Source organism: Phyllostomus hastatus, unplaced genomic scaffold, assembly GCF_019186645.2.
Source record: "Phyllostomus hastatus isolate PE091 unplaced genomic scaffold, TTU_PhHast_1.1 phas_scaffold_760, whole genome shotgun sequence".
Taxonomy (NCBI): Eukaryota; Metazoa; Chordata; class Mammalia; order Chiroptera; family Phyllostomidae; genus Phyllostomus; species Phyllostomus hastatus.
Window position 1 is genome coordinate 2,122,230 of NW_025334040.1, and position 247,692 is coordinate 2,369,921.

Sequence of the window (247,692 nt, forward strand, 5' to 3'; positions counted from 1 at the left end):
GAGAAACATCAATGTGCGGTTGCTGGGGGTTATGGCCTGCAACCCAGGCATGTGCCCTGGCTGGGAATTGAACCTGCGACACTTTGGTTCGCAGCCCGCGCTCAATCCACTGAGCTATTCCAGCCAGGTCAATATTATTTTCTATCAGCTTCATGTGTGCAGCATAGCGGTTGGACATTTATATAATTTATGAAGTGATACCCCCATATGTCTAGTACATACCTGGCACTGTATATAGTTATTACGATATTACTGACTGTATTCCTTATGCCATACTTGACATCTCTGTGACTGTTTTATAACTGCAACTTATACCTCTTAATCCCTTCAGCTTTTTTAACCAGTCCCCCAACCCTCCTCCCATCTTGCAACCGTTAGTTCTCTTTCTATGAATCTGTTTCTGTTTTGCTTATTTTGTTCTTCCGATTCCACATATAAGTGACATTATATGGTGTTTGTCTTTTTCTGACAGACTTATTTCACTTAGCATAATACCCTCTTAAGTCCATCCATGTCTCACATGGTAAGATTTCATTCTTTTTTATGGCTGAGCAACATTACATTGTATTGGTGACCAAAAAGTCCATTACTTTTTTTTCGTATGATGGCTCTAGTAGTGCTTAGTTGTCTTTAACTTCACTTGAAACAATTTTGTTAGATTGTATGGTGACAGCTATCATATCAGCGTTTTAAAAATTATCAAAATTGGTTAATTTTTGCGTAGCCATTTTAATATTGAAGATGGAAGAAAATCTGCAACATTTTTGGCAAATTATGCTTTATTATTTTAAAGAAAGGTAAGAACGCAACTGAAAGACACAATAAAACACAATGAAAACGCAATAAAAGATTTGTGCCATGTTTGTATGGAGAAAGTGCTGTGACTGATCAAATGCATCAAAAGTGGTTTGCGAAGTGTCCTGGTCCCATTGACATTTTGGCCAAATAATTCTTTGCTGTGGGGCTGTCTTACACCCGGGCCTCTACCCACTAGAAGCTAATAGTGAGAGATGGCCAACATACTCAAAACATCCAAATCAGTAAAGTTATTGGTGAAAATGAAAAATGTGTTTTATTTTATGGAAAAAACCTAAACAGGCTTTTTGGCCAACACAGTATATATGTATCACCTCTTTTTATCCAACTGTCTATTAATAGGAACTTAGGTTGCTTCCATATATTGCCTATTATAAATAATGCTTCAGTGAACATAGGGATGCACATATATATATATATATCTTTTCGAGTTCGTGTTTTGGATTTCTTAAGATAAATACCCAGAAGTGGAATTTCTGGTTCCTAAGGTAGTTCTGTTTTTAATTTTTTGAGGAACTTCCATTATTGTTTTCCATAGTGCCTGCACCAATTTGCCGTCCTACGAACAGCACACAAGTGTATCCTTTTCTCCACATTTTCATCAACACTTGCTGTTTGTGGATTTGTTGATAGCCATTCTGACAGGTGTGAGGTGATAGCTCATTGTGGTTTTAATTAGCATTTCTCTGATGATTAGTGATTTTGAGCATCTGTTCATGGGTCTGTTGGTCCATCTGTATGTCCTCTTTGGAGAAACGTCTGTTCAGGTCCTCTACCCAGTTTTTAATTGGATTGTCTGTTTTGGGTTTGTTTTTGTTTTTGGTGTTAAGTTGTATGAATTCTTTAGAAATTTTTAGATATTAACCTCTTACCAGGCTTATCATTGGTGAATATCTTCTCCCATTCAATAGGTTGTTTTTGTTTTGTTTTGTTGGTGGTTTCCATTGCTGTGCAAAAACGTTTCAGTTAGATATAGCCATTTGTTTCTTTTTTTCCTTTTTTCCCCCTTGCCCAAAGAGACATATTAAGAAAAATACTCGTAAGAGCTGTGTGAAAGAGTTTACTGACAATGTTTTCTTCTAGGAGTTCTATGGTTTCAAGTCTAACATTTAAGTCTCTAATCCATCTTGAATTTATTCTTGTATATGGTATAAGAAGGTGGTCTGGTTTTGGTTTTTTGCACGTGACTGTCCAGGTTTCCTGATACCATTTATTGAATAGACTATCTTTATCTCATTGTATAGTCTTGCCTCCTTTGTCATAGATTAACTGACCAAATAGGCATGAATTTATTTCTGAGCTCTCTGTTCTTTGACACTAGTCTGTGTGTCTGTTTTATGCCAATAGTATGCCATTTGGATTATTATAGCCTTGTAGTATAGTTTAATATCAGGTAGTGTGATACCTCCAGCTTTGTTCATCTTTCTCAAGATTGCTTTGGCTATTTGGGGTCTCTTCTGCTTCCATATACATTTTTGGATTATTTGTTCTAGTTCTGTGAAAAGTGCCATTGGTATTTTGATAGGAATTGTATTTAATCTATAGATTGTTTTGGGTAGTATGGACATTTTAATGATGTTAGTTCTTGTCCGTGAGCATGGTATATGCTTCCATTTATTGGTATCTTTGATTTCTTTCATCAGTGTCTTGTAATTTTCTGAGTACAGGTCTTTTACCTCCTTGGTTAAATGTATTTCTAGGTATTTTACTTATTTTTTTTGATGCAATTGTAAATGGGATTGTTTTCTTAATTTTTTTTCTGATAGTTCATTATTTGGTGTATAAAAATCAACCAATTTCTGAGTACTAATTTTGCATCCTGCCACTTTACTAAACTCATTTATCAGTTTGAATAGTTTTTGATGGAATCTTTAGGGTTCTCTCTATACATGTCAACTACAAGTAATGAGTTTTATTTTTAACAGTTTGGATGCTTTTTATTTCTTTCCCTTATCTGATGGTGTGGTTAGACTTTCCTGTAAAAAAAAAACAGAACAAAATACATGGGGTCCCTGTGTCTGAGCCGTGGCTGCCAGTGCTGCCCGAGTCTGTTGCCAGGAGGGCACCAGTGACACGGAATGAAATGTGGTTGTGCGCCCCTGGAGACTGTTGTCAACCTTAAAAATTAAACAACAGAGATTATCAGGAGAGGAATTGCAATTCAGGACAAGCAAACTATGGGGAACCACAGGCAAATCCGGAGAACAGACAGGAGGAACATATTTGTACAGGGGAAGCGGGGTGGGGGAGAATAGGGAGAGGCAGTTTTGACAAAAGTTCATTGGAGAAGATGGAGAGTTAAGGGTTGTGGTGGCTTCTAATTGGGTGAGTTGTTGCTGGGCAAGGAGAAAAATCTTCCTTTCTGTGGGGGTATGTGAAGTAGGCTGCTTTGTGGTGGGGTGTGGAGAAAAAGCTATGGCAAGTAGTGTGTGTGTGAGGGCCTTCCCTTCATGACTTCCCAACTCTGTTTGGAATGAGGTGTTCCTTTATTCATTTTTACATTGTCAAATTCCTTTTTCAGCATCGATCAATACAACCATATGGGGGTTTTCTCCTTTAAGCTGCTGTTTTAACAGTTATTTTTATTAAACATTAAATAGCTACAAAAAGAATATTGCATTTGTAAAGTATTTATAAGGTAAAAGGAATATATAATGTACTGGTTTAAGAAAAAGCCTCATTACTGCTTTATAAATCTGTGTCTTCCCCTTCTGGATCCTCTCTCTTTTTCTCCCTGCTTAATGGGTAATCACTGTCCTGAATTCTGTGTTCATCTTTTCTTTGCTCTTCTTATACTTTGTATATACTTGGTTTGTATTCCTAAAATGTTTTATTTTGCCTGCTTTTAAACTTTTGGACATGGCATTTTATTTACTATTCTGAAATTTGCTTTTTCTTTTCAATATTATCTCCCATAAATTCATCCAAGTTGTTGGATGTAGCTATAAAATATTCTCCTTCACTATTGTATCCTATCACTGCTGAACACTTGCTATACAGTGAAGAAAACAAGGGAAGTACACCTGCAGTTGCACATCCAAGCCTCCGACTGGCATTTGGGTGTTTCTAGTTATTTTGCTATCACAGTGCATCTGTGGATATACTTGTGTATGTCTCGATTGCATGCCTGCAGCACTTTCTCATTAGGCTATAATCCTTGGAGTAGAATCATTGAGTCATAGGTCATGCCCATTTGAACTTTACTAGGTAATGCTAAATTGTTTTCAGAAGCAACTCATTGGCACTAAGTACTTCATTTTTCTGCTTCCCTGCCCTACATTTGATATTGCTAGACCTGAAATTTTTTTGTCAGTCTGATGGGTGTGTAGTGGTATTTCACTGTTCTTTAATTTGCATTTCCCTGATTTGTAATGCGGTTGAGCACTTCTTCATGTGTATTGACCACGTAGAGTTCTTCTTTGATAAAAGTGTTTGTTCAAGACTTTTGCTCATTTTTCTAATCTTTTGTATTTTTTTGTATATTTTGGATACCAGATCTTTGTAATTTATCTGTGTTGCAAATTTCTTTCTATCTTTGGCATACTTTTTTTTTTTACTCTTTTTAAGATCTTTTGACAAGTAGAAGTTCTTAATTTTAACATAGGCTAATTTAATCTTTTCTCTTGTATCGTTTGCATTTCTTGTAATGTTTAAGAAATGCTTCCCTGGAAGTGGAAAACCCAACAGGCAGTTCCCACCGTAGAACCCCAAGAGCCTGAGATCAAACTAATATGCCACCCGCCACTGGATAAAAGCAATGCTAAGGACAGGTCTTTCCCCCTTGTATCTGAGTGGTAAATAAGTGTGAACTTGGAGCCATTTGTACAATCAGTGCTGAAGAAGAACAGACCAAACTGGTGAGGGGTCCGAAGGGGCAGAGGTCTCTGACCCTGCCTCCCGGCAGCACTGAGAGCAAGGCACTCCCAGCCCTGTCCTTCCTGCTGTGGGAACTTGTGGTGACAGAGTCTTGTCCGGTCCTTGGTTTGCTGTCTGTGTGTTCAGTGGGCCAGTTATTGGAACATGGGTGACCTCTTTTGACCCTCTTATGCCCCAGATTATGCAGCCACTTTCCCAAAGAACCCACCTCTTCAAAGGGCAGAGCAGAGTTAAGATACGTCACTAAAGCACTTCCATTGCCTTCAGGAGAGACACTGAGGAGCAGCAGCAGCAGCAGCAGCAGCAGGATCAGAGGACCCTGGTTGCCCACCCCCGGTTTAAAGGGCGACACCCTTCTGAGAGACCGGATGCCCTTGGTCCCTGGCCTAGGGGCTCCCCTGTAAAAAAACAACCATGGAGGGCAGCAGTAAAAAGCTGGCTGAAAGCCCTCAGTGCCCCCCACTTCAGAAAGTGGCCCCGAGCTGGAGTTACAAATCCCTGAACTACCTCTTGACAGCAATGAATTTTGGGTCCATGAAGGTTGTATTCTCTGGGCACATGGAACCTACCTGGTCTGGAGGCTCTACCACCTGTAAGAAGCATTGGAAATAGATGAAATGTTTCTACTGCCAGGAGGCAGGTGCTACCTTGGGCTGCTGCGCAAAGGGTGCGAGTTCTGCTACCATTACCCGTGTGCCATTGACGCAGATTGTTTGGAATGTGAGACCTTCTTGGTGACATGCCCCAAGCTCGAGGCGAGAAGGTAGTGGGCGTTGGTGATGGAATGGAAAGGTGCAGCTGTGTGGCCACACCCCTTGTGCCAGCACCTCCTCCTAAATCCTCACACATCACACTCAGACTGTGACACTACAGGAAAGAAAGACCTAAGAACTCAGAATGGCTATTTCCATAGACATAATCTCCATAGTGACAGTGTGGTGGGGGGAGGGGAGAGGGATAGGGTGTTGGGAATGGGTGGGGAGGTTTTAAAGAGAGGGATAAAAAAAAATGTTTACATATAGGCCCTGGCTGGGTAGCTGTGTTGGTTAGAGCATCATTCCGATATGCCAAGATGCCGGTTAGATCCCTGGTCAGGACACATACGAGGAGCCACAAGTTAATACACAAATAAGTGGAACAACAAATCGATATTTCTCTCTCCCCCTCTCTCTCTCCCTCTCCTCCCTTCCTTTCTCTCTAAAATCAATTAAAAATATATTTATTTTAGTCTGGAAAGACTTTAAGTGAAAGGTGCACTGTCCCTTTTGATTCTATTTTAAAATTATCTAGTTAACTCCAAATTGGTTCCAATAACAGTGAGATTTAAATGTGAAATCAAACTCAAAAAACTCATAAAGGAGAGGCGTGTGGCGTTGGTGGGTAGCCTGTCTCACCCCAACTCAGATCTCTAGACTCAGGACCGGGAGCAGATGGACCACACCCAGATCACATCTGGCATTAATTTGTCTCAAAGTGGGAAGGTATGAGGGGGAGGAAATGGGAATGGTCCCTGTTTTCTATAGTGGGAGAATGATGTTTAAACACAAAAATCAATTTTTTCATTTTCAGGAGAAAAAAGAAAAGTGTTTCCTACCTGAGGCCATGAAGATACTATTTTCTATTACTATTTTAACCATTTTTCCTTTTAAATACCATGTGCTTGTTGAATTTTATCTAAAGTGTTTTATCCATCCATTCTCCTTTAATTTGTTAATGTGGCAAATTGCATTGCTTAGTTTTTCTTAGCGTATTGCCTTTCTGATATTGCATTCTGGAGTAAGGTTGTAAGTTTTCTATATTGGTAGATCTGTTAAGATTTTGTTTTGAATTGTACCATCATTTGAATGACACTAGTTTGTCATCTTCCTCACACTGTCCTTGTTAGGTTTTTGGTGACTAGGTTATATAGTAGCCTCAAGAAAGGAGTTAGAGGAATGTCCCTCTTTTTTTGTGGTCCTGTGATAGCTTCTGCAAGATTGGTTATTTCTTGGTAATCGGTGTCTAGAGTTTGTGTGTGTATGTGTGAGGGAAGATTTTTAACTTTTAAGTAAAAAAATGGTTATAATTCTATTTAGGTTTTTTGAGCCAGTTTTAAGTTGTATTTTTCTAGGGTTTTAACCTCTGTTTCCAAACAGATTGTCACGAAGTTGTTCATAATATCCTTATTTTAAAATGTTTGTGGCATCTGTGTTTACTTCCTCTTTTCATTTCAAACACTGTTTTTGGTTCATTCATTTCCTCCCTCCTTCCTGCTCTTCCTCCCTTTTCTGTCTTGCCCATCAATACAGTTTCTCAGTTTTAGTTTTTATAAGAATCAACCTCAGCTTTCTTGATCCTCCCTATCATGTTTGTTTTATCTTTTATTAATTTCTGATCCTTATTTCTTTTCTTGTCCTTCCTTTGAGTTTATCCTGTTCATTTTCTTACTCAGATGTTTAGCCCATTATTTTTTAGCCTTTCTTTTACAATGTGATTTTTAATACTATAAATTTTCCTCTAAGTACTCCTTTATCTGTATCCTGGAAGTTTTGCTGTATATTTTAATTTTTAACTATTTTCTGACTTGTTATTTTCTTTGATCCGTGAGTTATTTAAATCTGTATTTCTTAATATTTAAAAGCTGGCTTTTTTTATCTTTTTGTTATTGATTTTGAAATGTCTTCATTGTGGTCTGAGAATGTGGTCTGTAGACCAGTACTTTGAAATTTGCTAAGGCTTTATGACCAGCCCAAATATGTGGTTAATATTCATAAATGTTCGTGTGTGTCTCAAAAATACATTCTAGTTATGTGTACTGCCCTATTTCCATAATGTCAAGTTTGTTAATTGTGTTATTTGAAAATTTGCTGATTTTTGTGTGTCTGAGCTCTTACTACTGCAAAAGATATGTTAAAATCTTCCATTAGATTTTGGATTTATCTATTTATCCTTGTGACTGTCCATTTGAGTTTATTTTGAGATGTTATTGGGTGCCGTAAGAGTTTTAAAACTTTACCTTTTATCGTTATAAAATGACATTTTTTTCCTTGGAATTGGCATCTAGTAATATTTTTTGCCTTAAATTTTCTTTGTGTACAGGCATACCTCATTGTATTACGCTTAGCTTTGTTGCACTTAAGAGATACTGAATTTTCATCATTGAGGCAAGAACATCCATTAGCAAAAAGATTACAGCTAGCTTAAGGTTCAGATGATGTTAAGCTCTTTTTTTTAGCAAGAGAATATTTTTTAAATTAAGGAATGCACATTTTTAGATGTAATGCACTTATTAGACTACAGTATAGTGTAACCATAACTTTTATAGGCACCAAGAACCAAAAAATTCCTGCGATGCACTTGTATTGTGATATTTCCTTTATTGATATGGTCTGGAACTGGACCTACAGTATTTCCGAGGTGCGTCTGTGTTTATGTTTTACGTGTGTGCCTGTCAGTAGCCTACAGTTGGATTATGTTTTTACTATAGGTATTGTTTTTATCTGAAACATTTAACTTAAATTCTGTGTGGTTATTGATGCATTATTGACTTGTTTCTGTACTCTATAATTTTTATTCCACCTTAACTGCATTCTTTTCATGTCTTCTTTCAGATACAAACTTTTTCTCCTCCACATAAATATTTTTCCTCTGTTTTGGAAATTTAGTATTCCTATTCCTTTAGTAATTACTCTAAGATGTTTTACGTAATGTTTAACTCATCAAAGTCTAACTGCACAAGACACTATTAATATTGTTTTACTAAGTTTTTGTTAATGTTTTTATTTTCCTTTGGTTCCTGAAAGATATTTTCACTGGGAATGCTAATATTTTTTTCCTCTACTTTGGAGATAACACTTCATTGTCATCTTTCTTTGGAGGTCAGCTCTCAGTCTGATGCTCTTTGAAGGTAATTTTGGATGGTTTTTTTTTTTTCCTCCCTAATCTGGTTTCTTTCAAGGTTTTGGCATTTTGGCATTTTAAGGGCTTTGCAACTTCACTGCATTGTACTTAGCTGTGGATGTCTTTTTATCTACCCTGATTAGGATTCAGTCTGTGTGTTGGTGTTTCTTAAGAGCTCTCAGAAATTTTTTAGCCATTAACTCTTCAAAGATTGTTCCTGCTCCTTGACAAAGACAGATTAGATGCGTGTAGGAAGTTCTCACTTTATCCTCCGTGTCTCTAACTTCTCTTTCATATTTGTGCCCCTCTGTGTCTGTGTTGCATTCTGGCTGCTTTCTTCAGATCTCACTTCCATGTCACTCTCTTCATTGTGTAACCCGTCACAAAGCTATTATTTTTAGCGATTTTTCCCAATTTCTGGAATTTCTCTAGTATTTTTTTAAATACTCATTTTTAAGCCACCCTTCTATTTCTAGAAATATATTTAGCATGCTTATTTTATATTCTGATAATTTCATTATATGGAGGAGTCTTTTGTCTTACTCTGCTGTTAGTTCAGTTAGCCCCTATCTGTCCCTGGGCCAGCTTGTGTGTTGAGTCTGCGTGTTTAGAGATAGTATACTGTGAACTGCTCATTTTTCTTGCAACTTCATGTGCCTGGCATGATGGGAAGACCCTCCACAGGATTTTTTTGCTTCTCTCATGTGACTGGTGACATTGCATTTGGGAGCATGCAGTATTCTGTGCTAGAAGTCTTATTGGGTTAGCCAGGTAGTATGTAATTAGACTGCAAAACCAAGTGAGGGCCCACTCCTGGTTACAAATTCTTAGGGGATTTTTTTTTTCCTGCTCTGTTGAGGGCTAACATTTATTAAAACAAGTAATTTTCCCTGTATTTTATTTTTGATTCATCATCATATTGAAGGTTGAGCTTTCTGGAGACCCACCTTTCTAGGGGACATCTCCTTTTGGATGCCCTACTTTGGGATGGTCATTTGAGGCAATGAAACCTACTTCTCGGCCCACTGGGCTCTGTAAATGGCTGTGGCAGAGAAGTGGGCTTCAGAGTTCTTTTTCTCTCTCCAGGTTTCTACACCCAGGTGACTTCTGGCCTGAGTACTCGTTACATTCTTTCTAGCTCATGAATGCATTTAAGGTGTTCTAAAATTTTATCCAGCATGTCTAGTTTTTGATTCTTCAGGTACCCTAGGGGGTACCATATTGCCAGAAAGAGAAGTCTTCCTTGAACCGCTGGTTGATACAATGATTTTCAATGAAAAGCGTCCTGGCATTTCTGTGGTAAACCCAACTTGGGCATAGGCTTACCAATTTGGGGTGTCTATCTTCTGATTGTGGCTGGGTTCTGTTATTTTTTTGGATATATGAAAATTCTGTTCTTGAGACTGAACTATATATTTAGTGTAGTCTTTATCAGGTGTTTGTCATTAAAGTTACCTGGCTAGCTTCATAAAAAGAAAACATACCATCTCTGGTTCTATTCTCTGTGTAGCGCTTTGACATTTTTCTCTTCGCTGTCCTCTCCTCGCCATCCCTCTCGTGCTGAGCCCCACCCAGCCCCGGAGAGGAGGGAGCCGTAGGCCTCTTCCCTGACAGTCTGCAGGAGCAATGACTTGGAGTCTGGGGAGAGCAGGAGTTTCCTGGGTCCCTGGGTCCCGCTCTTCCCAGTTCTGTCTCTGAGGCCGGCTCACAATTCGAGGCCACAGCCACACTCCCCAGCTGCCCCAGGGGTATCCCCCTGAACCTTTTCTCTAGCCGGGTTTCCTGGCCTGAAATTAATTCACTCAATACCTATTTAAGGAGCACCTACTAAATGCCAGGCACTGGGGGTGCTACAATGTATAAACTAGACAAGATTACTACGCTCATGAAGCTCACAGTCCCATTGGGGGTCCTGGAGGCAGGCAGTCACCAACTAGAATACATGGTGGCCGGATGGTGCCAGAGTGCAGTGGAGGAAAGGAAGCTGTTGGTAATTTTCTAGTGGGTTCGGGTACCTGCAGGTCAAGTCCACATTGTCCACACTGCACCTCCCCATCTTGTTCTTTTTAAGAATTGCCTTAGCTACTTCTTGTGCAGTTACTCTCCCATACAAATTTCACAGTCAACTTGTCAAGTTTTTGAAAAATATTGGTGGAATTTTGACTTGGACCATGTTGAATTTGTAGGTTTGGGAAGAACTGATATAGCTGAGTTTGCCTATCCATGGAAATGGTATTTTTCTTGTGAACTCAAGTCTTTGTCATTCAGTAAAGCTTTAAAGTTTATGTGTTGAAGCCCTTTTGCATCTTTTTGTTGGATATATTCTGAGGCTTCTTATGTTTCACATTGTAGAATCTATTAGACTTCCCATTCAGTGACGGCTGGTGGACAGACTGCTGAGTGCAGGCGGATTTTGTGTCGTGCTGGTCAGAGTGGCTTCTGGAACGTAAACTTGGTGTTATGCCCTGTTCGGAGTTCTGTCTGGCTCCACTCCAGGATCTCGGATTCCTCAGTTTGCCTCAGAGGACTGGCCTTTGGCCATGCAGCCCATCCCCTGCCCTGGCAGACCCCTCCACTGCCCCCAGGTAAGGTCTATCCTGGGGTTGCCTCACGACCCCTGTCTCCACCCTTCCACCCAGGGAGAGCTGCCCTGCCAGCCCCTCTGCCGGGACTCACCAGTGCCTGCCTCCACCCACACGGGCGAGCCAAGGCCCTGGGGAAAAAGCAGTGCAGCCTTGGATTCCACAGCGCCTGGTGTCAGGACAGATGGTTAGAGGTTGGCTCTGATGTCCCTGTGGTGCCCTGTTCCACTCCGTCCCCTCACCTGGAAGCAGTAGTAGTGAGAAGAGGACCCACTAGGCCGAGGCCAGATCAGCTTCCCAGTCCTGGTAACTAGTGATCTGGGTTGCTTGGCAACCTAGGCAACGGAAGCCCTAGGTCACCATTGTCAAGCAACTGTAATTCACCAGGGCAGGCCTTCCCTTGCAGAGGGTGGTGGGGCCTTAGCTTGGCTCCAGACAGAGTCGGGTAAAGACATGACGGCATCCCTAGATGCTGACTCAGCCCTTACACATTTTTCTGAAAAAGCCCTTCCTGACCCAGACCCCATCCCACTAGGTCGTCTACCCCACCCCTCCCATCCAGACCAGTGTCCCGCTGCCTGCTCAGAACGGGGAGAATAAAGCCCCAGGCTCTTCCCCGATGCCACCTGGTGGGCTGTCACGCGTGCTCTTGTGTCAGCCCTGCTCCACCCAGTCACAGATTCAGGGACAGGGCCATGGAAAACGCCAAATCCAAGGTGTTTATTACCGGTCAGAAGGCGCTCACCACAAACGGTGTTGAGAAGAGGTACAGTGTACAGCTCTGCTGCAGGCCTGGCCGGCTGCCTGCCGCCCTGACTCTCGGGAGTGGGCGCCCTAAGGCATTTCACAAGGTGGTGCTTTCACGTTTTTTCCTTATAAAAACAAAACCAGTCCTGGAGTAGAAAGAAAAACCCTGTGGTGGATTTTCAGGACAAAACTGAAGTGGGAAGGGTTGGAGTGGGGGTGCTGAGGGCTGGGACAGTGGCCGCAGTGGCCCAGTCCCCCCACTGCTGGCAGAAGCCACTGGAAAGGGGTCCAGGGAGAGGGCAGGGCGCAGCTGACAGGAGGGCCAAACTCAGACAGGATGAAGCCCTGTCTTCATCATTTTTTCATTTCCACATACCATAGAAATTTAAGCAAAATAGCTATTTTATATATATTTATATATTATTTATATAAATCAGGCAAATAAAGGGTTCGGGGGTGCTGAGATGGGGCACCCCAGAGGTGCTTGAAGCCGAGGCCAGATGCTAGGTCTCTGGGGCCCAGGGCAACGCCCAGGCTGAGCTGAGGGTTGGTTCTTATTGCTGATTTGGGGCCTGGTTCTGGGGTGAGCAGCACCTGCAGGCCCTGCCCCCAGCCTTTCCTGGCCTCTTGGGGGCTGGGGAGCAGCCCCTGGATGGCCAAGGCTAGGTCACCCTCAAATCATGGGGGCCCCTCAGTGTCCTACTCCCCCACCGTGGCTGTGGCTCCAGAGACAACCTGGAGGGGCAGCGACCCCTCCCTGTCCCTTCTGTGTGGTGGGCTCCTGGGGGGCAGTCTTGCTATGTTGAGCTACAAAATACTTTGGACTCGAAGGGTCTTTCTGGCTTCCTGATGTCTTAAAAAGAAGGGGCTCCTGCCAGGACACTTTTGTGGCAAGAAAGCACACTTAGAAAGTTGTCTACTAAGTGCTGTACTAAAAATATTTACTAAACATCTTGGCTGGAAAGAAGTGGAGATAGTCTTTTCTAAAAAAGTTGAAAGCGGCGCCCTAGGAGGGGTCGGTTCCTCCCCGGGTGGGGCTGGTGACGGGGCAGTCCAGAGCCCGCGCCAGCTGCCTGAGTTGTGGTAACTGGGAGCTGGGACCGAGGGGCCCCAAGTCCATCATGAAGGGGCACAGGTGACCAGGGGCACTCAGGGGCTGGAGAGAACCGGGCCAGCACTTTCTCCTTCCAAGGTGGGAGCCCCCAAAAAGTGTTAAAAGAGGAAAGGAAAAAGGTGGGGTGGGAGGGCCGTTAAGTACTAACTTGAGTGCATTGAGTAAAAGGGGGGCCAGGCTGTGCAGGGCCTGTATTTGCAGGAGGGGGTGGCGCTCAGAAGATGTTGGGGCACATGTGCCAGTCCTGCTTCTCCTTGGCCTCCCAGTAGCCGCCCTTGTACACGCAGGCCGTCTCCCCGGTCAGCGGGTCCAGCCTCTTCTCGAACCACAGCGGTGTGTACACATCGGCCTCCTTCTCTGCTGGGCGAGCACAGCGGGCGGTGGGCAGGCGGCCCCTCCTCGCCCACCGGGAACCCCCTCCCGGGCCCCCAGGCACCCCTTCCCGCTCCCGGGGACACCCCCTCCATCCCCTGGCCTCACCATCCTCCGAGCCGCATCCCCGAGAGCAGGCCTCCAGCCGCCGGCGCCGCGACTGACGCTGCTTCTCCTCCAGCCGCTGCTTCTCCGTGTTGGCCTCGTCCCATTGCCCCTTCTCCATCAGCCGCTGGTCCGGCCGCAGGCGGCTGTCGGTGGGCGCCACGCCATCCTCGTGCTCGTTGAGGGTCAGGGCCAGCTCGGAGAAGTAGTACATGTTCTCCGCGTTCTCCCTGCGTGGCGCACGGCATGAGCATACCGCCCCCTCCACGGCCCTCCGCCGCCGCGCCCCTGCGCCTGCCGGCGTGCGCACCCGAGGAGCCCGCAAAGCCCAGCCGCTCCCTTCAGCTGCTCCCTCCTCCCCGCGCCGCCATCTGCGTCTGTTTTGCTACATTATACTTCTCTGGGAATTCTCCCATTTTGTTCACTTTTTCAGAATGTTGTTTCATAACATTCTCATTATTATTGCGGTGATGTCTGTGATGTTGGTTGTAGGTGCCTTCTCTTCTCAGCACGGGTCAGAGTTTTGCCCCTTTTCTTCATTGGTGGAAGATGAAATTTTGTTGGCCCTGTTTTAGGTTTTTGGGGTTTTTTTTTCTTATTGATTTTCCTTTTATAGTCTTTCTGCTTTGTCGAAGTTTATTTTGCTGTTCTTTTTCTAACCTCTTTAGCTTTTCTCAGCTTTTCTAGTATGTGCATTTTAAAGTATGTTTCGCACCATTTTTGGTATGCATACTTTCAACAGCATGCAGTTGTAAATATTTTCTAATTCCCATATCTTCTTTGACCTATGGAATTGTTTGGAAGTAAACTCCTTAAACTTACGAGGATTTTTCTAGTTATTTTCGTCTCTAGCATAATTGCCTTGGAGCCACATCGTATACTTGGCATAATTTCAGTTCTTTGAAATTTGATTTATGGTGCAGGATTCGGTCGGTTTTCGCAAATATCCCATGTGTTCTTTGCATTCCATACATGCGTTCCATGTTCCATGTGCTCCATACATGATCTTTGACTAGTCCCTGCCCCTTCTTCCCGCCATTATCTCCCCCCCTCCCCTCCGGTGGCTGCCAGTCTGCTCCACATTTCCCTTCTCCTGACTTTTTAAAATTCTGCTGTTTCTATCCATTTGTAAGAGAGGTTGTATTAAAATTGCCTACTTTGCAAATGAGTCCATTTCTCCTTATATTTCTACCAGCTTTTGCTGTATATATTTTGAGGCTATGTTATTAGGTATGGGGTACATTAAAGTTTAAAACCCATCTTCATGGTGAATTGAACCTTTATCATTATGTCCTTATCTCAAGTCTTTAAGTATTAATATGGCCACTGTAGGTTTTTTGGTATTTCTATGGATGTACCTTTTTCCATCCTTTTATTCCAGTCTTTATTTTTTAAGACATATCTCTTGCAAACCACATATAGTTGGATTCTAAAAACTTGTCTGAAGTCTAACACCTTTAATGGATTTAAATCTATCTAGTTTTTTCTTTTTGTTCTCCCTTCTTTGACCTCTGACGCACAGCTATGGATTAGTCATCATCCTTGGTACATGCTGCCCTCTCTTTATTGGTCCTTGCGTGGCCTGGCTGTATTGGTGCACACTCGCCACCCTGAACTAAAGGGGTGATCCTGCGAAACGTCCATCTGACTGTGCGGGCAAGTCGCCAATCCGTGCCCTGCTCAGGCAGCCCTCGGCAAGTCTTCTGGGCTCAGCAGTCCCTTGCTTTCCTGTTAGTGCAATTTTACTGCATCTTGAAATAGTCTTAAGTGTGTGTGTGTGTATTCATATATATTTTTTTACATACTTGTTTCTAGTTGTATAAAAGAATATCATGATGCATTTAACTTTCTAGGACTTATTTTTTAACTTTTGATATATTGCTTAAATTTATATTGTTGCCAACCTGCTGTGGTTCATTTGTTTCAACTACTGTATAATATTCTCTCCTGTGAATTCATCACAGTTTTTCATCCGGTAAATGTAGTTGTTTCCAAGTTTTTGCTGCGGAGTTGTCTTATGCATGTTGCCTGTTGTCCACTTGCAGGACTTTCTCTGGAGTGCATACCTCGAAGTGGAATTGCTGCTCTGTGGAGTCTGTGATGTTGTTCTTTAAGAGGTAAGGCCGACCTGCTTTCCAGTGTGGTTGTACCAAGCACATCCCACCAGGGGTGGGTAAGAGATACCATGGACCCACATCATCTTCAGTGCCCGGTTCTGTCGGACTTTGTCAGTGTTTTGAATTAAATGAAGGTAAAACAGTATCGCACTGTGGCTTTGATTTGCACTTCCTCGCTTATCAATGATATCGATCATTTTCATGAGGCAACTGGCCATACATGGTGCTCTTGTTTACGACCTTCTTGTTCATGACTCTTGTGCTTTCCCCTGTGTCATTCTTATTCATTGATTAGAAGTTCTTTATATATTTTAATTGTGGTAAAACACTTTATATATTTTGATACTAATCCTTTGTGATGTATAGGTATTGTGATTATCTTCTCCAAGTTCATATATTCTTTTCACTTTTTAAAATTGTCTTTTTTAAAAAAGATTTTATTTTTAGAGAGAGGAGAAAGGAAGGAGAGGGAGAGGGAAAGAAACACTGCAGTGAATATATTGTACTTTTTATTAGAAGGTCCTTGGTGGTCTCTGATAGGATAATGTGTTCCCTCTTGAATTTTACCTTTTAGCTATTTTAGTGTGCAGAAATGCAGGTGACTTTTGTGTATTAATCTTATATTAAGGCACCTAAGATACTTTTTTTCTGAGTCTGTGGAGATCTGTTATTGATGAATTAATTTTTGGATTTTCTAATATAAAACTGTCCTTGCATACTCAGGATAAACTCAACATAATTGAAGAATGTTATCCTCTCTATCCATGGTTGGGTTTTCTGATGTTTTGTTTTGGAATTTTGCTTATATATTCCTGAGTGAAATAAGGTAAAACTTTTATTTCCCTACTACTCTCTTAGCCTGGTTTGGTATAAGGATTACCCTGGCTTCAGTATAAGATAGCAGAATATTTTATATAAAACTAGAATAACATACAGGGTCTGGCACAAATAACACCTCCTTTTTATTACAAAACAATAAGCATGTAATTCTGTAACAGAACAATGTCCCACTCAAGCACACAAATGTCACCATATGACATTCTAGGTGAAATGTTCAAATTAAAACTATAAATTACTACACCCACATTATTACCCTACCAACCACACTCAAGCAGGCATTACTTTTGCTGGATCCTGTATTTCTTGAAAATTTGGTAGGATTCACCTATAAAATTATCTGGGGTTTGTGTTTTCCTTGTGCAATTTTTAAGAATATTTACTGATTTTAGAGAGAGACATGGATTTGTTGTTCCACCTATTCGTGAATTCTCTGGTTGACTCTTGCATGTGCCCTGACTGGGGATCGAGTGTGCAACCTGGGCGTAGGGGACGGTGCTCCAACCACGTGGCCAGGGCCCCTCATGGGAGTTTTAAAACTATTGCTAAGTTTCTACAGGACTATTCATGAGCTTTATTTCCTCTATACTCAGTTCTTATTTTTTAAAAAGAATTTGTCCTCATCTGAATTTTAATTTATCTCTTTGTGCTTTTACATGTCATATCAAACTTTTATTAATAATAAATATTTCTACATTTTCTCTTAATCAGTTTTGCCAGTAGTTCCCGTCAGTTTGTTTTTCAAAGAATCAACTTCAGCTTTTGAAACTTTTTACTTTTTTTCTATTGTATTAATGTTCTTATTTTTAAAGTATATTTTCTTCTTGGGTTTGTATGTTGAACTTTAATTCTCAGGATAGAAACTCAGAAAAAAGAACCCTCAAAATTAGCTTATATACCTATTTAAGTCAATACATTTCTTTAAAAGTATTGCCTCTATTACATCCAGCCAGTTTTGTTATCTTTTCATTCTCATCCAGGTATTTTAAATCATTCTCATCCAGGTATTTTAAAATTTCCATTCTAATTTGTTTTCTACCCATGATTTATTTAGCAACTTAAAATTCTTTCCAAATATGTGGGGACTTTTTGTCATTTTAAAAAAATTTTTGTTGTTCAAGTACAAAATTTTTGTTTTCTTTCTGCCATTTCCCCCTCACCTGTCCCCCCACCTTCCTCCCCTGCTTCCACCCCTGCCTTTGGTTTTGTCTTTGTGTCTTTATAGTTCCTACTTTTTGTCTTGTTCATAACTTCTAACTTAATGGTCTTACCATACATTGTGCTCTGTATGCCACCCTCTGTAAATTTGTTGAAGCTTTCTTAGGGTTTAGCACACGATTTATTTTTGCATACATTTCACGTATACTTGAGTAAAAAGTATGTCCTCTAATTGTTGCAAAGTAAGTTTGTGTATATACTGTGTGGTTTCGATCTTCATCAGTTTTGCTGTTTGGTTTCCCCCGCATTGACCGACCTGTCAGCATGTGAGAGGGGTGTATTGAAATCTCTTAATCTTCCACTGTGGTGGTGGGTTTATCAGTTTCTCTCTTCACTACCAATATGTGCTTTGTATATTGTTGAGGCTGTTTCATTACCTGTTTACTGTTTGAAAATATTGTATCTTATTGAAGAATTCAACCTTTTTAACCTTTTTATCATGTAGCAACTCTTCCATCCCTAATAATGCTTTTGTCTTAACATCTAATTTACCTTCCCTGGCTGGTGTGCCTCAGTGGATCTAGTGCTGGCCTGGGAACAAAAGGGTCGCCGGTTCAATGCCCACTTAGGGCATATGCCTGGGTTGCAGGCCAGGTCCCCAGTAGGGGGCGTCCGAGAGGCAACCATACATTAATGTTTCCCTCTTTCTCCTTTCCTTCTCCTCTCTCTAAAAAGAAATGTTTAAAAAATAAACAGTATCTTTAAAACAACTACTTTACCTGATAATAGTTGTTATATAGCTTTTTGGTATGTATTCTCATGATATATTTATCTTTCAACTTTTGCACATCTTCATATTTTGGATCTTAGAAGGTGCATGTATCTAGACTTCAATAAAATCCTACCAGTTTTTGCTTTTTAACTGGTGACTTTCATCTATTTATTATTCTTGGATCTATTTCTGCTGTGTTAATTTGGTTTTTATTTGTTATACTTCTTAAAAAATTCTGAGAGTGTGTTTATTAAAGCTGGGGAAAGTGAAACAAGGAAGGGCCTAGGAAAGAAGCAGCAAGAGGAGTGAGCCGAGGCGGGGCTGCTGTCGGCTCCCTGGGAGTCCGAGCAAAAGGGGCCTTGGGACCGGTTCAGGGGGTCAGCCTGGGATGAGCTGCCGCTGCCCATTGCTCCCCCAGTTGCAGGGGACCTTCTCTCCCCCCCTTCTAATAAAAACTTGGCATTCCTTCACATCCCTTGGCGCCCTTCTCTGACTCCCCAAGCCCCATCATATCATTGCCTGGACTTTCAATTCTGGATTACTACTGGACGGTTTCCTCTTTTTCTTTTGTGCACTGCAGCACCTGCTGGTGTTTTCTCCCCCTTTCAAAGTGCTGCGTGGGACACCTTTTCACTGTGGGTCTTAGGGCATCAAACCTGTGGAGGCCGTTCCCTGAGGACATCATTTTAGCGTGCCCTCATATTTGAGTGATCGCTTAGCTGGATAGGAAAGTTTACCTTCTAATTTCTTTTCTTCGTTGCTTTGAAAATATTACTCCAGCTCTGGTTGTTGAAAAATCTGATGTTAATCTGATTCTTCATCCTTGAAATCTTTCACTCCTCTCTGGGAGCTATCAGAATTTTCTCCTTGGTAATCTTAATTTTCACTAGCATGTGGTCTAGGCAGAAGTCTTCTTTATCTCTTGTCCCTGGAACTCAGTAGGCCCTTTCAACCTGGGGTCTTTTATTTTGGAAAATTCATCTCCTCTATTTAACTATTGCGCCTCTTCATTTTTATTCATTTCCTTGTCTACTGAGATTCCAGTTAAACGTATTACTTTGGCGAGGACTCTAGGAATCACAACATGCAAACGTCATACAGTCAGAAGTTAACGCACATCCTGACCCTCCTCTTGGGCGGCGTGAGGGTCTTCAAGGAGTGTCCTTCCATTTATCCTTCTTAGGTGATCGCAGTTACATTTTACACTTAGGTTCACATAAGTTTCTGTTCTTCACTCATTCCTACATCTTAGATTTTCCATCTGGTATCAGTTCCCTTCTGCTGGAGGCATATCCTTTAGTGCAGGTCTGCAGGTGGCAGAATGAGTTTTTATTTGTTGGAAAATGTCTATTTCAACTCCTAGCAGGGAGTCTTCACGCACATGGAAGATCTCATGTGACTGTCCTCAAGCTCCCATTGTTGCCACTGAAGTGACAGCTGTCGGTGTGCTGTTCCTTGGGTAATAACGTCTTTTCAATGTCTTTTCAAAATCTGGCTGCTTAGTATTTTCTTAAGTCGTATCAACAGTTTCACTGTATATAAATTCACGTGTGGAAAATTCTCTGCTGTTTTCCCTTCAGATAACGGTCTCTCCCCTTCCAGGCCAGGTCCTGCTGTCAAGCTGGACACCCGCGGGGACACCCGGGGATGCAGTGGAGGCTGTGCGTTGTCACGGGCTCCAGGGCTGCTGATGACGCTGCTTCGGGGGCTCGCTCTGAGTCACCAGGTGGTAAGGCTTCTCACTCCAGCGTCTTCTCTTTTCCAGGGTTTGTCTCCTGGTTTTGAGGATTTCTTCGGACCTATGTTCAGTTGATGGAGTCCATTAAACCTTCCTGCGGCGTTCTCAGTTTGTTACTTTTCTTTTGTAGAACTGCTTCTCTATCTTTGGAGTGTGTCATGCCACTTTTTATAGTTTTCTTTCTCTTGGTTTTCATTCCTTGGACTGCAGGGATTCCGTCCCACGAACTGTGTGCAGCCTCTGCATAGGACTTGCTACCATCGGGTAATGTTACTGGTTTACAGTCGGGTGTCTGGCTCCCGTGCTGGGATGTTGCACTGCTCTCTCCCACATGTAGACTGAACCCTTTGACCCCTAGGCTGCTTGCTTCCTGTCTGGCCAGGCAGAGTCCCTTGCTTGCCCACTGCCCACTTGCCGCCTCCTCACCCAGCCCCACTGCCCTCAGAGGTCCCCCGCAGCCCCACTCACGGCAGCGGGTACTTCTTCCACAGCAGCTTGGCTGGCAGGGTCTGGTATATGGTCTTCTGCTTCCCATCCACGCTGGGGCTGCTGGGGCCACTGTGCAGGATCTTGGAGCACTCCATCTGTTCATCCCATGAGCCTGACAGCACGTACTGGGCCTTTCCCTGGCCATCGCTCACCACGCCTGTCACCTGTGGACATGGGCAGGATGAGCATAGGCACAGGCCTGCTGTGGGCCAGCCCCCAAGGCTCTGAGAGGTGGCCTTACTTACCTTCCGGGCCACCTCTTTAGAGAAGTAGCTGTAGGGTAGGAACTTCAGCTGGCACCGGTCCTTGGTCTTATGGTTCACAATCTCAATGTCCCCTGTCTGGTGAGGGAGGGTAGTTAGTGGTCAGCGGCCTATGACGAGGCCACGCGCCCCCCCCCCCCCGCCCTGGGGCACCCTGTGACCTGGTCGATCCAGAGCTTGCCCACAATGATGTTATGCACAGTCGAGGTGCTTTTCCTCCACACGTAGTGATTCCCACTGGCCTGGAATTCTAAGTGGATGGCACCTGGAGGTGAGGTACAGGGTCAGATGTTGTGGCCCGTGGTGCCAGGCCCCAACCAGCCTGCGCACCCGCAGTCCCAGGGTCCTGAGAACTGGAAGCAGTATTCATGCAGACTGGGGAAGGGGGCACGGGCCAGCGAGGCACCCAGGAAGCCTAGGGGGAGGGAGCAGGGAAACTAACGTCACCCCTAGAGGCCCCGAGCTGGCTTCTGGGTTTGGCGAAACCCTACCCCTTGTCCAGAAAGGCTCTCTGCCCTGGGAGAACACAGGGCCCAGCTCACCCAGCGGCATGATGGAGAGGTATTTCCCCCGGAACTTGCTGGAGATGGTGATCTCCTGCCAGAGGCTCCAGCCGTTCTTGGAGAACACGTAGTGTGCGGCTGACGGAGGGTGGTGGCTCACCTGAGACCAGGCCCACAGGACGTGAGTGTCTGCTGCACACGGGCCCGGGCCTGCCCCCAGCAGCCGGGGACAGCAGGCCGGGCTGCTCCTCTGGGGACCACAGACCCGTGGAAGGCCCCCAGGAAGGACAGTGCTTCAAGGGGAGAAGCAAGGGCACGGCCGTGGGTGTGGCCTGGGCGGCCGTTCTGTACGTGCTGTGGGGGTGACGACAGAGCCTGTGCCTCCGGGATGTCATGTTACCTGTGACAGGCTGTGCCGAGGGCTGGTGAAGGGGCTCCTGAGTCCACCTCCTAGCCGACCTCCCCGCACCCCCACAGAGGGCACGTCTATGGTGCTGTTACACGGGAGAGGCCCAGGCTGAGGAAGCCATTTTAACTGAGGGGCAGAGTTGGGCCCTGCCTCCTGGCCAGCCTGGCCCCAGGGTGGGTGTCCAGGTGGGTGACCTGCTCCAGGCCTGGCTGGTGGTGCTGTGAGTTCTGCTCACCCACACCAAGGCCCCCAACACCTCCACCCCTTCCTCTCACAGCACTGGGCTCCACTGATCTCCATCTCCTTGCCAGGGCACCCTCCCTCAGCCCTCCCTGTCTGTCCTTCCTCATGTCTATGTGGCTCCTTTGGTCACAGGGTCCTAGGGTGCAACAGCCTTTCCCCAGGCCCCTGTCCCCCAGGGCACCTCATTCCCACCCCATGGCATCAGCCAGGCCCTGCCACAGCCTCACCCAGCACTGAGCCACACCCTACAGCTGCCCACGGACACCTCCACTCAGACTGCCTGGGGGTCCTGATGCCCCCGCCTGCACCACTCATCTCTGTAAGGGGCACCGCCGCTTCCTTCCTACATCTCGGGAGCACAGGCCAAACCCACCACCCATTCCCATGTGCAGGGTGAGTGTCCCTGAGCCTGCCTGTTTCCTGTGGCCTAGGGCCCCCCATGCCCGCTAGCAGACTCAGGGATGTGATGACCCCAGGGGCTCGGGCTACCTGTCACCAGTTCCATCTCGGGCAGGCTGGTCTTTCCAGCTGCTTACCCCAGATGGTTTGGAGTCGCTCTGCTCTTCCTTCTCATGTACCTGATTTCATCCTAAGCAGATCCTAGCTGTTCTTTCTTCAAAATGCATCCAGAATCCACCCCTTCCCTGTCCCCGTGTCCCCAGGCCACAGTGGATGGTGCAGTCTCCCTGCTGAGCTCTTATGCTTTGTGCTCTCCTCTCACCGCGGCAGCCGGGGGACCCCATGAAACGAGTCAGGGTATCATGCCTCCTCCAGCTGCCAGTCTCCTGGCTGCCTGCCCACCTTCCTCTCCGCCATCCCTCCCTCCGTGTGTCAGAAAAACGCACTCCATGACCAGCCCCTTGCAGAAATAGCCAAAACCATCCGACAGCCATAGCACCTGTCCCCACCCCCAGCCCCAGCCCCAGGAGAGCAGTCACTTCCCAGCTGGCCGCACCCTCAACGCCTGAGTCGCCCTTGGCATAGCATGGGCACCTGATCAACTCTGTTGAACAAAGTAATGCATTCGCTCACTAGCTGAGGCCAGAACCCGGGGTCATCCTTGCCACCTCCCCCTGCCTCCCGCTCTCTGTCCACATCCAGAGCATCAGCAGATTCTGAGGCTCCACCTTATAGACGGGCCTGGGCTCTGCCCACCGCAGCCGCCTCCTACAGCCCCACACTGCAGCAGCGCCTGCCTTTTCGGCTCGCTGCCAGACTGAACCACCTACTTTCCGAGCTCAAGCCCGGGGCCCAGAGCTATGCCCGGCACATAGGAGATGCTTGGCAGCGGCCTGTCCTGGGTGCCTCCCTGCACACCTATCTGGTTCCTTCTAGCCCCCACAGAGTTGCCCCTCTTCACAGAAGGACGCCACAGGTCAGTGGGACATGCCACTGCCAAGGCTCCCAGCTTGTGGGCCTGGTTTTGGCCCTGTCCCATAGGGGGAGAGTCTCTGCCGGGAAGGCATGGGGAGGGGAAGTGAGCTGACCCCACGCCCCAGGGCAGGGCCCCTGTGCTGCACACACTCCAGGCCACTGTCACTGACTAGGGCCCCCCAGGTGCAGGCTCTTCCCTGCCAGCTCAGTGGCGACCCCACACTCCAGCCCAGTTGGACTCCCCAGCAGTGCCCTGCAAATGTCCCCTGACCACTGCTCCTTGGTACCCGGCCAGGAGAGGAGCCCTCCCTGTCCTCGTCCTCTGCACATTGTCCTCACCAAGCTCTCCTCTCATGGTGGCCCTCACCTTGTCCAGCAGGCCTGCTGGGACAGCGGTGTCCCTGGGCCCACCCTGCTGCTGGAGGCCCAGCTGCCTCACTGGACCTCAGCCTGACGGCCCCTTGGGCATGGGCATGTCAGGGTCCGAGGCTGCATCCTGCTGGTCCCATTCTGACCCCCAGGCCTAGGAGGAGCAGCTTGGCTGGAGTGTGAGCAGCCTCACCTGCTCGCAGAGGGAGCGCAGGCCCATGTCGTCGAGGCGGTCCAGCTCGAAGGTCTCCCCCAGCATGGGGTTGAAAGGCTTGGCGATGCGGTGCACGGTGGTGGAGTAGGAGGACACAGAGAAGGCGGCCACCAGGCACATCTGCTCCACAGAGCTGGTGCAGTGCACTGCCTTGTCCAGCAGGTGGTGGTACTCCAGGTCCTCCGTCAGCCGCTGGAGCATGGACAGGGGCTCGTTGAAGTTGACCTGTGGGCAGGCGGGGTCAGGCCGGCTGAGACAGCTGCTCCCAGCTCAGACCTGGGGTTAGCACAGGACATTGCTGCTCAGGTGACACCTTCCACCTGCATGCCTCCCCAGCCCCACCTGCCTGTTTTCTGCACAGCCCTCACCGCTCCTCGGCCTGCTGTGCCTTGCACACTTGTATTATGTTTGCTGTCAGTGGCCTGTCCTACGACATAAACGCCAGGAAGGCCTGAGCTTCTGACCCCTCCTGACAGGAATCAGTGAATGTGGGAAGAATGGACAGAGCGGGCCTTCCTCATAGTCCGAGCTATTGAGCAAGTTTTCTGTTCAGAGCTCCTGGGGCGCGGCCCCCAGCTCGGCCTCAGCAGGGCAGAGTCACTGCCCCCTGCGGTGCTGGTCTGCGGCCCTGGGCCAGCTGTCGGGCAGGGGCTTCCCTGACACTCAGACGTGGGTGATGCTCTTCTCGCCAGTTTGCAGATAAGGACGCCGAGGCTGGATCCATGTGAAGGGACTTGTCCTGGATCACTCAGTGACAGCAAGGCTGGCCTGGAGCCCCCAGCCTCCTCCCTTGCGGAGAGGCCGTTGTGGCCGGGCAGCAGGAGCATGCCAGTCAGCCCTGCCCTGTGCCCACTGTGTGACCTTGCTAGAGGGGGCACGGGGGACAGCTCCTGGCACAGGAGAGGGCCTGCCTGTCCACACACACAGCCCAATCCTGCCATCCCTCGTCTACGAGGTCAGGACAGCCGGGACATCGTGAGGCCCCGTCAGAGGCAGCAACGCTCTGGGCATCCCCAAGTCTCTGCTCAACACAGAGCCCCTTCCGGGGGCCGGAGACTCTGCTCTTGGGGGACCGTGGCAGTGCCATTGAATGTGAGTCAACAATTTGTCCGCTCCTCAGGTATAAGAAAATGACCCTCGGGGCTGCTTGTGCCTCACACAGGCTGTTACTTCTTGTCCACACACAAGAAAACAGCCCCGGGGGCCCGGGGCGGCCGCCCGGCCTGAACCCCTACCGGCATGGGGATCTTGGAGAGCTCCCGGCCGATGCAGTTCTTCATGATGCTCCAGAGATTAAGGCTGTAGTTGGGCTTGTCGGGGATGCGGGCACGCCTCTTGACTTTGGGGGGGCCCTGGGGCACAAGTGAGGCGCTGTCCAGCACCTGCCAGAGAAGCAGAGTGTGTGCGTCAGCAGAGGCCAAGAGCACTCCCTTGGCCCCCCCAGGGGAGTCTGCGGACCAGCTGCGGGTGGGACCATCCCAGGGGCCCCGAGCTCAAAGTGCCAGCTCCCCCTCACTCACATTGTCTGCCGGGGTCCACTCCACAGAGCCTGTAGTTCCACCCTCAGCTTTTCTGCAGGAAACACAAAAGGCAGGTTATTAACCAACCCAGAGTCCTCCCCAGGACGTGGCTGCCTTCTATACAGACCCTGCAGGGAGGTCCGCGGGGTTGAGGCTCCCTCTCCAGGGGGGCGTCTCTCAACTCAGGACACTCATGTGAGGCTGCAGGACCCCCGGGCAGTGATTCGGAGGGGATCCCACTGCCTGATGCCTCATGGTGGCAGATGCTTGGTAAATCCCTCACCTAAGGTCCCTGCACACGGCCTCCAGCTCGCCCAGGACCAGATGAGGCCGGGGGCGGTCCCTTCTCAGGACGACCCTCCTAGAGTCCCGAGGGCCCCTTTGTCACAGATCTGCTCCACTGTGTTGTCTGCTAGTCTGACTCCCTCCCTAGATGGGCTCCAGAAGGGCAGGACGTGGGTCCGAAGCATCCCTGTACCCATGACGACTGGGATGGATGGTAGGCCAGAGCAGCAGAGGCACTGTGGCTGCTGGCCCCAGGCTCTGAGGGAGCCCCACGGAGGGGTGACCTAGGCCAGCTGGGGTGAGGGACTGGCACTTGTCAGTCAGGGCTCGGAATGGGAAGGGCTCACGTGGGTCACTGGGGGAAGTGGGGGTGGCATGGAGTGCTCAGAAGGGGCGCACAGGCAGAGGACCTGCTACTGGCCAGCGGGGCCACAGCACGAGGGAGGAGCGGCTGTGTCGGGAGAGGCACCTGCTTGCTGGTTGGGTGGGAGCAGAGAGGCCTGGGGCTGTGGCTGAGGTACGACACTGCCGGGGGAGGGGCAGGAAGGAAGCTGAGCCCCAGGCCCTGGGGCTCCAGGTGCAGGTGGGGAGGGCAGGGAGCCTGAGCGGGACCCTTCCAGCTGCAGAGCCCGGAAGGTGCCACTATTGCCTGATGAAGTGGAAGGAAGTCCAGAATGGCCCAGCCACGTTCACCTGGAAGGCAATACAAGCAGCTTTAAAGCACTGGGAACTGGACAGTGATTCTGAGCTGGAAATACACTGCTGATGGGACCAGAAGCCCGGTGAGGGGTAAGAGGGATAACAGCCCTTTCCCTGGAGGAAACCACGAGAGGAAGGCGGTGGAGCACCTGAGTCCAAGAGGCAACAAAGGAGCGGCCAGGGGTTCTCAGCAGCCTGCTCCCCTGGACTGGGCTGCAGGGGCCTGTGGAAAGCAGGCGGGGTGTGGGGGGCAGCAGGACAGACACGGGGAGTGAGGCCACCAGGAAGCCTGCAGTTCCTCCTGCACTCCTGGGCAGACCTGGGGGGTGCTGTGCCTGTGACAGACCCCACGGGTGACGGTGGCAGTGCGCAGCACAGGCTGCGGTCAGTCACATCACTGTGCCCAGGACTCAGCTCCTTCTAGGCTACAGTAGGGCTCCATATGCCTGTGGAGCTTATCGCCACCTCTGTGTCCCCCAACCCCTGCTGCACTCGCCAAAACCTCTGTTTTTAGGACCTCGAGCTATTTGATTATGAGAATCAAGATCCTAATGAGGACAGAACTCCCAATTATGTTAAAGTGGCCAGTTCCAGCCCCAGCCCAGCCACAGGTTGAGGCCAGCCTACCCGCCTGGCTGACGCCTCGCTCTGCACGTATGCAGCAGCAGGGGCACCCCACGGGCATGTCCAGGGTCCCCACAGTGTGCGACAGCGTGACTTTCAGTGATCGTCAGTGTCCCAACTGTGCACTTAGAAATATTCTGAAAGAGCAGGCTTTTATGAAGAACAGAACAAATGCTTGGAGCTGGGAAATAAAAGACTTCCTGCGTCCCGTCTACTCTGGAATGCCGACGTGTAGACAGAGCGGGCAGCCGGGCCGAGGGGCAGCCCCACCCCCACTCCTCCAGGCTGGACCTGGTTAAAATGAAACCCTGATACCGACTTCACTTGGGCCATTTTTGCCTAAGGAACAAAAGAGCCAGGCAAAGCACAAATGCCACCTGGACCGAGACCTAAAACCCCACGTGCAGAGAGGAACAGACGGAGCACAGCAAGAACGAGGCAGGCACAGCTGACCTGGGAGAGGGTCCCTCCAGGGCAGCCGTCCCCGGGGGAGCCCACCTGTCCTCCTTGGCCTCTGTGATCACGGTGATGAAGGATGTGGAGTCTTCCATGGCATCAAAGTACTCGGTATCCTCATCTTCCTCACTGTCCTCTCCTTTGGGAGTCAGGAAGCTTCCTGGGGACACAGGCAGAGCTGCCGCCTCAGTTGGCAACTTCACAGAGTCTCGTCTCGCCCGCCCGCCTGGGGAAGCCCACAGCCTAAGGGCCCCTCCTCCCCCTTCCGTGCTTCCCCGCCTAGGTCCTGGTTGGCCAGGCTGTGGCCGCCTCCCTCGGTTTTCCGGGTTGTGCCTTCCTCTCAGTGCTCTGGCGCGGAGGCCTCCTCACTTGCAGAAGCCTCCCCTGACCTCTCAGTAATGCTGGTCCGTCTGCCTGCGGCCCAGCTGCCCTTTCTGCCCTCCCCAGGGTGCCCATGACTCCTGGCCTGAGGTGGTCACCTGGCAGCCCTGCCACAGAGGGGACAGTTGGGCTCGCTAAACTTATCTTTTGAGAACTGGAACCTAGACACAGGAGACTTGCCACACAGGGGCAGGCATGGGGAACACAAAGCCATGGAGAGGCCGGCCAGAGTCGGCCACAGCAAGACCCAACGTGGGCACGGCAGGGGGAGCCAGCGGGCGGAGGGGGAGGCTGAGGGCGGAGCGGACAGGGCATGCTAGTCGGATGGGCACAGTCCCACGGCCCTGGCCCTCTCACCCTCGCTGAAGCTCTGGGTGGGGTTGGAGGCCCGGCAGGGGACGCTGCTGCGGAAGGCCCGCTCGAGGCTGTTGTGCTGCTTGGCCAGCTGCTCGATCGTCTCCTCCAGGTGGATGCGCTGCTCTTGCTCATACTGCAGCGCACGCTGCCATTTCCGGCTGTGTGCCTCCGCTAGTTCCAGGAAGTCCTTGCAGGCCTGGGGAGGGAGGGGGCGGGGGCCTGTGAGCACAGGGCGCGTCTGCTCCCATCCCGTCTCCCCCCGACCCCACCCCACCTCCGCAGGGCAGTGAGGAAGACCCTAGGGTGCTGTCTCCCCTCCCCTCCCCCTCCCTTGGGTGGTCAGAAACAGCTCTGCTGCCCCCATGTCCCCCTCTGGCTTTCATGGGGACATGGGGACCCTGGCTTTCTCAGAGCCAGCCTAGGAACTGCTCTGGTCAGCGTTCCACAGTCTCGATGCCACCTGAGAGCTCCAAAGCCGGGGTGTGCTGGCCGAGGCCGCCCGGCCTGCAGCAGCTGGGGACGCTGGCTTTTCGTCATGACTGGGGCCCAAGCTCTCAGCTGTCACATCCTCAGTGTGGTGCTACACCTGAGATCTGTCACGACCCCTGTCCCCACTGGGCCCCAAGGTGCCCCCGGCAGCTCAGACCAATCCCTGGCTTTGGCACAGAAGGAGGGAAAGCCACCATATTTGGCTCTACTGCCCGGTTCAGACAAGTGATGGAGTCTTGTCTGGTAGAGGAACTGGGACTGGAGTTACCTCAAAGGCTGTTATCACACAAGGCTGTTTTTAAGGTTCCCTCTTCACACTTGGGGCCCACTATGACGCCCAGATTCTTTCCAGCTTCCCAGGTCCATAGGCGGTCCCACCACACTCTCGTGCAGCAGGGGTTGGTCATTCTGCCCCTGTCATCACAGTGAACAGGAGGACCCAGGCCTCAGCTGTTGTCCCCCGAGGGCATCGAGGTCCAGGCCGGGGACCTCTGGATATGCCCTTTCTGGACTCCTAACTGGGTAAGAAGAGACATGTTTCCTCGGCCCAACCTGTTTTGGGTTCTGGCTGCCCCTCCCCAGCATGCCCCTCCCAGTCCTCGTGGCACCAGCTACTGGGCTCCATGCACACCACACACTGTCTGACCCTGAGCTTCAGAGACATGCTTTTCTGGAGGGAGAAGGGCACATGGACCCTCACCTGTGGCACAGGGACAAGTGCAGCACTGTCTTAAAGGGCTGTTGTGAAGAACCAGGTGATACAGCGTCACAACCCAGTGACTGAGTTGCCCTGCCCTGGTGAACACCTAAGGCTCCGCCCCTCACTATGTAACAGGTGTGCTGAGACAAAAAAAAAAAAAAAGAAGGCCCAAACAAAAGAACAGATCAAAGCTCCTGAACAAATACAACTAAGTGACACAGAAATAGCCAACCTATCAAATGCACAGTTCAAAGCACTGGTGATTAGGATGCTCACAGAATTGGTTGAATTTGGTCGCAAATTAGATGAAAAAATGAAGGCAACGCTAAGTGAAATGAAGGAAAATGCACAGGGAACCTATAGTGATGGAATGAAAGCTGGGTCTCACATTAATGGAGTGGACCAGAAGAAAGAAAGAAACAACCAAACAGAAAAGAATGAAAAAACAAGAATTCAGAAAAATAAGGAGAAGCTTAGGAACCTCCAGGACATCATAAATGTTCCAACATCCAAATTATAGGGGTACCAGAAGGGGAAGAGAAAGAGCAACAAGTGGAAAAGTTATTTGAACAAATAATAAAGGAGAACTTCCCCAGTCTGGCAAAGGAAATAGACTTCCAGGAAATCCAGGAAGCTCAGAGGGCCCCAAAGAAGTTGGACCCAAGAAGAAACATACCAAGGCACATCATAATTACATTAGCCAAGGTAAAAATGAAGGAGAGAATCCTAGAAGCAGCAAGAGATAAGGGGACAGTAACCTACAAAGGAGTTCCCATCAGACTGTCAGCTGATTTCTCAAAAGAGACCTTACAGGCAAGAAGGGTCTGGAAGGAAATATTCCAAGTCATGAAAGACAAGGACCTATATCCCAGATTATTCTATCCAGCAAAGCTTTCATTTAGAATGGAAGGGCAGATAAAGTGCTTCTCAGATAAGGTCAAGTTAAAGGAGTTCATCATCACCAAGCCCTTATTTTATGAAATGTTAAAGGGACTTATCTAAGAAAAGAAGATAAAGAAAAAACATGTATAGTAAAAGGACAAACTCACAATTATGAACAACCACACCTAAAGCAAAACCAAAAGAAACTAAGTAAACAACTAGAACAGGAACAGAACCACAGAAATGGAGGACACATGGAGGGCTAGCAGCAAGGGGGTGGGAGGAGGAGAGAGGGGGAAAAGGTATAGAGAATAAGTAGCATAGACGGTAGGCAGAAAATAGACGGGGAGGGTAAGAATAGTATGGGAAATGTAGAAGCTAAAGAGCTTATGACACATGGACATGAACTAAAGGGGGGGGGAATGTGGGTGGGAGATGGGGTACAGGGCAGAGGGGAGTGAAGGGGGGAAAATGGGACAACTGTAATAACATAATAAAATACATACACACACACACACACACACACACACATGTATATATATAAAACAAAGAACCAGGTGATGTGGAGACTCCACGGACACTCCTTCGGGGCTACCGCCAGCATCGGCCCCACACCCAGCACTCATGCCTCCGCCCCCCTGCTACCCCTGGTGCCGCTCAGACCTCTCACGTGCCCCCCCAGGAGAGGGCCCTGACCCCACTCAGGGCCCCTCAGACACTCGCCTCCCCGTCATGTCACGTCTGCAAAGTCAGCTTCTCTAGTGACTGTGCCTGTTTCTCTTTGTCTCATGGAATCCCCTAAACTCAGCAGCTGGCCCAGCACCTCTGCTGGTGGAGGGAGTGCCTCCCGTGGGGAGGTGTCCTGGATGGACCAGCACCCGCCCCTGGGGCAGGCTCCTCATGGCCCTGTGCCAGCCCCCTACCTGGGCTCGGCCGGGAGCTCCAGAGGGCTGGCTGCTCAGCTGGCCCCGGGCACGTCACTCCTTTAACAAACCGTCTGGGCACCTGCCTTCCATCATCTCACCCCCAGCAGCCACACAGAATGTGCAGGGCAAGGGCCCCTTGCCTGCCCTCCATTTTGGAGACGTAGAAATGGAGGCCCAAGGAAACCAGCAAAGTACAGCGGGAAGGGCGCAGTATCAGCCAAGAGGCCAGGGTTCCTGCACAAGCCCCTCCGCCCTCTGCACTATGTCCTGTCTGTGGGATGGAACAGTGACGCCTGACCCCATGCTCATGGCTCCCGTCTCCGCTTACCCAGCCACATCCTTGAGGTAGGACGATGGGCATCCCCACCTGACAGGTAGGGAAATGGGGGCTCAGGCCCCAGCAGCTCCCCTGCAACACCCTGGGGAGGAGGTGTATTCGCCACACCTCGGGCCTCCCAACCCTCCCCCAAAGGTCAAGGGTGGCCACGCCTAAGCCACTGTTACCGGCTTCTCCAGAAGAGGCACGGATTTATACTGACAGGTGTCCTGGCAGAGGTTGGGAGCGGAGAGACCTCGGAAGAAATCTCCTTAGGCGCTTAGGTCCTGGGGATGCGAGAGCCTGCGTCCAGGGCAGCCCTGGGGCTATTTGAGTTTGTGAGTTATGGATCTGCAAGGCTCGCCTGCTGCCTGCGGAGCTGCACTCACTGACTACCAAGCTCCTTGGGGGCCCTGGGGTGGGCCTGGGTGAGCCAGATGAGGCTTGGCCCCAGGCCTGACTGCTGCTGCCTGGCTTGGGACCTGCAGCCAAGGCTCTCTCACCCTGGGGCCTACATTGGCCTCCACCTCGCCCAGTCCCCGTCCCTCCTTACCACTGCAGGCCTCAGGGCGGCGCCCTGACAGTGGATACAGGGAGCGCCTGTCCAGGGGCCTAACTATAAGGCACCTCTTTGCCGGCTGTGTGCCAGTGGGTGGCAGAGGTGGGCAGATGATCACTCTGGGCAGAAACACTCCCGACCCTTACAGGAGTCCGGGGAGATGGGTGGGCAGGGACCCCTGACCCCATTCCACGGACAGTGAAACGGAGTCTTTGAGGTCACACAGCAGGAGGTGGCCGACCCGGTCCCAGAACCCAGGGCCTGGACACAGAGCTCGGTCCACCCCGAGCTCCTACTTCCGTGAGACTCCTGTCCACTCACCCTTCTTTGCCACAGCCCGAAGCTTGGCCCCAGGGCCCGGCCATGTTAGTCTTGGCACCCACCGCCCACTTGCTAACGAGGAAGGAGCCCCACCACTGTGGGGCGCTGGGGAGCTCTGGGGCTGGCTCAGGCCGCTGCCAGGGCAGGTGTGCTGTGCTTGTCGGAAACTCCACAGGAGGTCTGGCGCTGGTGGAGGGGGAGCGCCCTCGTGACCCCGGACGGGCACAGGGCACACCACTTCGGGGACGCCCCTTGCCGGGTCCCCCTGTCTCCCCTGAGACTGAGGCCCAGGGAGACGGTGCTGCCCAGGCCAACAGGGGGAAGCGGATGGGACCCCAGGTCTGTCTGTCCCCAGAGCCACGTCTCCCCTGCAGAGCCGGGTCCCGTCCACACGAGGCACAGCCCCCTTGCCTAACCCTAACCCTCCTGCCTTGCAGTAAGGTTGCGGAGGCCGCCCTGCGTCCCACACAGAGCCTTCATACGGGTGCGACACGTGGGTGAGGCACACGACAGGTGCTTCATGGTCTTCCAGTTCTTGGCAGTCTGTGGGCGCCTGCAGGTCCCTGACCGGCCTGGCAGCTGCAAGAGGCCGTTGGCTCCGCCCTCGCCCTTCCTTAGCTCCCCTCCATCGTGTCTGCTGCCGCCAGTCCCTGCTGACCCCGCACGGCTCCTGCAGTCGCCGGTGAGTTTGAGCAGACGCTCGTGGCATTTACAACAGAACTTGTAAAAGAGTCACTAACAGGAGCAGAACACAGTAGTCAAAGGCAACGGTAAGTAATTCCCGTGAACTCACAACAGAGGGCGCTATCTGGTCTCTGGGCTTCCTAGCAGCAAAAGCAAAGCGGGTGAGACGACTGCAGTGTTCGATTGGACAAGGGCCTCGAGAGCCGGGCAGTTCTAAACGTTACCCTTGCCTAAATGTTAGAATGCGGCATGGTATCTGGCAGATGCAGCTGTAAACAAGGTGAACTTCACCCGCACGCAACCCGATGAATGTGGCCAGGTGCAGAGAAGGAAAGAACTCCACCTGTGGTTGATACACTGCACGTAGTGTATACATGCGGTGCTGAGCCTCCCCTCCGGAAGGCAGAGCTTTCCAGGTGTGAATCCCCTCTCCCTCACCTGCTGCAAGTAAATAAGACTCAGCCTTGCCACAGCCACATCTAGCTCCTGACGAGAGCACTCCACATGGCAAACCCCTTGAGTTCAGTAACCCCACAAAGACGAATTAGGCTCTTTACCTCCTACGCCTGACACTCATGAGCTCCAATACTTTAGAAATGACCATCTTCTCTTCCGAGGGCAAGTGCAGGTGGGCTGTACATGCCAGGGCCGCTGACAGCCCCTCGTGGACCCGGCCCTAAATCCTCTCCAGCCACGTCTCCTAGGGCGCCACCCTCCTCGCACCGGTGAGTACTCCCCACCAGGCACACTGTCCCCTGCTGAGAAATCCCCTTCTGTGGCTCATCCCAAACACCCCTGTGTACTCCAATGCAGCCACCGGGGGCCAGGGCTGTCTGCGCATCCTCACAAGTACCGAGGCAGCCGTTTTCGGGAGGCCCAGGGACTTAGCCCGGGCCACAAAGCGCTATGTGGGAGGACCCAGGTGCAAGTCCCCCTGGTCCCCACCTGCAAGTCTCCCAGGGCATGGGACCGGCACTGTCACTGTTTATTTGGTAAAGCTGCATCTTTATGGCCACCCGGATGTCCCTTGAGGGCACAGGTGGTGTGGCATCCAGCGGCCTTGCTGGACAGGAGCTGGGCTCCCACAGAGGCTCACCGGCAAAGGTGTCAGGGACTAATCTTGATGAAACCACAGGACCCGGCCCTGCCTTGACCATGCCTGCCTCCCAGCCCCTGGTCCTGCTGCTGGGGACATCGCCCACACAGCCAGGGCTGCTGGCTGTAACCTGGCTGTGTCACCTCCTCCTTGCTGCCACTGCAGGACAGGCTGCTGTACAGCAGCAAGGAGACAAGAAGAGAAGTCCCCAGGAGAGCTGTGGCTTCCTTCTGGCCACGTGTGGCTAGGCTGTGCACACAAGATCAGAGTGTCATGGTCACCTAAAGAGGGGGCCAGGGCTGAGGCTGCTGTGCCCCAGCACCTAGGGGCACGTGTGGCTGGACCCAGGCCTTTGCCACTGCCACCGCTGTGGGGGGTGGGGAGGCCACCTGCAGCAGATGGCTGCCCCTGGCACCCCGTGGGCTGTGGAGAGCCCAACCGTCCCCCCACTCCACCCCACCCCAATGCACCTACCTGGTCTCCACCCCCAAGTCCCAGGGTTTCCTCTGGCTCTGCCACCCTTCTGCAGGCCCCATCCTGGCCGCACAGCCCGGAGAGGCAGGTGCTGGCCTGGCCCTGCCACCCACCCGGAATGCTGAGTTAGTGGGTGCACTGCAGTGTGCTCACTAAGCTGGATTAGGCCTGGGGCCCAGCAGGGGGCTGCTGGGGGATGGTTCCCAGGATCTAAACCCAGGGTCACATTTCCCCTGAGGCTCTGCCACAGCCCTCAGAGCTCCTGCCTAGGCCTGAGCAGGAGCAGCATCGGGGGCACCCGGAGCCTCCTACCCACACTACGCTTGCTCCCAAGTCAGGCAAGGGGCAGAGAGCAGGCAGAATAAGGAGCCCAGCATCCGGGCCCCTCGTGGGCACTGCCTCACTGCCCACCCTGGGTGGGTCTATGACCCCCTGGGCCTTGGCATCCTCATGGGACAGAGGGCTGAACCCCAGGACTCCTAAGGAACCCCTTATTCTGTGGCCCATCAGGGTGACTGTCCCCAGGATGGAAAGGGGGTTCCAGGATCCTGCCCCTGCCCCTTCCTCCCACCCCCAAGGCTCCGGAGAGGCTCCTTGAGATGAGAAGGTGTGGGGCCTGCAGGCAGCGCGGTTCTCCCTCTGCGGGGAGGGCAGGGAGCTCACTAACCGCTCAGAGGAGAGTGGGAACCGAACAGCCCGGCACAGAAGGGCGGCTCCCACACGGGGTGGGCCCTGCCTGCTCACGGAGGGACCCCCCTTCCCAGAGCCTGGCCTGGTGAAGGGGGCTGTGAGGCTGCCCACCGAGAGGAAACTGGGGTGGGGCCAAGCTGTGTGACTCCAAGGGAACCTGCTGCGGGTCACCCTAGTGGCCGTCCCCACGGGACTGGGCCTCTCTGAGCTGCAGCCCCTGCCCGGCTGTGCCCGGGAGGACACACTCTAATCGCTTTTGCAGTTCCTAATCCTAATCCTGACTGTGACCTCACTGCTCCCCAAATGCGGGCAGGTGGGTGAGCAGGGCGTGGGGCCAGCCAGCCTGGGTCCCCTGCCTGTCCGGTGTGTGGTCCAGGGAAGCCTCTCAAGCCCTGGGGAGGGTCTGCGGAGCCAGGACCCCACTGGGGCCTGCCCTGCAGTGGCTGCTTGGAAACCTTCAGTCACTCTCCTGCACCATCACTGCCCTCCTAGACAGGGGCGTGAAAAGGGTGCTAGAGAGTGGCTGGACATTGGGGTTGGAGGCCCGGGACTCACAGAGGAGGTGGGGGATGAACCAAGTGCCCAGAGATTCCAGGCTGGGCCGAGAGGGTGCCCTGGGCCAACAGGGCCAGCGTGGTGACCGGCTCTGTCTCCACAGCACACAGAAAGTTCCAGGGACCCTGGGTGCAGCGAGGGCGGGAGAAGGGCTGTTTCCACCTGCAGCCAACCTGGACCTGCCAGGTGTGTGACGGTGACGTGTTGGGTCTGCAGCAACACTCAGGCTTTGGGGGTTGTGGGGGGGGGCATGCCCCACACTGGCCTTCAGTCCCAAAGGTGAAGAATTTGAGGAAGTTGTGTGGAGTCATGGCCTCCTGCAGCCCGTCCGTGTGGCCAGAAACTCACACCAGGGGACACGCCGGGGCCAACAGGGCTTCTCCTTCCCCTCCTGCCGAGGAACAGCCGGCTGGCCTCAGGACACATGGCGCAGAGGCAGGAAGGGGCAGGGCACTGAGATCCGGGCCAGGGCTGCCTGGCTCAGAGGCTGCCCCACAGGAAGGAGCACGGCCATCTCAGGCCTCCGAGAGCGCAAGTGGGGCCCTGGAAGCTGTGACAGCATCCTGGGCTTGGACTGGGGGGGCGGGGGGGATGTTCCTTTGGGTCAGGACCAGCCGAGCCACCAGAGCCACCATCTGTGTATCGACTGCCCCCGGGCCCCTGGAGGCTGAGCAGCTCCTCCCAGGGCTGGGGTGGGCTGGGCACCTGCCTTTGCCCACTCCTCGCGTGGTGCCCAGCCAGCCCTCCCCGACACCACAGGGACAGTCACCGCATCTCCCTGATGGACTCACGGCGCCAGGGAGGCAGCTTTTCACTTTGATTCAAACTTTAAAATAGCCCTTCCCACATCCAGAATAGCTTAGTCCTCGCACATAGAATAGCACCATCTGGCCACCAGTGTGCCAACTGAGTTTAGACCGTTCTGGAATCTATTTTTATTCACCTCCCTAGGACCCAAATGAGCAAGCTGTCAGCAGCAGAGCAGTGGTCGGCCGGACAGGAACCTGCCCGTGGGCCCGGAAGCAGGAGGCGGGGCAGCCCTGGGGCCTCACGGTGCTCCGCTTGGGCGAGTGCGAGGGCCCCATGTGACTGCCACGTGGGGCTCAGAGGAGCCTCCGAGTGACTCTAGCAGGAGACACTCCTCGGATCTGGGCCTTTAAACCTGTGATGCCCCGAATCTGACGCCTTGGCTCTAAACTGCTGTCTCTGCGTCAGCAAACCTGCTGCACCTGCCCTCAACCTGTCCCCACCACCGCTCCCCTCCTGCCCCCGTGACCCACTCTGGCCTCCGCACCTCCCCCACCCTCATGCCTCCAATGCCCCCGCTGCGCTGTGCTGCACTGCACTCTGCAGCTTCCTTCAGCTGCAGTTGGAGCCCACGGCCTCCCCCTCTGGCTGCTCGGGGCTTTCCCGAGTCCCTGCCGTCAGGGTCTTGCCCAGTCAGGGTCCTGCCCAACCGGCTCTACTGGAGGCCCAGAAATGGGACCCTCATGGGCCTGCCTCGGTGAACCAGGGGACCTAGAGTGCAGCGTCTGTTCTGCTGGGCCCCGTGAGGTGAGCCCGGTGGGCAGCCTCCCTGCTGCTTTCTGCCCCCACCGGGCACCCCAACTGCCTCTGGTCTCCTGTGGGGCTTGCCCTCCCGCCCGCTCAGCTCACTGGCTGGCTGCACAAAACCTGTCCCCGGGAAAGGGTCTGCATCCTGCCAGCATCCGTGGGACCGACCAGTGGGTCCACAGCCTGCTGTGAGGGCTGGGACAGGGTCAGACAACACATCCCCCGCCCCATCTTCCAGTGGCTCGGGGCCACACCTGCCAGCCCCTCCTGGCGGCCCTGTCCTCTCAGCCCCGGAGCAACCCCGCTGGCCCTTCCCTCGCGCCACACAGCAGTAGCCACCGCTTCTCCGGCTCCTCTCCCCCAGGCCCAGCCACCACTCACCCTTAGGCGACAACAGGGGCCTCCTAAGGGGCCTCCACCTACCCGCCCCGCCTCACAACAGCCCTTTTTCTGAGCAGTGGCCAGCTCTCGCTGAAATGCGGGTTGGACTGTTTTCCTTGGCTGCACAAGCCCCTCATCCAGAGTGGAGGGCAAAGTGCTCTCCACGACCACACGTGAGGCCTCCCGTGACCGGTTCCCATCTCCCCAGGCGCCCCTCCCACAGTCACCCCAGCCTGCCTGGTTCAGGCTCTTCTCCCCACCTCCCTGCACCCCTCCCCTGCCCTCCCCTCCAGCCAGTCTGTCCGAGACCTCTTGCTGCAACCTCCAGCCTGCTGTTTTCTCCATCTTTTTGCCTCTGACACGTCCCATCATCTCCACGGTTACAGTTCCCAGACTTTGGTCACCGTGTGCCCAGGGCCTAGGCCAGGACCTGGCTGGACTGTGGAGGGACCATGGAGGGCCTCCCACGCCTCAGTGTCCACCAGCAGCCACATGCTGCCCTGTCGAGAAGTGCTGGGTAGGGTGTGGGGTGAGCTGGGCTCACCTGAATTCACGACTCCTGAGGGCCACAGGGTCACGTGGTTGGAGGGGCCGTGTCCTGGGCCCTGGGCAAGTCACCAGCTCTGAAGAGCCTCTCCCAGCTCAGTTGTGGGGCTGCGTGGGGAGCAGTCTATCTTGCTCAGCCCCACCTCCAGGGCCTGGAGGAGCAGCTGTGGGGAAACAAGCCCAGCGAGGGGCCCCACACTGCAGAGGGAGACGACCACCACCACCTGCCCCGCAGCTCTCAGCGCCTTCTGACTGGGCCTGTGGCCGCCTCTCCTGGGGCCAGGGTAAGAGGAGATGTGGGTGGGTGGCTTACGGAGGTCCCAAGGGCGCACGGGGCAGGGAACTGGAAGTGAAAGCACAGAAGCAGCATTTCTCTGGCCAGTCTCGGCTGCCTGGGCCTGCAGACACAGCCTGCTCCCACCGGCCAGACGGGGAGCCTGGTGGGGGGCGGGGGCGAGTACGCCCCCAGAACGACCACACAGTACCGTGGGCTCCTCTGCCCAGGGCAGTGGCCGTGAGGACAGAAATCAAGAGCCACCCGTGGGGAGCTCAGGCCCACCAGGAGAGCGCGTGTGCTGGGCCAGCTGACACGTGACGTAACCTTTCTGCACTCACCCCATGGCCGGGGAACACTGAGCACATCTCCTCCCAGCCCTGGCCCGGGAGGCAGCCACAGTACCAAATACAAGGTGTGGTGATAGGTGACACAGCCCTTTCCGCACAGCCCGTGGCCAACACCGGGGATGGCCCAGAGGCTGACGGCTGTGACACCAAGGCCTCCTGCAGCTGCGCCTGTGGCCCTTGGTCCAATCACAGACCCTTGGGCAAAATGACGGCTCTGGCCTCAGGGCGGCGCCTGAATAACACAAATGAGGAGGACAAGGAAGCTGTGAAGACACCACCTCCTGTGGCTGCCCTGAGGAGCAGACGAAGTGAGGGGAGGAAAGTGGGGCAGGCTGCTGTGGTCGCATTGCCACCAGCCCCGAGGCCTGTCCTTCCAACCAGGGCCCTCTGCTTCACCACGAAGATACAGTCATAGGAAAAAGAATAAACCTTGAATTTATTTTCCTCACTTTATAAAAACGAATACCCAAAGCCTGAGAGAGTAATATGTGCCAATTCCATCATCCTTCACCCTAAACCGTGTGACTGATCCAGTGCGGCCACATCGGGCGCACCGGGCCGGCGGAGCACCGGTGCACAGGCGTCCGCGGCTCAGGCTCAGTCTAAGAGCCAAAGCCATTTCCAGTGCTGTGGCTTCCTCCTAAGTGACAGGCTAATTCACACTTACCCAAACAGTAATCCAACCAGGGAACTGCTGGGCTGCCTTTGATCAGACTCACAGAATCACCCACTAGGGAATTTTGCCAGACACTAAGCGGTTCATTCATTCGCTGCTGCATTCTTTCACAACCTGCTTGTGCGCATGCTCGCTCCCTCGCTCGCTGAGGCTGCTGCGTGCTGGGCACAGTGCCAGGCACGGAAGCTCCGGGCCACTGGGGTTGCAAGGGAGACCATGTCCTGTCCTTGCGGGAGGCAGGGAGGCCCTGCCAAGATGCTGCAGTGAAAAAGCCTATGAGACGCCGGACCCACAGGCAGGGCGGTGTTCAGCGGGGGTGGGGGGTAGGGACTGGGTTGAGGGTGGCAGGGGTGGGTCTCCTAACCCTCCCAGCCCAGCACAAGGGAGGGGTGAGTTTATTTCTCCCCTGTGAGGCAGCAGGTTATAGAAGCTTCCGGAATCAGGAAGACGTGGACTCATATCTTTTGCAGCTGCCTCAGTTTCCCCACTGTAACGCTGAGTGGGTGAGGAGAGGTCGGTGTGCAGAGGTCTGGGACGCAGTGCGACCATGGGGTGTTAGTTCCTTTTCCTGTCCTGGCTCCTTGCTGGCCGGGGGCCCACCCCAAGCCCCCCCCCCAGCCCCTCCCTTGGGAGCTGGGGCCTGGGGCAGAGGAACTGCCATCTGGGAGGGAAGACAGCACCCAGGGCTGACTCAGCTGGGTGAACTGGGAGAAGGGGCCCTGGGAGTAGAGAGGGTGGGGGGAGAGAGAGAGGGAGACACATGGGCAGCTTCCCAGAAAAAGTAACCTCCATCTGAGGTGGGACAGGTGGGCAGGGGCTGAGAGACTGGCGTCTTCAGATCTGGTGAGCTGTCCAGGCTGGCGGGAACCCCAGGACAAGTGGCCAGAGGGGAATGCGTGGGAGACAGGGCTGGGGAGGGGCTGCTGGGCCCTCAGGGGGCGCTCAGGAGTTGTGTGAGTCCCGGGCTCCATTCCTCCCTCGCTGCCCAGAAGGGAAAATGTGTCCGCTCTCCTTTGCAAGGCAGCAGGGTGGTGAGGCTGCCACCCACACGGTCAGGGAGGTTTGCCCAACAGCCAGGTCCTACCCACGACTGGAGAACCGTCCACAGAGCCTGGGAAGGGTGGGTGGGCTTCAGAGATAAACCAGTGTGGGTCCCTGTCCCAGGGCACCTCTTACAGGGAAGTGGTTAGGAGTGCAGTGCGCAGCATACGGTGACAGCCCAGGAACGGCCACTGTTAATACTTCCCTCCCCGGCCTGGGAGAAACCCTCTTTACCCTCCCAGGCCCAGCTCCGTGGCCACTGCTTCTGCCCTCTGTAGGCACCCGCTGACTGACAGGACACACAGCTGGCATCCCAGGGTCACTCTGCTGCTGGGCTGCAGTCAGCTTGGCCTGAGTCCACCTCCCAGGCCCTCTAGAAACTTGGCCTTCAAAGGTGCGAACGTGAGCTGCTGCCCCTACGTAGCTAGCACTCAAGAAGGCCACACTGCTGAACCCACGTGTGACGCAGCGTCACTGGGAGAGTCCTCTGGACTGTGAGCTCCAGGGACAGAGCTGAGTCCCCGCCTGGCACAGGCCCCCGGCAGCTGCTCAGCTCTGGGTTTGAGTCCCGTCAGGCAGGACCTCCCTAACTGCCCGAGCCATGTGGTCACGGCTTCGCCATGTGCTGAGGGGGAAGGTTACCCTGAGTGCACTCTGGTGCTGCTGCCCTGCTCAGATGCTGCCCCCGGAGGGCTGGTCCAAGGCCCACCCAGCACCCCGCTCCAAGTCCTGGCAGCGGGAACCACAGAGCGGGGAGGAGGCCGGGGCTCAGTATGACATTCCTGTGGCTTCACTTCATCGAACACTGTCCCCATTTCTCAGCAGCCAGGTTGGGTCATTTCTCTGCAAGGCAGGTGACCAGGTGGCAGCGGGTGGTGACAGGTGGCTCTGTGGCCCAGGGCTGCGTGCAGAGCCTGTGCTTTCTCACTGACCTCATTCAGGTGAGGACGTGGGGCTGGGTGGCTCTGCAAAGGGTGATGTAGCAGGCAGGCAGGCAATGCGGGCTCCTCGGAATGCTTTTCTTGAGACATGAGTCCCGCTATAAAATATCACATTCTGGGCACTCCCGCTGGGACACAAGCAAGACCTGAACCTGACCTCAGGGGGCACAAAGCCTCGTGAGAGGGCAGAGGTCAAAATAACAGGCTGAACTCCATGTGGCTGGCTCAGCACGGCACAGCAGTGCCCCTGGGTCCCAGGGCTCTCTAGCCAGGAGGACCGGCTTCCTGACTGGGGGCTCGGAAGGCCTCCGGCCACGGTGACGTCCATGAGGGGCTTCTGAAGGACGACAAGGGACCTGTCAGTTATCTAGGAGGTGGGGAAAGGGTGTCCTAGAGGGTACAGCATGGGCAGGGGTCATGGGCAGAGGCCTAAACGGGGGAAACTGTGTCACTGTTCAATAGTCCTGATCCAGAAATCTCCTGGATGCACCTGGCTCCCTCAGACACCTACAAGGGGCGCCATCCCCTACACCAGGTGAGATCAGCTCCCCAGAACGGGCCTTGTCACTAACCCTGCTCTTCTGGGAGCCAGTGCCCTGAAGGTTTATGGTACAGACAGCCTTTCCTACATTTGAAGGAGGTTAGAAAACTGTCCCTCTGCGTTTCTCCCGGAAGCGGAACAGCCCCAGATTCTCGGCCGTCTTGGGGAAAGCGAAGATGAAGCAGCGGTCTCGCCCGCCGTGGGAAGGTGCTGCTTGCCCAGGGCTCTTTGAAGGACGCACGTGCCTGCGGGCTCCGGTTGGCTGGCCATCTCCCCTTTCCTAGTCTGCTTGCATGACCCAGGCTCAGTCGGAGCCCAGGAGGTGGACAGCCCATTCACAGCGCGCAGTGGGGACAGGTGTTCCCCCAGCTCAGGCACAGGGGCTGCCGGACGCTTCCCCACGGGTCGGGTAGCGGCTCACGGGCGTTGGGCAGGGGCAGGGCTATGGAGCTGCCGTGGGTCCGGCAGTGGGGAAAACAGCAACGTCCTCTAACAGTGAGATCCGGAGGGACTGGAGGGGTGCCGAGTGGTGCCTTCTGGGGACAATTGCAGTGGCTTCCCCCCATTCTCCATTCCCAACTTCCTAGAAAGGGCCCCGGCGGGGCTGCAACCCAGAGGTAAAAGGCATGCCAGGGACTCAGGTCCCCAAGATTGGGAGTTCACTATGGGCAGATGCAAGGTCACCCTCTGTGTGCTGACCTCAAAGTGGGAGGGGCCTCCAAAGCCCCCCTTACCCTCACCAGCTTAGAGGGCATCACGCCCACCGTGGGCCACACAGACCTGGACTGGCACCCCCGCTCGGCTGCTTACTGGCTGGGTGACTCTGGGCAGCTCAGGGGATTTCTCTGAGCCTCAGTTTCCACTCTGGCACTAATGATATCTAATGATACTAATGAGGCTGTAGGGGGCACGAAGTGGTCCTGGGTGTGAGGGGGCTCTCCCTGGGCCTGGGGTGGGGGAGTGGGAGCCATACTGTTGCCTTAGTTACAGGTCCCTGGTCCAACCCCCTCCTTTTATCAGATGTAGGTCAAGGCCTGGCCGGAGGTGGGGATGCTCTCTGCCTAGGTGGCCCCTCTGCACACAGTGGGGCTTTGGACACTGGGTGTCTGACAGCTGTGCAAACCACCTTCCCAGAACTGACCTATTAAGAGTCCCTTCCAGGTGAGGAGCAGCTGTCAGGAAGGCCGCCCAGCAGAAATGCAGGCCTTTGCATGCACCTGGGCTACCAGCGTGGCCGGTCAGGGCTGGCACCCCCCTTCTGTGCACCCTTTCCCCAGTGGAGGGGACGGGAAGAGGCCCTGACGTCGGGTGCACGCTAGCAGGTGGCGGAGCCCCGCCCAGAGCACAGCTCTCCTGCCACTCCTGTCTGAGCTTCCTGGTGCCAGAACTGAAGACAGGGGTCATCATCAAACCCAGGGGCCATCCTTCCCAGGAGGCGACTCACTGTGCCCTCGGAGGGTGAGCCGTGTCTGTGACTCGCAAGCAAGGACGAGACTACGACACCCCATAAAACACTGCGCTGGAGATGCCAGTGGAGAAGCTCATTATCGGGGGAAACCAAAGCCGCTTACTCAAGACAAAGTGGCTTCCGTCTCAGTGGGCAGAAGGCAGTGCCAGGGAAGCTGTGGGCGGCAGTGGCCCTGGGCATGGATAGGGAAACATTAACACATCGTTACGCCATTAAATGCTTAATATACGTGCAGGGAATGCAGGGACCTGGGCCCCCAGAGTTGAGGGGCAGGGAGGAGGCCAGGAGGCCTCGAGGGTGGTCACAGGAGAACGTGAATGCAGAATGACGATGGGGCCAGCACGTAGGGCGGCCCCACGAAGCGGCACCCAGCAGCCCCTCGGCATGTGGGGACCAATCACGCCCCGAGCACAAGGAACATGGGTCCTTACACCTGCGGAGCTTGGGGACCTGTGGCTATGTTTCCTGAGTCTGGGAAAGAAGTATACTCCTCAGCCTCAGGCCTGGGGGTGGGGATTCCTGAGGCTTCCTCCTGTCTCCCGGGCTGCTCCAGGCCCAGGCCTGTCAGCGGCGGGATCAGGCTGGGGGCTGATCTGGGGCTGGTCCCCTGGCCCCCCAGCCACCACCACGCTGCCCACAGGCCCAGTGAAGCAGGCCTGGGCCAAGGCTCAGACACCCAGGGTTTCGCCTGGGGATCTTGGCCTGCAGTGGGCTCCATCTTCCCCCCACCTCTGGGTTTCCTGGTGTTGGGCAGAGAGCCTGGTCCTGACCCCTGACCACGCTCCGGTCTCACCCCCTTGCTTTGGAGGCTGCGTCCCCCACCCGGGGCTCACCTGGGCGCCAGTACTGCCCACTGTCTCTGGCCTGCCAGAACCATGTTCTCTGGACCTAGGCTGCTGCCTCTGCGTGGACTCCATTTCCCTGCGCCTCCCCTTTCCGAGCCCCTTGCTCCCAGCGCATGTGTCCTGGCCAGGACGTGCCCCCAGCTGTCCTTAGGCGAAAGCCCTGGCGGTCAGACCTGTGTCTGGAGGGCGGAGGCCTGAAGGTGCATGCACGTCTCTGGTGAACGCTCACCGGGCAGAAAGGAGAAGGGCCTTGCAGCATGCTTAAGCATGATGTTCTCTGCCACCATGTTCTCTGCCACTCCTGGCTCCCTGTCACAGCAGGCTTCCAGAGCCCCGCGCCCCAGGCTACTCCTGCGACTTGCCTCTCGTTCAGACTCTAGTTACTCATCTGGCTGCTGTCAGCTCGGCCTGACCTGCAGCAGCCCCAGTTCTGAAGGTCCCCTGGCTAAGGGAACCCCCCACGCCTCTACCACGTGTGCGCGCCCCTGTGGCCCCAGTCCTGCTGCATCTGCCTCGTACCTAAAAAAGCAGGAGCAGCCGTTGTAGGCCAGCAGCGGCAGCCACGTGCTCACCGTGTGGGCACAGCCAGCTGCTCAGCGGGGAGCCCTGGCCTTCCTCCGCCAGGACCCACCTCCTGCGGCCTCAACCCGATTGTGCGCCCGGCCCTGGTTTCCACCAGACAATTAAGAAGAATGTCCTCGCCCAGCAATGCCCAAACGAATGGGATGACAAACAGGACAGAAAACACGGGAGAGGGCTTTGAGGAACAACCCAAAGCCACCCGAAACGAAGCCCTGGTCTGTCACGCACCCCGGCTCCCCTCAGGCGCGGGTGACGGGGCGGCACTCACGTTGATCATAGCATTCGACGTGATGCGGAAGAGCGTGGCCCGCTCGTTCACGGCCTTCAGCTTCTCGCTGCTCTCGTAGGGGATCCGGAGGCTGTCCAGCTCGTTCAGGGAGCGCTGCAGCGCAGCGCCGTGCTTGGCGATGAGGTCATTGCATGTGCTGAGGTCATCCAACTTCAAGGAGAGGTTCTTGATGGTGGTGTGGAGTTCACTCTTGTCCGTCGGGGTGGTAGTCTCGTCGTCGTCGTCCCCCGAGTCATCTGTGGGGAGACACAGGGTTGCTGTGTTTATCACTGACGGCAGGAGAGGCCCGCCCAGCCGGGGCCCACTCAGCAAGGACAGAGCTCCACACAGTGCCCCCAGGCAAGGTGAGGTACCCACCAGCCTTCCCTGGGTGGGCGCAGGCCCTCCTGAGGCTGTGGGCCTGCCCCCCCCACACAGGTACCAGCCCCCCTGAGCTGGGATGTGCGCACAGGGGGGGCCACACTGTGTGGAGAGAGGGAGATGCTGTGTGGGAGCAGCTCTCACCCCCAGGCCGGAGACCCCAGACAAAGCCCAGCTCCTTTCTCCACACTACAGGCCTAGCCCAAACCAACCTACACTTTCCCGCCAGCCTCACTAAGCTGTCCCTGCCACACGCCTCCCCCAGCCACTCCAAACTGCCCCTGTTCCCTGCACACACGCAAGTGCGCGTACTGGGGGCCTTCCCCACTGTGTCCCCCCTCACCTCACCTGGACTGAGATTGTTTCTAAGCAGTATGCTTTAGTAAGCAGCTCAGAGGGTCCAAGTTCTGGTCCAGCTGCTGGGGACACCTCTCTCCCCTCCTCAGAGGTCTCTCTCCTACCCAACCAATGCCCAAAACCTGCCTGAAGACCCCCAGGCCAAAGTCCCAGCTCCCTGTCCCTGATTCTGCCCCTCCAGGTCACCCAACCCATCTCCCCTGAGGGAGCAAGGCCAGTCTCACGGATCGAATGGCCGGCCAGGTGGGTACTCCCTCTCCTCCCCCTCCCACCTCCCGCACAGCTGCCCAGGAGCCCCCTTCCCGGGAGTCTGGGGTGCCTTAGCTCCTGGCCCACTGCTGACCAAGTGGTCACTGAGCTGTGGGAGCTTCTGGGAGGTTCAGTGGCAGCTGGTCTGCGCCCTGCTCCTGCTCCAGTGCCGAGCACAGAGCAACCAAGAGGCTAACAGAGGCCTGGGGGTGCCGGAGCCTGTAACCGCTGAGGGGTTTCCGAAATGCCTTCTTCCAGAAGCGATCAGCAAGAAACATTTTTGTTTTGTAGATAAAGGAAGTCTGTAACCCAAGACACACAAGTTTTTAAAAAGTGCACATTGTGAGAGAACAGATTTTTTCCCACATGGGCAGGATGTGTGGGGGCGGCCACGGCCGAGTCACGGCTCTGAGCGTGCCCTGAGCTGGTGGCAGTGCCAGGCCAGCCAGGGGCGTGGGGCCCAGTTGAGAGGGGGCGGTGGGGGGGGGCACCCCTTGTACACTCTGTCCCTGCAGCCATGAGGAGCCTTGGGCTAGCATCCAGGCTGGGGACAGGAATGTCTCCCCCGGGCCCGCCCAACTGCAGCCCCCACATGACCAGTGGCTGGAGACCACACACGCCAGGCCAGGCTGCGGGCCGCTGGCTCTGTGGACGTGAACACTGAGCCTCGCGGGGGTTAGGAGCAGACCTTGCCTAGGCCCCCTGCTCTGTGGGTGAGAAAGTCCCAGTTCCTGGAAGACTAGCCACCCGTTCAGATCTGAATCAGGTCGGTCAGCATGGAGGCCTCTCCTCTCTCTGGGACGCCTCAGAAAGGCTCCGATAGCTAATGCCAGGCCCTGGGGGGGCACCGCTTCTGTTCATGCATGTTGATGACCCAGTGAGAGAGGTCTTTACCTTGTATGATAACACATTCACAGGTTCTGGGAATAAGGACATGGACAGCACTGGGGGCCATTACTGCGAGACCGCACCGAGTGCCTGAGGCTGAGCTGAACACCGGGCTGTGCTCTCTCTCTACCATCGACCATCACATTTGTGTTACTGGCCTAGGACGTGGTCCCCAGATGCTCCCTAGTTAATCACCGAGGCTCCTACCCGGACATGGAGACCTCACAAGTCCCTCTGTCCTCCCCTCAAAGCCTGGCACCCATGCCTCCTGACTGGTGGGGGGAGGGTACGGGGCGTGGTTCTGGGTCAGGCAGTCCTGCTGCGACCCCATGTGCCTTTGGTTGAGTGCACTCGTCCACACACTGGGGATATTAACACCTCTCTGCAAAAGGACATTACGCCCCCAGTGCACAACCCATGCAGAACATCCGCCCACCGATATCTCTGTGCCTTCATCAGCACAGCTCACTCTTGCAAATAACCAGTTTTGAATGTACTTCAAATCACAGAAACTTGGAACTGGTGGGAGCCCGTGTGTTTGCTCTGCCCCCTGCCCCCACCCCCTGGAGCCCTTCAAGAGCCGGCGCTGGCCGAAGAACCCACAGGGCACCTGTGCCAGGGCTGGGATCCTCTTTTGTGGGGGGGCTCCTGGGGAGGAGTGGGTTGCCATGGAAGCAGCCAGCTCAGCGAGCTAGGTAAGCTATTTTTAGAAGTGGAGCTTTTTTACACCTTCAGAGGAAAATGGATCAAATTTCTGGCTGGGAAGCCCTGCCAGGAGGCAGCTTTCCGAAACCCAGAAACCAGAAGGCTGCACAGCTGGTTTTGGATGGGGGCAGGGTGGTGGCCAGGTGGGGGGCCAGAGGCCCCACGGCCACCCCGTTTTGCACCGTCTCTTGCTTGTTGCTCTGGGGAACATGGCTCTGCCCTCACATGCCCACAACCTCCTTGGCTCAAGACGCAGGATGACTGAGGGGGGTCTCCTCCTCCTCACACACCACGGCTGGAGATGAGTGAGAACAGCTCTGGCTCAGGGTGGGGGCCTCAGGGCACGCAAGGTCAAGCACATGGGGAAGCCCAGTGCTTACCCCTCCCTCTGCACCCACACCCAGTGCTGGCTGGGCTGGACAAGTTTTGGGGGGATGGGATGCTGAGATGGGTCTTGACAGAGGGTCAGGACTGCAGGTAAGGGAAAAAGTCTGTGGGGGCGGGGGGGCAAGCATAAGAGCCCCAGGGGGGTCCTGAGCAGGGAGGGACAGCCAGGCGGCTCCTCTACGTCTAGGGGCTAAGAAGGTGGAGACCCTGTGACCCGTGCCCAAGAAGGCCTGGCGCAGTATCTGCCAGCGTCTCATCTCCTTCCTCCTCCTCGGTTCTTCAGCCCCTCCCATGACACTGGTGGACACCGAGGGCCCTGGTGCTTCCCTGCTTCTACGCCAGCCCTGGACTTCTTTCCCCCTCTCCTCTGTCTGGCAACGGCCGCTCCCCACGAGGCCCGGCACTGGCCGTGGCAACTGAGCCACTGCCCTGGGCCCGTGGGCTCCGTCTCTTGGGCTCCCGAGAGCTGGGCCTCTTCACCAGTCTCCAGCCAACTGGAATAACATCCAGGCACATACAGAGAACCAGGGGCTTCTTGGAGGACCGGGGTCATACACTGCTCATCTCTGCAGGCCCAGCGGCAAGTTGGGCACCAGGCCACAGGGCTCTGAGGGCAGGGTCCTGGGGGGAGACAAGGAGAGAAGACGTGCCCCACTCTGGGAGTAGGCGGAGGAGGCAGCCACACTAGGAGACCCAAACAGCCATCTGCAGGAGGGGCGGAGCAAGGCGGATGGAGGCCTAAGGCAGCCACAGAATGTCACTGGCTGATTTGGGATGGGGATGGGAGTCAGGGATACACATTGTCTCTGTGTGTCCTTGCTCACCCCAGGCTGGCCCCACTGGCCCTTGTCCTGCTTTCCTGCTGAGCTGCAGAAAAGAGAGCACAGGGAGGAGAGGGTGGTGAAGGACCCCTACACACAAGGCAGGTGACCCACTGCACCAGGGTCCTGAGACCCACCTGGCCAGCAGTGGCCTAGGAGCACTTGGGTCGCCAGCAGACTAACCCTGATCCAGCGGCAATCCACTGGGCCAGTAGCAGCGCGGTTAGTGGGGACAGGCACTGCTCTCACGCCTCTCTGCCTAATTCCTGAGCCCTCGGAGCTTTCCAGCTGGCAGTCTCAGTCCCTGGGTGGCCACACCTCCCTGGGGCTCCCAGACCACCCCCACTGGGGGCGGGGCTCTCACCCCTCCTGAGCACAAAGGACACTCACTGGCTGGCTGTGCAAAGCGAAGTGCCCCCGAACGCCCCCCCCCCCCCCCACTGCAGGGCCTCTGGGAAGGCAGAAACACAGCAGGTGTCGGTGTCTGGTGAGAACCGCGGGAGTGCCACACTCTTGGCGACACCCAGCCGTTTCCAACCTGCAACGTTAGCGCCTCAAACATTCCGTTACAGCAGGTTTGGTGATTTCCATTTAGATTTCCGGAGATTTGTTAAGCTGCCCCAATTGGATCACAGAAAGCAATCAGCTGAGTGCCGAGGAGAGACAGAAAAAGGCTTCGGGACAAGTCCGTGGGACAACCTCAGTGGGCCTGAGAGTGAGCAGTCAGGCTGCCCCGTGACTGCCTGTTTTGTGCCCGCACGTGCCCTGCCGTTCCCACGGGTGACACGCACGCGGCAGGAACCCCACGCAAAGAGGACAGGGCGGCACGAGTTAAGGGTGGTGTCTGAGACCCCAAGGCTCCCAGGGGGCAGCGCTGGGACTGGTGGCACGGTCTTCACAGAGAGGCTGGTGGCACTTGCCACCCCATGGCCCTGGAGGTCAAGAGATTACAGGAGCTTTCCCACCCCCGGCCCTGAGATGCAGCCTGAGCCTGCCCCTCCCCTCCAACCTGCCCTGGTGTGGGCGGGCGGGGAGGTGAGCCCCGCCTGTTGGGGGGAGGGGCGCTGTCCTCTGGTCCCCTGCGCAGGAGGGGGACTCTGCCCCACTCCCACAATGGCGAGACAGAGACTGAGAGCTCTCCCCGGAGCTCCCGAGAGAATAGATCGCTCAAGACCAGTGATGAGGAAGGGGCTCAGACAGGAGCCCCCAGGGGCAGGAGTGTTAGAGAAATGTCTTGAGGCAGGGGCAGGGGCGGTGGTTGGTGCCCTCCGAGAGGTCTTTGGGAGGAGGTGGTGGCCTGGTGGTTGCCTTGTGGGTGCACACGGTGGGAGGGTGATGCGGTGGCGCTGACAAGGAAGAGGGTGCACTCCAGGGCGAGGCGGAGCAGGAGTGCCTGGCGCAGCACTGAGTATGGGCACCCCTAAAGCGCAGCGCCTGAACACGAAGCATGGGGACCGGGTCAGATGCGACAGGAAGCCATGAGGGCCCTTGGGTCCCCTGAGGCCCGGCCAACCCTTCCTGACTTTCCCAGAGGAAAGCAGGTCTGCCTGCCCCGGAGTGGGTCCCGCGGGACGCGAGTCCGGCAGGGGCTTCTGCAGAAACAGACCACTTCAGCAAGCAGGATGACGCCCCCCCGCCACGGGGGTGGGTGATTTAACGCTGAGAAGTTGGGGCTTGAGGACACTGGAAGGCATGTCAGAATCTAATCTGGTGGAAAATCAGATAATAATAAATAATAAATCGTGAAACCTTGGCAGGCGGGTGGAAACCACAAGCCAGAATACCAGCGACCACTTGACCTTCACGGCCCCTCTGGGGCCCGGCTCTCCTCCTCCCTCACTGGTGTCAGCACAGGTGTGTCCAGGGCATCGGGAACCCCGTGCAACCAGGTGGGGGCTCTCTAGCAACCTCCTCAGGGGAAGGATGCAGGGGCTGCACCCTCACCGGAGACAGCTATCGACAAGGACAAGGCGGGGCCTTCCCTCCTTGGGAAGGCTTGGCTTCCGTTCTCCCAGAGCTGCAGGGGCAGACGCCTCACCCCACAAACAGGAGCCTGCGGGGCTGTTTCTGTGGCGGCTGCATCTCTGATCCTCCCAGGAAAAAACATCTCCAGGACCCCTGGTGGGGCAGAGGCCAGCAAGCAGCAAAAGGCTGGGCAAACACTTTGGAGAACAAAGGAACAAGCCTCTTTCCTCGCACAGGAGGGGGCCGGGCGCAGGGTTCAAAGCCACGAGACACATGAAGGATGAAAAATAGGTGCATGAGTGATGTTAGGGTGTCAGGACGCCCACAGAACCGGGTGCCAACAGAAGGCCGTGACCTCGCAGCCACACAGCGCCCTCGGGATGACGAACGGCCCTGGCAGCAGGCCCACCTCCTCCCGGGAAGCACACCCGGGCGCAGAAACGAGCACAGAAATAGAAGGCACACTCCCATTATGGCATCTGCTGTGATGCTGAAGATAACCGCCGGCCCACGGCCGTCTCCAGCGGGCGGAGTGCCCAGCCCACGACAGCCTCCACACTTCACTGGGGTCTCCTTCCCGGGTCAAGCACTGCAGGGAGCCGACCCTCCTCCCCGGGGCTTCCGAGCTCGCTCACCTGCCCTGTCCAGGAAGGTCCCAAGGTGCAGAGGTGGGCTGCCCCCTGGCCACTCCAAGGTGGGGGCAGGAGGGCTAAGCCTTATGCCAACTGGGCTTAGGCTGTGATACTGCACCCCACTCCCCTGTGTGAACTGATGGGGCAAGGGGGGCCGCTGCTGCTCTCCCGAGCCCTCATTTAGTGGGCACGGGAGGCGCTGGGAGCCCGTCACCCGGCTGACTGCCTGACCAGTGAGCGGAGCCTTTCGTGCACAAGAAGCCCCCTATGTGAGTGTTTCATTTTGCTCAGCACAAATGTCTGTCTCGAGGCAAGTGGGACTAATTTCCACAGCGAGGCCTGGCGGACCACACATGAGAACCCACTGGTCTGTCCCAGACGGCGTCCGCACGGCTGAGCAGGTCATTGGAAACTACTAATTTACATTTTCCTGGCCCCAGGACAGCCACGGCTGCTTATCCTTGGAAATCATCTGATGCCAATGTGATCACACTCGAGAAGTTTCCACGTGCAGCTGGCTCTTGGTGTCATTGACGGAGAGTGAGCTGAGGTGGGGGCCATGCGTGGGGAGAGGGCTCCTGCCAGCAAGGAGCCAAGGGACCCTGAAGGGGCAAGGGCTGCGCCTGTCTGGCTGCTCCCCACACCCTAGAGCATGCAGGAGGTGCTGAACACAGACCTGTCGAGTGAACCGACAAGTGGAGGGAAAAGCGGAGCCAAGTGTCTCGTGAACTGCAAGGCAGTGCGCGGGCGTGAGCCGCGAGGGGCACTAAGGCACTTTAGGGTTAGAGGAAGACGCTGGGTTCAGGACATTCCCCGTGCCAGCCCTGACTTTCGAGCTAATACAGGAACCCAAAGGGACATGAATCCCGACCCAATTGCCCTTGCGACCGGCCCCACCTCAGCCAGACCTTGGCTGGCCTTGGCTACTAGGCAGTTCCTGCAAGGAATCTCTTTTGCCCTGTAGACATTCTGGAGTGCTCTCCCACCTCCTCTGTCTGCAGAGTGGTGGGTGGGGGTCCTGGCCCTGGGACGAGCTCTGTGGGAAGCCGAGGAGGGGACCCAGTCCCTGCTGGAGCCTCACACTCTGCGCCATGTGAGGCAGACAGGCGAACTCATGTCCTAGAGAAACAAGGGGCTGAAGCAGCGCCTGTAGTTTAATCGAGTTAGAGACAGACTGGTCATTCACGAAGAAGCCTTGGGAGCCGGGCCAGGGGCCAGGGGCCGCAGGACCCTGTGGTGGAACAGAAAGCTGACTGTGAGAGGAACTGCGGCAGCCGGGCACGCAGACCCAGGCCTGACGGCTGGGAGACCCGGGCCCCAGGGCTCGGAGCCAGAGTGGGGAGAAGGGAAGGGGCTGGAGGCGGTCTGCAGTGGGAAAGACTCAGGGAGCCACTCACCAGCACCCCCACCCCTCTGCACGGGTCCTCCCTGTGTCAGTCAGCGTGATGCTGCTCCTGCGGAGGCTGCACCGGCGCCCCCAGGTCCTCCACCACCACCCTGGCCTGGGCCCCTCCATATCCTCCCTGCTGACTGCAGTCACAGCCCCCCCCCCCCACGACCCCGGTCAGGGGGAACCCATCAGCAGGACCAGCGAGGAAAGCTCTCTGAGCAGCTGCCGTCGAGAAGGAAAATCAATCTGAAAATAAGGAGGCCCCAGAAAAGTCCGTATTTGGGAAGGAAGCTGTGTCAGAGGAGCTCGGGCCAAGACTGATGCAGCGGGACTGAGCCGGCCCTTTCCCTGGGAGGAAGAGCGTGCGGCCACGGCCACAGCCCAGCCGCCCCGCAGCCCCGTTCCGACCACCTGCTGGCCCAGCCGCCCTCCGAGGAGAACTGCTTTCTGCCGGCCCGCGAGCTTCCTTCTCAGACCCTTGACAGTTATATTTCTTACTGTAAATTAATAAACTGGAGTTTGTATTTTCTAAAAGAAACAGAAATGAAAAATTCTAACATGTGGAGGTGGGTAGGGCGGGGAGAGTAATGGGTGGGAGGAGGGTAGGGATATCTGCAATTGCACAACAATAAAAAACAAAGGAACAAAGAAAAAGAAACTCCATCACGTGATGCCGTTTGTCAAGAACCTGAAGGTGACTTCCTAAAAACGACAAGGGGCGGTTTCAAAGGGCCAAGTCCTGGTGACCGGGCGCTGGTGCCTGGTCAGGAAACCTGGCCTTGGGGAATGGTGGTGGTGTGGGGACCGGTGGTGCAGGGACCGGTGGAGATGAGAGCCTCTGTGAGAGCAGGGGAGGGGGGAGGGCTGAGAGGGAGGGAGAAGAGGTGAGAAGGTCAGGATGGGGAAGGAGGAACCTAGTCAGAGCGAAGCCTGTGAGGAGGGCCACTCGCCCACCTCAGGCGGTGCCAGCTGGCTCTCTCCTCCAGTTGCTGGACCTCTCTGCTCAGGAGCTGTGCCCAGAGGGAGCCCCCCACAGCCTGGGCCAGGCTGGGACCCTCTCCTCAACTGCGGAGCCACTCCAGCACAAGGACTTCTCACGGTTGCCATGGGACTGAGGAAGGAACTGAGATGCACCCAAAGACACGCGCACCACACAGCCCGTGAGGGCATCAGAACATGATCTGGCAAAATCCGAAACCCCACAGTCAGGGGGGCTTGAATTACAACCAGACAGTCTGCAGAGATCCGACATCTTTGGGCCAAGTTTCCACCCAAGACCCACTTCATACTCCCCTTAAATAGGTCACCCTGTGGCCGACAACTTTCTGGTGTCTTCCTACCACACCCATCCTCACTGGAACGGGGAGGGCCTGCAGGGGCATGTGGTGAGGGGCTGTGCAGAGGAATATCAAAGGCCATTTAGGATTGGAGGACCTGGGGCCTTGGAATGGCTGTGTCTTACAAAAGGCCCCTTTTCTGGAGCAGGTGAGCCCGAGGCAGAGGCCCAGACAGCAGCAGCAGCCAGTGCCTGCTGACAACACAGTCGCATTACAGTTCCTTAGGCACTCTGCCAGACATGTCCCCCGCAGGGTCATCACACCCCTGTGCCCTGGTTACCACTTCTGCCCCCCTGAAATGTCAGGGGTGCCCAGGTTCTGGGGGGCGAGGTCTCACTCTGGACTTTGGCTACTGGGGCCCTGAGAAAGGATGTGGGGGCAGTGAGCACGCAATCCAGGAGACAAAAGAACAGCTTCTTATAGTGGGGAACCATCCCCCACCCCCGACCCCGTAGAACTGTATATCTCATAAAGAAAAATGCCCTTCACAATAAAGGAAAACTAGAGGCGGCCGTGTGCAGAAACAGGCAGTGGGGCCGCAGACCTGGGGGCACAGCTGGCCGCAGGCCGCAGGTCCGGACTAGGATGGAACTGAGCGCCCCCACGTCAAACCTGTGCGGATGCCCCAGGCTGTGGCCTCCCAGGAGTTGTGGAACAAGGTCGAGTGTAGAGAAGCACCTATTTAACCGGAAATTTGTTGGAAAGGAGCTTAATAGGAATGCCAAGAAGCACGGTAAAGAAAAGGCAGAAAAGGTCAAGACAAAGAAGGCCATTCAGAAAGGCAACATGGAAGTGGCAGGAACACACGCTGAAAATGTGGTCCGCCAGGAGAACCGAGCCATTAACTTCTTGGGAATGAGTGCGAGGGTGGACGCCACGACAGCCCGAGGTCAAACTGCCGTGACAAGGGGAGTGGTGACCGCGTCCACGGTGGGTGCAGTCTACCGATGCTGCACCGAGGAGCAGGAACCTCAAAAAGATTCTGCCCTGCTGGACACATTTGCACACCAATTTGAAACACTGGATGTTCAAACACAACAAATGGAAGGCACAGTGCATAGCGCTACAACCCCAACACCAGCACAAGACCAAGCGGATGTGCTGCTTCAACGAGCGGCAGATGAAGCCGGTCCTGATCTCACTGTGGAACTACCACAGGGTCAGGCAGGACCTGCCGGCACCCGGGCCGCCTCCGTGGAGCAGGATGGACTGTGACGGAGACGTGCTCAAGTGTGATCTAAAGGACCGGCGCGTTGGTCACTTCCCCTGCTTCTGGAACGTTTCGTGTGCACACATGAAGGAGGTGCACCTATTCACACTAAGAACACCAGGTATTACAGAATGCCTGAACACTGTGTATATGGCACGCCTTCTTTTGCCACTCTGTACTGTCCAGTGCTTTAAGAAATTCCAGAGAGTTTCTACCTTGACAGACTGGACAGCTTTCTGTGTTCTGCTGAAAGGTGAGAGGGACGTTTTTTTTTTGTTGTTTTTTTTTTGTAGATGACTCTGACCAAGCTGGCATGAGTTGGTGTATCTGAAATATCTTTCTCGAAAATTGCACCAAATGTCTAGCAATGAAGTACTACAGAAGAAAAGTGTAGAGTAAAGGTTTCGGTTTCTTTTGAATTCAAAGTCGTTTTAAATCTCTGTATTCATGTGCTGCACAAAAACAAAGGCACAGATGCCATGTTTATGTGACGCATTCACGCAGCCCAAGCACCTCGGTCAGCCTCCTTTGGCAGACAGCGCTCTTTCTTGCGTTTGCTTTCACTCAAAAGCACCGATGCGGTTGACTTTTATTCTGTGTTCATTAGCTTCTGAATTTAGATTATTATTGGGATTTTTACCCAGTAATTTAATGACTATGATTTGAATTTCTGAAATTTAAAATAATTTCCACTGACAATTATACAATATCACTAGAAAAAAATCTATGAAATTAAGGAAATTAAGGCTTCCTCAGGTTTTAAAATTTTCCTTTGCTAAATATCATTGTTGTTAAGAATCAGAGAAATTTAATCTTTCATACTTTCAAATAAAATTAAAACACATTTTAAATGATTCTCCTATTGCTACTTTAACCTCAGTACATTGTATCTTAAAAGATTAATTTAAGATAAATGTAAATGTATCATTTACATTTTCCACAAGATTGTTGATTGTTTTTTGAGAATCTTGGCCTACATTTTTAAAACAACCACCAAAAAATAAAGAAAACAAAATAGCAACTCAAATTATAACTACCATAAGCCCTAGTTAAATGTTTGTCTTTTTTTTTTTTTTTAAGATTTCATTCACTTATTTTTAGAAAGTGAGAGGAGAAAGAGGAAACATCAACATGTGGCTGCCTCTCCCATGCCCCCTACTGGGGACCTGGCCCACAACCTAGACATGTGCCCTGACTGGGAATCAAACCAACAACCCTTTGGTTTTCAGGCAGGCACTCAGTCCGCTGAGCCACACCAGCCAGGGCTTTCCTTTTATCTTAAGCAAAGACTCTTTAATAACTGGAAGAAATGAGGTAGAAATAAATGTTAGAATAAGATGCTTTGCCTAGCCATATGAACAACTTCAGACCAATGGTAGCTGATGTACAACATGGTGGGTGGGGACATAGAAAGCCCTAAGGTCAAACAAAGACTAGACTCTGGACGGCCAGGATCCTTGGGGAAAAACATCTGATGGCCAACTGTACTATCTTCCATCGTCCCAGAAATCTCTCTGTTTTACCCAACTAAAATGAACAAATGCCTGTAATTTCCTGCTGTGACAGTCTCAAATGTGGAGAAGTAACCAAATTATATTTTAGCTAGGATACTACTAATCTAGGTAAAGTAGGTAAGGTGCTCTTCATTACTTGCTACAAGATCGGTCCATGAAAGAATTTTAGTATTTCATGAAGTTCTATTGAAGAGCAGATCTGTTTAGAAAATCTTTCCATTGTTAAGTCACCAATGCATTTGAGGTGCGATTATGGAGACCTATTTACTGAGTGTTCATCATTCACATATGTTTCCTATTATAAATGAGAGTGTGTATAAATGAAGACTATTTTCACTGGTTAATGAAATGAGAAATTACTCTTTTGCTAAGTTTCAGATAAACCTATTTAATTTTCTTGGTAGCTGACTATATATGGTATGACTTCAATGTGGTAATCTTCCATTTTGTTTACAATTGATGCTTTGTCCTTTCTACTTAAAGGGTAAGTTTGTTTATATTGGAATATCCTGGGGAGGCATAGAAGAGGTTGTTACCAACTACAATATCTATGAAATAGAGTTGTCTTATTTTCCATTGGTGGAAACTGTAGCTTTTGTTCTGTTAAATTCAGTAACAATTGTTAAATTGTGACTATGGCTTACTTCAATCTAGAAATGTAATGGTTCTGATCTAAAAATACTGTTCATAGTTTTGTTTAGCAGCCGTATCAGATTTGTTTTTTAAAAGTATTGTGATTTGATAGACATCAAGTTTTACTTTTGGATTTATTATCATAAATATAATTTAAATTTTTTAAAAATATATGAAGGTAAAATAAAGATGTGTTCGGGCTAATAAAACCTGAAGGAATTGTGGCTACCTGAAGGAAGTTCTTCAAGCTGAAAGAAAATGATACCAATGGAAACTCAGGTCCAGACAAAGGGATAAAGAGTGCTGGAAAAGATAAGTATGTGAGTAAATACAAAAGATGCTGGTTTTCTCACTTGAAAATAACTGACTAAACAGGGCAAGACAAAAGTGTGTTGGAGGGTTTATATCATCTTCAACAGTAAAACAGGGCGCAGCAGAAAGGGTGGGAGGCAATGGAATAACATCACTGTAGGGTGCTTACATTGCAGCTGAAATGGTACATGATTTGAAGGGAGACTGTGATAAGCTAAAGATGTGTGGTGTGAACCCTGACAACCACTAAGAAAAGAAAGCTGTATAGTTATGAGCTAATAAAGGTCATTAAATACTAAAAATAATACCCCAGATGTCAGGAAAAGAGAAAACACACATGCAAAAACAAAACAAAACAAAACAGAAACAAAAACAAAAAATAAACCAGATTGGACCAAATAGCAAAATGGTAGCTTTAAACCCAACCACATCAACACTTATATTAACTTAAAATGGTCTCAACAATCTAATTAAAAGTCAGAGACTATCAGACTAGATTAAAAAGCAAAGCAAGACTCATTATATTCTATCTATAATGAAATCCCTTTAAATATAAAAGCATAGACAAAATAACCAACCATATGCTTTCTACATGAAACACACTGTAAATATAAAGATACCAATGGCTTAAGAGAAAAACATTAGAAAAAGAAACACAGGCCAAAGCAATTGCAAGAAAGCTGCATTGGCCTTAACATTCGAGAGGAGGCCTGGGGACAGAGATAAAGAGGGAAATTTCATAATGACAAAAGAAGCCCATTCATCAAGATGACACAAATTCCTGAATGTGCATGCACCTCATAACAGAGCTTGAAAGTACATGAAGCAAAGCAGAAATGAATGGAGAACGAGAAATCTGCACTTATAATTAGAGATTTCAATACTCTCTCAGCAACTAATAGAAATGGACAAAAGAAATAAGGATGTAGAAGATGTGAATCTTCAAGCATCCTTTATCAATTAACTTGACCTCATTGACATTTATAGAACACTATACAAAACAATGGCAGAATACACATTCTTTTCAACAATACATGAAATACTGACCAAGACAAAGCATATAATGGGCCATAAATCACTCTCAAATTTAAAATGATAAAATGTACATTCTCTGGCTACTACAGAATTAAACTAGAAAGCAGTAACAAGAAGATAAGATTAAAAAATGCTCAAATACATGGAAATGAAGCTACATACTTTGAAATAACTAATGGGTCAACTAAATCATAAGGGGAGTTAGAAAACATCTTGAAATAAATTATATAGAAAACACAACAGATCAAAATTTATGGGATGCAGCTAAAGTGGCACTTTGAGGTAAATGCATAGCTTTACATGCTTATTCTAGATAAAAGAAGAAGGGTTTAATTAATGATCTAAGATTCTACCTTAAGGAGCTCCAAAGAGAAAAGCAAATTATATTCAAAATGAATAGAAGAAATAAAATTATAAAGAGCAGAAATCAATGAAACAGAAAATAATAACAATGGAAAAATTAAACTAAAAGCTTTTTTTTTAGTGCTCTCATGCTGTTTTATTACAATTTACAGGGCACACTACAGAAAAAGTCAAGTTTTCCTTGTTGTTAGCAGACAGGCTATTACAAACTGTTAGAAAAATCAACATTTATCATTATAAAGCACATCTAGATGCCTTGTAACCAAAAAAAAAAAAGCCAAGAGAGGGAGTTTCCACTGTAGGAGACTGTTGAGTGTGCTTTATTTTTCCACCCAGTGCCTCTCCTTTGGAAAGATAAATGTCAAGTTTTCTTCTAATCCAGATGTCTGTTTAATGTTGTTACAGAAATCTGGAGATGTCAGAAATTAGACATCAAGGTTTATGGCTATTTAGACATTAACTATGTACATTAGAAATTAGAATACTTTGTAATCATTTGATTCAATTATAAAATTGTTGCTGAAATATTAAAACAGTAATTTTTATTATATTCTAATGCTCTTTAATAAACTTCATGCTGAGAAAAATTCAAATCAAGTATGAAAAACTAAGAACTCTGAATACACTAATAAATAACCAGGCAAACTAATTTCTAGGGGATATGAAATTTAACTTATTTAATGTAATCACAGAAAACATAACTAAGTTTGGGGTTAGGGTTAGGTTTGGCTACTTCCCTTAATTAGAGATTTCAGTATTAGTTGATTTTTCTGCATTCACTGATCAGTTTCCATTAATGGTCCTTCCAAGTGTCCAGAATATAGAAAGAGCTCATGCAATTATAAAAAGACAAATAACTCAAAAATAGACAAAGGATTTAAATAGACATTTCTCCATAGAAGATAGAGAAATGGTCAATAAGCACGTGAAAAAGTGCTCAACATTATTAGTCATTAGGGAAATGCAAATCAAAACTACAATGAGATACTACTTCACATCCACTGATGTGGCAATAACAATAATAATACAGAAATAACAAGTGTTGGCCAGGATGTGGAGAAGTCAGAACCCTAATACACTGCCACCTGCAGTAATGCAAAATGCTATGAAAATGGTTGGCAGTTCCTTTAAAAGGTAGACCACAGGACCCAGCAGTCCCACTCCTAGGCGTCTATGCAAATGAAAACATGTGTCCACACAAAAACTTATCCACGAATGTTCACAGCAGCATTGTTTGTGATAGCTGAAAGGAATCCAATGCCCGTTAACTGATGAACAGATAAATGAAATGTGGTATAACCACACAATGGAATATTACACAGCAGTTAAGAGAAATGAGGCACTGGTGCATGCTACAACTTGGACAAACCCTGAAAACATTAAGTGAAAGAAACCTGACCCAAAAGGCCACACATTGTAGAGGTACGTTCTTATGAAATATCCAGAACAGGCGCATCTGTAGAGACAACAGATAGATCGGTGGTTGCTCAAAGCTGGGGGTTGGCTGGTGAAGGGAGGAGGGAGAAGGGATGGGACTGACTGATCACAGGCACATGGTTTCTTTTCGAAGGGACAGAAATGGTCTGTATTGAGGCTGTGGTGATGGTCACACATCTGTGATTCTACTGCAAGAGTGAACTGTATGTACCCTTTATATGAGCAACTTTTATAGTATATGAATATTTCAATAAAGCTACTTTTTAAAAAGTAACATGTTCACCAAAAGGCATCATAAAATGATAAAATACAAACTAAAAGCTTATAACTGACAAATGGTAGATGTCCATATCATACAAAGATACAGAAGAAATACAGAAGAAAAAAGACAAAGCACCCAACAGAAAAGTGCATTTCGCAAAGGAGAAACACACTCAACAATAAAATGCTCATACTACAGTATTTTGATATCAGGAAAATTAAGATTGTAGAAAAACTCCATTCCAGGGGCATTAGACTTGCAAGAACATGTGTTTCAGGACCCGGTGCTGGAGACACGGCCATCACAGGGAACTCGCCCGCTGACGGTGGAAAGCAGCACAGCCGCTTCGGGAAACGATGTGGTGTTGTTTTTTACAGCTCGTCACCCATAGACCCCGTGGCCAGAAACGGCCCTCCGGGGGACACCCCTGGCAAACTTCTGTACACGTGTGCCTGGAAATGTGTACGGTAACGTTCATATTGCAGCAGAGTTCATGACTGCTAAGCATCGGAAACATAGCTAATGTCCACCGACAAAGAAGGGTGAATGAGCTGTAATACGGCCACACAGAATATTAGAAGCAGTGGAAATGAAGGAACAACAGCTACACCCAACAGCATAGATAAATCTTAGAAATGCAATGTTCAAAGAAAAAAATCAAGTCCTAAAAAAATGCAGTTTAATTTTTATTTGAACTAAAAGAAAAAAAAACTAAACAGTACACCCTTCCAACAAAATGACTGTGATAAAACTATATTTTTAAAAAAGCAATAAAAAGTTTGGGAAGGGGAAGGTAAGAGAAACGTGGGTGAGATGCTTCCTGTCCCACCCAGTGTGAGTGGGCAGAGAGGAGCAGAAGAGCCAGCTCCCCACCAGTAAGAGCTGCCAGGCGTCGGGGGGGGGGGGGGGAATGTGGACACGGAAATGGCCAGGGCTGAGAACACCAGGGAGGGTGCACAGCCAACACTGGTCAAGGGCAGCACGCACACTGGCCTCTGGTGGCCACAAGCAGCCCACCAGCAGCCGGTCCATGCCTGGATCTGGAGGGGCCCTGGGGGAAAGCTAAGACGTGGACTGAGCGCAGCCGGGCAGCCACTCTTCTAACTCCACTTCCAACCAGATGGATGGGGGAGTGTGGGCGTCCCAGGCATGTGACCTGTGATGTCACCCGGGGCTGAAGTCAGAGGGGCCCCACACTTGGCTTACTACTCAGCTGTCTGTGTCTTAAAATCCTAACTTTTTAACCAGGACCCTAGTGGATCCTGCTAGGGAATGAGAGTCCCAGGGACCACTCGCTCATCTGAGCCCCACCCCTACTAGCACAGTGCAGCGGTGCCAGGGTTCTGAGAAGTCCCGTCTGGCTTGGGTTCCAGCCAGATCCAACATAAACCAACATTCCTAACGCTTCCCTTTGGGTTTCCACATGAGGGCAGGAGAAGATGCAGCTGATGGGCAATGGAAGGGAAACTACAAATAATAACTGAACTTGGGCAGGAAATTCATCCTTTTCTGATTAGTCAAATGCAAGTCGAAACACTAACAAGGCACAACTTTATGCCTGGTCAAAAGTCCCTCTCGGGACGATGGAGTCTGATGCCGGGCAGGTGTCCACACCCAGCCCCGAGAGCGTCACGCACCAGGACACTTCGGCCAGAGGGTGATGGGTGCCACAGGGAAGAGGTCACATCCTTGACTCAGTGATCACACACTTGGGAATTTGTCCCGGAAAGAAACAGTGAAGAGGAACGGCGCACGTCAAAGATGCTCAGGCCGCAGCTGGGCTCCGACAGTCTGGGACGAACCGAAGTGGCTGACGGAAGGAGACGGCGCTCCCCAGCCGTCGCGCAGACACACGCCAAGCCCGCAGGAATGTGGGGAAGTGCGTAAGACAGTCATGTGCAGACGGCGTGGTTTTTTTTATCCCAATGATGTAGAAAGGATGCTCACATAAAGGAAAAATGCAGGCTAGGAATAGAGACCTAAAAACAGTAGCACGAGGGGCAATGGAGCTAAGGAAACACCATGATCTTAAACATCTGGAATTGCTGCCTTCACTAAATAACCCCTACAACTAGAGGATGTTTACATGGAGGGGCAGAGGACTGCCCGGATGAACCTCCCAGTTTGGCCAAGGGCAAAGCGTGTGCATGTGTGTGTGCGTGCGTGTGCGTGTGGGTGTTGGGGGAAGGTGAGGGTGGGTTTGGGCCGGGAATTCCACCAGGCAGATGAGCAGCTGCCAAATGTTCTAGGGGCCCCACCCCACACAAACTGTTCTGCTTCTGAAATAAAAATATCCCGGGTGGAGGGGTGTCCCCAGGGGGCTTGGCTGGCTGTCAGTTCTAGCCTTTCAGGAAAAACATCTGTCTTCTAACCAGCTCCCACCTACAGCCAGGATGCTGGGCATGCCAGGCCCCGAGGGCCGCCCGAGGGCACTGCCCGGGTGGGGCTCCATTCCCCGAGTCTGTGGCTTCCTTCCACCTCCCCACAGCACCCAGCCCGAGCAGCTACTATTTCTGAAGATGTGCGTCAGGCCTCATTTCAACACACACGTCAGAGGGAAGCAGTTCATAAAAGGAAATCTATCTCTGGCAGCCCGAAGCCCCTAGCTTCATCTTTATTCATATTGCTCATCTATTTGATCAGATGCTGCTGCCGGTCTGAGCTGACTGCCACTTTACAGGAAAACCAGGTGTCAGGGGAATGACTCACATCCACGGAGGGTGGTGCCGCGTGCCGTGTGACACTCCTTGACGAGGTCAGAGGGAGATATATGGGGGGCAAGCCTGTCTGTCAGTCCCGGGCAGGAGGGGCCTGGGGCTTGAGCCTGACCACCTCTGTCCTGCCAGCCTCTGGCTGCCCCTTTCTCCACAGTGGCTCAGAGGCCCCTCTCCCCAATTTTTCTCACCATCCTGGGGCCTCCCGTCCAGCTTCCCAGGGCCTCTCCATGTCCCGGCTCCCACTCTGGCCTGTGCTGAGCCCCCTGCAGGGTCACATCTCCTAGCCTGGCACATGGTCAGCCCTCTCTCTCTCTGCCTGGAGGCCACAGAGGTCACTGATAGTCCTCCGTGCCCACCACACTCCGCTCCTGATCAATGTTTAGATCAATAGGGCTGTTGCATACGGTTGAGCAGGTTGCGCCTGGCACATCTCTAGGAAGCACGTTTCACAATAGACACTGTAGATTTGTTCTTAATAACGTGTCAAACAAGTGGAAGAAAAGGATATTGCTCTGACAGAGTCAGTACATTATCGCAATTTCAGGAGAGGTGGGAGTAAAGGGTCTTGAGGAAGGAGTGCCCTTTTCTAAAGACGGGTGCCAAGTGGGCGCATCACCACCCTGCACGCAGCCTGTGAGCACATGAGCGGCCCCTGACAGAGCGCACTGCGTTCTCCGGGTTCCTTGGGGCCGCTGGTGGCAACAGATCCCTGCCAGAGGCAGCCCAGGGCCTGTCACAGCCTCGTCACCCCCCACGCTGCTAATATCCTCCTCACTGGTATGCTGTTGTTTGAGGAAATGGCCACGACTGCATGGCCAGCTCCCATTCTCTGCCGCCCCCAAGGCAGAGGTCACTCCTGACCACGACCCCCTTTCCTCCGCCGGCCTGCACAGTCCAGCACGGTGGTCCACTTGCAGCCCAGAGGCCCAGAGCTGGCACAGACATGAAGCCTCTACGCAGAGATGAGCTACAGCACAGCTAATCCGAAGCACTGGGGCGACGGGGGCGGGGTCGGGGGAGGCCTGCTCTGCCCACATCTCCCTCCCCTCCGCCCCCTTTCTCTTGCCTGTAGCTCTCCCCTCCCCCTACCTGTCCGCCTGCCCACACACAGGGACACCCTCATGCCTGTATGTGTGTGGTCCTCCTCAGCGCCTCCAACACGCTGCTCCCTTAACCTAGGGCACCCTTGCATGTAGCCCACCCAACCTACCCCCTTAGATACTGGCCTGCAGAGGGCCCCCCATGCCAGGCTCCATGCCTGCCTCTCTGCCCTCTGGTGGTGCCTTTCCTCAGAGCTCATGGCCTCCTGTGCACCTTAGAGTGCGTCTACCTTCTCCAATCTTCTCTCTGGTGTGACCAGCACCTCCTGGGCTCCGAGTCTGGCCAGCCAGGGTCATGCCCCATCATCTGTTCACTGGTGTGGGGAGATCAGAAGGACGCTGGCTAGGCTGTAGCCCCTCTGCGTTCCTGACACTTGGCTGCGGATGCCGTGTACCCAACACAGCTGCCAGGACAGTTCTTAGCACAGAATGAATGACTGGCCAGATGTTCTGCTAAACAGAGGAGACTAAACTTCTGACTTATCTTACCATGTACTGCTCATCATTCCTCATTCTGACTCAAATCATCAAGATACTTGAAACTTCCCCCTGGTATTTAGCCTCTTTCCACAAGAAATCCCCCCGAATCACCACGCTCAACATGCCCCAGGTTCTGCCCCAGAAATCGAGCCCCCGGCCCCACCCACTGTGGCCTCCGTTCAGCCAGGCTCCTTGAGAGTCCGGCATATGTCCAGTCTGCGGCCTTCCCCGCCCGTGGTCAGTGCTGGCAGAGTGTGCAGGCTCCGGTCCCACCTTTGCCTGTGGGGTCTTAGCAAAGTCACCTCTCTTTCCTGTTAGCACAGTTGTCCCCTCTGTAGAATGACACGGCTACCATCGGCTTACTCACCGCCACTGACGAAGCCCCTTAGGTGTGCCAAGGGGCACGTGCTCCAAGGCAGCCTCGCTTCGCCAGACGGGAATGCTGGCGTGGCCACCCCCAGGTCTTGTCTGGCTCCGGAGTCCAGACTTGTGCCGGGCACGAGAGCCCATGGCTGCCTTGGCAGGCTGGCTCGCCGAAACTGTCCCCAGCCTCTGTGAAAACCACAGTGGTAAAACACCGCTCCGCCAACAGGTGCCTCCGTGTGAAATAACACGTACGCACACAAGTGTAGTGGGCGAGATCCACATAGGGATGATGATGATGATGATGGTGATGATGGTGATGATAATAATAATAATAATAATAATAATAATAATAATAATAATAATAATGTGCAGCTGCCATGTGCCAGGAAGAGGTGGGGCTCTTATACAGTACTGCCGTCAGGTTAATTCACCAAGTAGAATTCTTACCTGTAGAACTCGACAGGCAAGCAGACAGAGGATCCACCAGGAGACATGTCTATCAGAGACTGTCATACACCCAGGTATGGCACCAAGTGACTGAACTCTCGTGAGGCGAGATGCCCTTCCCTTCCCTCGGTGCAGGGAGGACTAAGCGAGGTAGGTGCTGCCCTGAAGCCTCCTTTCCATAAGCCGCACGTCGCCTCCGAGCCGACGAAGCTCAAGCCCCTTCCTGCTCGCCTGGCCTTTATGACCCAACCCACCAGGGGGGCCCCCTCCCACCTCTCACCTGTCATGAGGTCTTGATACCTCACTCAAACCTAACTGAGCACCTGTCTGCCCCTGCCCTCCACCTGCCTACTCATCCTCATCCTCCAACACCCAGCTGGGTGTCACCTCCTCCAGAAAGCTCTTCGAGATGCCCTGGTTTACCTAAGAGCCTCCACCTCCCACATCTCTGAGCTTCCCCAGTTGTTCCAAGGGAGCCATTCATGATAATGGGACCAGAGAGGAGAGACAGGACAGACTCCATCCATTGCTCCAATCCTGAGTTGGGAAGAGTCCCAGTGAATCAGGAGAAACCCCAGCTGGAAGGGAAAAACACCAGCCAAGCATGCACTTGCCATTTGTCCTCAGATGGCCCTTCCCTCTGTTCATGTCTACGCAGGTAGGTTGGTTATGGAAAGGCAATTATGCAAAAATGCTGAGTGCTGGAGGTGGTGGTTGGGGCACATCACAGACACAGGTGAGACCTGGCCTCCACCTGTGGGGGTCTATGGCCACAGAAGAGAGAACTTGCATTCAAACAACCCAGGCTGCTGCAGAAGGGAGGCCAGGAGAGGCCTGAGGAAAGGGGTCACCACCAGCCTTGGGGGTAGAGAAAGCGTCGGGAGGAGCTGCAGTGGGCACTGGGCCTGCAAGGATGGATTTGATTAAAATGGGAGGAATAGGCAAGGACATTTGGTCAAACGGGGAGAGCAGAGTACTTTGACACCAGGCCTGGTGAGGGGGCAGGTGCTAATCCCCCGGCACCAGAAGGCTACTCTGCACGTCCAAGGAAGGTGATTAGAGCAGAGAGCCAGTCCCTCACTCCAGGCCTTGGACCTTCTTCCCAAGGACCCCAGCAGACGCCAACAGCAGGGAATATGACAGCAGACACCTTGGCAAGCCAGGCCCAAAAGGACCCTACCTGTACATTTTTGAAGGACACTACACCCAAGTCTCTGCTGAAGTTCCGTGAGGCTCCTTCTCTGAAGGAACAGCACCTGTTCCAAGCCTCAAAGATGGGGGGAACCCCCCCCCACACAAAAAACAAAAAAAAAAAACCCTCAAAACAAGCCCTCAGATCATTCAAGTACCTGGCACTCACATCCCTGATCCCTCCGGTTTCCCTGCCAAGCTCAGGTCCGCAACCTACACAACACAAAGTGCTGCCAGTTGGAAGATGGGGGCTGGCTGGTGGGCACGCAGCAGCTCTTTGAGGTACCCAATTAGAAAGTGGAGACCTTAGCACTGCCATGAGCAGGGATGCCCAAGGCCACCTGACCCCGACCTCTGGTAAGGCCAGGGTGAGGGGTCCCTATCGTCTGCAATTTCAGAGCTTTGCATTCTGACCAGAAAAGATGCAGAGGTCCTATACACATCTGTGTGCATGTGCGCACGTGCGCGCGCGCGCACACACACACACACACACACACACAGGCCAAGCAGTGAGCTGCCAAGGGGCAAATTCAGAGCTTACAAGAGGCCCAAATGGGCATTTCCCCATTTGTGGTGCCTGGCTCTGTTTGAAGCAGTGGGGGGGAGAGAGAGAGAGAGACAGACAGACAGACAGACAGACAGACACACGGAGAGACAGACTGATTAATTAGCAGCTTTAGAGATACATATTATCCCATGTCAACCTTCCAGCCAGGTAAGTAGGCTTAATACCATCTTCTAGATGAAGAGATTGAGGCTCTAAAAGGCTAAGAGGCTAGCTGACTGAGGCAAGTGGCTGAGGAGCAATGTGAACATGCCACTGACCACTGAGGAGCAGCCTGGTATCAACAGGCCTGTCCCCAGGCCTGAGAGCAGGGCGGAGGCCAGTCCTTCTCAACCCACCCTCCTCTCATTTGTGGAGGTGGGGGCAACTGAGGCCCACAGGGGGGCAGGGATTTTTCTCACAGCCACACGACCTGGAGGCTGCCAGGACAAGAACCCAAGTCCCCTAATGTCCCAGCTACGCTACGGGACCTCCAGAGTACCAGCCCATGTGATGGACCTTGGTCAAGCCCCAGTGCTGTCCTGCCACTGAAATGGTCACTGGCTGGACTTCAGTCCCCAGGCTGCAAGGCCAGCTCCCCTTCAACCTGCATGAAGGAGGGCTCAGGAGTGTGACACAGTTTCACTGGGACCCTGTTTTAAGGGAAAATTTGTTTGGAGAGACTTCTCATTTCAATACCTTTTGAGGTGTCTGGTAAGAGGAGGCCAGTCGCATCCCATTTGCATGCTGGGGACATAGGCCCCACCCCCATGCCTGCCACACCCACAGTGTGAGGGGCCAGGAGGCTCCCACCTCCCAAAGCTGACAGCTAGCCAGGCCACCTGCAGCCTCTCTCGCTCTTTAGCTGCCCAGGTGTATAGGCATTGTCCTACCCAAGTGTTTAAAATATGCATTTTGGCCAACATTTAAACACTGAGAGATTTCCAGTTTCTCCTGAAAACTCCTCCATTCTGGACCTCCTAGGCCCACCTTCACACAAGGCGCCCAAGGGAGACACTCTAGACCACCCCAGAGCCTCCGACATCAAGGCTGAGTCCTTGCTACAACTGACCACTGCGATGGCCCCGGGCCTCCTTCTGCCAGTGCAGCAAGCTCTGCTCTGGGCCCTTTTCTGAGCACTAGGCCCAACACACCTCCTCCTTGAACCCCTCGTCCCCAGACCTACTGTGCACAGGGGACAGTGACAAGAAGGGTAGGAAGGCAGGCCTGGCACGCAGGGTCTGGCAATCAAATTGGCTGCCGTGTCACCATTCTTGAGGTGCAACTGCTTTGGTCCCGCCTGGCAAGGTGGGCATCCCCCCCATAACCTGGCAGAAAATACAGAGACCCCAGGCCCCATGCTTCTTGTCCGCAGCAAATCTTTGAGAGAACGGCAACCGGGAAAACCATCCGGCAGGACGAAAGGAGAGAAGCCTTTTAATGCCCAACTGATGCATACTTTCTGTTCTTGTCTTTCCTTTTTTTCTAACTCCAAGCTTCACCCTCAGAATAAATCCATCCAAATGACAGGGACGTCATTTAAACTTTGCATATGGAACATAACTGCACTAGAAGTGGCACTGTGTCCCACATGAGAACTGGAAATCATGGCCAATCAAACCTGGGACAAAATTCACTTGCAAGTTTCTTTAAAGGGTTCCTAAGACAGAGCTATAGGACCAGCCTCCCATGAAATAAATTTCCAGGGTTTGCAATTACAAACACGCTAAGACTTCAGATGGCTTTTTCAGGAGAGTCTGCATGGTTAAACCTGACTCCAGGGCCGAGGCCTGAAGTCTGCAACTTCAAGGGCGCCTGCACTGGGCCAGGGCCTTAGGAAGCTATCGTTAGCACAACTGACTAGCTAAAGTTTGTCAGCAGGCAAAGCTAATTACAAGTTTTATTACAGATCAGAGGGCGTTAATGTCTAAAAGAAGCTGCTTTTAATAAATTAGTGGTAAGTAAAATGAACGGTCTCTGTGTTTTAGGTCTACGGGTCAAAGAACCCTAATTTTCCCCTAGACTTTCAAATTATAATAGAAACACTCATTAAGGTAAACACAGCGAGTTTCACTCATGCAAAATCTCCAGTAATGAAGGTTTCAAGCATCAGGAATTTCAAGCCAGTGCTTAATGAGTTTGCTTTAACCAACAGCGAAGCCCCACCCCCTACTCCCCAAACGCTGACAAGGGGCTCTCAGGCAATCCATCGTGCCTGCACACTCTGAAGCTGTCATTCTGGACCACTATCCCTCAGGAGGTCATCCTTAGGGCTGGCCATTGCTCAAACCCTGGCGGCCACTTACAGCGACTCTCCTGGTCTGTCGCAGCTTGCTCAAGGGGCAAAGGGGAGGGGGCTGCGCCATGCACGGAGCACAGCTGACATCTCAGGTAGCCCCAGGACAAAGCCGCTGTGGCCAAAGCAGCCATCCTGCCCAGGCTCCAGGACATGCGGGGCCCAAGCAGACTCATGGGTGGATTAAACATGGACTGCTGCTTCCCCCTTCTTTTAAGAAAGCTCTGGACTATATTTCGATTCCTTTCTGCAGAAGTGAATCAGACAGACACGTCTATAGGGGCAGCCCCTCTCCACAATGCCCTGCGCTTAAAGGGAAACCAGAGCGCGCATGGGGAGGTACCAGGACAGGGGTTCCCCGAGGCTCCCCGCACTCCCCACGCCACGAGGGAGTGACATCAGAAGCTCGCGTGGATTAATCATGCAGCAAGCCCGGCGCCCGGAATGCGCGGGGAGCTGGGCCTCGGGGCGGAAGCGGGGCAACACTAACCCTTCTTAAATTTATTCAGGCAGCCGGAGCTGCAGAAGGAGCGCACGGAGGCCGTCTCCCAGCAGCCGCGTCCCTTCATCCCCGCGGCGGGGCGGCCTCCGAGCAGTCGGGCGCTACATGGCTTCGGGCTGGGGGACTCGCACAGATGCACAGCTCGGTGGGCCGCCCGGCGGAGGCGGCGGGCACTCGTGGGTCCCAGCGCTGCGTTACCACAATGCACCACTGCCGCCCGCCACCCGGCGAACGAGCCCGTTAACCCCGTCGGCGCCGCGGGAGCCAAGCGGAGCACGAGCGACACAGCGGCCGCCCCCTTCTCCTCCGCCCTGCTCCCACAGCGAACCCCAGGGCAACCCAGCGCCAGGCGGGCTCCCCATTTAAACGTCACAGCTAAGGGGAAAGTCTGAGCAAAATGCCGCCCCACTGCAGCAGCAGGCTTGGCGTTTCAAAGGGAAAGTCGCCCTTGAGAGCCAAGGGGCACGTGGGAAATGGAGGTGGCTGGGGCCCTGGCGATGATTCCAGGAAATCGGGGTCACCTATGATTCTGCTGCAGTAGCTGGTGCACCTGTGTCCAGCCACCTGCAGCTACCGGTCCACTGCCGCGGAAGAAGGCAACAGGCGGGGCTCCAGGGAGCTGGGCTCCCTTGGCGCCGCTACCACAGGGCTGCGGGCATCTGGGGACAAACGTCTGTCTCCACCCAGACCTCCCAGAACAAACAGGCCTGTCCAGCTGCTCGCAGGACTTCTCCAAGGGATGTCTGAGGGGCATCAAAGGCATCAAAAACCCGGCTCTCCAAATCTGAGCCCTCAACGTGCCCCAACCTTCCCCTAGTCTTCGCCACCTCGGCTAGTGAGCGGCAGCGCCATCCTCCTACTCGCCCTTGACAGAAACCTTGGAGTCATCTTTGACCTTTCCATGTCTTAGACCCAGCTCCAAGTTGGCTAACACTTCCTGACAGCTCTACCCTCAGAGCACAGCCAGGACCCATTCCCTTCTCCACGCCCCCACCCCCCACCCCCCACCGCCCCCTACACGGCTGCCACGGAGGCCTAACAAGCCACCATCATGCCTGCGGACTGTTCCAGAGCTTCCCCTCAGGTCTCCTACTTCCACTCAGCGCCCACCCCCACCTCCCCAGACCATGCTCAATACAAGTCAGACCCTGTCCCAATGTATGTCAGACTCCGTCACTCGTCCCCTCTGTGGTCCCCAAGTCCCTACCAGCAGGTCCATCCCGTCCCCCTCCCTCTCTCTGCTGATCACACTGGCATCTTGGCTTGAACAGACAGTTGCTGCAAGGCAGTCCCCGCCGGGACCAGCCCCAGTCCTTGGCCTTGGCCCCCACCTCACTCTGCCCTGATTATGTCTTTCCCACTGGACTGCAGACTCTTTTTGAGCCCCAGCATTGGCGTTCAGCCGTTGTTCCATCCCCAACAAAGCAACCCCCGCCCCCCCAAAAAAACACCCCACCTCACAGGAGGCTCAGTCAACAGAATTTATCAACTGTAACTTACTGAACTGGAAGTAACCAATTTTCAGCAATTTAAAGGTTTTCATATATGCAATGAGCGCCTGTTATAACATGTAATAGACTCAGACAAGATGGTGTTGGGTCCATATGTCCTTTCTAGGTCTTTGAAGCAACTGGGTATCGGTATGCCTTCTACCTACAGAATTAACCCTTAGCAATTGCATCAAGAGTCGCTGTCCCCAGCGACATAAGGCATTTAGCCGCTCTGGGCCTTGGGTTTTTGGCTACATAATGAAGACCACTGTAAGGCTGCAAATGGCAACCAGCGATGGCATGCTGACTGAGTGCCAGGTGCAAGGGTGTCAGCGTCACCTGCGTTTCCTCATCCAAATCCCTGCAGAACAGCTCTGTTTCCTCTTTTGTGGATGAGGAAACCATGGCTCGGAGGGCAAGTGACCTGCCCAGGATCAACACGCCTGTGAGACAGGACGGTAAGAAACTAGGAAAATTCCTTGGCAAGGGGAATAGGGAGACTGAGGCAGGTAGCTGAACCCAATGGCTGAGCAACTTACAGCCAGAATCAAAAGGTCCCCTCCCTAGAGATAACATCTAGGCCTCAGTTGCATTTCAGCCCCAGGCCCAGAAAAGCAGCAGAACCAGGTGGACGCTGCTAGAGCCAAATGCAGTGACCGAAGACCCCCTGCCCTGTCACTGGCCCATCAGTGGAGACCATGACCCTGAAAGGGCACACCTGGAGAACAGATGAACATTCTACTGAGACCCTCCCCTGAGACCTCCCCTAAGATTCCCGCCAGCGAGAGAGAGATAAAAGCCTCAAGACGGCGGACCCAGGGCACAGTGCTCCCCCTGCGGGGTGCGGCCCATGCCGGGGGCACTAGGCACTCGCCACTCCCTCGTCTTCCTCCACTTCTTTCCTCGAAGGTGCACATCTCCTAAACTCTCGCAGGGGTGTCCAACCTTTTGGTGTCTCTGGGCCACACTGGAAGAAGAGTTGTCTTGGGCCACACATTCAATACACAAACACTCATTAGTGTTTTCATTAAAACTGATGAACAAAAAATGTTTTAAGTAATTTACGATTTTGCGTCGGGCTGCATTCATAGCCATCCTGGGCTGCATGTGGCCTGCAGGCGAGGGTTGGACACCCCTGCAGGCAATGGGCAGCTGGCAGCGTGTCCCAGGCTGATCCCCTGACCCTGTCCCCAAAGCCCCCTTTTCTCTGACTTCCCAGTGAGCAAAGGCAGCCCAGCCTAGGCTCTCCTGTGAGGGAAAATGAGGTGAGACCAGAGCAGTGTCCTCAGTGCTTTGGGAAATGCTCATACACATACAGGTGATTTTCGCAGGACTTACATGGGCAAGAATACACCCAACCCAGAATATTTAATGAGACGCTCTGAGTATCTTGGGATCTGGAAGCTGGAAGAATCGTTCGAACGCATGGCCGTGCCACGTCTCAGAGCTGAGGAAGGGGAGGGCAGAGGGGCTGCATGCCTTGTGGTGTTGTCACAGCAAGTCAACGTCATGGTCACTGTCACTATTTCCTTTGTCTCCCCGCCCTCACCAATAGCCATGGCAGTCTGATAGCTGTGTCATGGAGAAAATAGGGAACAACAGCCAGCCAGGAGGAAACTAAAACAGTAAAGAAAAGTATGAAAGCAGATCGTGCAGTCTTACTAAGGCAAACACACACAATTTCTCCCGTCTATGTAATTACTTTAAGCTGTAGGCCACATCAAACAGTGGTCCGATTCTGCTCATGTGAAATACTTAAAAATCTACAACATAGCTTAACAGGCACCCAAAAAGGGGCCAATTTATTCCTAAAGAAGAAGACATATTAGTTGGACAGTCTTAGTTACCCAGTGACAAGGAAGCCTTGACTGAGGCTGAGCATACGATGACCGATGGATAAATCCAGCTGTTCTGCTGACTGCCCTGGGCCTCACACTAGTTTCCCTCCTGCCCGAGTGCAGGTGGCGCTGAACCCCACCCTTCTCCTGACCCCCCATCTGCCTGCATGTGTGGAAGGCATCTTTTGAACAGGTCCAGGAAAAAGGCCCCCAACACTCTAAACACAACCTTCTAAAGCCAATTCTGCAACCTTCCTGAGGTCTGTCCACTCATCCCAAATACCCTGTGCTGGCGACCCTGAAGGCAGCTGCAACCCTCCTTTGAAGCTATATCTGACCCTGCACATCCAGACTAGAGGACTTGGCCACTTCAAAGTCTTTGGTTTTCCTTTCTTGTCTACAGTGACCACTTCTCTGGTCAGGTCCCACCTGGGTGCTGCTGCTGCAACAGCCTCCCTACGCACCAGCCTCCCCACTCCCACTTGCTGCCAGAGCACTGTTAATCAGCCTCAGTTTCCAATGTCTCCCTCCTTTGCTCAGTAACATGGCACACACACACTCAACTGAAGCTCACATATCCACATCCGTGAGTGTGTCTGGGGTGGGTGTACCTGTTGCCCATCCCAGTACCGGAAGCTAGCGTGAGGGCGGGGCAGGGAGGAGAGCCCGTGGCAGTGCACGAGGAGAACCACAGGCAAGTCCATGCCCTTCAGCCCAGGGTGCATGATGGGAAAGGAGCACAAGCCTCCATATCCAACGTCATTTGTCCCAAAGCCTAGAAGCAACCTAAGAGTCTAACAGTAGGTGAATGTTTATTTCATCAACTTTGCAAACATGGCATGGAGCCATTTAGACTTATGTATGTGATGGCTCTGCAGAAATAAGAAACTGTGCTTAAAAACAACATGCGGAGATGAGAAAGGCAAATCATGCAATAGAGTATAATTGTAAGAACTATGCATCTACAGAAATGTTAAAATAATAGCATCACAGGCGAATTTCCTTGAACCCGGCCTGCCAGAATGCCCCGGACTCCTCTCTTTCCCAGGCCCTAGCGTGCCCTGCTATAGGTTCCGGTTCTCCCACGACAGACTGTGAACTCCTTGATGGCAGACACAGTGGTCTTTTCTCACTGTTCTCAGCCTGCAGTGTGGCCTAGCCCGTGGGAGTCACGCACAGAACGAATGAGCGTGGGAATAAACACATCAATCAGTGGATTAATGAACTGATGGATGGAAGCAAGTTAGTTACTCATCAGAAGGCCTTTTGGGCCCAGCCTTCACACCCACACCGTCTTCTTGCCTTCCCAAGCCTCCCATCGCTGCCCGCCCTCCTGACCCTTCTTGTGCCCGACACCACACAGCCCCTTCTGCCCTGTACCACTGCCCTTGACTGCACCTTGACTGCACCACTCAGAGGTGAGCACAGGCTGGGGCGTGCTGCCGGGCCAAGGTCTGGTGGTGGCTTCCAGACCCAAGTTGGCCACAGCCTTCCACCATGGCGAGAATGAAAGACCTTTGCTTTCCCCTCTGGGCCTCAGGCTTCTCACTAGTGAGGGGCTCGGGCCCACAGGAGACAGGCACTGACCTTCCCTGTGTTGTCTAATCAGTCAAGTTCTCCAAGGGTCTGTCTAGCACATGAGCTCCTTGTGGGGGTATCTTAAGAATGAAGTCCTTTTAAACGGCAGTGTTCTAAGAATAGCCCTGCAGAGATGCCGACTGCCATGCTCTTTAATAAACGATTCTGCACCGAAGCCAAAGAATTAATTTGAGAGCAATTTATGATAATGTGTTGCTAGGCAATTAAAGTAAACTTCTGAGGGGAAAAAAAACTGCAATTTACCATTGATCTTTTTAGATCAGAAAAACAGAATGGAGGAAAGGGCACCATTCAAGTGAGTTTGAAAAAAAAAAGGCAAAAATGAGACAGATTTCACTAGGGAATGAAGCCTAGGCCTGACCCTGCCTGTCGTGTGTGCCAAGTACAGCAGAGGTGGAGGCCCCCCATCTGGGTCCGGAGGCTGGCAGGCTCTGCTCAGGGGCGAGCTAGGGTCTGCACGGCATCCCTGCACATGTGTGTGGAAGGGGTGGCCTGCCTGAGAGCCAGGTCACCTGGAGTACCCTGCAAACAACTGGTGTCAGGTCCCACCAGGGACTCCGAGGACTCTGGCCTCTTCTCAGCCCCGTCTGCTCCCAGAAAGGGCCGGCCCATCTGGCCCCATCTGATGGCTTATGTCTGTTATTGACCAAAAGGTCTTTTGCTTGTTGAAGTCTAGATATTCCTTGTGTCAACAACAAACTCCTCAAGATAGTCAAAGAGCTCGTATTCCCCAAGGGACTACTACCCATTTGTCTACACTGAAAGTATTCCCTTTTTTTTTTTTTAAGATTTTATTTATTTTTAGAGACAGGGGAAGGGAGGGAGAAATAGAAGAGGAACATCAATGTGCAAGAGAAACATCCATCAGTTGCCTCTCACACACCCCCAACCAGGCACCTGGCCCACAATCCAGGCATGTACCCTGACTGGGAATTGAAGGGCCACCCTTCAGTTCGCAAGCTGGCACTCAATCCACTGAGCCACACCAGCCAGGGCCATATTTTTTAAAGAAAGTGATAACAAAAAGAATTAAAAATAAAAATCTATGGCAGAATGTTGTTCTTTCTTTGTTGGTTATTAAAAAAGCACAAATTAAAGCAACCTTGAGGTAGGTACCCTTCGCAGTAGACGAAAATGGCCAAGACGTATTAACACCTGATGCCAGTGCCAGCCTAGTGAAACTGGCATGGTCACTCTGTGGCGGTAGCATGGAATATTGACCGGTATGCTAATTCCATAAAGAGATGTTATAGCTCATCAAGGTACCGTGAGGCTGCTGCCGCCCTTACCTCAGTAACTGACTCCTGGGAAGTTTTCCTCAGACAGTACTTCAAGAGAAGCAAAAAGCTTCCCGCACAAAGACGTTCATTGCATCATTGTCTATAACACCACAAATGGGAGATTCAAATGCTCAACAATTGGAGGATGCGTCCAAACATTCGAGTACATCAACCCAGCGAACTATTATGCAGCCACTGAAATGACCACTGTAAAGACAGGGAAACTGTTAGCTACGATGTGGGTGAAAAGGCAGAGCATGAAGTGCCAGGTCTAATGTGATGCCAAATATGTGAAATGTAAGTGTATGTCAGAGGGGAGACAGTAACGTGCAAACATCAAGAGCAGTTTTGTGAAGGTGTGAGATTATTGGAGAATTTCCTGCATTCCAAATGTCCTTTGTCTTACTTACTATGCAATCTTTCCCACAAAAAACAGCAGCAGTTGAACAAGCTGCATACAGTCAGTTGAATTATTATTTGAAACCCTTTTCCAAGGGGACAAAGACAGTACAGAAGAGTCAGCTGTGAGTAGGTACCTTGAACAGTGAGGTACCCTGTGAGTTACGGGGCCACAGGATGGCAGAGACACAGGAAGACCATCAGCAGGCAGGAAGTCAGGGCAGTGGAACCAAACCAGTGTTAACATCAGGCAGGCTGCCTGGGGGTTGGGGGTTGGGGGTTGGGGGATGGGGGGTGGGGTGGAGAGCCTGAACTTAGGGGTCAAATGTATGGGCCTGAGTTCAGATCAGCAACCCACGTACTGAGTGACTTGAAGCAAGTGCAGGAACCTCTCTGAGCCTTAATTCCCTGACTCGCATCCAGACACAGTGCCATCTCCCTGTTACAGGCCAAACTGTGCCCCCCAAATTCACATGTTGAAGTCCAAACCTGCATGACCTCGGAATGTGAATGTATCTGGAGATGGGTCTTTGAAGAGGTGGTTAAGGTAAAACGAGGGCATATGGGTGGGCCCTGATCCAAGATGACCAATGTCCTTATAAGAGGAGACTAAGACACATCGAAGGGATGACCACGGGAGGAGACAATGAGAAGGTGGCCATCAGCAGGCCATGAAGAGCGGCCTCAGTAGAAACCAAACCTGTTGATAATCTTGAATTTCTGGCCTCCAGAACTGTGAGGAAAAAAACATTTTGGTTGGGAAAGCCACCCAGCCTGGGGTCATTTGTGCGGCAGCTCAAGCAAACCGATACACTTCCCTCTGTGGAGCCGTGAGCTGACGTCCCCAGCACAGGCAGGCACTCAGAAAACACCCAGGAAAGGGAACCACGTCTGGGGCAGGCACTGCGGCCCTGAAAACCGCTGCCTGAGACAAGACCTGTGCTGGAGAAGCAGATCTCTTTACTGTCATCAGTAAACTCACTTAACTGTGACGTTCAGAACAGCTATGAGGCTTTGTCCAAGCTTCTCCCATGATCCCTGTGGCAGCTGGGGGTGAGGCTGGGCAGGAGGGACTAATGTAGTTGGCAAAACTGAAGTTCAGTGAAGTTAAGGAGATTTGATCAAAGTCAAAGAGCAAACAGACCAGAGAAGGGTCGAGTATGCAACACTGCAAACCTTCAAGCTCCATTTTTCTGTACTACTAAAAAAAGGAGCCTCTGGCTGATGGATCTTACAACAAAAGTGTTTGGGAATTCCCACAGCACCACAGCCACCATAAACAGAGTTAAAAGATAAGCAACAAAGGGAAGATTATTTACAAAATAACTTAGAAAGAGCTCCTATAATTCAGTATAACACAATACAAATATCTAAACAGTAGAATGGCAGTGGATATGAATATACAAGTCCCCAAATACATATGCCTTGTCAATAAACAGATAAAAGTATATTCAGTCATTGGTAATAAGAGAAATGGAAAACAGAGCAAGGAAATGCCTTTTCATTCACCCATCAGAGGAACAAGAGTAAAAGATGGGCTAGCCCCGATGGACGAATCCACACTGTTGGGGGACATAAATGTATGCATTCTTTTTAGCCGAGAGTTTGACAGTGTCTGTTGAATTTGCCACGGGCATGCTCTTGTAGCCTAGCAATGCCACGCCCAGCAGTCTACGCTATGGAGAGACGTACGCACACGCACAAAGAAGCATGTGCAAGAAGGTCCGTAAGATCACTCTCTGGAAAAATAACAACATGTAAAGAACCTAACTGTCCATCAAGAGGGAAACAAACTATGATGCGCTACAGAATTCTATTGATTAGGTTTTAAAACGAGAGGTCTATTTGTATTGATGTGTAAAGGTCTCCAGATATATTGGTTATTGGTAAGGGGAAAAGCAGGCTTCTTATCAACAGGCATGACTCGATTTCATTTATATAATATGTAAGTTGTGGGGGGGATGGGGATGTGCACTCACATGGCTTTGTGAACGTACGGGGCAGGGTGTAGGAAAGCACCACTGTGAACAAAGGGTGCGTATCTGCTGGGAGGGGAGTGAGATGGAAGGAGGGGATGAAAGATGACTACATTTTTTTTGTATTATTATAGACTCATTTGGATATTTTACAATCTGATTCTGCACTAAAGTAATTTCTCAACCAATTACTATCAGAAGGGAAGTGCCAGAATCAACTCCTGCTTATGGTGAAACCTATGAAACCCCACAGAAGACTCTCTAATGGTGGAAGGTCAGGCATGAAGGGAGGTGCATAAGAGGTGAGTTTGGGGGCAGGAGGGCCCAGAAGTCACATCAGAGAAGCCACCACATCAATGCACACAGACCAACCTGGCAGGCAGCAATCAGAGAGGGGCTGGATCATTTGGCGCACCCGTGGCACAATCCCCATGAAGCGGAGGAGCAGAGCCGCCCATGGTGACGGGCCCTGCAAAGAACGGACACAGCTGCAACCAGGTGCGGGGGGCAGGAGGCTCGGGCACCTGACATCGGGCCAGGTTGCAGCCTCACCCTACCCTCAGTCACCAGGCTGCTGTTAGATGCTCACAGCCGCAGACACCAGTGATCCTGACGGTAATGCCTGGCTCAGGGATGAGGCTCAGGAGAGGCCACTGTATGGGTGTCCGGGCATCCACCTGTGCTCCCCTCGCCAGGCCTGCTCTGGGCTGCACGGCTCAGAGACGCGTCAGGAGAGGTGCCAGAAAAGGAGAGGATGCCATATACAAGTGTTGACAGAAGACACAGGGAAGGCAAGAAGTGGTGGACATGCTGCTGCTCGGAAAGTCGTTCCTGAAAGCAGTGGCCCTGTTGGATGCCCTCCTTAAGGTCTCACTGTGGTGCACCTGAGTCACACCAGCTGACCCTCTCGGAACCCCCTGCTTCCTGGTGCTGTGGCCACACACTGTTGTCCTCCAAATTTCTCCCTCCCAGCTCCCAGGCAGGAGTCAGTTCTCACCCCCCACGCTCTTCCCACTCCATGCTGGGACCGAAGCGATGGCGCCCAGGCCATGGCTCCAGGTCCTATTTCCCACCTGAACCATCAGTACAGTCCTCCCTTCCAAGCTTCAGACCTCCACAGCCACCTGGGTGTCCCCCACACTCAATCTGTCCCTAACTCAGCCCAGCATCTCTCCTCTGCTCCCTCATGACAACGACTTCTTCTCCAGAGAGTTCTCTGAGCCTCGGGCTCTTCATACCCTAAAAGATCAGCCTCACCAGTGTCCAAGGACCCTTCCAGCTTCTAGATCTGCTTACAGGGACCAGGCTGGAGACCTAAGAGTCAGCTCCTGTGGTTTCTCCCTCTCCTCGGGCCCCTGCATGCAATGAGTTCCTAAGTTCTGATGCCGCTAAGTTCAAAATAATTTGCAAATCCATAGCCTCTTTTCCACCTGGGGGAACCACCCCCTGGCTCACTTCCAAGGTATCAGCTTCTATTAACGCTTTTAACCTTCTGATCCATCCTTCGTGTGAACATGAGACAATTTACTGAAAAAGACCATCTGCTCCTTGTCACTTCCTTTCCATGGTTCGCTGATACCCACAGAAGCAAGTCCAAGTTCAAACTCCTTGGCAAACCATAGCCCCTAAGAACTAAGCTTGTGGGCCTCAGCAATCACACTCCCTACTCCTCAGCCCTACCTGCTGCTCCTCCGCCCCGTGCCTTTGCTCATCTGGCCGGGGACACTTGCCTTCCTTTCCCTTGGCTGGCTCCTGTCATCGCTGGGCACTGGGGTGTGGGCCTCTCCCCGCCCAAAGGCAGCCTTGCTTGACAACTGCCACCAGAGAGGGAATGCACGGCTACTTGGAGGAGGGTCCTTCCTCAGGGTTTTCATCACACCATTTTGTATCTCCCGTGACACTCAGTACACTGACTCGTAAGGAGTTTGTCTGTCTCCCTGCAAATGGCCAGCACCCTGAGGGCTGTATTTGTTTCCTTGGTCTACCACATGCTGGGTGGCTTCAAGCAACAGAAATTCATTTTCCCACAGTTCTGGAGGCTAAAGTCCACAATCAAGGTGCTGATAGGGCCACACTCCCCTCAAAGGCTGGAGGGACAGACCCTTCCTTGCCTCCTCCATCTTCTGATGGCTTTAGGCATTTTTTTTTGCTTATGGTGGCATAACTCCAATCTCTGCCTCTACCTTCCTGTGTGTTCATGTGACCTTTCCTCTGGGTGTGCGTCTGAGTCCAAATTTCCCTTTTCTCAATAAGGACACCAATCCTATTGAGTCTGGTACCACCCTCATCACCTCAACTTGATTACATGTGGGAAGACCCTATTTCCAAATGAAGTCACACTCACAGGTATTGGGGGCTATAACTTCAACATGTCTTTCAGGGGGACACAACACAACCAACAACACACACTTCAGCATAACTGGTACCCAGCTCTGAACTGGACTTGCAGCAAGGTTCAGCTGATCCCTGGGAATGAATGACTGAGCCAGTGTGCTCTGGGTCTGGGTGGGGGAGGGGGGCAGAGGAGGGAGGCAGCTTGGAGGAGGCAGTTCTGCAGCTGGGTGTGGAGGAGGTGGGAGAGGGAAGGGACAGGTCCGGACAGAAGGACGAGCACCACATAGGAGAGGAGGGAGAGCCAGGCTGCAGGAGAGGCCTTGGCTCTGTGCTTTGCAATGCAGGGAGCTGGGTCAGCCTGCGGGAAGGTGTTCCAGTCAGGGCTCAGGCATCTGCCCTCATGCTGGAGGCAGCAGGGGGCCAGGGCGGGCTTGTCAGGAGAGCAGTGACAAGTGCAGAGCCCGTGTTCCTGAAAGATGAATCTGCCTAAGGCATCCGAGGGCGAGTCTAAAGGGAGCCCACCCAATGCCTGCCATGCTGAGAGACAGCTAGGTCAAAGGATATTGCAAAAAGTCGGCGATAATGAGGAACTTAATCAGGGTTGTGGCAGCAAGGCCTAGGGGAAAGGACAGTATCCAGAGAAAATGTCGTAGGGAAACAGAGAGAGCATGGCCTCGGGGGTAGGAGAGGAAGGAGCTGAAGCTTGCAGGGGCTGGAGCTCAGCTCAGGGCAGGAGACAGAAGCGGGTGGGGGTCAGTGACCGAAACAGTAGCTCGGGGAGAGTAGTGTGCCTGCAAAAATGGCAGCTGGGTTAGCCTCATGAAGTGCCCTTCAATTAAGAAAGCAAACTCACAGGTATGCTCATTAAATAACCATCAAGGCGGGGCATCTGTGCAAAGTAGCTATAAGAGATCTACACGCTTCATAAGTAATTCAAGTTTATGGGCAACAAGCATGCCTTTTTATATCAGTGCCTTGTTCCCAGGCTGTTAGCAGCAGGCATTTTTGGAGAAAGGTCTCAAGCCAAGGGAACTAGAAACTCAACTGAATAACCTTTAAATTACCTCCTCACCGGGGAAATGGAAATCAATGCAGTGTGCAAATGCAACCTTGTGCCAGCGGAGGCCAGATGGAACTGCTTCCTGGGCAGAGGAGCCAGGGCCAGAGGGAGCTGCACACTGTGGGGGCATCTCTGGGACCCACAGAGGTCCCCGGATTTCGAAAGCCCTTTCTGTCAGAGCCACCAGCAACCCCTCAGGCTGCCCAGAGAGGTGCTACTGAAGCAGTCCACGAGGAGGGATAAAATAAAGACCCCCCCACCCTTCCACCTCTACCTACCATGGATGAGTCATTCCCTCTCTGGGCCTCAGGTTCTTCACATCCTGAGAAATCAGTCTCATTAATTTCCAAGGACCCTTCCACTTTCTAGACCTGCTTCCAGTGGCTGCTGTCCCTGTGGCCCAATCACAAGCTCCATCCCTGGGTGAGGAAGGGATGCTCCGACTAGTCAGGAAGAAAGGGAGCCGTCACCTCCGTGTGAGGATGGAATATTGGATTGTTGAGACTGGAGATCAGGGTGACCCCTTGGCTCATCTGTGAGGCCCTTTCCTTGTCCTGGAGGGGTAGGCGCCACAGTCAGACCTTGGGCACCTGTGATCTAACCTCTCTGAGCCTCAGTTCCCTCACTGGTTTTATCAGGGGTGGTAATGGTTCTTATCTCCCAGAGTTGCTATGAGGATGGAGTTACTACAGGAAAGCCTGGTCCAGAATAATCTCTCAGCCACCGTTGCCTGCAATCACCACGAGCATGTGGGACAGAAGAAGACATACATGACCGGGACACACATGAAAACCCAGTATCAGGGAGAACCTCTGGGGGCACCGTGGCAGCCTCTCCCTGCAACAAAACCTCCCCTTTCTTGAAGGGATTTCTCTGAAAGAGACCTCTCATGGCCTTGGACACTGAGGCTTTATTTCTCCTGACGGGAACAGTGCACTGGCCCTTAGCCCAAGCTCCACGGCCGGCCAGCCAAAGCCCCTGGATGAGAACAGATCCAAGGGCAGTCCCCACCTTGGAAACACCATCACCGGCTGGAGCAGGCTACCCCAAGGCACACTACCGAGTGCTTTGATGGTCCTCACGGTTTGAATATAGACACCAGTGTGTGAGGATTTTGTCTCAACGCACTCACACTCCTCTAATCACCAGTGGTGGCAGACGATGGCAAGAGATATTAAGAATAACAATACTGGGCAAGTACAATCCTGTCCTTGGCTTACATACCAGGCAGCTATTACTTTCTCTACATTACAAAGGATAAAACAGGCTCAGAGAGACTAAATCATGGCAGAGTTACTGGGAGGTAAAGTGGGAATTGGAATTCAGGTCTTTCCATCACCAAGGCTGAGCCTCCTTTTACTCCTTTACAAAAAGGAGCTGTTGCCACCATCCCTCACACCATTCTACCAGGATCCCAAGATCAATTGCTTTCATTGAAATGAGATTTGTTCCACTGCTAACCATTCATCACCAAAGCTTTAATTGCTGCCTTCACCTCAAGAAATCCAGTCAGAAAGGGTTTGTTCAGATTTTTCATGCATATTTCATAAGTGTGCACAGACGCAGGCTTGCGTGTGCCACCACCAAGCGCAGGACTTCTGCGCCGAGACAGCTGGACCTAGGGCGGCGTGTCGCCCAGTCAACCTCCAATGGGATCGTCCTCAGTTACACAGGGGAACTTGAGCCCACCTTAATTATTGAGGAGGTTTCAAGTTGGTCAGACTATGAATAAAAACAGGTAGGCTGATTTCATTACAGGTGTAGAATATATATATCCCAACTTGTTCTAATTACAGCAAACTTTTGGGCTAATAAGTGTATTTTCACAACAAACAACATGCAAAGTTCAAGCACTCTGTTTTCCCAAAACAAAAGCAATGGCCTGCTGCTTAGCTGGGCTTCTGGTACGTGTTTTGGATTTCCCGTTTTTACGAAACAAGTCAGCAAGGATGTCAAAGTACAGTTCTGAGTCAGACATCCTTCCAGACAACTACTCTCTAAAGAGATTTCTTCATCTGGCCAAAATACAAAGTGTTTATGTGATAGGTAAAGAAACTACCCACTCAAAACAAAAATGCTTTTCTTGACCATGAAAACAAGTGGTCAAGAATAATAATGTAAATTGAGTATATGGCAGATGTGCAGTTATTCTACTTTCCCCTTGTGACCTTTCATCTCTACAGAACACTGGCCAGAGACAAATGGTACCTGGGTACCAAGTGGTCTGCTTTATGCAAGTGATGCTAGCACGTTCTTGGCATGCATCGCCACCAGCACTGCAGCACCATTGCAGCTCACGCTGACCCTAAAACCAGCACATCATCTCCCACATCTTTGCCATCTCTCTCTCTCCCTCTCTCTCTCTCTCTCTCGCTCTCTCTCTCTCTCATTTCATCGGCACTGTTAGACATCCGACGATCTAAGGAAACTGCCCGCCAGAGTCACATCTGATGCACACAGCTTAGCTACACAGACAGAACAAAACACACACCCGGTCCTCCAGCATGCGCCTGAATAATAATTCAGAAGCTTCATCTGCACACATTAGGTTAGAACCAGTTAGGGCGCCGCACACGGCTTGGAATCTAGCACAACTGGACCTCTCCAGGGCTCTGGAGGACAGCCCCTCCACCTCCACCCCCCTTCCTTCCACCCCCTCACCTCCCAACACATCAAAAGTCCTTTGTCAAGGTAGGAAAGCCCCCCCAGCAGTCTGCCCATCAGGTTCTAGGAGTCAAGAGGTCTAGCTGTCTGACCTTGCCAGGTGATGGAGATGGGAACTGAATTGTGGTGGGATCGAAGGCAGAGGTGACCCATCAAGTTTAAACACATTTCCCCTTTCAGCAGATGGCTCAAGGCAGGAGGGGGGCAGCTTTAGGACCGAGGAAGCCCAAGATTCCTCTGGCTGGGTAGCTGCCCAGTGTGACCCCAAACTGCTTACTCAGAGGCACAAGCTGGCTGGAGAAGGGCTTTTCCTGTGACGGGCACTACCGGAGTTTAAAATCCCCTTTGCGTGCTGGGAACACACACACACACACACACACACACACACACACACACACACACACACTAGCAGGGAGCGCCTTCCCAGTCTCCACTCCAGAGCTCCTCTGCCCGAGCCCAGCTCACAACAGCCAGGTGCGGTGCAGTGACCCTCACCCCTAGAGCCCTCCCTAGTCACGGCAGCTCAGGTGCCTAAGGGGACTGGAGAAAGGTGGGGAAAGGGCTTTACCTCCGGCTTGCAGTCCCCGTGAAGCCTCAAGCCTGCCTCCCCTGCTAAAAGATGGCTGGCCTCTCTCTGGGCCGAATTCCAGTGGCTAGGCTCCCTGGGGCCAGCCCCCTGCACAGAGGAGGGAAGGTATTTCCCCTGTGTCACCAGCCTGGGCACAGAGCCGTTCCCAGCGCCGTGTAGCGGGGCTGCACCTAGGATGGAGGAGAATACACCTTGTGACTGTCCTTAGACTTCTGGCTAAGCCCTTTGTCCCCTGGCTTGTGAGGGCAGAGGGGCCTGCTCCCTATCCCAGGACTGGGGAAGTACCAAGTCAGGGAGGGCTGAGCCCTCAGTCCTATGAGATGCTCAAGATGAGGTCTGTGAGAAATTTACACTGGGGAAGGAAAATTTAAAAGCCCAAGAGAGCCCAAGAAGCCCCAGGAACCGTCAGCCCCGCCCCTGCCCTGCCTGCCCCAACTCACCCCAGAGAGGGGCTCCCGGGTGTGGAAGTGGGTCCGGCTCCGAGGCTGCGGGGACTCTCGCAGCTGCCGCTGCCGCTGCCTCCGCCTTCCCGTCGCCGTGCTCTCAGTCCATCTCGGTGCAGTGCCGGCTGCCACCGCCGCGCCAAGCCCAGGAGGAGGGCGGTCCCCGGATTGGGTGTGTGCTGCCCCGCGGACCCGGGTCCGCCTCCCCGTTGCGGGCGCCCCTTCAGCACCACGGACAGCGGCCAGCCCGCGCTCTCGGAGCGCAGCCAAGCCGAGAGGACCGTGAGCCCTGCTCTGTCCCCCGGTCCTTCAGCCTGAGCGCTGCAGGGGCGCTGCACGCTGCGTCCTCATTCCTCCAGCCTCCCTCCCACCCGCCCAAGGAAGCTGCCTCTGTCCCCCAGGGATACACTCCAAGACCAAAGAGTGCCGCGAGAGGCCACCTGCCAGTCCCTGGAGGAGTGGACACAGCCCTGTCTCGAGGAGCCGGGTCAGCACTCTCCTCCCACCCAGCTGGCAAGACAAAGACGAGCTCTCCGTGGCGGGACACCAGCGCACCACAGCTCAACCTCTTAAAATACACAAGCATGGCTCGAAACCGGACCCAGCACTAATGAAAGGTGCTATCGCGGCCCAATCGAGGCCAAAGAAGGCTGGCCCTTCGCCTGGGCCTGCCTAGCCCTAGCCAGGGAGCGGCCCTTGGGTAGCCCTTGGCCCAATCCCTCACCTCTCCACTGTCTTATGCCCTGGAGTTGCAAGGAGTTAACCAATTAGAGTCTGTCTCAGGAGGTAGGGGAGGGAGGGCCTTGGAGGTCCCATTTCCATCTGGAATTCAATTCCCTCCCCCACACCCTTGGTGTCAGAGTATCAATGAGCCAACAGATGGAAATGCAGAAGCACTTCCACATTTTTCGTTTCTGTTCAAATCCCTCCCACTGCTCCTTGCTTCCAACCAGGAAAGTCCCAGACTAAGATGGGGTTCTGGCTCTGCCCTTGATATAGGGCCTAGGTCACCCTCACCTATGCCCTCAGTGAGCCTCAGATTCTCCTCTAGGACCGAGGGGGTGGGGTGGGGCACCCTCTGATTCCAGAGGGGGGTCCACAATTGGACAGTCACCCCAGGTCTTGCCCACCGCCTGGCCTCCCTCAGGTGTTTCTGGGGTCCAAGAAGAGGAGACCTTTCCCTTCACTAGACTGAATTAGCAATTCTTCCCTAACTCTTTTTAAAGTAACCGCAACTTTTATGCCTCATTAATTCAAAGACATCTTCATTTTCACCATTTAGTTGAGTCCCCACTGTGAAGGGGAAAGACCAAATGGAATGAGCTCAAGTTGAGGTTCATATCGCAGCTGCTGCCCAAGCAGGCGTGAGGGACTCTGCTCAAACACGCATGGGCTGTGGCTACTACACAGAGAGCACAGAGCTGAACCGTCCACGAGGGGCACAGAGAGGGCAGGAGTGGGCATTCATCACTCAGGATGCGTGGCAGGGGGTGGGGGGTGGGGCGGGCAGGGGCTCCTTCAGTTTCATATTAAAGGAAGAAGAATCACGACCTGCATGTGGTAACAAACAAAACCAAACCACTACCTCTACAGTCTTTTAACATCTTCTCCTTTGAAAATTACTTCTAAGAACTTTTTTTAAAGTAGCATACCATCGAAATCCAAAGACAAGAAACAAATCAGGCTCCAGGAGCACCAGGTACGGGGGCAGCCTGCTGCAATGCACCCAGGCATCAGATGGGACAGTGGGGTGCCCAACCCCCTTCCAAACACCCAACATTTGCCAAGTGGACATGTTGACACTTGCAAGGAGGGTCTCAAGTCTGTCCTTGTGCATTTCCTCATTTGGAATGGAATTTCTTGAGGATTTGGTGACAAAGGATTCCTTCCATTTAACTCCTTTAATTGTCTAACTTACGGCACGTTCAGCAATCACCAGCTGTCTGCATCCTCACCTTCCAGGAGACCAGTGAAGCTCACTCCTACACACACACACACACACACACACACACACACACGTATCTCACTAGCTTTGTGTTGAACTGTCAGAATTTGACATGATATGCCCACATTTATACTGAAGACCCCAAAAGATTCAGAATTTGTAACTAACAGAAACAATCCAAGTCACAGGGCAAGATTTTAAATTTCAGTTGTTATTCAGTTATTTTCTAGGTTCTGGAGAAGCCTAAAACCTGGAATACAGTTTATTGATTTTCACCCACAGAGGCAGGAGGACACTTCCGCCCCAGGTCCTCCTCCACCCTCTCCGTGCTCCCACCTTGGTGGGCAGGCAGACGAGGACTGCCCTTGCTGCTAACAACTAGTAACCTACCCCTGCCCCAACCTGCCCAGAACGCCACCTTTACTCCCAGTGCTGCTATCAAATCCCAACCAAATCTACCCCATTGTGCCCTCCCAGCCCAGCTGTGCTTTGCCACGTCTCTTATGCCCTGAAAACACAAGCACGTCCCCTCCTCCTCCCTCATGACCAGCCAGGCCCAGGTTCTACAAGCGCCTCCTTAGCCAGCTCTTTCCTTCTGACCCTAGTGAGGACCTGGATGGCCACGTGACGCTTCCTAAGACATCTGGGACCGCCTGTAGTTGCCTCCTAAATGCCATCACCCTGCTTCTGACCAAGTTCAATGTCCAAGCCTAACCCTCTCTACCCCATCTCCCAGACCCCCTGGTGACAGCTCTGCTCTCCTGCTATGATATTCAAGTCTTTGCCTCATGACCTTGACTGTCCCTTGTCAACTCTGAGCCTCTGCTCCACTATCCCTCCCCTGGAAACCTGGTTCTCTGTTCATCTGCTGGAACTGCAGAGCCCTGACTCAGAAGTTCTCCCCGGCGCTGCAGTGCCGGGCCTGCTGCCGTGGGTGCTTGTGCAGACGCTTACCGTCCTGGGGGGTGGCTCCGCATCTGTCCTCTGCCTCCACCTCCATTTCCTTGAGCCCCAGAACACCCCCTGCCAGCACCATGCACCAGAAAACCATTCTAACTATCTACACTGCCACCTCCATGCTTGGTGCTCAAGCATCCTTCCTCTCCAGAAAGTCTACAAGAGTCCTTGTGTTCTGTTGTGTGTTTTTTTTTGGGGGGGCGGGGAGCGCTGTCAGTTCTCAGCAAAGTGTTCATAATACTATTGAGGGGCGCACAATAGTTCCTGAATGAGCAAATTCAGCACAGGAACCACCAAAAATGGCATAATTTCAAACCTTCTTTGGAATTTTATCTAATTCATATTCTTATTCTCTCTCTCTCTCCTTAGCCCCAGGCCACATCCTCCCAAGTTGGCCTTGGGGTGGCGGGCAGAGGCCCTCAAAACACTGGTGTAGAAAACACCTGAGGCTTGTACTTCTTACATTGTTTGTCTTCACCTCCACAGACAAGGCGACAAGCCAAAACAGCTGCCCATCAACTTTTATCTTATAAAACATGTCAACCAATGATAATCAGCCACAGAATATTTTACATTTTGCTTAAAGGTATTGTTTTTAGCCCTGGCTGGTGTGGCTCAGTGGATTGAGCGCAAACCAAAGGGTCATTGGTTCGATTCCCAGTCAGGGCACGTGCCGGGTTGCGGGCCGGTCCCCAGTGGGTGGCTTGCTTCTTGCAGCGAAACCCACTGATGTTTCTCTCCCTCTCTTTCTCTTTTCTTTCCCTTCCCCTCTCTCTCAAAATAAATTAAATCTTTAAAAATATATTGTTTCTATTCATCTGACTTAAACAGCCATGTGCTGGTGGCAAACCCAGATTATGAATGATTCATGCATAGACACAATGACTAATTAAACTTCCTAAAGGGACTATTCATTAAGAACCGTTAAGTGCAAACTTTTACTCATGGTCTTGCAAATAGCTATCTGCAGGAAGGTTTATAACCTCAGTTTCTTCAGTAAACAATACTGCAGATGGTCTGGTTGATGGAAAAAATATTTGCATTCATAAACCATTTCTTATCATGCAAACCATGGTGACTGAAGATTCTGCTTGTAGTTCCTGAATACGTAGTTTTTTGCTGTTTTGATAAACAATTATGGATTATTTAATCATGAGCTCTCTTACTCTATTACTGTGTTTTAGTGATATTTATCTATTTACCTATTGATCTGGGGACATGGTAGGAAGCTAGCTGGGTTCTCAATCAAACTACTCACTGCAAAGGCTCCTGAAACCCCCACCGGCCTGGACCCAGCCCGGGAAGGTGACTATGACCCTCTCAGCCTCACTGCTCTGTACCAGCTGAGGCACCCTGCCATTCCACAGTCTGTTTTTCTCTATCCACAAAGTAGAAGTAACAAACACTGACAATGTACTTCAGAAGACTGGGCAGTGGTAAATATGGTAAATATGGTAAAAAAGTGGTAATATGGTAAAGAGACAAGACCGATCGTATCTAGAGCAACAGATACAAGCACTTGCAACCTGGAAAAGGGCAGTGTTTCCAACAGGAATCGCCTTGGCCTTGACTGTCCAAGCCCTTCCAAGTAACGGAACTTAAAAACTAATTACACAGATCCCATTCCCTTTGGCTTCGGGCAGCCATGCGGCACAATGAGGCAAGCATAGAGATAATGGAAGGAACACCCCTTAACTGATTTTAAATGGTTGATCCAAGAACACATTTGCCAATGGATTCTCAGCAAGTTATGTCTAAAACAAAACATTTTTAACCTATACAGTGTCCCCTAACATTTCTCTCTCTCTTTCCCCCTCCCTCCCTCTCTCTGTCTCTCAAATACAATTGGTTACGTCTCTTTGGGGTTGCTTTTTGAATTTTGCTTAGAGTCTTGCTGAACTGTTGCCTGAAAGCTATGGGCAGACACTTTCTGGGAGCAAGCAGCGGTAGAAAATGTTTGGAGAACACACACACACACACACACACACACACACACACACACTCCAAACCCAGCAGCACCCAAACTGAGATATCCTCCAATTCTCAAGACTAACACTGAGCCTCTGGCTTTGTCCCCTTCCCTGTCGTGGATCACGTGTGTGTGGAAACCAGACAAGCAGCCAAAACCGCTACATATGGGTGATACGGTTTCAAGCGGTGAAACCTCTCTCCCTCTGCCTCCCTAGTCAACGGCGGTGTCACGCATTTTCACGGAGCTACATATTCAAAGTCTCTCCTGAACTTGGGAACGCCTGTTGCCAAGGGTAAAACTTAAGAGGACAAAGAGACTGAGTCCCCTGTGTCGCCAGCCCACCACGGCCTCCAAGGAACCACACACGATGGGCCACAGCAACGAGACCACACGTCTGCCAAGCCCAGGGGCTCACGTCCTCCTTCTCAGCCCAGTCACCTGCCGTGGAGACGGAGTCAGCCTCTCCCCACCGCCCTGCTTCTTTCTGATGACAGCCATTGTCACATGTACAGAGAGGTGCTCTCACTGAGAGTCGCATCCGTCTTATCCCCAAATAACACGGCACAAACTAAAATTGAGCTGCGCTCCAAAATGGGAACAGAGTTCCACCGGAGGAGGTGGCAAAACTGTTCCAGAGAAAGAATCTCGAGGGCAGACCACGTTTTCAGAGCAAGTATCACCCTCCCTTGTGCTCTTGGGGCCAGAACTGAAGTCTGTCCGCATTCTGGTCATTTCTGCTGCCTTCTGGAAAGGCTGCACCCAAACCACCTCCAATCAAACCATTTCTCTCCCTTCAGGGTCCACCAGCAGACTTGGGAGTCTAAGCAAATGTGCTCTGTGAGACTCTCTCTGCAAGTATCTGAGCTGCATCGGTGGGGTCAATGGAGAGGAAATCTCACTGACTTGCGTTAGCTAGCGGCTCCCGGAAACGGTGGGACGTATGCAATCGGGAGAGGTGGGCCAGGCCCTGTTTTTATGAGAAGGCTGATTTCACTGCCCTAAAATCATTGCTTCTGAATGAGCAGAGGACATGGCCCACCCCCGACTACCAGAGTTGGGCCCTCTCTCTCTGGTCAGGGCTGGGCTTCCTTCTAGAACCTCTCTCTGCAACCTCTGGGGTGTATCTGAGACTGCACAATAAATCCTCCAAGAGCCTTCATTTGCACTTAAAAATAGTGCAGTTCTTTCCAGGAGGAAATCAAAATTCCAGCAAGAATCAAAAGCTGACACTTCCAGCTTTCAACACTTTTCAACACAGAAGCAAACATTGCATATTCATCTTTTCCTTTGTGGCATACTCTCTGAGACGGCCACCAGATAGTTCAGGCATGCCCGTAAGTGGGGAATGCCTGGCCATTTTATGCTCTTTCACGATATTACACGTAGACTTGTCCAAAGCTATTAAAATTAATTATCCGCTCCAAAGAAGGCCTGAATCAAAAGTCAACATTTACAACTTACTAATTAACACAGTCCTGGGCATTAAAGACTCATTACATGGGAGCTACAGTGCTAATCTAATTTTACATGACGAGAGACGTGTGACTGCAGGAGCTTTGCAAGTCTGAGCCACAGCAAAATCATTTTATGCTCCTCTTCAACTCTGTCAGATGAAATCACACCGAAGGCCGTGGCCGTGGCCAGTGCGTCTGCCACCCCAGAGCACATCTGGTGCTTTGACTGAGGGTCCTGAGTAAAAAGGGAGTAACTCAGCTGAGAGGCACGCCACCCGCCACCAGCTCTCCAAGCTGCAAGGGCTGGGGTCTCCCTCCTCAAGTGTTATCCTTGGAGGAAAATCTTCCACGGGAACCGGGTGGGATTCAGTGCTCGGTGTCTTGGCAGCAAGTTCAGAGTGACTAACATGGCCCTGGGGAAACAGTGGCTAAAAGGAGACAGAGTCACCCCCAGTTCTTTCTCACTCAGCACAAGGGGACACTCTGCAGCTGATCAAACTGTTGCCACCCTCCGCCATTATCACTGCCACTTGTATTGATGCCATGGGGACCAGATACAGTGCTGACCCTTTACACGGCCTCACAACAGCAGAATTCTTCAAATAAAGGCACAGAGACTGGGAAAGGTGGGGGATGGGTTTGTCCCAGTCATGTGGCTGGAAAGTGACACAACAGAGACCCCAGTTTGGTTGATTACATGACCGTAAGCACCAGGGGGGACAAATTGGATACAGCGCTTGTCTCTGCTCAGTGAAGCTCCCTCAGATCAGGCTGCATCTCTCCTTCCCCACCTAGGCCGCTCCCTGCCAGCGTCACCTGTCACCTGGGCCCACTGGCCCCCTCAGCCACCACCCTGCCTCTCTGTGACACTCTCCACCCTGCAGCCAGAGCAGCACAACAGAGAGTACCAGGCTGCAACTGGCAGCCCTTGGGATCCAGCAGAGAGTCTGGCTAGGAAGGCCCTTCATGGTCTACCCCTGCCTCACCCGCCTCACCTTGGGATACTCCCCACCCCGCCCCCTCCCTGCTCCCACTGCCTCTGAACTGTCCTTAGCTCTCTAGAGGGCCATGCTGTCTCCCCCACCTCCAAGCCTCACCTTCACTCGGACTCCACTCACCTTCACCAGACTAATTCCTTCTTGCCCTGCGGGTCTTAGTTTACCCATTGCCTCCTCCAGGCAGCCTTCCCTGACCCTCCAAACTGGGCTAGATGCCTCTCTCGGTGCTTCCTTTGCCAGGGTGAAGCATCAGACACACTTCACCGGGATTTCCCGTTGGCTTGTCTGCCTCCCCGCAGCAGACCGTGAGGGCCTTGGCAGCTGGGGCTGGTTTTGTTTTCCACTGAATCCTCACCTCCTAGCCCTCTCTGGCTCAGAGAGATGACTAAGTACTGTGCAGTAAATCCTTATCATGTACTGACTTGAAACATATAAGTAAACATACAACGTAGTAAGAAAGCAAGTTTTCCAACTCAGAGATATTAGCGCTGACATGTGCATGGCACTGGCTGCCCCAGGTCTGCGATTACAGTTACCCAAAGAAGAGAGCACGGTCCGCACACTACACAGTTAGAGAGGAAAACTAATCTACAGTTAAAATGCAACCCTAAACAAAATCCCAGTGGGTATTTTAAATAAAATTAAACTGATTCTAAAATTTACATAGGAAAAGATCCCAAAACATAACATTCCTGAAATTACATAACAGTGAGGGAGGATTTATCCTACCAGCTGTCAAACTATACCATAAAGCTACAGTTATTAAACTGTGAGATATGGGCACAGGAATTGCTACCAAGAGACCAATGGGGAGCTGAGTGTTCAAAATGGAAACAATCCTGTTGGGAAAATTAGATGTACAGTGGTACCCCGGCACCCGTCGGCTTCAGAACTCGTCCGACCTGGTACTCACTGCACTTGGATGAGAAGTGTTTCAGCCCTCGGCACTTGCTCGCCCCTCACTGCACTTGCTAGAACCTGCGTGAGTCCCCACGCTGCCCTGCACGAGACAGGGCTTCATCCATCATCGCTTGCTCACCACTCGTCGTCAGAGCGAATCACCGACGAGCACCCAGGCGCCACTGCACTACTTTTGGGAAACGTAAAACCAGACGCTCACCTCACACCCTGCGCAGAAACAAAGTCCAGGAGGCTATAACTCAAAGCGCACTCATTAATGGTCTCTTCTTCCCCAAGTGATTTGAACGGCACCTTCAGCACTAAGTGAATTCCCGTAAATGCATAACTCTATTTCTGGAGATGCCGCTCTGGTTTTAAAAGGAAAACCGGGGACTTGCACCTGTTGCATCCTAACAGGCAGCTGCACACTTGGCTCTGCGAGATGACCCACTCGGGACGGCGCCAGGGCCGGCCGAGTTACACCGCCTCTGAAAGCGCTGTCCCTGCTTCTGAAGCCTCGCCATGGGGCCCAACAGTCACTCTGCAGACACTCACGGGCTGAAAACAACCGCCAGAAACCCGGTGCTGAGTGACGACGGGGACGTTTCCGAGATCCCAGCCCTCCTCTCTGCTACCTGCCTGGCACCAACCACTGTGGGAAGCTTCCAGGCCCGGGACAGTGTTGGTGAGGAACGCCAGGCTGAGAACGCCAGTCACATCTTGTGTAAAGCAGTCACTGTTTTTCCACTTCCAAAGGAAGGACTCTCCAAAAGTTGCCTTCTATTCCAACATTCCCAAAGGCAAATCTTTTCCCTGACCAGTCCGGTTTGAGGAACAGCAGTATTAGCAGTATTATAGTTATTCCTTTACCTTTAGAGAGAAATATGCTCTCAGAACAAGCCTCCCCGCCTCTGAGATGTGCTATTTCATGTCCCGGGGGAACGGAAACAGGCAGAACCTGAGTCTGCAGTGAGCCGCCTTGACCGATTCCCCTCCAGGGAACCAGTAAATGCCCAGGTCCCTACTCTTTGCAAGAAAGAGGGCATATAAGAAAGACACTGTAATATTTGGGAAGACATACAACCATTTTTAAAAGGCAAAATGAGTATCTGTTCATCAGGAAAACCTGTGCTGAGCACTCCCTCAGGTTGCCCTGGGAGGGCTGACTCGGTGTCCCCAAGCCCTGACTCTGCCATGTGTGGTAGACAGGTAAATGGCACAGCCTCTTTGGAAGTCAGGGTGGCCGTTTCTTTAAAAGTCAGACACAGATGTACTCTATGACCCAGCCATTCCACTCCTAGGTATTTACCCAAGAGAACAGAAAGCGTTATGTCCATACGAGGGCTTGGACACAGACGTTCATAGTGAGGCAGGTTAGTGAGAAACTAGAAAAATTCCCTGGCAAATGGAATGAGGAAACTGAGACAAATGGCTGAACAAACAGCCAGAACAGCTGAGCAATTAACAGCCAGCTAATAAATCACAAGGCCCTATCTGCCCTAGTGAAGACGCTAAGAGCAGATGGTTTATATCACCTTAGTCAGAGAGATAGATAGCAAAACAAAACAAACAAAATAACAATTAGAGCCAGACTAATTCAAGAGAGAGGTGAAACTAACCAGACAATGATCCCTGACCCCACTATACGCTTATTTTGATACAACAGCATACTAAACAAGGCACCTGGAGATCTGATGACTGTTCTGTTGAGATCTTCCCCCGGGACCTGCCCTAAAATCCCTGCCCACGGAAAACAGACAGAACCCTCAGGACCCAGAACACCAGCTCGCGCTCTTCGTCGAGCACGCCCGTGCCTCCTTTTCCTCAGACGCACACGCGGCTTCTTCTATCCTGAGGGCCCTTCCTTTGCCTCGCTGTCCCGGGCTTTGATGAACTTACTCTCACTTTCCCCTCGACTCCTGTCTTCAGTCCTGCACACGTCAAGAGCCTGCAGGGTGCCTGACATGAAACAGGTCCTGGACCGTGCCCGGGCAGGGCCAGCCCCTGCTGCAGAATCGGGCTGGTAACAGTAGCAGCTGCCTGTAACAGCCAAAGCCTGCCATACACCCAAATGCCCCAAAGCAGGCCGTGGGCAAAGTGAGGGCACATCTAGCAGTGAATACCACTTGGCAGTGGAAAGGAACCAACTGGTGATCCGTGCAGCAACATGGAAGAATTTCAAAATAGTTATGCCGGGGGGAAGAAGCCAAACAGAAAGAGTGTATACTGTGTAATTCCATTTTCAGACATTGCTAGAAAATGCACACTGACCTCTTGTGCCAGAAAGCAGGTTAGTGGTTGCCTGGGGAGGCGGAAGGGGAGGGAGAGGAATCACAAAGGGACATAGGAGCCTTTGGGGGTGCTGGTGACACCCATGATCTTGATTGTGGTGACGGTTTCATAGACGCACACACAGGTCAATGCTCACCGAGTTTTACACTTTAACTATAGGCAGTTTATTGCATGGCAATTGTACGCCAGTAAATATTTTTCTTTTAAAAGACGTGTACTGGTGACAAAAATGAGTGGGTGTCTATGAAGAAACTGTGCTCCACACGCCCTTCAGGGGGACAGTCACCGAAAGCCACCCAGACGACAAGGCCCAGGACCTTTCTGCGGTCAAATCCTCCACCTCCTCCTGGAAGCCCAGCTACTTCCTGGCTCCCTCAGGGCAGCACCTCCCCCCAGCGGGCAGATCCCACTCCCCAGTTGGCCCACACAAGGCCAGTGCATGGTCCAGGGTCCAATCAGGGCCACGATTTGTCTTCCCTGAGAATCTGTGCCTCAGCGGGCTAGGACCGCTGCAGGCGCACAGGTGTTCCTCTGACAGGATTCGGTCTGTGGCTGCAGATCATCCTCTCCAGCGGCTTTTAGGCAGGAGGGCGTCAGCGGCAAGGCCAATAAAAATCCAGTTCACAAGCTGAATTTCCCTCTCCCTGAGGGTCAGCGTAACGAAACGGCTGCTATTCCAACACGGCCAGAGAGCACCTGGAGTTTGGGGAGGCAGTGTTGCCTCTTTCGAGTTACGAACTCCAGATCTCCAGGGCCACCTCCTGAGAAAACCGGCCCACTCTTGGGGGTCCCCTACCAAAAAAGAAACAAAAGCAGCCCTACCTGTTCCTGGCCTTCACTGTGTTCTCACCCGGGGGACGCAGCGAGGCACAGCTTCGAAGCTTCGGAAGTCTGTCTGGGTTTTGGTGCCACCATGCATTCCCTGGGCGTCTCCTGGGCATCTCCTGTGTGTCAGGCCTTGCACTTGGCGTTCTTTGGAGCCAACAGTCTAGTCGAGCAGACAGGTGTCAATCAAAGCATTACCACTTTAACTATGATTGCGGGCAAGACACCGAGGTCCTCCTCCATGAACAGAGGTAATGCTTCCGCCCTCTCAGTGGACGACTCAACTCACCGAGAAGATGCCCCACACGTGCCCTAACCCGAACCCAGCACCTCTCACGGTCAGCCTCAGCACCCGGCTGCAGGGAAAGGTCGTGGGGTATGTCCTTTAGTGGGTCTCCTTCCCTCCAACCAGCCCAAGGTCAGAATGGTTCAACCCACTTCAGAGCATTTTACACAAAGAAATGCAAAGAGTCAGCCTATCAGCGGGGAGGTGGACAGTGGGCATGCTAGCCAAGAGACCTCCAAGCTCCTGCCCTGGCCTCTCCACACCCACAACTCACGTTGGGGCCTGAGCCGAAGTACAAGTGACTCGGCGTGTGGCAGGGAACACGGGGTTAACCCAACGTAGGGAGGGCTGCTGAGAGGGGAGGGCCAGGGGAGCCAGACAGCTGCCCTTCAGTACAGCACTGCTTTCACTCCTGTGTGTGTGTATTCGTGGGATAAGAGAAACCTTTTCAATGTTAAAATAAAATTAGTACATTGCATTTACCTTTGGGTTGTTCAAAATGAGGCGAGTGGACAGAAGTTGGTCACACAGATGCCAAAGGGATTAAATTAGAACAGTTTAAGGGTATCTCAGTGGCCAGGGTACATTACAGCTGAGTGTGGAAAATGCCAGAGCCTCCGCCCTGTGGCGTCTGTCACCACCTCGCAAGTGTCAGGTTACACACAGTAGGGCCGAGTAAAACTCATGGGTGAGAGTTTCAGCAGCTGTGCCACTCTCTGGTGGCTGAGTCTGTCCCCAGGAGCTGCTACCGCATGGTCACTTGGCCAGATTCTGAGAGGAGATGGAGCATCACGGTATTTTTGCTGGAGAAGCATCAACGCTGGGAGCCGGACACTGATACCGGGTGATTCCCAGCTGTTCGGTAACCTGCCTTTCCACGCGCCGCCCAGGGCTGTGAGCCCCTTAAGGGCTCAGACCACTCAGCCTGAATGATCATTCAATTCAGGCACCTGCATTTGGTTTTCAATAGACTGCAAATAGATGAAGGGTTTTTGCTCTGTGCTGAATGGTGATCAACTGGCACATGTGAAACACAGAGGTTAAAAAAATGATGAGAAAAGGAATGCTGAAGAGCCTCAGGCGAGCCTGAGGAGTGGGGATGCGTGGGAGGGAGCACGGGGAGGAAAGGAGCAGCCCAGGGCAGGGCTGCGCAGGTGGCCCGGGCAGGCAGCAAGGACCAGCCATCTGCAGGGAAAGAGTATCCAACCTGCAAAGGGTCCACAGTCCTTCTGCCCATTACTCAAGCACGAAACTGAATCCCTCTTTTGTCTCCTTGGCTCCATTTCTATTTTATTCTGGAAAGACACTGGGGATACTTTTTTTAAAAAAGGAAACTTTCTGGACCTCTCCCAGGGGAGGATGGAGATATGTGGGTCCTGGTTACTAGGAAGCACTCCTGTCCAGCTTCTACAGTAATTACAGTAGTAAGCGCACCCAGCAGGCACAGGGAGGCCAAGGCGGGAAGACATTGGAGCAAGCCAGGTGGCAGGGCTGCCCAGGACCACCTTTTGGAAGCATTTGCCCAAGTCTGTGGACGGCCACTCTGTTCTGGGTGCCGGGCAGAGAGAGTAGGAGAGGTGGCGCTGGGCCTCCAAGAACCCACAAGCCAGGTGTCCCAGTCACTAGGCTTATGTACTCCACCAAAAACCAAGTGTGATCACGTGCCACAATATATGAATGATTATTTCTAGATAACACACGTGTTGTGCTCCTTACGATTTATGAGCTTATGGCCCTCCTGAGAGGCACTCCTCTCCTTGAAAACAACTGGGCCAGAGCACAGTGGAATCAAGAGCTTTAATACCATTCACACCTCGTCCCCAGCACGACTTTCCTCGGGAAGTATCAGAGGAGAGAGGGGAGCTATACTCGTGGACATGTCTGAGGGCATGTTCAGGGGGGTGTTACATTTGTAACAGGCCACCACGGGGAGCGGCTCAAATGTGCAAGCAAAGACCAGCAGGGTTGGGAAACGGTTCGACTCTCATCCACAGAACAGAGCATAAAGAAGCGATACCTAGGGTTGCAGAGCAGCTGGGAATGCACTCACGGTCGGTTGCACAATTTCAGGTGTGTGTGTGGGGGGGGGGAGGGGTGCGTGCCAGGAGTGGGGCCCCAAGGGAATGGCAATGACTGGGAACATGGCGATGCTTTCACTTGTTTTAAATTCCCTTTAATGTCACTATAAGGTTTTAAATAGCATAGGAAATCCAGTTTGAGAGAATAGCACAGAAGGGTTGTTCTCACGGGTTCCTTTGACTCGCTCTCTTCCAAGAGACAGAGTATTGATTTCCTCCCACCAGCTTCTGTGGCTCCCAGACTGATGAGCACGTCTGCGAACCAGCCCGGCTCCGGCTCCGGCTCCGCTAATTGTGCCTTCTGCCCACCTGCCCTCCGAGGCGGCTGCCCTCCCTCCCTGAAGGGCCCTGAGGGCTGTCACTATGGGCGCTGCCACATTTTTCTCCCTCATTCAGTTATCACTCCACGGCCTTGAGCTGAGATAGCCCTGGGGGACCCTGAGCCCAGGGTAACAAGCATTTCTGTACAAATGGAACAGTAACAGCACATCTACATGAGCTACAGAGAAGAATTTCCAGGGAGCACCTTCCCTTAACCAAGCCATGCGTTTCTGCTGAAGGAGAGTATGAACCGAAACAATCTTTGTTTCAGAGGATAACTTGGTAAGAGTACCAAAATGGGAAGCACACACTTGACCCAGTAATCCCTTTTCTAAGAATTTACCCTTAGGAAATATTCATACCAATGCAAAAAAAAAAAAAAAAAAGGTGAGTACAGAAATCCCGTCCTGGTGTCTATTTTGGTAACAGGGAATCAGCGCAAACAACCTAACTAGTTTAGAAATGTTTGATTAGAGTATGCTGCAGCCATTTGATGGAATATTGCACACCATTAAAAATGACATTTTAATAAGCTATCTAAATAGGTGGTGATATTAAAGATTTGTTATTTCAGGTGTGACGGTGGTTCTGCATTTTAAGAGTCCTTGTTTTTTAGAGCTATAAATGAACACATATAATGTAAAATGTGGCCGCTTTAAAATAATAGGTGGGAAAGCAGTGTAATGAGTATGGCGGTGCTGAAAATGTTCTGGAATTAGATAGAGGTCATGGTTACACGGCGTTGTGAATGCTAAATGCCACTAACAGTGAATTTTATGTTATGTGTATTCACCACACGAAAAAAATAATGGGGGGCCACAGAATATGAAGCTGAAATGAAATGAGATTGGCCACTAAGTTGTTAATTGTTGAAAGGTGAGTGATAAGAACACAGGGTTCTATGTAGGTGTATATGCACATGTATGTAATTTATTTGAGTTTCCAAAATACAAAGTTATGTCTTCCATAATACATAAAAAGTGATGGCACATTGTTGAAGTTAATGATTCAGTTACACAACTGAACATTGGGAATTTTCCCACTGATATGAAAGTATATACCTTCCATCTAAATGTATGTAGCTGCATGAAGAAATGATTGAAATGCTGTTCAGTAAAGATCCTACAGTGATCTTTTCAGGGTTCACAGATTAGAGATTTTTCTCCCTTTTATGTATTTTTCAGTATGGTTTACACCTTGAGTGCTTTTACAAAACAATAAAGCTTATTTATTAAAAGGAAGGAATGTTCAAGAACACCCTCTCACCTCTCGCACTCTGACGGAGTGGTCTCGGGTGGCGGCGCATCCCTGACTAAAGCACAGAGCTAGTTTCCTGGCACCTGGCACTTACTCCAGCGACCATGCTCCCCACGAAGGCCATCACACCACAAGGGGCTGAGGACGGCCCAAGTCCACTGGACGCCCTGCCAATGACAACGGCAACCCCAGTGGTGACCCCAGCAATTCCTTCTCCTGCACACGCTCACCCAGACTCACAGGCACCCTGTGGTCCGCTGGGCCAGGATCGAGGTCACCCTTGCTGCAGAGATGAGGAGTCCAAAGCTGGTAGGTTTGTCCACAAACCACAGCTGAACAGCCAAGTGGGACCCTGCCCTACACAAACCCTTCCTTTTCCCAGGAGCCACCTCTCACCATTGGTCAGGACCCTGCTGCTGGCGCCCGGGGCCGGCCCTCCACTAAGGAGACACAGAACACTCTATGTTGATCTTGCACAGGTGCGAAGCTCAGACACCTGTATTATCACTTACAGCCAAGTGTCTCCTGCCCCCACTGCATTTCGAGGGAACAGCAGTGGCTAAATATGGCAACCACCCCTGGACCGTTCATTGCTAAGGACACCATTGCCCTCACCTTGATCTCTCTGGCTTTGCTACCTAGAGTCACCTTGGAGTCCCTCCTGCCCTCCTGCATTCCCAGTAATGCCCTTTAAGATGACTTGCTATTCAAATGTGGCTCCGTGAGGACCCCTACACAATCCTCATCTGAAGGCTCTGGAGGCTCTGCACCCGGCGTGGACAGGCCAAAGGAACCACTGTGCCTAGCCAAAGCATCAGGCACTCACTTCTCACCTCATTCTTTCATTCGTGCTCCCTCCCTCCCTCCCTTTATCCATCTGAGATGAGCAAGGCTCTCGGCACTGGGATTATCAGGGAAGTCAGACATTAGACAGATACGTATGCAAGTGAGTAGTAACCACAGCTGTGGTGAGTGCTGTGAAGAAGAGGCACCAGGAGCCAGGAGAGCACCCACTGGGGGTGGGGAGTACATCTGGGCTGGGGAGTCAGGAGGGTGTTTGGAGAACACTCATGGCATAATAGGCATCGTGTGTGTGTGTGTGTGTGTGCGCGCGCACGCACGCGTGTGCACGAGAGAGAGAGAGAGAGAGAGAGAGAGAGAGAGATTGAGAGACAGAGCGACAGAGACACTCCACAGCACACGGGGCTTACACCAGCCGTCTAACTGCTGCCTTACCCTTTCCCTTCTGCAGACAGGAACCTGGGGCCCCGAGAGGCAAAGGCAATGGCGGATGGTGCTCAGCAGAGGAGACAAAAAAAGCAGGCCTGACCAGTCAGTCACAAGCTCGCCTGGGCCCACCACAGCTGCTGCCAGGATGGCCAGGGCTAAGGATTCTGTAGCCAGGCACCGAAGGTGACACTTCTGGCTGAGCTCACAGAACACCTGTGAACAGGAGCCCTCTGCAAATGCACCGATGCCGGTCAGTGACAAGATGTCCCATGGGCCAGTCAGTGACAGGATGCCCCGTGGGCCAGTCAGTGACAAGACATCCCGTGAGCCAGTCTGGCTTCCCCCTTCTGTTGCTTAACGGAGCCGAGGAAAGATGGGCTTGGTGGAGGGGTGCTTCTTCCCAGGAGGGCCTGGGGGCTGCTACTCAAGAGTCTTATTCAAATGGAAATCCTAATCCTCAAGAGAAGCTACTCCATCTGTGAGCAGTCAAGTGTCTCCAACTGTCTTCCAAAGAAAAATGTAAACTGGATGCTGGTGGGAGACGAAAGCCTACCACTCAGTCATCTGAAACCAGAACCCGCCCAGACTAGCCGTCTCCATCCTGGTCCCACTCGAACCCGCTACAAGGACTTCCCGTCTGTCTACAGAGGGCAGGTTCCTGCCTGGGCAGCCTGCATTCGACCCGGCTCCCTACGCCATGGCTCCCTGTTGGCCCAGCTCCACTCTCCCCGGCTCTCCTCGCCTGGACAAAAGTGGCTTACGAGTGTGTGGCCCTGTGCACACCCAACATCTGGGGGCAGGACAGAATGTTCCTCCTGCGTCCAGGCATTGAGTACACACGTGAGCACAACCTATCCTTTCCGTGGACAGAGAAAGGACCTGGGACATGGCGGTCGCTGGAGAGCACTGCCAGCTAAACCCGGGCTGGGCAAACCTGGCCAGGGTATGTGAAGCCTCCTGGGGAGTTGCCCCCACGCTCCCCTTCACGTGTGGAGTGGGGGACTGCGGTTTGGGGAGCAGGGAGGTCACGGAAATGACAAAGCCCTGCCCCTTGCCTGAGCCCCTGCCACCCTCAGGCTCAGCGTTGGTTTGGAGAGCCAATCCGGATGTCAGGTGAAAGCTTTGGACTAACGGTTTTCAAAACCTCTGCAGTGGAACCCATTTTTCAAACAGGTATCCACCACCAGAGACCGCCGGCCACAGAACAAAGGAAGCTACCTAAGCTGACAGAGTGGGAGCTGACCCCGCCCCTGGGCAACCCCGGCAGAGGAGGACAGCAGCTCACACCGGCCCATGGTGCCGGAATCACACCGAGGCCCTGGGCTGCAGGCGCCACAGCGCCCAGGTGCACCCTGCTCAGACAGAGGCAGTTGGAGTAGTTGCCTCCACTGGGCCCAACTCTTCCCGTGCTCACAGGCCCTTCCTGGCAATCCAGCCTGCCTGTCATGGGCCTCTAGAATTTTCTGTGCCTCCTTCCCCTGCCTCCAGGGATGTGTCCTTGCCACAAGTCACCACTGTTGCACCTGCCTGCTGGCCTGGCCTTCCTCCAGAGCTGGGTCTGAGTCCACAGCAGTTCCCTTGCCTCGGCCAGGCCCAGGCCACGGCGGCCAGAGCTAAAGAAGCCCATATAGCTGCTGCCAGCCCTCCTGTTTTTCCTCCTGTTCCTGCTCCTGCTCCTGCTCCTGGTGGGGTGGGGGCAGTGGAGGACCACTGGATGGAAGCTGGAGGTGGTCAGGGAAGAGCCTGCAGAAGAGATAGCATCTCAGGAGAACCCAAAAGGGAAGCAGGATTTCATGTTCCCTCATTAGACACTTTCAGGTTGCCCCTCCAGGATGAGACCTTGCCCACCTCTGGCCACGCCCGATGATGGGACTAGGGCTGGTACCTACTCCGGGCGGCACTGAGGCCTCCCACTCAGGAATATGAAGCTGGGACACAGAGAGAGCAGCCTGAGGCCGGGCACAGCCAGGTCAGGCCCAGGGGAGAGCAGAGGTGTTGAGGAACAGAGAAGCCAGTCTGCAGAAGGAAAGGAAACGCAGGGGACCCTGGGAGAGAGCCAGACATGGGAAGCCAGAGGGAGCAGCTGCTGACACATCCCGTTGCTCCAGGATGCGTCCTGAGCACAGTCCCTTAGTTTTACTTCAGACAGTTGGAGTGGGTTTTTGTTCCTTGCCACCAGCTGGCCCTGAATAGAAAGCCATGACAAAATGATAATTTAAAAAATATTAGTAAACAGGCCCATGTCTATAAAGGTGTTTCCGGCACAGTCAGGAGACATCCCGACATGCATGAGATCACAGACTTTTCTACCATCACAGACTTTTCTACCAACTACGGATTCAGCTTGAAGATCCATGGGCAGCAAGTGGTATTTGTCACCTGCACCACGGGGTTCTCTCTCACCTAAAGTTGTTTTGTGTTCTTTTGCTGTATTATTATTGTTGCTGTTATTTATCATCACAGCCATCTCATGATAGACTTTATTCTTCCCTTTGATGGGCAGAGAAATTGAGGCTAGAGGGATTGAGGACCCTGTCCAAAGTTGCAAAGGGACTCAGCAAAGCCAGGATCCCAAAGGTTGCACCCTTTTATTAGTCACAGCCCTTCAAGCCACGGTGCAAGTGAGATTCTGCAGCTGCTGAGGGTGGGGGGTACCGGGGGTGGGGAAGGTGCAACAGAGCCGGCCTCTGAGTTCCATAGCCCGGAATACCTAGCCTTGACCTTTCCAGGTTTATCTCCCAATCAAAGCTCTAACTGGCAGAGTGAAAGGCAGGAGGTGCCTAGAGAGAGATCCCAGCCCCACATGCCTTTAGGCACGAATGCATTTAGGTCACGCATTCCAACCTGTCCCCCAAGACCCCCTGCCTCAGGAACTAGTGACACAGTGAGCGAGCCACAGTCTCACCTGCATCAGAGCCTGGAGCTCATGCCTGCAGCTCCACAAGCAGGCTAACATCTGCATGGCAACAAAGCATAATCCTTTCCAACCTGTGACTAACCACAAAGGAAAGTGCTCTCATGCCCTTTAGTTACCAAGGAAGCAATTAATAATCAAGCTACTTGCCCTGGCAGGGAAATGATTCTTAAACCACCTTAATGGTAAGGCCATGTCAAATACAGACTGACCTTTTTGTCTACTTTTCTTGTCAAATGACTCTGACCTTCTGATTCTACTCATTCTCTTATGAAGGACCCCCTCCTGATAAAAAAAAAGTTCAGAACGCCTATTTTTCTACTGAAATAAGGGGGCCGCCTCTGGGCTGGCTCTTGGGTGGGCTCAGCAGGCAGACGGAGGCTTCTACGGGAAGAGGCAAGGTCAGAACAGACACTGCCTGCCCCCTTAGGTGAAAATCCAGCTCACTTTCTCTGGGAATTGAGCATCAGTCTCCTTGAATCCTGCACAGATATTCAGACTCGCTGGTGACCCATCCACCCTGAGCCTCTGTCAGCGGGCACTGATTTATATGGGTGCCTCACGGGTAAGCCGCTGCCATCTGTATGGGTCACAGACCACATCTAAATCCAAATGGTCAATGCCTCTTACAGAACAAAATTCAATTACTTTGCTACGTTCTTCTCTGGCGGCTCTGGACTCTGCCGGTGTGGACGCTTGAGAACTGACGCCAACTCGGGGCCCAGCCTTGACCCTGCAGGGCCCCCTGGCAAGGCCACGCCACCAGAAGTCCCCATCCTTCAGTGACCTCCCGCTCTGCGCCAAGCCTGCTTCTTTGGGAAGGACTCTCTCCCAGCCAAGAAGTGCTGACCTCAGACCGGACAAATCCCAGCCTTCTCTGCTGGAGCACGCGTGTCCCCGCCTCTCAGCCCCTCCCTCCCCTCTTCCAGCTCCCTCACACCCTCTAGGACAGCAGGGAGAGTGTTGGATCCTTTAAATAAACCTCAGTCCAATGCAGTGTTAAATTTTTAGATGTGTTCACAGTACTTTGGTTATGTTAATTTCTTTTTAAAAAGGAAGCTTTATCTTTTAAAGGTATATCCTTAAATACTGACAAATGGAATGACACAGTATCTCCAATTGGCTTCAAAATGACACAGGACGGGCAAAAAGGTGGAGGCATAGAGGCGAGATTGAGTTGATAACTGGGTGACAGGTATGTGCAGGTTCCTGAGACGCTTCTGTCCCACTTCTGTTTATGTCTTAAATTTTCCATAACAACAACAACAACAACAACAAAGGTTTTTAAAATCTTATCGCCGAGTTTTGCAACATCCTTGAATCCAACTGTCCTACCTACGGCTTTTACTTCCTACCCTCTTTCAACTGACTCGTGTGTACTGAGCAACAACTACACACGAGGTTCTGCTGAAGCTGCAAAGTGAAAGCAAGTGGTGACCCGGGTACAAGTGAGCACAGACAAGCGTCTGAGGACTAGGGAGCCTGACCATCCACACTTTGAAGGGTTTGGGTGAGGTCAGCCCCTCCGTCCTGCAACCCGGGGACCAAGAACCAAGGGGCAGGACATGTGACGCCTCGCACCTGGACCAGAAGCACAAAGGAAGAACTGAGACCACAAGGGCTGCGGGCCTGGATGCCTGGACACTGAGCCTTGCCTAACCCGAAGGGCGCCAAAGCAGATGCCAGTGTCCCCTCCAAAGTAGGCTTAGACAGCGTTTGTTTGTTCTGAGGGCTGTGTCACATTCTTGGGAAAGCTGGAATTCACAGCCAAAGTGGGCAGGGAATACCCATGTCAAGCTGTGGACCATGAGCAATGGCTGCCCTTGTGGGCACCACTAAATGTCCAGCCCAGGGCCACCAGTCCCTTTGGCAGCAACACCCTTTAGCACCACCTGTTTCACCGACCCGAAATTCAGACCCATGTTCCCACCCTCTCAGGTCAGGGGAGGACCGTGAAGAGTCTGTGACTGGTGGAGGCTACGGCACTCCCCATACAGGCATACAGGGGGGCCAAGAATTTGTGTTTGGGTGCACCTGGTGAACACCCTACACAGTCCTTTTTGTCCCTCTGGACCCAGAGCATTACAAAAGTGACAGTCACGCAGAATTAAACCCTCACTATTCCATGGAACGCATGGGATCCGTAAGTGGGGGAAACAAACCAGCTGTGGCAAGCAACCCAGGGAGTGTGGGCAGACCCCGTTTCTCCAGACGAGCTCCATGGGGGGCTGGCACAAGCCCTGCATGGAATGCTTATTAACAATGGGAACTTCTGGGAGCCACCCGGCCATCAGATCCACATTTTGGCAATCCTCTCCTAGGAATTTTTTACGTGCTCACCCTAGGGGACTTCATGCCCACCGAAGTTGGAGAAAAGTTACTGTGTTTAATCCGTGCCAGTCAGTAGTTTACTAACTTAATGAGCTCACAAGAGACTTCATTACACCCTCTGAGCAGCCAAGCAGATGGGGCTTCTCCTTGCAACTGGGGGGTCTGCGAGTTAATAGTTTGCATGTGGCTATGTTTTCCTTTTGTCTTGGGAAGGGTACACACCCCTGTCCCTGCCCGGTCTCTAGAGAGGGAGTGCGAAGGAGGTGGCCCTGGAAGAACCCACCACGGCACAGCACTTGCAGGTGTTTTCCAAGCACTAAGGAGCAACTCCCCCCAACAAGAAAGCCCGCACTTCAGGAAGCCGTTCCTTCAAAAGGAAGAGAAGAACGTTGAGTGGGCCACGGAGACGCCACCACTTCTCCAGCCACTTGCATCCCAAGGCACAGAGGCAGCAGGTTCTGCAGGAACTGTCTGCAGAGCCAGAACAACGCCACACTGCCCAGAATGTATCTCCACCTCGGGGGACCACAGCCAACAGGGACGGCAGGAAGGCCTTCCAAGTCCTACCTTTTAGAAGGTTTTCATTTTGGAGCAAAAGGATGGCAGGCCGCCCAGATGTTCTTCAGGGTCAGCCCCCAGGGCCCCCAACCACCCAAGCCCCTCTCGCCGCCTTCAGAGACGTCAGTCAGCCTTGGCTGCTCTAAGGGCAGAATCTGGGCTGCCTGGGAACCTTCCAAGTGCTGGGCTGTGATATCAGAATAGGGCTATGACATCAGTGTGGGGGCTGGCCAGCCTGGGGGAGCAGGGCAGGAGAGAGGGAACCCCGGAGGGGCTGGATTAGCCCCCGCACCTTGAAGTAAGGCCCAAGACAGAGAGCTGGCCGGCTCTGTATTCCATTCTTACATGCCCCCCCTCCACAGCACCCCGAGGGGAAGCGAACCTGAAGATCTGAATATGATTCTCAAGTATAGAGAGGTTTGTTGCGAGCCAGACAACCTACTGGTACTTCCTTAAAACACCAATCCCACGGCAAAGGAAGTGAACAAATCATCCTCTGGCTCCCCCCTGTGGCAAGTGAAAGAATATTTTCTATTTTCTCACTGGGAAGTTCCAACTCTGGTGGTCCCTACCTGGAGTCAGGAGCAGAGCCCTCAAGCCGACTGGCTGTGGAGGGCCGCCCCGCCCCCACCCCAGGGATATAGTTAAAAGCAGGGGGGAGATGAAATGCAGGATACCCTTTACCCCCGAATTTGAGATACACAGTAAATAAATTTTAGTATAAGTATGCCCCAATTACTGCATGGGACACACTTATGCAAATACATTATTTGTTGTGTATTTGAAGTTCAAATTAAGCTGGGTGACCCGTATTTTTATTTGCTAAATATGGCGATCATACCCAGGGACATTTTTTCTTAAATGCAGGTGGCCCCCAGGGCTTCTCTCATTCATTCAGATTTATCAGGGCAGGGCAACTTGGGAACCTGTGTTATTTTTAAGCTGCCAAGGTGACTATTATCAATAACTACAGCTAACTCTTCCTGAGTGCTTACCAAGCCATGTGGTAAGTCCTTTTTATGCATGATCTAGGTTAATCCTCACCGCATCTCTAAAAGGTGGTTCTATTAGTCAGCCTGCTTCACAGAGGAATGAGACAAGACAGCAAGCAACTTGCCCAAGGTCACACAGTCAGGCAGCCATGGTTTTGAACCCAAGAAGGCTGTCTGACTGGCTGACCTAGAAATCTCTGAGTTGGAAAAACCCTAGGAGCACCATAATAGAAGCCTCCAGTGGACTGACAAATGGGGAACCTGAGGTTCTGGGAAGGCCAGGTTTGCACGAACCACTCTGCGACCGTGCGTAAAGGGCTGGGCCAGGTTGCAGAAAGCAAGCATCTGGTCCAGGCAGGGGGCTGGCTCAGGGGCGGTTTCCAGAACAGCCTCCTTGAAGGCTAAGCAAACCTAAGGGGAAGCAGGTCACAGGAAGGGGCTAGGTGCCAGGGAAGAGGGTTTGCAGGCAAGAGGTTCAGCACACACACTGGCCTGGCAGCAAGAGAGTGTGCCAGTGAGCACCGGGGAAGCCGGACCGATCTGGAGGGCAGGGGAGAGCCAAAGAAGGACTATTTGTCAAAATTGCATTTTATTTTCAAATTAGTGTGCCGTAAATTTACCCTCTTCTGTACAGTTATACGCATTTCAGCACAGGTATAGATTCATGACATACCTCCACAAGCAGGATACAGGGCTCCCTCACCCCCAAACTCTTCCTCATGCCGTAACTTTATATCACTGCCTCCCCGCACCCCTCACTGCTGGCAACCACCGGCCTGTTCTTCATCTCTACGGTTTCAGCCTTTTCCAAAAGGTCAGATAAATGGAATCATACAGCTTTTTAAAAGTGTCTTCTTTCACTCAGTGTAATTCCTTTGAGATTCATCCAAATTGCTCGCTCATTGTCACTGTTGAGTAGTACACCACTGTACAAATGTACATTGTATGAAGGGTTTGCTCAACCATTTACCCACTGAAGCCCATTGGTGTCGTTTCCAATATCTTGCTATTAAAAACAATGCTATGAGCATGGGTGTACGGGTTTTCATGTGCATGGAAACTTCCATTTCTCTGGGGTTAATGTGCAGGGGTGTGGTTGCTGGTCACCCCTAAGTGCATGCTGAGTTTTGTAAGCAACTGCCAAACCGTTTCCCAAAGTGGCGATTCCCAACAGCAGCAGATGCCAGATGGACCCTCGCTGGCTGGCATTGAGCACTCTCACCACTTTTAAATGTTAACAGTTCTAGTAAGTGCATGTCGTCGGTATCTCAGAGATCTTAGTCTGCATTGCTCTAATAGCGAATGATAATGAGCACTTTTCATGTGCGCTTCTGCCATCTGTGTGTTCTCTTCAGTGAAATGTCTGTTCTTGCTTGTGTACACTTGGTAATTAGACTGTATTTTTAATGTTAAGTTTTGAGAGGTTCTGTGTATATTCTAGACACCAGTCCTTTGTCAGACAAGCGGCTCGCCAATATTGATATTTTCTCTCAGTCTGTACTTTGTCTTTTCATCCTTTTAACAGACTTTTGCACTGCAAGAGTTTTCAATTTTGGAATCCAACTTATTAATATTTTCCATGGAGGATGCTTTTCATGTGTTAGACATGATGTCTAAGAATTCTTCACCGAGCCCCGGATTCTGGTTGTGGAGGTGTGTCACGAATCTGTACATGTGTTAAAATGCATATAACTGCCCCCAAAAGTACAAAACTTACTGCATATCAATTTGAAAATAAAATGCAAGTTTGACTTACAGCCTTTCTTTGGCTCTCCCCTGCCCTCTGGATCTGATCAGCCTCCCCTACCATCCCCTCAGAAGGTCCTGGATCCGCCACCAGGTGGCAGTGTAGATGCCAGGTTCCAAAGTCAAACCTCACACTTCAGAAGCTACCATCCAAGGACAGACTGCTCATCAGAACATCAGAAAACTCCACACCCTTCCTCACATGGATTTCTCTAGTAACACGCAGGAAAGGGCTAGTGAATTCACAAATAAGAACAAACTGTCTTGAAAAGCTGCTTGGTCCCACTGTGAATTCCAGTCTCTCTGGTGACATTGGGTCCTGCCTGTCACCAGTCTAACAGAAAGGTCCTGGGATTAGCCGCCCGGGACATCACCTGAGGCCCCAGCCATCAGCCACCTGTAGCTCCATGCACTCGCTGTGCCCAGACTCCCCAGGCCTGGCATGCTGGGTGGCCGTGTCCTATGCAGGAGCAGATGTTGTCTGCAGCACTCTGGTATTTACTGTTTCCTTCCTTCTGCTAGCTTTGGGTTTAACCTGGTCGTCTTTATGTAGTTCCTTTAAGATGTAAGGTTTAGTTACTGACTGGAGATTTTCCTTCTTTTTAAATGTACCACCATATAGCTACACATTTCCCACTGGGCACTGCCTTTGCCACATCCTGTACATTGTGGTATGGTATGTTTTCATCTTCATTCATCGCAAAGTAGTTTCTAATTTCCCTTGGGATTTCACCTTTGAATCATTTGTTGTTTAAATGTCATTTAATTTCCACATATTTGTGAATTTTCAAGTGCTGCTTCTTTCATGGATTTCTAGCTTCATTCCACTGTGGAATGTGTACGATTTCAATCTTCTTCAAGTTACTGAGACTTGTTTGGGGACCTAACATACAGTCCACCCTGGACGATGTTCCCCATGCGTCTTAGAAGAATATGTCCTACTGCTGTCGGGCGGGGTGTTCTGTACATGTCTGTTAAGTCCCATTGGTTTATAGCACTTAAGAGTTGTCAGCAGTGCGGTCATACGACCAAATCCCCATTTTTAACATGGCCTCCTGTTTCAAGATCTGACCAGAGGCAGGAAGGCAGTGAGGAGGGTTGCAGGCACCAGGTAAGAGAAGAGGAGACCGTGGGGTGGCAGAGAAGCTGGAGAACAGCAGCCAGAAAGCTGGCTTCCTGCTGGGTGATACGTGCTCTGCAACCTGGGAAGGGCAAACAGGCCTCAGGATGACCTGAAGGGATCTGTCGGGAGTACTGTGTGTGCCCTTGACCCAGCTGGTCACCATCAGCCAGACAACCAGGCAGACTTCCCTCATTCAGGGTTACCTGAAGCTGACCCCAAGCAAAAGGTCAAACCACAACTCTCCAGCATGGGCCTGAGAACTGTGGGAGAAGGCTGCCGCCTTGCAGAGGGGGCCTTCGCAGGCACTGTTCTTCAAGAAACAATCAGGCGGCCTCACTCTTTATATATATGTAAGCACGGTACCCGCCTGAAGGCTTCTCCCTCAGTACATTATTTCATGCTCCAAAAAGCCAAGAGGAGAGGAATCCTACCACTTCTGACTGACACGCAGCATGTGGTACCTTGAGTTGTACTTGAATGTTTGTCCTGTGTCCTCACCCAGAAGGCTAACCGCTTGGAAACACACGGCATGTACTGCGTCTCCAGCCCCCCCAGCCCCGACAAGCCGAAGGGGCGGGCAGTGAAGGAAGGGGAGCCTGAGGCTACCCCAGAGGAGGTCCGGGCTAGCAGCCCCAGCACTGCCCGGGGGGTTAACCAGCACTCGCATCCAGCTGCAAAGAAACCCCCTCCCAATGGCTGTCCCAGGAAAACTGTTCCAGAATGACGAATTCAATAAATGCTACCTGCTACATTATTTTCAGAACTTCCTAGAAAATGAAGCAATTTGTTATTTATTTCACTTGGGGGAATCTGGAAAGAAGAAGCTAGTTCTTCCATGAGCCCCAGTGTCCCCACGCTTAGCCAACAGTGTCGCTCTGAGCCCAGTCACACCGCTGGCCACAGTGGCTTTCCACAGGCATCCCCACTGAGACCACCTGTCCCACACCAGAGAGATGGTCCTGATGCCCCCCCTTCACCACAAAATGGAGTAGCACCCTGGAGACCCCTCGCCAAGCTCAGTAACACATGAGTGCTGACCCCAAGGAAAAGAGTCACTGCTGTGGGGGAACCCACGCTCCAAATGGGTGAGACTGAAGGAGAAGATCAGATTGATGATAGTCCATGACCTTCAATTTGCATTGAGAAGCCAGTGCTGGGGGAGAAGCAAGGCAGGGGGGTTGGGCCTGGGGCATGGTGGCCGACGTCCCCAGCCCCTCATCCTGCTTTGCATTAAGTCTCCTCCTTCCACAGGACTCACTGGCTCCCCCACCAGCCCGTGAGCTGATCCCGGAGAGCAGGGGCTGTGCCTCGTTCTCACCTGGAGTCCTGCCTCCCTGGAATCAGTGCACAGATCTATGGACACACACACCATTCTGCTTATAAACTTGGAAGGATCACAGCTTCCCAGTCCCCCCTCTACCTGTGTGGACTCAGTTCTCACCCAGCAGAAACACTGGCTCCGTTGCTGGGGGCGGGCAAGGCTCTGGGCGGGCAGGCATCTCACACCCCATCTCGGGCATCTCACGGGGCGACCCCCGTGCAAAGCAGCTTGACAGGCGCTCAGGATCACAGATGCACCCTCGCCTGCACCCAGCAGCCCCACTTCCTGGGGCACACACTTCATTTGTACTTGTGCACCCATGACATGGATGGCGAGGTTACTCACTGCAGAGCAAAGAAACCCACGTGGTCATCAACAGGTCACAGATTAAACAAACCACGGGACATCCACACAGTGAAACAACTGCACGGTTGTAAAAACGAGGAGGAAGATTTTAGGTACTGATAGGGGAAAGTTCCAGGATATATTGTTAAATGGGGAAAAAAAGCAAAGTGGGGAACTGCATGTATTTTAAAATAAGTACCTGGTTAAATATATATGCAAAGACACAAGACACTGGCAGCTCTGGCTGCCCCCAGGTAGGAGGGTAGGGAGGGGGGCTAGAGGCAGAGACAAGGGGAGAAGCCGCTGCATATGCTTTTGAAGTCACTGGTTTATGAATCATACAAAGACATTATGCATTTTTAAAAAGAAATGTATTAAAGTAAAAAATGTCTTGCTCAGGACACAGGAGTGGACCACGCACCTGGGAGAAAGTCTGGCCCGAGGCACAGGTGCACAGCCCTGGGCTCCCACCCCTGACTGCTGCTTCTGGAGCCGACCCACTGCAGCACCTGAACGGTCTTCTCAAGTCCAGAAGATGGCTTCTTCCAAAGAAGGGGGCAATAGGCCTCAGCCACCACAAACATTTCCATCCTTAGAACTGCCAGCCATCCGGACCACATAAGCACCTCGAGGCTGAGGACCCACGGAGCCAAGTGGGAAGAACGAACACACACCTCGACCTTCCGAGGTTGGTCTGGGGTAAACTGGGTCTCCCGGTTGCCACCATCCCCCAAATGCTTTCAACTCCCACTCTCTCCACCAGACACATCAGACTGCACGTACACCCACTGCGCCAAGCGCTCACTACCTGAATGGCTGTTCATCATGCGGACAGCCTTGGCCTTGGCCAGCTCCAGGGCGGTGATCCACTGCTGCCGCTCCACCTCCGAGCTGGCCTTGAGGTGGTAGGTCCTTGCCCCACTGGTCAGCACGATACCGCAAGAATCCTCCGTGTCAAAGTGCGTGGTGGACAGGTTGATGGTGCCACGGCAGGTGTGGGCCATTTCACCATGATTTCTGTAGGATGCAAGAGAAGGAATGGGTTGAGGCTCCCAAACTCAATAGCTCCAGACTGAAGAAAGCCTCGGGGACCCTTGGAGCTGGGAGAGGCCCCAAGAGTCAGAGCTGGGAGATGATGACTGTTGGGACTGACTGGCAGAGACTTGCCAGTGGGCAGAGTGCCAGAGGGAGAAGGGCCTGCATTGTTGCCATGGGCAGGGCTTGCCTGCTGTGGTTCCAGCCCTTGCAGACATCCAGAGGTGGAGAAGGGCGACTGCCCGGGGTCCCGTTAGGTGGCACGGACCTCTAACTCCACCTCAGGCTCTTCCCACTAAGCCTTAGAACAACAGAGATGGGACAGGATAGAAACCTGCCCCTAAAGCTGAGATTAGAGGCCCCGAACTCCAGGGGACAACTCGACAGCATCCCCTGGTGGGGGTGACCTGGGAACCAAGATCTGTAGAGCCAGGACGCCACCACCCTCCTCTAGCTCCACAGCGAAGGCAAGGGCTGGGTCAACACATACTACCTTATGACAAGGGACTGGTGGCCCTCTGTTAGTTACAAAGTTATGGAGCTAATGGTACCAAAGGAAGGGGAAGTGGAGGTGACGAAAGTGGGGGCCACATACAATTGTGACCAGTGTCTGCAAACTGAGTTCCAACTCTCACGACTGCTTAACTCACTCTCCCTTAGAGACTCAAAGGGAATTCAGAACCCCCAAGACGTACTGAATCTCCTTCCATAGAGGGGGCTGGAAAAGGACACGCAACCGATCAGCATGTAACAGTGGCAGGGGCAGGAGCTCGCTTGGCAATTTTGCTGCCCTTTAATGCTCATTCATCTTGCATTTGACCAGCTGCTGCCTTTCTGACTCCCTCCTGCTTTGACATTCCTTAGAGAAGATGATGTAATTTGTACATGAAGAAAGGCCGAGTTCTTGGGTGCTGACATCTTCTGCTTGAAGGAAACTCATTCTAAGTTACAAAACAGTCAGTGCTAGGCATGCCGGTTGGAAGCCTATGGTTTTAGATTTAAGGACCTCTCAGGCTGGAGATTGTCGGGGGTTAAACAGGATCATAATTACCATATTTTTCCATGTATGATGCGCACCCTGGTTTTTGCGTGCATTATACATGGGATCATTATACCCATGATTATACCCACAGTATGTAACCATTATACCCATACATCATGCACATCCTTATTTTGCCCTCAAAAATTTCGGCCAAAAAGTGTGCGTTATACATGGCAAAAGACGGTAACCCAAAATGACAATGCGGCTTAGCTCACAAAAGCAGCAGGGTGGAGGCAGCGCTCTAGGCGAAGGGAAAAGCAGGCGCAAAGACTATGAGGCAGGAGGGCGTGTACAGCTTTCAAGGAAGAGAAAAAGTCTGCGTGGGGCCGGAGCACGGAGAATAAGACAGCAGGTGAGAAAAAGTGAAGCTGGAAAATGAGGCAGGGACCAAGTACAGTACCTTGCAGGCCACATGACCTACACAGATTTTTAACCCAAAACTAAAATAGTGGTCCTCCTGGGCCTCCTGCAGGAAAGAAACAAGGTTGACCCGGAGTTCCAGAAGCTCCCGAGGGCAACAGGATAAAAGTACTGCGCACTGGCAGTGGGAGATGGAAGCCGGGCCGCTGGGCGAAGGCAGGGCTGAGCTGGAAGATATCCAGCGGCTGCTGTATTGGATTACAACCCATCGTGAAGCTAAATATCCATGAGCCTGTACTGATATAATAATGGAAGGAATAAATACATGGGGAAGGAGGGACAGATCTTCCTTAATAAGATTGGATGGAATTATGGAAATAGAAAAATCACTAAATGTAATGTGGGATCCTGGATTGAATTATAAAATAGAGAAAAGACATTAATGGAAAAACTTATGAAAGTTTTATGAAACTATTACAAATGAAGTTTGTAATAGTATTACAACAATGTTCATTTCAACTGTACTTTGGTGGGGTAAGATGGTAACTTCAGGGGAAGCTAGATGGAGAGTATACGGGAACTCTGTACTATATCTGCGACTTTTCTGCGAGTCTGAGTTATTTCAAAATAAAAATAAAATTGCATGATGCCATCATTTCTTCCCAGGGTCACAGATGATAAGAAGTTTTGTAACCAGAACCTGCACTGCCCGGCCCTCAGGCTTAGCGACTGGGCTGGAGATATCCCCAATGTCACCGAAGGTCAAAGTCCCCAGCCCCCAGCCCCCAGCACAAAGCCTGGTTCTGGAGAGGGCTCTCCAAGGTGGAGGTTCTGTGTGTAAAAACCACTAGACCAAGAAGAGGAGAGTGGTGAGGGAGGCTCGGGGCGGGGCGGGGAGCGGGCAGAGCATTTCCCAGCCAAGACAAGCCTGAAAAACCAAAATGCAAAAATCCCTGAAGACAATCAATGCTCAGAGGATGAATCACTTGAGACGGAACAGAACTATCAGAATATAAAAAATAAATGTAAATAGGTTTAGGATTCTCCAAGAAGAAGGAATACCATCCAATAAAAGGAACAATATTTGTGAAACAAAAGCATATAAAAGATGAAGCGAGAACAGGTAGATATGAAAAAGTAACACAAGAATTTCAGAAAGTGAAGATACAGCAGAGAAGCTGGACCATCTGCCTAGTACCCAAATCTAAATTTAACTTGAACTCATTGTAATTAGAGCTACTTTTCATTTCAGGACTTGAGGAGCTTCATTTTTCAGCTTTATTTTTTGTTATTTGGAAGAGCTCATACAGAGGCAGTTGTGAATCTGGGTCTAAAGTCCCTTCAAAACAATCAAGTTTCAATGAACTTTCTCATCCTGGAATTTAGCTGTGCTCTTTTTTTTTTCCTTTCATTTAGATGTTTTGTGGCCAATCCATTCTCCACCAGTAGCCCAAGTGATATTTTTTGTCCTGTTTAGTCAAGTTTTTAAAAATTTCAATGGCTTCCAACTCAGTCCTGAAAGGGCCTCAAATTCAGGGACATATCTTAAAATTCAGGTTGCTTTTGGGAGTGGTGCACCCAAATGCACCCATGGTGCATTTAAAAGGGTCTGTTTCTCCCGCTTTGAGTTTTGGCTCAGGAAAGGCTCGCTCCAAAGGTCTACCTTCCAGAGCGACCCCAAACCTCTGTGGGTGGTAAAGTTCAGGCCCCACTCATGCACACTGTAAGGTGCAGTAGCAACGCCTCTCCCAGCGGGGGCCTTTGGAGGCACACAACTCAGAACTGTCTATTTTCACTGAGCCTGGGCAGCTTCAGTGGCCTCACCACCACAAGACAAACCAGGCACTAAGGCCAAGGGTTTGGCCATCTGTCCTTAATTTCTACGATGAGTTTCCTGGGGCTGGGGTGGCCTCCCGCAGCACCACTGTCCACAGTTATCGAATCCTCACCTGCTGGCCTCAATTCCTGTGCAACACGGCCTCAGACCAAGTCACCCATTTCAGCCAAGGAGGTGAACCAATGACTCCCGACTGGGGAATTCACTGGTCTCACCATGAGCGCTGCCATCACTCATGGGCAGCCAGTCTGATGGACAACGGAACAGCCTACTGAAGGCTTGGCTGAGGACCTGACTGGGGAGATGGCTTACAGGCTTGAGCTTCTATCCTCCAGGATGCAGTCGCCTTGAACTGACAACTGACATTTGTTGCCATGTCCCCTCTAACTGCAGCAGATCAGCCAGGAGTGGCCCTGCTCACCATCACACGTGGTAACCCCTTGCAGAGTTTGTACTTCCCATCCCCATGCACTTGGCCTCAGCTGGGTTAGGGGTTCTAGTTCCAGGCTGCGTGGTGGAATGCGACACAATAAGGCTTCCCACTGAATGGAAAGCTGAGTCTACCACCTGGCCACCTTTCGCTCCTCATATCAGGGAGGAACAGATCAAAAAGAGAGGGACTATACTGCTGGGGTCACTTTAGCTAATTGCCATGAAGAATCAGGTTAGTGGCACATCAGGGGAAGGGAGAAGAATGTCTGGATAGAGCCCAGGGGCTTCCCTGGGTCATCTCTTAATACTTCCATGTCTGGTAATGGCTGTTAATGGGAAGGCAACAGGGAACTCAGACCCCTCAGGGCAAACGGCACAGACCAGCCAGGGAGCTCAGGCAGAGTGAACAGGATCTAGAATAGGAGGCTAAGAAGGGGGATGGTGAATATCAATTACAGCATCAGGACCAGCCACACAGCAGAGAATGAATGAGCTTGTTTCACAACCTTTTTGCTTCAGTTCCCAGGTGACTGAAGCTAGACACCAGGAAGGGGACTCTGTCACTGACTAGGGCTTGCACCTGTCATCTCAGAGAAGGACTAAAGATGACTTCTTCTCAGGAGAATGTAAGTCCCCACATCACAGTGGGAGAGCTGACACCATGGCAGGGTGTGGTGGACCTAAACCGCGCACGGTCTGCGAGTGTTGGACACAAACCTTGTGTGCCTTCTCAGATTCCCTCAGCTGCATCCTTCTCTATTTCTCTCGGTTGGTGCCTTTTCCTCACCCAGTGGTCCCTCCACTTCTGGACTTGCATGAAATGCCAGACTGAGAAATGGGGGATGGAAGTGGATGGGGAAGACAAATCCCCCCTCTGCTCTTCCCTCCGCGGACTGCTCGGAGGTATGCTTTCTCCTTACACGCCTTCTAGAGAAGTTCACGCCCCGGAGCTGTGCGCGGTGTCTCTGCAGCTCCCTGAAGTGGCGTCGGCAAGGTCATGCACCGTGCTACGTGTCCCTTTTCTCTCTCCTCTGCTTCACTTTCCATTTCGTTTCGTTTCAACGCTCTGGGATTGCATCTCCCAAGTAAAGTGAGCTCTTTAATCTTTGCCTTGGGCTATGTTTTCTAGAGAACCTTCAGAGAATGTTCATGGACCAAGAGAAAAAAAAAGAGAAAGACAGGGCAGCAAATTTGAAACCAGACACATGGGAAGGCAAAAGCTATTAATCTGGGGCAAGGCACATGGCCCGTGTGTGACTTTCATTCAACGGCAGCTCCAGCTGACTCTGAGTCACTTCGTAAATATCCCCACCACCAGCTTCCAAATTCTAATTCAGCAAGTACTTCCTGTGGGCTACTATATAAAGAAACTGGAGAAAGCATAGATATTAAGATAAATCAGACACATTTTGAGGCTTCAAGGAACGATTCATCTTGTGAAACAGACAGGCCTATAAATTGCAAGCTACCATTTAATAAACAGAGGGAAATAAATTCAAAATAAAGGACGTGTTCACTATGAAAATTTATTGAGCTATCTACCCTTATAATTTACCACTTTGCTGTATGTATGTCACCCATATGCAATATGTTCTATGTTATATACCTATCAGCTGTCCATGAAATGTTGGCTTTAAACACAAACTCAAAATGAAAGAATGAGCTGTCGGTGACAGGAGCTCCGGGAACAGAATGACTGTTCTGTCCCAGAGGGACTGGGCGGGTACACTGGGCAAACAACGGGCAGACTCTGCCCGGCAAAGACTAGGAGGGCCCAGCCAACCCACAGCAGTGCGTTGGGGGAACGTGGCTCTGGAAAAGCCAGGAGATCCAGAGCAGCTGAGGCGAGGGTCCAGCCATGGCCGGAATGATGGTGGGTGTTGTAAATTAAACTGCATCCTCCAAGAAGATATGTTGAAGTCCTAGCCCCCCAGTACCTGTGGATGTGACCTAATTTAGAAATAGGGTCTTTGAAGATATGAACAAGTTAATGTGAGGTCAGTCACTAGGGTAGACCCTAATCCAGTGTGACTGTTGTCCTTATAAGAAGAGGAAGAGACAGACACAGGGAAATGCCACGTGACAATGGAGGCGGAGGTGGGAGTGAGCATCTACAAATCAAGGGGCACCAGGGGCTACTGACAAATGCCACAAGCCAGGAAGCGCTGCGGACACCTTGATTTTGGACGTCTAGCCTCCAGGACTGTGAAACAATAAATTTCTGTTGTTTTAAGCCACCCAGTGTATGGCGTCTTTTCCCCGCCTTTTATTGAATGTACTGGGGCAACACTGATTACTGAAATTATACAGGTTTCAGGCGCACAATTCCACAATATCTTGCTTTCTAACAAGAGCCCTAGGGCATGACACAATGGCTCAACAGGTGAATGGAGGAATGACCTTCTGGAACCTCACATGCAGCTGGGCTGGTTTATTCCCACATGCCAATCATGGGCTGCACTTGAACTTTCCACAGAGTTCCCACCCAGAACATTCAGCTAATGTGGCACCCACATGGTTCCTCTCATTACTGGAACAGCCGTGCCCCAGAACGGTCCATCCCGCTTGGACTTTTGCCCTCATGTCATACCACAGAGGCTAGAGAACCAAAAACGGCCCGCAGCAAAGATTCCAGGGATTCAGGTTGTTCCACTGACATGCATCACACAAGACTTAAATGGGACAGCAAGTTAAGAGGGCAGCAAGCAGGATAAGAGGGATCCATTGCCACGGCAGGAACTGTGACATAGGAGCAAGCTTCTGCAGCCATCGGCTCCAAGAGTCCATGGCTCCCTGCACTAATGTCTGCAGTTTATCCCATCACAGCAGAGGGGACCCTGCCTGTCAGCCCCCAGCTGCTCCTCCACCCTCCCAGGGACACAGGCTTAGCTTCTCTTAAGATACATGGAGATGTTCTTCAGTTACTTCAGTTACTCTTTGAGCCTCTCCTGGATAAGATTAAAGTTTCTCTCAGGTACTCCCCAAACCAATGCACCTGGGCCTGCACCGCTTACTGCCAGCCCACAGCAGGGACCTGGAGAACAAAAATCTACTTTGCACCAGCATGAAGGAACCCAGCGCTATCTAAGCCAGGTCCCAGCAGCAGTTTGGGGGGTAGGAAGCTGCCTCAACCTGACAGCTCAGCCTTTCTGCCAACACTAGCCAGAGTCGTTTCTACTGTGTGCAGCTGAGTCCTGGCCGAGGCACCTCCCCAGAGGCCACGCCACCTGGGAACGGACATCCTAGAATGACTGCAGACAGGGTTTGCTGTTTGCTGCTGAGGATCACAAAAGCCAATCCTGGCCATTGGCAGAGGTTTTTAAACCTGGATCTAGAGATACAAAATGGTATGTTCAGGAAACACAAATTACAGACTTGGAGAGATATTCACAATATATATAGCCAACAAAGAACTTGTATCAAGGAAATACAGAGAACTCCGAAAATCAGTAAGGAAAAAAGCTAACAACATAATTTCAAAATGGGCAAAAGACTTGAACAGGCACTTCATAAGAGAGGATAGATACCCTCTTCAGTTATTAATAAACACAGATTGCCCTATGATCCAGCAATTCCACCCCCACCAACCTCCCATCAGGAATGTACATCTGGCTACCAAAAGACATGCATGAAATGTCTGCAGCACCCTCCCTAACAGCCACAAACTGAAAACAGCCCACATGTCTGTCCACGCTAGAATGACTAAACAAATGGTGGTTTATCCATTTGGTGCTTTCCAAATGGCGGGCCATTATACAGCAATGACAATAAATGCATTAGAATTACACACAACAAATAACTGAGAAGAACCTCTCGAACACAATGTTGAGCAAAAGAAGCCAGACACAAACAGAGCGTATTGCGTGATTCCACGTACAGAAAGCACAAACACAGGCAAAACTGAGCACTGAGGGGAAGTCAAGACAGCAGTTATCCTTGGGGGGACAGCTCCTGGGGTCTCCCGGGAGGCTGGTCATGTTTCGTTTCTTTGGGGGGGCGGTGGTTTTTCCATGTGTTCATTTTGTGAGCACGCTCTGAGCTGTGCATTTCCTTGCCTCCTTTTCGCTATGCATATTGTACTTTATTAAAGGTTCATATTGAAAAGAACAGGGATGAGGAGAATTCCTTCCTGGCAGTGGTGGCAGTAGCAATGACTGGTTTTCAGGGGTAGCAGAGGTAGGGGTGCCTGTGTGACATCAATGTCCAGTGCTTGGGTGGCAGTGTCTCTCCAGAATGATTCTGTGACATGACCTCAGTCATGGCTCTGGCTTCCCAGCCTGCCTTGTTCTCACCTCTCCTCTGAGAGCTCCGTTCTCTTGCCTTTTGGGGGATCCTGTGAGCTCCTGACAAGCCTCCCAGTAACATTGTTTTTTTTGGCTTAATATACCCGAGCTGGTTTTCTGTTGTTGTTGACTAAGAACCTGCTGGTACACACAGGCGGCGGCTGTAGAAGGGACGTCAGAGGCAGGGAGGGCAGTGAAGAAGGTCGTACAAGAGACACAGGCAAGAGAAGCAGCAGTTTTCAGCTCTTCTACCTCTGAGGCCACAGGAATGCTGTTGGGATCCTTCTGGGTCTCAGTTTATTCAGTCTAACTAGGGCATCCTGGCGGCTTACCTTAGAAGTGCCTCACGTGAATTAATAACCCTTTAAGATGCGATAAGAAAGGTAGGAAGGTTACCTCTCTGTTCCAGATGCAGAGGCTGAGGCTAGGGGATGTGGGCAGCTCACTGGAGGTCCCAAGGGGGGACCAGGCTACTAGGAGCCAGTCCCACCCACCCACCCCACCAGGCTGCTTGGACTTGCCCCCCAGGTTTCACTTGTCCCCTCAGAGCCGGCTGAAAGGCACCATTCAGAAAACGCTCAGCATCCAAAGCGGCCCGTCAAACACAAGCATCTACTGTGCAGTGTTTGCTTCTGGGGACGGGACTGTTACTGCGAGACCTGACACCATTTTATTTTGCCTCTGGCCTCATTCTTTACCACTTAAAGCTTCCCTTGAGGAATGTCAAATAAAAGCTGTTATACATTCTGCAGGAAGGATTATTCTAATGCAATCTTTAAAATTTTTTAAAAAGAGGCTTGAGAGCCATTCTCCGGTTACTGAAGTGCATGTCACCTCATTTTTCGCACACGCGGCCCCACAGACAGTCCAGCCCAGCATCCCCGCCAGCACGCCTCACATCCAGGCAACGTTTCACTTTGCGTCGGCGTCGGTCACAAACATGGCTCTCGTGACCCTCACCAGGGCTTATAAGTGGGCAACACAACCACTGATGTGTTCGGCAAATACTTACCAAACATATTCTATACGGCAGGCACTTGTGGGGGGGAAATTAATGCCTCATTGTGGAGCCAAGAAAGGGTGGGGGAGACCAGGAAAAGGTAAATCTTGTGTCCTGATCCACTGAAATGGTAAACGACAAAGCCAGAAATGGAACTTGGTTTCTTCGCCACCAGCACAGGGCTCTTTCCGTGGAGAATACTGGGGTATTGATCCAGAAAATATGTCTTGCTTTACTTGGTCATTGCATTTGCCATGAGACACAGAGCTAGAACTTACGTTCCATGAGACACAGACCAGGCCTGTCTTTTCCCTGCCCAGCCAAGAGCTGACACGGGGTGACAGCTCTGAGACGATGAGCTGGCTGCATGAATTAACACATCAGTGCTACACGAGCAGTGGAGCAAACCCAGGGACATGACCCCACCGCCCCACAAAGTTCTGCTGACCTCACACGCTGAAGGCACAATAACAGGGTAATATTCCTCACTAAATCCATTAACATTCCTCACTAAAAAGTCATTAGATGCTTTTTGCGGTTCCATCAAAGTATCAGAATGCCATGCACCACCCAGCAACACGAAGGGTGGTTGGTTCTATGGTTAAGTGGAAAGCTTGTCACAGAATATTAGGCAAATGCTTCAGATTTCAAGTTTAGACGAAAAGGTCACGTCAAAGCAGAAAATGTAGGAACATGCTACCCTTCCAGCCAACACAATGATAACCAACAACATACTTCCCAGTTATTAAAGTTTTAAATGGTGAGGTTTGTCTGCCTCAGGTCTCACCTTCGGACTTCACCAGGCAGAATTCCAAGCCCTCTCCGGCACCCCTCCCCAACCTCTCACGTGCATCCCCTTTGCTGCGGCTGCCCTGCTCGGCTCTCGCTGGCTAAGGGTCGTCTCCTGCCTGGGCAATACCCACAGCCGAGAGGTTCCTGCATCTTGCCCAGCCCCTGCTAATCCACTCCCATGCTACACTGTTTTCTAAAACTTCACTCTGACTCCTGTCAACACGCTGCTTTAAACCCTCCAACTTCTCTTTGCTTTCCTTGGGATGAAGTCCTCACTCCTGAGTAAGATTTACCAGTTCTTTCTGGGCTAGCTCCTCCCTGCCCCTTGCTTCCAATCCAGCCTGCTAGCCCCCTGGCCTGAAATGCAACTTCTTTCAAGAAACTTTTCTTATGGGCCCTGCTATCTCCCTCAGCTCTGCAGGCTTCCTCCCTGACAGTTCTTACCAGATCAATGTTCTCATCAGTGCTTTATCCTTCTGGTGCAGGGGCGGTAGTAGTCTCATTCACTGCTGTATCTCCAGAATCTAGCACGTATTGGTCACGTAGTTTGTGCTCAGTAAATATTTGTTAAATGAATCAACTTAGCTCTCACCACCTTTAATTTCATCACAAAAACCACTGGCCAGAGTCACTAGCAAGGTCAGTAATAACACTAAAGTCAAGAGAAATGTTCTCCGGCATGACTGGCTGTGCAGGAACTAAGAGGATTTGACCAGCACGCCAGGGAGGACGGTTTTATACACGGACTGAACAAACAAGTAAATATATTGAGGATAATTGGAGCCAGATCTCTTACTGTCAGAGTCTGCAGTTGGAAATACAGAAGGAGAAGGTTAGAAAAAACCAAAAGGTATCTGTGAAAAGAACCCAGAAGAAATGATGTCCCAGTAATGATGAACACACCTAGCACCCAGATTTTGGCTTCTAGATACCACTGTCCCCTAAACGGAACCACGGCTCATTGTAGAAAAGGCAGATTCCAGTACAAGAAGAACAAGGAATATTTTGTTGTGCCAAAAAGTAAGGAAGTGTTCAAAGAGTAACGGGGAATGTGAAAAATGACACAGGAGGCTGTTTAAAAGGACTCCTCCTGGACAAAGCTGGGACAGCTTGAGAATCAAAATAAGTTAACAGTTACAGCTAGTAATGCATTGAATAAGACAGAAATCCATGAGTTCATACTGACATAAATAAATTACATAAATAAGTTCCTTAGAGTACAATGTTTATTAATAAATGTAAAAGGAATGCTGTTACTAGAAACTCTCCATTTGGCATCCATCATAACAATAGCTAATTCAGGAAAGAACCACCAAAGGATGCTACAACCAAGTGGGTGAAGATTTGTTAATGAACAGGGTTTAACATAGCCTCAAAGTGTCTCCCCATAAAAATGCTTTCTAATTACTTATGAAGAATTACAAAATTAATTAACTTCACAGTGGAGAAATCTGGCAAACAGCATCCTAACCCAACGATAAAAGTTCCATCACCAGTGGTAGAACGAAGCAACATCAGAAGCCGCCTGAGACGGACGATACAGCCTGTGGTGTTCCTGCCACAGACGCAGGGCCGAGTCTAAACAGAAAGGAAGGCCAGGCAAGCCCAGGTCAAGTCACGTTCTACAAAGTGACTGGCTTGTATTCATCAAAAATGTCCAGGTCATGAATGACAAGAAAAATGGAAGAACTATTCCAGACTGAAACTAAACTGGCACAACCACCAAATGTAATCTATGATCCTGGATTGGATCTTGTACATATACAGGGTATTATTGGGACGACTGGCAAAATAGGAACGGGGTTTGTGGATTAGATGATAGCATAATATCAATGCCTGTACTTTGGATGTGCATAGATGATGCCCTTGTTTTAAGGAATATACACGGAAGTATTAAGTGATAATGAGCATCATGTCTGAAACTCACTATTAAATATTTTTTAAAATACATGCATAAGTATGTAGAAAGAATAAGGTACGTATAGTATAATAACAGCTGGGGGATCTGAAGGTAGAGTACATAGGAGTTCTTTGTACTATTCTTGTGACTTTCCTCTAAACTTGAAATAATTTCAAATAAAACAAAAGATTTATTTTTTAAAACCTGAGAGGAAATAGGAACAATTACAATGAATAGAGATTATTTGGATCCTAATTTCTAGAAACTGTAAAAAACAAAAATTTAAATCAATGGGAAAAATTTTAATATCGACTGACTGCATGTTTGATAATGTTAAGGAATTGGTAAAATTTCAGGGACAGTAATGCTGTTTTTTAAAAGCCTTCATATGTAAAGAGATACATACTAAAATATAAATATTATTGTTAAAATGACTTCTAATTGGTTTTAGAGGGGGAAAGAGGAAGGGATGGAGGGAGGGAGAGGGAGAAAGAAACAGATTTGTTGTTTCACTTACTTGCACGTTCATTGATTCTTGTATGTGCCCTGAGTGGGATTCACACCCGCAACCTTGGCGTATCAGGACGATGCTCTAACCAGCTGAGCTACTCAGCAAGGGCCTAAAATTATTTTTTTTAAATTCAGTTATTAAAATTAAAGCTATCTGAGATTTGCTTCAAATTAAGCGAGGTGGGGAGGCCACACACTGACCCTACGGTGAGACTTGTCGATACTGGGTGACGGGGACATGGGGGTCATTACACCAACATCCCTACTTGAAAATTTCCATAAGAAAAAAACCCAAAATCTATTTAAGACCCAAGGTATTGTAAATTCTTCCCCGTGCAGAGCAAGGGCCAAGAGCAGTGCTGAATGGCTCTGGTGACTGAGGGGACTTCTCCAGTCCCAGCGGGCCGGCGCAGGGACGAGGCCAAGCACCCTGGGAAAAGGAGGAAGGATAGCAGGGCCCTAGGCACACGGCCGGATCTACTTCCAACGGGGCTGTAGGCCTGCAAATCCAAATTCTCCTGCACAGAACAATTCAGGATTCTTGAACAGATTTTTTTTTTTTAATCATCACACAACCTCTATAGCTGCAGCCACAATCCACAGGATGTTCCGGCAACCTAGATTCTCCCTTTTACAAGTGAGCTGTTAAAAACCCAGCAGCACAAAAATATACCCCCAAAGAATACTACACTAAGCCAAGGAGGTTCTAAAAAAGAAACCCAGTTACCAAGCCAAGCAAAAGACTGAAATGCTATGAATTAGAGGTTCATTAAGGAAACATCTGAGTCAAAATTTAACACACCAAGGCCAGTTACAAATCTAAATGCACAGACTGCGAGTTTAGAGATCTGATAGCGAGACATGGAATTCATTCAGGAATTCTACTTTTTCTCTTCATGGCCGTCAGTATTATAGGCGCTGATATTAATACTAGATGAAATAATCTTACATAAAAGTGACTCCCACCACATTGCAACTGAAGCAGAAATGACAGCTCAACTCCTGTCAAAATGTGACAGCAGCCTGCAAACCTGAAAGTCTCACGTCATGGGGAGTGCCTAACTCCCAGAACAGAGCCTGTGTTTAAAAGAACCATCATTGCTGCTTGGGCAGGCACTGGGTTCAGATCAGTGAACAAGACAGACAAGCTCTGGGCGTCCATGGGGCAGGAACTCTCTTGGGCCTCCACAGCACCCAACAAGAGTGTGTGACCTTCTGTGTCCCCTCCACCATTTGGACTGAATGAGGGTAGGGCCCTGGCAACAGAGGGGCGTCTCCCCACGACAAGGATCCTGAACTCCAGAAGGATAGCCCACAGCCTGGCTACCCCCCAACAGAGGCCTCAGATACGCCTTCCTCATCCTCTGGCAAATCCAGCCTTACTTCCTGCGGTTAAACAGGAGGTTTTCACTAGTTGGGCAATCACTACTAGCAAAACCCTTACATTCAAAACATCCCTTTCACCTGTGAAACAGTTTGCCAAGTACTTCTTCACGGTTTGTTTCAAACAACAAAGCAGGGCTATTTACAGATAAGGAAAGTGGGGGTCACAGAGGTTCGGAGCCTTCCTCCCACACTGGGCAGGGCTGACCAGTGTAACCAACAGGATATGGTGAAAATAAGAGTGTGACTTTAAGGGTAGCTCAGAATAGACACTGTGGTTCTTGCTTGCCCTCTCTTGCATCGTTCCCCCTGGGAAAAGCCCGCTGCCATGTAGAGAGGACACTCCAGCAGCCCTCTGGAGAGGTCCACGAAGTGAGGGGCCGGGCCTCCTGCCAACAACCAGATCACTTTGTGAGGCAGGTGGGGGAGCCACCTTGGAGTGGAGCCTCTGGCCCCAGTCAAGCCTCCAGATGAGCACAGCTTCCATGAAACATCCTGAGCCAGAGTCACCCCAATTAGCCACCCACTCGTGCATCCCTGACCCATGGAAACTCTGAGATGTCTATTACTGTTTTAAGCCGCTAAATTTTGAGATGATTTGTTAGGTAGCAATAGATGATACACAGGGACACTGAGCCAGTCTCTCCAAAGAGGAAGAGTGTAGCCATATGGAAGGGGTAAGTCCAGCTGTGTGCGACAGGGAAACATCCCAGTAAGGACAGCTGTTGCCTGGAAACCCATCTCAGCTCAACAAAGGAAGAATTTGCTAACATTCCGAGTTGTCTAAGACACACCAGCTTGTCGTGGCAGATAAAGATTTGCTCAGGGGCTGGTGCTAATGGGGCAGAGATGCTATAGGAAGAAGTCATTGAACAGAGAGCTGGTCGGACTAGATGACCTTGAAGTTCATTTCCTACCTAGAGAGTCTCCCACCACCACACTGTGCAACTTAAGCAGGGGCCCGGAGAACCTCGCTCGTCAGCCCCCCAGGCACTGAAGACACGTCTGTGCCATGTGTGGGCAGCTAACAGTTACTGAGCACTGATTTTCACGTGTGCTGAGCCTCCTGGGAGGAAATAGATGACACGTGAGTGACTTGTCCTGCCCTGAAGCTGCTTTACATGCACATAAATGACATAGTGCCACCAAGTACAACCTAGGGCAGCAAGGGGAAGGGAAGCCGGAGGGCTGCAGCCCGAAGGCAGAGATAACGTCTGCAAGGCGGGTCATGAGGCACTCGGGAGAGACAAGGCACTACAGGAATCTTCTCAGAGGTTAAGAATGCCTTACACCATCTCCAGGAGGCGAAGACTCAAGCTGACGGGCAAAATACATGCAAACTTAGGAGAACTGCAGGCCCCAGAAGAAGAAAATCACTTCTGTGCCTGCATCTAGCAAAATAATTTCATTTTCTAAAACTGGAGGATTCTAGGCAGGCACCTTTCTTGGCATAACATGTGAACAACTCAGCAAAAGGTGGGGCCCCCACTCAGTCTGCTTGCAAGTGTCCCGAGACTGGAAACTGGAATACATCATGTAGCTCTGTTCCCATGCTCCCCTGGGGCTCAGGTGCAAGAGGCCTGGGCCAAATCCATTAGTGACAGCAGGAAAAAAAGGGATGGAAGCACCTGGATGCTTCCAGCAACTCCTAACTGCTTCCAAAGCCTGTGGCCCCAGGGACAAGACAGCCAGTGAACATCTGGGCTGGCAAAAGCATCCCCAACTCTTTCTCTGCCAGGTCAGCCACCAGCTTCCCAGACATCTGGGCTCTTAGCTCCAAGCCATTAAGTCAATAGACATTTCCTGAGCATTTCAACGTGCCAAGCCCATGCCAGGTATAGATCATCTATGACAGGGGTCCCCCAACATCCCCGCCCCCGCACCGGGCCACAGAGAAGGAGGTGAGCTTGAATGTATTGTGCCCAACACCATCCCCCTACCCCCAGTCCATGGAAAAACTGTCTTCCTCGAAAGCAGTCCCTTGTGCCAAAACGGTTGAGGGCCGCTGGTCTGTGACATCTAATCTCTCCCCCCACTTCTTCCACTTGGTACCCCATCACGTTCTCATGAAGCTGGGGCTAGAAGGCACCCAAGATCACCTAATCCAGCCATGCTACCTCACAGATGAGGACGAGATCGCTGGAAGGAAGGTCAGAGCCTGGAACAGACTGGCGCATTTTGCCCAATTCTTAACACCCTCCCTGAATTAAAATCCTATGTCTGTCCATACCCTGTGCCATGGAACTTTGCAGAATCACCCGCTAGAATGGGGTGTGAGCATGTTTCCACCTCACTGATGTATCGGAGAGAGCCATGTGCCTTGAAACAGCCAGTGGAATGTGGCCCAGAGTGAGGCTGTGCAGGCTCGAGGCAGGGTGCTGTGGGCAGCAGCCACCTCCTGCCACATGGCCCAAGGAGAGAAACAGAAACAAGACTGGACTACAAGAGAGGAGAACAAGAAGAGACGCAGACATGAGAAGTGAAAAAAAAACAAACAAACACAACAACAACAGTGCAAACAGCTGGGCAAGCTTTGTAAAACTCTTCTGTGGTCTCACAAGAGAATCTTTCACCCTTCCTGCCCGAGTTGCTCTGGAAGGTTTTTGCCACTTGCAACCAAAAAAGCCTAAAAAAAAAAATCAAGACAACTGTCGACCTAATTTCTGGGTTCAATATGGCCCATGTTGTTGATTCAGAGGGTAAAAATTACTAGGAAACATTTTTAGTTCAATTCTTGGTCCGGCAATTAAGACAGTACTGTACTGCTGAAAACGTGGTCTCTGGTTCAGTTCTGGCCCACGCACGTCCACCTTATTCTTCTGAGATGCTCACTCTAAAGTCAGCCAGCCACCAGGAGCTCATGTGGGCAGAGCTCACGGAGAAGCCCTGGGGCTCTATGGAGAAAGAGAGATGCTCCGCCGGCCTCCAGATGGGCCGGCTCCTGCCAACTCCACTCCCACCATCTGACTGCAGCCCCATGAGAGGGCCTGACCCAGAACTGTCCAGCCAACCCCCTTCTGAATTCCCAACCAACAGAAACTGCAAGCAATAATAAAATCTTTGTTGTTTTAAGCCTCGCAGTTATACAACAATAGATAACTGACCAACCTAGTGCACATGGGCAGCTGATCTTGCCAACTGTTGGAGCGTTTGGCAAGCATCTGATCATAAAGGGACAAAACGAGCTTCTCATGAAGCCTCCCGAGCCAATACTCTTGCTGCATGGTCACATGCAGAGCCAATCCTGAAGAAAGGTGAGCCAGGCAGGGGATCTCCTGAAGAAAGGTAACAGGTGGGGCGCCAAGAATGAGGGAAGGCTCCCCCAACACCCCAGCCAACAAGGAGTGCACACCCAGATCATAATACACAAGAGTGTCAGAGGAAGGATGGTTCTACCAGCCCAGCTCATTGCAGGGGAGTCCAGGTAGGTCCATGCCGAGGTGACCTGGAAGTAAGACTGCCCTGCTAGGATGCCTGCCGCGATGAGAAGGGGTTCTCCTGGGTGAGGGGATGGCAGGTGCAGAGATCTGGAGGGGAGAGGGAAAGGCACGTGGTTTGCCGAGGGGCAATAAGGTGAGTTGGGCAGAAGAAGGACAAAGCCCGGGGAAGAGGGGTGAGGAGGAGAAATGAGAGAGGGGCCTGACTGAGAAGGGCAGAGAGTGGTGAGCCCAGGGAAGCCACACACCATATTTTAGGAAGACAGCACCTACTGCTGCTTCAAAGGACAACACTATCTGGCAGCTCCCTATGCAAGCTCAGCAATGCCATCTGCCCTCTTCTTGGTTTAGGCAGTGGCCCAGCGATGCAGATCAAATGGTGTGAGTCAAGACTGTTAAATCGGTATTAAATGCACAGGGCTATGGCTGAGCATGTGATGAGGTGTCAAGGAGTGAAGCTAAGTGATCAAAACTCTGAGAACTCTTAAAAATGGAAACAGACTCAGGGAAGAGTCACACTTCAAAGAAAAAAAGCATGCAGCACCCAGCATGACCTCAGAACTCACTGACAGTTTGCTTCATGTATGTGATTAAAGCCACATCTCTGCATGGCGACACCTGCTATGTGATTCACCACACATCAAGCTGCCAATTTCAATTTTGTCCAGAGTGTTTCTTACCATCTCTTCCTCCCCACATGTCAGTATCGAGTAGTTGTCCAGGAAACAGGCCCAATCTCCTCCATTTCTGTATGACGTAAGTACATTAAGGAACCTCACACCCTTTTTGCAGACCTGGCTTTCTTTCTTGACACAGTTTGCCAACTACATCCCAGAAGACTACTCGAGGTATGAAAGCCACATACTTGAATACCCAGCTCCCTGGGGGCTGCCCCACAGCACGTGGCCTAGACCTGCTGGCCTTTTACTGCATGGCCAGGATGGATGTAGACTTCCCTCTTCCTGTTCTTCCTCCTCTTCCCCTCCGCTTCTTCCTCCTCCATGGTGTGGTTTGATGATGGTATGCAGGTCTATCTCCCACACTGCCTTGTACATTGTCGGTCCTCAATAAATGATTCAACCAAGGCTGGTATATTCTCACTGTCACAATGTTCCAGACTGCTCAGCAGGCCCCAAGCTTGGAGTAACAGACTCTCCCTAAAGAAGGGGCCAGGGTCAGTAGCAGCTGGAGAACTCACACCAGACATCCTACCAAAGTCACAAGAGTACCTTCAGATGAAGGAGGTCCATGTGGCAAGTATATCCCAGTCATATGCAAAAACAAAGCCACCAAAAGCCTTGGGGCCGTGGCTGGGCCCCAACTGGCCTTAGCTCAGCTGGTTAGAGCATCACCTGGGTAAATGAAGGTTACAGATTTAATCCCTGGTCAATGCACATACAAGAATCAACCAATGAATGCATAATTAGATAGAAGAATGAATCAATGTCCCCCCCCCCAAAAGTAAATTAAAAAAAAAGCCTTGGGGAAGGTATGTATCAGAAAAGTATCTCTGAAGCAATAAACCAACCACATGGTCAGAGGCTCCGCAGAGAAGGCCCTTGGCACACAGAGCAGCAGACCCCTCGGTGGCTTAGACGTTCTGCAAAGCCGGCATGTGCTTTATCCGATAGGAAACTAGAAGCCACTCTGCCACCTAAAGCCACGTGTAAGCGCTCATCTCTTACACTTGAATCACGGTGAAGACTGGCCCTGACTGCTATCACTGAAATCTGCAAAGAGGAAGATCAGACCTGGGCAGGAAAGAATTAATACAGCAGGCCTCACACTGCTCATCCTTTGAAAGGCCTGTGTCCAAGGCTGGCCCTTGGCTGGAGTCCGGGAGTCTGGATTTGGAGAGTACTCCCCTTCCCTAACTGGTAAGGGTGGCTGACTGCACCTAACTGCTTGTACAACGTGGACCATGCTGAACACCTGCTTTCCTTCTGGGAGTCTGAACTTTGGCAACGTGCCTGAGGGTGCCCATGTGACCAGCCCCCAGGGAAAACCCTGGGCACTGAATGTCTAACAATCATCCCTGGTGGGCAACATTTCACATGTGTTGTCACAACTTGTTGCTGGAGGAATTAGTGTCTCCTCTGTGACTATAATGGCCAAGGACCCCTGGAAGCCAGCACCTTCCCTTTGCTAATTGAGCTTTACTGCCATAAGGCACAGCTGTGAGCACAACTTAATGAGTGAGTCCTGGAGTCCTAGTGGCCATCGAACCTGGAGTTAGTCTCAGAGACCTCGACACAGGACCCCAGCGGGGAGTCTCCACAATGTGTGGTGGGTAGTCACCTCGGCACAGACTAAGTCGGGAGGCTTTTTGAGTCCTGATGCTGCTCGTGAGCTCCCACTTCTTCCTCCATTTGACAGAAAAATAAGGAAGAGCCTGCACTCCTCACCAAAGCTGCAAACTAAAAATCACTTTGACACCTGCAGAGAATCCCATCGATGTGAGGGCCTATGAGCCAGTTGGATCTAACACAGAGTGGAGGCCTCACCTCTGATCCGTGGCCTGCTTCCCACAGGGTCTTGAATACTTCACGTGTGCAAGGCAAACCATCAAGCACACATGAAACCACTTAAAGAGTTATGTGATTGTGATTTTAAAAGCCCCTTTAAAAGCTTTACCTTTGCTCCCCATTCCTCCAGCCACTACCGCACTTTCAAAAGGACATCATTCCAGGTATATACAGACAACTCGTGCAACTCCACGTAAACACAAAGGAGGACCACAGATATGGGGTATTGTTTCACGGAGAAGGCTATTCCAACACATTCAGACTCTGTCAACATAAAATACCCAGATAATCTGCATTTTTATAACTGTCACTTTTTCAGCCCTCCTGGCTTAAGCCAGCAATCTCCAATTAATCTTCCCCCATCTTACCTCAGCAAACGAGTTTTGGAAATTGAGAACATTAAGAAAATGCAAACTTGCACTAATATCCTTGGCTTTCTGAAATCCCCCAGAATCACAGGCAACTCGCGTTCACTCACTCAACCATTCAGACTAGCCAAGCTACTGAGGGCTTATCAGCAGCAAAGCACCATGCCAGGCTCTATGCTGAATACAAAGGTGCCATGGACTGGGCCATGGTGTCCCTTTGATGCAGAGCTGTCTGCAGAGATGCCCACATCCACTCCCTGTCAACTCCCAGTGGTCCCTGGATCGGTCAGGGGCCAATGCAGGTATTTCAAATGGGAGAAATCCAAATGGGAGAAAACCAGGGAACTGCTAACCCAGGGCATGGAACTACTGAAAGAGAATCCTGGAAGAGACGAAGCAACTCCAGGGCCATTGGTAGGGAGCAGGCACCATGGGGGGTTGTCCTGTCCAGGGCAGAAGCTGGGACGCCAGTTTAGCAGAAGGAGGGCCTGAACCATGATGTGGCACTGGGAATGGAGAGGAGGGACCAAAGGAGAGAGACGAAGCAGGGTGTGTCGATTCCATCTGATGTGGGATGAGGAAGGGAGGAGGCAGCAAGAATGACTCAGAGGTTTTCAGCTATTCATAGAAAGAAAAGTTAGGAGGAGGAGCAGGTTTTGTGGAGGAAATTACAATTTGTCACTAGACCTTGCTAAGAACATTGTTTTCCATTGTGCTCCTCCAAAACACGCTGCTAGTCCACTCAAGACCTCTTGTGCTATATGCTAATAAACTTCAAACAAATGTTTATATGTTATCAACCTGTGAGCTCTTTTTCAGCCTCCTAATGGTTTCATGGTATAAAAGACTGAATGAGATTCCAAATTAAAGCTGAATCCAATATAATAAGCCCCTTCTAGGGGGGAGACCCCAACGTCAACGTTTTCAGGGACACGTTGCACCTGAATAGTCCTTCTCCATCTCCGCCCTTCAAGGATTACCTGCAGCGACGTTGAATCAACCCCATTCCCTGGGGCCCAGTCCCCAGGAGGGGCTGCCTTTGAGAGTCAGCCTCCCGGAGCAATGAGTACATGACCCGTCCTAGAGGCGAAGATGTCTTGGTGTGACATCTTCTGTTACCTAGCCAACACCCCAGAAAGGGTCCAGGTCACCAAATGTTCAGTGGCCTTCCTTACCCAGAGGACTGTCCAAATGTACTTTCACTTGGCTGAAGCCTTCTTTCTTCGAGACCCAGACTAGTTTCTCTGAGGCCTTCCTTGCTAACTGGCTTAGCCATTCCCACCCATAGGTCAATCTGAACAACAAATTAATTAAAAACAAATGTTTCTGTTTGAAATATTTTCCTGGTGAACAAATGTCATGTAGATTGTCACCAAACAGGCAACTGGCATACAACAAAATAGAATTTTGCTTAACTGAATCACTTTTGTCATTAATGTGGATAAAGCTAATGCCTGGCACACTATCTCCTAAAGGACTCGCCGATGCCAAACACCTTTGGAACCCCATCATTTATGGTTTTTTCCCTAATTTCATGTAACTGTGAAATTTCATGTTTCAAGTATTTTAATTATTTTAATTTCATGAAATATTTTAATTTCATGTTTCCTGTGAGATCAGAACCGGGGAATGAATTTTTTAATGTGAACTAACACCTCCCTCCACCCCCCCCCAAAAAAAAAGAAAACTGAGCACAAAACCATATTCTCCTTTTTGGGACCCAAATAGATGTGTGATTAAGAATGCCACGCAATAGGATAAGAACCTCATCTCCTATATTTATTTATGTTCCTACTACATTGTTAGAAAGAAAGAAAAGCCTGCTAACAATTACCCAAACTTCCCAGAAATTCTTTCTATATGTGACGATATTTACCAAAAGCATTTTTCATTCCTGATAATATAAATGTTACTAAGCCCAGCTGTTCAGCATTATGTATTTTCTCCCTTAGAATAAGCTTAAGTGAACAAATGAGCTTCTCCAGCAAAATCCAGGGCAGAAGTACCCTAGGAAGCCACTGTTAATGGAGAAAGTCTAACCCAACCCTCCCGTGGTTTTTCTATTAAGGTAAAAATAATAGGAACTGACATGCAGGTCAAGACTGTGAGATGCCATAGTATACCCATTTGATTCAAGTCAATGCTGATAATATCAAGTTCTGCAAAGAATATATATCCACAAAATCTCTTATTAATTGCAGGGGGGAGTATAAATTGGTACAAACATTTTGGAAAACGGTTTGGCAAATGTGAGGCGAACATTCATATTGTCTACGTTCCAGCGATTTCACCCAAGGGAAATTCCTTCATGTGTCCAAGAAATTTCGTAGTCACCCACCAAGAGGAAAATGAATAAATAAGAAGTGGTACACTCACATTCTCAACTGCTACAAAGCAATTAGAATAAGTCCCCCAAAATCATATGCTGTAAAACACCCTTTTTAATGAAGTTAAAGATAGTTGCAATGAAAAATATGGTGTTTTGGAACGGCATGTAGATGAAATAAACCTAAATATGAAGGAAAGAAAGGGGCCAGTGACTAGAACTTGAGATGAAGATGGGGGCAGGTCGGAGGATGGGATGGGGGAGGGAGTACAAGAAATATGTGCCCACATTTTCTCCAAACACCAGGCTTCACTTAAAGAAAAGAAAGAAAGAAAAAAGAAGAAAAAATAATGGAGCGGTCTTTCCAGAAGGGAAGCCTGTAAGAGAAATGACTCTGATTTCTTCTCGACCAGCCACATCGCCCAGCAGGTAAGCCTGACTCTGCCTGGCCCCTAAGGGAGAGATAATAAAAATTCTTTCCCTCTGTTTTAGCTCACAAGCACCTGAATCTTGTCTCTATTCCAACCACACACCTCTGGCTACCATGAGCTGGAGGTCTGGGTTGGGTGGGAAGAGACAGCGCACATGCATGGTGCAGGGCATGGACGGGGCCCCGGATAACCCACCCTGCTGCTGTCAGTTATGAGTGACCGCCCTGGAGGGCACTCAGTCCTGGACCCCAGCAGGCGGGATGGCCCTGCCTGGTCTGGAAGCCAGGATTCAGAGCAGAAGCAGGAACCAGAAAGTGGTGTCACACATCGAAAGTGCTGAGAGGCGCAAGGAGGGGCAGACCAGTGTTTCCCAGAAGGCAAACTGGAGTACCTGGGAAAACGTGGTAATTCTGCCTCCACTGCAAAGTGTCTTTTCTGCACACAGAGACTTACTCATCTCCTGCAGCATTCAGGGACAGCCTGCAAGCTGAGTGCCCCTGAGTAAGCCACTGAAGTCCGTTTATTCAGCCTCAGCTTCCCTTCTTATAAAATGGGAATGAGGACATCTTCACGGCCGGCCTCACATGGGACTAAATGAGAGCACGGGGAGGTAAAATGTTGGGAATCGTTCGTCCCACCCAGGGGAGTCGAGCAACAATTCTGTCCACCTTAGAACCTACAAACGTCCAAACCAAAAACCACAGAGCTGAACTGTGCAAGCACGCACTCAAGAACCTCGCTCCCATGCTCTCCTCCCCCCAAACCAGTGTTTGTCCCCACAACTTTATCGACAAGCAATAAGAAGTTTTCTTAGCTACCCAGAGAATCCACACATTTGAAATTTTACCTTAAGTGCCAACTGTCTATACAGCCTACACCAGAGATATTGCAGGTCTGGTTCCACGCCACCACAATAAAATGTGTATCGCAATAAAGTGAGTCGTCATCTTTCAGCTTATGGAGGGTCTTGCCTTCAATTTTTAAAAAACACAACATCCCCCGGGCTAAGCCCCTGAACCTGTCTCCTAGGCCCCTTTTCTCTTTCCAGTGAGCCAAAGCAGCCCCCACCTAGGCTCTCCCCTGTTGCTTCTTCTGTCCTAAGCCCTTCTGTGTTTCACTGTCCCCGGCTTTAGTAAATGTACGCTCAAAATAAAAACAAAATAAGAAAATGCAAGGTCTGTGAAGTGCAACAATGCAAAGCACAATAAAATAAGGTAGGCCTGTAGAGGTTATTTTAAGAAGATGGGACGTCTTTGCTCTTCCAATTAAAATCAAACAAAAATGCACGAGGTCAGGTTTTCCTTCCACTAGAACTTCCTACCACTGTGGGACCCTGTACTCATAAGCATTACCTTGACTCCTCTAGGTTAGCAGTACCTGGTACAATACAAGACAACTGAGAAGTGTTGAACTCAAGGATGAGTGGGAGTCTGGAACAGGCTCAGACTTTCGAGTGCAAAAGGCCTGGATCAGAATCTCTCTCCAGCACCTACCATCCCCCTGTTAAGCCTCAGAACCCCTCATTTGTACAACAGGACAATCCTGGAGCCACCTGACAGTGTCATTGTGAGGCTGAAATACACGTAAATGAACACAACGTAAAACAGGGTGTGTGGTCCACAACCGACATGCCCTACGTGTTACATCCCTTGCCTTTAAGAAAACAAAGTGATATTTATACCAAATCACTGATAATCCCTGTTACCGCATGTCAGTGAAATGTTGACTTACCTGACAGTACGATAAATGGGATAAAAAAGACACTTGGAAAAGGATCTCTCTGCTCCACTGCCTAACTCCAAGGCCATGTTCTGTGGGATGTGTATTGGCACAGCTGAGTGGGCTGAGCAGCCTCAATGCACCGCACGAGAAGGAAATATTGGAAACACATGTCAGCCTTCTCCTCTGCCCGGACTTAAAGACAGGTGATCCCCATTTTGGAATGGGAGCCATCAGTTAAGTTCAGAGGAGTTCCCAGATTCTCTGGGGCGCTCAACCATCCTCTAGAAGCTATGTTCCAAAAAGTCTAGAAAAGACCACGTTAAGTCCTATGGTGGGTGGCCTGAAGGGACACTGCCTGGCCGAGTGACCTGAGCAAACAGCAGGGCAGGGCCCTCCTGTTTGCAATGACAGCAGAGCAGTGCTTCTCAGACTATGGTCGGAAGCAGCGTCACCTGGGAACTTGATAGACGTACTCAAGCTCAGGTGCCTCCTAGATCCACTGCATCAGAAACTCAGCAGGTGTGAGGAGGGGCGGGGCAGCACTTGGTGTTTCAACAAGCCCTTCAGGGAAATCTGATGCTCTCAGATTGAGAATCAATGGTATGTAGAGTGGCCTGAGATCTCAAAGTTTAAACTAACCATCACCAGGAAATACACCAAGGCTACAAGAGAAAAAGGAGAGAAAGCCTTCAGTATCTTTCTCTTTCCAACCATTTCAGTGGGCAGACAGTGTTCGCTATATCCCACCACTAAACAGTTTTGAATCCCATGTGGCTTCTGGAATAAGGAAGGCCATAGCAGGCTGCTTCCTGAGTCTCCGCAGAATGCCAAGATGGGCTCTCCAAGGGCGGGAGCTGTGTCTCACACATCTGTGAGTCTGCTGTGCCCAGCCCAAGGCCTGGCAATTAGCAGGCATCAGGAAAGGTGGAAAACAGAGTGAGCAACTGAGGAGGTAACCATGAATGGGCCCCAAGGACTGAACAAGGTTAGTTTCCCCCTCAATCCCTGATACACTGATCTTAGCTCCTGAACCAGAAAGCTCCTGAACCAAGGACTCTGTGGGGCTAACTCTGGCTAGGGGCCCAGGTCCCACCATTACCAACATCAGAGGGGCCCTGAGGCACTAGACCACTCCCACACTCCACCTTCCTGCTCACACCCAAAATCTACTTGGCTTGCCAGAGGTCATGTCCACAGGGGGCTCCCCTGCCAGAGGTCAGTGCGCCCAGCCCTGGGAGGTTGGCTGAAGACATTAATTCTGCTAGAGTGCATGTTCCCAAACATCCCTAGGCTAGTAGTGGTGTCCTCCGACCCCAAATGCCCTCTGCGGCAGCACCATCCTCCAGACTCAGGTGCCCCACGGTGGCACTTTCATACCTGTAGTAAGACAGCAGGCCGTTGCTGAGCACGAACCAGCGGCGCTGGTAGCCCTTCAGGTAGTTGGTCCACTTGAGGAGCCAGCCCTTGAAGCTATCCAGAGGGAGCGAGGCCATTGGGACGGTGGAGGTAGTGCCAGTTCCTGACACTTGAACCCCCAAAGGCATCCTCACCTGTCCAGGTCGCAGGGGAGGTGGGGGCTTTGACACGGGCTGCGACCCTGACTCGGGTCTGGTAAAGGACATGCTCCCCACTCCTGGCCCCAGAGACGGCGACTGTTCAGATGAGGCCTTGGCGAAGTAGGCTGCCCCTACATTTGAGCCGAACTCTTCCCGGGGCCCTGACCCCGGCCCCGGCCCCGGCCCCAGCAGCAGTTCCGATTCCTGTCTGTGTCCCAGCCTTGGAGAAGACGTCTTCTGGGACCCAGACTGCGATCTTGGTACCAGCTCCGAAACTGGCTCCGACACCTGTTCGGACGCCGACTCCCGCTCCGGCTCAGCCACTGGCTGGGGCTGAGGCTTCGGCTCCACTCCGGAGCCGGGCGTGGAAGCGCTCATGGTCGGTGCCGCCGTGTGGCACGACAGACAGGGAACAACCGTGAACAGCGACGAGAGCCCGCGGGAGCGGCCGCCGCAGCCGCCGCCTCGGCACAGAGCGGCCGCTTTCCCCATAGAGCCGGCGGACCCGAGCGCGGCCGAGCTGGGGGGAGGGGGCGGCGGGGGGCGGGGCCGCGGGCGGGGCCGGGGCCCCACGGCCGCGCGGCGCGAGGCGTGGGCGCGTGCGGGGCCCTCCGCTGTCCCGTGCCCCTGGCGCCGCTTGCGTCGGCTGGCTGTTTCCTCCTCGCGCTCGGCGGGCGGGCACCCGGGTCCCTCTCCGGCGTCGCCGGCGCCCGGCTCGGCGTCTGGCACTCGGGAGGCGCCCTCGGAGCAACACCTGTGGGGCGCAGCCCGCGGTGGGCGGGCGGCTGGGAAGCGACGGCGCGCTTCAGGCCACCATCCCAGCCTGAGCTCCAGCCCGTGCCAGGCGCCGGCGGAACAATGATGAATGCGGAGCCCGCCGGCTCCCGGCGCAGCCTCTCCCAGCGCGGCCTCTGCCCGCGGGCCCCTGCGCCGACGCTCTGTCCAGGGCGAGTTCGCTCCCGAAACCCAGGGAAGCGGAGGTGAGGGGTAGGCGGAGAGCAGGTGCCGCGCTCGCAAACCAATAAATGCGCCCGCAGCACAGGGGCCCGGCCCGATGACGCTGAACGCTGAGGAGGACGCCCACCGCCCCCCACGGCAGCCATTACCTGGCTGCGGATCCTTCCCGCGGCGACCAGACTTGGTGGCGCGAAGCCACCGCCGCCTCCACCTCCTGGGCCAGCTGGCCTCTGCTTCGTGCCAGGGCACCGCCGGCGGCGGCATAGTTCAGGCTCCGTACAAGTACAGAAATTGTGTCTAAAAGCGGATTCTTAACTTGGACCTCGTGGACATCCCTGGTAATCTTGGCGGGTGGTCTGTGATGCCTTCGCAGTGGTCCGTGGAGTTTTCCGTGTCTGTGCATTTTTTTTAGGGAGAAGTTCCATAGTTTTCATGGGACTCCCAAAGGAGTCTGTGATCTAGAAATGTTAAACGTCACTGATTAAGAATCCATCCTGAAAAGAAAGGTCGATGGTTACCACAATCAGAAATACAAGTAGAAAGGTGGGATATTGGGCTTCTGCCCAGGCGCTCGAGGCTCTAGACCTCTGGGCAGGCGCCTCCCCTGTGTTCAACTGACGTGTTTTAGACCCTCCCCCTACCCAGGGGTTATCCCTGATCTTGCTGGAGAGACACGGCCTGTGCGGGGACCACGCCTACGTGAAGTGATGGTAGGAGCTGAACAGACTGGAAGATCCTAGAAACAGGAAGAGCAGACACTCCCCTAAGCTCTGTGTGGGGCAGAGTCGTAACTACCACAGTAAGGAGGGTTCAGTTCTGTGGTGCTGACATCCTGGCTGTAAGCCCTCGTTGACCTCGGGTATTTAGTTCAATCCCTTTGGAGAAGAACCCGTCTGTTTTCTGCTTGGGAAACACGTTACCTGTACTCTGCAAACTTGGGAGTAGAGCAGAGTAGGGCAGTGGGTTGGAGCAGTTATCCCTCCTCCCCTGCCCCAGGTCGTGTGTGAGTCTATATTTAATACATACTGGGCAGATAAAGAATATTGTAAAATATGGGTAGGGCATACAAATAACAATACAAGACACCCAAAGACTCACTAACCGGTTTTAGTAATAAAATCCCCCATTTCAGTTCCCTGTTCCTCCTCCTACCCTCTCCCATAATCTGCTGACTTTGAGCCCAAAGGCTCCCTGGGTTTTTTCAAGCCAGCTGGCTCCCACCTCCTCTTCAGTTGGCTAGGAGAGTGTTCCCGCCTGCTGCCTCCACCTGTTTTGTTCATCAAGCGCTCACATCCTCTTTCCATACTTCCAAGGGCTTGTTGAAACCGCTCATCCATAAGTGATCTGTCTTTATTTAACATGGAAACACCCCAACTTGGCCTTCGCAAGTCCTCCTAACTGTTCTCTTTTTCTCCGCAGCATTTGTCACCATCTAAACGATTTCTTTGGTTTATTTCTGTCTCCTCCTATTAGAATGTAAGCTCCAGGATGGCAGGCATTTCTTTTGGATTTCTTTCCCTGCTCTATCATCTGGGCCGAGAAGAAGACTTGGCATATGGCATGAACTTAATGAATATTTGTGGAGTAAAGTCTTCACTGTAGTTCTCTTTGCTGTTGAGGACTTTTTGAATGCTCTATATATTTATTTCAGTGGGGTCTCAAGAAAAATGAGCAGCATACCTGGGTGCTAGTCAAACATTCCCAGCAGGAAGTCTCAAAGTCAGTGGTTCATAGTGAGTGAGGGGTCACGGACCCCTTTAATATTATTATGAGACTTAGAGGATATACCAATCAGCACTTACACTTAAAATTTTACATGCAATCTCTGAAGACCATACATTTCATCAAGGACCTGTGCTCTCAGAACGTTTCTGGAAGATGCACAGAAACTCTTAACACAGTGGCCCCAGAGAAGTGGAAGAGGGGATTTCTCCTGTCATTACCCGTACTTTTTGGACTATAGGACGCAGCCCCCAAACCCAGTTTGGGAGGAAAATGCAGCAGCGGCCCTGCTCCTGCCTCCTGTGACCCCACTCCACCACTGCCCCTCCCCCAACACACAGGAAGCCAGGTAAGCTACATTCGGACTGTAAGATGCACCCCCTTTCCTCCCAAATTTGGGGGGAGTGCATCTTAGTCTGAAAAATATGGTATATACCCTTTATATTTCAGTTTTGTGTATAGTGCATATACTACAATTTAAAAGTTTTAGAAACTAGTTAAATATTTTAAAAAGATTTTATTTATTTTTAGAGTGAGGGGAAGGGAGGAGAAAAGTGAGGGGAAAAAACATCTATCAGTTCCATCTTGCACTCCCCGAACTGGGGATGGGCCTGCAACCCAGGATGCGCCCTGAACAAGAATCAAACTGGCGACTTTTTGGTTTTTCGAGATCACACCCAACCCACTGAGCCACACCAGTCAGAGTGAAACTAGTTAAATGTTTTAAAGGAACCTGTGTTCTAATACCTTGGGGAGATCACAAACTCACATACCTTTAGGGGCCAGGGGTGTGGTGAGTGCACTTGGCTTTAGGACAATAGGCCGTAGTGGGAGCTGTGGCTTTCAGACCCTACCCAAAGTGCATAAACTCAACGGCGTGAAAAACATGGTATGGATCCAACTCAACACTCCCTGCTCTCAGCCCCAGGAGGAGTGTTAGTGAGCAAGCTCTGCTTTGTCCTGTTGTTAGTGTGATAGAAACCATAAGTTTTGTTTGAAAACCTTTCTGGGGAGTCAGTGGCTCCAGAGAATATGGCTGGTGGTACAGGATGCAAATTTCACAAAGAAAAGGGTAGTAAGCCTCCCTTTTGCCACCTTGTTCAGCCCCTGCTTGGCAGGAGCCCCTGGTCCAATGAGAGAACGCAGGTTGGTGGTTGATGACGACACAAAGTGTGAGAGGGATGGAGTGGATCCAGTCTAGGAAGGAAGAGCTCGTCTCAGGACAAGCTACGAGGAAGGCGGACTAGGAGCCAAGCCCCGAAGGGTATGAGCTGAATTTCCTCAGCTGGAGATGTGGGAGGGCTCTGTCTCCAGCAGAGTGAACAGTAGGATCAAAGGTAAAAAATCGAGGGGCCTCTTTGGAGAAGAGAAAGAATTCCTGAGATCTGGCTTGTGGGAAGAAGTGTGGGAACCAAGGCTGAAAAGCTAGTTCCACAGGATCTGACCTTCCCCGTTGGCCCTTTGAACAAACCTAAGGAACAATTTTCCCCGTGACCCTTTCACCCTGGTAGAAACTATGCGCTCAGCCTCCTAGAACTACCCGAGGGAAGCTTGGCTGGGGATCCGGCGACCATTGCTCCACGGCCAGGTTCCCAACAGGCTCTCTCTGACTTGGGGACCCTAACAGGCTATGAATATATTTCAGTTCAACTTCCTCCTCCTAAGGGATTAGCTGAAATATGAGGAAACAGAGAAGTCCACCCAGGCCCAGAGATGGGGTGTGTGTTACCCAGGGTCTTAGAGCTGAGATCCTTATTCTGGGGCTCACGGTCCTGCACCAGGCTACGTCTACAGGTTCACACACCAACTCCAAGTACAGAGCAATTACGACTGTCCTGACAACCCACTTCACATTTACCCCCATGAGATGCTAGTCCTCATGCCAATTCCTGATGCACATTGGCTCACGGAGTTCTGAGAACAAGCCTGTGAGCTAGCTACTACAATTATTCCTGGCTTTCAAACAAGGAAGCTGAAGCTGTGAGAAGGTGAAATGACTTCCCCTGAGAGTCAGAGCTGAGATTCAAACTCAGAGACATCTGATTGCAGGGCCCACGCACATCCAATAAAACCTCACTGCAGCAGCGGGGGGTGAGGACACACGGAGCGCTCAAGGCTTGTGGGTAGAATTCCAGTGGCCAAAGGGTTGAGCAAGGCAATTGTGAAACGTACTCTCCTTGTAAAGCCCAAAGGAGGCACCAGCCACCAACAGCCAGGGTTTTAAATCTGATTCATTATTTGTCCCTACGGACTGCTCCAGTGTAAGCTCCACGAGGGCAGGGGATTTGGCAGGGGATTTGAGTCAGGTTTGTTCACAGGTGATTTCCAGCTACAGGAGTGCCTGGTCCATATGAAGGGCTCGATGAATGCTAAGTGAGCCACGGGGAGAACTGAGAAAGACTGTCATACAAAGCTTGGATGGGGGGGGGGGTACTTCAAGCAAATGAGAGACCCAACTGAACCCAGCAGGGATATGTATTTGGATGACAGTGTTTTAATGAAAGAACATTTGAAATGTTCCCAGTGAGCAGATGGGCTGGCTAAAGGCATTCCATTGGAATCATCTTGTCAAGTGGTATATTAATTAGTAAAGCAAAACTACCCCGGATGAATATTTTGTATAAGCCTGGGTTTTACTGGCTTTGCCCAGAGCAGGAGTTGCTCTCAGTCACTCAGCAGATACGTAGGGAGCATTGCGTGTGCAAAGCTCTGTGCCACGTCTTGGATCCTGAGAACTGAAAGGAAGTGCAGAGGCCAGCCACCAGCACCCACCCCAGTTGCAGGTGGGAGGGCTGAAGCCCGGAGAAAAGTTACTGGGGCAGGTAGGGATCCCTGTGTAAACCCGTGCTGGCTCTGCTCCCTCAGCCCTGCCGAGCTCCAAAGACAGCAGCTGGGCCAGGCTCTGAATGTTATGTACCCAGAGTAACACTTTTCAAGTCAACACTTTTCAAGTCAACACTTTTCAAGGGGCTGGGACAGGATGTGTCCCTGCCTCTTGTTTGTGTTTGGAGTCCTCAGGAGTTAAATGACTTGGCTTCCCTCTCAGACCCAGACACACAGGCACAGGCCTTCCAGGCACCGATCCTAGCTGAGCACACAAGCGTCTGCTGACCCCTTGTGGTCTCTGTGGGATCTGTCTTGGCCCCGGCACCAAAAGCTTGGGTTGCATCTTTTCCTAACCAATGGGCAGTGGTCAGGGCAATGGGCTGTGTCCTGTTCTTCCACTTCTGGGGTGAACCTTTCCCTTGCCGACATCTCTGAGAGCCCAGCCTAGCTCTCCCTAACAGACTATTTATCCCAGAATGGATGCTAATCTTCTTAGCCACCTGGTAGAAGAAAAACCAGCCACCCCTGTAGCTCTCTGTTAAGTATCTGACCACATGTAACTGACATTACGGCTGAGGTTCCTGCAATATCATCTGTGAAATCATGTTCCGAAGCCTGCAGGTCCCAGGCCTCCTACTTCCAACTAGAGTGATACAGATAGGGAGCTTATCACATGGTTGCTAGAAGGAGGTCTTTGGAGTGAGACAGGCTTGAGGTGGGCTTTGTTACTTCTTGGCCACCTTAGGCGGGATTCTTACACTCTGAGCCTCAATTTATGATCTATTAACCAGGGATAATAAAATTACCACTTTGTTGTTGGAGGATTCAGTGAATCATATTTAAAAAGAGCTGTGCCTCACAGGTGAGTGTTCAATAAATATGAATATGCCGATGACTTTGATTAGTTGAGTGGGCTTGCAGGTAAAATTTCATTTAAACTGAGAGACCCAGGTGTGGGTATGTGTCCACTGAAGAATCTCTAAACCCCTCAAGCCAAGATTCTATTTCCTGAGCATTGTCTTCCCATCAAACACCCCTCCTTCTTCCCTCACTGATTTTCCTTATCTTTAACCTTTTTCACTCCCAGTAATGAAGTGGCCTTTCCAGAATTTCATCACTTCTTGTTCCTTACTTAAATACAACATCCTCTGCTTTTTAATGCAAAAGTGGGAAGGCGAAGTCCACACAAGCAGAAATGAGTTAGTGGCTAATACAGTGGCTCATTAGGTTGACATACCAACTCCCCACCCACTCCACTCCCAGGGGCCCCCAGTCCTTTGGACCACAGCATGAGACACAAAGACCCTTAGCTAAGGCCAGCCATCCAGGGAAGAAAGGTGCATGTGGCTGGTGGCTAGACAAGCATAAGGCTCAGAGAGGCCTAGGAGATCTAGAAGACAGAGAGTTCCTGGGATAGTTTGGAGAAAACAGGGCCGGGCCTGCTCTGCAAGCCCCCTGAAGACTTTAGGATCCCCAAAGCCTTTTCCCTTTCTAGATACAGTGTGAAGGAAAAAGACTGATGTTGAAATGAAACAAATACATCAAATAGAAGAAACATACCAAAATGCTAGCAGTGGTTAATCTAATAGGAGTTTGGCGTGGCGGGGGGTGGGGGGGGCAAATATGGTCAAGTTGCTTGTAAAACAAAATTTAAGTATTTAAAATCAATTATTCTAATCGGCTGTGCTCAGCCAAGAAAACAGGCAAGTACCTAGAAGAAGACTGTTTTGGCTCCTGCTGAAAAGTAGCATGCTCTAGTTCTCCGAGGAAGATCCTGAAGGGGAGAAATCGTGAACATCTGGCTCCCCATCCCTTTCTGGTCCCATTGCTGGGGATCGCCGAGACCAAGCTCAGAGGAAAGCCTGCTGAATGGCCAGGCGGCAATGCTGAAAGGGTGTAATGAGGTTGAGGACAGGTAAAGGAAGACTTCTGAAAGCCAAGAGGACTGAGGTCCTTACCTAGCAGCTGTAGTGATACAGAATGACTGTTGGGAACAGCCCTGCCTGGTATCAGAAGCTGTAACCCCCGCCAAGGCTAAGGCTGAGTGGGTGACCTTGGAACCTTAAGCCACCAAGGAGACAAAAGTTTATCTCCCTGGCAGGAGCACTGCCTCTGCTCCTTTTACTTCATCTATAACTGGCCCCCAATGCTTGGTTGGTTAGCCAATGATGGGTAAGATTCCCCAAGGGGGGAACAACTTAAGACAGGCATGATCATGTGGGAGGCCCCTAAGGAAGGACTTTGGGGGCTACAGCAAAAGGGGGTGATGGACTCTCGCCCCTTGGCTTTGACAAAACCTGAGTCCTCATCGTCTGTGAGAAATTCTCCTAATCTCTTGGCTGCCTTACTTCCCTTGCTCCACCTTGCTCACAGTGACAGATGGTGGTGCAGCCCTGTGCTGGAAAGGGTGGGTTCCCCGGGTGATCAGGCCTAAGAAAGAATATGTAAAATCCTGTGAAACCTGCTTTGGTTAGAATGCTCTCAGTTGAATGATAAGGGTCCAAGGAAGAAGTAAGTTTGTTCCTCAGAGTTTTACAGCTCTTTGACCCTGACTCAAAATAGGCCCTCAGACTTCCTTGTTTGATCCTTACTTCCTAAAAATGAGTAATGAGCTTTACCTGAATTCTTATGCAAATGAAACCAATAAAAAGCCTCTCGGGGGAACGGGCGCTCCCTACTAGAGAGAGTGCCATTCCCTTCCTACTTCTGCACAGGACCTGGATGTCTGTGTGTTTTTCTTGCATGTTGATGAGCCATCCGCAGTGTTCTGCAGTCACTGCCGGTTGGTGGCCGAGACAAATGACCACCCCACAGCAGTCAGAAAACCTGTTTCTAGTTCTCTACCACTAACCTGTTGTGACCTTGGGCAAGTCAGGTCATGTCTCTGGGCCTCTGTTTCCTCATCTGTAAAATGAGGGCACGTGGTTAACTTGAAGAATATGTACCAGGCTCTTACTCTGTGCACTGTGCTGAAGCTGTAACAGAGTCAGATAGTAACTTAAAAAAAAACAACACCAACTACCCTGATTACTAGGCACTGAGGTTACAGAGATGCCATTAAGACATTCACAATGTAGTGAGGGAAACAGGGAGCAAACAAGAAATGGCCAACCATATATGCCTGGTGCAGACAGAAGTGTCTGCTGGGCACGGGAAAGAGTGGCCTTCTCTATTGGGACCAGGTCAGGGGAAATGTCACAGAAGAGGCCTGAACTGGATCTTGGAGGATCTTAGATCCTTGCTCTCAGACTGTACAGTCTAATCAGGAGTTTGGGACAATTATCCACACAGCTGCCACACAAGGCAGAGTGAAACCACCACAGGTAATCCAAGTTCAAGGGGGAGGGGAAACCTGTGTGGTTTAGATAGGGTGGGGTAAGGGGCAGGCAAGAGGCAGAAGATCAGAGAAGCTTTACAGGGGAACTAGCATTGAGATAAGCCTTAAAGGATGAATTTCCCAAGAGTCCTGGGGACAATAAAGAGGCATTCTAGAGAAGGGACCTTGCGAGTCAAGGCACAACATGGGGGACTATCGGGGTGTAGTTGGGACAGCAGGCAGGCCAGGGAGTGGGGACTGCAAAGACTGGAAGCCGAGTGAAGCCATCACGATGAGAGCCATTGGAAATGATGGGCCCTGGGCCAGGCACTTGGAGGTAGTCCCTCGTTACTCACCCATTCTTTCAGATAAGGACACAGAGGTTCAGAGAGTTTACAAGTCACACTGCTGACGGAGAAACAGCACTTGACCTAGGTCTATCTGATGCCCCACCCTGACCTCCTTACCACTGAAATGAAGGCTAGGCATTACAGAGCCCTTCCCAATGTCCCAGTGCACCTGGCCTGGCATTTCACCTCAGACATGTGGGCACTGAAGGTCAATCTTTGCTTTAACCATGAAAGCTGGTTCAGTGAAGCCCCCTCCACTTAGGCAGCTAGGGGACTGTCAGGATCTCCTTTAACAGAACGGAGGGAATGGGGCAGGGCAAGAGACATCAGAATTGTAGAGGTTTTTGTGCTCCACTGCCTGCTGGTCTCCGTTTATTGTAGAATGGTGTTAACTGGCTAGCTCCCGCATCTTCTCCTCCTGTCAGTAGAGTGTTGTCATGGTCCCCGGGCATACCAACTGCCTTGACTAGAGCGGTTGGCTTTCTTGTTAGAATTAAGTGGCTTTGCTACTCGGAAGCTATCCAGGTAATGCCTGATATTCATGGATTCCCGTTTCCAGCGCCCCAGCTTTCTGATCTGGTCCGTCATGAACTTTTTTTTCAGGTGGTCATGCAAGTGGCTCATCTTTTTCTTGGTCTTTTCTGTAGCTTTAATCTTACAACAACAACAACAAAAAGATGCAGTTAGGATAAAGAAACTACTCCACAAGAGAGACATCTGTGTTGCTGACACGGGTTGCGAGGGTGGGGGGGGGGGGGTGCCAGCTGGACCCAATAGTCCATCAATAATTTGACTCACAGGGAACCTCAGTTTCCCTATTTGTAAAATGTGGACATTGAGCTAGCTAACTCTTAGGGTCCCTTCTGACAGTATGCAGCCTAGGACCCTGATTTTGACCTTACCACCTCTCTTTGAAGACTGGTCAGAGAGAGCTGGAGGAGGGTATAGCACACAGGTACATCTTATTCCTTCCCTTTCCCATTCTTTACTTTCTATCGTCATTCCCTACTACTCATTTAGTGCTTCCCGCATATTGTGTGAGACATCCCCTGCATCACATTGAACTCTAGTTATTTCTTCTATCATATCATTTTTGCCATGTCCCCAATGGGACATACACTCTGTATGTCCCATCCACTATCTTATTTACTTGTTCATTTATTTATTCCGACAAGCTAGCTGTGGAGAGGATATGAAGAAAAAATCAGCTGCATGTCTTCACAGAAATTACAACATAGTCAGGAAGATGAGACACATGCCCAAATATTCCTAAGCAAGGTAAAGAGTGATACAGCCCTTTAAAAAGCATCGGGTTCAAAGAAGGGAGATAGCAAAAAAAGCCTCATGGGGACTTGGCATATAAATTGTGGGGGAGGGTTGGGTTTTGAAGGATTGGGAAGTGTTGAGCAGTACCTCCCAGGCGGGAGGTAATCCTGAGAGTCCACACTTTAACAAACTCTCCTGGGGATTCTAAGCACTGACATTGTCTCAGAATACGCACAATGTAAGCAAAGGAGAGCTCCATAAGGTCAATGTTGTCATAATTATTTGACACAGAGAGTTGGTGCCTGAGTGGATCTTGGGAGCAAAGGATAAAGAGGGAGGGTGGGTGGCAGAAAATATAGATACTAAAGGATGTGGTGCAAATCCCTTTCAGTTAGTTGATAAAAATATAGATCCCAGAGATTCTAGCTTAGTCAGGTTTGGATGGGGCCCTGGAATCTATATTTTTATCATGTACCTGAGTTGATGCTGATATAGCCATTGAGAAGTGGCTGCTTTGTATCACTATTTTCTAATAGTTCACCCCTGTGACAGCAGGCTTTTGGGCCTAAGCCAGTGATTTCACCTTGAGCTTGACTTTTACTATGGATCAGGGTCTCTCAGCCTTGACACTATTGACACTTAGGGCAGGGTAATTCTTTGCGGTGGGGAGCTGCTCTGTGCGTCCCTGGCCTCTACCTACTAAATGTCAGTAGAGTCACCCCACTCTCACTTGTGCTCCCAAAAACATCTCCAGACATTGCCAATGTCCCCTGAGGGGCAAAACTATCCCCAGTTGAAAGCCATGGCCCTCTTTCAACTGGGGATGACAAGAGATATCAGCATCATTGTTCTCAGAGTGGTCTCAGAGGATTCCTAAGACACTAGGTCTTGATTGCACTCCTTAAGATCCTGAGAAATCAGTGGTTAGTCACAGTTGCCTCTCCCCCTAAAGTGAGCACTTTGGAGGAAGACAGAAACACATCCATGCTGCCACTCAAGCTTCAACTCTGCTGAGTTCCTACAAACTGAGCCCTGAACAACCCACTGGGTACACACAAGACAGTCCTGTTCCTTAAGGGAGATCATCCTGCACCACGGTCAGTCAGACCCAGGTTTGCAACTCTGCGATGATGCACCCTGTGACCTTAGTGAATTTACTCCATCTCTCTGAGCCTCAGTTTCCTGAACTATTCAATGGGGCAATAATACCTACTGAATATTGAATACGTAAGATACACAAGGGCTCAATTCAGCTTTAAAAGAACTTCTGGATGGCACAGTCCTCTGGTACACATAAAACTTGAGAGAGTTTCCAGTTACAGTATCTCAGAGATACTCACCCCGCTTGCCAAAGGTACAACATCCCCCACACCCACTGGTTATAAGAGTTGGACCCAACCTCTCCTGGGCCAGTCCGAGTGGCCTATATCAGCCGGCCACAGTCATTGGTGCTGGGATGGGTCATCTGGGCCAACTGGAGTCCTTTTTCAGGATTTGTCTAACTCAAGCAACAGTGAAATCACTCCATTTCCCTTCTGGGCTGCAGGCCAGAATTTCCTGTGGCCACAGTCCCAGGGGAGGCCACAGACAGCTAGCCTAATGATGATGCCAACATGCAGAAAGAAACAGAAAAGGAGACAAAGAGGGACAGTGGAAGACATATCCATTGGTATTGCAGCCCCTGGCTTCTTTCATCTCAAACATTGTGACCCTACTCTACCCATTCTCATTAATGTGAACTCGAGGTTCTCTGTTTTGCTTGAACTAGTTCCACTTCAGTTTGTGTTACCTGCAACTGAGAGAATTCTGATAGACCCTCTTTTACAAAGGATTAAAGAGAGTACTGAAAGACATGTGATTTCCCAAGGTCACACGAAGCTGGCCTGCCCATCTTCAAGTCCACCACCCTATTTCTACTACAGTAGGTCACTGGAATTTCAGCAGAGGGAGAAACAACCAGGCCTCCACTCTTCTTTTGGCCTCTGTGGCCCTTAAGGGGATCTGGCACCATCTCTTAGGCCTCCTCCTCCTTTTTCAATGTCAGAATCCCGTGGGCCCATCCAGACTTGGCCCTGGAACACAGAGCGGGGCTCAATAGAAGAATGGGGCAACAGCTCAACCAGGTCAAACCCTAGTTGTCCGTAAGCAAAAACTAGAAGATCCTCAATTCTCATATGAGAAATGGGGAACAATCCCTAAAGGAAAAAACTGACCGAACTGTGTTGATGCCATTGCAAGCTCTAGGACCCAAGACTCCTTTTTATGGGAGATAGTAGGAATCCATTCACAGATTCCCTGAATAGAAAGGACATTTTTTTTTCCCCATTGCTTTTAGAGAGTGGAAGGGGGAGAGAGAGAAACATTGATTGGTCGCCCTCTCACATTCTCCCTGACAGGGGACCAAACCCACCACCCTGTCATGTGTGCTGACCAGCAATAAAACCCACGACCTTTTGGTCCACCAAACAACCCTCCAACCAACTGAGCCACACCAGCCAGGGCAATAATGTGCTTTGAGTGGGGAAAAAATGTCACTAGAGCCAAAACATGAAATCCTTTTCCCAAGCTCCCTCAGCACAGGAACAGCTGTGCCACTTTGGGCAAATCGGTAATCCAGAGTCTCAGTGTCCTCTAGAAAACGGGACTTGCGTTAGAGCACCATGGTGGCTCCCTACCACCTCTGAGATCTGCCATCTCCCCCAACATGTCAGTGAGAGTGAAATAAATGTGGGTCAAGCCACTAACGCCCTCCAAAACACAAAAGCTTGTGAGGACTTTACCTCCATCTCATAGAGTCGTTGTGCATTGAGGTTGTCACGAATAATCACCCGAGATAAGTGGCTCTTGGGTAAAAATTTTGTCACAGCTGCTTCACTGGAATTCAATAAGCTGAAAGGGGCAGAGGAAGGTGGTACAGGTTGAGACCGCTGGGGCCTGATATGATGGGCCCTGGGGTAGCAGCTGAGGCCTCCACAGGTTTCTGGGGAGAGGCACAGCTCTGCCGTAATTGTCAGAGGAGCAAGGGAGGCCTAGGTTTCTTCTTGTGGGAAATGTGTGTGAAAGGAGTAGTTTCTTGGATGCTGAGAGGAAAAGCCATCCTGAAAAGGAAGTAGAAAGAGCAGTCCACAAAGGAAGTGTCAGCAAGGACTCAGAACTGGCCACTGGAGCAGCCATCTTAAGGCATAACTGCAGGATGAAATGGGAAACGGGGGTCTCAAAGAGGAGGAGCAAAAGTTGTAAGGTTGGGTTCAAAGGGCTGAATTTGAGGGGAGCTGAGGTGGGGGTACCTGCTCCAGAGCCCAGGTCTAAGGGGGCTACAGGAAAAGAGAAAATAAAGAGTTTGGACAGAGGTTAGGTTGGTTAACAGGGGAATTCTAAGGGCAAAGGGTTTGGAAAACGTCAGTGAGAGAAGTATGGGAAGGACAAATGTTTGAGGAGACTCTGGGGGGTGAGAGGTGGGAAATGAGGTGGCATGGGATGGGGTGGGGTGCAGTGAAATGGAGCCAGGTAAAACTAGAGATAAGGATTTGGTCAAAATGAGGAACTGGTCAAAAGTGGATAATATCAGGCACCGACTTTTCACTTTTCGATCATTTGGTTACAACACAAAATGGTTTTGCAATTATGTACCTTTAAATGTTGTTGCTCGTTTCAAAAGAATTGCTCATATTTTCTTTCTAAAATGTGGAAACTAAATGTACAGCAGAGAAGCAATTGAATGCACTGTGGTTAGGTCATTCAATAAAATACTCTGTAGTTATGAATGAAACAGATATTCATAATGTATGAAGTGGTGAGAAAAGCAGGCTACAAAATAGTGAGCTTTTTGGTGACATTCCTCCCCCCCCAAAATGTGTAAGCATGTAGTAGTAAAAACATATATGAATGGATCCAGAATAATATACAAAATATTAACAGTGATTATCTCTGGTCATTCATATTAATTTGTCTTGTATGAAATTTTTAATAATAATTGTATACTACTTTCATAAAACAAAAAACCACAATTTTTAAAAGAAAACATTTCGAAGGATTAAAAAATTTTTTCCTAATTCATTTTCAGCCAATTTGGATCCACGGCTTTTACATTAACAAACTAGTGGAAATAAACGACCCCGATCTCCCATTTACAATTTTCAGACACCAAAGGCATGAGGTGATGAAAAAGTCTGGTTTAGAGATCGAGATATCACATATAAAAGTCCCCCAAATCCTGTTTAAAAAAAGATTTAAAATATTTAAAGACATAAAATACTGTTTACCTATTCAGGGGTGCACCAAATTTATCAGTACTTCCTGGGAAGGAAGAAAAAAAAGGCAGTGATTGGAAATAATCCCTTTTAAGTAATAAATGGTTGTTTTGAACCAAATTGTCTTCCAAAGCAAGGCCTCTGTGGGAGCCTGGAGCATGCTGGCGGGAGGACCTAGGCCAGGCTGAGGGAACTGAGGGCTTTCTCTCCGGGGACTGAGGCCAGACTGAGGCCGAGCTGAGGGCACTGGAGTTTTCCCAGGGCCACTGGAGAACACAGAGGCTGAGGAGAGGGGTGTCAGGCCGCAGGGGACCTGCGCCTCTCCGGGCTCTAAGTAAGTTCAAGGTTCTGTCCCAAGGGCGCTTGGGACCCCGGGACGACGCGTCGTGAAGCTTGTGAGATTAAGCTTGCGGGGGCGGGGGGGGGGGGTTGGAGGTGGGATTTCCGGTTTCTCCCCGGAGTCAGGGCCGAGCGGACTCGGCCTCCTGCGGGTGGGAAGAGCTGAACCGGGAAGGAGCTGGGGCCCGGGGCTGTGAGGCATCCCGCCTCTCCCGGGGTCTAGGAAAGAGCTGGACTGTGGGAGAGACAGTCGGGACCCCAGGGACCAGCTGAGGGGCCCAGGGTGCACAGGAGTTCGGGCTCCCCCGAGGTGTCTGAGACAGCTCCGGGCACCCGGGCCGCACCTGAAGAGCACTAGCGGCTGCGCGGTCCGCGGGCGCAGGAAGACGATGTGCGGCTGGCTCCCTAAATTGACTTCGGGGCCGTTGCCGAACCTGCGGCGTCGGAGAAAGGATGAGGCCGAATAGGTGGCAGAAGTGGGGGTCGCTTGGATGGCGGCCGTATTGACAGCGGGCAAGCTTAAGTTCCACGAGACCGAAGGCCTTTGCTGCTGGGCAGTCTCGTTCTCCACGTCAGCGAACGACTCAGGATTAGGAGCCAGATTGGGAGCCATTCTGGGTGGACTGGCAATGACGCGCGGTGAGCGGGTGCGGAGACACAGTGACCGAGCGGCGGCTGGTTGCCCGGGAGACAAGAGAATGGGGCGGGACCCAGAGGATCGGAAGCTTCCGGCGCCCGAACGGCTGAGGACACTAAGATTGTCCCTCGGCGGCTGCCGTGGTGCGGCCCTCCAATTGCCATGGCGACGGGCTAGGCCAACGGAATGGGCTGTGCCTGCTGAGCAGATCCTACTGCTCGAGTGGGGCGCTCTGGCCCCGCCGTGTGATCTTGGGGCGGGTAACTGGGGGTGTCCGGGCGGGGCAGCTCCAGGGTGGGGAGACGAGGCCGAGATTTCTCCGAGACTAAGCACGGCGAAGTCCTCACTAGGGAAACCAGAGCACCTGGCCGCCAGGGACTGTGGCTCCCGGGTCGTGACCGGTCTTCTCTCTCCCCGAGACCCGCGTCCGAGTCTTTGGGAGCGGCTGCTTCCTGAACGAACCTGCCCTCGCGCCGGCGGGAGTGAGGTAAGACCATCTAGGTCTTGAAACCCAGCAGAGGAGGAAGCCCATTACAATGCCGACTTCCCAAGAAACCTATCTGGCTCTCGCCTGGAAATGGCACCTTGCTCCTTTCAATCAGTGGACTTTGTTTCTCGTGTATAACCCAGAATTAACAAACGCCCCACGGTGTTTGCCAAGCTTTCCCACACGTAATGAGACCAGGAGGACCGGCTTTCGGACATGCTTTGTGACCGTAGACAGGTCCTTTAGAGAAATTATTTTAGAGAGAGGAAAAGGGAGGGGGAAAGAGAAACATCGACTTTTGAGAGAAACAGCGAGCGGTGGCCTCTCACAACCCCCAGCCGGCAACCTGGCCCGCAACCCAGAGTCAAACCCGGGTCCTTTCTCTTTGCTGGATGATGCCCCACCAACTGAGCCACACCGGTCAGGGCGACAGGTCCTTTCCCCCTCTCTATCTTACTTTCCCCATGTGTGAAATGTAGATATTAACTCCAGACATGGGTCTATTATGTTGCTTTGAAGGTGGAAGCAGAGGAGGGAAGCCAAAGGCTTTGCAGGCTATAAAACGGTGAAACGGAGCAGCAGTGGAGTTGCTCTTTCTCCACCTCCCTCCCCCTCACTCCAAACATTCTGGAGATCTTGTGTCATTTCTTGAGGTGAACTTTGCAACTTCCTAGCCCTGGATCAGAAGTAAATTCCTTTAGTCTTCACTGCCTTAATGCCCTGCATGTTGACTTCCTTAACAAAAGCAAGAATAGTTATTATTTCTAGAGGGCTCTCTTTGTGCCAGGGTCTGTGTTAACTACTTTGCTTGGGTTACCTCGTTTAATCAGTAGAAGATCCTTCATCTTCTACCCCTATTTTCCAACTGGGTTGCACCTGTAATTGCCTGTTTAATATCTGTGTCTCCTACTACGCTGTGAGCTCTGAGAGACAGGGCCATGGCTGTTGTGTACATTTTAGTATCCCCAGCACCTAATGAATACGACTCTCCTGCCATCACGAACCTCATGCTCAAGAGCAGTGTCCTGCAACTTTTTGCCACTGTAATGAACAGCAGTCTCTCCTATTCCTATTGTCCACTGGGCACTAAGGGGAGGAGGACCTCAGTCCACTTTTCTCTAGGTTTTTGGATGAGAAAGATCCAGAACATTTAGGCTTCCAACTGGGTTGGGGAAGGAAGGATTTTTTTTTTTTTTTTTTTAAGGACAACCCAGCCCCATATGCTGTTCCTGGGGTGAGCCTGATACGTTTGATTCTGGGGCATTAGTAGGTAGGATTTGCCTATGCAGCCTTTGTCCTTCCTCTCAAGCAGCCTGAGAACCACACTCACCTCCACCCAACCCCTCCCCAAAATTCTGGAGAAATATAGCCAGAGAACTCATCCTTTCCAGAAGTCTTCTCAGAAGGCAGAGTCATGGTTGGAAACATTCCTTCATTCAGCAAATATTCATCAAGCAGCTACTTGTGGGGACATAGAGCTTGGCACTGGTTACACAGTAGGAGTGAAGACAGACACAGTGATGTTGCAATAGAACTCCCAGATCAAGGCAAAACCGCATCTTCAGGAAGTGTTAAGGAGAACACACAGGGCTTAGAAAGCCTGGAGCAGGGACTTGATCAAATGCAGGAGAGGGTTGTGATCCCGGAAGATTTCCCTTGGGAAGTGATCCTTGGCTAACGCCGCTGGTTCACCAGTCCTCTGCTGAAGGTAACAGGTTAGGGTCTGACAACCTTGGAAGGAAAGGGACTGAGAGCAGCAAAGGCCAGAGAGGACCAGATATCCATATGGAAGTGGCTCAGCCCAGCTGAGGCCCTTCAGGACATAGGGAAGGCCAACAGATGAAGAGATGGGCAGGAGCCAAGGCGTAAACGGCCTTGACAGCCAAGCTAAGGCGCTCCATCTCACTCTTGACAGTGGGCAGCTACTGAAATACATTCAGCAGGGGAACAGAACTTCAGCTCCTTACTTGTTTGTGCCACGTGAAGACTGCCATTTGGTTTGAGAGGTGCTCTGAATCCAAATGCTCCAATGTCAGTGAAACCTGTGAAGATAATGCTATTTTTACAGCTTTGTTCAAGACTGGGAGAATAAGGGGCCTGGGATTTCTTAGGAGAAGGCGGGAGGTTCTGCCCCACCCTGGAGTACACGCCACAGTTCTGCTGTATACAGCGTCATGCTGGTATGGCACGCCTGTATGAAGCCCCTTTGCTTCTCTGCACTTGCCATTTGGAGGTGGTGTGGTGCCCCTTACGCTGGCTTCCGGGAAGCTTTCAGCGGCATTCTTCCCCAGGCCGTCCTTAGAGGCACTGTGTAGGAGCATGGCTAATGGTGTAGAACTGTTGCACATGGGCATGTTTTGTCTCTTCAGAGAAATGGTTTTTGGAGAGGGGAAGCTAAGACCCTCTCTCTTCTACCCCAGTGACTCCCAGCACATTGGACTCTGGTGTCAGGACACTGGTTCAGAGTCTCATGATTTGAGCATAAAGTCAGATGAGGATAGGGCCATGTGAGTTCCCACTTAGAGGGGCTGGTAGGGAAGAGAGGATATTGAAAAGAAGGGAGAAGAAGGCTGTGTGAGCCTAGGTGGCGAGTTAGGTCAAAGCTCAGCAGTTGGCCTGCCCAACTAAAAATGTGGGGAAACCTCTAGTGCCAGGCTCACACTAGAGGGTTGGTCCTTTGTCCTACAGTGCACATTAGGACTCCTGAGAAGCATGGTGAAAATGTGTATTCATGTTCCTCACCCCAGGGCCTACTCAATGGATTTGAGGAAGAGCTTGGGTATCTGCATTTTTAGTAAGTTCCCTGGGGCATCCTAGTGCTATGATCAGAGGACCACCTTGGGGAATTCCGCTATAAGCCCATCCATCCATTTCCCAGAAATCCTCTGGGGTTGGTCTGGCCCAGCTGGGCTCCTGCCCTCTAAACACTCTCTCCCTCCTTGCAGTGTTCCATGGACACAGCCTAGCAGAAAGATGCAGCCTTTATGTCTCACTGGCCGCTGACCCACCGGCCCGATGACAGCACCTCTGAGTACATTCCCAGTCCAGTTCCAACAGCCCTCGGTCAGCGGCCTCTCACAGATCACCAGCAGCCTGTATATCAGCAATGGGGTGGCCGCCAACAACAAACTTATGCTCTCCAGCAACCAGATCACCTCGATCATCAATGTCTCAGTGGAGGTGGTGAATACCTTATATGAGGACATCCAGTATGTACAGGTGCCTGTGGCTGACACACCCATGTCGCGTCTCTGTGACTTCTTTGACCCCATTGCCGACCACATCCACAGCGTCGAGATGAAGCAGGGCCGCACGCTGCTCCACTGTGTGGCTGGTGTGAGCCGCTCAGCTGCCCTCTGCCTCGCCTACCTCATGAAATACCACGCCATGTCCTTGCTGGAGGCCCACACGTGGACCAAATCTTGTCGGCCCATCATCCGGCCCAACAATGGCTTTTGGGAGCAGCTCATCCACTATGAGTTCCGGCTCTTTGGCAAGAACACTGTGCACATGGTGAACTCCTCTATGGGACTGATCCCTGATATCTACGAGAAGGAAGTCCATTTAATGGTTCCACTGTGAGCCGTGCCACCAGCTCCTGCACCAGGGTCAGAAGTGTGGATCTGCCGCCAATCCTACACTAAGATCTGAACTTAAACATTCCTTTTGTGATACAGAAACAATCAGATGATGCCTTTTATCAGAGCAATAAAAAAGGAAGCGTGCTGTAGCTTTTAATCTTGTAATCTATATCTTTAAAGATTAAACTCACTAAATGGAAAATGGTAAAGATAAGTCTCCTACCCTGTGAGTGATAGGTCGTGGCTGTGGGCCGGAGGGGAGAGTGAGTAAGGCGAGTGGCGGCTGGTTGTCAACTGGACCAGTGCTCAAAGGATATGGCAGGACTGGAACCCTGCAGCCTTGCCCCAGACCAGCTCACCAGGAATGGGTCTGCCACAGTCCTACCTCGTTCTTTCACGCCCAAAGCCAGAGCCTTAAGCAGCATGCCACCTCCTTGCTTCTCACAGGAAGGGCCAGCCTACTGGATAAGTAACCTCAACAGTGCTCTGGGAGCCCTCGGGGCCCCAGGCCAGCCCCACTCCCATCTGCAACCACAGGGGCAGTTTTCTGGATTGGATTTACACATAAGATAATTTTCAAAGAAAGCATTCCACCATATCAAAAATTTTTCAACTTTTTTGAGTGCCGATGTACATGATAAGTTGTCAAAGTGCCCTTGACAATCCCCTGCCAGTCTCTGATGAAAGGTGGCATTAGTTTTCTCTGGGGTACATGTGGAGAGGCCTAGAACCAGGCCTCAGAGGTTCCTCTCACAGGCCTTGGCTTGGTGATCTGGGGAGCTGCAGACCCTAACCAAGCCTCGTCACCCCCTCCCCATTTGACCCTGGACCTCTTGGAGCCTGTTTCCTCATCTGTCCGAACAATGGCAGCCCTTTCCTCACAGGGTTACTGTGACCGTTCAACAATTCCTTAGCACGGTGCCTGGCACGTGGCGGGTGCTTCATGCAACTGGCGGCTCTCGTCATGACTGACGCTGGGGCCCTCCTGGTCCAAGTCAGCACAGCCATCCTCATAACGGCATTTCCCGCATCTGTGCACAGTTCTTTACTGTTATAAAGTGTTCTTTCAAAAAGTCATCCTGTGTGGGGAAAAAAAGTTTTAAATCCCTTCAGATGCTGCCTCAGAGGACACCCAGACTTCAAAGCTTTTTCAGAGCTCTCATTTTGTTTAATCTGTGTGCGACCTGGGGGTCCTAACGCAAGGAGCATACTTCCAGCTTCCCCCAGAAGCCCTCATTTAGATCACTGACTGTCAAGAGCCAGTGGCCTGGTCTGGCTCACCCACCGGGGCCCATAGGGGCAGGTGCCGACGGGATGAATGAGTGGGCCCCACTGGTAGGCCCTGAAATCAGCGCTCTGACTCACTGTCTACAGTAACACTCCCAGCTGTTACCTTCACATTTTCTCCTCCATGTTCTCCGATTCTCTGTCTTTGACGAGATGAACATTAGCCCTTTTGATACTGTCCAAGAATTCCTGAGGCTCTGTTTATTGTTTTAAATTTTTTTCTCTCTGCTGTTCATACTGGATAACATATTAGTTTTCTCTTGCTGCCATAACATTTGCCACAAACTTAGTGACTGAACACCTGTTATTTCTGTAGGTCAGGAGTCAGGTTGACTGAGTCATTTGCTTGGGTTCTCGCAAGACAAAAATGAAGGAGTTTCATAAGGCTGAAGGGAAGTGCATTTTTTTACTGGTGACTCTGGGGAAGATTCTACTTCCAAGCTCATTGAGGTTGTTGACCAAATTCACTTCTTTTCAGTCGCAGGATTCAGGACCCCATTTTCTTACTATCAGCTGGGGGCTGGTCTTTTTTCCTAAAGCTGCCATGTTCCTTCTAGTGATTTCCATGTGGCCCTCTCCTACAGTGATGGGTTGAGGCCCTCCCATGCTTTGAATAACTCTGACTTTTTCTTCTGCTGAATTCAGTCAAAGAAAATTCTCAGCTTTTTAAGGATTCATGTAATTAGATTCAGCACATTGCAAATGAAGGTAATCTGCCCTGGCTGGAGTAGCTCAGTGGATTGAGCACGGGCTGGGAACCAAAGTGTCCCAGGTTCGATTCCCAGCCAGGGTACATGCCTGGGTTGCAGGCCATAACCCCCAGCAACCGCACATTGATATCTCTCTCTCCCTCTCTCTCTCTCTCTCTCTCCCTCCCTCCCTCCCTCCCTCCCTTCCCTCTCTAAAAATAAATAAATAAAATCTTAAAAAAAAAAAGAAAATGAAGATAATGCCAGTTTTAAAGTCAGTTTTGTCTGCAAGGTCCCTTTTGTTATATAAAATAACACAAAAGGTGTTATTTGGACATCTTTAGCAGGGGCAGGCATTCTGCCTACCACAGATAATTTCTATTGGTCTATTCAAGTTCACAGACTATCAGTCATCTGTTCTGCAACCAGTGCCACCCAGCATATTTAAAATTTTTAATATATTTTCTTAGTTTAAAATTTTCTATTAGCTATTTTCTGTATCTCCTATTTCTCTGCTGAGGCTTTCTGTCCTTCCATTCCTAAAGACTTTTTCTGATAATTCCAACACCTGGGTCATCTCATGTGTTCAGACTCTCTTGGTTCTTTGTATGTAGAATAATTTTGGGCTGTATACTGGACATTTGAGTATGATGTTCTGAGACTCTAGGCCTTGTTTAAATCCTTTGGAAAATTTTGAGGTTTTGTTTTAGGAGTTGACGCATTTCAGTTCAGTTCTGATCTGCCTCCTGTGGGCTGTTAGAAATAAGACAACAGGTCCAAAATGGAGTCACTTACGCTAAACCCCATGTCACCAAATCGAGACCTAATTACAGTTTCAGCTCTCCCAGACATGTAATCTCAAACCAATCAATCAGGAATTGCCTGATAGATCCTGTCATTCCCGATAACCTTGCTAACAAACCCACTTTTTTTTTTTGCTTAGAATGACTTCTCTGTTCCTGCTCCCTTTTGCCTATAAAGGTCTTCTATTCTGTACAGTTCATTGGAGCTCCTTTTTATCTGCTAGATTGGATGCTGCTCAATTCATGAATCATTGAATAAAGCCAGTAAGATCTCTAAAAATGTACTTGCTTGAATTTTGTTTTTTAACAGGACCAGAGTTCCAATATCAGTTCAGTTTTCCAAACTTCCAATGTAAGTCAGATCTGTCTTAAGCTGGTGCCACCCGGGGGCCAGTTTGAAATCCGGGGCGTCTGCCTGAAAGTTTAGTTCTCAGAGTCGTTGGGATATTGTTCAGGACCAGACCCACCCATGTGAACCGAGCAGTTCATGTTGCAGCTGTATGGGGTCCATTTCTCAGGCGCCCTCCTCTCCACGACCTTCCTCGCACTTTCTAGTTCTCACGAGTGCTCATTCTCTAGTCCCCCAGCTAGGAGTCAGGGCGCCCCTTCAGTCTCCGTGCTCTGCCACACACATTCGGGGACTGGATCTGCTCCGGGGCCACGTGACAATATGACGAGAGAGAAAAGGAAATGGAGATCCCTACACACACACATACGTTTCAGGCCACGGTTCTTCTGGTCAGAGAAAAGGATTCCCCTCAGAGTTTTAGGTGCTTTTTCAGATGCCACTGCCACTGCCAAGTTTCAACTTAAGTGTGAGGCTCATCTGGGGGCAGGGCCGATGGGAAAGGAAAAAAGATGATTTCCCTCATTCTATCTGTCCTGACGGGAGGCCACCCCCCCCCCCCCGTCCTACTCCTCAGAAGACAATGCCAGGGCTTTTCTTGGAGTTCTTTTCGTGTCCAGTGCACCATTCCATGATTCACACTGCCTTTTCGGCTAGGCTGGGAGAGACAGGAACCAAACAGGGAACTTGCCACCAGATTGTTTATACTTCAAGTTCTGGTTCCTTTCCCAGGCCACCTACCAGTTCTTCAGAGTCGTCAGATGGCTGCTTCGTGCATTCTGTCCAGGGTTTTCAGTAGTATTTGGGGGGGAGGACAGACTCTGCCTACTCTATCTTCTTCAGCACTAGAACCCTGAGAAATTTACTTTTCCCACATGCTCATTTGTGGGAAAAGGAAAACAAATACGGTCCATCTACAATACTATCTTCAAGCAGTAACCAGGTCAAGATTTGAGTATTGTGGTCTATTTCCTTCCTTTCATGCATATTTTTATAGTTGAGAAAATATAATGTTGGCTCTTTCTTCCTAAGTTATATTTTTTATATTCAGAATTGGATGTGGTGGGACCAGGATTTCACATGTGAAGTGGGAGAGGTTGAGGTGGAGGGCTCTCGAGAGGGTCCAAGTCCTCTTCCCAAACAGTTCAGTCTGTTTCTTTGGGACTAAGAGTAGAGTGGCCCTTTAACCAGACAACCTAGGAAAGGAAGTCATGTTGGAGTTTTGGTGCAAGTCTGTCACGGGGGAGAATCAAATGGTCCTCACGGCCCAAAAGCCTGGCTTGGAGCAGGAATCCCAGGCCTCTGTTTGATTTCATGAATCTTTAACTTTCCCACTCCAAAAATACAGAATCCCTTTCTTTCTTTATGATGGATTAAAGTCAATTAAATTTGGTTTGAGAAGCTTCTGTGCAATTTATAATACCCTGTCAGATAAATAGGGAAATGCCCGTGGCCCTGGGGATTTCCCTTGAATGACCTCTGTTGACATGGTGATCTCATTACAAAGCCCAGTGACAGGTACCTCTTGACCCTGAAGTACACAGCCCTGCTTACCTATCCTGGGTTGTTAAGTCCAAATGCCCTGAGACTCCGTCAACCTCCATCTCTGGACTGAGGATCTATATCATCTGGGAAGGAGCTTGGGATGAGAGTCGAGTTGTGGATTCTTATCCTGCTTTATGACTTCATGCAGACCCTGGAGCTTTTCTGGAATTCTGCTTACTCTGTAAACAGGAGCCACAGTGCCATCTGTGGCGGCCATAAGACTGTGCCCCCCAGCCTCCAATTCTGGAAACAGCTGACCGAGGCCCCAAATGTGGCTCTCTGAAATCCACCACCATGGGTTTTTTTTTTAAACTTCCCCTGAGGTTATGTTTATTGATTTTATAGAGAAAGGGGGAAAGAGAGAGAAAAAAGTATCAGTGTGAGCGAGAAATACCGATCAGTTGACTCTTTTTTTTTTAAGGTTTTATTTATTTATTTTTAGAGAGGGAAGGGAGGGAGAAAGAGAGAGAGAAACACCAGTGTGCGGTTGCTGGGGGCCATGGCCTGCAACCCAGGCATGTGCCCTGACTGGGAATTGAACCTGCAACACTTTGTTTGCAACCCACGCTCAATCCACTGAGCTACGCCAGCCAGGGCCCGATCAGTTGACTCTTAATATGCACCCAAACCAGGGATCAAAGCTGTAACCTTTTGGTGTACGGGACCACACTCCAGTCAACTGAGCCACCTGGCCAGGGCCCATCACCATGTGTATGTGCCAAGTGCCTGCTGTGGGCCAGGATTGCACGGTACTGTGTCAGGGAGGATGCAGAGGTGGGGCTGACAAGATATCCCACTTTGGATCAGGAAGCTTTCATATTAATTCCTCATGGCCCCAGGCTGTGTCCTGCTCAATCACTCACTCAACATTCACTGATCTGGTAGCCAGCCTCAGGGATGACCTCAGTGATCTCCTCCTTCTGGCATTCCTGCTCACATTGAATGGGGTCCATCTGTACCCAGTAAGATATTAGAGAAATGAAGATATTAGAATTAACAAATAAATAAGAGCGTTAGAGAAATGAGTATGATTTTCAAAGACATTGTGGCTCCCTGCTGCCTTGCATTGCTCACCCTGGTGCGGGCCGACCTCAATGTCCCAGGAGCCCTGCGGAGAAGCCCACATGGCAAGGACCCGAGGCCTTCTGCCATGTGAGTGGGCCCATCCTGGAAGTGGATGCAGTCACACCAAGCCTCCCCGTGGTTGCAGCCCTGGCTAGCATCTGGACTACAGTCTCCCGGCAGACCCTGAGCCAGAACTGTTCCACTAAGCCACCCTCAAATTCCTGATCCACAGAAACTGTGAGATAATTCATATTTGTTGCTTTAAGCCATAATGTCTGGGCATAATTTGTCACCCCAAATCAATACAACTGATGTTACTACGTGCTGGACGTAAGACACTGTCCCCACTGTCATCTGCTTACCTGGACCACAATGATAGCCCTTCCCTGGTGTCCCTGCCCCTTCAGTATCTCCTCCACATAGGACCCAGACCAAATTGAATGTCCATTGCCCAGAAATGTTTATTGAGCATCAGGGCTCTTGCGTGCTCAAAACCTTCCACGGCTCTCCATTGTGTTTTGTTATTTCCAGGAAACATTTGCAACCAAGCAGGAACAGCATGAATTTCTGGCATCCCTAAGCTGATTTCGGAGCAGAGTAGAAAGCAAGAAGAGTCCTTGTTTGCCCTGGCCCTTGGAATCACCATCCAAGGGCCCCTTGGGGAGGCCAGGAGGGGCCCCTGGCAGCTGGGGCTGAACGAGCCAGCAGCTTTGTCCTGAACTCACAATGGCAGGATGCCCAGCAAAGGCCCAGCAAAGACCCAGCTTCCCGTTTCCTCCGAGACAGGGGTAGGTGGTGGGAGCTAGGGTATCCATCCAGCCCTGCTCCAGCAAGAGCATGCCCTGGGGACTCTCACTGTGCAGTGGAAGGCTGGGGGTGGGGGTAGCACGAGAAGCCTTGCGGGAGGAACTGGGCAGTGCCTGGGTGTCTATAGTAAGTCTGTCTACTAACCTTTCTTGAGGACCTATTAGCTTCTAGGCACTTGCTAAGCACTTAACAGCTTCTGAGAGCTAGCTGAGGTTAGGTTCTACTGCTGTCCCCACCTCACAGAGGCACAGGAGGGGAAGGCCCTTGCCTAGGGTCACATAGCTTAGACATGCCGGATTTGGGATTTGACCAGGTCTGGCCCCTGCTCTTGACTAACATTCTCTTTTGCCTGCTTTGTCTGGGCCAGTGCCAGGGAGACAGTGGCGAGCAGGACAGTTGTCTCAGCCTTCCCAGAGCCGAGGCCGGTGGAGAAAAGGTGATAAAGCAGTTCTGAGAATAGAATGTGCACCCAGCCCTGCCTGGGGAAGTGCAGGGAGCTGGGATGATCTTTAATTCAGCTTGGCTTGGGGCAGAGCAAGGGTGGGGGCAGGGAAGGGCTTCCCAAGGAATGTGACATCTGTTATCCCAAGGAGGCTTCACAGCAGGGCCTGGGTACAAAGATTGAGGCTCAGAGAGGTGAAGTGACCTGCCTGAGGTGATAGAACTAGGAAGGGGCAGAGCCTAGAGGGACAGTGGCCTTTCACTGAGATTCACCCTCTAAGCCCTTCCTGCTAGTTAGTCCTGTGATCCTCTCTTCCAAGATGCTGTGAAGTCAGGAGAGACTAGACAGGTCATATTGTGAGAAAGGAGAGTTAAACTCAGGCTTTCTGACTCCCAGCTGAGTGCTCTCCGCCCACTGCTGGGAGGAACAATAGGGTGGACTTCAACTAGGAGCCTGGGGAAATCACCTCAATGCTGAATAGTCCTGAGTCTGGTGACATGCCTGCCCCCAGGTCAAGCACTGCTCCAATTCCCCCCTGTCCCACCCCTACAACCACCAGGGGCTAGCTTTTGACAGGAGGCTCTGTGTTAAGCCAAGCATTCCACTGGGCCCGGGAGCCCAGGCAAGGGTGCTGCAGGGAGGCTCCTGCTATGACAGGGCGCCGCCTTGAATGGGGAAGGGTCCTGAGTACTGAGGATGTTTTGCCCACCCAAGGGTGACTGTCCTCTGTCCTGTTTGTCCAAGCCACAGAATGGATGCTGGAGATGCCCAGGCTATTTCAGGACAGGGCTGAGCCTTTGGCATCTCTGAGTCACAGGGAGGGTGTGCGGTGAGTGACTCATCCTGGGCCCACTTCCCTCCACAAGGCCAGCCTGGATGGAGGTCAAGGCCAGGAAACCTAGCACATGTCCTTCCCGGGCCAGGTAACTCCCAGCCTTGCTCAGGCTGCGCTGTCTAGCACTGGCTGGCACAGTGGTCCTCCGTGAATTCTAGCTGTGTGAATGAATGATTCCTCCCTGGGTCCCAGGCCCCCTGGACCCCAGCCCCAACCTAATCTAGCTCCCATCCTCACACAGAAGGGGGATACTGTCTCGCTTTCCAGATGGGGCTGGAGAAAGTAGACGATAAGATGATAGCCCAAGATAGGGACCAAGCCTGCTGACACCATCACCCCTCTTTTTCCCTGGCCGGGCCCACCGGGCTCCTCACTGGAGCCCACGGGGAGATCATCAGCCCCACTCTGCAGATAAGGAAACTGAGGCTCAGAGAGGGGAGGCTACCTACCTAAGGTACACTGTACACAGTGAAGTGGGCAAAGCAGAATTAGGTCCCCATTTTCCCTAATCCAGACAGAGTCCTTCTTGTTTTTTTAAAATATTTTATTTATTTTTGGAGAGGGGAAGGGAGGAAGAGAGGGAGAGAAACACCAATGTGTGGTTACCTCTCGTGCACCCCACCCTGGGGACCCGGCCCACAACTCAGGCAGGTGCCCTGACTGGGAATCAAACCAGCGACCCTTTGGTTCACAGGCCAGTGCTGAATCCACTAAGACACACCAGCCAGGGCAAGTCCTTATTGTTTTTAATAGGCAGTCTCCAGCAGAGGCAGCTCGGTGGGGGCGGGTGGGGGGAGTTCAGTGCCCAGGGCCAAGCAAAAGATGGGAGAGAAGTGAAGCTGAATTCAGCCAGTAGGTCAAGGGGGGCAACTGGGATGGCTCTAGGGGTTAGGTCTGCTGTCCGAACTTCTCAAGACGACAGCCCTGCCCCCCCTGCAGGTCCCCTGGGTCAGCCCACAAGATCCTCCCTGACGAGTGCTCCCTCTCCCGTGAACACACCCTGCTTCCTTGCCCTCTGCAGCCACAGCCTGGGCACAGCCCCTTATTAAGGTCCTTCCTTCATCAGGCTTCCTTTTTTGGTTTTCCTTTCAGAGAGTTGCATGTTTGGGTTTTCTCCCCCAGGCAAGGGTTTGGCCATGAAAGGGAAAAGGATGTGCAGAGAGAGGACACCAGACAGAGGGCACAGCGTGTGCAAAGGTTCTGGCGAGTGGGCCTGGCATCGGGGGGGGCGGGGGGACTCGAAGGGAGTCATGAGGCGGGAAGACGGAGATCTGAGAGAGGAGCAGTGAGACCGGAGCCCGGCGAGCCTGCAGGGGCCAGACGCAGAGGGCCTTGTGGTCTGGGGCAGGAAGTTCTGACTTTTTCCCAAGAGAGGTACGGAGCTACGGAAGGCATTATCTTTCAGAAAGATCCCTCTGGGGCCGCGAGGAAGATGGAGTGGAGGGCCCAGAGCAGAGCAGAGAAGAAGCCACTATTGCCCTCCAGAAGATGGGCAATGGTGGCCTGGCCAATGGAGGGACTTCAGATAATGGGGCTAAATTGGGGCCCGGACAGGTCACGGTGGGTAAGGGAGGATGTTCTTGTTTTTCTGCAGGTAGGTGGCTAGAGGCCATCACTCTCCCTATATTTCCTTGACTGTAACCCCAAGGAATGACACAGGTGTACAAGCAAAAATAGTTTATTTGAGGACGGAAGACCCAAAATTGGGGGGCCCAGGGGTGAGGCCACAGTAGCTGCCAGGGGTTGGCACACAAGACCCCCACCTCCCCAGGGGAGCCCAGCAGCAAGAAGCCCCTCTCTGGGCGCCCTAGCTGCCTCCCCCCTCCCTGGAGGAAGGATTGTGCAACTGCCAAGAATCGTCATCGTCGTCATCGGAACACCGTGAGGTTCTCTAAGTTTGGCCAGCGATGTTTGGCATAGTCACTGATATCAGTAATAATTACTCTGACAAGCGTGGTGGTCGTGCCAGGCTTGAACCCACCATCCAGTGGTGAGTGGGGTCCGCGACGAGGGGAGGCAGGCAGGGACAGGCGGGTCTCTCTGGGAGGTCCCATTCCAGCCTCCAAGGTCGCCTTTCCCGAAGGCGCCTCTCTCTCCCACGGCCCCAGTGGCTGCCTGCTCTCCACCTTGCCCACGGCCACTGGCTAAGGTCAGATTTGGGCTGGGGCTATCCCAGTTAGCCCATGTGGTCCCCCCAGGTCTCAAAGACCCTTGCCAGGCTGGTTCCTCCGCCAGAAGCCCCAGCGGGCGGCCCAGGAGGCCACGAACTCGCAGTTGTGATAAAGGAACATTCCCGAAAGGGTGAGCGCAATGCCCACGTAGCTGAGGGCGCTGAGGCGACTGCCAAACAGGAGCCGGGACAGGATGAGGTTGCCCACGACAGTGAGGTTGCCCAGGACGTGGACCGTGAGGGCAGAGGTGAAGGCCAGCAGGGAGAAGCTGGCCAGGTTGTAGAGCACGGACAGGAGGCAGCTGAGCAGGATGCAGGCCCAGAGGCGCGAGTCGGTGGGAGCAGGCGGCAGAGCCATGCCGGCCTCCAGCACCAGGGCCGCGCCCGCCAGCAGGCAGAAGCTGGGCAGCGAGGTGGCGTACAGCAGGGTCACCGCGTCCAGCCTCTCCTCCTGCAGCAGGGCACCTGCAACCAGGACAGCAACCGTCAGTCAGCACCCTGTGGGCAGAAAACCCCCACTTCGCCAGCCCAGCGTGACCTCCAAGGCCCATCCTCCAGGACATGGCGCCCAGCCCCTGTAATGCGATAATCAAGAATCCGGAATCACACTGCCCGGGTTGTTGACTTGTGTCCTCGCCTTCCTAGCTGTGACCTGGCACTTCGCGTCGCCTGTGGAGGCCTAGGTTTCTTCATCTGCGAAGTTAGGTGATAATGAAAGCTAGTACACAGGACTTTTATAAAGATTAAAACAGAGGGTCTTTATAGAGATTAAAACAGATAACATACATAAAGTCCTTCATAAGGTAGGTGTTCAGTAAATGTAAAAAGATAAAATAAAATAAATAGGCCTGTTATCAACCCCTTTAAACTGCTTTCCATGAGGCTAAAACAATCACCTAGTAGCGACAGTCATACGATCGGTAAATATGAAGTGTGGCTCCCCCCAATAAATAAATATCTTCAGGGGCTCCCCGGGCCCTGGGGAGCAGTAGCCTGGGTTCTTGCCCAGCTGTGACGGCCCTGCACTCCGTGGCCCAACCTGCCTTCCTCAGCCCCTGGCACACCCACTAGGCCACAGCGCAGCTCCCGCCCCCATCGTGGGGACAGGCCCACAGAAGCCTCCAGCTCTACCACTTACTCAACAACATGGCCTTTACATTTAAAAAAAAAAAAAAAAACAGAGAATTTTAAAATATTAAATTGTTTGAGTTGAATGTTAGGTCCATTCATTGCTTCACTCACTCATGACCACTGGGACCGAGAGAACAACAAAAACCTCATTGTTTGCGCTTGGCCGTGCCCCACTGATCAGCATCTTTCGCTCCCAATGCTGGGGCTCGCGGAGATGAGTCTGGGACTAAGGGGAAATGTTTTGGCTTCGTAAGAAAGAGGGGATCCTGCCACTTTGCACCTGTGTGAATGCGTGCCTCTGTGTGTACACGCATGTGTATGCGTGTTGCCACCCAGGCAGTTCACCAAGGGAGTGGGGCCGTCATGAACGTCAGACGCAGCTCACATGAAGGGCGGTGTGCGCACGAAGGCCCTGATGGGTGGGACCTCGTCCGGGTTTTGGTGGAGACGGATGAGTAATCGATCCGGGGGCTCTCCAAGCCTCTGTGCGTCTCTCTGACACACCCTTTCCAAAGAGCCACCGAGGAGCTTATTCAGAGGCTACGCTCAGCATAGGAAATCTCTCTCTATTTCATTTTGATGTTTTGGCTTTGTTCTCTAGGCAACCGTCCCTCTGGCTCGAGCATTTCTAGAAATGAACAGATAATTGGAATACCTCCTGCTCGTTCGCTCCAAATTTAGCGCTGTACGAGCTGCCTGTGGCCTGCGCATTGGAGGGCCAAGCATCAGAAGGTGTTTAGGATTTCAGGTGAACTTCACCTCCAGGAGACCGTCGGACAGGAAGGCTCTAACCTCCTCCCTCAGCCTCTGGGCTTGCTCTGCACCCCACCCAGCCCTCTGCCTCAGTCCCCTGCAGCCCAGGGAAAGGGCGGCAATCCTCTGCCAGATGTGGCTCACCCCGTCCAAAGCCCCCAAAATGCCAGCCTGTCATCCTGACTTCTTAGTGACCCCTCCTCTGGCCAACACCACCCCCAAGCCTTCCATTGCAACCTTGCCTTCTCCAAAGGCATTTTTGTTGGAGCATCTGAACATGCCTAAGCTTCTGCCACACGCAGACAGACACACTCTCTAGACCCTGTTCTGCTGGCTACTGGCTTATCCCATCCTCACTCCTTCACTAGCTGCATACTATCAGGCAAGCCACCCCCTCTCTAGGCGCTGTCTCTCCCTGTGTAGCATCGCGAACATGACAATACCCCCCCTTACGGGGCTGTGTGTGGTGCTGAGCACAGGGCCTGGTGCCCAGTGGTAACTGCTCACCATTGCAGCTGTCTCAATGCCACACACTCTGCTCCTGCTGGCTGACGCCCCGTGCCCGGGCACGGCCTGTTTCCTGCTCCCAGAATGCCCTTTCCTGTTGTTGCTGTGCGAAGAGCTGGGCAACAGCATGGGTACACGGTGAGGGTTCCGCAAGTGTTTGCTGCTGTGATTTTGTTATTGTTATTGTCATCACTCGCTGCATTCCTCTTCCCTGAGGCAGCCTTCTCTGGTCTCCCCTGTAAGTAACTGCCCGACCACACCTGTGTCCACCTTGGCTCTGGAGTTTCCCTCCTGTCGTTGTGATATCTGTTTCTGAGGGCGTCTCCCCCCCAGCCTCATAGCTCAGAGGGCAGAGGTCAGGTCAGGCTGCTTCCTGATGCAGGTGAGTACAGTTGAGAACAAGTTCATGCCCTACTTCCCAGCCCATCTGCGAGTGGGAAGTTGGCATCACTCCTCCCCCACGTATTCCTTGAGTCTGCAACTGGCCCAGGTAGGAGGGAGGCTGCTGGCCCTGCCTGTGGCCTCCTGGGTGCTGCTCTTCTGGGACTATCGCCCTCTGCTCCTGTGCAGTCTGCTGTAATCTAAATCCGGCCCTGGCACCTTTCCTGGAACCTTGGGAAGTAGAAACATCCTCTTGTCCAAAACCCATGCCACCCCCCTGGCTCCAGTCTGTTCCTCCCCATCTCTGCTGGGCCCCCTCTCTCTTTGTGGGGCCCCCAGCCTCCTAAGCTCCCTCATGAGCACCCCGAGCCACGTAGCCCAGCCAGCCTGCCAACTCTGCTGTCAGCACCATTGATAAATCTACCACCTCAGGAGGACCTGTCTAGTGCCAGGTCTCAGGCCAGGGCTAGGGACACGGAGCTGCCCCAACCTAGTCCATGGCCTCTCGGAGCTCCTGTCGGATGGGACTCAGACAGGTAACCAAGTGGCTATAATGTGGGGCATTCGGAGTCTTGATGGGGGAAGCAGAGGGTGCTGTGGGAGTCTGAAACAAGCACCCTACCCCCTCAGGGGGCCAGGCAGTTGACAAGGGAGAGACAGGAGGAGCTGGTGAAGGCCAAGAAGGGGCCTGATGCCAGGCACCTGCCACTCCGTGCCTGCGTGCCTGGGTCCTGGCCGGCCATAGCCCACTCTGCAGGCCGGGGCTCCTTCTGGGTGAGGAGCTCTGGACCTCAGCAGGCGTGGTGTGGGCCTCAAGGTTGAGCCTTCCTGGCCTTGTGGCCCTGCCTGGTTTGGGGGGTGGAGGAGTAGGTGTGCCCAGGGGGTCAGGTTTCCCACTACCGACTCATGCCCAGAACTCAGTCCTGAGCTCAGTCACCAGCTCTCATATAACCTGAGGGCAAAAATAGAACCAGGCTTCGGCCCTGACACAGGACCTGGGAGGATGGGGACAGGGCCTCCGGGTCCTGCCTCTGAAGATGCCAGGACAGGGCTGAATCCTGATTTCAACCTTCCATGGCTGCGGGCCACCCCCCAACCCCAGCCCAGTGCCCTTGGAGCCCCCCTTCCTTCTCACATGCCTGGGTCACAGGATCTTGGCGTTGGGAGGGAGAGCATGAGGCCCCTGGGACTCCATCGACTCTGACCCTTCTCCACCAAACAGATAGGGACACCGAGGCCCAGACAAGGCTCAGAGCTGCCCAAGGTCACCCCATATGAGCAGAGGTGTGGCCTCCTTGCCCCAAGTGGGTGTCCCGCCCTCCCCCTTGATTTAGGCAGAGAGAGAGTAGGGCTATGACAGAGACTCCCCTCAGAAGGACAGGTAGGATGGTGGCCTCCACCCTCAGACAGGGTGAGTTAGTGGGGTCTAGGCCTGGAGCCTCCCCCACTCTCTGCTCAGAGTCCCCTGTCTCCTGTCATCAGGGGTGAGGCAACCCTGGGCAAATCACAAACCTCTGTGGGTTTCAGTTCCATCATCTGTAAAATGGGCGGGGGGGAAGCTGGGGGGGCACTGATGACTCAAGGTCAACACCCAGCACAGGCCTGTTACACTGCAGCTCCCAGTAAACACGGTCCCTCCTGGCCTTCCAAACCCCAGCTCAAGGCCTTGCCCTCTTTCTCCCTCCCCGGTCCCCGCAGTCAGGTCTCCCTCTGGGGCCACAGCCTTCTGCCACATCTTGGACAGCATGGAGATTGAATGCCAGCCTCAAATCATACCTCAGCTGCTCACTCGCCACACGGCCCAGGGCAACCCTCTCTGCTGGTCAAATGGGGACAAGACAGTACAGTGATTTCCTTGATCAGGGCAGTATGGGGACCCAGTGAGGTAAGGGGACAAAACATGGGACACAGGTCAGTGGCAGCTATTATTAAATATTAGTTGGGCCTCCAGAGTCTACATTTGGGGCCTGGAACTGACTAAGTTGTTGGCTCTTTCTGAGCCTCAGTTTCTGCCTCTTCCAAAGCCATCAGGCTCAGTTTCTTGCTCTGTAAAATGGGATAACAGCCACATCCCTCACAGGGCCATCCAGGCCGCACACCCACCCTGATCCCCACCTCCTCAAACAGAGACCCGGGTACTCACTCTGCTGAATGGACTTGAGGCCGCGAAGGCAGGTGGCGGCCAGCAGGAAGCCACAGCCGGCAGGTGGTGACCGGAGCTCCCCAGCCAGGCTGCAGGCAGCCCCCAGGCAGAGTGGGCCCATGGCGGCAAACTGCAGTGGGTGGTGGCGACGGCCGAGCAGAAGCGCCGACAGGGCCAGTGTGATCAGTGGCGTGGTAGTGGTGGCCAGCTGTGCCAGGTCCAGGGGCACAGTGCTCAGGCCCACGTTGCCGCAGGCCATCGAGGTGCCAAAGGTAAGACTGAGCAACAGCACTTGGCGGTGGGTGCCGCTGGGCATGGGGCGCCGCGCTCCCCGGTGGCATGCCAGCGCTGCTGCCAGCATGTGCAGCGCCGAGAGCAGCAGGGGCCGCCCAAAGCCGTGCACCGTGAAAATCCACTTGTTGACGCTGGACATGCTGGCTCCCGCCAGCAGCCACACCAGTGCTGCCACGGCCACCCGGGTCCGGCCAGGCCACCCGGGGGCCTGGTGGGTATCAGGGGGCCACTCGGGGGACCCAGCCACCCGGGCACCGCTAGTCTCTGCCACTGCCTCAGCAGAGGTCATCCTGCCGTCATGGTGCTCCAGAGGACAGCGGCACATCCGGACCAGTGGGGCTGGGGCAGGAGGCCAGCTCCCCAGGAACCAGCTCTGAGCCACCAGAGAGCCCCTTTGGTCCAGGCCAGGTCCTGGTTTCTCAGATCCCAACTTTCCTTTCAGACAGGTGAGAGAACCGCTTCTTCTGCCAGGCCTGTGCCAGCCAACGTCCAAGAGCTGTGTTCCGGCTCAAGCAGGGCAGAGCCCAGGTGGCGGCTGCTGGAGATGCCAGGCTCTCTGGTGCTCAGTCCTGGCCTAGTAAGCTCGGGGCACCTCTGCCCCTTGCCAGGTGAGGTCTCTATTCTTCTTCCTGCCTAGTGCCCACGCTATATTGGATGGAATCCTTGTTCCTTGTCCTCTTTGGTCCAGAATCCGCGATCGCCTGCGTGTTCAGGCCATGCCCAGGCCTGGTAGGGGTGATCCAACCTTCTGTGCCCGTGTTCGGTGGTGCCTGGTAGTCGCGGTTCGCTGCCTCCGACTGCGCCCAGGCCCGCGCTCCGGCGGGTGCCAGGCAGTGAGCTCGGCTCGGCTCGGCTCGGCTTCACTCCGGCAGCGAGCCGGTGCTTCGGCTGCGGCTCGAGCTGCGGCTGTGGATCAGACAGCAGCTCCCGCCCGGCTCCAGCCCAGGCCAGGCCAGGCGGGCGAGGCTCCACGATCTTGGCCCCGCCTCCGCTGCCGCCACCGCCCGCGCCCCACCCGGAAAGTTGGGTTGAGCCCCTGGCCCCGCCCCCGGCCGGGCCGCGTCCCTGAAGCCCGGAGCGATGTCTAGCCCCGCCTCCCTCTCCACCACACTCCTCTATCCGCCTTTTATTCCCTCCTTCAGTAGACTCACCCTGCAGCTGAAATGGTTATCCTGTCGGTCCTTCCTCCCCCGACTAGTAGAGGATCAGATCCCTCCCCACCCAGAGCCAGGGCGAGTCTCCTATAGAGACCAAATCAGGGAAGGAGACACTGGAGCATCTTTTTTGCGAGAGCCCAATAAAACCCCCAGCATCACAGGAGACTCCATCTTCTAGGGCCCTCCCCCCAGGGGCCCCCATCCCAGGGCCGATCTTTAGCCACAGTCATCTCGTGGGACCTCAGCATTCAGAAGAGTTGGACTACGGGGACCCTTTAAGGCCTCTCCATTGTCCCTCCCTAGTCGCAGCACCTCCTCTCTCCCCAGCCCAGGGAGGGCCCCCTCTAGGCTGGCAGAGGAAGCTGAATCACCAAGGCTACAATTGCGGAAGCAGGGTAGCGAGGGCCAGCATCCATCCCTGGCCAGCCCCTGTCCCATCACCTGGGCACTCAGAGCTGACTCATAACTGGACTTACTGGGGTCCACCTTCTGCCCTCAGCCCTGGCAGGACAAAGAGTCCTGAGTTGGCTGGGAGGCAGAGTAGCTGCCACTAAGCCCTTGCCCCTCAGCGTTCGCGTCTGAACCAGGGATGCCCCAGCGCAGAACAGGCTGATGTACATTTCAAGCTCTGCACTGGCCTCTCTGAGCACTAGCCAGGTGTCCAGTGCGGGCTGCCAGAGTCTTTCCGGACGTGGGATTTCCTTCTCTGCGAAAGCTCCTCCCCACTGGACTCAGCGGATCCCTAGCCTGTCTTTGATGACAGCAACCTGTCTGCAAGAACAGGACCGCACAGAGCGACCACTCAGCCCGGTCCTGGCGCCCTCTGGTGGTCAGATAGCAGAATGGCCGCAAGTGTCCCCAACCCTCATTAAGCATACTTGAAACTGAATTTAAAAGTCCCAGCCTCACCGGAGACCCGGCTCAATCAGAAGCTCTAAGTGGGCTCAGGAATCTGAATTTTCACAATTGCCTCTGGTGATTCTGATGCCCGCTGGAGCCTGCAAATCACTGCTGAATATACTAAAATGTATGGCAGGGAATTTCCAGGCCAAGGGCAAAAATATGGGGGTATTTAGACAGAGTTTCTCCACAAGGGGTTATAGGAGGGGAACTGAGCCAGCCAAAGGGACATGGCTCTCCCCCTACATTTCCTGAATAGGAGGAATCGAGGCCCCTTAAGGGTGATATTCTTTGTGGGATTCTGTTAGTTTTCCAGTAACTTTCCTTTAATAAAAAAAAAATAACAATTTTTATAATAAACACCCTGACCTTCTCAGAGCTGAGTTGGTGGGGGAGTGGTGGGCAGTGCAAATCTTTCTACACCTCCTCCGAGACTGCCACCAAGTGGCTCCCACTTGCCCTGCCTGGTGAGGGGTCAGCCATGAAGAATGAGGATTAACCAAGACGAAGCCTGGGTGCCTTGGTGAGTGGAGAGAGCTGCCCGGGAGGGCTGACGTTAGACCCCAAAGCAGGTGACCCAGGGGATGACCCCAGGTGGCGGTCCAGAAGGGCCAGGGTGCAGAGAGATCTGACAGCACTCGCTGCCAGGCACAGAGGGCTCCATCCCACCTGCTCTGCAGCTACTCCTGGAGTGGGGAGCCACAGAGAGCTCAGTGAGGGACAGAATCATGGTGCCCAGGGTAGTGCTGGGGAATTTAGACCCTGTCTGTCTGGGTCCAGAGCTCCAGTTTTTAACCTGGGCTCTCCCTTCTGGGAGAAAGGGGGTTGAGGCACCCAGCTTCATGGAGGGCATCAAGGGGCTCCCTCTCACTCTTTGAGGACTGCCTGAAAGCCTAGGACACCCCGAGCACCCTGCCCTTGCCCACAGGCTCCCAAACGCCCCATATCTGAGTGCTGCCCTTTGGGGGCCCATGGTGCTACTGTGGAACCGGATGACTCGGGGAGGGACTCTGGGAGGCACGGGAGAGGGAAGGGCCCGTTTCTAGCAATGGGGCTACAGAGGCTGTGGGACAGGCCTCCCCCGTTTTTGCTGTATGTCTCTAGACAAATCACTCCCCGGGTGTCCGTTTCCCTGTCTGTGATCTCTGACGAGGTCATAGGCATAAGCATGCTGTGTCAGCCAAGGCACCATCCCATACCTGGGAGTAAGAAATAGGCTGAGAGAGGGGAAGCGGTTTGTCTGGAGTCCTCCAGATCTGAACACAAGCTAAACGCTATCCTGGTCCCTGGTCCCCAAGGAGGGCCTCTGTTTAGCAGACTGCTCTGGACATGACTGTTCTCTCGCCCATACCCCTTCTCAGAGCCCCAGCCAGTTGTGCCAGACAGACACCTGACCCAGTCAGTGTCCATAGGTGGGCTGTGCTGGTCAGACCCCTCGCCAGGCTCTGGTGCAGACAGAGAATCAAGAAGGGGCTGGGGACTTCAACTGAGAGGGGGCAGAGTCACTGTTGGGGCCACACGCAGACTGAGGGTGATGGGAGGACTCAGAGAAGGCCCCCACTGAGCTCTCTGTGGCTCCCCACTCCAGGAGTAGCTGCAGAGAGGATAGTGGAAATGACAGAGACCTGAGCCCCAACTTCCCTTTCCCTACTGCTCTTGGCTGCCCCCAAGCTGGTGAGGTGGGTCGTTTTAGCAAAGACCTTTTGATGTGATCAAGATTCAGTGGCCAAACACACCCTAGGACAGTGTCTCCAGAGGGTGGGTCATACCCAGCGCACAGACTCTTAAAAGCTGAGTGCAGGGGCATTCCCAGCATTTGCCACCTGCCCTCTTGCTAACCTGGCTGAGGAGCAGCCACAGCCATTTCTGCCCCACATGGGAAGGGTTTGTGGCCCTCTCAGTTGGTGTCTCACCGGGTGGCAAGGTGGCAGGGTAGTGCACTGGCAAGTGCCGAGGGCTGGGGTCAATGGGTGAGGGTCCGGGCTCTGCTCCCTGCACACCGTGTGACCTGAGGCAAGCGGCAGACCTTTCTGAGTCGCTGCTCTCCGGTGACAGGGTGGTTATGGGGAGAGTCTCAGGGCGGGTCCTGAGTCTTCCTGGAAGAAGCCCAGGCCGTGGCTGTGGGAGGACAAGTGAGCAAGCCCCCTGGGTTCTGGACACCGACGCCTCGCTTAAGAACAGAGGCCACTTTTCATTTGGGCTTTCCCATACTTTGATGTTTGTTTCAGTATGAAAGAACTCGTAAATTGCCTACTTCTGCTACCTACCTGGACCCGACATATTTGAAGCTGGCATTCTAGGGAGAGGCCCGTGTTTAATCTGTGGTTTTGAGGACTCTGTGTGCATCACTATAAAACCTGACCGACAGGCTATCAATCACGGACCCCTCCTAGGGCAGGCCCCCTTCCTAACGTCAGTGGGATGGGGCGAGTAGGATGTCTCCGTGCCTGAGCCCCACTTCCCAGAGGATACCCAGAGCCTTCCCACTGAGAGGCAGAGTCCCCACACCCCGGCTGCTAAGGCCGGGGCTGGTGTCCTGACTGTGCTGGGGAAAGGCCAGGGGTGAGAACCCAAGCTCCAGGGTCCTGGGCCTCCAGTTGAATTTGGTCTCCGCCAAGTAACCATAACAATCAGTGAAGCCTCCAGGTTCCAGTGTTTGCATGGAGCCAAGAGGCTGCCCAGGCTGGGTCTGTCTATCTCCTAAGCTGTGCTTCACACTGTGGTGTCTCAATAAAAATATCAACGGCCTCAAAGTTATGCAAGAAAGTGTCTAGCGAGCACATGCTCCCTAAATGGCCATCAACGTTGCCACTGCCAGCATCGTTTCCCCAGGACCCAGAATACTCACCTACCCTCCTGTGTTCCCTGCCAGGAGGACCCTCCCCGCTTTCTCTGCACAGGGCGCCTGCACTTGCTCCCCAGAGTGAGGCACCAGGACACTGGGGCGTGGGCATAACCAACACTTTAATCATTCTGAAGGTAGGCTTTGAGCAGCGAGCTCTGGGGTTGCCGCCCTGACAGTGCACCGGAGAGGTAGGCTCGGGGCTGCGGCCCCTGGGCCATACAGGTCTCCTTGTGGGACCCTAATCTCAAAGCAGATGGCACTCAATGCCAGTGGCCAGCAGACTTCTTGTGCTAAGGAGTCTGAGATGCTTTGTGCAGACTGAGTGGCCTTCACGGGCTGCCTGCAGGGCCAGGCTGGGCCAGACCTAGGCAGACAGACATCCCGGGGGAGATGCTTGGCCCCCTTCTTCCAGGTGGGCAGTGGCCTAGGAGCCTTGCAGGGGTGGTGGTTGGGTGAACCGAGGACGTGGCTCTAAGTGCACTCGAGGTGGTGGCAAGGTCAGGCACGTGTCTGTTTCTGGGATGTCTGGACCGAAGGCAGAAGTACAGAGATTGTTCGCGGCAGCTGGGGTCCGTGAGCTGAGGGGCTACCAGGCGACCAGCCTCAGCTCGATGGTTTCTCCATTCTGGGGTCTATAGTCCGCAATCCCTGCAGAAACAGGTGGAGCAGGGGTGTTAACAGGGCAAAGTGTCCCACCGCCCGTCTCAGCTTCTGGACCTCCACCCGAGGCCATGGTTTGTTGGGTCTGCTCAGGGCATTGGTGGTAGGAAAGCGGGGGCTGTCCAGGGCCAGTGTGGAGACCCTGCACTCAGCTGTGACCCAGGGTCCCTGGGGCCCACAGCCTCATTTTGCAGTGGGGCAGTCTCCAGAAGTTGGGGGTGAGGGACAGCATCCTGGATAACCAAGGTGAAAGGAACCAGAGACCCTGACAGCACCTGATGGTCACGATCTTCAGAGTCCCCGAGGGGCTGCCAGGAAGAGGGACGGTTCAGCGTGGTGTGGAGGTGGAACCGGGACCACAAGTGAAGCCCCCCCCGGGAGCCAGCCGTCACTCACGGGAGGCAACCCAGGCTCCAGCAGGACACCTGGCTTCAAGCCCCAGCTCTGTCACTCACTATTAGTGTGACTTTGGGCAAGTTATTTAGCTGCTGTGAGTGCTGGTATCCCCATTTCTGCAATGAGGGTAATCAGGATATCAACAACCAGGCCCTCCTTCTTCCTACAGGTGTGGGTTTCCCGCAGCAGTAGGGGGGTGGGGGGGCGGGGCAAGGGGACGGGAGATAGAGGACACAACTGTCCACACCTGCTCCATGGCCGAGTCCATCAGGCTCTCCTCCAGGCCACACTCTCCAGTCCAGCCTTTATCAGTCACAGAGGCCAGATCTGGGGTTTTCATCTGCCACCCCTTTGTTTCACTTATCAATTCATTCAGAAGCGAGGCGGGGAAAGGCAATGCTCCTTACGGGGCTTCCTCAGAAAGCTCCCACCTTCCACACAGCACTTGGCCCAATAGCTGGTACCAGGTAAGTGCTCAGCTGAAGTTCCAGGTAGCAGGAGCAGGGGCAGATGACCTTTTTTTTTTTAAAAGATTTTATTTATTTTTAGAGAGGGAAGGGAGGGAGGTAGAGAGAGAGAGAGAAACATCAATGTGCAGTTGCTGGGGATCACGGCCTGCGACCCAGGCATGTACCCTGGCTGGGAATTGAACCTGCAACACTTTGGTTTGCAGCCTGCGCTCAATCCACTGAGCTACGCCAGCCAGGCAGATGACCTTTAAGAGTCTGTCTGGTGACTGAATTGTTGCACAAGGATGCTTATGACCATTTGGGGCATAAGACATAAAACCAGAGGCAACCTAGAAGTCCATTCATCCTACTCCACACCCACTTTCCCAGTACTCAGCACTGGGGTGGGCCCTGATTGGCCTAAGCAAGTCATGTGGTGATCCCTCTCTCCAGCCCTTGGTGGCTGCTGAACCTGGGCCAGCTCCTAGCAATAGGGATGGACCCAGAAATGCGCCTGTGTCAACATTCCACCTTCGAGACGCCAGGAGAGGTTTGCTGGGGAGTCAGACAAGTTAACTCAGTCCTAAAAGGGAACAGCCCTGGGAAGACACAGGACTTCGCTGGAGGAGGAAGCCAACCAAGAGAGGGTGTCGGAGTCCCAGGGAGGTGGGCTGGAGCCCAGGTTACACCAGCCTCAAGTCCTCGCTCCCTCTGGAGTCCAGTCACACTGGCCAATAGGCGTCAAATTGTGGAAGCCAGTTCACATTGCATTTCTTGCTACTTGCAGCCTGAAGAGCCCTAGTGGATAACATATTCTATGTGGCCATTACCAAGAAATGAGATCTACACATAACAGCACAGAAGGATGTCTATAATATATTAAGAATTAAAAAAATAAATTGCAAAACAGTATATAGAGCTACACCATCTGATATGCCAGCCATTAGCCATATATGGCTATGGAGCACTTGAAATCTTAGTTTTAAAAAAGCATGCAAAATGTGGGCCCTGGCTGGCGTAGCTCAGTGGATTGAGTGCGGGCTGGGAACCAAAGTGTCCCAGGTTCGATTCCCAGCCAGGGTACATACCTGGGTTGCAGGCCATAACCCCCAGCAACCACACATTGATGTTTCTCTCTCTCTCTCTCTCTCCCTTCCCTCTCTAAAAATAAATAAATAAAATATTAAAAAAAAAAAGCATGCAAAATGTCATTAGTAATTTTACATTGATTTCCCTCTTGGAAGGATAATATTTGGGATATACTGAGTTAGATGAGATTATATTGCTAATATTAGTTTCACCAACTAGAAAATTTAGAATGACATGTGGGGAGCACATTTTATTTCTATTGGACAACATTGCTATAGAGTATGCCTCCCTTTTATCTTTATGAAACGACTTACATATTTAAAAACTATCTGGGAGAAAATACACCAAAAGTTAAAAGAAGTTAGTTTTGGGTAGTGAATTACAGGTGATTTGAATTTTCTTCTTTGTCTTTTTTTTTTTTGTTTTTGCCTATCTGATTTCTTAGAATTGCCACACTACCTTACATAAAGATTCTTAAGAATTCAGTAATAAATGATGTGAACTTGAACATCAGTGTTATCCAAGGCTGGGGCCCAGGAAGGTTTGGGGGGAAGCCGCAGCGAGTGAACGACGCCTCCCTTGTGGGTCGGGGCTGTGGTGGGGGGCACGCCCAGAGGTGGCCAGGCACCGGACTCACCTTGCAGCAGCAGGGTGTCGGGGGCTCGGACAAGTTGCCAGAACTCACGTTCCCCTACTTCTTTGCCCATCACAGAGGTCAGGTAAGGGCCTGACAAGGTGGCCTGTGTTCCATACCTACCAAAGGGACAGGAAAAGGAGAAAAGGTGACTTGTGCTCCCATGGACCCAAGGGCAAAAGCGATGCTCACCCACAGCAGGGAGTCAGGGCCAGTTGCTAGCCAGACTCTTCCTGGGCTGCCTTGCCATGGGTCTCACCTCCACCCCTCCTCCCCAGCCTCACTGACACTGCCCATTCAGGTGCCTTCATCCCCTTTGTGTTGACCATGACCATGGTCTGCAGGAAGGGGCATCTATTATTACGTTATCAACCCAGCAGCTGGCCCATCTCTGAGGGCTGAGGTTGCAGAGGCGAGAATCAGAAGCTGCCAGCATCACACACAAAATGCCAATGTCCAGTGAGAGAGGGAGGAGCCAATGTGCAGAGAGAAGCTGGAATGGGCGCGGGGACATGTGGTGGTGGCACTGGATCCCTGGTTCTGGAAGTTTCTGTGGTTCAGTGGTGCTCCCCTCTTCCTGTGGCTGGGTTGCTTCTCTCCGACTCTACATACACCATGCTCCTCATTAGCAGAGTACTGGAGTTAGATTTCTGGCCCTTGCAAACAAGAATCTCCTCAATCACACCCCCTTGCAAACTCCTTGCCTCCAACTTTGCATTTCTCCAATCCATCTGGACATCACAGCCAAAGGATCCTCTCAGCACTTCGTGGGTCATGGCCCTCCTCTCTCCAAAAGGCTTATCAATGGTTTAGGTCTTAGAGGGGGGTGGTTTGTAATTTTAAGAAGCAGAAACTCATTCAGGGTGACTTAAGCAAAAGGAAAGTATTGTTTTAGGGGGTATCATGAAACAACCTCCTTTCCCCAGTCACTCCCTAAATCTGTGGGGCCATATGGTACCTAACATTGGGGGCAGGGGGCGGGTATCACATGGCTGCTCAGAGTACTTCTCTCTGCACACTGTCTGTCTCTGTTTTTCTCTCTTCTCTCTTTCTCTCTCTTTCTGGCTCTGACTCCCTGGCCTGAAGTTTTCTGGGCCCAGATGACCCCAAGGCACCAGCTGTGGGCCCTCCCTGGCTGCAGGAGGCTGTCCCCTGGGAAATCCACCTAAGGGCAGAAGGGGGGCCCTCTCAAACTGAGGCACATCTTTCAGAAGAGAAGTCTGGGAGGCCTGATGGAAGGCACTGAGCTTCCCTGGGCCAGATTCCCCGCTGATAACACGAGAGGCACTCCCATCTTATTTGGGCATGATCCCGTTTCAGGGATGTGAGGTCGGGTGGGGTGAGCGCTGGGAGTGGGGGGTCTCACTTGAATCCTCTGAGCTCCTTGGCCTTCTTCAGGACATCTTCCAAGGAGGAGCCAGCAGGGACATGGATGGACTGTGTGTATCTTGGCAAGACACTAGGGACCGTCAGCGTGACCTGGATGACTTCTGGGGCTTCAGTCTGGGAGGGGGTCACCGTAACTGGTTCCAACATGACTGTACCCAGGAGAGAGGAAGCATCAGCTAGCGTGAGGGCAGGGGGCCTGGTGGCCAGTCCTCCTTCCTTCCCTTGAAGACACTGTGACCAATCAGGACCTCCGCCTTCCATGTGGTCTCATCTCAGTCAGCACCACCGCCACCTGCTCAGCCGAAACCTGACTGCCATCCCAGGCTGCCCCGTCCCTTAGCCCCCAGGGTCGGGCCCCCTCAGTGGTTTCTCTGCCTCCAGTAACCCCCTCCCACCTGTCTGCTACACAGGACCCCAGAGGGCTCTTTCTAGAATATGCTTTGCTCATAGCACTCCCCTGTCCTCCCTGAGGTTCTCCTTTCCTTTTTGTTCTCCTGCCTGTTACTCTAGCTCATTCTCCCAGACCCCGCTCTCTAGCAAGACCCTTCACCCAAACCCCAGTCTTCACACCTCTGTGCCTTTGCTCTTGTTGCCTCTTCTCTGCTGTCTTCTCCACTGGCAGATCCCACTCCCCAACTCCAGCCCCAGGGAAAGCCCTGATTCTGGCAGCTAATTGGGACTCACTGTGTATAAGAGCTAACCAAAATGTGTCACTCCCCATCTATTCATTCATTCATTCATTCATTCATTCAAGCATCTCTGTCCTGGGTTTCACAGTAGGGCTGAAGATTCCTGGCCCGCTCAGAGCTCTCCATTTAGTGTCTCCCTCCCCATGCTGTGAATTTCTAGAAGCTATGACCACCTCTCAGCTGCCAATGTGTCCCACGCACACCCACAAACCCCTGTTGATTCAGCAAATCTGGACCAAAGAACCACCCCTCATTGGGCCATGCAGACTTCAATGAGCGCCCTGCAGATTGAAAACAGCCAAGCTTTCGTGAAAGGCTTGGCTACCTCTTGGTGTCAGGCAGTCTGGGGAGATAAGATCCACATAGCTCTTGTGGTTCAGGACAGGCAGTAACTGGGAAATCATGAGAGCATTCTGGAAGGCCCCATCCCGCAGGCTGGCCAACAGAGCAGCCCTCGCGTTGAGGCATGCTGTGCCCAGCTGCACCCCGGGAATAGGGGAGGTCATCAGCAGCTGGTGACAGAATGGGGGAGAGAAGGAGGGGGTGGGTCAGCAGCAGGGAGAAAACAGTTGAGCAGCTCACCTCCCACCAGCCACCAGGGGGGGCCCAAGGTCCCAGAGTCTCTCCCACCTGCAGCGCCAGAGGGGTGCTGTAGATATTCCCGAAGGAGCCCTCTGGGGTCTGGGCCTTCAAGATATTTCCTTTCACTGTCTTGATGGCCTGGGTGATCCGGTGTCTCAGATTGGGGTTGAGGTTGGTGCGCTCCAGACAGGTGAAGGCCAAGCCTGCCATGGCCATTGTATCTGCAGGGGACAGAGCCAATGGGAGCCAGCCCAGGCAGGGTGCAGGGGCAACGCGTGGCCACCGGAAGGCGTGAAGAAGGGGATCGACATTGTCAGTCAGCATTTTAGAAAGTTTCCACCAGCCAGGGGGCGAACTCAGCTGAGTTTGCCCAGGACTCTCCCAGTGTGGGCACTGTAAGTCCAGTGTCTGGGGAAACCCCTCAGTTCTGGGCAAACTGGGATGGTCGGTCACCCTGCCCCTATATACTGGTTGGTGGTTAGAGGTCAGGGAGAGACTGGAGGAGGAAGGCCCCAAGGGACTTTATCCTGCACCACTCACTCCCAAACCGGCCCGCACACTGGAATCACCAGGCAAGTTTACTGATGCCTGGATTCACCCCAAGGCGGTCTGCTTCAACAAGTCCAGGACACTGCTTGGGCCTTAGGGGTTTTTAAGGAAGTTTAATTTATTCATTTGCTTTTAGAGAGAGGGTCAGAGAGGGAGGGAGAGAAGGAGAGAAACATTGATGTGAGAGCGAAACATTGATTGGTTGCTTCCTGCACGCACTCTGGCTGGGGACCAAACCCGCGCAACCTAGGCAAGTGCCCTGACCAGGAATCAGACCAGTGACCTTTCACTTTGCCGGATGGTGCCCAACCAAATGAGCCATACCAGTCAGGGTGGCCCCGGGGATGTTTTTCTACAAGCTTCTGAGGCAGAACAAGCTCCCTGCAGGCAGAGGCCCTGCTGCCTTCTTCTCTCTGGGCCTCTGACCACCCCTCAACCTACTCCACCCTCCCCCACCCTGGGAGGCGCACCCATGCTCACTCACAGAACAGGCCTTGAAATACAATGCCCAGAAGGGTACAGGAGGCCCAAGGTCACACAGAGAGGAAGCAAGTCCAGAATCCAGGTCTCAGGCTTCCCAGCTCATGTGATGACAGATCACAGCTATCTATCCAGAACTTTCTCCATGCCAGACATTGTGCTAAGCCCTTGACTCATAAGGCATGTTTTAATGAGACGCTGCTGGGAGGTTATTGTATAGGAGACACCGAACCAGAAAGGCCAGCTGACCTGCCCAGGGCATCCTACAATGACCACATGCGACAGAGCTGGGGTCGGGACCCCAGTTCAGCTCCAGCTCGGATCACAGCCACTGCACCACACACGAGCCCTCACCGTTTTGTTCTTAACGGGCTCAATAAGGAGGGGTCCCAGGGACAGGTGAGCATGGGGCCATGAGGCTGTGGCCTTTAGCTGGGGATGTGGGCTGCAGGAGCCCCCGCTGGGCCTCGAGGGGTCTTGCCCACTCACCCACAGACTGGTGGCCCTGGTGAAGATGGTGGTCGTGTTCCATGGCATACAGGAGCTTGCCAACCACGCTGTCGTGGACCCGCTTCTGGTGCAGACACAGGGCCAGGAGGCTCAGGCCATACTGGTAGTAGCTGGTGTGGGGCTGGCCCATGTGGTTATGCCCTGAGAGGGAGAAAACCAAGGGGCGAGGGGGTCACCGCCAGGCTTGAGGGGTTGCCTGTCTGCCCCCTCCCAGGAACTAGCCCCACCAGCACACAGGACCCTGTGGCCTATATTTTCCGACATCCTCCTTTGGGTCATGGGATCCTTCATCTCTTCAACCCTTACTTGCTGAGGCCTCACTAAGTGTCATGTGCTGTGCCTGGAGGTAGGAATACAGTGACAACAGGCCAGGCACAGTGCAGCTGGGGCCTGTGACAACAATACAATCCACACTCTCGGGAGCATGGTTAGAACTGAAATGTGGACGGAGGTCCACGGGGCGGTGCAACAAAGGTCTCTGAGTATCGTGGGAGTCAGGGCAGGAGTCTCTAAGGGAGTGATGCTAGAGAGGTGAGGCGGGAGAGAGCTAAAAGGGGAGAGAAACCTTCCAGAGACAGGGAACCTATACAGAGACCCTGATTTGGGAGCTAGGAGAAGGCCAGTGTGGCTGGAGCCCATGGAGGAATGTGGTGTGAGTGTGTGAACCAGAGAGTGGGGGGGCAGAGCCCAGAGAGGAGAAAATGGCAGACAGGCTGGGCCTGTGGGCTGTGAACAGAGCAGTGAGCAGTCCCTATAGGATTTAAAAACAGTACTAAAAGATCAGATTTATATTTAAAGTGCTCGCTCTGTGTGTGCTGGTCAAGTCAGGAAGCAAGAAAGTTAGCAGAGAAAAGGTGAGGGGTAAGTAGAAAGAAGGCTATGCTGTTGTCCCAGAGATAGATAGTCAGGTGAATCCTGGTGGCTGAGTAGCAGAACTTGCTGACAGAGTGATGTGGAGTGCAGGAAAGGCTTGATCAAGGATGGCTACTGGGGCAGACCCGAGCCTCTAAGTGGATAGGGAGATAGGCAGAAGAAGGGCTGGAAGCAGGCCTAGGGAGAAATCCCCAAGTTCTGATGAGCCCTCCCCACCCCTGGCAGACTGCATCCCCTCACCAATGGCCCTCTTCTCATCCTCCAGGAACCGCTTCAACTGCGAGACCAGCCTGTTGCCCTTGTGGCCTCCAACGAACTCGCAGTTGGCCCTGAGAGTGAGCATGTAGAGAGCCAGCTGGCCCATCGAGGGCTTGGTCTGGAGGTCACTGCTGTCATCGCTGGAGGCAAACCCAGGACAAAGCCAGTTAGCAACATTTCCAGGACAAAATGCCCCCCAAGTAAACCTGGCTTGGGGTGCCCCCCCAACATTGCAAAGTGGAAAATGTCCTAGCAGCTGGAAAATCTACTAGAATCCCCCCAAAGCAGATATAGTCAGCCATGTAAGTTTGTGAGGTGTATGCCACATATATTTTATCAAGATGAGAAATTAAACTCAAGGATAAACTCTGAGGGTTTCCCCCATCCAAATGACCTGTGCTTGCCCCACCGTGTTTGTGACCCTTCACCCATGCACTTGTCCCTGTCTTTCTTCTCCATGCCCTGTGCCCGCTCCTCAAGAGGGGGTCCAATAAGGAGGGGCTCCATGGTGCTCCCCATCCTTCATCTCTCGTTCAAATCCCGCCACTGGGCCTCAGAATAGGCCTCCCCTTAATCCCTCTAGAAAGGGAGCCCAGGGTCAGATGCTGCTTCTGGGCTCGGTATGGAAGAGTGTGGTCGTGGGTTAGTGCTGTCTGCCTCAGGTACAGGAGGGCGGGTGCAGGAGCGGCACAGGGACCCTGTATTGGTATCTTCATCCCAGTCAAACCAGCCCCATTCTACAGATGAAGAAAGGCCCAGAGGAGATGAAACTTGTCTAAGGTCTCCCAACCAAGCAGTGGCAGGTGGAAAACCAGCACTCAGGTCTCCTGTCTTAGGATGTGGAGCAGAGCATGGGGAAAAGAGAAGAGAGAGCATGGCAATACTCCAGGAGGCTTTGCTGATAATCGATCTTGAGGCTGTGCAGGTAGAAGTCCTCCTTGGCGCTGGCCTCCACGCTGGAGAGGCGCAGGCCCACGTAGATGCTGGGGTTCAGGTACTCTGGAGAGAGCTGGTCCAACCAGGGCAAGAGGCGCTGAGCCAGGCTCCGCACCAGCTTGCTGTCCACCTCCGGTATGTCTTAGGAAAGAAAATAGGCCAAGTGAGGTCGCAGGGACAGGCCACCAGCAAGGAACTCCTTTTACCTTACCAGGGCCTTCTCCGGGGAATAAATGTCCCCACCCCCACTCCACCCAGAACAGACCCTACTTGTATGGGGAAATCTGGCCAGAATGAAAGGCAGAGGGGTAAATGGGGGTGGGGGGAAGCAGGTGTCCTGAGAGAGCAGTTGGGGTGGCCCGGGGAGGGGAGGTGGGCCGAGTGCAATCTCGGGTCCTCTTGGGTCCTGCACCAGGCTAGTACTCTGCTCATGAGGAGTGACAGCGACTGGAGGCCAAGCCGTGCGGTGTGCCCGGGGGGGGGGGGCTCCATGCCTGACCTCACTCACTGGGTGCTTGCGCCCGCCCCATGCCATGTGCACTGTCATCATCGCTTTGAACAAATGACAAAATGAAAGTTCAAAGTCGTGTCTTACCCGAGGCTGCTGAGCCGAGGGTGGACCTGCCTGCAAAGCCCCTGAGTGCTCTGTGCCACTGTGCTGACCGCATGTTCTACCCATTTCCAAACACTTCAACCCACACGGGGAACGAGTAACACATCCAGTTTCAAAACACTGCCCACTGGCTACCTGGGGCTGCCTGGTGAACTTCTTTTACGCAGATCTCAAAATAACCCTTTTCCTGCCACCTCTGTTTATGCAACGGGGACCCGAGATGGTGAGGTGAATTGTTAGAAAGCCATCACCTTTTCAACCATTTATCTGTGTGCTTTGGAATTTACCTAAAACTGTGTAACTAAAACATGAACATACCTGGATATACCCAGGAAGCTGAAGCCTTAGGGATATTTCCCAGATGCATTTGACCTATTTCCCAGATCCCGCTGACCTCCATCTGACCTCTGCTTTTAGAGAAGGAACCTGAGCTTTGCAGTCACCTTGGACTTTTCCCCCTCTACTGCCTCCAGGTCACTGCAGGACTCCACCTGTGTCCTCTGTGCCCTGTCCCAGGATACTGCGCAGGCCGCCCCTCCCACAGGAACTGCCAGGCAGAGTGCCTCTGATAGGGGGACTCAGGAGTTAAAGGTTTTAGCTTTAGTTATAGTCGATGGGCTTAAGTGCTTAAAGCAGGTGGAAAGCTGTTATTCCAGGAACTGGCAGGAGTGACCCACACGACCCCAGGGGTTCGTGATGGAGATGGTGTCTGGAGACGGTGTCTCAGCCATCGTGTTCCGGGGAGGGAACGCTGGTGACCGTGATGCAGACGGAGAGTTGTTGGCCGGAAGATAAGAAGGACTAGGAAATTCGCCTGCAGCTGTTATCCAGTTAACCTTCTAGCCCAAACCCTTTACCTACTCTTTTCTTCTCCTTATAAAAAGTTGGCTTGAGATGAGAGGTTAAGACAGTTTGGAGGGTACGTAACCCACTGTCATCTCAGATCACCGGCACCCGAATAAAGTGCCCATAAAGACTCAATCCTTGTCTCTACTAATTGATTTTGGTGGTGAAGGCAGCATGAATGCCGACTCTTCTGGTTTCACCTCCGGGGCCTCCTCTCACATAGACCCGTCTCTTCCGGTGTGGGTCCCACCATCTTATGCTTATTTCCCCCAAAGATGGAGATACCTGTTGCTATGAGAGCAGGAAGGTAGGGGGAGTGGGCTGGGGGAGGTAAGTGGGAATTTCTCCCCTTGCCCTTTCTATCTCTTAGGGTCTTTCTGTGTGTCTGCCTCCTTCCCTCAGCCTGTCTTTCTGGTCATCATCTGTCCTTTCCACATTTCTCCTTTCCTTTTTCTTTTCTTCAAAATGGTGAAGTAATCCCTGCCTCACCCTGGGATCTAACCTCCAGCAGATGAGTCAGCCCTGGGGTTCGAAGTGATAAGAAGAGAGGCTGGAGCTCTAAACAGCCTCCTTAGAAGGAAGGAGCCAGACAGAGTCACCCAGGGTAATAAAAGTGGCCCTGGGCTAGCATTCCCCCGGCCAGAGCCTCCTGCTCACGGGGCCACGCAGCTCGGACGGGTACTATTTAACATTCTGAAGCACAGGAGCCCACCGTGCACAAACATTGGTGCAGCATCCCTGTTAATTGCAGAGAGCTTTAAGCTGGTAAAGAAGGTGCATGGGACCCTGGCACACACAAAGGAGGAAGGCTAGGGAGCATTCTTAGTCCATCTTCCAGGTGAGGGAATGAGGCTGGGGGTGACTGAGTGACTCAGCAGTGGCCAGCTGCACCAGCAAACCCAGTCCAGGGCTCTCCAGGCTCCATGGGAAGGGGACTTCTAAAATGTTCACAATCAGTGAGGTTGAGGACCAGGTCCCTGGTCTACCCTGGGAACTATCTAGACAGGAACCAAGAGCTAAGGGGTCTGGCTGCACTTGTGGAGCCCAAGACCCTGCTCTGGAGTTCTGAGAACTAAGTCTCCTGGCAAAGCCAGACTCCCGGAAAGCTGGGGCACCTTGGGCAGGTCACCTAGCCCCTCCATGTTCCGGTGATAGATGAAGCCGTCATCTATCACCTGACATGACTGAATCTGTCTCTTGGTTTCTCCAAGGATCACAAGAGATCCTGGTGGTGAAAGCGTATTGCAGGGCATAACGCCACAGGCAGGGTATAAGAGAAAGGAAAGAGGTGGGTGGCTCCAGAGTTCAGAGGCTTCCCTTCCTGGCGCCTGCTTCCTGACTGGGCTCTGCTTCCTGTCCGGCCCCAGCGCCCAGACAGCCCCAGACCTGCGCACTCAGACTCACAGACGGGTCCAGAGAGGCTCCTGGGGGCCCGGCCCTTATATTACATAAGGAATGTAATGCAAATGTCTCACCATGGCCCTCCCTGACCCTCTGGGACTTGTCTCCCCACCAGGGTCTCCATACTCTGCTTGGGAGGCCTGTCCCCTACTCCTTTCCTTGCCAGTGTCTTTTCCTCCTTTGTGTTTCAGTTGCCTTGCTGCCCCCAGCTCCTTGGAAATCCTTCCCCAAACTTCCTGCCTTCCTTTGACACTCACCTCAGCCCCCAAACGCAGCACTGATTTGCCTCTTGACTTCCTTTGTGTCCCTCCACTAGGACAGCAGCTTTAGGAGGATGGAGACTGGATTTGTCTTGCTCTTTGTTCTTTCCCCAAACCCTAACACCATATCTAATACAGACAAGGCTCCATCAATGTGTCTCAAATGGATGAATGAACAAATGACTGAATTAATGGAGGTGACCGTGTCTGGTGGGGAATCAGACATGTAATTAATCTCAATACAACATGCTAAGTGCTGAGGTCCAGCTAAGCCCCAACTGCTTTGGGAGCCCAAAGGGGCAGGCAGATAAGTTGTACTCACCCCAACACCAGCACCTCGGTTTCCCCAGCTATATAATGAGGGGCTCAGACAAAATAGTCATCCCTTCTAAGGACCTTGGAGGCCAAAGGCACAGGGTAGGTCCAGCTACTTACGGCAGATATCAGCGAGAGCCCCCAGGGCCCCCAGCAGGAAGAGGAGGGCCCCAAGGTGTCCCATGGCAGCAGCAGGCAGGTGAGCAGCGGGCAGGGAGCCGGACACTCCTGGAGCTGGCCTTGCAGAGTCTGTCCTGACCACAGCCGGTCACTGCTCCCAAAGAGGCAGCTTCCTGTCACTGATTAATCTCTCCGTGCCTCGCAGGGTGCTGCTAAGTCAGCAGAGAGAAAAAAAAGGAAATGTCTGTGGCTGAGGAGAAAGGAAAGCCAAAGAACAGAGGAAGGAAGGGCAGAGAGGTCTTCCTGGAGGTAGGGGCAAGGGGAGGGGGAGGGCAAACAAGGGTGGTGGGAGACGTCGTTGAGGCCAGCCACACTCTGTCCTGCTCCCGAAGAGCCTGCCATCGGATGTGCCCAAGTCAGCTCGACTGCACCTGTCGGGTACGCCCCCGGCTGCTGCAGCGTGCACGGGCAGTGCTGGGGTGCCTACCTGTTGCCCCTCACAGAAGGGGCCCCTGGAAGTGCCTAGGCGGGCCCGGGACGGAGCAGACCCCGGAGCCGAGGTGGTCACATGAGCGAGACTGCCGGAGTCAGCTGTTATCTGCCCGCCCAGAGGGGTGGGGCTGGCTGGACCTGGACCCGATCCGACGAGCTAGTTTTCTTAGTCAGCCAAGCTCCCCGGAGACAAAACAAAACAAGTTAAGGAACAGAATTTAATCATTTGAGACACAAAGCCATGAGTAGCAGGGGTTTTTGTCAGGACTAGATGAGTAACCTAAAAAAAAAAAAAATCTCTGCACGGAAAGAAACGGAAGGATTTCTCATTTTGCCCAGTCCCACAGAAGAACTGAGGTACAAGAGTTAACTCTGGCTGTGCTGTGTGACCTTGACCAGGTCACTCTGGGTGGGATGAAAGAATTGGACAAGACTGTCCTAACTAAGCTCCCTTCCAGCTCAACTTGTGAAAATGTGAAGCCTGTAAAACACCTCTAATCATTTCCAAATAAGTGTTTTATGGCAATCATTTTATGGCAAACGGCCAAGGTTCATTCTTTCAAGATAATCTGCTTTTGTGTCTGACTTATCACAAGGCAAGCCCTTGGGACAGATAAATAACAGTCATATACCACGTAACGACATTTCAATCAATGATGGACTGCATGTACAATGGTGGTCTCCTAAGATTGTAATGGAGCTGAAAAATTCCTATTGCCCAGTGATGTTGTAGCCATGATAGCATCGTACCACAAATGTTACAAAGATCAGTATGGCTGAGATTAAGACAGCAAACAACTTTAACCTGGGTGTGGATGAGGATGACACTGAGGAGCTCCTAGAGGTGGTTCCCAAGGAAATGACTGGCAAGCTGTTGGAACTGGAAAGAAACACGTAGCTAAAGAAGAGGCAGAGAAAAGAGAACTACAGGGGAAGAAAAAGAAGACCACCCCCCAAGAAAATCCACAGGAAAAGGTTTAGCAAAAGCCTTCCAGCTCCTTAAAAATTTGAAAACAGGCGCTCCAGCACCAACCAGCTTTCATGAACAGGGAAGAAAGTTCAAGGTGAATTCTCTGCTTACAGGCAGGTGTGTGGTGGAAAAAAAGAAATCAAGCAAACCACCATTGACGTATTTCTGAAAAGAGTAAAACCTGCTCTAGAAGAGCCTCAGGCAGGTCCTCCAGAACCAGGCATTGTTACCACAGGCCAGGACAGCTCCATGTGCTTATTGGCCCTGAAGACCCTCCAGGGGGACAAGACCTGGAGGTGGAAGACAGTGATATTGATGATCCCGACCCTGTGTGGGCCTGCGCTAATGTGTGTGTTTGTGTCTTAGTTTTTAACAACAAAATTTAAAGTAGTAGTAGTAGTAGTAGTAATAATAATAATAATAGAAAAAGGCTTATAGAATAAGGATATGAAGAAAGAAAAAATGTATATATATTTTTAAAGATTTTATTTATTTACTTTTAGAGAGGGAATGGAGGGAGATAGAGAGAAACATCAATGTACGGTTGCTGGGGGTCATGGCCTGCAACCCAGGCATGTACCCTGACTGGGAATCGAACCTGCGATGCTTTGGTTCACAGCCTGAGCTCAATCCACTGAGCTACGCCAGCAAGGAAAGAAAATATTTTTGTACAGCTGTACAATTGTTTGGGTTTTAAGCTAGGTGTTATCAAAAAGTAAAAAAATTAAAAATTTTTTAAGTTTTTAAAGCAAAAATGTTACAGTGACCCAAGGTTAATGTATCAGTGTAGTTTGCGTGTTCAGTGTTTACACGGCCTCCAGCAGCGCACGGCAACGCCCTGGGCCTTCGCACTTGCTCGCCACTCGCCACTCCCTCGCTGAATCTCACAGAGCAACTTCCAGTCCTGCGTGCTCCCTTCCTGGAAGGGAGCTGGAATGGAAGATGCACCATTTTTTATCTTTTGTACCGTATTTTTACAGTACCTTTTCTATGTTTAGATATGTGTAGATACACAAATACGTACCATTGTGTTACAGGTGCCCACAGTATTCAGTGCGGTAAAATGCTGTGCTGGTTTGTAGACTAGGAGCAGGCTGTACCATACAGCGTCAGTGTGGAGTAGGTGATACTATCTACATTTGTGCAAACGCACTGTATGATGTTCGCACGACGACGTTGTCACCCAATGAAGCATTTCTCAGAAGGTATCCCTGTCGTCAAGTGACACGTGACTGTCTCAGATGTGCGTCTGTTCTCGGGAGTACTTTCTACGTTTAAAATTAGACCGTCCAGTGTAGAAAGGCTCTGTGTGGCCCATCGGGGTAAGATTCTGCAGAAGGAAGGAGCCCAGCTGGAGGCCCAGCTTCTGCAGATGCTTGGGTTCAGAACTCCAGAGAAGCCTCAGCAATTTGTGAGCAATTTGTGTGCAGTGGAGCTGCTTTAGTGTAGGGAGAGGAGTGCCTTGACCCCCCAATCCTCTGCCTGTGGTGACTGGTGGAGATGCTGGTTCCTGCCACCTTCTGGAGGGCAGCATGGAGGAGGTGGCCATAGTTAGGGGCTCCCGCTTGCCTGGCCTCTGGTGAGAAGCAGCTTCCTTTGGGCAGGTCTCCTCTGATCCCTGAGGACTCCACGTACCTCAGTGACCATCTGGGAGGAGGTGCATTTCTCACCGCCATTAGAGTGGCCGAGGGTGGACTGGGCTGTTTTAGATCACGCAGTGAGGGAAAGGAAAAAAAAAAAAGACTAAATCATTTGGTTCAGGATTTGCCTCTGGGAGTCCATGGCTGGAAAAGTGAAAATGAGCTTGGAGTGAGCAGGTAAAGGGCCTGCCAGTGCCTCCGAACGGGTGTGCGTGAGCCGCTGCAACAGGAACGGGGAGCGTTGCTTCTACCGATGCCGTGGGGCTGCTGTAAACTGTCCCAAGAACCATGTTCTCTGAGGGGCTATACCTTTTTATGAAATTAAGATTTCCCTTTTTTTCTCCCTAAAAATCACAAACTATCAGAAATCCGCCGTTTGAAATCCTACTACTAAGAATGAAACATGCCCGGAGGAGCTAAGTCACTGTGACACATAGAAATAACTTCAGGTAAGAAGTTTCCGGATTGAACAACATTCCACACTTATCTTGACTTTGTAGTTTTCCAGGAAACAGGGCTTTTGGGTCGACTTTGATGTCCAGACCTGAAGCTGACCCTCTTCATGCAGCTCTGCTTTGAGCCTATCCAAACATTGCTTGGTTTACACTTCACCTAATCCCACCCTTCTCTCCAAAACTTTAACTCTTTCCTTTTGGGTGGTCAGACACCCAGAGATCCCCTGCTGGGCAGTCTCCCGCATTGCAGTGTGCCAACAAAGCTAACCGTCAGACTAAAGGTTTGTTCCTGAGGGTCTTAGGCTGACTGCGCTGGGACGTAGCCAAAGAAAGAATTCAAAAGAGAAAAATAAAACTGTGTGCAGGAAGGTGGTGTGAGAAGAATAGATATAACAGTTACAGGACTACATGGTTATATACAAAATATCCATTTAATTAAATATGTAGACATACAAAATTCTTATTTTAGAGCTCATTTAATGTAGAAAGATGTTCATAATTAATCATTTTATTTTTTTTATTTTATTGTTGTTCAGGTACAGTTATCTGCATTTTCCCCCAACACTTCCCTCCCCACCCCAGCCATCCCCACCTCCCTCCCGATCCTACCTCCCCTGCCATTGGTTTTGTCCATGTGTTGTTTCTGAAATCCTGTCCCCCCTTTCCCCCCATTATCCCCTCCCACCTCCCCTCTGGTTACTCTCAGATTGTTCCATAATTAATATTAATTTTTAAAAATTTCATAAGTGACATGTTGATTGCATAAAAAATTAGAAAATACAGACTTGTTAAGAAAGGAGGGGGAAAAAAGAGGAAGAGAGTGAAGAAGGACAAAAAGGAGAAATAAAAAAAAAATAAAATCCTTAGTCCCAAACTCTAGAGACCGGTTCAGAAAGTGTGGCCTTTGGATATCTGGGGGTCTCCAAGACCCTTTTAGGGAGTCTGTTAGTTCAAAATTACTTTTAAGTAATATTAAGACATTATTTGTCTTTTGCACTGATGGTGTCTCTACCAGGGCCCAGGGCCAAACCAGGAACTTTCTCAAAAGCTATATGATTCCCTGCAGTGGATGGCATGACCTTGCCACAGAATTCCAGAGCCCTGCATTGTGATTCTCCCACTGGGACTTGCCATGAGCTCCATTCTGCATCTTTCCCAGCACTGACTCAGAACCACAGGGCTGGCTGGATGCAGTGGTCCAAGCGGGGCGCTGTCTGCTCTGCTGCACGTTTGCTTTCTGTGCTTGTCCTGCCTGATCAGCGTGAGACCAGCGTGGCAGATCAGTGTGATGTCCTGCAGCCTGTCCAAGTGATCCAGGTCTCTTCAGACTGTATTATGAGAGAGGGAAAAAGAATGAACACATATAAAACTCTGAATAATATTTTGTCAGTTCTGTGAGAATGAGATCTATTTCTGAGCCTCTTTCCTAAATCGAATGGGAAAAAAATGTACTCACTAAATTGATGGCAGCAAACCATATGCCTCAAGCTTCATCAATCTGCTCTAGCAACACCATTTCCACGGCAACTGTGATACTGCTTGGTTGAGTCCACAGTCATCCTCCAGAATCAAATTCCAATGGCATATTTTTTGCAAAACTGAAAGAGTTTATCTTCAATTCATATCAAATTGCAAGGGGCTTTTAACAGCCAAAACAATACTGGAAAAGGAAGAACAGAATTAGAACATTCACACTCTTGATTTCAAAAACTTATTATGAAGTGGCTGTGAGCAAAACAGTGTGGCATAAGGAAACACATACAGACTAACAGAATAAAACTGAGAGACCAGAAATAAACCCTCACATAGTATATGGCCAAGTGATCACAGACAAATTACTCATGTCATCACCTTTCTCTCCCACCCTCTTTAGTGAAGTTGTTTCACACATTTGTGAAACTGTTAGATTAGCTTGTCACATTTTGCATTCCACCCCGGGGTCCCACTGATCTCCCGGGTTATTTTTGCTGATTTGCATACAAGATTTATTCTTTGTGCTGTGACATTCCACAGGTTTTGACAAATGCAGAGTGTCATACATCCTCCAGTACCGAATAGTTTCACCACCTTAAAAATCCCCCTTAGCACTGAGCCTCCATGAACCACTGATCTTTTAACTCTATATAGTTTTTCTTTTTGAGAATGGTATAAAATTGAAGTCTTATGTGTAGCTTTTGCAGACTGGCTCCCTTTGTGTAGCAATATGCATTTAAGATTTATCCATGTCTTTTCATGGCTTGATAACTTATTTCTTTTCATTGCTGAAAAATACTCTATTGCATGGATATTTTTATCTATTCACCTATTTATCTATTCATCCACTGAAGGACATCTTGGTTACTTCTAAATTTTGGCAACTCTGCATAAAGCTGCCATAAACATCATGTGCAGACTTTGTGTGGACATTTAGCATTCACATCAATAGAGGAAATACCTAGAAATGCCATTGTTGGCTTGAATGGTAAGACCACATTTAGCTTTGTAAGAAATGGCCAATGTGTCTTCCAAAGTGGCTTTACCACTATTATCTATTTTTTAAAATAATTTAAAAATATTTAAGTTGACAACAATCTATGTAGTTGGTGTTGTCCCCGTTTTACAAATGAAGAAGAGAGGTAAAGTGGCTTGGTCATAGTTTCGTGGTAAAGCCAGCTGTGTCTGCCTGCGGAGTCCAGGCCTCTCCACCACAGTGGAGATGGAGGTTTGGTAAGTCACAAAGTATTCTGTGAGTGGACGGCTCTGATCATTAAAACTTCTTCCCTTTATGGATATAAACTGCCTTGCATGGTCCTGGAGTCATGTAACAGTTTGCAAAGAGAGAGGAGGCAAGTAAGTGATGCATGCCCAGGCCTATCCACAACTCAGTAGGCAGTGGGGTGTGGTTTCAGCAGCCGGCTCTGCAGCCAAGAGTCCATTTTCCACTGCTTAGCAGCTGAGTGATCTTGAGGTGAGTCCCTTCACTTCCCCGAGCCTCAGTTTCCGTATCTGTAAAATCTAGTACCTACATCACCTGTATCCTGAGCTGTAGACCTGTAGGTACAACTGCTTTCCTAGACACCTTTTATCTGTATCTTCTATAACCATGCAAATTCAATGTGAGCAAAATGGGATCCCTCCTGTGCAGGACCAGCTACATGATCTGCGAGAGACAGTTAGAAATGAAAATGCAGAGTGCCTTGGTGAAAAGTTGTTAAGAATTTCAAAGACAGCAAGGAGCACTGGATCAACACTGGACTGTGGGCAACTGCCTAGGTCACAGGCCTCTGACACTGGCCTTACTCCTGTAATCACTGCATGAAAGAGCCAGCCACTACTGCCCTCTCAGATCCATTCCTCTACCCTCTCCCCGTCCTAATGGACTCTGTCATTCTCTGAATCCCCCAAACATTTACCTCTGGCTCAACGGCCTGTTTCTCCATCCCCTTTACCAGTCCCACTCCTCTTTGAAACACTCTCAGTCCTCTGCTGTGAACACCACATGGCCCTGGTAATTCTCAAAGACTTTGCCACCTCACTTTTCCCTCCCCAGTTTTCATTTCATTTTTCACTGTGGAGTTCTTGGGTTTTAATTTTGTTCTGGCTTTAAAGTAGATAATAAAATTCACATTGTTCAAAGCAAGTATTGGCCAATGATGTATCTTTCTCTAAAGGGTATGTTCTATAACCATGACCTTGGGCCAGGTCACATTCACAAGGGCCTCAAATTAAAAAAATTGAGGCAAACTTCAAATCGAGTTTGGAGGCCTGATGAAAAAGACATCAAAGAACTTTAAAATTTTATCTACTTAAGAAACTACATCACTTTGGTGTGAATATTTGTATAAATCTTGTAATTATCTTTTGAGGAACACAGTGCAAAATTTGTATGTACATATTAAAAGCTCAAACGTATTAAATGTACATTTAAAATATACTATGAGTTCTATAACTCTGCTTGGCCTTTAGTCATTTTTCAACCAGAAAATGTAAGTTGCCTCTCAGGTTTCTCCGCCTCTGTAGGATAAATGTCTGCTTTTGCTTTATTTTATCCCCACAACAGCGAATGATCTTATGAAAAGCCCGTATCCGGTGCCTAACCAAACGCAACCTCACCTGGTGCCCCTAGAGGCAGCTTTGAGAATCGAGTGTTAAGTTCCGAAGCCGCCTAGCAACCGTTACCATAACAACATAACCCGCTCACGCACCTGGAAATGTGGCTCCCCTCTGCATCCCAGAAGTCCCTGCGCTATCTTTAAGCCTTCCGCCCCCGTCCATCCCAACATGCAACGGGGCTCAGATGCCGTGTGATCGTCATCAGGATGACTATAGAAATGCCTGAATATCTCCCTTTGTTTAAACGTTAAAACTGTCTGTAATAGACTCGTAGAAGGGAAAGAGCGCAAGAGATCAGTCTTACTGATGTTTCCCTCCTTAAATCTCGAGGAGGAAAGCCCCACCTATTCCAAGCCTCGCTCGGGCACCTTGTTGGGCAGCCTGCGCCGACCAGCGGCGTTGGGGCCTCCGGGCCTTACGCAGGGCACGTGCAGGAGGAAGTGGCGCTGTCAGTCCGCGCGGCACTTAATAGCTTCTTCAGCTCGGAGCTATGGGAGGCCTGGAGAAGAAGAAGGTGAGTCGGAGAGAGATCCTGGGGCGGGTTGGCGAGGGGGCCTTGGGAGGTGGGAAACGGGTGCCACGAAGTTTGGGGACTGCGCCTTTCCCCGGTCTTGGTCTCTTGTGGTTACCGAAACGATTGGGGTCAACGCGACGGCAGACAGCTGGGAGAAGGGGTCCGATCTGAGGATGGGCAAGGAACGCAGTACCTACCCGGTGAAACCCGGGAAAGAACCCGGGAGTAGGGATGTAAGAGAGTTGATAACCAAGTATAACTTTACCCCAAAAGGAGCCTAGCCAAAGGACAGCTGTTTACTAAGTAAAGGGTGATAAACACTACGCGAAGTTTTCCGTTACGTCGAATTCAACCTCGCAAAAACTTGTCATCCCCTTTTCTCTGGAACCAGGCCCTGCCATGGACATTGGGGATGGAGACCTGAACAATCAAATGTGGTACCTGATTTCCCCGAGCTCATCTTCTGGTGGGGAAGATGAACACTAAAATAACCGGATAGAACTCAAAAGATTGTTAAATGATCTAAAGGCCAGAGGACCTCAGATAGGCTCTGGGACACAGGAATGCTTATTGAACAAGCGTGGCAGAGAAACTAAGTACCAAGGCCCTTAGATGGGACAGGCTTGCTGTTGGCAAGGAATAGGAAGGACATCATGATTGCTGGGGTATAGTAAACCAAGGAAAGAATGACGTTTGTTGAGATTGGATAGGGACCGGATCTTGGAAGGCCTGTCAGCCACGGGTAGGAGCTTGGATTTTATTCTAAACGCAGTAGGATCAGCTAAACGGGGAATGACCTGATGGATTTTTCAAGGAGTTCTTGGTGCTGTGTGGAGAATCAGGTGGTTGTCATGAAAAGATTGGGGAAGGGATGAGGGTGAGGAAGATGTAGTTGCCCGAAGTGTTTCCTTTAGCTTGAAAGTTTCTTTTGCCGATTTGTGTTTAATCCAACACACTGTTAAGCACCCACTAAGCACTAGTGTTTGGAACTGCAAAGATAGAAAATGGAAAGTTTTCCTTTGTAACACAGATGCAGGTATGTACAAATCATGGCAGGGTTTTTTTTTTAAAGATTTTTATTTATTTATTTTTAGAGAGGGAAGGGAGGGAGAAAGAGAGAGAGAGAGAAACATCAGTGTGTGGTTGCTGGGGGCCGTGGCCTGCAACCCAGGCATGTGCCCTGACTGGGAATCGAATCTGCGATGCTTTGGTTCACAGCCCGAGCTCAATCCACTGAGCTACGCCAGCCAGGGCTAATCATGTCAATTTTTAAAGCTGGGTTTCACAGCCCTTTAAACTAGATGAGGCTTTGTTGTGGAAAGTGCCCTATGGGATGTTTAGCTGCATCCCTGACCTTTTAACTCACTAGATGCCATTAGCACCCAACAACCCCAACCCACACACCTGCCCACACACACAGGAGTAAAATCACCCCTGTTGAGAACTGGGCAATGGAAAACACTTTTAATGAAGACAACTTTTTGAGACAATCTGAAACTCATCTTTGTATCCCCAGGGCTTGGCATGGGCTTGATAGACTACAAATATCTGAAGGAAAGAATGAATGAAGGGAGTGTGTTGTGACTGTGTGATTCATAAACATACCCCTCAGGAGGCTGCAGGTTTATTTCTTTAGAGGTACACCTGACCATTGAGGCCCCTGCTGTCTGACTCCAGAGGGAGATCAGGTTTAGAAAGGATATACTTGGTTAGCATTGCATGCTGCTTGGTACAGTGCACTGCTGCTCTTTATCAAGGAGACAGAGAGGTGAATGTGAGGCAGCATCTTGGCAGCATAGACATCCATATGGTTGTTCAAGGCAGTGTGCTTCTTGGGAGTAGGTAGAGACTAGGCCTTCTGTTTCCATTGCCCTCATAGCATGTAGCTTCATGATTGGAGCATAGTAGAGGTCCTGTTATCATCAGTTGAATGAATGAATGGGGAAGGGGGAGGCTTTGCCACTTAGAGCTCTTGTATTCTCCCCAAGGGAACAAAAGTTTTTTGGGGGAGCATTAGATATTGCAGTGGTTTGTGGCCCTCTAAAGGACCACATTACATAAATAGTTCTTCAGTATTCCTGTGGTGTCAACATGTCATGGGCTGTAAGAGGGAGCAATTAAGAGGGAAAAGGTCTAAAAAGACTTCTGCTGGTAGGCAGTGATCATAATGAAAAAAAGTTGAGAACACTGGCTTCGGGGGTTAGGCATTCGGGTTCTGGACTCAGACCTAGGTTTGGCTCCCAGCCCCAGATCTTAAAAAGCTATGTGATCTGGGCGGGTTATTTTACTGAGACATCTCCTCCCTTGTGAAATGGCAGTTTTGATGGCACCCATCTCACAGTGTTGTGAGGATTAAATGAAATAATATGTGGAAATTGCTAATTATAATGGCCGGTACTTAGAGCTGTTATTAATGCTTGGCCCGGCACCTGATGCGTAGCAACCTCACAGTCCCCAGCGCTGTGCAGATACTTGTGTCCGTTATGTTGGTTACTGCCAGGACAGTGCAGGAGAACTCATGCAGGTGGGTGGGCCCCCTCCCTACAGTGTTTCCTATCCCGGGAGCCTCTCAGCCACTTAGCAGTGATACTTGCCTCTGGCAGGAGACATGCCCAGAGGTTGATGTCAGTCATTTCAGTCACTGCTAATGGATAATTGTTTTTTTCTCCCCAAGTATGAACGAGGCTCTGCCACCAACTACATCACCCGAAACAAAGCCCGGAAGAAACTGCAGTTGAGCCTGCCCGACTTCAGGTGCGTTGGAAAGGAGTAGGTTAGGGGGCCTTGGGTGTGCTTGGGCAGTGAGCCACACCAGGAAGACTCAAATGCATCTCTGTCTTTGCTTCGCTGCCACAAACTCCTTCTGGAATTCTTTTATTCCTCCTCTCTGTCGAGTGGCTGTGCTTTAGTAAGCTGTTCTTTGCTAGGTGTGGTCTGGGGGAAAGCTGGAGGAGCCCTGGGTTACACCGCCCTGGGTCATCAAAATGAGCCCACTGGTGCAGCACACTGCTGCTCTCTCTGGGTCTTTGTCACCCGTCCCCTCCCTCTGGCAGAAGAGACTCCTGACCCTACAGCTAGGGGTTCTCCACTCCTTATAGAGTAAAACCCAGACTCCTGCACAGCAGGTGGGCCCTGCCGCCTGGCCCACTCTTCGTGCTTCGGCTGTGCCCTGCACTTTCCACCCTTACAGCCTTCGTCTTTTTCAGGATGCTCTTCCCACTTTTACATGGCTGAAATGTTGGTTTCTTGGCAAGGCCTTTCTTGACTTATCTTGCTAAAAAGGGTACCTGACATCTGGCCCCTTTAACACCCTGATTATTTCCTCTCTGGTGCTCGTGACAGTCTCCAGTATGTGATTTTGGGGCAACTTGTGATTATGGGGCTCCTCACTAGGACGTGAGTTCTCCAAGGGCAGGCCCCCATGTTCCCTGTTCAGTGCAGTTTTCCAGGCCCAGCCTGGCCAGTGCTCAGCACGTTCACTGACAGAAGGAATGGGCATTGTCTTCCAGGCGCCTCTGCATCCTGAAGGGCATTTATCCCCATGAGCCCAAACACAAGAAGAAGGTTAACAAGGGCTCCACGGCACCCCGGACTTTTTACCTTATCAAAGACATCAGGTTCCTCCTCCATGAACCCATCGTCAACAAGTTCCGGGAATACAAGGTGAGGCCCGGGGCTCGGGTCTGTTTGGGTGGGCCCATCATGGCTCCGTGGCCCACTCACTGTTACTGTGGGCAGTCTGTGTAGCCTCTTCAAGCAAGCCTGTGAGAGGGTGACATAATTTTACCTGAAAGGAGTGTCTCGAGGATTGACTGAGGTCATAGGTGGAGATCACGTGCGCAGGACCTGGCAAATGATTAATGCTTTACCTGTAGTACTTTTCCCCTGGTTCTTTTGTAAAACAGTAAATGTATTGCTTCCAAGACAAAGATGGTGCTGTTTCAGGGGCTCTCAGGTGATGCTTTCTGGAATTGCTTGGAAGAGACCAAGCTTTTCATTCCACAGACATAAACCATTAAATGCTTCAATACCACAGGTAAAGGAAAAACCTGTTTATACCAAATGCATGTAATTGGGAGTAGACCACAGTTGCGAAATCCTTTGCAGAACTGCAGGGCCTGGCTGAGGCCCTCTGTGGAGGGGTGGGGTGCCACCTAGCGGCCACTGCTAGCTGATGGCCCTCTCGTCCAACCAAGTCCACTGAAGTGGGTGGCTGGCCCTGTTTTGCTTCTGGGTTTTAAAACTACAGTCATGATCACGAATGATGAATTTCTCTGGACTTAGTCCCATTGTTATGTAGTTCTAGGCTATATGGAATAGCCTGTTGCTCCTAGGCCACAAATCTGTACAGCATATTGCTATGCAAAGAAACATGATATTAAATGAAGCACAAGAGAAAATGATGCAATAGGCAGACACAGTAAACTTGAGATGTATGAGGCAGCTGCCAGCATAACGTGGCATAGGGTTTTACTGCAAGCTTTTTTTATAGGTAGAGAAAGTACACTCTAAAACAAAAAGCATAGTATAATAAACACATAAACAAGTAACACAGTCATTTATTATCATTATCAAGCAATGCATACTTTACACAGTGTGCTGTACTTTTACAGGACTGGCAATGCAGTAGATTTTAGACCAGCATCACCACAAACACACGAGTAATGCATTGTGCTGTGGCATTACGGTGGCTGTGATATCAGTAGTGATAGGAATTTTTCAGCTCCATCATAATTTATGGGGCCACTGTCCTGTATGCAGTCTGTCAACTGAAACGTCATTATGGGGAATCGAACTGGCAACTTTCGCTTGGCGGGACAATGCTCAACCAGCTGAGCCACACCGGTCAGGGCTTGGGAGAGGGGGTCAGTTTTGACATTCCCTAGAGTTAGCTGTTTTGCAAATCCTGGGCTGAGGGAGGAGACGGCACAATCAGACAGCTTCAGGAGGCCTTGAGAATCTTCCTTCCCCACATAGCCCTCCTACGCAGAAGACGGGTCTCCAGGAGCCCTCGGCCCCAGCGTCAGCTCTCTCCTCCTCTCTTCTAGGTGTTCGTCCGCAAGCTCCGGAAGGCCTATGGGAAGAGTGAGTGGAACACTGTGGAGCGTCTGAAGGACAACAAGCCCTACTACAAGCTAGACCACATTGTCAAGGAGCGGTGAGTTGGGGGCTCAGTCTGAGCACTGGGGATACGGTCGGGAACCAGACCAAGACCCTGCCCAAGCTGCTGGCATCCTGGTGGAGAAGCAGACCAAAAACCAAACTGCCAAATTTCTATAATGATTGCAAGTCATAGTGAGTGCCACCAGGGATGCCAGCTATGGGCAGAGAACTGGGGGACACTTGTAGTCACAGGCTTGTCAGAGGAGGCCTCGCTGAGGGGCAGCACAGTCCAAGCAGAGGCAACAACAAGTGCAAAGGCCCTGGGGGTAAGAGAGTGCCAGAGTCCTGGGGAATGCATAGCAGATACATGGTCAGACCTGGAGGATATGGCTGGATACCTGACCTTAACTATCCCTTGCCCAGCCTTCTCAGCAGTCCCACTCATTCATTGTCTGAATCAGTGGTTCTTAACCAAGGGTAAGAATGACTTGGTTGGGAGGGTCTCCTAGTTTTTAGTGGGTAAAGGCCAGGGATACTGCTGAACATACTACAGTGCATAGGGCAGTCCCCACAACACCTAACAGCCTGGCCCAAGACATTAAAGTGCTTAGATTCAGAAACCCTGGGCTAGATGAACGTCCATCCTCTCTCGGGGGCTGATGGTGTGGGATCACTTAGCTTTGGGCTGGGTAGACTTGGCTTCACCGAGTCAGCCCAGCCATGGGCTAGTGCGGGAGGAGCCTTGGCCTAGGAACTCGACAGCTGGTGTTCTCACCCCAGCCCCACAGCCCGGGAGTTGGGTGGCCCGAGAACAGTTTCTGCTCTGAGCAAGCCCTCCCCTGTAACAGAGATGACCATAGCTCCTGTCCCGACTGTGACACAGCTGTTGTGTGGAACAAGTGAAAAATGCACAAGAAAAAGCAAGTGTCTGGATTCTTGCACATGCACGGAGCCAGTGTGGCCGTGGTGTTCCCATTCCATGTCACCCCTTCCCCTCCCCCCATCTTCTTAGCCATCGATTAAGAAAGAAAAGCAGGTGGCTCAGAAATGGTGCTGTTTCTGCAAAGGGCCTGGATCAGTGTGGGTGCTGGGAGGGGGAGAGTGAGGAAACTGAGGTACCAGAGGGGGCCCACCGAGGTTCTGGCCTGTGCACCTGGAAAACAGATGCTCTCCTCCTGCTGTCTTACTTGAAGTTCCTGCAGCCTTTTTTCCATCTTGGTCTGGGTTTGAAGACCTGGCAGGCTCCTCCTGACTCATTTGCAGTGAGTGATGCCATCCGGGGCTGGAAGGACTTGGCCATCTCTGGCCCCGTGGCTTTCAGAGTCCCCCTTTTGAAGCAACAGAACGCTTTCTGCAGAAGGAAGCTTCCTGGAAGGCAGTGTGGACGCCAGAGGCTTTGATGGCTGCTCTGGCTGAGAGAGGGAGACTTGAAGCCTTGTCCGTCCACTGGTCCCCAGATGTTTCCAGGAAGCTGCAAGAGCCCAGTTTTAAGCCAACAGCGAGCTCCAATATTGTCGTTTTCCAAATGAAACTGCTGGGATGGAGCAAAACAAAGTGAGCCACCCTGGGTCACAGCCGGGACAGGGATTCGGGTATCAGTGCTTGTACTCCAGTGTCCTCCCCGTGACCCGCACCTCCCTCCCTCAGCGGGGCAGCCACCCAGTAGTGGGTCCTGCCAGGAAGGCTTGTTCCCATCGGCTTCCTGATTTACCACAGGATTTCTGGAAGTACGTTATTGCTCTGGCCCTTCCTGGCCAGGACCGAGTTCCAGCATTCTCACTGTCTGGTTCTAACTGGTTCTGTAACCAGACGGAGGTCTAGGTGATGAGGAACCGGACAACCCACTCTGGTGACCAGTGGCCATGAGTGCTGCTGAGGACAGGCATGCCCCCATCCTCCACGCTGGTCCACCAGGGCAGCGCCACATTTTTCTGCTCTCTGTCTTGACCCTCCAGACAGATTTCCCGTGATCTGAAGGTTCCCCCTTGAGAGAGAGAGCGAGCCACTGAGTCAGTCTGCCCTCTCTGACCACAACGTGTAGAAGTGGGTTGAGGCCGCGTCCTTAGTTTGCAGTGGGTGTCTTGGGGACTCCGTCGGGGTTTCTTAGATTCTCGGAGCTAAGTGGGCATGTTCTGGTTCCGTGGTTCCTCCCAAGGCTGTGGGGAAGCTGGCACTGCCTGGCTTTATGGTCAGGAGGTGGCAGTGCAAGGCCTGGCTTGGGGATGGGGCCTCCAGGGTGGCCCACCGCTGAACCCATAAGTACTGACCTTCCGGCCACGCAGGTACCCCACATTCATCGATGCCCTTCGGGACCTGGATGACGCCCTCTCCATGTGCTTTCTCTTCTCCACTTTCCCCCGGACCGGCAAGTGCCACGTGCAGACCATTCAGCTGTGCCGCAGGCTCACTGTGGAGTTCATGCACTACGTCATCGCCGCTCGGGCCCTGCGCAAGGTGAGCTTGGGGCAACCTGGCAGGGCCCCACCTGCTCTCTCCCTCACTGTCCCCTTGGTTTTTACCATGCTCTCCTCCCCTCCCCCCAGGTCTTCCTGTCCATCAAAGGCATATACTACCAGGCCGATGTGTTGGGGCAGCCCATTGTGTGGATCACGCCCTATGCCTTCTCCCACGACGTGAGTGTGCCCATGGGGAGGGAGGGGCTTGTGATGGGCCATGCTTCCTCTGGCCCCCAGACAGATGAGGGCAAATGAGCAAAGAGGGGGCTTTGCTGTCCTGCAAAGCCCAGTGTGCGCCAGGTTCCTGAATGTTGGCTTGGGGTGTGGGGACGGCGTCGTAAGAAGAACTCGAGCCAGCTCAGCTCCAGCATCCCCCAGTTGGTGGTTCTTGAACGTGTTCCTTCGCCTCTCCGTGCCTCTCTGTTTGTGATGTGCTTTCCCCTTCTAAGCACTGTTGTGAGGATTTCAAGGTGCCCTCTGGGGAGCCCAAGGAATATTGAGTGACTGCTGGGGTCTGGACTGTGGCCAAGCCCAGCCCTACTCTCCGACCCACTGGGGTCCTCATCCTGCTCTGTTGCTGGCAGCTGCCAGACCTTGGTCAAGCTGCTTTGCTGAACTCCTCAGCTTCCTCTACTCCCGCCCCCCACACAGGGCTCAGGGGCTGGGGACATTGGGGAGGGTGAACACAAGGGAAGAGTTCAGTGTGTGGCACTGCTTCTTATTTATCTTCTTTTAGACTGAAGTTTTTGGCAGGGGTCCATGGAGAGAAATCCTGGTTTTGCCCCTTACAGGGGCATCATTAGCCTCTAGTCCCCCGCAGGGTCCCAGCCAGGCTCAGTACCTGACTCGTCATTCTGTGGGCCTGTGTTCGGCCCAGTTTCCTGCTTGTGCACTGGAGCCTTCCGTGGAGAGCAGACGCACCAGCCTGACTGGACAGTCAGTCTGCTGCCAGGCTTTCGGGTGCTCCAGGGCAAAGCCAGGCTCTGGGCTCCTCTCCTCTACCCCGGGCTGGTGGGGGTTCCAGGGCCAGAACCACTCTGAGTGTGGAGCAGGGGTGATGGCTGGTGCAGGCTGCAGCCCGTGTGTGGGCGGGAGGCGGGCTTGGCCCTCAGCAGCCCCTGTTCCCACTCCTTGGGGCAGGCTCGTGTGCCAGAGCCTGTGGGTCTTTCCTCTTCCCTGTTCTGTCCCTCTTCTCCCCCTCCTTCCTTCCTGCCTCTCCCCCCTCCCTTTCCTCCTTCCTCTGTGGCTCTCCTGCTCCTTCCTCCTCTCTGATGTCCCACCCCCGTGCTGCTCAGACTGGGCTTTGTGTGTCCCCCGGGAGTGAATAGGGCCCTGTGGAGGCCAGCCTCCACACAGCTGGCCCCGGGGAGGGGAACCGCCGCCTCTTTCTCCTTCCTCCCTGGCCAGCTCACTGCCGCTACTTCCTCTCAGCAGGAGGATGGAGGACCAGTACTGGGTTGTAGGTGAGGCCCTGATGTGTCCCCTCCCCCTTAGTGGCAGTGCTGGGCCCCTCAAAGTAGGACCCACGCAGGTGGGGGGAAAACCCCACTCAACACTGTGCTGTAGGAAATGGAGTAGGGGCCCAGGTGCACACCAGGCCCATCGGGGGTCCTGTGGATGCTTTCAGAAGGACAGAGGTGTCAGTGTGGGCACAAGTGGGGTACCTCTTGGCCCCTCTGCCCCCATAGCCAGGTCACTGCCTGCTGGCAGGATGGAGAGTCACAGGCACGCCCAGCACAAGAGGGGTGTGATCGTTACTGATTTTGACATTGCTGGGCACATGCTCCTGTCCAGGTCCTGAGGTCAGCAAGGCTGGGCCAGCCTTGCTGGTTGTGGGGGACAGTGCTGCTTGAGTTGAGGTGCTCTCAGATTTGGCTCTCAGACCCTTGCCTTGATTTGCTTTATCGTCTCCTTAAGGGCTAAGGGGGACCCTTTTCTGCCCGCCATTTCCCCAGAGCTCCCTGGGGCTGAGTCTGGCGGCTACCCTAACCTGTCCCGTGTCCCCGTAGCCCGTCCCAGGCTACCCTAACCTGTCCCCTGTTTCTAGATGGGTCTGAGGCCAGGTCACGCAGTTCTGAATGTCTGTCCCAAGGCTCCTGCCAGAGCTTAGGGTGCTGCTCGGCTCTGGGAATACTGCCCCCTGGCCCTGGTGGGCTAGTCCCAGAGAAGACGTTACACGAAGATGGTGGGGTGGGTAACGAACGGGAAGCATGAGCTCTGACCAGACTGGTCAGGGAAGGCGGCCTCTGCGAGGACAAGAGCCTGAGAGGGGGTGGGGCTGCCTGCCAGGCCTGGGAGCGGCGTGACAGAGACTTCCCTTTGCTCCTTTCTGGATCCCCTACGTGGTTTGGGTATCTGGCACCAGCCCCCAGGACGCCCCTAACCCTTGGGACCCATGTCCAGAGCCTCCGTGGTGCCCAGAATGCTCCTGGGTGGGGACACGCCATGTAGTCCTTTCCTGAGGGGCAGAATCTCAAGGCAGGGCTGCCCTGGAGGAGCTTTTCACCTTGCGTGGGTTGTCGTCATTTCTGTACCTACCCTGCTGACATGCCTCCTGTGTCCCCCAGCACCCAACAGACGTGGACTACAGGGTCATGGCCACCTTCACTGAGTTCTACACCACCCTGCTGGGCTTCGTCAACTTCCGCCTCTACCAGTCACTCAACCTGCACTACCCACCCAAGGTGAGGCCCAGCCCGGTGCCTCCTTCTTCCCCCATGTGGAGGCAGGGGCTGTGGGCAGCCTCTTCCTCTGACCTCCCCCTGCCTCGTAGCTCGAGGGTCAGGCCCGCACAGAGGTGACAGCCCATGAGGACACCTATGCGTTGGACTCTGAGAGTTCTATGGAGGTGAGAGAGGCTTCCAGAGCATCGGCCCTGTGTCCCCCAGAGTGGCGGTCCGTGTCCCGGGGTTGGTCACGGCTACATACGCGGTTTCAGGGCCTCCCTCAGAACCCAGACCCACTGATGTCCTAGAACTGTCACCGCTACCTCTGCCCCACCTAGGCCACCCCCTCGTTTAAGCCCCGCCCCCGCTGCGAGCAGCAGCCCTGCAGTCCTGCTTCTTTCCCATAGAAACTGGCAGCCCTCGGCGCCAGTCTGGCCCGCGTGGTGGTGCCTGCAGAGGAGGAGCCTGAGGTGGACGAGTTTCCTGCTGACGGGGTGAGGACTGTGCTGCCTTCCTCAAGGAGCAGGTGGAGGGAGCGGGGGTGTTAGGACTGAGGGATCTGGAAGGAAGCTGGGGTGGGGGGCGGTTCACCGCTGACCCCGGCCCTGCATTGGGGGTGTGGGCAGACCTGACAGCTCGAGGCCTGGGCCCTTTCTCTGTAGGAGATGGCGGCACAGGAGGAGGACCGCAGGAAGGAGCTGGAGGCGCAGGAGAAGCATAAGAAGCTCTTCGAGGGCTTGAAGTTCTTCCTGAGCCGCGAGGTGCCCCGTGAGGCCCTGGCTTTCATCATCAGGTAGGGAGGTCGGCAGCACAGGCTCTGCCACACTCCGGGCTGGGTCTGCTCTGCACGGGGCAGCCGTGGACGCCCGCCAATGACTTCGGGATGGTGTCGGCATCCACTTCTTAGGGTGTCGTGAAAGTTCAGCAAAACGGTGCTTGGTCAGTGCCTGGCACACCCCAACCACACAGGAAGGGTCCGTCAGGGTGCAGCTGGCATCACTTTCTCACCAGCTTAGGGCAGCATGCGGATCCTAGGGTGAGGAGGGGACGCTTGTGTCCTGGGAGGGTGAGCTTGGGGGCCAGTAGACCCCAGCGTGGGCACCTCATGCCTGAGTACTTCCATGGGCTCCCCTTGTGCCTGCAGGAGCTTTGGAGGGGATGTGTCCTGGGACAAGTCGGTGTGCATCGGGGCCACCTATGATGTCTCAGACTCCTGCGTCACCCACCAGATTGTTGACCGGCCCGGGCAGCAGATGCCTGTCATCGGCAGGTAGGCCCCCAGGACCCTCGTTCCTTCGCCTGTTGGGGGTTCTGAGTGCGGGGGTCTGTCTGAAGGCCTCTGCGAGTGCAGCAGGGCCTCGGGCGGCCCCCGTGACCCCTCTCTGCCATCACTCTGTGGCAGGTACTACGTGCAGCCGCAGTGGGTGTTTGACTCGGTGAACGCCCGGCTCCTCCTCCCTGTGGCAGACTACTTCCCTGGGGTGCAGCTGCCCCCGCACCTCTCACCCTTCGTGTCGGAGAAAGAAGGAGATTACGTTCCCCCTGAGAAGCTGAAGCTGCTGGCCCTGCAACGGGGAGAGCATCCTGGTGAGTGCGAGGGGCGGGCCAGGGTGGGCAGGCCCCTCCGTGTTCGTCTTTGCCCTTGGGCCTCGGCTGGTTGTTTCCCTTGCCGACTTCAAAGGTGGCAAGCTCCGGAGAGCAGGGCGGGCAGCAGAGGCACAAACCCCTGCAAACTCACCGTGGGCTAAGGTTTAGGACAAGAGAGCGTCTGTGTCCTCCAGTCAGGAGCTCTGGATGTCCAGAGTAACTGAGCAGAATGGTGGTTAACGCAGGAGGCACAGATAGCTCAGGAGTGGGGAGGGGGTCCTGGAATTTCCTCTGAAGGCATCTGGGACTGTGGGGAGAGGTGCCAGAGTGGGGCACGGTTGGGACAGCCCTGCAGCACCTTTGGAATGTCCCCAGGGCTGAAAAGGGTGGGGCCCGACACCAGTTCTCGCCTGGCCAGGGAAGGAGCAGGTTCCCAGGGCATTCAGAAGCCATTGGCTATTTATAGGAAATTTGAATGACTCTGAAGAGGAGGAGGAGGAGGAAGACAATGACAGTGATGGTGGTGAAGAGGGAGAAAATGAAGAGGAAGATTTGGAGGCTGGTTCAGAAGAGGAGGAGGAGGCCCAGCTGACAGCTCTGGAGGAGCGGAGGATGGAGGGGAAGGTATGGGGAGCTCACCGGGGTGTGGCTGGGCAGCGGCCCACTGGCCGTCTTGGTGCCAGCCCTGGCCCGGAAGGGCGGGAGCCGGGGCACTGGCAGGGGTGGGTGTGGGGACCCGCATCCACGGCACCTACCCCGTGTTCCCAGAAGCCCAAGGTGGTGGCGGGCACCGTGAAGCTGGAGGACAAGCAGCGGCTGGCCCAGGAGGAGGAGAGTGAGGCCAAGCGCCTGGCCATCATGATGATGAAGAAGCGGGAAAAGTACCTGTACAACAAGATCATGTTTGGCAAGAGGCGCAAAATCCGTGAGGTGAGTTCCTGTCATCTGCCAGCTGTGGCCACATGGCTGCCTTTGAGGCTCTTCCCTGGGCTCTTCCCTGGGCACACTGTGGGCTCGCGCCCAGCCTGTTTCTGAGGTTGCCCGCCTGGGCCCTCTTCAGGGCTTCAGTCTCCCTCCTGCACCGGGCCGTTGCCGGATCTGCTCGGGTCTGGGGACAGGCCTTTCCCAGGAGACCGGCCTGCTTTCACGAAGGATCATTTAACCTAAGTGCCTAAAGCAGGGAGGCCTGTGAGAGTTTTAAACAAAAATAAAAGTTCTGTGTACATCTTGAACTCTGTAATGGAGGGCTCAGAAGTGGCTTGCAGGCCTGCCCTTGGGGTGGTCTGTAGTCACAGCCCCCCAGGTTTCTTTTGTGCATGCAGTAACAGACATTATTTTTGGACCATCAAGCTACATACAGGGTGGGGCAAATGTAGGTTTACCACTGTGAGTACACAAACCAGAGTGTATTCTTGTATTGTTACTTATTTTCCATACAAACAACTATGAACCTATTTTTGCCATGCCCTGTATAGATTGTTTGGCATGTTTTCTATTTAACCACAGCAGCTGTTGCTTGCTGATAGGATTATATTATTTTCTACTTTTGTAGTCATTTCCATTTTATAGTCATTTTTAGAAAACATGCTTGAGCTGTCCCTGCCTACCTCCCAAAGTCTCTGTAGGGTTCTTAGGAATGTAATTGCCAGGTCAAAAGGCCTACCTGTTTGGTAATAGGTGCTGCCAGATGGCCCTGGGGGAAGACCGTTTCAGCCTGACCCCTTCCCCGGCCACTCCTCGTGAAGGCTTGAATGGTACCCAGCTTTCCCAAGGGGAGCGGATAAAGGGGGCAGTTGCCTCCAGCCCTGGGAGCCAGAGATCCTCCTAACTCGCTGTGGGCCCATAAAATAATAGCTCTAAAGACAAAAGTGAGGGCTGGTTTCCTCACCTGAGGTTGTTCAGATAGATTTGTTTTTCCCCGTGGTAGTTGTCTTAACTTTTCGGGAAGCGCTGCTTCTAAGGTATGTCCTCGAGAAGAAGAAGAGGGAGTCTCCTTCCCCGTGCACTTCCACCAGCTTGATTTCCCCTCCTTCTCCTCACAGGCCAACAAACTGGCAGAGAAGCGGAAGGCCCACGATGAGGCCGTGAGGTCTGAGAAGAAGGCCAAGAAGGCAAGGCCCGTGTGAGTGGCAGCAGCCTCTTGACGGGCCAGGCCAGCTCTGGCCAGCTGGACTTGGCACAGGCAGGCAAGAGGACCCGGGCTTGGTGGCAGCCGGAGCCCCAGAGTCTCTTCTGTTTTCATTCCCCTCCTCCCCCTGCCGGCCCCGGCCTCCTCTCTTGCTCTCTGGCTGGGCCCGTGGACAGCCCCAGCCTCCCTCGGATGGAGCTCTGGCAGAGAAGAGATGTCTGTGCCCAGCCCAGCTGCGTCTCCTAGAAGTCAGCGACTTGGGGAGCAGGGCCCCACCAGCCCTTCACCCGCTGCTCCCATGCAGCGTGGCTTTCACAGTTCCCCGCACACCCATGGTTCCCCCCGGCATTGCGATGGGGGGATGGTGGGGAAGCATTGGTTATTAAACGGCTGGGGTTTTGCAGCCAGTTGGATTCTGTGTTCATGAGCCTACTTGAGGTTAGAACAGGGCTACCTAGTGCCCTGTGCTCCGGGCTAGACAGGCCTGGGTATTACAGAGAAGGGCCTGGTCACGATCAGTTCTCTGTATGTCCAAGGATGCCAGAGGGTAGGCACAGAGGTTCTGCGCTGGGACCCTGCCCTTAGTCTGCAGCCCAGCCCCTGTGCTTTCCAGACTCTGAGCCTGCTTCCTCCTGTGTAAATCAGTAGAAATTCTGGAGCCTGCTTCCCAGGGCGGTGTGGAGATGCTCCGTGATAGTTATGCGAACTCAGTGGTGTCAGGTGTCTAACAAAGTGCTCAGGAAACCAACTGGGGTTGTCATTACCTGCTGCTTGAGTCAGCCCAGAAGGGAAGAGCCAGTGCCCGAAGGGTCTCTGGGGCCTGAGCTGAGGGAACGAACTTCACCTTGTGGGCTCCTGGGCAGCATTGCCAAATAACCCCCAGTTGCAGCAGCCTGACTTGCTGCCCTTGCCAGGCTGTCCTCACAGCTTCCCACCCACGCTTGACAGTGTCTCACGGAGGAGCCAAGGCCAGAATTGGGCTCAGAATGGTCACAACCCCTCCCAGGTCAGGCAAGGAGTTTCTGAAGAGCCTTCCCGGGTGCCCCAGTGGGAGGGCTGTCGGGAGCCGGCCCAGGGCAAGGAAGTGTGGGTTTGGAACCGGCTCCACCTTCCCTACAGGGAGGCACCTGAGGGAGGGCCTTGCCCCTGCCTCCCACTGCTCAGGCTCCGTGGACATTTTCTGGGCAGTGGCTGCAGGTCCGACCTGTGGAGAGGGGAGGGAGGTCTCGAGTGGGCTCTGGCTGAGGGATCGGACGGCCCAGGGCTCCTGTCTCAGCTGGGGGGAGGAGAGGGCTGTGTTCCGTTCTGCCATGCTCATGGTGGTGGGGCAGTGCCCCACAGCCAGGGTCAGGACCCCTGAGCCAAAGCCTGCTGCTCTGGGGCATGACTGCGGCCTGCCTGGGTGCTTGTGCATCCTGGAGCCAGGGCAGGGCGGGAGAGCAGGCCCATCAGATATGGAAAAATCTGGCAGCCATGCTGGTGTGGAATTTTCCCCATTCCAGAGTCGCCCAGTAGTGGGGGTGGGGGTGGGGGGGGGGCGTGCAGTGGGGCTATGACATGGCCCATGCTCCACTGGGCATCCAGCTCCTTTGTCACTGCCTCCAGCTGGAGCTGAGCATTACATGGCGCCACAGACAGGCATTAGTCCCCATCCTTGCTCCTCAGTTGAAGGAGGGAAGCCCAGCTGGAAAAGGGTGGATCCTGGGTGGGGGGCACCTGCATGCTGATGGCACTGTGCTCAGCCCTGATGGGTGCTCTGGAGAGGTGGGGTCAGCTGAGAGCTCTGAGGGGCTGGCCAGTTGCGGACGGGTCCCTTGCCTGAGCCTCAGGCAAGCCTCAGAAATTCCGGCACCACCCCCAACCCCCAACTGTGTCTCAGAAGTCGAAAAGTGTGTCCCCAGTCTGCACTGACTGGGGCAGGGGACCAAGCCCTCCACTGAACCCTCTCATCTGGCCGCCGCCTTCTTCCTAGGGCAGGGCAGGCCTCACCACCACCACGCCACGCCGTTTCCCAGGCACCCTCGAATCCCCTCAGAGCTTGGGAGCTCAGCCGAGCCTCAGGGTCCGGTGGCGGGACAATGGCCCCGTTGGCGCGTCTGAGACAAATGAGCCTTGTTGGGCCGCCGGCGGGGGCGCGATGCTGTCCCGGACTCGCTGAATGCAGCTTCTGTGCATCCCGGGCGCGCGTGGAAGGGTCGGGAGGGGACCGGGGTCCGGGGCGCCCATTGGCCGAGGTGCAGGGGGCTGGGCGAGTCTGACGGCCGCACCTGGCCGGAGCCCGCGCAGCGGCGTCGGGGGCGGGGCGGGAGCATGGCTCAGGCCCCGCGGAGCAGGAGGCTCCGGCGGGTACGCCCCGCCGCCTAGTAAGCGCCCGGGCGGCGCGGCCCGGGCCGAACCATCACACCGAGCCCTAGGAGAACGGGGAGAAGGTACGTCCTGGGGGCCCAGCACCCACTGCCATCTGGCACCCTGTCTCAGCCTACTCCCTTGGGTCCCGACCCACACCATCCCAACCTCCCAACTGGGACGGCGCACCCGCCCGGACTCTCAGACCTCAGTGATATGGAAGTGCTACTGCAGCTCCGGGCCTGGGTGCCCCTTCCTGCTGACAGTGGTGGGTGGGCAGGCTGGGGCCGGGATGGTGCAGGCTGGTTCTCATCCTGCATTTGGTTTCTCCCCCTGGGTCCCCATTTCCAGGGTTTTCCCAGTCACTGGACGTGGGATGGGTGGAGCTGGAGCTGGGCTGGAGCTGCAAGTCCATTAATGATTAATCTTGGACACAGCAGCCTGTGCTCTGGAAGAGGAGGGGCAGGAATCTCCCCTCTTCCCACCAGGCCTCCCCCAGAAGGGGGGGTCTGTCAGGACAGGGCTTGGGAGCCCGGGTAAGGGATTGATCCCTTCTGCTTGGGGAAGGCCCTGTCCTGTAGCACAGAGGGGCCAAGGCCACCAAGGAGAGGCTTGGTGGGAATGGGACAAACCCTGGTCCCCCAGAAAATCCAACAGTTCCCCCATTTTCTGGACCAGTGCCCAGGAAGGAGGACCAGCCTGGTACCAAGCCAGCACTTCAGTCACAGCACAGAGCGAGCCTGTGGCCCCTTCCCAATGGAGACCCTCTCCTCTCCTTACCTGCCTAGAACGGGAGAGGTGATGGAGACACATCTGGCTGCAGTGACCCATACTGGTGGGAGGGAGGGAGGTGACAAGCCTGACACCTGATCTCCTGGGTTGCTGAGGTGACAGGTGCCATGGAAATCTTCAGGACAGTCCAGTTGGGAGAATCCAATCTCTCTCTTTACCAAGGGGTGACCTGAGGCCCACAGAGGGCAAGGCTGAGGGCAAGCCTGGGCCAGAACAGCCCTGTGCGCTGCTGCACTATGCTTTGCCCTGCCAAGGAGACCTTGCTGCTGTCCTTGTTATCCTGAAGGGAAACCGAGGCTCAGAGAGGTTCAGGGACTTGCCCAAGGTCACATAGTTCAAAGGTGGCTGTAATCACAGGAATCTTGCCTCAGCCTGCATCTCAGGATCCCAGCCCTGCTCAAGACTTCCGAGTTCTTCTGGGGTCCTATCCTCTTGGAGCTGCCTGGGCTGCCCCAAACTGCCGGCTCAGGATCCCACCCCCCTGCCTCCCTGGCTCCCGGCTCTGCCTGACACTCGCGGGTGAGCAGGCTGCTGCGCTGGGAGCAGAGACAACAGAGGCCTGTCCCCAGCTGCCACCTGGGGCAGCCTCATGCCCTGCTTCTCTCTCGGGCAGATCCCCGCCTGAAGGAAGCTCCCTGTGGACGAAGAAGCCTGCCTGCTTCCCGCTCATCCCCTTGCCTGATGGGCATGGGTCTGATGTTTGAGAGCTTGGGTCCGATACCCTCGTGTCACCCAGCAAGGGAGGAATGTGTCCCTTTGGTCCCTCCCTCTCTCTGGGGTCTGAGGGGCTGCCTGCACCACCCCAGTGAGAGAAGCGATTAACTGGGAGGATGGACACACGGTAGGATCCCAGGCATGGCAGCAGGCTCTCGAAGGGCTTCTTGCTTTGCTTTGACTAGGTGAGGAATAGACACAAGCCCTTTTAGGAGCCCCATCCTGCTTCAGACAGGAAGGGCTGGACAGAGCAGAGGTGCCCATGAGGATCAGTGGGCAGGGGCTGGTGGAATCGCCAGGTGAAAAGTGATGGGAGGTAGTGGGATCCCAAATGAGTCCTTCTTTCCCTCCTGCTGGCTCCAGGGCAAAGGTGAGGTGTGGTTGCGTACCCCCACACCTGGTCCCAGAGGTGTCCTGACTTGCCATGTAACCTTAGGTGAGTCCTTCCCTATCTGTGCCTCAATTTCCTCAGATACAAAATCTTACGGATCTTGGGTCTGGAGCCTGGGAATATGGGTGCCCTCGATGGGGAGGGTGGCCTGCAGGAGTCTGCACTGGCAGTTCCTGCTTCTCCTGCCCAGGGCGTCTGGGGGGTGATGACTATGCTCCGAGGTGTGTGCAAAGGGCCGTGTGTGCCTCGTCCCATCTGGTCCTCACAGCAAGCCCCTGAGAGGGTGGCAGGATCCCCATTTTTTAGGAAACAGGCTCAGAGAGGGGAGGTCACTTGCCCAAGGTCACTTGCCCAAGGCGGCCCAGCTGGGGAGTGGGGGAGCCAGGATGCATAGCCAGGGCACCTCGGCCCCTGCAGGAGCGGAGAGGCAGGTGGGTGGATTCAGGGCATTGTGCATAGCAAGTGCCCAGCGCCTTTGAAAACCCTTTATGTTGTTTCCTGTTCTTATGCAAACAAGTGCGTGACATTCCTTTACAAAAACATTTCAGTCATGCTAGAAGGTGCAGAGAAGGATATCACCAGCTCCCCCGTACTCACCTCCAGGGCTCTCAGTAATTTTGGAACCAATAAAGAAGTGACTGACTTTTTAGTTAACCTATGTTTTGTCACCCTACACTTAGAGCTGCTTTGGGGTGACAGCGTGCCATGGGGAGCAGTGGTGAGTGTGCCCAGATGAGGCAGTGCAGCAGGAAGCGCTGTGAGCTCGCTTCTAGTTCTGGCTTCAATGTATAGCCCCCCCACACCTTCCTGAGCCTCAGTTTTCTCACCTGCCACGTGGGCTAGCAGGTGATGCTGGGAGGGCCTATAGAGGTCACAGGTGTGGTTGCCATTTGAAGAGGTAGAGATAGGTGACCCTGCAAGATCAAAAACAGCTTCCTGTATCATCAAAGAACATCGGCCTCTTCGTAGTCAGGCCTGGGACCCAGCAGGCAGCCACTCCCCACACCGAGGGGGCAGTCGGAGCAACATGCTGGGGGTGACAGTTCGGACGTGGTCCTGGGAGCCAGCAAGCTGGGGTCCAGCTGAAGTGCCCCTCGGGGCGACCCTCCCCTTTTTACTCCAGCAGCACATTCCAGAGGGGCTCAGAGTGAGGAAGCTTCCAGATCCTTGCAAGTCTCTGCCCCAAGTGCTCCTGGTCAGAGGGTCAACCTCTCCCATCCAAACCTTCACCTGCGCAGCCCACGCTTCCCAGCCTCCTCTCTGCCCCGGGCCCTGCTGCCTCTTCCCCATTTGAGGACACTGAGGTCCAGAGAGGGCAGCACGCTGGCCATGGTCACACAGCACGGTGGGGCATGGTTCAAACCAGCCACGTCCCCCTCCTCCTGCAGCCAGAATGTAGTTTTTCAAAATGGAAATGCCCTAATTTTTTTTGTTTTACCTTTTCCCCCAAGTAACACAGGCTGTTTGTAAAACCAAATTATATGTGTGTGTATGTGTGTACACATATATGTATATATATATTTATTTTATTAGATATTGTGAACATATTTTAATGAGTACGTAATAGACCATGGGGTGAATGTCACTTAATATTTTTAACTATTTTCTGTTGTTGGACGTTTAGTTGTTTTCTAAATTTTGCCTTTTCTAAATAACGCAGCAATGAACATCCTTATGCTCCGTCTGAGATCTTGTCCAAGATTATCTTCTTGGAACAAATTCCCGCAGATGGAGTTGCTGGGTCCGAGGGTGGGCACTTTTAGGACTATAATAGTTGTTGTCAAATATGTCTTCTTGCTCTGCTCTTAAAGTCTCCTCCAGTGTCCCCAGGAGAGTCTCCCTAGGAACAGCCCTAGGTCGCTCATCCCGCCACTTTCTCTGCCCGAGTCCTGTTCCTGTGTGCACACAGTATGGAGTGATTCATGGGGATGGTGGTTCCACAGGATGCTCTGCAGCCAGTGGCTTTGGGGGTCTTTTATCTGTATCTCCCAGGGGGAAATCTTCCCCTTCCTGCTCCCATAGGTGCAAGTTCTTCCCCTCCCTCAGCCTTTCCCTGGTGACGCCATCTGCTCCTCTAACCTCAGTTCCCACCTCTGTGCCCATGGCCCCCAGCCTCTGTCCCCTGAGACCTTCTTCTTGAGCTACTGACAAGGGCTCCCACTGCTCTTTGCACAGCCTGTAAGCATCTCACGCATTTTCCAGACTCAGCGTGTCCCGAACTAAAACTGACTTTGCCTGCTCAACCCCATGCTAAACCTGCTCCTTTCTTAGTGTTCTCCACTCTGGGACTAGCTGCACCCCCAGCCAGTGACCCCAACAGGGATTCTCCCCTCCCATGTTATGGTTCCAGTCCATTCCCAGCCTTATCATTGGCTCCGGTGATTTCACACCTAGACAGGCAGAACAGCCATTGTCAAGGCTTGCCTGCTTCTCCCATTCCTTCTCCACCTCTATAGTTAATTTTCTGTCTAGCAGCCTGATGGGAATCTTATCTCCTCACTCCTCTGCCGAAGATGCTCCCAGGGCCCCACATTGCCCACAGGACCCAGGCCAGATTCCTTAGCATACTTCCCAAGACCCTGCATGTCCTCCCAGCCCCTGCCCCCTTTCTAGCTGTGCCTCTAGTCTTCCCTGCCTGCCCCACAGCCTCTGACATGCTCATACACCGGACTCTCCAGCCAGACTAAGCATTCATTAGGTTCTCAGTTGCCTTGGGCCTTTGCACATGCTTTGTTTTCTGTCTGGCTCATTTTAGGGTAACAGGTGCATAGTTAATGCCAGCTGCTGTAACAGGCAAGGCCCAAGTTTGAAAGGCTTACCACAATGTCAGTTTAGTTGTCATTTTCATAAAATCCAATCTAGTGTTTGGTGAGCAGTGATGTGGAGACCCAGGCTCCTCCCATCGTATAGCCCCTCCCACTTCCAGGTCCTTAGACACCACCCCCATTCATCCAGTGGAGGGAAAAGACCACAGAAGTTCTGCCCACTTAACCCATCAGCTGTCATTATGCTCACAGTCCATCAGCCAGAATTCAGTCCCGTGAGGACCCTGAACTGCCAGGGAGGATGAGAAACATACTTCAGCCATGCACCCAGGGGGAAAAGGGAACGGACTGCCTTTGGAAACTGGAAAACACACAGCAGCTTCTGCCCCTGGAGACACCCCAGGAAGCCTCCCTGAGCCTGTCCCTCCCACCTTCCAGGCTGAATCAAGTGTTTAGTCCGTGCTCCCACAGCCCTGCCCAAGTGTCCTCCATCACAGCACCCACGGGTGTCTGCCCCGCTCTCTGAGCCCCAGCTCTGTGCGCCTGGCGCCGTGAGCCCCAGCGCTAGGCACAGTGCGAGTGCTCGGCAAATACCTGCAGAACCGATCAATTTAAAACTCACTGTGGTCGCAAAACAATGTCCACAACCTATTGATATGTGGGAAAAAGCAAGTTAAAGACAAAATTACCTCCCCCAAAGAGAGCCCTCTGGTCATCTGTATGCATATATAGATAGAAAAAAAAATGTCTGGGGGTGGAGCTCTTTTCATGGTCGTCTTTACGTTTTTCTGTAATTGTCCAAAGTTTTTTTTTTTTTTTTTCAGTGAGCAAGGACTGTTGTTATAATTAAGAACCAGCCCTGGCTGGTGTAGCTCAGTGGATTGAGTGCCAGCCTGCGAACCAAAGTGTCATGGGTTCGATTCCCAGTCAGGGCACACGCCTGGGTTGCAGGCCAGGTACCCAGTAGGGGGCACGTGAAAGGCAACCACACATGGATGTTTCACTCCCCCTCTTTCTCCATCCCTTCCCCTCTCTCTAAAAATAAATAAAATCTTAAAAAAACAACAACAACAAAACCAGCTAGAGATGATGTCACGTGGGGAAGAGCCCTCCCTGGCGGGGCTGGAGGCGCGGGTTCTGCATTAACTGCTCCCTGCTTTGGAAAGCTTGGCTGCATGTGGCTCTTCTTGCCCTCACCCAGGAGCTTGCCTCCTGCTCAAGAGCTTGAGCTCCACTCCCCCTTGGATGAGGCTGTTAACCCCGTGTGATGCTGGGCTTGTCACTCCCCCACCCCAGAGCCTCAGCTCCCTTCTCTATAGAGTGGGGGTGATAACAGGGACTTCTTGAGAGGATTATGGGGGTGTGTGACGCATGCAAAGTCCTGAGCATGGACTGGACTCTGGTCCACAATCCATGTTCATAAACCGCCATCCTGGCTATTTGATGCCAGCTCGGCCCAGACTCATCCCACACACCTGCCTTCGAGCTCGCTAAGCCCAGAGAAGAGGAAACGACTCTGCCTGTGCCTGGTCCCGATTCAGCACTCAGATCAGGACTCTGGGCCTTCCTCATGGGCCTGTAAGCTCTGGTATTTCATGGGTGCTTGGGGGCGGGGGGCTGCTCCCAGACTGGGCAGGGCTTTGGGGGAAGAGAGATCATAGCAAAGTGTCAGACGCCTGCTGCTCCCTGGGAGGGGCTGGCAGCGGCTCAACCTGTTAAAGTGCTCAGTGTGGGATAATGATTATTACTAATTGATGCTGACGCTCGGGCACCTAGAGCCCTGCGCCTGGGCCGTGCTGGGGGCTGTGGGCGTCGTCACTGCTGAAGGGAGGTTGCAGGGGGCTTTCCTGAGCACCTGTTGTCTGTGGGCAAAGCTGAGAGAGAACAGACCTAAACCCAGCTAAGAGTGGGGTGTGAGGGGTTCCAGCGCTGGCGCTGAGCCCGAGGTACCCTCTCGTCAAAGGCCAGGCCCCTAACACTGCCTCTTCCTGTTGAGACCTTGGGAAGGATCACTAGCATCCCTGATTGGCCCAAATCCCTCCAGGCCCCTCCAGGGTGACCTGTGCCAGCATCCCTCACACGGGTGGAGGCAGGGCAGGACAGGCCGGGTTCTGGGCTGGCACCTCTTTGACGCAGGACTTGGAGCTCAGAGAGGTGAAATGTCATCAGGCCCACCCTCCCAGCCCTGGTCAAGAGCTCCCCTCAAGGAGGCCTTCTGGGGTGATTTGCTCCGAGACCGGGCTCCCCCGGAGTTTAGAGGTCGTGCCTCAGCACCTCTGAGCCCTGGAGTTTGGCAAGTCCGAGTTTGGACTCTGTCCAGTTGTCTGCTCTCTGCTAACTGTGTGACCTTGGACAGGCGAGCTCACCTCTCTGAGCCTTGGTTTCTTCACCTGGGGAGTGGGCTAACGGTGGTGCTTGATGCACAGGGCAGGGTTAAACGAGCTGTGGTTCAAGGAGCAATTCGCCTCCCCATCCCAGTGGCCTCCTTGTTGCTCCCGAGGCCTTCGAGCCTGTCCTGGGCTCTCTGCAGGGCTCTGCGGCTGCTGTGTCCTTGGCCCAAGGACACCAGGGACCTTGTTGAGCCCTTGGATGAAGGAGCTGCCCAGCTGCTGAGGTCCAGAGAAGGTCAGGGGCCACCCAGGGGGCAGAGGGTATACCTGCAGGGTACAGGGACATGCCACCTGCTATCCCCAGGGAGGGAACTCATGAATATTCACACCCCTGGAGTGGGAGGGAGCCAGCCGGCACACTACTGGGTGTCATTGGAGCGTTCCTGTTTCCCAGTGACCGCAGAGGCAGCCTGGGAGTCAGACGTGGCTCAGGCAGGGAGAAGAAAAGGGTAGCCAGTCAAGAGCCGAGGTAAGCGCGTCTTCCTCCGCCCCTGCACAGAGGTCCCTGGGACAGCAGGACACCCTGGGGCCAGGAGCTGCCCGGTGCTGATGCTGTCCGACAGGAGGCTTGCCATCCTGGCTTCATTTGCCTGTGTGCACGCCGTGGGGGATGAGTAGTCTGATCTCTCCTTTGTTCCCTGGAGGGTGCTGGTCCAGTCAAACTGGAGGATTGCTGGGCCTGCCTGGGGCCAGCCGTGGGCACAGATGGAGGGCTGGGGTGACCCAGAAGGGCTGGAGTAGGTGGGATGGACTAGGGAAGGGGGGCCATCTGCCCTGGGACTGTCACCACTGTAGTCAGGGAAAGGAGACCCACGTCCTAGTCCTGCCTCTGCTGCCTCCGTGATGTGTGACCTTGAGGGTGGCCCTGCCCTCTCTGAGCCTCAGCCTTCTTCCTGCTGCACTGCCTTTCAGACTGGAGGCTGTGAAGCTTCGGCCACACAGATTGTCCTCGGGATCCCGTGGCTTTAGACCTGGGGCTGTCAGCGGCCTGTGATCCCCCATCGTGGGTAAGTGGGCATCTGCCTCGAAGGGCCATGACGGGGACCCTGGGAGGGTGATACTAATGATGATGATAACAGCGTGGCAGCCCAGGCTCAGGGAGTGTCTGCTCTGCACCCGTCACTTTCCTTGTGGGGGGCAGAGGGTCTGCCCACCACCCCGTGATGAAGAGAGAGTTCATATCATCATTTTGGAGAAGAAATTAAGGTGCAGACCTGCCTAAGGCAGGCAACAGGGGAACAGCAGACCTGGGATTCAAATCCAGGCTCCTGGCCCCAAAGTGCTGGCTCTGTGTGACTTTCACATGTATGACTGACACATGTGGCCCTCACACGTATGTTACCAGCCCTGGCCACGTTCTGCCCTGAGGGTCGTGAAGGTTCATTTACCAAACATTCGCCAGGTGCCAGGCTCAGAGAGCTCAGCACTGAATCACCATCAGGCTTGCCTGCAGCGGAGCCCTGGTCAATAATGATCATAATCATTAATATGTATTGATCTCCGCCTGTCTCATTGAAATCTCATAGCCTCATAACTATTTTCCCACCAGCCAGGCTCCTGGCTGCCAGCCAGCCCACCTCTGGGCCTCAGTTTACCCAGGGCTCTGCCTGTGGTCACCAAGGGCACTGTCTTCCCTGACCTTGCTGTTGTGTGTCCATTGTACACAGGAGACTGAGGCTCGGAGAGGGTGAGCCACGTGCCCAAGTTCACAGAGGCCAGGCAGGAAGGGAACCACCAACCTTGGATGTCTCATGCTGCTAAGACAGCCGGGACCAGCCACCGGGGCCCTGTCTGCTCCCCCACTCTTCTTCCTGGCTGCCGTGGCCCAGCCCACAGAGGCCAGACCCTGCTGCGACAGAGGTGCACAGCCACACCTCAGCCTTCTGTGGTGGAACTTCCTGCTGCACACGCCTTTCTTCCCCAAGGGCTTGGGGGCTGGGCCCGGGACACATCAGGCAGGGGCTGCCGTGCACGAAGCTGGAGGCTGCCCGTTGGAGGCTGGCAGACCCGGGTTTGAATTCCAGCCCCGAACCCTGCCTCGTTGAGTGACCCCGAGCAAGTCTCATCCCCTCCTGGAGCCTCGGTTTCCTCATCTGCAAAATGGGGGTGACAGTGGGGTCTGCCTCCCAGGATAGCTGAGTGGAGTCAGTGAAATGCTCTGGAGAAGACCCCACCCAGCTCCTGGCTCACACTAGGGGCTCCAAAGTGACACCAGAAGGTGCGGAGGCCCAGGGCTCGGTACCCGGCAGAGCCCGGCACGCTTTGAGGAAGCCCAAGTGGGAGAATGAACCAGTGACTGAGTGAGGCAGTGATGGAGGCTGGGGAACATCCTGGGCGGGGCCAGACAGAGCCTGATTGATGGCTCCGGGAGGCTAGTCTGCCCCCTACTGCCTGGCTTTTGCCCCAGAGCTTCTGCCATCAGCTTCCAAGAGTTCCAGAAAGTACCCTGGTGAGTCGGGCAGCTCAGGTTGTGGGGGGTGGGGGGTCTGGAGATTTTCTGAGGGCAGGAATCCTAAGCCCTCCCCATCTTAAAGTCAGAGAAGCTGAGACTCAATGTCCCATTCAGGGCTTGGGCCCGCGTCTGAGGCTGTGGCCTGACCGAGGGCTCTGCCCCGCTTTCCCCGGGGTCCCCAGGGAACGGGAGGCCTGTGGGGCCACCTGAGGCGTGGTGCAGGTTTGAACTTGGGAGGGGGTTGGGACATACAGCCACTCCTTCCTTGTTCGGGGGCACACCCTCAGAGTGACACAGACAGACCCAAACTTCCTGGGTGCTGAGGAGGCGAGCAGCTAACCCAGCCCTCTCTGTGTTTAGTTACTTTGTATTAGCCACTCTGCCTGCCCCGACTCAGGGAAAGCCAGTGAGAACCAGCTCCCCACTGCACTGATGAAAATGGAGGCTCCCAGGGGTTCCTGTGATTGAGACGCAGGACCAGGACCGGGGCTTCCAGAGCCTGAGGCCAGCACCTCTCCTTCCTGGGGCCCCTCCGTGACCAGACCATCCCAGGTGGCTTACCCCGCCTCACAAGCTCTCTGACCTATTATTTAACTATATTAAATATATGTGTCTTTCTGATCAAGAAGGTCATACATGCCCCTTTAAAAAATGCAACCACTGCAGAAATGCAGGACATAGAAAAATATTTCCGCGTGTACCCTTCCCCCAGCTCTGAAGAGGGCGCCACTGTTAAAATGTAAAATGCCGCCCCCCCCCCCCCACCCCACCACTGTTGTTTCTGTCCGAGCTTCCTGTGTGTTTTCTCACACATGCACGCGGATTGGTGGACTCCGAGCTCTGGGAGTCACGGTGTGTTTCTGAGCCAGGCCCCCAGCTCTGCCTTGTGTTTCTGAATGGGTACAAATGACTCCTTTTGGAGATGGGTCATCGTTGGTGTCATGGCCCCTGCTGATGGCAGCTAAGGTTGTTTCCAACTGTATTGTTTTTCTGACCAAGCTACCATGAACACCCTCGCACGCCCCACGTGCCCAGGCGTCTCCGTAAAACAGTTGGCGTTCTGAGAGCTTGCGGTTTCCTCCCTTGACAGAACGCCCTCCAGAAACCCTCCCACACTCTCGTGCACCCCGAGGGCCCGTCCGTCTGAGACGGAACAGAGACGGGCCATCATCATGGGGAGGCCACGTGCCCTCTCGTACGGATCCCCCCTCTGCTGATCACTTCTTTACCTCTTTTCCTGTGCGGAGACATTTCTGGACGATGAGCAGAGGACCCGGGCCTGTTGTGGCTGGAGGGGTGGGCCCGAGTCCCCCTTTTCCGGGAACGGTCTGTGGGTCTCTCAGGTGACTTTTCCAGGAGCAAGTATGTGGGGTTCTGCTCCAGGCAGGTTATTTGGCCTCTGCCCCCAGGGACAGTGGTGACGTGCCAGCGCGTGTAGTTATGGGGCAGCACCGTGACCTCTCGTGGCCTCAGGGGCCCAGGGCTCCATGCCACCCGTGCCAGAACGGGAGTGGAAAGTTTTGTGCCTTAGCCTTGCGGCTGAGGGGAGGTGGGCAGGCCCCCGAGTCCCGGCTCTCTCCTGGACCCATCGCAGCTCACACCTCAGTCCCCTGCTGACAGGGTCGCCACCCCACCCCCAAACCAACACCAAACAAAAACCCAGGACACCCAGTTAAATTAGGTGTGTAGATAAACACAGAATAATTTTCAGTGCAATATTTGGGACAGACTTATACTAAAATCAATTTTGTTGTTTATCTGAAATTCAAATTTACCTGGGCAACCCCGCCTGCTGGCAGCTGGAGAGGAGGTGGGGTGTGGGCCAAGGCCTGGCTGGCTGGCTGTGTGGCCTGAGCCTTCTCCCCACTCCCTCTGAGCCTCGGTTCCCTCCTGCCTGCCCTACGGACCCCCCCCCCCCGGAACCCGGGGCCAGGGAAGAGACAGGAGCCTCAGCTCCTTACTGGGTGGCACCAGGGACGGTGGGAATGGCTGGAATCCGAGAGGTGTGGGATTCACAGCCTCTCTCTCTCCCTGCAGACGTCCCTGGCCCAGGCCTGGGGGGACAGGCAATGGGACAGGGTCTTCTTTTCCTTCTTAGTGAACGATTTCAATGAAGCCAGAAACGATACAAAAAGTAAACTAATGAACACCCAGGTACCCACTTCCCACTCAGCTTAAAAATGAACACCGAACCAGGCAGCAGAGACTTCTCCCTTCCCTACTCTCCAGCTTCGCCCCGTGTCTGCTTTACCGTCTCTGCACGCAACCCCGTCACTGTCTCTCCACGTGGACCTTGCTGGGGGCCCACAGAGCTGGCAGAGGCAGGGCCCAATATCAAAGGCTGCCCCCCAGCCCTGCCGGGCCTGGGGCAGTGGTGGGCGCTCCTTGGGGCCAGCCTTCTGACGCTCGCTCTGCTCCATGCTCCCCGCAGGTGTCTGAGATGCCGCTGCCTCAGAGGAAACGCTGGGAGTCCATGGCCAAGGGGCTGGTGCTGGGAGCACTCTTCACCAGCTTCCTGCTGCTGCTGTACTCGTATGCGGTGCCCCCGCTGCACGCTGGCCTGCCCTCTGCGTGAGTGGCCCTCCTGGGCGACCAGGGGGTGGGGTGAGGGGACGCCCTCTGCACCGTGCTATGCTGGGCAGAGATTCCACTGAGGACAGAACTCACTGTGTACCCTGGGTCTCAGTGCCCTCACCTGTGAAGTGGGTGTAATAACAGAGCCTGCCTTACACGGCATGGGAATCAGATAGCACCATCTGTGTGCAGGGCTTGCACTGGCATCAGCCAAGGCTCCAGTGGGGCTGGGAGGGGGCGTGGCTTGTCCGAGAGCACTCGGCTGGCACGGGGCCTCCGTTCAAGCTGGAGTCTGTTGGCCTCCAAGCCTGGCTCCTAACCAGGAGGCTGTCCCACCTCCCCACGGGGCTGCACAGCCCAGGCCTGGCACGACCCGTGCCCTCGGTTAGGTGGCATTAAGTTGAACTAGAGGAAATTACTGATCACTGACTATTTCTAGTCAAAAATTTACCATTTTTGGCTTACAGAATTTCCTGTGGTTCAACCTAAAGACAATTCCCGATAAAGGTACAAGGACACGGTGGCCACAAGGGAGACAAGAGTTGGCATGTCCTCTCACTCTGACCTCACACCAGCCCCACGAAGAGAGGCTGCTGTGCTCCTCATTCCGCAGATGAGGAACGTGAGGCCAGAGAGGCCAACCCCTGGGCCCCGGCACTGCAGCCTGGGTGAGGGCCCGTCTGGCCCCCTGTCCTGGCTGCCCCCCACCCCGCAGTCCCCAACAAACTCGCTGTCTAGAGGCCAGGGCCCGAGGTTCTGACACCTGGGTCCGCAGCCCCTGAGGCTCTCCCCACCACTCTGTGCCCAGCAGGACCCCGGAAGGCGTAGCATCCTGCTCCCCAGCCCCGGGTGAGGCAGAGGCGGCCGCCACTGCTAACGGCTCGTCCGGAGGGTGCCAGCCACGGCGGGACATCGTGTTCATGAAGACGCACAAGACCGCCAGCAGCACGCTGCTCAACATCCTGTTCCGCTTCGGCCAGAAGCACGGGCTCAAGTTCGCTTTCCCCAATGGCCGCAACGACTTCGACTACCCGGCCTTCTTCGCCCGCAGCCTGGTGCAGGACTACCGGCCGGGGGCCTGCTTCAACATCATCTGCAACCACATGCGCTTCCACTACGAGGAGGTCCGGGGCCTAGTGCCGCCCAATGCCACCTTCATCACCGTGCTGCGCGACCCCGCCCGCCTCTTCGAGTCCTCCTTCCACTACTTCGGCTCGGTGGTGCCCTTCACCTGGAAGCTCTCCGGCCGGGACAAGCTGGCCGAGTTCCTGCAGGACCCCGACCGCTACTACGACCCCAACGGCTACAACGCCCACTACCTCCGCAACCTGCTCTTCTTCGACCTGGGCTACGACAGCGGCCTGGACCCCCGCAGCCCGCAGGTGCAGGAGCACATCCTGGAGGTGGAGCGCCGCTTCCACCTGGTGCTCCTGCAGGAGTACTTCGACGAGTCCCTGGTGCTACTCAAGGACCTGCTGTGCTGGGAGCTGGAGGACGTGCTCTACTTCAAGCTCAACGCCCGCCGCGCCTCGGCCGTGCCCCGCCTGTCAGGGGACCTGTACCGGCGCGCCACGGCCTGGAACGTGCTGGATGCCCGCCTCTACCGCCACTTCAACGCCAGCTTCTGGCGAAAGGTGGAAGCGTTCGGGCCGGAGCGCATGGCCCGCGAGGTGGCCGCCCTGCGGCGTGCCAACGAGCGCATGCGGCGCATCTGCATCGACGGGGGCCACGCGGTGGACGCCGCCGCCATCCAGGACTCGGCCATGCAGCCCTGGCAGCCGCTGGGCGCCAAGTCCATCCTGGGCTACAACCTCAAGAAGAGCATTGGGCAGCGACACGCACAGCTCTGTCGCCGCATGCTCACCCCCGAGATCCAGTACCTGATGGACCTCGGCGTCAACCTCTGGATCACCAAGCTCTGGAAGCTCGTTCGAGACTTTCTGCAGTGGTAACATCCTGCCCACCCAGCGGCCCACCCCACCTGCTCACTTGATGAGGAGGGGCCAGGCAGGGACCTTCCCCGACCCCCTCCTGGTGCCACCTCGGTCCCCGAGGTAAGGTGGGGCTGCCGTGGGGATGCAGGTGGCCAGGACTGGGCCCGAGGCGTGCAGAGAGGGCCTGAGATCAGCGTTTGATTCATTATACAGTTTTTAAAAGTAAATCCCCCTTCCTGTTTCTACTTCCTGCCTCCCCTTAAAGGGGAGACTTCAGAAGTAAAGGCATTTGATGTTGTGTTTTTGTTAATCAGCCTCAGTCGTGGTGACTGCCGGCGCCCAGGTCGGGGGTGACTGGTGGGAGCAGGGGACCCCAAGAGAGCATGGTTGGTGCCTGTGTGAATGTTTCTGTGGGGCAGAGTCCTGTGGTGTGGCAAGGATTTGGTGTGCACCAAAATTTGTTGTGCTACATACTGAAGCCCTGTGTGGCTGAAGGACTCCCACAGGCTACCGGGACCTGGAAGATCATGTGAGGGGGGGGATCCTCCAGGGGACCATACCAGTTGCTTAATCCAGCTGAACACTGGTTATGCAGCTGGCACTGGGCTAAGTGCTTTGTGAGCATTATCTGAGCCCATTTTCATAGAAACTTAGCGACATGGGGACTGTTATTGTCTCGTGCTAGAGATGAGGAAGGCAGCTCAGAGAGGGAAAGTCACTTGGCCAAGATCACACAGCAAGTAAGTGACAGGACTGGAGCAGGAACTGGATCAGGCAGAGTGTGCGGCCACATGGGGACAGAGTCCTAGTGTGTGTGTGTGTGTGTGTGTGTGTGTGTGTGTGTGAGACAGGGAGTTGGGGAACCCTCAGTGGGACTCTGAGCAGCAGGCCCTGGGCCCAAGCTACAGGTTTCTTGCACAATCTTATTCTCACAGCAACCCTTTGAGGCAGGCACAGTGATGCTCCCGTTTTGCAGACATGAGAGCTGACTTTCTGAGAGGGGAAGGGACTTGCCCAAGGTCACGTATCAAACCCAGAAGTAACCCATCTCCCTGGGACCCTAAATCCCTTCCAACCCCAGATCCTGTTTACCCCATATCCGCCTGTCCCTTAGTCCCCACTGGCCACTCCAGGCTGCCTCACCCTCTGCTTGAGCTCCTGTGGCCCTGCGTTTCCCCCTTCCGCCCTAGACTCAGTGTATTAACCAAAAACTACTTGGTGTTCATCAGCTGTCTGCTGTGCCCCCCAGCCCTGAGCTGGCCCCAGCCATACAGCAGTCAGCAAGCTGGCCTGGGCTCCTGTCCAGAGGGGCTCCAAGCAACCAAGGCATGTCTGGTATGACCAACCAGGGTGGGGATGCATGGACTCTAACCATCTGCCTCCCTCAGTCTCCCCAGGGGGACAGGGGCCCTTTCTGGGACTCTTGGGTCTCTAGCCAGGAGCCAGCAACCAGATGTGAAAGGCAGAAACCACAGTGTGACTCTACTGGAGACCTGTTTGTTCCAGGCTACGAGATAAGTGTTCATACACCTTATTAGAATATGTGCCACTTCCAGTTATATAGACCAAAGCTCAGAGAGGTTAAGTGACCGACCCAAGGTCACGCAGCTAATTAGAGCCAAAGCCAGAACGCAAAGCCAGATCAATCAACTCCTAACCCCTCCCTAAGCTTCAGTCAGTCTTTCCCCTGGGGGTGAGCTTCTGGTCCAAGCAGGGTGGGGAGGGGTTAGGGTGACCAAGGGTCTGTTTCCTGGGACCATGCCAGTCTTAGCCTGACATCCTAGGAAACTCCTCAGCTCTGGGCAACCAGGAAGGTGGGTCAGCCTGGGAGAAGTTAGACCCCACCGGCCTGGAGCCATTCCATTGCCTGTACCCTCATCACTGTTCTCTGCCAGCAAGACATAAGGATGCCCTTGAAGCCTTCGTTTAATCCATATCGACAGAACTAAGCCAAAAATGAATAAATATAAAAAAAACTGACAATAGTTTAAGACTATTCTCAGGAACAGATGTTAGTGACCTCAAATTCATGAAATAATATCCTTTCCCTTTTATTAATTAAAGATAGATGTGACTCAGTGCAATACAATAACGTCCTGGGTGGGTCTGTGGGAACCCTGAAATTATATTTCCTTGGACAAATGAAGGCCTAGAATGCCAATAATATTATTATTATACATTAGTTTTTAAAATAAATTTATTTAAACTGAAAAAATCAACTCACCCATTTCTTCCATTCCCTCCCCCCACCCCGGCCACCACCAATCTGTTCTCTGTATCTCTGAGCTTTTAAAAAATATGTATATGTAATTACATTATTATTATTAATACTGGCACTTCCAGGCCCTCAGGCATCCAAATCCGGCAGGTAGTAGGTGCTAAGAATATGTTACTTCATTAGCATTCTCTATAGTTACTAACTCATTCATTTAACATAATTAATACTGTCACAGTAAGTAGTTGCAGTCACTGCGCGATCACTCCGTGCCCAGCCCTGTGCCCTGCCGGAATGCGTACACAATCCCCTTTGCGGCTGAGACACAGAGTCTGAGAGATCAGCGCAGGGGTCACCCAGCCAGGCAGCCATTGAGACAGGATGCAAAACCAGGTCGACCAGATGCCAAGGCCGGTCCTCAAGGCCTCTAGGGCTTCAGCGCCATTCCAGTTGGCCACCTCAACCTCAGGACTGAGGCTCTTCGTGGCAGAAAAAGTCCGAGGTCTCCGGGTTAGCATGGCAGACTCACTGCTGCCGCCCAAGCAAGGGCCCTGCTGCTGGGGGCCCCTCATCCCCGCAAGGATGAGGGAGACCCTCCACCTCATCCTCAGCTTCCCGCCCCGATGACGGCTCAGGACCCCAAGAAGGTGCAGCCCAAGGAGGCTGTGGCAGTGGCTGCTGCCGGGCAGCCACGCACAGACTGGCGGAGGGAGGCTGCCTGGACCGGGGTCCCCAGCCCGACCCGACCCGGATGAGGACTCCGCCCCGGATGAGGACTCCGCCCCGATGCCTCTGCATCTCGACAGAGGGGACCCAGCCTGGCCTGCGAGTTGCTGCCACTGTGGCTGCTTCAGCAGAGTTTTACTTTTAGGGGGATCTGTCACGTGACTTGCCTTTCTGGAGATGTGCAGGTGTTGGGTTTCACCATCAGCCTAGGTCGGCCTTCCCAGGATGTCTTCTCGACCTGCACCCGCTCTCAGCAGCTCACTGTCAGTGCAGCGCTGGACTCGATCCTGAGAAAAGCAAGGGGGTAAAAGGGAAGCCCGAACTTCGCTCAGATCTCATCTTAACCGGGTTGACAGATGTTGGTTGATGGAGAATTTCTCTCCTCTGGGTTCCTTTGTGATGCCAGAAAATCTGAAAACCTCCACTGTAAACTTCATAATCAGCAAATCAGTAGATTTTCGTACAAGAGAGTCCCATTCTCTAAATTAACTGAGCATTTTTGGCCCGTGGGTCTGTTGGCATGAGAAAAGAGGGGGAGGGGGAACTATGGCCTTTGTTTGAGCCCTGGAAGAGTTAGCTGAGGTCTCTTGTGGCATTGTCATTCTGTCCTATCATTCCGGTTCATGGGTCTCAGGACACTGGGAGGCCACATTGAACAGACACCTGATGAACCAGTTGTTAAACAGTCTTCCTGTCTTGACTATTTGGAATGTGATCTGGGACAGACAGAAGTTACCCTCCAGGTTGCGTCTCTTTACTTAATACTACAGAACCAATTCTAGGGCCACCTTTTCACCCACCAGAGGACACCACACACAAAAAAAGGCGTATTTCAGGAAACCTATTTGTAAAAACAACTATAAGAATTACGATAAGATGACAAAGCATGTGTTCAGCTCCTACAAGACAGAGTCCCTTTTTATCTGTGACGCAACGGGCCAGGTGACGGATGGACTTCTGCTTCTTGTGGACCCAATCTGATTGCTGTCCTCCAGCCACGTGGTTCAGTGCGGGTCGGGCTGAAGTAAGTAGATGCTAGGCCTCTCCTCTGACTGCACAGGTGACAGCAACGGCTTGTTCATGAAAAGCAAACCCAAAATCAGAAACTAAGGTTCCCATCTGGCCGAATTTGCAGAGAAATTGGAATTTGCTGACAAGGAAAGAAGGGTCTGGTTGTGTTTACTGGACAGTAACTGATGCGCTCCAGGTGGACTTAGTGTTTAGAAAAAACTCCAAGCACTAGGTGTGAGGTAGCCTTGGCCAGCTGCCACCCCCAAGGCCAAAACCGCTCTGTGCCTCACGTGGCCTAACATTCTACCAGGTCCTTTCCCATGCAATTGCCCTCTGGAGCATTCACGCCGATGCCCCTCCTACCCACGTACTGTATGCTGAGAATTCCAGCTGGGCTGGTGTTTGCCAGATCCTGGATGATGTCAGAGGATATGCAAATGAGCCCATCCTGCTGGCCCAGACTCCAGTCTGCGACTATTTGGGGTTCCGAGTTTGTAGAGGGACCGACATGAAGAAGAGGCTTTACCCATTCTCACTCCTGTGCCCCCGGAAGAGCTAAGAGGCGTAAACTGTTCGCTGGTCAGAGCCATGTCCAGGCCACAGCGTGTCTTCAACAGAGCGGGCTCAAAGGGGTCATGCCTTCCGTCACGACAGATTATAATCTAAAACTTCCTGGCACATCAGAGAATACAGGAGCAAGAGAAACTGAGGAAACGTGTAGAGAGAAACTGTACCCAAAACTTAAACTCCATCGAAAAACAAACTGATGCTTTCACTGAAGGAAGGAGCTTGGAGACTGGTATGGTTGTGTGGCTGCGAACAGCAGTGCCCTTACGTAGCAAACTGTTTCCTATATAATTTGTGGATGTGTTTTCAGTAAATTTAAGTCCCTTCCTTAAGCTACATGACCTAGTATTACCCTAGTCTGCAGTATGCGTAATCATATGTTGTGTTTCATTTTCTAAAGCAGCAGAGAAAACGTTGTATGCCATTGAAACAAAGAATACAGTTGACTCCTCAAAATAAAAATCTTCAAGGACCTGGTTGTTGGAATCTGGATAAAAATAGGTAGACTGGAGCCACAAAAATGTACCAAGGAGGAAGGAAGGCTGGCCAGTGGGATCGCAAATGTGACAGGATGTTGGAGCCGCACCCTGGTCCTCCCCCAGTGATGGCTTTGGGGGTGGGACACCCCGCCAGTGGGGTCTGCCCGCCTCTGGTCACAGCCCCATGGTTGTTCCCATCTCCTGACCCTGTGATGCTGAGTTCTCGTCCACGACTATGGGTCAAGTGTTAAAAGGTCACATTTGGTCTTTAAATTGAATCAGCTTTAGCAGATGAAAGTTGGGACTCAAGGGCCCTTATTCTTCTGTTTAATCCAATGGTTTTATGCTGAAAAATTGCTCTCAAATCCAGGAAGCCTCTCCTGGGATCTCTTTCACACTGGACTGGTCCTGACTGACTCCTCATCTGAGACTGAAGGCACGGCTGGGCAGAGCTGGATGCCAGGCTGTTTGTACAAGGCCTGGCAGGGCAGCTCTCCTGGAAAAGGCCCGTCCTTGCCTTTGAGTGGCTGGACCTGGACTTGTACATATGGACAACTCTGTGCTGCTTAGCACTGTCCCCTAGGTGCACAGGAGGCTGGTGATGATGCCATTCTCCCAGATGGCTTTGGGGAAAAAATGGTGGAAATCTATTCTTCCTCTTCTCCCTGGTGGTCACGATTCCTTATCTTCCAGGTCAGAAGTGGTTTTGGTGAACAAGTGTATGACCAGTCTAGGTCATACCATTTCTGCTGAAGACGGTGAGATACTTCCTGAGGCAGAATTTCAAACAGTACTGTGAATACCAGCTTCTTAACAGATTACGGTGGAGGAGGTTATTAGGTGTGAGCATTTTAACATCTATATTCATTTAAATCATTGATTAGCATTGTCGTTAAGTACTCAGTATCTCATAGACGCACAGACTCACCCCCCAGGGTGAGTTTTGATACCCTAGAGACCATTTAAGGTCTCACTTCTTAATTGTCTCTTATTTATATCTAAATTTAGCTCTATCTAAGTCTATCTTGGCCTCGTAAAGAATTTTAAGACAGTCTGCCACCATCAACTTTTGCTTCCTTCCCCACCCAGTTCCTTGCATCTTTATAATAGTATTCACCATAGATCATTAGCAGCAAGTTTCAGAACTGCCCTGTCATCTGCCTTTTCATTAAATCCAGACTTGCCTGTGGTCTGATTTCCTGCGGGTGTTGAAGGATGCGGTTGTCAGTCCCCACCAGGAAAGAAAACCAATGTCGCCATTAGAGGGAGCTCTCAGCCATTGGTCACAGCTGGAGTTGGCTGAGGAGCGGGTATAGCCCTTTTTCAGGGAATTCAGAGGTCGCGGAGACGTGGCTCCGTGGTCAGCTCCAAGGTGTACTGGTCAGACCAGCAACCGTGCTGTTGACCTTGGATGTTCATTTGGTTATCAACGTCGATGGTTTGGGCTTGTTATTTCTACAGACTATGGTGGTTCAGGATGGGTAGGAAGGAGTCTGCATTGGAGCTGTTATTCTTAATCATTTGTATGTCTGAACTCCAAAGTAGTATATACTTATTTTAAGAAAATTAAAGAAATATGTAATTTAGAATATGAAAACCCTTAGTCATCAATTTTGTGATTCTTTAAAGTCAGTTTTAAAAAAAGAGATCCATTTAGAGGAAATGTAGATGTGAAAATAAATGACAAGATTCTAAAAATATATAAATAAATAAATAAAAATATGAGGTCTCCAAGGATCTCCACTGCTTGTCACTTGCAGGAGCCAGACTGTTCTTGCTACACCAGGCAGCAGGGGGCGCCATGGCTCCAAATTTGGTCTTGGACATTCCTGACATTTCTGTCCAGTTGGGGTCACCCACAGTGACCAGTCACATGTAGACCTGACAGGGCGGTCCCCTGGAGAAATTCAGTGGGACAACCTTAACTGTTCCTCTATGTAATGGGTTGAACTGTATCCCCTAAAAAGATAAGTTCAAGTGCTAACCTCCCCAGTTCCCTATAATTGACCTTATTTGGAAATTTGGGTTTTGCACATGTAATCAAGGTGAGGTCATGAGGGTGAGGCCATAATCCAATGTGGCTCATGTTCTTATAAGCAGTGGAAATGCCATGTGAAGACAGACACACGGGGACAGCGCCAAGGAAGGGCAGAGATCGGTGTGGCGCAGCTGCAAGCCATGGTCACCTCCAGAAGTTGGAAGAGGCAAGGAAGGATTCCACCTAAACTTGCAGTGGGAACATGGCGCTGCTAACACCTTGATTTCAGACCTCTAGCCTCCAGAACTGTGAAAGGATAAATTTCTGTTGTTTTAAGCCACTCTAACCCTAAGCAGCCTCTGGACCTTAACACACTCTCCACGCCCTCTCCTTGCCTTAGGTCAGGCCTCTGCCCCTCACCTGGACCCCCCCCTCGCTTCCCTTCCCCAGACTCACCCCTACAAGCCACCCTCCCCCTGCAGCCAATCTGTCCTCTGCTTGGAACCCGCTGTGGTCCCCCTCACCCTTGGGGGAGGGGGGAGTCCTGCAGCTGAGTGCATCGGTGGCTTTGCACATACTGTTCCCTCTGTCGTAAAGCCCCCTTCCCTTCGCAGGCCTAATACTGCTATGTGTTTTCAAAGCAAGCTCTGCTGTTTCCTGGGCATTCTGCCCTGATAGCCCAGCCCCCAGGCTAGCTTGGGGCCTCCAGGCTCACCCATCTCAGTTTGCTCACTCAGGGCCAGAACTGTGGACTAGCTTGTTTGCGAGCTCCCAACAGTGGACTTCTCCTGGGACTGGGTCTTATTGACACAATCAGCCTGCAGCGCGCAGGCCAAGGCCTGGCACACCTTCAGCTCTTAATAAATGTTGAAAGACTAGTGATTAAAAGGAAGGAAGGAAGGAAAGAAGGAAGGAAGGGAGGGAGGGAGGGAGGGAGGGAACAAAGAAGGAAGGAAAGTTGTCTTCCAAACGTGCCCAGACCTGGGGATTGAACCTGCAAACTTTTGGTGTATGGGACAACACTCCAACCAACTGAATCACCCAGCCAGGGCTACCATTAATCATTTGAAAGACGTTTGCCATCTTTAAAGTGGAAAATGATATTTATTATTGTTTTACATGATTTCTTTTCTGACTGGTGAGATTAGAATTTTTTTAACGCTTTAACTTTTTGTTTGTTTATTGCCTCCCAGTGTCTCTTGCTCATTTTCTAGAAAAGTATTTTTGTTATTGATTTATAAGTGCTGTTTACATATTAAGCACATTGACCTTTCCTGTCATATTGGTGTCAAACACTTTCCCAAGTTTGTAGTTGGCCTGCTATTTTTAATTTTTGGCTTAGTGCAGTGCTATCATATTTGGGGGCGGGGGGCTTTCCCATTGATTTCTCTGTTACTTTTATGCTTAAGCAGTCCATACCTATCCTAGGGTATGTGGGCATTCGCCTCTGCTTTCTTCCACTATGTTCCCCCAATGCCCTTATTCCTTTGCCTGTGGACCACCCTGCTATCTCAGAGTGTCTTGGTGGGGGTGGAGCTGACACAATCTTGGCCCCCAGTTCTGAGGATGCTGGAGCTGCCGGAGCTGAGGGCAGGAGCTGACTTCCATCATCGAGGGAAAGGGAAGCCCGGGGCAGAGTCAGCCCATCCTCAGCCTCAGGTTCCAGGAGGTCCTGGGCTGAGCCCCTGCCAACGTGGCCCCGTGGGCCAACACCTGGGGCAGGGTGCTGGGTCTGGAGGGGCAGGCTTGGGGAAGGAAGTTCTCAGCACGGGAACATATCCCAAGGCTTCACTCTAGACCAAGAGCCTCTCGCTTTCTGTCCTGGCGGGTACCGGGAGCACACCAGACAGGGGGACAGTAAGCCACAGGACAGACCTGGGCTTGCCCCCCACCTTCTGTCAAGCCTCTCTGAACCTCCATAAAGCCCCCCTCTTAATCCCACAGGCAACTGAAAGCTGAAGCTGCCAAAGTACGTGGGCCCCGATCAGCTACCTGTGGAGTCTGGGAGTGCCACGACTGATCCCTACAGCAACCCCAAGTACCTGATCAAGGTACAGGTTGCCCACAGGTCAGGGACAGAAGGGTGATGGCTGTGGTCTAGTGCCGACCCATCTGCCCTCACACATGGATCGATTATGGGGGCGAGGTGCCAGGAGCTGCTACTTGCACAACCAGGTGAGGGTGCAGGAGGAGCTCCCGGCGACTGTGGGCCACGGCTTTCCCCTGCAACTGAGAAGGAGATTATGTTTCTGGTCTGCCTGCTCAGGCAGGGACGGTGGCCACGCACACATGGGCACAGCTGGGAGGGGTCTGGCACCCAGACAGATGGTCATTAGCGGGGCCCTGTCCCCTGCAGATGGTAGTTCGCATCAGCTGGGACAGACATTGGCTTTGGGGTTCTCCTGAGGATCAAGAAAGGGGAGCCGCAGCGGGTAGAGGAGATGACGAAGGTGCTGCCCAACGAGTGCTACAATGTCTACCTGGTGCCTGAGGGCTGGAGCCTCACCTGCTTCAACGTGGGTGTCTGTAAGTGTTGGCAGGAAATAGCTCCAGCTGGGAGCCGAGGGGCAAGAATGGGCGCCTCAACATGCAACCAGGTCCCACTAGGTAAGGTCCCTGGATCAGACAGGCACAGAGTGAAGCTGGCTGTGGGTTCTCAGGCATAGCAATGGCTTCCGGGTCTGGGATTTACCACCATGGAGGCCAAGGTCCTAGGCAGGGCATCCTGTCTGAATGCCCCTCTGTCTTGTAGCCTGTCAAGGCCCACAGGTTCACTCTGGATTCGGTCAGACGGAAGGAAAGTCATGGAGCCATAGGATGCTTGACATGCCCTTTATTCAAAGGTGGGTGATCCACGCACGCTGCAAGCTGTGTGTCCCCAGTGGAAAGCCCCTCCCCACTTATATTCTAAATACAGACAAAGCCTGCAGGGTGCCAGAATATACGGTGTAACACGAGATTCTGTGCATGCGAGCCCACTTAATATTATGGGAACTGTTTATCAGACCCAGTTTCAAGGCTATGAGAACACTCTCTCCCAGGCCCATTCTCAAGGTTATGGGAAACTGCTTCTTTCATTGCCCGGAAGACTGGGTGAGGGAGCCAGTCTGCCCCCGTCTACCCTATACCCTCAATGCAAATGTCTTAAGGTTTGACAATACCCATAGCCTGGTTCCTTCCAAACACAATAGCCACACCTGGAAGTGTTGCTTCTGGATTAGAACTTCATGGAGAGGATGGAGAAATTCTAGGTGAGCCTCATGGCTCCCATATCCCTCTTTGATCGCTGTGACCACAATGAGTTCACAGCCTTCCCCGGTCAGAACCCTCAACCTCCCCAGGGACGGGATCCTACGACAGCTGGTCTCAGCCCATCTGTCACCATGGGTCTGCATCTAAGACCTGCTGGGGCAGTGGCCCAGTGGTGGCCAGAGGACCACAGCAGGGCAACACAGACACTCTATCCCCATTACTACCCCCACGGACCTCCAGCTCAGCAAAAACTCTAGGTCCGTTTTTATGAACCAATCCCAAGGCATGAGTTACTATTCTAAAATAGATGGTATTCCTAGAAATTTGGGGGCATTTCCAACAGTTACAGGAAACAATTGCCATTGAAAAGATAGTGAATTAATTACTCACAGCTCCCAAGGAGGGGGCATGCCGCACCGTGGGGGCCAGGTGGAGAAGCACCAGGGCTGGTCAGGAGATGGAGGGAGAGGGAGGAACTGTGGCAAATCACTAGTTGTGGTTTCCGCAGGAAGGAATCAGGGAGACGGGGAAGCAGGCCTAGAGTTAGGCAGCTGGAATAATTTCAGTGGGCTCTGGGGCACTGGGGCTGTCCCTGGGAGTCTGGTACCTGGCCGTGGGGTGCATAGGGCAGGGAGACAGTGGCCCCAAGTGTGACAGCTCAATAGAGGAGGCGGTTGCAGTATGGGCTCTGCACTAGTTGGTTTGTATTTGAAAAGCGGCAACAGTGGGTGCCTTGACATGCCCCACCTGTGGGCAGGTTGTTCACCCTGTCTAGGAATTGGCAATTCCTGGGAGGGACAGTTTCTCCAGAAACGGCGAGGCCCTCGGTGTCAAAGCATCAGAATACAGAAAATAAACGCCATGGTTAACAAAGTTACCCAGCAAGCAGCTGTGCAACTGGTGCTCTGAACTGAAATTCGGCCTCACAGCTCTCCCTTGATTCTGCCTCACACCCCCACCCACCCACCACACACACACTTTCCTCCCCAGTGCTAGGGTGACTGAGAACTGGTTCACTGTCTGGGGCTCCATCCAAGCTCTTGATTAAGATCTCAGATCCAGCCCCTCACTGAGCTCCACAGGCCCGATAGCCCCACTGGGATGGCCCTGTCCCGGGTCAGGCCCTGGGTTTGGCTGTGTGGTCCACTGAGATTCTGTCTAATTGCATGCACGTTTCCCCAGCTTGCTTTCAAAGTGGCAGCCCCAGTTGACAGCCATATTTCATAAATGGCCACTTTGCTGGCAATCCTGCCCAAACATGGAAATGTGGGCATTCAGCAGGTCTTGCTCTCGGACACCCTATGTAGGTTCCCAGGAATCACTGCGTTCATTTTCAAGAGCTCACCACGCAGCCCTATTCAATAATCTATTCTAGAATTTTGATAACAAGTTTACTCAATAGATTCCAAAACCCATCATCTGGTTCCTCTCATCCTCCATGATTCTTTCCTGTTCTCCTGCACAGAAGATGCCAAGGAGCTGAGGGTGGGGGCCAGCTAAAAAGTGCTCCATAGCCTGCAGCCCAGTGGACGAGGGGTGGGCACTGGGAGCCAAGGCAAAGACAGAGGGGTCTTCCTGGGGTCCAACCCCTTGGTCCATGATTTGCCCCATCCTACTGGCCACCTCATCCTCTCTAACACCCATCTTTGCCACATTCTCCCTGGAAACAGGCTGAAGGCCAGAGCCATTGGCCCACGGCTGGTCCCACCTGCCTCCTCTTACATTGTTGCCTCACTCAAAGCCTCCTCTCCAGGCTCTGCCGCAAACAGAGGTGAGGCTCCTCCCCAGCCCCTCCCACATCTGCCATGAATTTATGCCATAGCCTCCTAGCCAGTTTTCCTGCTTTGAATAATCTGTTGTGTCTCATTCTTCACACTGGGCTCAGGCTTATCTTCCTAGCACAGGTGCAATCACATCTCTTCCTCTAGAACTTTCACCTTCTCCCTACCCTGATTAGCATGTGGCCCAAAGTCCCCAGCACTGCCTGAAGTTCCTTCATGACCTGACCTCAATGTTTTGAGGCCGTTGTCCTTGTGGCATCTCCTTTCCCACTCTGTGAGTTTCCTTGGGTGAGTTTCCATCCAGAACATCATGCCCCTATTCCCACCTTAGAGGCTCAACTCGAATACCATCTCCTCTGGGGGCCATCCCAGGGCCTCTCCCCCCAGTGCAGTGCTCTTACTTAGACCTCCGCTAGAACATTCTACCTTCAGGGAGCTAGGACAGGTGGTGGTTAAGGATCCAGACCTTGAGTGTCGACAGATAAGGGTTCAAATCCTGGCTCTGGCTCTTACCAGACTCTGCAGCTCAGTTTCACACGTGTAAAATGGGCACAGGGGTACAATGCTGAGCACAGAAATTGTGGCCCATGCCTTCATGGGGCTGACAGTCAAGGGGGTGAGTCCAATAGTCAAACCTTACAATGTCAAATGAGAGCAATACGTGCAAAAGAGGAGTAGGGTTCTGTTTGACCATTTAACTGGGGAGATCAGAGATGGCAGTACCAGCAGGAGGAGGAAGTGAGGGAACAGTGTTCAAGTCGGAGGGACTAGCACGTGCAAAGGCCCTGTGATAGGTTGGAAGCAGCAAAGAGAAAGAGAGCTCCATGCACTGCCTACTTGACGTTGTGGGGCTTGGGAAGGCCAGGGACCTCCTGGATTTTGTAGAGGAAGAAATCCAACTGTAGGCCCAGATCCCTGACCCACCTTTCCCGCTGTGTGTCAGGTCTCCGAAGGTAGTGGGCCAGGCTCCCCTTGCCCATCCCTCTCTCTCCCAGGTCCTTGAGGCCATCTGTCTTTTTAGGGAGCAAAGAGTACAGGGAATGTGGCCATACCAGGCTCCGCCTTCCCCTGGGGTCACCCTGAGTTGGTGGGGGAGTCAAGGAAACCTTCCCCCAGCTGCCCTAGTGCCTGATCTCCACCTCCTAAGCAGGCACGGGCATCTGTGCCTCGGGCATCTGTGTCAGGCAGACGCTCCCTCCCAATGCTTCCCCCAAGGGTAACCCGAGCCCAGTCCTATACATTTGGTGGAGCATCCAATAGCATCTGTCCAGCCTGGATGTCCACAGGGTGGACTAATTTAGCCATGATGAGGGACGGAGCAGGCAGGGACACCTGTAAAGCCTGATGGTGCCCCAGAAACGGAGATGTCATTCACCCAACAGAGTTTCCTTCTGTTGGCAGGTTACAGGCTTGAGTTACCTGTTGGCACTGAGAGATGCCAGGAGTTTTCAGAGCATCTGGAAGGTGGGAGGGAGAGGTACTGCAGTGAGTGGGTGGGAGGTGTGAACTCGGTGTTACATACCAGACAGCACCATCATCATAGTCCAGCTTCTCAGCACATGGGTCAGGAGGCACCAAAGCAATGAGTCGTCTTTTGGAAGGTGGGAGGAGAGGGGCACACCATGGAAGAGGGGAGTCGTCTGGCCCCCAAACCACTGCTACCCAGAGGGTTAGAGCCCAAGTCCTCCAGCCCAGCAACAGCTGACACTGAGGAGATGGCGGCTTAATACAGGCTCAGGGGAGAACATCTGCCCTGGGTTGGAAAGACAGGACTTGGGGGGGACCTGGAAGCACAGAGCTGAGCAGACAGAAGGGTGTGGCCTGGCAAGCATGTGGCCCTGCGCCAGCCTGCCTGTGCCCCATTCCTGGCTTTGCTGCTTACAGGATGTGAGCCCTCAGGAGGCTCCTGAACTTCCGTTTCCTGCGCCATTAACAGGGATAATGATAGTGCTTACCTCTGAAGGTGTCTGGAGGATTAAATGAGCTAACACTGCACTGCCCAACAAGTCCCCGATGGAGTGGCTTTAACAATAAAATGCATCATTGGAGGCTAGAAGTCCAAGATCAAGGTGTTGACGGGCTTGGCTCCCTCCAAAAGCTGTGAGGAGGAGTGCATTCCATGCCCCTCCCCTGGCTTCTGATTGTTTGCTGGCAATCTTCGGCTTCCTTGGCTTCACCCCAGTCTCTGCCTCTGTCTACATAGAGTTTTCTCAGTGTACATGCCTGTGTCCAAATTCCCCCTTTTTACACGAACACCAGTCATATTGGATTAGGGGACAATCTTACTCCACTCTGACCTCCTCTTAACTAATTACATCTGCAGCGGCCCTGTTTTCAAGTAAGGTCACACTCTTAGGTGCTGGGAATTAGGGCTTTAACATATGACTTTTATTTTGAAGGGACACGATCCAATCCATGATACCACATGTGGCTATTTGAGTTTTTGAAATGCAGCTAGTGGGAATTGAAATGTGCTATTATGTTAACTGCATGCTGGAGTTCAAAGACTTGGCACCAAAAAAAGCAAGCTCTCTCGTTATTAATGAGATCATTAATTTATCTAATTTGTCAGTCATATGGATTACATGTTGAAATGATAATATTTTGGATACATTATTTTAAATAAAGTATATTATTAAAATGAGAAATGTAAATGTAGGTGCCAGATAATTTAAAGTTACCTGTATGAAAAGGAACAAAATTGAGGCCCTGGCTGGCGTAGCTCAGTGGATTGAGCGCGGGCTGTGAACCAAAGTGTCGCAGGTTCGATTCCCAGTCAGGGTACATGCCTGGGTTGCAGGCCATGACCCCCAGCAACCGCACATTGATGTTTCTCTCTCTCTTTCTCTTTCTCTCTCTCCCTCCCTCTCTTCCCCCCTCTAAAAAAATAAATAAATGAAATATTTT

The 247,692-nt window shown here is 52.2% G+C and overlaps 7 protein-coding genes and 2 pseudogenes across 16 annotated transcripts; 5 read left to right on the top strand and 4 right to left on the bottom strand.

Annotated features, from left to right (window-relative positions):
• Positions 1-11,847: 11,847 nt before the first annotated feature.
• Positions 11,848-141,927, bottom strand: OSBP2 (oxysterol binding protein 2). Of its 3 annotated transcripts, none has more exons than XM_045826874.1 (14): positions 141,257-141,927; positions 115,305-115,513; positions 45,459-45,715; positions 28,300-28,495; positions 27,604-27,721; positions 25,498-25,549; positions 25,213-25,359; positions 23,957-24,202; positions 21,408-21,528; positions 21,027-21,130; positions 20,848-20,943; positions 20,582-20,766; positions 13,495-13,721; positions 11,848-13,371 (listed from the first exon to the last, which is right to left on the bottom strand). In XM_045826874.1, exons 1-14 carry the CDS (start codon positions 141,925-141,927, stop codon positions 13,229-13,231), a joined length of 2,772 nt encoding a protein of 923 aa, XP_045682830.1. In that variant the 3' UTR covers positions 11,848-13,228. The 3 variants fall into 3 exon arrangements, with proteins under 3 accessions (XP_045682830.1, XP_045682829.1, XP_045682831.1); XM_045826873.1 differs by having other exon boundaries at positions 11,848-13,374; XM_045826875.1 differs by lacking the exons at positions 115,305-115,513; positions 141,257-141,927 and adding an exon at positions 70,968-71,046 and having other exon boundaries at positions 11,848-13,374.
• Positions 55,156-55,806, top strand: LOC123811017 (annotated as a pseudogene).
• Positions 141,928-151,041: 9,114 nt separating the features above from the next.
• CUNH5orf52 (chromosome unknown C5orf52 homolog) lies at positions 151,042-157,091 on the bottom strand. Its single transcript, XM_045826762.1, has 3 exons — positions 156,806-157,091; positions 154,653-154,761; positions 151,042-151,260 (listed from the first exon to the last, which is right to left on the bottom strand). Exons 1-3 carry the CDS (start codon positions 157,072-157,074, stop codon positions 151,042-151,044), a joined length of 597 nt encoding a protein of 198 aa, XP_045682718.1. The 5' UTR covers positions 157,075-157,091.
• A 23-nt stretch (positions 157,092-157,114) lies between these two features.
• On the top strand, positions 157,115-161,315 carry DUSP18 (dual specificity phosphatase 18). Its single transcript, XM_045826904.1, has 2 exons — positions 157,115-157,585; positions 160,531-161,315. Exon 2 carries the CDS (start codon positions 160,601-160,603, stop codon positions 161,165-161,167), a length of 567 nt encoding a protein of 188 aa, XP_045682860.1. The 5' UTR covers positions 157,115-157,585; positions 160,531-160,600; the 3' UTR covers positions 161,168-161,315.
• A 9,332-nt stretch (positions 161,316-170,647) lies between these two features.
• SLC35E4 (solute carrier family 35 member E4) lies at positions 170,648-177,338 on the bottom strand. The gene is made up of 2 exons (XM_045826816.1): positions 176,071-177,338; positions 170,648-171,620 (listed from the first exon to the last, which is right to left on the bottom strand). Exons 1-2 carry the CDS (start codon positions 176,687-176,689, stop codon positions 171,187-171,189), a joined length of 1,053 nt encoding a protein of 350 aa, XP_045682772.1. The 5' UTR covers positions 176,690-177,338; the 3' UTR covers positions 170,648-171,186.
• A 4,030-nt stretch (positions 177,339-181,368) lies between these two features.
• Positions 181,369-194,934, bottom strand: TCN2 (transcobalamin 2). Of its 2 annotated transcripts, none has more exons than XM_045826902.1 (10): positions 194,803-194,934; positions 194,316-194,524; positions 190,709-190,901; positions 189,807-189,964; positions 188,673-188,834; positions 187,203-187,375; positions 186,898-187,084; positions 185,861-186,032; positions 184,498-184,613; positions 181,369-181,914 (listed from the first exon to the last, which is right to left on the bottom strand). In XM_045826902.1, exons 2-10 carry the CDS (start codon positions 194,377-194,379, stop codon positions 181,853-181,855), a joined length of 1,287 nt encoding a protein of 428 aa, XP_045682858.1. In that variant the 5' UTR covers positions 194,380-194,524; positions 194,803-194,934; the 3' UTR covers positions 181,369-181,852. The 2 variants fall into 2 exon arrangements, with proteins under 2 accessions (XP_045682858.1, XP_045682859.1); XM_045826903.1 differs by having other exon boundaries at positions 194,316-194,527; positions 194,803-194,930.
• Positions 194,935-202,352: 7,418 nt separating this feature from the next.
• On the top strand, positions 202,353-216,831 carry PES1 (pescadillo ribosomal biogenesis factor 1). The gene is made up of 15 exons (XM_045826814.1): positions 202,353-202,478; positions 205,153-205,232; positions 205,988-206,141; positions 207,527-207,636; positions 209,864-210,035; positions 210,125-210,214; positions 212,605-212,721; positions 212,811-212,885; positions 213,111-213,197; positions 213,366-213,496; positions 213,848-213,973; positions 214,106-214,290; positions 214,757-214,914; positions 215,059-215,220; positions 216,333-216,831. The coding sequence occupies exons 1-15, from the start codon at positions 202,455-202,457 to the stop codon at positions 216,414-216,416; spliced, it is 1,755 nt and encodes a 584-aa protein (XP_045682770.1). The 5' UTR covers positions 202,353-202,454; the 3' UTR covers positions 216,417-216,831.
• Positions 216,832-218,722: 1,891 nt separating this feature from the next.
• Positions 218,723-233,086, top strand: GAL3ST1 (galactose-3-O-sulfotransferase 1). Of its 7 annotated transcripts, XM_045826833.1 has the most exons (6): positions 218,733-218,847; positions 226,211-226,285; positions 226,729-226,823; positions 227,484-228,265; positions 230,700-230,839; positions 231,651-233,086. In XM_045826833.1, exons 5-6 carry the CDS (start codon positions 230,709-230,711, stop codon positions 232,792-232,794), a joined length of 1,275 nt encoding a protein of 424 aa, XP_045682789.1. In that variant the 5' UTR covers positions 218,733-218,847; positions 226,211-226,285; positions 226,729-226,823; positions 227,484-228,265; positions 230,700-230,708; the 3' UTR covers positions 232,795-233,086. The 7 variants fall into 7 exon arrangements, with proteins under 7 accessions (XP_045682791.1, XP_045682790.1, XP_045682792.1 ...); XM_045826835.1 differs by lacking the exon at positions 226,211-226,285 and having other exon boundaries at positions 218,723-218,847; XM_045826831.1 differs by lacking the exon at positions 227,484-228,265.
• A 2,528-nt stretch (positions 233,087-235,614) lies between these two features.
• On the top strand, positions 235,615-239,450 carry LOC123810921 (annotated as a pseudogene).
• The last annotated feature ends 8,242 nt before the right edge of the window (positions 239,451-247,692 follow it).

Excerpts from the sequence above, each read along its gene's own strand:
- OSBP2 (XM_045826873.1), bottom strand. The coding sequence starts at position 141,927 with ATGGGGAAAGCGGCCGCTCTGTGCCGAGGCGGCGGCTGCGGCGGCCGC. Across the intron at positions 27,722-28,299 it reads CACCCAGAGCTTCAGCGAGG|GAAGCTTCCTGACTCCCAAA; the intron begins GTGAGAGGGCCA and ends CTGTGTCCCCAG. Across the intron at positions 20,944-21,026 it reads GCAAGCTCTGGATCGACCAG|ACAGGGGACATTGAGATTGT; the intron begins GTCACAGGGTGC and ends CTCCCTCACCAG.
- CUNH5orf52 (XM_045826762.1), bottom strand. The coding sequence starts at position 157,074 with ATGGCTCCCAATCTGGCTCCTAATCCTGAGTCGTTCGCTGACGTGGAG. Across the intron at positions 154,762-156,805 it reads CAGCCGCTAGTGCTCTTCAG|CTTATTGAATTCCAGTGAAG; the intron begins GTGCGGCCCGGG and ends TGCCCCTTTCAG. Across the intron at positions 151,261-154,652 it reads AACGACTCTATGAGATGGAG|ATTAAAGCTACAGAAAAGAC; the intron begins GTAAAGTCCTCA and ends TGTTGTTGTAAG.
- DUSP18 (XM_045826904.1), top strand. The coding sequence starts at position 160,601 with ATGACAGCACCTCTGAGTACATTCCCAGTCCAGTTCCAACAGCCCTCG.
- SLC35E4 (XM_045826816.1), bottom strand. The coding sequence starts at position 176,689 with ATGTGCCGCTGTCCTCTGGAGCACCATGACGGCAGGATGACCTCTGCT. Across the intron at positions 171,621-176,070 it reads CCTCAAGTCCATTCAGCAGA|GTGCCCTGCTGCAGGAGGAG; the intron begins GTGAGTACCCGG and ends TCCTGGTTGCAG.
- TCN2 (XM_045826902.1), bottom strand. The coding sequence starts at position 194,379 with ATGGGACACCTTGGGGCCCTCCTCTTCCTGCTGGGGGCCCTGGGGGCT. Across the intron at positions 187,085-187,202 it reads GCACCCCTCTGGCGCTGCAG|CTGCTGATGACCTCCCCTAT; the intron begins GTGGGAGAGACT and ends TTCTGTCACCAG. Across the intron at positions 186,033-186,897 it reads AGACTGCCTGACACCAAGAG|TCATGTTGGAACCAGTTACG; the intron begins GTAGCCAAGCCT and ends TCCTGGGTACAG.
- PES1 (XM_045826814.1), top strand. The coding sequence starts at position 202,455 with ATGGGAGGCCTGGAGAAGAAGAAG. Across the intron at positions 205,233-205,987 it reads TTGAGCCTGCCCGACTTCAG|GCGCCTCTGCATCCTGAAGG; the intron begins GTGCGTTGGAAA and ends ATTGTCTTCCAG. Across the intron at positions 212,886-213,110 it reads ACTCTGAGAGTTCTATGGAG|AAACTGGCAGCCCTCGGCGC; the intron begins GTGAGAGAGGCT and ends TCTTTCCCATAG.
- GAL3ST1 (XM_045826835.1), top strand. The coding sequence starts at position 230,709 with ATGCCGCTGCCTCAGAGGAAACGCTGGGAGTCCATGGCCAAGGGGCTG. Across the intron at positions 230,840-231,650 it reads CACGCTGGCCTGCCCTCTGC|CAGGACCCCGGAAGGCGTAG; the intron begins GTGAGTGGCCCT and ends CTCTGTGCCCAG.